This window comes from Hemicordylus capensis, chromosome 1 (genome assembly GCF_027244095.1).
Source record: "Hemicordylus capensis ecotype Gifberg chromosome 1, rHemCap1.1.pri, whole genome shotgun sequence".
Lineage (NCBI taxonomy): Eukaryota > Metazoa > Chordata > Lepidosauria > Squamata > Cordylidae > Hemicordylus > Hemicordylus capensis.
In genome coordinates this window covers 332,987,291-333,235,768 of record NC_069657.1, presented here as the reverse complement: position 1 = coordinate 333,235,768, position 248,478 = coordinate 332,987,291, and the positions used below count along the sequence as shown (strand labels likewise).

General features: G+C 42.6%; 2 protein-coding genes across 11 annotated transcripts; one reads left to right on the top strand and one right to left on the bottom strand.

The window, feature by feature from the left end:
- Nucleotides 1–10,444: 10,444 nt before the first annotated feature.
- Nucleotides 10,445–40,057, bottom strand: AMD1 (adenosylmethionine decarboxylase 1). 6 transcript variants are annotated; one of them, XM_053304238.1, is made up of 10 exons: nucleotides 39,469–39,595; nucleotides 31,189–31,497; nucleotides 26,805–26,891; nucleotides 21,279–21,405; nucleotides 19,160–19,262; nucleotides 17,906–17,948; nucleotides 17,675–17,819; nucleotides 15,293–15,385; nucleotides 15,043–15,198; nucleotides 10,445–12,513 (listed from the first exon to the last, which is right to left on the bottom strand). In XM_053304238.1, exons 4-10 carry the CDS (start codon nucleotides 21,393–21,395, stop codon nucleotides 12,379–12,381), a joined length of 792 nt encoding a protein of 263 aa, XP_053160213.1. In that variant the 5' UTR covers nucleotides 21,396–21,405; nucleotides 26,805–26,891; nucleotides 31,189–31,497; nucleotides 39,469–39,595; the 3' UTR covers nucleotides 10,445–12,378. The 6 variants fall into 6 exon arrangements, with proteins under 6 accessions (XP_053160213.1, XP_053160167.1, XP_053160171.1 ...); XM_053304192.1 differs by lacking the exon at nucleotides 39,469–39,595 and adding an exon at nucleotides 38,916–39,044; XM_053304196.1 differs by lacking the exon at nucleotides 39,469–39,595 and adding an exon at nucleotides 31,764–32,182.
- A 17,111-nt stretch (nucleotides 40,058–57,168) lies between these two features.
- On the top strand, nucleotides 57,169–242,821 carry CDK19 (cyclin dependent kinase 19). Of its 5 annotated transcripts, none has more exons than XM_053303347.1 (14): nucleotides 58,127–58,242; nucleotides 86,697–86,757; nucleotides 117,473–117,548; nucleotides 141,432–141,542; nucleotides 152,026–152,166; nucleotides 184,780–184,837; nucleotides 188,970–189,101; nucleotides 219,963–220,106; nucleotides 227,830–227,899; nucleotides 228,308–228,380; nucleotides 229,538–229,635; nucleotides 230,713–230,791; nucleotides 234,886–235,140; nucleotides 237,286–242,821. In XM_053303347.1, exons 3-14 carry the CDS (start codon nucleotides 117,525–117,527, stop codon nucleotides 237,406–237,408), a joined length of 1,308 nt encoding a protein of 435 aa, XP_053159322.1. In that variant the 5' UTR covers nucleotides 58,127–58,242; nucleotides 86,697–86,757; nucleotides 117,473–117,524; the 3' UTR covers nucleotides 237,409–242,821. The 5 variants fall into 5 exon arrangements, 4 of the variants coding, with proteins under 4 accessions (XP_053159233.1, XP_053159322.1, XP_053159400.1 ...); XM_053303425.1 differs by lacking the exon at nucleotides 58,127–58,242 and adding an exon at nucleotides 75,731–75,768; XR_008317905.1 differs by lacking the exons at nucleotides 58,127–58,242; nucleotides 86,697–86,757; nucleotides 237,286–242,821 and adding exons at nucleotides 57,169–57,818; nucleotides 229,871–229,917 and having other exon boundaries at nucleotides 234,886–234,923.
- Nucleotides 242,822–248,478: the final 5,657 nt, after the last annotated feature.

Here is a 248,478-nt window from a genome sequence, read left to right as displayed (position 1 = left end):
CAGGGGTGTATCTAGGGTGAGGCAGGCAGGGCACATGCCCCGGGTGCCACTTGAAGGGGGGATGCCATTTTTAAAATTAAATTTTTTAAAATGCCTGCCAAAAACAAAATGGCCACTGTGCATGCTCAAATGGCCTCTGTGAGGCCTGGCATGGCCTAGAGCCTCACAGAGGCCATTTGAGCATGTGCGGTGGCCATTTTGTTTTCAGTGTCCTTAAAAAATTTTTTTTTTACAAATGGCCAAATGGTCCCTGCAAGGCCCTAGAGGCCAGCAGGGGGAGGGGGAACCTTTGCAGAGCCCCCCCCCCTGGCCTTTAGGAAGCCTCCCGAAGGGGTTACAGGTAATTTTTTAAAAAATTAATATAATACAAGTCACTGTACACATATTCAGTTTGACACTATATACAGAGAATCAGGGCTTGTGAATACAGAGTGAAGCTTATGAGCTAGGATTGCATTCATTTGCTCTTACTTTGCTTCTTGTGATAAGTGAGTTGAATGTGATGTCTTAATAATATGGCTATTAATGAGAGCCAGCATGGTGTAGTGGTTAGAGTGATGGACTAGGACCGGGGAGACCCGAGTTCAAATCCCCATTCAGCCATGATACTAGCTGGGTGACTCTGGGCCAGTCATTTCTCTCTCAGATTAACCTACTTCACAGGGTTGTTGTGAGGAGAAACCTAAGTATGTAGTACACCGCTCTGGGCTCCTTGGAAGAAGAGCGGGATATAAAATGTAATGATAATGATAATAATAATTAATGGTGAGTTTGTCTTTGAATCAGTGTGAAATCCTTAGTATTAAGGCCCACTGGGAGTTTTCTTGCTCTCTCTCATTTTAACTGTCTTTCTGAAATACTAGAATACAGGTGAAACTCGGAAAATTAGAATATCGTGCAAAAGTCCATTAATTTCAGTAATGCAAATTAAAAGGTGAAACTGATATATGAGACAGACGCATTACATGCAAAGCGAGATAAGTCAAGCCTTAATTTGTTATAATTGTGATGATCATGGCGTACAGCTCATGAAAACCCCAAATCCACAATCTCAGAAAATTAGAATATTACATGGAACCAAGAAGACAAGGATTGAAGAATAGAACAATATCAGACCTCTGAAAAGTATACAGTGTACTGTGCTTGATTGGCCAGCAAACTCGCCTGACCTGACCCCATAGAGAATCTATGGGGCATTGCCAAGAGAAGGATGAGAGACATGAGACCAAACAATGCAGAATTGCTGAAGGCCGCTAATGAAGCATCCTGGTCTTCCATAATACCTCATCAGTGCCACAGGCTGATAGCATCCATGCCACGCCGCATTGAGGCAGTAATTGCTGCAAAAGGGGCCCAAACCAAGTACTGAATACATATGCATGCTTATACTTTTCAGAGGCCCGATATTGTTCTATTCTTCAATCCTTGTCTTCTTGGTTCCATGTAATATTCTAATTTTCTGAGATTGTGGATTTGGGGTTTTCATGAGCTGTACGCCATGATCATCACAATTATAACAAATTAAGGCTTGACTTATCTCGCTTTGCATGTAATGCGTCTGTCTCATATATCAGTTTCACCTTTTAATTTGCATTACTGAAATTAATGGACTTTTGCACGATATTCTAATTTTCCGAGTTTCACCTGTAGTTTTTTAAATATTAAAAGATTAACAAGCTTGACTTGTATTTTTCAGCTGATAATCTGAAAGATGGGTGTCAGATGTTTGGACAGGGGCGCAATTTCAGTGCTTGCCCTAGGTGCTATTTTCCCTAGATACACCTCTGCACCACAGGTAAGAGCTGAGGGCATGCCCCTCTCCTACTGTTACTCCCCTGCAACTGGTATTTGAAGGCATCTTGCCTCTGAAGCTGGAGGTTTCCTATAGCCCTCAGACTAGTACATAGGAAGCTGCCATATACTGAGTCAGACTATTGGTCCATCTAGCTCAGTATTGTCTATACAGACTGGCAACGGCTTCTCCAAGGTTGCAGGCATCCAACAGCAGCACCCTAATCCTAGAGGGAGTGTTTCCAGAGCTCCCTGGGGCTTCAGGGTTGGGAGAAGAGCCAGAAAAAGGAACAGGCCTCAGTTGCTTGGACTATTTCCCCCTGTAACAGCCTGCCTAACTCCCACCGCCATATCTCCCTCTGCCTACTACCCATGAAATCCCCCAGACCATCCCAACTCTTCTGCTCTCCCAGACACATCTCCCCAGCCCCTCTTCAATAAAGCCAGTAGCCAGGCCCACAACTTCTTGTCATACAACTCTATCTTACTGACTCCTTGATGAAAACAAGGGTTGTTCCATTTGTCTTCTGAGGCCCCAGACTGCTCCCCTCAAGGCTGAGAGCCACAAGGACAAGAGCCCCTGTGCTCTCGCCCTTTGGCTTGTACCCTGGCACAGCCTGTTGGTATATAGCATATCACAATCACCTGGTTGGAGCAGAGGCAAACACACAGTCAGGGCCCTGCCCAAGATGAATACTCCCACAAATAAAGTAGTGATTTCTACATGTTCAGGGGACTCTCTGGGTACGCTGAAGTATGGACATTTGTAAATTTAAAAAAGTTGGGGCGGGGGGAGCCTGATGAGGATTGAGCATGCTCAATTAACCCCAGAAACTATAGAATGTTGAGGTGTTGCAGGGGAATGGGAGGGGGCCGGGAAAAGGATTTCACTTAACCTTTCACAGCTTCTGGAGGTGGACATTAGGATTGGGAGATGCAACATTTCACTGCAGGTCCCACTTGTATCTACTTATAGCAAACTCAGGTGGTTGAGTGCCTAGTATCAGTTTGGAAATGAAAAAGAGCAACCAAAAACAAAGTAATGGTTTCTACATACTGGGGGACTCCCTAGTGTATGCAAACTTACATCCGTTTGTAAATAATTACAAATAGGATCAAACAGATACAGTTCCACGATGACTGAGCATGTTCAGTGCCTTCCAGGCTACACAGAATGTTGAAAGTGCCTGCTGGCGGGCGGGGGGGAGGGGAGAGAAAACTGAGGTGGGAGAGAGAGAGAAGGGGAGGGAATTTATGTACTTGAGCCCCTGTCCTGGAAGTGGGTATTAGGGCTGGGGAGATATAACATTTTGCAGTCCCATTTGTATGTAATAATAATTAACTGAGGTAGTTGAGTGTATATCAGATTGTAAGCAAAGCAAGGCAGTGGTTTATGCATATTCAGGAGACTTCCTAGAGATGTTGAAATAAATAAGTTCATAAATTAAAGTAAAACGTAAAAGGAAAAAGCAAAACAGTCTGATGAGGACTGAGAATTATCAGTTGTCTCCCAAGAACCACTGAATGTTGAACATTTCAGGTGGGAAAAACAACAACAGAATTGGAGAAGGGGAATGGGCCTGCTCAAGCCTTTAAGAATTTATAGTATCTGGGAGGTTGGCATTTGGGTGGGGACTGGGGAGATGCAACATTTTGTTACAGGCCCCACCTATTAATATGCAATTTTGAAAGGCTTTTGTGTTACATTTCAAAGGCCTTTGCATAACATTAGTATCCAATTTACATAACTTTGAATTACTTTGGAGTTGAACTGGTCTTGTATTAAGGTAAAGTGTGCCATTGAGTCCATGTTGACTCCTGGTGACAACAGGGCCCTGTGGTTGTCTTTGGTAGAATACAGGAAGGGTTTACCATTGCCGTCTCCTGCAGAGTGTGAGATGATGCCTTTCAGCATCTTCCTATATCGCTGCTGCTCGATATAGTCTGGGAAATATACCAGCGGGGATTCAAACCAGCCACCTCTGGCTTGCTAGTCAAGTCCTTTCCCCACTGCACCATTAGGTAGCAAACATGAATTGTCTCTGCTAAGCAGGGCCTTCCCTGTTTGCATTTGAATGGGAGACTACATGTGTGAGCGCTTTAAGATATTGCGGCCACTCTGAGAAGCGGCACGTGCATGTTTGCTTGCATAAGGTTCCAAGTTCCCCCACTGGCAGCTCCAAGATACAGCTAGGAGAGACTCCTGCCTGCCACCCTCGAGAAGCTGCTGCCAGTCTTGTGTGTGTAGACAATACTGACCTAGATGGACCAATTGTCTGACTCAGTTTAAAGCAGCTTTCTATGTTCCTAATATTATCAACAGTTTTTGACAGAGGGAATATAAGACACCCAAACTGGAACTGGTGTTTGGTTGTTATGGTGCTGCTTATATAGTTATAGAGTACTGAATGACACACTCTGTATTTGCTATTCTGTTTACTGACACATATTTGGTCAAATGTGTATGTTCTGTAGTAACTGTTGTAATACGTTGCCAAGGTACAAAAGTGCAATGTTCATTCAAACCAGGAGAAGCACTCAATCATTATGCTTTATAGTAGGGACAGAAATAAGCTGAACCACCTTCTGTGATAAAATTTTCTGAACTAGAAGCTTCTTGCTACAGAAGGTGCTAACATCTACTACTTAATATTGGTCTTATTAAAGATCCCCTACAGTTCAGAACATGGAGATTTTCCTCAGCAAATTATCAAAATATAGTAGCCATGTTCAAAATGTGTTGAAATGTAAAATGCCAACAGCTCAGCCAGCAAGAACAGTAGAACAGTTATTTCCTACACCATCACTGACTGCACAAGTTGTTTGAGGGGATGGCAGCTGTCCTGATTAGACATTCTTGGAGGAGCAGAAATAAGTGGGCCTTGGAACATAGCTGAGCACTGCTCTAAGGAGAACTAAATCAGGATCCTGACCTATATATCTTTCAACTGATTTAATAAACTAGGAAATAAATATCCTTATCACTGCACACACAGACACACAATATTCCAGCTCCCGAGCTAAGTGAGGACTACTTCAGGCTCCGTGGGGCATGGAGAGCCTGATCACACTCACCTTTCTGCTTCTGCCCTGCACTAGGCTTGGCCGCTGCCCCGACACGGCATTCTTTGCCCAGGGCTGTAAAAGCCCAGCCGCTCCTGCTGCACTAGAGCACCCACAGAAGCTGGCTGAGCACTGCAGGGTGAGATAACTGTCTCTCAAGTACATAACAATAGTGTGTTCCTCACTTTTCCTTCCTCCATTGGCAAACACCTAGGTTTGTCAACTCATAGGAACCTAGGAACCTGCCATATACTGAGTCAGACCAGTGGTCCATCTAGCTCAGTATTGTCTTCACAGACTGACAGCGGCTTCTCCAGGGTTGCAGGCAAGAATTTCTCAGCTCTATTTTGGAGAAGCCAGGGAGGGAACTTGAAACCTTCTGCTCTTCCCAGAGCAGCTCCATCCCGAGGGGAATATCTTAGAGTGCTCACACATCAAGTCTCCCTTTCATATGCAACCAAGGTGGACCCTGCTTAGCTAAGGGGACAAGTCATGCTTGCTATCAAGACCAGCTCTCCTCCCCTATCCATCAACATGTATGTTAATACCCATTAATGTGAATGAGTCCAGTTCTTACCTTATATCTGAATTTTCTGTCTGTAATAATCTTCCCATTAGTTTTCCTGCCCCACTTTTGGGTGCATGGACTAATCCTATTCCTCCAAACATCTTCCTACTTTTAGATTGTCCCATCTTTCATTTTGTCTCAGGTGTACTGTAGGAGGACTAATGATGCTTATCAAGCATGCACACACAAAGCATCAGCAACAGTTGCTGATATGGAGGCTACAGTATTTTTACTGTGCAATTTACAAATTCTGGCTGTTCTTTTTTGCTTGTTCAGCCACTGAAGGGATGCTGTGCTGGGGATGGATAGGGCCAGTTCAGTGAGAAAAGCTTTCCAGGCTTGCACACTTTGGATGTAAAGTCCCATTGAACACAATGGGATGTATTTGAGTAAACATGCAAAGGATTAGATATCATCCGTCCCTGCAGTTAAGAATTTTATTCTTCTTCCCACCCTTAAATCTCATGTAAAGAATAAGCTCAAATTGGTTTTATAAACCTGCTTCCCACCACAGCTACAAATGTTGACTTGAAACTGACCATGCTGGTTACACAAACCCTTGACAGCTCTGGAAATTTGTGCAGAATACCATAGGGTGCTCTCAACCTAGATTGAAGGTAGTTACATTTCTGTAGAGAGCCTCGAGTGCCTCTCTGGACTAGGTGAGGCCTACAATGAGCCCTGCTTGATCAGGTCAAGCTCTTTCTGTTTCAATATAATTTCTGGAAAATCCACAAGTTGAAAATCTCCTCCTCCTCTTGCTTCTCTGCAACAAGTATTCTGAGGCATACGGCTTCAACCTGGAGGAAGCACATAGTAGGCATCACAAGTACCATTGATAGACTTCTCTTCCAGAAAGGTGTTTAATCTCCTTTTAAAGCCATTACATCATTACAGCCAATTCTATAGATTTTGTGCTCTCACAAGTACTTTGTCAATTCTCAATCTCCTGCCAGTCAGTTTCACTGGATAACACTCTGGTTCTAGTGTTTCCACTTCTCACAGCATGCATAATACGAGTTATACCAAACACATCTAAGGATGAATCTGTAAGTATCAAAGTTCAATGGGTTAAGGCAGATTGTTCATTTTTTTCTGTTGTACTATGCATATATACTGCAAGATAATTCTAAACTCTTAAAAAGCTGTTACTTTTCATTGAATAGATCTAGTATGATTAATCCTCACCATCTCTGCTTAACTATTAGCTCTCCTTTGCTGCAACTCAGTCCTGAGCTTGAGATAGTAGGACTGTTCTTTAAGTGCCAGTAAAAAAAAGTGGGGTGGTGGTGTATATTGGTAATGTTTGATGTTTACAAATGAAGTACTGATTTTAAATGAGTTATGATTTTAAGTTTGTTCATGTTACCTGGAGTTAGGAGTAAGAAGCAAGGTGACCAAGTTTGTAGATAATACCAAGGTATTCAGGGTGGCAAAAACTGATAGCAACAAGCACAAAAAGCTTATCTATAAACTGGATGAATGAATATAAACAATAAAATGGCAAATGTAAACAATATAAAAGCTAAACAAAATGGCAAATGCAGTACAGTGGTGCACACTGAGGCAAAAGATTCCAAATTCACATATACTTTGTGGACTGAACTCTTAGCCAGGAAAGATCTTCGAATTATGATGGATAGTACAATGAAAATTTTAACCCAGTATGCAACAGCTGTGCAAGATGTATTCCATGTTCTGGATCAATGGGAAAGGGATTAAATAGGCTAGCTTGCTAAAATACAATTTATTTGGAATACTGCATACAGTTGTTCAGAACCTCAAAGCAGTTCCTGATGTTCTCCTTGAAAATGGTGGGCACATTTGCAAGATCATATCATGGAAACTGGATAACTTTATATTTCTACTTTAGCTTGACTTGGAACTTGCATATGAACAGTTTGTGAACTGTTCCTGCAATTAGCCCCCGGCCACATTTTTGCTGTTATAACGAGCTCTTCCACCTCCTTGCACCAATAATGTAATCAATCTGTGTACTCCATCTGGTGATGTCCATGTGTATAGGCACCAAACCTCAATGATAGGGAACCAGAGAAACTGTGAAATGAAATCAATGAAGTTGTTAAGGATGAATGTGAAAAGAGACTGCCAAAGACCAAGAAACAGAAGAAAGCAAAATGAATGTCACAACAGATAGTGGAAATTGCCAAGAGGAGAGAAGCCGATGTCAAGAAAGATAAAGACCTCAGGAAGGAACTTAATAGGGAATTTCAGAAAGCTGTTAGAAGAGACAAGGAGCACAGGGGCGTAGCAAGGTTGGAGGGGGCCCAGAGACAAGATTTTAAAATGGGCCCCTCGCTGATATACACACACAAACACACTTCACAATATATAGTGCACTCACACTCACATCCCCTTTATGAATACAGTGAATATCTAGTTCACATTGAATCTAGATTTTTTTACTTTCTGCTCCTGCCGATCTCCAAGAGACTCAACATAATTCATAGGGGGTACAACATGGGCGGGTGGGGAGTCATGTGATGTGCCTCTGGGGGGCCCTTGAGGCAGTGGGGTCCCAAGACAACTGCCTCTCCTTGCCTAATAGTAGTTATGCCCCTGAAGGAGCAGTACTACAATGACATCTGTAAAGATTTTGAGGATGGAAATAGACAAAGAAAACAAGGAAAGTTTTCCAAAAGATCTCAGAACGATCTTTTCCAAAAGAATCTTTTCCAAAAAGATCTCAGAAAAGAACTCAGAGTGAGGTTCCAACTTCGATTTGGTATGTTAAGAGATGCCAAAGGACAGATAGTAACTGATTCAGAGAAGATTGAACAGAGATGGAAGGAGTATACGGAAAATCTGTACATCTGGGACATCAACATCCAAGATACTCTAGAAGGTAGCCACCTTGGGATTTTCTTAATGAAAGGTGGTGTATATAAATTTAACAATAAAAATAAAGATATTCCCTAGTGGCAAGAACCTCTAGTACAGGAAGATGGAAGTTAGATCAGCACTCTGGTCATTACCAAGTCAGAAGGCTGCAGGAATTGATGGAATAGCTACAGAAATATGACAGGCAACAGAAGGATCAGTCAAGGCTCTAACCAAACTATGCCAGCAAACCTAGAGAATGACACAGTGGCCAACAGATTGGAAGAGGTCAGTCTACATACCCATACCAAAGAAAGGAGACTTAACAGATTGCACAAACCATCGCACAATATCCTTAATTTCATATGCCAGCAAAATAATGCTCAGGATAATCCAACAAAGATTAGAGCCCTACGTGGAATCAAAAATGCCGGATGTCCAAGCTGGTTTCAGAAAAGGCCAAGGAACAAGAGACATCATTGCTGATACACTCTGGATAAGTGAGAAAATCCAAGAAAAAAAAAAAAAAGAAGTCAATATGTGCTTCATTGACTACAGGAAAGTCTTCAATTGCATCAGCCACATCAAGTTGTGGAATATCCTTAGAAAATTGGCATCCCAGAACATCTCATTGTTCTCATGAGAAACCTATACACAGGACAGGAAGCCACAGTGCAGACAGAACATTGTGAAACAGACTGGTTCCAGATCAGCAAAGGAGTAAAACAAGGCTGTATACTTTCTTATTTATTCAACTTAGATACTGAACATATAGTGAGAGAAGAAGAAAAGCTTGGTTTTAAAGTTGGAACAAACATCAATAACCTGTGCTATGCTGACATGAACTCTGATAGCTGAGAATGCGGATGATTTGCAAGTTGTAGTAATGAAAGTCAAGGGGCACAGGGAAAAAATGGGACTATGAATAAATGTAGTAATGACAATGGGTACAGCAATCAGCCTCAGAACTGATAATGAAGACAATGAAGTTGCGGATAGCTTCTGCCTTTTAGGATCGACTATCAACACAGTAAAGGATCCAACAGTCAAGAAATACACCAACGACTAGCTGGAAAGGATATTTAGATGTCAAGACCTACAAAGATTAGAATAGTTCAGACAATGGTTTCTCCCATGACACACTATGGATGTGAATGCTGGACTTTGAAGAAGCAAGATAAAAAAGGAACGGCACTTTTGAACTTTGGTGCTGGTGAAGACTTTTGAAAATACCATGGGCAGCCAGGAAAACAAATGGATCATAGAACAAATCAATCCAGAACTTTCACTCAAGGCACAAATGACCAGGTTCAAACTATCATATTTCGGACACATTATGTGAAGACCCAGCTCCCTTGAGAAGTCCATAATGCTGGGGGAAATTGAAGGAACGAGAAGAAGAGGATGACCATCCGCAAGGTGGATGGACTCCATCATGACAGCAATGAATGCATCACTGAGAGACCCAAAAGGCCAAGTTGAAGACAGATCATCTTGGAGAGAATCTATCTATGTGGTCACCAAGAGCTGACACTGACTTGACAGCACTTAATACAGTTGTAGGTGCTACATCTCAAAAGGAAATTGCTGAGCTGGAAAGGTGCAGAGGAAGGTAACAAAAATGAAGAGGCCAGACATCTTCCTTACAAGGAAGAGGTATTTGAGTTTACTTAGAGGGAAAAGGGTGTCTGGGGTGACATGATTGAGGCTTATTACATTTACCTGAACAGAAAGTTAAGTGTATTCAACAGCTATTTTCTAGGTACCTGGTTAAGTATATTTGCAAGTATGTAGCTACCTACTTAATATTCTAACACACTTCTAGCTGTCCATGAATGCTGTAATTTAAGAAATATCTTCATTCTAAAAATAATTAGCTTTTGCATTCATTAAAAATAGTGCAGACAGATTAAGAGTTGATTAACAGGATTAGTGTTTCTAAAAGGCTTAATCTTCCTAGGTCAGCCATCTGACACTTGCCCTGCAGCACACAGAAACAAAAGGATGAATCCTAAGATTTCCTTTCTCTGGAGGAAGGAGTCTGTAGGATACTTCTCACTTGTCTATCTGGTTGATATAAACTTATTCAACCTAGTCAGGCTTGAAGTTGCTACATATCAGTTCAAAAGAAGTGTCTAGGTGTAAAAGTGACTCAGAGAGAGGAAGTAACATGTTCAGTCATTGTAAAAGCTTAGAAAGCAAACTTTTATTGAAGCATTACGATTTCTGGTACAGATATAATTTTTGTACATTTTAATGATCCATGTCTAACACCACAGAGAGAAGTTTTAACACCAAACATCACCCCCCTCTTTTGTTCACCCTAGTGTTAATACCCATTCAACAACTTTCTATCCCAAGGCTCTTTTCACTGGAATCTGCATTTTCATTATTCCTCAAAGGGATCTTCACTATAGCAGACTTCAAGCCAACAAGTAGTACCTTCACTTTAGGCACTCTTCAAGAACAAAAAAACATTTCATATATTGGTCCTCAATCTAAAGCACCCCAAACTATTAGGTGCTACTTAGAAGCAAATTGATAAATTTGGTAGAAAATGTTTAAAAATAAAAAAGTGAAGGTGTTCCAACCACTTGATTTCCAACCAAGCAGATTTAGTAGCGTAGAAACACTAAAAAAAGTGCTTCATTTATAAATACAGAAGGAACAAAATATTGTCATATTCAGAGAATCAAAAAAACCTAGCAAGGACAAAAATGTCAAACTTGTAACAGACTTGCTGGTCTTAACAACTGAAATCCCACAGTATTTCCATGAATATACTGTTTCTCCAAAACTTGCACCTAATAGCTCAATATCCATGAAGTGACTATTTCCATGCCTATAGTGTTAAGTTTTATATATAATGTTCTAAGTCTGTGTGTCTAGGCTCTCCAGATTTTGCTTTTGGCAGCCAAATCACTCAATGCCTTCCATGTCATGTAAAAAAGGAACCACACAATTGGGAAGAAACACAGATGAAGCCACAATATTGTTAAAATTCAGCTGAACTAGCACATGCACAATGGTGTCACAGGACATAAGTTACAGTTTGGAAGGACTTACAGTGTTTGGATTATTATGAAGTAACATTTGAGCCAGCATATTCCAAAGAAATGGCAACTAACAGTTTTGTGCAGTAGTTTTGAGTCACATTCCACTGTGTTTACCAGATCTCCTTACCATTAAGCACTATCAAGCTCCTAGCAAATCAGATTCCTAAAGCCTGCAACTGTATTTGACATTTGTGAAATACCTGGAGCCAGCTAAGTTCATATTGTCACAACTGTGTCAATACACTTATATAGATGTTCAACAGCTTCCACCAGTTGCTTGAACTGCCTTCAAAACTAAAAGCTAACATGGAACATAACAGTTTATGTTCTGGCCCAAGTTGAAAGATAATAAAAATAACTTGTGACCAACGAGTAAGTTTCCAGAGGTGGAAAGCTAGTGAATTAACACCCAGCATGGTGTCCTTTTAGTTAGTTCTAGAATTTATACAGGTCTAAGTGATAAGTTTTACAAGCCTCAAATAAAAATCAAGTAGTCCACCATGTGTTAAGTAGTCTTGTTCTCTAATCCTGACAGTTTGAATCTGCCATTGAGAAGTTATAAATAAATGTCAATTAAATTACTCAAATTCAAGAGATGTTTAAAAGTCTGAAGTGACAGCATACATGGGGGGGGGGGTTTAGGCAACAACTAACTGTTTCAGATAAGTAGGTCCAGGGGAAATTCTAATGAGGACGAAATCCTTGTCTGTGGGGAATTTTTGGTGATACTTGGAGAAAAACTATACTGCATGTAATCCTATCTGAATTGTTTTTACAAGTGTTGTAAAGTTTCATACAGTAAAATTTTTCTACATGCATTTCAATTTCACAGCAAGAGTGAAATAGAATACCTAAACACAGAAGAGAGCATTCATGCAATATATCTAGATTTTTGATATAATAATGCATACAATTGAAAATTATACTATGATTACATCTAGGGCTTTCTGCAACTATGAGGTGGGTATGAAAAATATGGCCCCTTGTATCATTAACTAGAAAGCAACCACCACCTCCTCTATTGGGTATCTTTTTACGCTTTTTCTTCATTTCTCTTAATCAACTCTGCTGTTTATTCTTGGCAAAACTGGTAAAAACGAAGTTGTAGTCATTAAACTGAGCAATCTGGCGATCTAGACGCTTAAAACCTTCCATCTTCTGGGCTGAAGCAAACACTGTGCGACATTTTGAGCTCTAGGAGACAAAAAGAAGATATTCCTCAAACGCTGGAGACAAACGCATCTTGCAAGGTAAACTAATATTCCAAATAAATCAGAAGGGTAGCTGCATTAGTCTGCTGTAACAAAGTCTTGTTAGCTTAAAGACTTAATTTTTTGTGGCATAGACTTTAATGTGTTAAATGGGTATGTATGGGGGAGCAGGTAAGGAGAGAACAGGACCTTTTAAATCCAAGAAGCCAAGTGAGACAAGAGATTATGCAGGTAACAAATGAAAGCAAGATAAAGAGTAGGTATAAGTCACTCTCAGCTAGAATTGGCATAGCAAGATGAATGGTGGAAACATAAATTGGCATTCATATGTAGATTGGGCTTTTATCAGACCTAGCCTCCAAAGAAACTGGGACTGGCTAGCTCCTTACAGCAAGTTGTTGTCCCTCCTGTAGGGATTTACACTATTCATCTTGCTTTGACAGTTTAACACCCTCTGATTGGATTTGATATTTCAAGATGTTTTTGCCAGTTCTACAAAGTAAACAAAAGTCAGTCATCAAAATAATAGGACAGCAATAAAACCCAAATAAAGTAATGTGTAGCAGTAGGCAATCAGCAGATCTTAATCTGTAGTTAGCAAAAAGGAAAGGAAAGCTCATGCCATCAAGTTGGTTGACTCCTGGCGACCACAGAGCCATGTGGTTTTCTTAACAGAATACAGGAGGAGTTTACCATTGGCTCCTCCCTCACAGTCTGAGACAATGCCTTTCAGCACCTTCTTATATCACTGCTACCTGATATAGGTGTTTTTCCAAAGTCTGGGAAAAATACCAGCAGGGATTCAAACTAACAACCTCTTGCTCCCCAGACAAGTCACTTCCCCACTGAGCAATTAGGTGACAAAGGCAATCTGAAATCTTAAAGTTTAAGCTCTTGGAAGAAAGAAGTAGGGAGGAGGCTGAACTGATTTCTCCTAAAGGAGTTCCAAAATACTGGGGCTGCTACTAAGGCAGCCCTGCTCCTGGTGGAGGTTCAGCTTCTTTTTCAGAACTCTGAAAAAGATGTGTGCTCCCACAGGAGAAGATACTCCCAAGACACTTGTAACCCAAGCAGTATAGTATTTTAAAAGTAAATTATCAGCACTTTGAATTTGATTCAGAAATGAGTTGGTAGCCAGTGCAGATGCTTCAGCATAGGCAACACATGAGAATGTTAGTCCAAACCTGCCTATAGGTGGGCTGCTGCATTTTGTACTAGCGAAAGTTTCCACATCATCTTCAAAGGCAGCCCCACACAGAATGTTACTGCAGTCCAATCTACAAGTTGAAACATCAGTAGCCAAATCTATGTCCCAGCAGTGGGCCTAGCCAGTGTGGCTTTCTGGGCCACAGCACCTAGGAATCCAAGAGCAAAGCTGATTGCAGTAGTACTTCAAGCTATAGACTAAACTGGTGTGACTCCATTTAGTACAGGCATATCCCAGCTAACTAGTCCACTTGAGTCACTCACCATCCTATTTTCTTCTGTGTACTGTGCTTAGATTTATTGACCCTCATCCAGTCCACTGCTCATCACAGGCACAAACAAAAAAGTCAAAACTATGGCTATGGGGGGAAAAGGACATAGGAATGGCAATGGAACTAGGAAATGCACGGCAAGCAATGCAGAAGACAAGCCATCCCTAACTGCCTCATACATCAGTCCTCCTGTCAGGTGGCTCACTAGTGCTTTGCGCGCCTACTGGCTCTGTAGCTGCATTCCTAATCAAAATGTGCCACATATCAGGTCTTAGTGCAGCAGTTTGGCAGCAGAATAGTTTAGATTCGCTGAAGTAATATGAACCAAGAGTAAGTGAAAGTGTCTACTGTGGAGGCACTTTCCAGAGAAAGTGTCTACTGTGGAGGCAACCTTTAGATGCTACAGGTGTCTGTTATTTTCAGTATAACAATTAAAATATACCTATGCACGAAATGGTGCAGCGGGGAAATGGCTTGATAAGCAAGCCAGAGAGGTTTGCTGGTTCAAATCCCCACTGAAACACCTATATCAGGCAGCAGTGATATAGGAAGTTGTTGAAAGGCCATCATCTCATACTGCATAGGAGATGGCAATGGTAAGCCTCTCCAAAGACAACTACAGGGCTCTGTGATTGCCAGGAGTCGACACCGACTTGACGGCACACTTCACCTTTATGCAGGTTACAGAATGTTCTATCTAAGCATCACTGAAGAGGACATTCGTTGTTGCATAAGCTTTCATGGACTACAGCCCCTTCAGAGGAATGCATCGGATCAGCTGAATTCTAGTCAACAAAAGCTTATGCCACAAAAAACCCTCCTAGTTTTTAAGGTGCCATACCATTAGCCTTATTTGCCACTCTAGAGAATATACTTACAATCAATAGTGCCCCTGTATAGACTAATCCTAATATTCTACTGTTTATATATTCAGTGGGAGTTTTCATGTAAGGGAAGGATTAAACACATACACATATTAAAGAACAACAGTCTACAGCAACACTTACACTTCCAGAGTAACAAAGATGCTTTACCTGATTAACAAAGAGTGTTGTCACAAATTTTCCTGGCTTAAAAATATCTGTGACCTTCCTAATTAGGTCATCGTAGGATGTCTGGCTTATGTTCGTTTCAAAACTAACATATGAAAACTCTGGTTCTGGAGTGATGTGAATAGTCCAATAAGTTCCCTAGGGGAAAAATAAAGCTATTGTTACACATTTCATCACAGTAATAGTTTACATATGAAAATTCATTGCAGCAATGCAAACACATAGTACTCACATCTGATTTCATCCCATTCATTGAATATCCACAAGGATTGAACATTGTAGCATCAATGACAGAACCTGGTATCAGGTCACGAATTCCACTCACCTAAGCAACCAAAAACAAGATTCCTGCTTTATTAAAAAAGTTTTTGGTTAAGGGCAAACAAGCTGTAAGCTAATATACATAGAATTCATTCTTGGCATCTAGTATAATAGGCTATTTCTACATATTAAAGTCTCCAGATAGTCTGGGATGAAACTGATTATCTAGAACCATTTCAAACTGGCTTTTGGGCAGGGTATGGGGTGGAGACTGCCTTGGTCGGCCTGATGGATGATCTCCAATTGGGAATTGATAGAGGAAGTGTGACTCTGTTGGTCTTTTTGGGCCTCTTGGCAGCTTTCAAAACTATTGACTATAGTATCCTTCTGGAGCGTATGAGGGGTCTGGGAGTGGGAGGCACTGCTTTACAGTGGTTCCACTCCTACCTCTCAGGCAGGGTCCAGATGGAGTCCCTTGGAGGCGGCTGTTCTTCAAAATCTGAACTTTTGTATGGTGGCCCTCAGGGCTCCGTATTGTCTCTGATGTTGTTTAACATCTACATGAAACCGCTGGGAGCGTCAGCTGAAACCATACCTAACCTAAAATTGAAGATGCCTTGAATCCAAAGAAAATCCCTCAACACATAGTATCAAGTGTAACCGCTGGTATCATAGTAACCACTGGGAGAGATAATCAGGAGATTTGGTGCAGGGTGCTATCAGTATGCTCATGACACCCAAATCTACTTCTCCATGTCAACATCATCAGGAGAGGGCATAACCTCCCTAAATGCCTGCCTGGAGGCAGTAATGGGCTGGATGAGGGATAACAAACAGACTGAATCCAGATAAGACGGAGGTACTCATTGTGCGGTGTCGAAACTCGGGAGATTATTTTGATCTGCCTGTTCTGGATGGGGTCACACTTCCCCAGAAGGAACAGGTATGCAGTCTGGTGGTGCTTCTGGATCCAAGTCTCTCCCTGGTGTCCCAGGTTGAGGCAGTGGCCAGAAGTGCCTTCTATCAGCCTCGGCTGATATATCAGCTGCGTCCGTTTCTTGAGATAAGTGACCTCAGAACAGTGGTATATGCTGGTAACCTCCCGTATGAATTACTGCAATGCACTCTATGTGGGACTGCCCTTGTGTTTAGTCTGGAAACTACAATTGGTATATAATATGCCAGCCAGATTGGTCTCTGGGTCAACGAGGAGAGACCATATTACTCCTGTTTTGAAAGATCTACAGTACACTGGCTGCCAATAAGTTTCTGAGCAGAAAACAAGGTGCTGGTTATAACTTATAAAACCCTAAGCAGCTTGGGCCCTGGGTATTTAAGAGAACATCTTCTTCGTTATGAACCCCACTGCCCACTCAGATCATCAGGAGAGGTCCGTCTGCAGTTGACACCAGCTTGTCTGGTGGCTACTTGGGGATAGGCCTTCTCCACTGATGCCCCAAACCTTTGGAACACGCTCCCTGCTGAAATAAGAACCTCCTAATCTCTGACAACTTTTAAAAAGTCTTTAAAAACTGCCCAGACACGAAAGTTTGGGGCGGTGTAAAAATGTAATAAATAAATAAAAAATAAACAGTCTTTCAACCAGGTCTTTTAATTAAATATTATTTTAACATCATTTAAAAATGTTTTAAAATTTAAATTGCTGTAATGTTTTAACTTTTACTCTATCATTTATTTTGTTTTAACTTTAAAAAAAGTTTTCTGTTTGCTTGCTTGTTGTAAGCCACCCAGAGACACGAGTATAAAAAAATTTGGGCAGTATAAAATTATGTTAAATAAAAATAAATAAATATTAGTTACCTTTACACATCTATTATGTGTTAGTGTACATGGAACTGTATAATACAGTATTTTAGCTCAGTCCTATGTGCACAGAACCAGGCGGAGGTGGTTTGATGGCGGGGGTCACACTAGGTTGGGGAAGATCTGCTTCCCCCCCACCAGCGCTCGGAATTTTCAAAGTCCTACAGGGCAGCAAACTACCTCCTTGCCGCTCCCTGGCCGGAAGTAGCTGGTACACGTGCATGCACATTGTGCTTGTGAGCCTGGTCAATGCACATCAGCTACTTCCGGCCAGGGAGCGGATGGGGCGTCAGGGAGGTACATGGATGCCCTGTAGGACTTTGCAAATACTGAGCGCCGGAAGGGGAGAAAGCGGGGGGAGGGTTAAGTGTGCCCTCCCCCAACCTTAAAGTGCGACCCCCCACCACTGAACCACCCCACTTGGTTCTGTGCACATCCCTACGTTCATGTCAGATCAGGTCAAATGTTCTATACTTAAACCTCTGGATTATCTAGACTTAGTTCTACTTCTTTAAAGTTCAAAACTTACACGAGTGACATCATTTGCAGTAACACCATCTTTCATGTAGAACTGGTCCATAACTACTGGGTCAAGCTCGCTCATTAGAATTTCCAGTGTTTGATCTGGCTGACTGATTACCCGACTCTCTGGAAAATCCAGAGTATACAAGTACCTGTGTAAAGAAAATGTACTTAAGGAAAATATTTCCAGGCATCAAGTAAAACAGTTTCAACTGTTCAACATTAGAAGTGGACCTACCAGCAGTCAGAATTCATACGGCCCATGCAATAAGCTGCTCCATCTGCGTGAAATAATAAAAGAGACTAGTAAGATCTTACAAAAGTGACTACAATCTTTCTTCCCCCTGCCCAAAGGTAGTGCTCAAAATAAATTCTATTACAGGTAAACCTCATATGCGGAACCGCTGTTCATTGGTTTCGCATATCCGCAGGTGGCAAAGACACTCTATCTTAACATCTGCAGATATGAAAAGGTTAAAAACTCGCATATCTGCGGTTTCTACAAGGCCAGAAGTGACCGGAGATCATTTCCAGCCACCATTTTAAGAAATGGAGCCATTTGTGGCTCTTCTGCTTTTAAAAAAAAGGCCTTTTTGGTGATTTTTCATGATTTGGGGGGGGCATTTTGGCATTTGCGGGCATCCCTGGTTATATGGAGATCCCACAGAGCACAATACAGTAGATACTTTGTTATTTTTGCCTTTTTTACACCCCCCCATTCTGGAACCTAACCCCCCATTTTCCATAGGCACCATGCCCCATTACTTGCAGTTTTGTTACTCGTGGTAGCAGGCAAGGAAAGAAACCCCCATGAGGAATGAGGTTTGCCTATACTTAACCTATTTTTACAATAGACACTCCATCCTGTAGTCAGTACAAGATGCACATGGTGGTGGCTTTTTGTAGCACCAAAAGCCCTTTGTGTAGCCAGTTAGGGCTTTTAATTTTCACTGTGCCTTTTGCATGGCCCCTACCTCTGGCAACTCATTAGAATCATTTATTATGCAGTGTTCTTGGTACAGCCATGCCTCACTTATTGGTATCCAAGAACTACACAGTTTCTTGCCTCCACTATCTTTTCCTTGTACCGATGTCTATGTCCAGAAGAAAGTCAGGAGCACCTGCTGAAATATTACTGAAGATCTCCACCAAGACATATGTTCTATATTAATGTATAAACCCATCACATGTACTATCCCTGCTACATAGCTTTGACTAAGTGTCAAACTCTACATAAAACAGTTGATTATAAGTGGCACCCAACTTCTGTAGATCAGTCAACTATACTGTCCTCAATGGTCACTGTTGCCAGAGTACCTCTCAGACACCAGTTCTGAAGAGTGAAATGCTATGTTAACGAGATTTTTGTGCCACTGCCATCTTCACGTCAATTTCAACTGAAATAACAGTTCTCATTAAGAACAGTTGCACTGTTATTGTACACCTCCAAAAACAAACAAACAAACAAACAAAACAAAACACCACAACTTACTTGGAAATATTTCATTGAGGAATTCTACTTCTTCCTGGAAATTCCTGTGTGGGTACTCTTGGTGGGAAGGCTTCATGAAATTCTTACGTGAATAAAAGAAGCTCTGGAAAATAAAGTGTTCAAATGCAATATGCCGCTTTCCTCAACAGTCCCATTAAGCTGAAAACAAGGTTATGCATAAATGCTTTCCAACTAGATCTTGCTCCCCCACTCCACCCGCCCCTTCCCAAAGAATCAAAAGGACATCCAGTTATTCACACAACACACACCAGAATGATTTACAAAGCTAATTGAAGTGGAACCTGTAAGAACTAAGCCTGGCAACAAAGAAAGGCTTTTCCAAATATGTGCTACTTCCCAAACCCCACCCTTTAGGATGTCCCCAGGCGTTGCACAGTTCTTTCAAGGGTTTCCCTGACAGCACCAAAGTTTCACAGAAGCAGGAAAGAGAGAGGGTAGAAAGATAGCTGTTCAGTAAGTGTGCTGAGGCATGTAGTACATGCTCTAGTAGCTGGCTGCATCATGCCAAGGCTCTTCTAAACAGGAGCTGCATACTTGCTCCTGTTTTCCTTTTCTTCTCTATGATGCTACTCGAAGCTTCCTATAGACCACAAAGAAAGCCACCCAAATCTTCCCATCACTGTGAGCCAGGAAGTGACAAGCCTGAGGGTGGGAAGAGCACAGTATTTTTCTTGGGCACACCATTGCCTTTATTGCCAAAGCTGCTTAACCGGGGTGAGGGGGTGGGGTGGGGTGGTGTCCAAGAGGAGAAAAATTTTGTGTACCTGTTGCTATGGTATATGAGATTGGTACATAATACTTCCAAAGTTTACCTGCTTGGCTGTTAACATTTTTGTAATCTTATTTTGCTATTGGTCAAACTACTTTACCAACATGCATTCTGGAAATACTAGGATTAATAATTGGCATCTGTATTAAAAATTAAAAAACCAGTGACTTAATATTGCTTAATTGCACCCAAATATTTTGTCACAATCAAAATCATAAAGGTTTTAGTATCCAACAATGCACTTGGATGTGAACTTCTTAAAGTGAACATCCCACATACTACTACTGAAATGCATGACAGATTGGAAGACAAATGGGCATCAAGCAGCCCATGGGCGGGGGTGGGGTGGGGGGATACATGCCAAGTAGCCAAGAGCATGAGCATGCACTCCTAGACCACCTCACGTGTTCTTTGCATACTGCCACTATGATACAAAACCATCTCACACAACATCTATTACAGTGGCCTGGATAGAGGGGTACAGCACAGGACAGCTTCCCTGCACCACAAGCCTCTGCCCACTCCGTCACTGCCATGACACAGCAGCAAGGCTTGTCCCCCACTCATGTGGCAATGCGCCTTGGCCAAATATAGAAGATTTTTCTTACTCAAAACCAGGCTAGCCAGCTGCTATAATGTCAGTGCAATTTCCTCAACCTGCTTGTAGCAAGAGCACCCAAAGCTGTCTCTGCTGCAGCCTAAGGAAAAGCTTGCATCTTGCCATTCAGTAAGGCGGGGAGTAGCAATAGTGGCTTAGTCAAAGTTGCCTTGAGGGAATATGAGATACCCCATCCCAGCAAGCACAAGCAAGCAAGTGGAGAAACGGAAAAGCAGATGCCACCTCAATGATGCAATGTAGATTTCCCCCCATGGTGCAATGAGAATTCTCAGCTTCAGTAAAGTTAGCAGTAGGAAGAGCAGCCACTAGTTGCCAATAATGTCATAGGCACTACACCAGCAGTTGCCCAGGATACTTGGTCCATAGGGCAGAGGAGAAGAGGGAAATCAACAACATGCTCTATGAGCCCTGGGAAAATATCACCTTTTCCAGCAGCCAAAACAGTAGCAGGAATAGTCAAGAAGAAATGTTTGTATCCCTCCCTGCTTTTCAATGTGTGCGAATAGTGTATTCCTAGTAGGAAGAATCTCAAAAGCCCTCTGGCACAGAGAGATAGCCTTTCAAGGTTAATACTCTAAGGCTTCTGTTCCCTGAATATGCAAAACCGCAACTGCTTTTAAAAGCTAATGTAACTTCCAACATAAAACCTTGTGTTAAAGCCAGCTGAAAAAATGCACATGCATTGCAAAATCTCCGAGATATTATCTTACCTGAATTGAGTCAAACCCACAGTACTCTCTAGCAAGCTCTAACAGGGGAACCAGTGCCTGCAGTAAGAGGGTGGTACCACATGTCTTCAAAATGAAACGTCTCTTGGAGACAAACATGCTACTCTCACTGAAAAACAAATTACAGAAAAGCAGTGTTAAATTTACCTGGATCGTTTTGGGAAATTCAAATCTTATCCACTTGTGAAGATAAGTTTATACATTGTATGTTCTGCCTTTTAAAAAGCAATTTGGAAAGACAAAGGGATCTTCCTTTTTGGCTTATTATTTATAATATAATAATCGACAAGTTAAAATAATCGACAAGTTAAAATAATCGACATAGCAATACCAGAGTTCAACTTCCAGCTCTATAAACAGTTGCCAAAAAACAACTTGCTCAGGCATTAAAAGATGTCAATGCTGCACTTGCAGAAATAACAACCAATAATTTGCAAGAAACAAACCAACTAATGTACAGTGCAGCAACAATAACAACACAAGAGCTCGGATATAAGATCAGTGGACCTGTCAAAAAAGAAAGCAGTACATCACCTAAATGGAAGATTAGATTAGAAAATAAAATCGCCAGGCTTAGATCAGATGCTAGTAAATTGAAAGATATGAAAGATAAGAAGCTGAAGAATGAAAACACCAAACAGTATCTGATCCAAAAATACCACCTAGATTCAAGGAAAATTAGAGAAGTCCTGGAAATAATCAAGCAGCAAATAACAGCAGCGTCAAAGAAGATTAGCAGATATGAAGCCAGAATTACACAACACAGGCAGAATCTCCAATTCCAGTCGAATCAGAGACGTTTCTACCAAAGCATAGAAGGAGAAACTGCAAGAAACATAGAAACACCAAATAAAGAAGAAACCAACAAATGCAGGATCTAATAATAACACCAGAATTAATAAGTGAAAGAGCAAAGAAAATTAAAAATTGGACTGCTCCAGGCGACGATGAACTGCATGGCTTTTGGCTTAAACACCTAACAAGCCTTCATAAACAACTATCAAAACAGTTCAACCACATTTTGCAAGGAGGTGATATTGAACAATGGCTAACGACTGGGAAAACTCATCTCATCATGAAAGACCCAGCAAAAGGTGCAGTTCCAAGTAATTATAGACCGATAACTTGCCTGCCAACCATGTTCAAATTATTAACTGGAATAATAGCAGATAGCAAGCAATAGCAACAGCACTTACATTTATATACCGCTTTATAGCTGAAGCTCTCTAAGCGGTTTACAATGATTTAACATATTGCCCCCAACATTCTGGGTACTCATTTTACCGACCTCGGAAGGATGGAAGGCTGAGTCAACCTTGAGCCCCTCGTCAGGATCGAACTTGTAACCTTCTGGTTACAGGGCGGCAGTTTTACCACTGCGCCACCAGGGGCTGGAATAATAGCAGATGAAGTGATGCAACAGGTATTAACTAACAAACAGCTTCCAGTTGAACAGAAAGGAAATTGCCCGAACACCAGAGGCAGAAAAGACCAGCTGCTGATTGACAAAATGATTTTAGAAAACTGCAAGAGGAGAAAAACAAATCTAAGTGTTGCATGGATTGACTACAAGAAAGCCTTTGATTCATTGCCTCACACATGGATACTAAAATGTTTAGAAACAACTGGTGTCAGCAAAAACATTCAGATATTTATTTAAAAAGCAATCAGCATGTGGAGTACACAGTTAATCAATGGCGAGACACTTGGACAGGTTAGCATTAGAAGAGGCATTTTCCAAGGGGACTCACTATCCCCTCTGTTTGTAATCGCCATGACCCCAATTTCACAAATACTCAACAAAGCAGGCCTCGGATACCAAACATCTAAAACATCAAGTAAAATCAACCATCTGCTGTACATGGACGATCTGAAGTTGTATGGAAAGTCCCAGTCAGAAATCGAATCACTGCTAAACACTGTCCATATATTCAGTAGTGATATAGCAATGGAGTTTGGACTAGACAAGTGTGCTGCATTAATAATGAACAGAGGAAAAATAAGAAAAACAGAAGGACTAGAACTGCCCAATGGAAGCAAGATCAAGAACCTGGAAGAGAAAGAACTTTACAAATACTTGGGCATTCTCCAGGCTGATAACATCGCACACACGGAAGTTAAAAGAAAAATTGGAAGTGAATACATTGGGAGAGTTAGAAAAATCCTCAAGTCCAAACTCAATGGCGGGAACACCATACAAGCCATAAACACCTGGGCTATACCTGTCATCAGATACACTGCAGGAATAATAGACTGGACCTAGGCAGAGCTAGAGACGCTAGATCGTAAGACCAGGAAAATCATGATCATCAATCATGCTCTGCACCCCCGCAGTGATGTCGATAGGCTATAACTCCCTCGCAGCTCAGGTGGAAGAGGAATGCTGCAAGTCCATCAAACAGTAGGGGAGGAGAAAAGAGGCCTTGAAGAATATATCAAGGACAGTGAAGAAGATGCACTTCAAATGGTCAATAACGCGAAACTATTCAACACCAATGAAACAAAGCAGGCCTACAAGAACGAACAAGTCAAGAACCGAGCAGAAAAATGGAAAAATAAGCCCCTGCATAGTCAATATTTGCACAATATAAGTGGAAAATCAGACATCACCAAGACCTGGCAATGGCTTAAGAATGGTTACTTGAAGAAAGAAACAGAGGGTTTAATACTGGCTGTGCAAGAACAGGCACTAAGCGCAAATGCAATAAGAGCAAAAGTCAAAAAATCCACAACAAACAGCAAGTGCCGCCTTTGTAAAGAAGCAGATGAAACAGTGGACCACCTAATCAGCTGTTGTAAAAAGATCGCACAGACTGACTACAAACAAAGGCATGACAAGGTAGCAGGGATGATACACTGGAACATCTGCAAAAAATACAAGCTACCTGTAGCCAAAAATTGGTGGGACCATCAAATTGAAGAAGTGGTAGAAAATGAAGATGTAAAAATATTATGGGACTTCCGACTACAAACAGACAAACATCTGCCACACAATACACCAGACAGAACTGTAGTCGAGAAGAAAGAAAAACAAGTCAAAATAATCGACATAGCAATACCAGGGGATAGCAGAATAGAAGAAAAAGAAATAGAAAAAATCACCAAATACAAAGATCTACAAATTGAAATTGAAAGGCTGTGGCAGAAAAAGACCCAAATAATCCCAGTGGTAATTGGCGCCCTGGGTGCAGTTCCAAAAGACCTTGAAGAGCACCTCAACACCATAGGGGCCACAGAAATCACCATCAGCCAATTACAAAAAGCAGCTTTACTGGGAACAGCCTATATTCTGCGACGATATCTATAACAATTGACAATAAAATTCTGGCATCCCAGGTCCTTGGGAAGGACTCGATGTCTGGATAAAACAAACCAGTCAATAACACCTGTCTGACAGTGTAAACAAGAAATAATAATAATAATAATAATAATAATAATAATAATAATAATAATAATAATAATAAAATTCAATTTCTATACCACCCTTCCAAAAATGGGTCAGGGTAGTTTATACAGAGAAATAACAAATAAATAAGATGGATCCCTGTCTCCAAAGGGCTTACAATCTAAAAAGCAACATCAGATAGACACCAGCAACAGTCACTGGAAGGATGCTGTGCTGGGGGTGGATCAGGCCAGTTACTCTCCCCCTGCTAAATCAAGGGAGTAGTCAAGTCTTCTGCACATACCAGAGCACTTGGGGATTTATTGCCCTGGGCTTTGGATCCAGCAGAAAGCAGCAAGCATCGTGCTGCTTCTGTCTGTTCCAACACTCAGTAGTGTGACATCTAACACATCGCTGGGCAGGAACCTGCATTCTCAGGAAGCAAAATTGTGGAGCCTAGAGTTACAGGAATCTGAAAACAATGATGACTTGTATATAACACTCCTGTTTTCACCATTTTTATTGTATGTTTTTAACTTTTGTAAACCGCCTTGGGGTTATCTTTTTAACAAAAGACGGTATATAAATGCAAAAATAAATAAATAAATAAAATAAATATTTTGCCTTTCATAGCACCACACTCCTGTTTTCACCATTTTTACAGGAACATGGGAAATCTGATCACAGGTCTCAGAATATCACATCTAGTTTTGCCGTCAGTCAGTCATGCAACTCATAATCCATAGGAGGGATTAATTGTAGACCTGCTTTACAGGGAAGACTGAGAACCGTGCCAAAGCAGTTTAAGAATTTACACTATTGGATCCAGTGTGATCCAGAGGCTTGAGTCCAAATCTTCACTTGGATATGAAGCTAAGTGGCTGGCTTTAGTCAAGTCAGTACCTTAGCCTTCCTAACAATACTGTGCTAAAATGTTGGTCTTGCCTCCTTGGAGAGCATGTAGAATAATTTAACAAATTATACATATGACTTCAATTTCTTTAGCATACATTTATATCCAGGACTACAAGTACTGGTCACTTGCAATCCCATTCCATAGTAAGTTTCAGGTCTGTTTTTGCATTCCGATTTTTGATTTGTCCATCCTATTAGCATGTGAATCTATTAGCAACTGCTTGAGCCCCTCTTTCTAAAAGAAAGTACCACCATACCCTTATATTGAGTTCCCCCTTTCTGTATGTTCTCTAGTTTACATCTTTCACCTTATAGTGGGAAGGAGATGTAAAAACACAAGTTAAGCCACTTCAGGTCATATGAATTAATGGTTGGCAGAGAAAGATCTCTCTACCTGTACCTCCCAAATCTCTTTTCCCTGGTAGGCCCATCTGTTACAGGTTCCATTGTGATAAAAGGCAAGAGGACTAGCAGAACATGCCATCATTTCTGCTAGGTCCCAAACACTCCAGTTCTGAGGGGATTTGTGTTATGGCTACAAGGAGTCATTTGGAAAAGGAGTTGGAAGGAAAAAGGAGTCAATTGGCTTTTTCAGCTTTTTTTATAGCACGCCTTGAAACTTCCCTCTGACAACCCCCCACATGCAGACAAACATGCAGGCTACCTACAAGTAGGAGGGGAAGGTATCAAAATGATGGATATCCAGTTACCCTGTCCATCAAAGTGATGACAGGGTAACTGGAATTGCATAGGGATCCTACATGTGGATCCAATAGATTCCTAAAATAGCAGTACAATACTTGCTGTATTTCAGTCCTTCCCAACACTGAGCTATTTCCCCCTCAGTGCTATAGTACATTGAGCTAGTGTTTTCACTGCACTTGATAGTGGACTCTACAATCTTTACTGGGTAGTCATGCCCAATTTTGACCCCTTGAGGATATGTGAAGTTAAGATTTGGTCCCACTATACATCACTACTGCTACTATTTATATTCAACTTTTAAACAAGTTCTCAGAGTGGTAGAAAAATAATAAAGATAGCTCCCTGTCTCCAAAGGGTTCACAATCTAAAAAGAAATAAGGTAAACACCAGTAACAGCCACTGAGGGATGCTATGCCGAGGTTGGAGGGGGCCACTTTGCACTTACAACCAATATCATGTGGCATTATTCTGTAAAGCTGTACATTGACCTTTTTTTAGCTTACCTGAGTACATAAGCTTCCTGCTTGTCAGTTTTTGTCACACTTATGATCAAACAATGCACATTCTCCAGAAGTTTGTCCCACTCAAACCTGTTAGAGAGAGGGAGAGAAGTATAAGCTTCCCTCTGCATTCAAGTACAGTAAAGCTAGCACTAACAGGACATTATTATTGCAACTGAAGCCACAAAGAAAGTACAAATTCATCATTAACATCCAAACTGTTTTCCTTCCTTTTTAGTTGGTTCACAGGGTGCCATAAACCACCAATAATTATCCACTCTGCTGTGTCTTAGATTTAAGAAAACTAAAGCAAAGAATTACAATGGAATATACAACTCTGTTTCAAGATGAGACAGAAATTACTCATTTTTGTGAATTACCTTAAGGACTCCGTATCACTATCACTTTGAATTCATCTCATGCTTCTGGAGTTAGAAAACAAGTGTTTTTGAGGGGAGGAACAAAGGGAAGGTTTGAACGTCTCAGCCATGAAATCTGTTTCCTTCCTATTTAGTATTCCATAAATTGGCTTACAAATGTAAGAAATATCTTCAAACAACAAAAAATACATGTAGTTTGCCCAGCTTTACAGAGTTTAGACTTTATAAGTTTGTCAGAAAGTGCTTCAACAGCTATTTTGTTTCCAGTTACTGGCAGATGTTCTAAACACTAGTGTATGGCACAAAGATTGGGAGAAGCATATTTGATGTACTATCCCTAAATAATATTTAAGAATTTGCTTTTATCTGAGTAATTTGCCAACTGCTTCAGTAGGAATCAGTTCCAATTAAGTGAAACATTTAATAAAGCTTGGTCCATAACTAGGCAGATAGCAATATTACTTACATTTATATACCACTCTATAGCCGAAGCTCTCTAAGTGGTTTACAATGATTTAGCATATTGCCCCCAACATTCTGGGTACTCATTTTACCGACCTCGGAAGGATGGAAGGCTGAGTCAACCTTGAGAAGGGTAACATTGATGTAAAAGGTAAAGCTCTCCAAGTCAAGAAAAGTATAGTTCAAGTAAGATGAAGTGCCTATGGCCCAATAATAATCTGGAATCAATTCAGATTTGACTGGCTTCTGATCTGCGCTCTGCAAGACAACAAGCTGAAGCTCTCTTTGCCTAGGAGTTTAGTAGGTGCTTTTGCACAGCTTTGGCTAGTGCACCAGCTGTGACCCTTTCTCGAGAAAGCAGAACTGGCCACAGTTACCCACACCTTAGTCACATGGCGGCTGGATTACTGTAACACGCACTACGTGAAGAATATTCAGAAACTGCAGCTAGTGCAAAATGTGGCAACTAGGATTGTATTCAGAGTTGCCCGCTGGGATCATATTACACCCACTCTGAAAGAGATGCACTGGCTACCAATTCTCCCCCCCCCCCCGGCTCCAATTCAAGGTCCTGGTTTTTGACCTTTAAAGCCCTTAACGGTTTGGGCCCTAGATATCTGAAGGACTGCCTGCTCTCCCAAGGGTTTCTGCCCACTTGACCAGATCATCAGAGGGGGCTCAGCGATGGTGAGAGACTCAGTTGTTGAGCACACAGGACAGGGCCTTCTCAGTCATTGCCGCCTCTAGGTTTTCGAACGCTCTCCTGGTTGAAATCTGCTCCTCAGTCTCCTTGACAGTTTTTAGGAAAAAAGTAAAGATGTGGCTCTTCACCCAGGCTTTGAATCAGTTTAAAAAAAACAAAAAAAAAAAAAAAACCAACCTGCTGCTGCTTTGTGTTATGTATTTATTATGTTATGGGTTATTAAATTGTATATAGAGATTATTTTTATATTATCTGTACTTTTGTATTATGTATTTTAATCTTTTGAGATGATCTGTACCTTTGTATTTTAATTATGCATTGTTTTAATTATATTGTAAACTGCTTTGAGATTATTTTAATGAAAAGCAGTATATAAAGTGATCAATCCATCCATCGGAAAGACATACCATATTCTTAACTACTTTGACAACTGCATCTAAGATTCAGGTAGTAGAGCCGCTTGCAGACAAGATACCCAGCCTGTCATTCATCCTAACTGCTGGGGTGTTTCTATCATGAACGGATTTAAAAGGAGTTTAAGAGGCTATGCTGGGGAAAAAAGCTTCTCTCTGCATAACATCAGCTCCCATAGAGACCAGCTCTGGCCTGTGAGGACTGCTGGGGCAGCCCTCCTGCTCCTTCCCAGGAGTACAGAAAGACCAGTGTGCCCTGAGAGGAAGGAAGAAAGGATGCGCCCAGGCCAGGGAGCTCTTACCCTCAGCTCCTGAAAAGACCAACAGCCTGAGACATTTTATTGCTCTTCTGTAAGTTGCTTCTTTTAACATTGTAAACCACTTTGGGTGCCTTTGTCAAGGCAGAAAGGCAGTATAAAAATGTAGAAGATAAAGAAAAATAAATAAATAATACTTTATTCCTTTGATAGTAAGAAGGGACACCACCACCACTTGTCATTGAATAAGAGTCTAACATTGCTCAGTGTCACTGAGTAACGGTGCATTTTTAATGGGTATTTTAATCTGATCTTTTATGTGTTTTAACAAAAATTTGTGGTTTGTTTTATGCTGTAAACCACCTAGACAACTTCAGTAGTGGGCATTATACAAATTTGTGAAAGAAGGGAAAGAAACTGGGAGTGAGACAGCACTAGTCCAGTGGAAATCAAGAGGGTGCATTGCACATTCCTTCCTCTACATGCAACTTCCACCTGTTCCCCACCTGCTGGGACCACCTCATGATTTCAGGTAATGGCAGCTGATATGCACTTTCACATTCTTGGTTGGAAAAGTAACTGCCAAGCTCAGGGGACCCACAAGTTATGGCTGGTCTTGGTGAGTCCAAGTGTTGGCTAGCTACTGACCTCGCCTGCCCTCAAGGTACTGGAAAGCTCTTGGTCATTAGAGGCTCATTCCAGTCAGGCTGAAGGCACTCAGACAGCATGTCAGAAGTAGCTCACACTTCTTTTTGGGCTCCAGAGAAGAGTAGAGCCTCTTGTCAGAATATGAGATATGCTTGCTAACTGTGACCCCCCTAGTTGTCACTGTTTAGCATTGGGGAGGGGACTGTAGCTCAGAGGCAGAGTACATGTTTTGTTTGCACAAGATCCCAGGTTCAATCCCCAGTATCTCCAGGGATGGTTGGGAAAGATCTATCTGAAACCCTGAAGTCAGTACAAATAATGTTCAGTTAGATGGAACAGTTCAGTTAGATGGAACATGGTCTGACTCAGTACAATGCAGCTTCTTATGTTCTAGTTGGTTTCCTATGTCCCTATTGGCCCCTTTCTGGTCTACCTCCACAGCAGCATTAAGTTGACAGATTGACACTTCCACTGTCAAAAGACATCAGCCTTGTTCAGATGTTATATGGACTGGGCATGTTGTACTCATGTACAGCATGCTCTGAAGCTTTACCCCTATATTGGATGTACCAAGAGCCCCATGCTGTAAATGTGGGCAGCATTGGGCGGAGCTTTAGCATATGCTCTGTCAGCCATTAACTAAGGTATAGCAAACCAATAGCTACATATTAGGGTTGTGCACAAACCAATTTTTGTGGTTCAGTTTGAACTCAGTTTGAAATTTGAACCGAACCACTGGTCCAGTCAAACCAACTGGCCAGATTGTTTGATCAAACTAGTTCAGTGGTTCAAGGGGCTATGCTTCTAAAGGGGAATAATGTGATGATTTCCCTTTACAAGCAAAGGGGAATCATGGATTTAAAAGGCTTCTAAAGGGTGTCCAGGGTGGGGTGGTGAGAGGGCACCTTTACAAGTAGCTGTAAGGTGCTTACCAGTCTGGCACTCCCCCACAGCAGCTTGCCTGCATGGTGGGGTTCGAAAACTTCCATGGCTTCCACTGATGTGCAGAGGCTATTTGCATGACCTCTGTGGATGAGTGAACGCCAGGTCAGTTTTGGAACTGTGCCACAATGTGGGCGGGCTGCTAGGGGGAGTGCCGGACTGGTTAGCACTTTATATCTACTTGTAGAGGTGCTCTCTTGCCACCCTGCCCTAGATTCCCTTTAGAAGCCTTTTTAAGCCAGGATGCCTTTGTTTGTAAGATTCCCCTTTCCAAGCATAGCCCCGCCAAACTGCTGAGAATCGATCCACCATGGACTGGCCTTGGTTTGGTTGTGGACTGGCCTGCCACTCCTGGAGGCTGGTCCAATTCACAATAGAACCAGCCTAGTTTGTGGCAGATCAGTTTGCTGTTGAACGGCTTGTGCACACCCTTAATACATGTGCCCTATGGTAAACCAATCCTCTAATCAGCTGAGTGATTATAATTCCAACTCTGGAGACTCATTGCTCAACATGCGTTCAATGTTTTTGATTAGATACAGTCACCTTTCTATGCCCCACTTCAACTGCCTATTCACTTACCATGTGCCACAAGACAGGCTCACAGGTACTGCACTGGCTGAGAAGCAGTTTCAGGTAAGACGGGGTAGACACTGTTCTGGCTCATACAAATGCAGTCCCAGGAATTGTACCATTAAGAATGTGGCCAGACATCTCTGTGCATCTTTCATCACACAAATCTGGTACACGCACACTTCATTAGTGGTCCACAGCAGCCACTGCCCATAATGAGATTTTAGATGCATGTCCTATAACTGTTTAAGCACAGGTGCCAAGAGAACTTTCGCCCCTGTTATTTGCACCCTCCAATTCTGAATCCAGTTGGCAACACTACAACAAAGGAAGAGAAGGAAAAATTGGGTGGTTGTGGTTTTGATCTAGTGCGCAAGTACACTTAAAAGGTGTATATTTGGGCTTGCACAATATGACGTGAGAGTTCAAAGGTGGTCTGATCAGTGGAAAGATTGCTGAGCAGTGACAATCAAGTAAGGCTTTCCTGGCAGAGAATCTGAAGTTGCTGCACTGTGTGCATTCATGCCTATGAAATACATACCATATTTTATGGACTATAAGACGCTACGGACTATATGACGCACCTTAAATTTAATCCAGTTTTTGAGAGTTTTCCTTCTCTGAGCTTTCCTTCTGAGCTTTCCTTCTCTGAGCTTTCCTTCTTTCCTTCTGAGCTTTCCTTCTCCCCTCGCCTCCATCTCCCCTCCAAGCCCTTCCACCGCGCCCCACTTTGTCCTCTTGCTTTCGTTCTCTTGCGGGGTGAGTAGCAGCGAGCCCACGTTGATGACCCGTGGCGGCGGCAGCCGCTGGTGGTTGTTCACCACGGCCGCTGGCGGGCAGCAGCCTTCCTCACTGCAGAAGCATCGGAGCAGCAACCGGAGGGAGCCTGGGGAAGGGGGCAGCGGGCGGGCTGAATAGGATGCTCCCGGCAGGCCCCAGCGAGAGAGGAAGGGAGGTGGGAAGTGAATCCTCCCTGCTTGCCCTTCCTCCTCTTCCTCCCCCCCTCTCTTTCCCGACAAGCCCAGCTTGGCAGCAGCCTCCCTCACTGCAGAAGCATCGGAGCGGCAACTGGAGGGAGTCTGGGGAAGGGGGCGGCGGGTGGGCTGACTAGGATGCTCCCGGCAGGCCCCAGCGAGAGAGGAAGGGAGGTGGGAAGCGAATCCTCCCTGCTTGCCCTTCCTCCTCCTCCTCCCCCCCGCTTTCCCGACAAGCCCAACTTCCAACTTCTCCCCGGAGTACAAGACGCACCTGAATTTGGGCGGTTATTTTTCAAGGAAAAAAGTGTGTCTTATACTCCACAAAATACGGTAGGTGTAGGGCATAAGGGCACTGGTGAACACTTTGGCAAGCAGGTGGTTTGGTATGCAGGAAGAGGGGATGGTGTAGAGTGTTAAAGCAGGGCTCAACAATTCCAGTGCACCAGCCGCCAGCCTGCTGTGATATTAAGCCAGGTGATACATACACAACCAAAAAGAAGAGTGAGCGAGCAAGCAAACAAGGTGGGGCAAGCAAGTGGCAAGTTTGTCTGCACCCAACTGGATGGCATTGCTGGGGTGAGGTGAGTCCCACCCGCCCGGTCCCCAATGGAACAGAGGGCAGTCTCCTAAAGCCACAGAAAAATTGGCAAGGTCTGAAAGCTAGCTGGAAGGCTTGAAGTGGGAGAGTGGTAGCACTAATAGCAGCAGCTAACTACTAAGAGAAGTACGATGGCCCAGCCATTCTCTGAAAATTGCACTGGGGTTTTTGTTTTGTTTTTAAGTTTCTAAGTAGTAATGGAAGTCTACTCTGTGCATGCTCAGCACAAAACTCAGAGTTAAGCATAACATTAAAGACAGATTTTAAGGTTGCTCCCCAATAAATCAACTCAAAAGCCAGGCTTAAATAGAAATTGGTATCTGTGTCTGCACATGCATGCACATGCAGGGCACAGAATCCAAGAAAGATTATTAGTAGGCAAGGGTATTTGACACAGGGTGCTCTGCAAGCAGTCATAATTGCAAGCAGTCTTCATATATTATTCCTGCATCTTTCAAGGCACAGATTTCATTTGGTAGAAACATGTGTTCAGGTCCTTATTTTAAATTCTGGCTTCATTAGAAGGAACAGCATACTCTAAAGCGTGCACATGCCCACAAGTTTTTTTGATGTCCACTCAGTTAATTTTAGATCCCACTCAGATTGAATCAGGCAAGTCCCACTTTGAATATACATGCGCACACACTACCTTGATACTACTATAGAGAACAAAACTCATTCTGCACACAGATGAAAAAGTTTGGAGAACACTGAGGAGGAATGCTTGCTTTTGAAGCCCGCTGCTATCTGCTTACTATCTTTGAGTATGGAATGCTGTATGAGTTATTTTTATATAGATAGGCATTTTGGGGCACATGAGGACACTTGAATTTATCCACCATTAGTCAAACTGTTTTGTACTGTTAGGTGCTTATATTCCAGTTCCGAGTACTGATTTGAGCACACCTGCTCCTATAAGCATCCAGAACACAACAGGGCAGATCCAGCTATCTACTCAAAACACACTAACAGCTATCAGATGGTTGTGTGGCTATCATACTGGAATCAGGGCACCCCAAATAAGATACAGTAGTAGTTTCTACATATCCTGGACTCTCTAGATACACCAAAATATATATTTTAAATTATTTATGTGTTACATTTCTACACTATTTATTCAACAGTCCTTAGGTGATTTATAAATTTAAATTACCTTTTATTTTGAAGCAAACTTTCTTAGCCTATGTTCAGTGGTAACCCAAGAGCTACAGAATGTTGGCATGTCATTTGGAAAACCAAGAGCAGATTAGGGAGAACAAGTCTACAGTATCCTGCAGATGTGTTTAGTGAATCCACCTGTATATTCATGATATCACAGGCATAAATCACTGCTCTAATTCCTCACACAATGCAAAATGAGCAAAGGAAGATTGTTACTGTAGGCCTGAAGGTCTTAACTGCTCCCCCAATTCTGCTAGCATGCACTCATAATCAATTCTCACATTTTGAACACGGAGTGCACTACAGTATTTGTAGAACAAAGCATGACATGATGTATACCTTAATCCCAATACAATCAACCAAAAGCTTTTCAATAGCAGAACCTCACAAGATAAGGATGTCTATTCTAATGCTTAAGACTAACCATGTAGTTTTGTGGGGTGGTGGTGGGTATAATTGGAAAGCCTTTATCCTATGTGATTCCATCAGCAAGTATCTACTACAGGGCTGCTCAACTTTGGCTCTCCTGCAGATGTTGGCCTACAATTCCCATAATCCCTGGCTACTGGCCATTGTGGCTGGGGATTATGCGAGTTGTAGTTCAAACAAAGCTGGGGGGCCTAAATTGAGCAGGACTGATCTACAACAACACAGCTAGAAAGTCTTCTAGATTAGAAATACCTAGAAATTATATACATTAGTTGAACCACTAGTGTGCAAGAAGTATATTATTCACTGGTGAACAACCTTACATATTACATAAATCAATAGCTGACTGCGAAGAACTACCCAGGTCCCCAACTGATTAAGCTAGTATAAACTGTGTAATCCAGTCTAGATGTAAGTGCCAAAAATTAACAGCTACATGTGATATGGCATTTAAAGTCATGGAATGCCCAATGCTCACTAGATTACATACACTTGTGGTTTCAAATAGGAACAGTACCCCTGCAGAGACTATCAATTAAAGCAACAGAATAGGGCACTTACTTGTCAGAAGGCACTCTACTGCAATGCCTACCCTTCAGTTCATCAATTGCTTCAACAAACTGAAGTTCTTCTGCAAAAAGGAATTTGTGGTGGGCAGGCCAGCAACAAGGAGCGAGCAAAGGAAGAGCAGACAGTGTAGCCTAACATTTGGCACAGGAGCTGAATGAATATCCACCAACAGTTCTACTTAGTATGACTCCTTATGCACACAGTCCTACAAAGCTCAGCTTAGAAACCGCATACTGAAGCACCAGCCCCCTCAGTTTCAAGGCTTTGCCAAAATTTGCCTGGACTGGAACTTGCATGATGTGAAACTACTGCTCATAACAGTCCCAGCAAGCCAGACACTTCAATACAACTAACTCCAGTGCTGCTCCTTGCTCATGGAGGACTGCAAACACGGAGAACAGGAAAGTAGCATGACAAGTGGATTATTTGCCCCTTGTGTCCCAGAAAATAGTGCAGGAAGGAGAACAAATATAGCTGCCAATAAATAAGTGAATAGAAGATTCAAGGCTTTAGTAACTTTGGAGGTAAGGGTTGCACTATTTAGAGCACACTAATCTTGTTTAAAGTCATTAGTCAAGTGACAATTTCACTCAGTTCATCACACTGTGTGCACAGCATTGTGTATTATTAGACAAAGTATTTAAGATGCAGGCACATCTGTGTGTTATTAGGAGGATTTTTTCAAAGTATGACAAGGCAAGTTCCTCAAGACAGTTGTATTGCAATAGTGGCCCTCAAGCAGTGTTTCCTCTAAGGCATGTGCACACACTCATGTTTTATGATATCTGCTCAGTTAATTTTAGATTCCGCTCAGGTTTAAACCAGGAAGGTCCCACTCTGAATGCATGTGCTTACACACTGCCTTGATACTGCCACCCAGAACAAAACTCATTCCACCCACAGATGAACAAGATTATGCATGGAGTGGAGACGGTGGACAGATAAATTTTTCTTCCTCTCTCACAACACTAGAACCAGGGGTCACCCCATGAAACTGAAGGTCGGGAAATTTAGGATCAACAAGCAGAAGTACTTTTCACATAGCACATAATTAATCTATGGAATTCCTTCAGTGTTCCCTCTAAGGTGTGCACACGTGCATGCGCTCACAAGGTTTTTTTAAAGTCTGCTCAGTTAATTTTAGATCCCGCTTAGGTTGAAACAGGAAGGCCCCATTCTGAACACAGATGCAAAACATTAGAGAGAACGCTGAATTCCTTGCGATGTGGTGATGGCCACCAGCTTGGATGGCTTTAAAAGGGGCTTAGACAGATTCATGGTGGACAGGTCTATCAATAGCTACTAATCCGGTGGCTCTCGGCCACCTCCAGCCTCAGAGGCACAATGCCTCTCAATACCAGTTGCAAGGGAGCAACAGCAGGAGAGAGAGCATGCACATACCTCTTGCCTGTGGGCTCCTCAGAGGCATCTGGTGGCCCACTGTGTGCAACAGGATGTTGGACTAGATGAGCCTTGGGCCTGATCCAGCAGGGCTATTCTTATTAAAATATGTACACAGCTTGTGGGTATTGCTGGACCCAGCTCTGCTTTTGGAAGCTCAGGTGAAGGCAGTGGCCAGAGTGCTTTTGCATGGCTTTGGATAGTGTGCCAAGCTATGTCCCTTTCTCAAGAAACCCGATCTGGCCACAGTTACCTAAGTCACATCACGGCTGGATTACTGTAATTTGCTCTATGTGGGGCTGCCCTTGGAAGAATATTTGGAAACTGCAGCTAGTACAAAATGCAGCTAGAATTTTATCTGGAGCTGCCCGCTGGGATCACATCACACCATTTTGAAAGAGCTGCATTGGCTACCAGTTTGTTTCAGGGTCCAAGGTCACCTGAGGGGCTCTGCTCTGGGTACTGACAATGAGGGAGGCTTGGCTGTCGTACATGCGGGACAGGGCTTTCTCTGTTGCTGCCCTCAGACTCTGGAATGCTCTCCTGGTGGCTATTCGCTCCTTAGTCTCCATCACAGTTTTTAGAAAGTGTGTGAAATCTTGGCTTTTTACCTGGGCGTGGAAATGCTTGACTAAGAAGCAGAAAGCTGCCAGTTCAAATCCCCACTGGTACAATATTGGGCAACAGCAATATAGGACGATGCTGAAAGGCATCATCTCATACTGCACGGGAGGAGGCAATGGTAAACCCCTCATTTTAATGGTGTAATTTTATAGACTTATTTTAATTTGTGTGTGAACTGCCTTGGGATTGTTTTAATGAAAGGCGGTATACACATTTAACAATAAAATAAAATAAATAAAAATTAGAGAGAACACTGCCCTCAAGGTTTTAGAACAGTTGCCAATTCCACGATTCCATTCAGTCAATACACACCACCTCTTCATATCCCAAACCTGTTCTCCGTATCTCCCCAATTACCATTAATCAGACATGATGTCATCAATTTGCTTCAATTTTTTTCCTCCTACAGTTAGCTTTGGTATTGTGTAATTGTTCACTGCTACAGGGGTCTGTCTACAGGACAGGGATAGTGCTCCAACTCATTACTGCTGGTAAGTCAGACTCAGAACTACTCTCTCTCTCTCTCTCTCTCTCTATATACACACACACACACACACACAAATATATATAATATATATTTAAAAACACACATACGTATATACACACATACATACACAAAAAAACCTGTCACCGATTGCTGGACCTCTATGCCAAACAGAAACAGGAAGATTTGCTGTGTTAGTTATCCCTTTCAATACATATATTCTGTTCTGAATATATTGCTGTTTCCCTCCTCAGCAGTTCTCTCATTCTATGAAAAGGTAAACCATAGTCCCTCTTGCCTCTTCTCTCACTTTCAGTAATTCAACAAGTCACACTTTCCATCCTGGGTCCCATGCTCAAATCTGTATTTCTGAGAGTAACTTAAGGAGGCCACACGGGCTGCAAGGAAGTGGCAAGCACATGTATGTTTGAGCCTGGAGAAAGTGCAGCCCTTCCCCCACTATTCCGTTGCGCTGGCGCTTCCTCCACATTCCTGAAATGCCCACTAGATGACAGCCCTAGGCCCAGCCTTTAAAACGATGCTGCAACATCATTGGCCTGGGCTTGTCAATGAGAAAGGAGAGGCCACCCCATTTGGAGTGCGAGCCAGAAGCCTCACGTGTAATATCAGCTCCAGCCACATTTTTAAAACAGGAGGGGCTTCTCCCTGCCCCGCATCAGTGCCCAAATACGAGAAAAGCCAACAGCTCTCCCGACAACCGGCATAATGAAGGAGGCCCCATTAAAGCTTCCGTTTACATGCATTTAACAAACTCAATTGGCTCTTTCAGGAACCGAAGTTCCAGAAGCAATCCGCTCCAACATTTGCCCCGAGGATCTGGTGGCAGTTACAGAAAGTTCAGGCTGGAACCGCCGCCTGCACGAGGAAGGGTAGCGAGGGTGCTGGCAAGCAAGTGGCGACCGCTAGCCTCCTTGCCAGCCCGGCCGGAGAACTATGACGGCGGCCGCGGCTGAAGCGCCTACTCGTGTAAGGAGTTCCACATGCACACTCTGTATAACTGCACGTGGTATTTCTTCACGGGAATTGACCGACTCGTTTCTGTGTGACGGAGACTTTCTAGAATGCTTTCACAGGCCAACTCTTTACCGGTGGCTCGTATCTCACGAGCCGTTTCGGACCTAGTCACTGCGACAATCGCGCTCCTCGCTTCCCACCATCCAAAGGCCCAAGGAGCCGATGCCTCCTGGCGCCACGCGTGGCCAGCAGGGCCTGCAAGATTGCTCGCTGCGGGAGCAACGACTAGGCGACGCAGCCCATGACCCGCCACCTGAGAATTGGGGGGGGGGGGAGAGAACTGAGCAGGGGACCTGCTGGAGAAAGCCCCCTGGAAACACAGTTCGCACTGAGGCCATTTAGCGAGGAACCCCATGGCTGAGAGAGGTGGTTTTTCAAGAAGTAAGGCTGGCGTGGAAGGTCACGTCCCGCCCCAACAAGGTCACAACAACATCGCCCTTCTCCTCGTAACCCCCACCGGCTAACTTTTTCCCAGGGCGCGGGGCCTGCTCGGCACTGGAGGCGGATCTTTCCCCAGCCGTCACACACCGAGACCAGGTTCGCGGGCGCCCAGGGAGGGCGGCCGTTAGCGCCCGTTAACGGCGGCTCGTGCGTTCTCTTGCACCGCCCCCGCCCCGAGGAGCCGGCGAACCTCCACACGTCACTCTGGGCCTGCCCCGCTCTCCCTCCCTCCCGGGGTGGCCAGGCTCCTCTTCCCTCTCCCTCAGGCCAAGGGGCAGCCTCTTCAGCCCCTCCTTTACGCTCATCCCTCCCCTCCGCCCCACGCATGCATTGCAGCACCGTTCTGAATGAGAGCCACCGCCATGCCCTTCTCCTTTACCGGCCATTAGCCTCCCTCGCTTCCCGCCTAGAGGTACCGGCGTCGCGCCCGGCCTCCTGCTAGTGCATGTGCGCCACCAGCCGGACATGTTTTCCCCCACCCGCTCCCCTAACCCAGCATCCATGCGGCTCTCCGCCGTCACTCCTCCCATGTCCCCGCCGCCGGCCCTCTCGTGCTTCCTCGCTCTAACCTGGGAATGGTGCGGAGGTCGCCGGATCCCTTGCTCTGGTGCGGCTCCTGCGGCGAGGGCTGTTGCCAGGCGAACCACACCTCCAGTAGCTTCTCAGTTCCTTCGAAGAAGTGTGCACCGTTCTCTTCCATCATGGTGAGACAACTCCGCAAAACCAACAACCACAGAAATTAAACGACAGACACCCCCGACCAAACTGCTGCTGCCGCCGCCGCCGCCCTTCTCCTCACCTACACACCGGCTACGGCTGTGTACTAGTGTTGTTGCTGTTCAGGGCCGCGTCGCCTTCACCGGGTCTTAGCCCGTCCCAGGCAGGTTCACCTTTGACGGGGCGGTAATCTTGTATTAAGCTTTGATAAAAATTAAGGTATATATCAGCGAGCGGTTACTGGTACGATGGAGGGCGGTTCCTTTGGGGTAGGAAGAAAAGGTAAGCGGGATGGAAAGAAAGAAATGAGGAGTAGGCGGGCAGGCGGGCGTGCAGGCGATGCGGTTCGGTTCCTTGTATTCCGTGTGTTCCCCGTTACAGAGAAAAGCAAAGAGCGAGCGCTAGCTAATGTCGCCGGCCATACTGTGTAAGCGAAGGCAGTCGCGCACGCAGCAGCTTTTATACTAGCACAGGTAGCTCAGACCTACCCTCCGTGGCGCCGCTATTGGATAATATCAGCTTAATCCCGCCCAGTGCCCTCCACCTATAGGGCATTCCAACTGTCAGACACAAAGGGTTCGCCCTGTGCCGCTGTCGGTTGCAGCTTGTATGTCCTGAATCGACTCGGCCGGTAGACGGAGGCACTATCTGTGGCTGGTACATGCGGGACTGTGAAACAAGAGAATGCACAGAAATTTCATACACTCAAGGGCGGCTGCGGGGGGAGCCCCCCTCCCGGAAAAGTAGCTCCCCCCCCGTTTTAGAAATGTAATATGTGAGACACACAGCTCCCCCACCCACACATGCACTTTGCCCCTTCTGTGCCAGCCAGCAAACCACTACCCACCCCCCATTCCTTTTCCTCTGGTACGGGCACTGCAAATTGCATACTTACATCAGAATAACGAGAATGTACTGAGGAGGTCTGTCCATAGGAGGATCTATGGTGCTGATTGAAAATTTGATCTTGTAATTGCCAAATATATTACTATAAAAAGGGCATCAGACGTGTTGATGGTGGTTTTCTGAAAAATGGGATCTTGAATAGAGAGAGAGCCATGGAAAGGACATGGATGTGTTAATTTCTGCGTACATTACAATAATATGGTCAATAAAAAACGGGAATGAGAGTTATATGGTACAGGGATATAGTGCACTGGAGGGGCGGGGTATAAATATTTTAAATAAATATAAATAATATGCAGTTTACAACTGTAAAGCGACCGGGGATGGAAGTTTGAGGCAGTGTACAAATATGATAGATGACAGATATATAGACAGACTCAGTAGGACTTACTTTTATAAAAACACGTTAAGTTTGGCAGAAAAAGTCGAAGTAACCCTAATCCTATGCACAGAGTAAGCATGCATATTATTTGCCTGCACTTTTGTAGTCCTATGCACACTTACTTAGTTGTGAGTTCCAGGAAATTCAGTGGGACTTCTGAATATACATACATAGGATCCGGCAATATGTGCAATTGAGGAAGGGAGAGCTAGAAAACATGGGAAATCCTAAAATATTGTGTTGTGTAACTAGGTTAACTGGTCACTTTGACCGATGTACTCCTACAAAATCTACTGGAATTCCACCAGAAGGTGTATCTTTTTCTAATTTAAAGACCAGGCAAAGGCTTTACTGCAAAGTTACTCAGAGCATGATTCAACTTAGTTATAGACTTCATGTAGTACTTTTACAACTGCACATAATTTGGGGGACAATACAGCACCTGAACAGCGGAGCAAAAACTGTCAAAGATGTCAAAATGAAATAAAACTAAAGGATTACAACATGAAGGGGGGGACGAATCGCTTAGCACTGGAAGGTATACCCTCCTGGGAAGGAGGGGGTGGCGAGGCTGGATAAGAGATCCTACACAGTTGTATAGTGTGGGGGTATCCACATAATTATTTTTCAGTGTAATTAAATAAAAAAGGACATTTGACAAAATGGCGGACAGAAAATAAGGAGTTGTTGCTAATTATTTCACAAGAAACCTTCAGTATGTGCCAATGAAACTTGTGCAACTGCATTCCACAGAACAATCACAATAGCATTAGGGGTATCATATTCCCCAAATAACCCATTGCAGCTGCATGCTGCTGGGAAAATGCGATACTGACCCACAGAAACAAAAATGAAGGAAGACATACAGATTGCATACAGCAAATTAGAAACACACATGCATGTGTATGCCAAATTTCTTGACTTTACAAAGAAGAAAGAAAGGACTGGCTGACATTTACCTAGATTGGGATAATGTGAATTAATTGGCTTAAATCCAAGTATTTAAGCATAATATAACTCTCTAGCTTTCCCCCTCGGTAATTAGATAAAGGTTATCAAAGTCAACTATTGAAAGTTTGCAGAGCAGCATGCCCTGTCACTGTGGCTTGCATTTTTAATGTGCAGAAATCTCAGTATCCAGCTGGTAGATTTATGTGTAGTGGAAAATAACATAAATTGATGAAAGCTTTTAGATCCTCCAAGTACATAGCAAACTATAATTAACTGATGTGCTAAATACCATCAAGATGCTTGATACTGTGCAAAGCACAGACTGACATCAATACCCAACAGTTTTTGTTCCCTGACCTGACATCTTTAGGTCTAAGGAACCCTAAGACAGGCACAGGCATTAGGCAGCTCTGGAGCTCCTGGGTTTATCTGAAGTAGCTCTCCGGGCATTTAGACTTGCTTCTTCCTCATAGTGGGTAGTGGGGCAACTAGTGGACAGAATTGTGCATTTTGATTCTCAAGCATGATATTTTGTAGAAATTTTGACAGGTATGTATGGTTTAAGAAAGAAAATTAGACACCCTCAAAAATCCAACATAGTGGCCAAAAACAAATATGGCGTCACAATGTAAACTGTTAAAAATCATAAGAATCATTCAAATAGTGGCAAAGACCTGAGATTTAGCACAATGTTGCCAGATGTTTCTGGCTTTAAAAAGTAACATTAGGCACCCCCAAACTCCAAGATGGTGGCTAAAAATCCAAGATGGTGGCTCAACATAAATATGGCATCGAGATGTTGAATGTTAAAAATCATCAGATTCATAGTGATACAGACCTGAGATTTGGCAGAAAAGCTGCCAGATGTTTATGCTTTTAGAGAGAAATTTTAGGCACCCCAAAATCCAATGTGGTGGCTAAATATAAATATGGTAGTGCGATATAAAGTATTAGATTAGAAGTTATCAGAATCATTCAAACATTGATACAGGCCTATGATTCAGCAGACGTGCTGTCAAATGTTTATTGTTTTAGACGCAGTCTTAGGCACCCCAAAAAACCAATATGATGGATAAAATTCCAATATGGTGACTTAAAACAGAATAATGGGTCACAGTCTTAAAATTCTTCAAATCATTTGAACAGTGATATAAAATGGATAACATGTAGTTAAGATTGTATGGAAAGTATTTTATTTGATGGAACTGAATATCAGTATTTTTAACAAGACACATTTCTTCAGAAATTGAGACACACACAAAAAATCTTACTCATAATTAACAATGCTTATATTACTATATGGTTCTATTGATTGTTATACAGACACTAACTTTGTATGTATCCATGAAGTCCCTGACTCATTAGGACCAGAAAGAATTAGTGGAATACCCTTCTTCCATGCATTCACTGGCTGTAATACCATATATTTCATGGCAAAGGCAAGAAGTCTGTGTGCCATGTGAATGGAATGTGTTTGATGATGTGTCAAGTGTCTTTACAAAATGGAGAGTACCTGGGTGCTTTCCAGATTACATGCTACAGCAGTGTCACTACTGTCCACAAACTGTGCTTCCATACTGCCTGTGTTTCAACACTGCAGTCCCTGCATTGTCATAAGAACATAAGAACAGCCCTGCTGGATCAGGCCCAAGGCCCATCTAGTCCAGCATCCTGTTTCACACAGTGGCCCACCAGATGCCGCTGGAAGCCACAGACAGGAGTTGAGAGCATGCCCTCTCTCCTGCTGTTACTCCCCTGCAACTGGTACTCAGAGGCATCCTGCCTTTGAGGCTGGAGGTGGCCCACAGCCCTCAGACTAGTACCTGTTGATAGACCTCTCCTCCATGAAGTTATCCAAACACTTCTTAAAGCCATCCAGGTTGTTGGCTGTCACTAGTGACGGAGCGGGACCACCGGCGGCCTGTGTGCGGCCGCCACAGCCTCGCTGACCCCACCCCCACATCTGATGTCAGATGCTGGGGCTAGCTACGCCCCCACATCTGACACCAGACGCGGGGGCGTGGTCTGGCTGAACGGAGCCTTGAGGCTCCGTTCGGCCAGCCCAGACAGAGCCAGGGAGAGCGAGAGTTGCCCTTTAACTGCCGAAGGGGCCGCGTGGCCCTTTGCAGGCTACCTTTGCAGGGAAGAGCCACTCCTGGCTGGCGCTGCAAACACAGCACCAGCCTTAGTTTAGCTCCCGAAGGGGCCGTGCGGCCCCCGCTCAGGAGTTAAACTAGCCTCCCCCTGTCTGCCGTCAGATGCAGGGGGCATGCCGGGGCCGCTCTTGCGGCCCCTGATTCGTCGACGGCCTGGGTTCACAGAGTTTTTGGTGGCCATTTAAAAAAAATTAGTTTTAAAAAATGGCGCCCCCTTCAAGTGGTGCCCGGGGCACATGCCCTGCCTGCCCCACCCTAGATACGCCCCGATTGTAAGATTTTTTGAGCTCAATTTCTGAAGAAATGTGTCTTGTTACAAATACAGATATTCAATTCCATCAAATAAGATATTTTCCATACAAGCCTAATGGTATTTTTTCTATTATATCACTATTCAGAGACTCTGAAGAATTTTAAAATTGTAACCTATTATTTCTGTTTGTTTGTTTATCATATTTGTATACCGCCTCAAACTTCTGTCTCTGGGTGGAACCACCATACTGGAGTTTTATCCACCATATTAGATTATTGGGGTTTCTAAGGCTGCTTATAAAACAATAAATATTTGACAGCATTTCTGTGAATCTCAGGTCTGCATCAATGTTTGACTTATCATGATAACTTCTAACATTTTCTATTGCACCACCATATTAATTTTTAACCACCACATTGGATTTTTGGGTGCCTACCATTTATAGCAATAGCAATAGCAATAGCACTTACATTTATATACCGCTCTATAGCCGGAGCTCTCTAAGCGGTTTACAATGATTTAGCATATTGCCCCCAAAATTCTGGGTACTCATTTTACCGACCTCGGAAGGATGGAAGGCTGAGTCAACCTTGAGCCCCTGGTCAGGATCGAACTTGTAACCTTCTGATTACAGGGCGGCAGTTTTACCACTGCGCCACCAGGGGCTCATTTATTTCCAAAAGCATAAACATCTGAGAACATTTCTGCCAAGTCTCAGGTCTGTATCACTATGAATCTGATGATTTTTAACATTCAACATCTCAATGCCAGATTTATGATTAGCCACCATCTTGGAGTTTTTGGGTGCCTATTGTTACTTTCTAAAACCAGAAACATCTGGCAACATTGTCCTAAATCCAGGGGCGTATCTAGGGTGGGGGCAGCAGGGCACATGCCCCGGGCGCCACTTGAAGGGGGGGGTGCCATTTTTAAAATAAAAATGGCTGCCAAAAACAAAATGGCCACCACACATGCTCAAGTGGCCTCTGTAAGGCTTTAGGCCATGCCAGGCCTCACAGAGGCCATTTGAGCATGAGCGGTGGCCATTTTATTTTCAGCGGCCATTTTGCTTAAAAATATTTTTTAAAATGGCCACCGCACATGCTCAAATGGTCCATGTGTGAGGCCCTAGAGGCCAGTGGGGGGAGGGGAACCTTTGCAGACCCCCTGCCCAACGGCCTTTAGGAAGGCCCCCGCCCGAAGGGACTACAGATACATATATTTTTTAAAATGTAATATAATTTAAGTCACTGTACACATATTCAGATATGTGACTTGTATGTGACCTTCAGAGTTGTATTTTTCAGCTGATATAATGGTAAAGTTATCTGAAAGATGGGTGTCAGATGTTTGGACAGGGGGTGCAATTTCGGTGCTTGCCCTAGGCGCTATCTTCCCTAGCTACGCCTCTGCCTAAATCTCAGATTTTTGCCACTATTTGAATGATTATTATGATTTTTAACAGTTTACATTGTGCCGCCATATTCGTTTTTGGCTACCATGTTGGACTTTTGTGGGTGTCCAGTCTTACTTTCTTAAACCATACATACTTGACAACATTTCTGCAAAGTATCATGTTTATGAATCAAAGTGCACAATTAATTTTCCAGTTTAGCTGTTCCACTATCATCCTTTTCCTTCCATTTAGTACTGCAGATCTGATTGGGAGGATGATGGGGGATAAGGCTGCAGCATTTTACTCTCTTTTTACTTGGTTGCTCAAAGCTCCTCTTACTTTCTCTCCTATTAATTTGTCCCCAGTGTCTTTCCACACAAAGCAGCCTCTCTTGTTTTCTTCCTGCCCTGCAGCAAAATTCTCCTGGAATTCAAGGGTTAAATACCCCATTCTGTTGATGTAAATTTTTGTACAAGCTACCATTTTGCAACTACTTCTGCCTGCCCAACCAACAATCATGTGACTGGCTCTACCTTTGCAAGCTGCTTTTTCAAGCTGGTACCTCCCAAGGCTCTGGCAAAACACAAAAGTAGCTGCCAGAAGCCTCAAATCTGCCAACCCTTGTTCTAGGTTGGAGGTTGCATCCCCTGCCCCCCAGCAAAAAAAGGTCATGGCAAAGCTAGGACCAAGGAGCAGCTCCAGAAAGTTTTCTTCTCTTCTTCCTGCCACAAATAATATTCTGCTCCAACTTCCGGTTACGCAGAGACTTTAGAAGCAAATGGAAGATCGGTTCTGACTTCTGCTCCTGAGCAGAGAACTTAGGGATGCTAAGCAGGCTCAGACTGGCCCACAGGGCAACAGGGCATATTCCTGGTGCACCCCAACTCCCACCCTTAATTACACATTCTGATCCTCCCCACATACATTCCACCGCCCTCTCAGTGCCCCCAGTCCGGCCCTGATGCTAAGTTGCTGGTTTTGTTGTTGTTGTTAATGGCTATATGCCACCTTGAGGATCATATGATCAAAAGGAAGGGTATAAAAACAAGCAAAAAATAAAAACAAGCAAATAATAACTGAATGGTATGTGTGTGCATGTGTATGTTTGTGTGTGTGTAAGTGTGTGTGTGTGTGTATAAATATGTGCAGGTGGGTGGGAGAAATGGTGACAGCAAGAAATTAAAGTGACTTTGGAACAAAAAAATATTTCAAAGAAAATTGTAAAAGAGCACAAACAAGATTGCCATGGATGAATTTTGGATTACAGGCTATTTCCTGAAAGCAAAATACAACAGTGTTATAGATGTTAAGATAAACTGAATTTTATTTATTTCCCAAAGGAAGATTGCTATCCCAATGAGTTAGTGGAAGATATTAAGATGATTTGTATGGGAGAGGGAAGAACAACAATTTGAATGGATGTCTCTGGACTGTAATAAACTTGAACGGATGTCTGAAACATGTACAAGTTATTGGTGAGAATGCAGCAACTGGAATTAAATGTAGCACCAAAAATATAGTAGATCTTTTACTGATTTTACACAGAGGTCTATGCCTCATTTCCCTACCCTACTATATTATTCATAGATGTGGTATTGCACAGTTGTAACTGAAAGGAACTTGCGAAAGTTAAAAATGCTGCCTAGTACGTGTGCTTAGAATTTCAAACTTATAGTAACTGAGATTTAAATGATCTAAATTTGATAAAGAGCTTGGTGGGAGAAGTTTAGGGGTGTGCAAAGCTATGAACCTGTCAGTGGTTTAAGATCTGTATCAGAGGTCCTGAATTGTGTATGTCCACCTTTGGAGATTAGTTGGGTGGGTGCTTACTGGAGACAGGGCTTTATTGGTTGTGATGTCATGATTGTGGAATGCTCTCCTCAGGGACACTTGCTTGGCATCTACTTTGTTAGCTTTTAGGCACCAGGAGTACACTTGTATTTTTCTGAGCTTTTAGTAGATATTTGAATGCTGCTCTTGCAGTTGTATTTTTGTTTAGTGGTTTCATTTCTGCTGATTGCTTTGTGGTTGGTGTTCTTATTGTGAGCCAGCGTGGTGTAGTGGTTAGAGTGCTGGACTAGGACCAGGGAGACCCGAGTTCAAATCCCCATTCAGCCATGAAACTAGCTGGGTGACTCTGGGCCAGTTGCTTCTCTCTCAGCCTAACCTACTTCACAGGGTTGTTGTGAGGAGAAACCTTAGTACACCCCTCTGGGTTCCTTGGAGGAAGAACGGGATATAAAATGTAAATAAATTGTTGCTTTTGATTTTTGTTATATGGTTTAACATTCTTGGTAGCTGTTTTTGAAGTCTGTTTTTGTATTAAACATTGGATTTTAAAAAATAATGAAAAAAGTCTTTCCCCCCTTCTGTACTGAATTAACAATATGCAGAAGTGCTGCTTTCCAATGAAAACTTGGCATCACTTTTTTCATCCATTAGGAATGTCCCTGGCATCTCCAGGATAGCGCTGAGAGAGATCCCTGCCTGTAACCTTGGAGAAGTCGCTGCCAGTCTGTGTAGGCAATACTGAGCTAGATGGACCAATGGCTTCACCTTGCGAGCTCAATTGACCTTGAAAGAGGAAAGTGTCTGAAAAATAGTCTGAAGCTCTGCATAGTTCTGTGCTTCTGTGTTAGGGCAGATGAAGCCAGCCCCTCCCATTGTGTCAGACCTAGTATTTGGATCAAGTAAATCATTTTGAAGCATTTGCTCTTGCAGAAGCAAGGATTTTAGTCATCAGAAGGATCACAACAGCAGCAACTATAATGTCAACTTCAGTAAGCCTGGCATCAGTGGATCAACCATCCACAGTATTTCTCTGGCCTTTTCCTGTTTCTCCTAGTAGAACACAGCCCGAAGAAAAGACTGCCACAGTCCTGATATTATCACATGTGCAGGGCTGTGTTAAACTGAACCTGCCTCAAAGAATTGTGGTGAGGATAACCATTTCCCAAGTGTGCTGCTGGCAAAGGCTCTCTTGAGCAAGAAGTTGACTTATGTAGACACAACAAGCCAGACACCCCACCCCTCCATCCACACATGCAACCACATTCACAAAGGGAACCATTGTCATTTGTGTTTGGCTTGAATGGAAATAAGATGTAGGTATACAAGAAGTGTGTGCCTGAGGACAGCTGACAAGCAACCAAGCAAAAAATGTGGGAATCTGGCCATAACTTGACCAGCTCCCACACCTGTGATGCTTGCCTTCAGGTCAGTCATAGTGTGTTCTTTCAGCTGACATGCTAAGAATTGAGATGTTGAAGCATGAATTTTCATTAGTGCAGGGTTTGAAATGTTCATTTTTCTTAGCTAACAACTCACATGCTCAGTGAGTTGTGCTGTCACACAAGGTGCCATGCATGGGGTGTGAGTGTCACCACTGCATTCACTTGAAGTGAAATATTAAATTATTGTAGATTCTGTGGTATGAAAAAATTGGAGAGCAACTAATGAGACTACTTGGGAGTCGGGAGTCCTATTCATGAGTAAAAAAAATCATGACTTGGGATGAGTGTTAATGAAGTAAACTTGTTAAACTAAATAGGACTTACTGAATGAAGGCTGCAGTCCTACGCACACTTGGAAAGAAGTACAATTAAGCAAATTGGAACATACTTCCAAGAAAACATTATTTAAATGAACCAACCAAAATTGACTAAATCATGATCTCAGTTCTGGTCTCTAAATGACACAGAATTATATTTAATAAAAATAATGTAGTAAGCACTGCATAACTGTTTGAGAACATGAAGGAACATCTTTGTTAAATGAAGGAAGGAATCAATCAACTCACAATGCACAATATTGACTGATAACAGTTGAGAAATGTGCACTTAACTTAAAGGTAGTATATCATATTCAAGTGCCTGTATTTAGGAAATTATCCTCCATTGTTTATGGGAATAAGGCCATAATGCTATTCAAATTTCCTTGGGATTAAATCCCATTTAATTCAGTGGAATTTAAGTCTGAGTACACATGCATAAAATTGGGCTGTAAGATACCAGGAAAACTGGATGAGCTTGAGTTCTGAAAAATATATCTTTTGCACTATCTACTTATTAGGACATGGCATAGCACCTTTATGATCAATTAATGAATTAATTTGCACGGTCAGAACAACAGGCTATTATAACAATTAGTAAGCAACTTGATTTTGAATATTTTAAAATATATAATTGAGTTTTGAGGGGATGTATGTCAATTTTAAGGCTGAACAGCAGAGGAAAAATTCATCTAGTTGGCTGAAGCAGAGTGCAATACTTTCCATTTCTACCAATATAGGTAAAAGCTAGTGTATTAAATTGTCTCTAATATTTAACAAGCAGAAGACGAAGCCATCTTACTATCTTTCACAAGTAGCCTAAGCCTAGCTATTTTATCATCTTTTGCAACTAAAATAGCATCATCTCCATTCTAAAGACAAACTTTTATGATAATGAAATTAAAGTTGTTGAACTTTCCAGCCTGCTTCACAGCAAAACGTCCATGTTGAGTGTAACAACATAAGGGGAAGGGCTCTATTGTATTGCTAAATAATATTTACCAAGGGTGAAGTCACACAATATAAGACATTCAAGGGTTTTTTTACACTTGAGAAAATCATTTGAAGTTTTTGACCTGTGCTCCTTTTGCAAATTTCAGCTTCCAAGGTTCTGAAACACTTATTTGGTAGTAATTAAAACAAGTATGTTTAGGATCTGAGTCTACCTAGACAAAGATTGTTGAGCTCACCTATAGTGGAAATAATGCTTGACCAACTCAAAACCAGCCCTTTAGATGTAAATAGACATCACAGAGAATAGCTTAGAATAAGCTTGTAGATGTACTCTCAGGGCACACTGTGGTTGCCTCCTGGAAGCTGTAACAATCACTTCTATACTGCAGCAGCTCAGCTCTGTAGCCAAAACATGTGAGAGAAGGCCACCACACAAACTACAGTACTGCCACTGTGCTGAGAGTTTCCACATGATGACATAAACACTAGTTTGGAGATTCTCCCAACTCTTAAAAAACAAACAAACAAAACAAACGTGCCCCTTCTGTTGCAGACCTTCAGCTCAGGTACCCTATAGAGATTTTGAGTGTCTACACACACACATTTAATGTTAACAGTTATGAGGAGACAAGCTGTTGGGATTTCTGTGTCTATACACTGTCTTGTTTCTTGCCACTGATGTGTGTGTATATCTTTGTATAGGTTTATGTTTTTGTGTCAATCATCAGTTCTGTATACTGATGTCAGTTTGTATTTCTTAATGGACGTTGGAGACTGATTTTTCTGTTTGGATGATCTTTCACTCAACGTAGGGCTGTTTATGATTTGGTAATAATTAAATAATAAACTTTAGTAACTTTGTTCAATAAACTTAACAAGCCTCAGTTTCAACTTTGTTACATTCTGCTACTCAAGCTACTCCAGTCACTGGCTCATATCTAAACTAAGTTACTTATGAGTCCCCCATTGCAAATAGGACAAGTAAATTTGCCCCATTAATTTCAATAAGATTGCTTTATGAGTAACTTAGCTGGATATAAGCCAATGACTGGAGTAGCTTGTCTCCTCATAACTGTAAAAATTCGGACACATTATGCAAAGATCCAGCTCCCTTGAGAAGTCCATAATGCTGGGAAAAGTTGAAGGAAAGAGAAGAAGAGGATGACCAGCAGCAAGGTGGATGAACTCGATTGCAACAGCAATGAATGTACCACTGAGAGACCTTAAAGGCCAAGTTGAAGACAGATAATTCTGGAGAGAATCTATCTATGTGGTCACTAAGAGTCAACACTGATTTGACAGCACTTAATCAATCAATCAATACACATCTATACATATATATTGTATACACATATACAATACACACTTCAACACGTTGAAAGTGTCGACTCAATGTGCGGCAGCTTTGAAAAAGGCCAATCCCATGCTAGGGATCATTAGGAAGGGGATTGAAAATAAAACGACTAATATTATAACACCCTTATACAAAACTATGGTGCGGCCACACCTGGAGTACTGTGTACAATTCTGGTCACCACATCTAAAAAAGGACATTGTAGAACTGGAAAAGGTGCAGAAGAGGGCAACCAAGATGATCAGGGGCCTAGAGCACCTGGGACTATTTAGTTTAGAAAAAAGATGACTGCGGGGAGACATGATAGAGGTATATAAAATAATGAATGGTGTTGAGAGAGAAATTCTTCTCCCTCTTCCATAACACTAGAAACAGGGGTCATCCCATGAAATTGATTGCCAGGAAATTTAGGACCAGCAAATGGAGGTACTTTTTCACACAACGCATAATCAACTTGTGGAATTCTCTGCCAATAACCTGAATGACTTTAAGAGGGGTTTGGATAACTTCATGGAGGAGAGGTCTATCAATGATTACTAGCTGGAGGGCTATAGGCGCCCTCCAGCCTCAAAGGCAGGATGCCTCTGAGTACCAGTTGCAGGAGAGTAACAGCAGGAGAGAGGGCGTGCCCTCAACTCCTGCCTGTAGGCTTCCAGTGGCATCTGGTGGGCCACTGTGTGAAACAGGATGCTGGACTAGATAGGCCTTGGGCCTGATCCAGCAGGGCTGTTCTTATGTACTTATCTATACCTAACAACACAAATTTAAGTATTACAGTTAGCGAGACAGACTACTACCATCACTGGCTCACATCCATATTAAGTCAGTCACAAGGAGTCTTATTGAAATCAATAGCTCAAGTTTTTGTCCTATTAATTTCAAAGGGGGTACTCAGTGCAATTTTTCCAAAGTTCGTCAGTCAGGTTGGAGGGAGAGAAGTACACTGAGCTTCAACATGAAGCCCACCAATCAGGAGCAGAGGAAGAGGGTCTTAATTATCCTCCCTGCCCTTCTGCTGTAGACACGTAACTGAGGACGCGTGGCCTTCAAACTGGAGAACCTAAGATGGGGAATGAATTGCATTGCTATAGCAAGGGGAAGAAAAGGGCTCTGAGTATCCTTTGAGTAACCTTCACATACCTCCATCCCAGAGCACTAGTATCCCCTTTTGTGAACTCCTGCTTAGGTTATAAGCCACACAGTGAATAGTTAGTGAGGCTATTCACACGCATGTGCATAACCAGGCTAAGGGAGCCCAGCCTGGTTTTGCACATCTGTGTGAACCACTGGGATCAGGCCCAATCCCAGTGGCACCCCAGTGGCAAACCTGCCTATGGAGTCATCCTTCAAAAAGAGGTCAAGGGAGCAAGTGCTCTCTTAACCTTATGTGTCAGAATTGGTCATGTGTCAGTCGCAGCTGGCAGACTTGGGGAGGGGGGATCCATTCCCCATAATGCACCACACACTCACACTGTGCATTATTGGAAATCTGGGGGGCGGGGATGACGTGTCCAGGCACCCCGAGCCTCGGAGCTACCGGCAGCAGCCAGAGCTTGTGTGGGCGGACAATCTCAGGGACAGCGGAATCTCGTCTGCGGGGAGGTAAGCTCTTTTGGGCTTCCTCCCCACAAACCCGGTAGCCCTTTCTCACTGCTCATGATAAAGGGCTCCTTATGTATTATGCATTCTACATGGAGACTGAAAAATGGCATCTCCATAGGTCTTTAGAGAGATTGCTGCTTATACTGTAGCCCTGGAGAACCCGTTGCCAGTCTGTGTAGACAATACTTGTTAGATGGACCAATGGTCCGTCTTGGTATAAGGCAGCTTCCTATGTTAGGAACTGCGTCCGAGGGCAGTCAACAGACCAGATGGGTGGAGCTAATGGAACTCAGTGGTGAAGTTTAGAGAAGGAGAGCTTGTACACAAACAGTGGGAAATCTCTCAGCTTGAAGAATACTCCAAGACAGTCACACACACCCCTTCTCCTTCTTAGGGGGAAAGGTGCCTAAAGTTTCCATCATGCTTAGGCTCAGGTAATACATGCACACTAGGGAAATATACTGCAAACTTTTGTTGTGGTATACTTATTAAATAATTTTTAAAACAAAAGATTTACAAAATGTTGAACTATTGGTGCAGGTGGAAAGAAGTCTTGCATGTCTGTGACTTTACTGCAAACAACTAGATGAGGAACACATTGAACCTGCAGCATGTGCTGAGTCATGGGCCAAGGTCACAGGCAACAAGAACTTGGAGCATAAAGTAGAGCAACACTACAAGTTAAGAAAGCACACTGGCTGAGAATGCTCAGACCAATACCCTGGATCATAAGCAGACAATCCTGGATCATAATCAGACAATCAGCAGATTGACTGCTCAGACTGACAAATATCTTGGATCATAATCAGACAATCAGCAGATTGACTGCTCAGACTGACAAATATCTTGGATCATAATCAGCAGATTGACTGCTCAGACAAATATCCTGGATCATAAGGTTGATCAATATCCTGGATCATAAGGTTGAATCAAGTCTTCTTCTGTCAAAGGTGTACCAGTTCCAGTGGTCCACTCTAGTAAGGAGCTAGAGACTAAAACAAAGTACAAAGGCTAACAAACCTCTTAAAGCTTCTTCCACTGCAATTTTATTTGCACAATGTTGTGCCAACACTAGAGATTAGGTAACTCCACCAGGAACCCTTATGGTGCCCCACAAGACTGTTGGGGTCCCATTTATCTTCCCACCTAAAAAAACAACCACCACCATTGTATGGTCTTGCTAGCTGAACAATTTTGGGGTTTTCACTCTTACCAATGCAGTTTCTATCCCAGTATTGCACTACCATAGCAAAAGGCAGACTTCTCTTGCACTAGATCCTATAATCTACGGTTATGTGCATCAGAAGCAGAACTCAATAATAATGCCATTAACACAAATGCAGTTAACTTACTCAATATTAGAATGGGAACAATATAAAGCAAATTATAAAATATACATTGACCTGAAGTCCAGGAAGTGTTTCTCCTATGATTTGTACAGTCTAAGACTGTAAGATGATGAGCAAATGAATGCAAGAATAAGTACTATTACAATAGACATGTAAGTGAAAGCTAATGAGTTCAGTAGGAAAAGAAGGAAAACAATCACATTGTTTAAATGTACATTCAATTTATATTTTTAGTCAATGATGTGGTATTGCAGGAACAAAACTTTTACTGGAGTAATTATATTTGCCAATTCAGTTAAGGTTCACAATATGCCCCATGCTATTTTAGAATGATAACAGTAATAAGTATGTACCCACAACAAAATATTGCAATATATTACTGTTGTGCACGTGTTACTTGATTCTGTGGCTAAGCATGGTGGAAAATAGAAACAAAGACAGAAGTCTCTGTTCTAACTTGGGTAACTTCATGTGCACATTTTATTTTTTCTGTTTTCTGCAGGATTTTTTTTTGGGGGGGGGGACTGGTGCTTAGTCCCACCTCCTTTTTATGCAGCTCTAAAGCTTAAAGGATTCATGTTAAGAAGGGCTCTCTTCAGTTTTGTGTAACTGCAATAGAGTAGGTTAAGACACATTTCTTCTGTGGTTATCTTCACCTCTAGCATGTTCCCATAAAACTGGGACTTGTGAGGAAATTCCCACAAAACTTGCTCACCAGCACCTGGGAGGTGCTGGTACTTCAGTACTTCATAAGACCAAGAGATTAACTTCTTAATATTAAGCAATTATCTTATCCTTCAGAAACAGAACACAGGGTTACCTGACTGATGAATTTGAGCATTTTCCTCACAGACAGCTTTTCCTAAGAAGAAGAAGGGCTTGTGACTGTTTTGAGGGAGTACTCTTCAAGCTGAACGTTTCCCTGCTTTTTCCAGAAGCCCTTCTTCCCCCACTCCTAGACACTGAGTTCCATTAGCTCTGGCAACCTGTTAATTGTCTAAGCTCGTAAACATTCTGTCCCACTGATTAACATGGGGGCAGTTTTTTGCCCCCTTAGATTGTTTTTTCTTCAGATTTTTATGACACCACCATATCTACAGGTCACCCTGAGTTTGCTGGTACCTCCCACTTGCCTGCAGACACTTCAGTTCTCTGTTCAAAAGGATCTTTACATTTCCAGCTCTATTGGAAACAGATTACTTAGAAGTCCTATTGATTTCTATTATATGACTTCCTACTTCTTAGTAGCTGTGCTGATTCAAGTTACAAAGTATTCCAGAAAATAGTACATAGCATCATTTGTTCACAGATGATTGCAGAAAGAGCAAAAGGAAATCTATTCTTCATAAATGTCCTTTATTTTCTACTAGTAAAGAGACATGATAACTACACACCAATTTCTTGCAAAAAATTTTAGCATAGTTTAATGGGTGAAGATGTTTTTTATAATATAAACAAAACTGAGATTTGACTGCTGTTCCCTTTCTAGCATCATGTCTGCCTTTCCAGCCTCCAAGTTTGCATGTGTGCATCTCTGTAATTTCTCAGTAACTCCTCATATTATCTTTATTTAAGAGACAGTCCAGCCCAGGCCATGTCTACTCAGAAGAAAGTCTAATTTTGCTCAGTGGGCCTTATTCCCACTGTAAATGGGCACAGGATTTTAGCTTTAGGCCTTTTCATAATGGAAAGGGAGCACAGCTGTCCTTAGAGAGCCCTGGCGAGGTGCAAGACCTGGGACAAGTGCGGGGTCTCCCTTCCAGTTAATTCTGATGGGGGTTCAAAGAGCAAGGCCAGGGGCAGTTGCCCCGCTTGCTTTGCCTTAAGGACAGACCTGATGAGAACATTATTCATAGTTATAAAAATATTATGATTAATTCAACAATAGCCTCATAAGTGTTAACAGAAAGAATCTCCTTCGTCTGCTAGAAAAAATGAAAGTAAAACAAATGGATGCAAAATTAAGTTCTAAATAATAAGAGATTTCCCTAGACTGAAGCCACTAGGAGGGTATTCGTTCAAGGGGCATCCACTAAAACTGATCTTAGCGTATCACAATTCTTTTCCCACAGGGAAGACTTCGTGTGTTCTAAGGCAGCCTCTAATACGCAAAACATGTTGTACGTATTGATTATGGAACAACCGTCTTCCAGCTCCCGAGACTTGCATCGTGCACCTGCTACCGTGGGGCGGAGACCGGAGCGATCATATGAGCTTTGTCGTGTTCTTCTGCCTGCACCGCTCAGGGGAAAGACTGGTTCCAGCTCCCGCGTTGCGAACCAGCGCTACGCATAACATCAAACAAGCAAGAGGAGCCAGGAGAGGCGGAATCAAGAATGAGTGGCAGGCACATGGCCAAACCTATTAGCAATGTGTTAGGGGAGGGTAGAGGGCGGGAAAAACGAAGCCCGTTATGGGGTGGGGGGTAGGGCGAGAAACAGCCGCTTCAGCAGCAGAAGAAACAGCGCTCCTTCTCCCATATTCAGCCCTAAGGACTCCACCCTTTGAACAGATTGACAAAGAGGCCAGCGTTTCAGTTTCGGCGCTTTGGTCGCAACGATCGTGTGGAACCCAGAGGCGGGACTAACTCTGGCCAATCATGACGAGAAAATGACTGGAGGGTGGGGCTTCCACCTGAATGACAGTTCAGGAGATAAACAAGCTACAGCGCGGGGCTCTCGCTCAACCTTGCTCAGTATTCTATTTTTCTTCTGAGTGGAAACAGCATATTGTGATTCATATTTATTTCCCCCCCAACCACCACCACCCAGGCTGCATATCAGGCTCTTCTTTCTGTAAAATCTCTAAATCTTCTGCTACTGCCCGGCAACGTGAAGAGTCAGCAACTTCCCAGCACCCGCTCCCCGATTCCCGGAGAGTGTTGCCTAGTGCGCACGCGCAAGCGAGCTGGGTTGTTGTAAACGACGCTGGGAAGTGTAGTTCTTGCAGCCCTATCCTTCCCTGGAAGTCTCTCAGTCCGCGCTTTCTCCAATACTACTAGACCCAGAATCCCTTGCGTCCTTAGCTATTGGAAGCCCTAGTTGAAGCGGGTGGCGGCGGAGCGAACTCCCCCCCAAAATCCAAAACAAGGAAATGGTGCCCAGTGCGGCGTCCCCGTGTCTCTGCGTCTGAGGCTTGTACGGCCGCTGTTACAGCCGCCGCTTCGCGCTCTCTACCTCCCCCACTCCATCCTTCAGTCTCCCGTTCCATGGGTGAGAGACATGGACTACGAGTTCAAATCCAAGCTGGCGGCCGAGCGCGAACGGGTGGAGGATCTGTTCGAGTACGAGGGCTGCAAAGTCGGGAGAGGCACCTACGGGCACGTCTACAAAGCGCGGCGCAAGGACGGGTAAGAGGCAATGGAACCTCTTCAAGAGATGGGGGGCGGGGGGGATGAAGGGGAAGAGGCGGCTCAGCAGAGCCAAAATGCGACGGCATGCAGAAAGAGGTGCTGGCGCTGCCTGAACTTTTCAGTTCCGCTGTTCTCGGCGGATTGCTGTCTGTCAAAGCGACGGCGGGCTTTATTTCTTGAGCCCCACCCCCGCTTGTCGGCTGGAGGTGGTTGGGGGCGGGAGCAAACTTGGTCCCGCGCTCACGAGCCCCTCCCCGCCCGGTGCCTGCACGGTGTGAAGGTGGGTTGGAGCGTACGGAGCCTGTGGCTTGCGATCGAGAGGCGTGTGGCTCTGAGGGGCTCGGGGCTCTTTCTCTCTTTCGCTCCCCGCTCATCTGTCTACTGGCGTAGGGTCAAGTTGTGGTTTCTCTTGACCTGTGAGGTATATGAAAGAATGAGCCCATTCGGCCAAGTTTCGGCTGTCGCGCGAATTAGAGCTCTACACACTAGAACATCTAACTTTTGCTTTCTTCGAGTCCCTAACAAAAGCCAGAGCTTGTCGCTTTCTCTTTCAGAGATTCTGGGGATGATGATGAGATTTTTTGATGTGGGATCATAGGCAGCGTGGAAATGCGCTAAAGCTCTAAGAACACTTTCCTGGTTGGATTGTTTGATGGGTAGGTCAACTGGTCAACATAGGTGGGGTTGGGAAAGAATTTGTTTCCCGATCTAAATTAGCTGCTGGCTCTTTAAGGCGGGCGGGGGCGGTGGTGGTGGTGGGGAACCAGAAAAAATGGCTGAGAATAATTTTTTACTTCTTGTTTTACAAGTAGTTCTAGTGTACTACAGATGTTATCAGTTTGGATGATAATAATAGGCTGTATTCTCTTATGTGGGTGAATGTTTAGATATAGAGGAATCTGATTCAGCACAAATTATTTCACTAGATGTTCTTCAGAAATATTCTGGATCTACAAATTTATTGTAATGTTCTCTCATTTTTAACACACACACACACACACACACACACACACACACACACACACACCTTAGGGGAAGTCTTCTGTTTTTGCCTTTAAAGTGTACTCTGGAAAAAGAATTTTCTAAGAATTTGGCAAATAGAAACACTAGAAACATAGGCTGATGCTCTGAGGCTCCCTGTCAGCATGCTATTAACTGGGTTTTATGTTTTGCATCCTCTTTGAAAAAGAAACCTAACGTTTCTGTGATGTTATATTGTCTGATAAATTCAGTAGCTAACTTCTAGACCAAACTACTTAGGAGTATCCCCACTTAAGTTAGTTACTACTCATGAGTAACTTAATCTGGATATTGGCCAGCAGTTTTAATGATGTAATAAACACAGACATACAAAATGTAAACAATTACTCAATAATATGTCTGCAATCCTGAGATCACTTACTTGGGATAATCTCTATTGAACACATTGGAATTACTTTTGGAGCAAATTCACATAATTGGTCTGCTTATCTAATTGATTTTAAGAATAGACCTTAATTCACAGCTCTGGATAGTCTTCCTGTGCAGACAGTCATTATTGGTTCTAGACCAACTAGTAAAAACTATAGCAACAATCTCATTTGATAAAGGCATGTTGGTGTAATATATTGGGTGAATTGATACCGCTAATATAAAAGGAAAGAATGGCTTTCTATTACTATGGGTTTCTTTTATAGAGTGTCTGCCGTGTGAATAAATGTTATTTGTAAAAAAAATATAAATTGCATTTTTAGTCATGTTATTGACAAAGATAATCAAATAAGTTTTGCAGCACAAGTAGATGGGAATATCCTTCTTGGAAAAGCAGTAGGTTAAAAAAGATATACATAATCAGGATTAAGAACAACCCTGCTGGATCAGGCCCAAGGCCCATCCAGTCCAGCATCCTGTTTCACTGAGTGGCCCACCAGATAACCCTGAGAAGCCCATAGGCAAGAGGTGAGGGTTTGCCTTCTCTCTTGGTGTTGCTCCCCTGGAACTGGTATTTAGAGGCATCTTGCCGCTGAGGCTGGAGATGGCCTATAGCCCCCAGACTTGTAGCCATTGATAGACCTGATCTCCACGACTTTGTATAAGCCCTCTTTAAAGCCATCCAAGCTAGTGGCCATCACCACATCCTGTGGCAGAGAATTCCATAAATTAATTATGTGCTGTGTGAAAAGATCTTTCCCATTTTCAGGTGCCTAGTCAGGCAATCTCAGAATTTTGAGTGTTTGTCCTTGAGGGTGGGCCTCCGAGATAGGCTGGGGATTCTGCTGGTGTACAGACCACCCCACTGCACTTCAGTCTCCCTACCTGAGCTGGCAGGGGTGGTCTCAGAGGTGACCTTGGGCTCCCCCAAGCTTATTGTTTTGGGGGATTTCAGTGTCCACACTGAGGCCCCCCTAGTGGGTGCGGCTCAGGATTTCATAGCCTCCATGGAAACCATGGGCCTGTCTCAGTTGGTATCGGGCCCTACCCACATGGCAGGACATACTCTGGGTCTGGTTTTTGCTTACCAGGGAATAAGTGATCTGGAGGTGGGGGAGTTTGAGACAACTCCCTTGTCATGGACAGATCATCATCTGGTGGGGTTTAGTTTGACTGCTCCATCTGCAGGGGTGGTGGACCGATTAGAATGGTCTGCCCCTGGAGGCTTGTGGATCCGCTTGGTTTCCAGTCAGCCCTCAGGGAATTTCCAGTGTCCAGAGCTGGTGACCCTGTCGAGGCTCTGGTTGATCTCTGGAATGGAGAGACGGCCTGGGCTGTTGACACGGTTGCTCCTAAACGCCTTCTCCGCCCTGGTGGAGCCTGTTCAGCTCCTTGGTTTTTCTCGGAGCTTAGGGTGATGAAACAACTCGGGCGACAGCTGGAACGATGCTGGAGGGAGAGTCGTACCAAATCCGACTGAACACGGGCTAGAGCCAGGCGCGAAACCTGACCGCCAGTGGCCTGTGTGCAGCTGCGGCCCCGCTGACCCCGCCCCACGTGTCTGACATCAGACGCAGGGTGTGTGGTCTGGCTTCTGAATGGAGCCTTGAGGCAGCCCCTTCGGGAGCTAAACTAAGGCTGGCACTGAGTTAGCAGTGCCAGCCTTTTAACTCTTGAAGGGACCACGTGGCCGCTTCAGGAGCTACTTAGGTTGGCACTGCGTTTGCAGTGTAACCAGGAGCAGCTTTTCCCTGCCTTTGGCTCCCGAAGCGGCCACACGGCCCCCACTCGGGAGCTAAACCAGCATGCCTGCGTCCAGGGTGGATTTGATTTAAATCAAACTGATTTAAATCACGATTTAAATCACTAGCAGGGTGGATAAAAATCAAAAAAATCCAATTTAAATAAAAAAAGTTGGATTTTTTTTATTTAAATCGGATTTTTTTGATTTAAATCGGATTTTTTTGATTTTTATCCACCCTGCTAGTGATTTAAATCATGATTTAAATCGTGATTTAAACCAGTTTGATTTAAATCAAATCCACCCTGCCTGCGTCTGACATCAGACGCAGGTGTGTGTGTCGGGGCCGTGAGGCATGGCCCCTGATTGGGCGCGGCCCAGGTTCTTTGAACCCATTGGCACAATGGTGGCTCCGCCCCTGGCTAGAGACCATTTTAGGGACTACTCCGTGGCAGTGGGGGTGGTGAAGAAATGCGTTTTCTCCATTGCATGTGCTCAGTGCAGACTAGCAGAGCTGTTTTGTGTAGCAAAGATATTGCTGCACACATCCCCCCAGGTAATGGGGGAGGAATAATCTACAGCCCACTGTGATCAGTTTGCATGTCACTTTACGAATAAAGTTGCTCACATCCGTGCTGATTTGCACTCCAGAGTTTTGGCAGTTCCAGCAGACGTGCCTCTGGTAACATCTGGTCCTGTTGTGTTGGATTCCTTTCAGTTGGTGCAGCCTGAAGATGTGGACAAGATCCTGCGCAGTGTGCGGGCAACATTGTGTGCTCTTGACCCTTGCCCTTCATGGTTAATAAAAGCTGCCAGAGAAGGTACAGGCAGATGGTTGGAGGTGATTATTAATGCTTCATTAAGGGAGGGCAGGATGCCATCGTGCCTCAAGGAGGTGGTGGTAAGACCATTATTAAAAAAGCCCTCCCTTGATCCCTCCAACCCAGACAACTATAGACCGGTCTCTAACCGGCCCTTTTTGGGCAAGGTGATAGAGCGTGTAGTGGCATCCCAGCTGCAGAGAGTCTTGGATGATAAGGATTATCTGTACCCTTTTCAGTCTGGCTTCCGCCCCAGATATGGAACTGAAACTGCCTTGGTCGCTTTAGTGGATGACCTACGCCGGGAACTAGACAGGGGGAGTGCGTCCCTGTTGGTTCTGCTGGACTTCTCGGCAGCGTTTGATATCATTGACCATGGTTTCCTTCTGGACTGCCTTCGGAGGTACTGTGTTGGAATGGTTCCGGTCCTCTCTTGCGGGGAGGGTCCAGAAGGTGGTGCTGGGGGACTACTGCTCGGCTCCATGGCCATTGGCCTGTGGGGTCCTGTGGAGTTCAGTCTTGTCCCCCATGCTGTTTAACATCTACATGAAGTCGCTGAGAGAGTTCATCCAGGGACTTGGACTGAGTTGTCAGCAATATGTTGATGACACTCCTTGTCAACTGATCCTAGGGAGGCAGTGGATGTCCCGAATCGGGGACTGGAGGCCATGATGGGTTGGATGTGGGTTAATAAACTGAAATTGAATCTGGACAAGAGGGAGGTAATGTTGGTCAGCAGGAGAGCCAATCGGGATGAGGAGATTTTACCATTTTTGGATGGGGTTGCACTCCCCTTGAAGGAGCAAGTACACAGCTTGGGGGTATTACTGGACCCAGCGCTCCTTCTGGAGGCTCAGGTGGAGGTGGTGGCCAGGTGTGCCTTTGCACGGCTTCGGCTAGTGCACCAGCTGCGCCCCTTTCTCAAGAAGGCAGATCTGGCCACAGTTACCCATGCCTTAGTCATGTCATGGCTGGATTACTGTAATGTATGCGGGGCTGCCCTTGAAGATTATTCGGAAACTTCAGCTAGTGCAAAATGCAGCTAGAATTTTATCTGGTGCTGCCCACTGGGATCACATCACACCCATTTTGAAAGAGTTGCACTGGTTACCAGTGTGTTTCCGGGTCCAATTCAAGGTGCTGGTTTTGATCTTTAAAGCCCTTAATGGTTTGGGCCCAGGATACTTGAGAGACCGCCTGCTCCCAAGGGTTGCTGCCTGCTTGACGAGGTCATCTGAGGGGGCTCTGTTCCGGGTGCAGACAAAGAGGGAGGCTCGGTTGCCGTGCACACGGGACAGGGCCTTCTCTGTTGCTGCCGCCAGACTCTGGAATGCTCTCCCAGTGGCTATCCTATCCTCGGTCTCCATCACGGCTTTTAGAAAGCATGTGAAATCTTTGATTTTCACCTAGGCTTTTATATGATTGTCTCTGCTGCTACTTCTTTGTATCTTTGTACTGTTTTTACACTTGTGTTTTAAAATTTTAATCAGATGTGTTTTATATTCTTAGCTTACTATTTTAATTGTGTCATTTCTATAATTTTTGTTTTTAATTCTGCGTAAACCACCTTGGGATTGTTTTAATGAAAGGTGGTATATACATTTAACAATAAATAAATAAATAAAATGTGTATAACGGCATTATAACCAGGGGTGTACCATTCATTAGGCAAGGGGAGACAGTTGTCTCCCCGCCCGACTGCCTCAAGGGGTCTCCCAGGAGGCCAGTCTTTGGCGCATGGCAGGGTAGGGCACGCACACCCCGCGCCGCCTGCCTGATTTGCAGCCGCCCGCTCAGGCAGGTCGCGTGATGGCCGGTGGCCTTAGTGTGGCAAGGACACAATGGGAGGGGCCTTTCCCTGCCTTCAAAAGGCAAAAATTGACCAGCTCTGCCTGAGCACCCTGTCGCTTCTGGTCCAGGAGGGGTTCAGGTGGGGTTGGTCGGCAGCCACTTGCCTTCCTGCTTTGTGTGCGCCATGAGCAACAGGAGTAGCAGGCAGGCTGAGGCGTGGGAAGCTAGGCAGCAGCGAAGTCGGTGGTGCCAGTGGGAGGCATTGCAAAAGACAACAACAACAACCACAACTTGAAGGAACGGAGGAGGAGGAGACAAGGAGAAGTGGTGAGAAGAAGCTCCACACCAGTAGCAAGCCGTGGCTGCTCTGAGGAGCAAGAAAAACGCCCCGCCCGTCCGCTTCTCTGACATATGGCTGCCTTTAGCTCCTGAGTCCGCCTCGGGGTTCTCTTCCCACCACCCGCCTGCCTCGCTGGCAGCTAAGGCTGCCTTTAGCTCCTGAGCTCTCCACAGGGCTTGCTTTCGCTCTTGCAGCCGACTTCTCTCTCTACTGATCTCCAAGCACCTTGGCTCCTGCTCAGAAAGCACCCTCATTTCCAGGAAGCGCCTGCCCCCGGCAGGAGTGGAGATGCTCAGAGATCAGTAGAGAGAGAAGTCGGCTGCAGGAGGGAAAGCGAGCCCTGTGGAGAGCTCAGGAGCTAAAGGTAGCCGTAGCTGCTGGAGAGGTGGGTGGGCAGGGGAAAGCCAGCCCCAAGGAGGGCTCGGGAGCTAAAGGCAGCTGTAGCTGCCAGAAAGGCGAGCGGGCAGGGGGAGGAGAGAGGGGTGGGGGAGCCCCGAAGTGAAGGGGGAAAATACCCAACTCTGATTTTTCCCTCGCCCCAACTACACCTCTCATTGACAACCCTCTCCCCCTTGAGACTGCATCCCTGCTTTCTTTCATTTAAACAAGCCTGCTCCATCCTCTTTCCTTCTTTCTCTTTCTCCCTCTCATAAAGCCTTGAACCTTCCCCCCTGCCCCGCTCTCGCAAAGCCTGCAGCTCCATCTTCTTTCTTTCCTTTTCTCTCTCTCTCTCTCGTGTCAGTGCTCCTTCCACATGCAAGTAATTTAAAGTTTGGGAAATGTTGCCAATCGTTCTCTCTTCCCTCCATTCCTCTTCTCTAGCCTGCCCCATCTCTTTTTCCTCTTTATTTCTCTTTCCCTCTCATCAAGCCTGCCCCATCTCCTCTTCTCCCCACTACCCCCTTCCACCCCCATCCCCTTTCTCTCTCATCCTCCACACTGATGGGGTTGTTGTGAAGGATCAAAAGGTGTGTGGTGGAGAATCAAAGTGCATTTTTTTAAAATAAAAAATTAAGAGAAAAACTCCTCCTCCTTATCATCCACTTAACATCCCAAAAATGATCGGTTTAACTGCAAGGAGGCCTGGAGGCCTAACTGCACGTGCATGGAGGCCATTTGAGTCCTGGGGGCTGAGGCCGGGGCAGCTGGCAAGGAATGCTGGATTTCCGAGGGCTGGGGCAAGCGGTGGGCAGGAGCGGGGCAGCGGAATGCAGCAGCGGGCAGAGGGTGAATGTGTTTTTAAGGTTAAGTTCTGTGCATCTCTCCACAACTAGCAGAACAGAATAATGGAGCGGCAGGCGGGAGTGTTCCCTGCTGGTTGCCCCATCCTCAGAGAGTTTTGTATGTTACCAGTTATATTTGATTTATAAATTTAAGATGTATTGAATCATAAATTACAAGTTGATGACTCTGGCCAGTGACAGATTAACTTAAATCTAAAATATATCTTTTGACACCGTTTGGGATACTGACATCAGATTTGGCTAGCATAGTGGTCATTTCACCTAGTTTGCCTCCCACTTAATTTGTGTATCATGATTTTGTATTTAAAACTTGACTTGAATTTTATATATTTATTTAGACTTCTAAAGCATTATTTCTCTAAAAAGGCAAGTAAACTTAAAAACAAACAAACACTAGGGATGTGCACGAAAAATTATCTGTGCCGGCGGGGGTAGGGCTTTAAGGGCGGGGGAGAGTATACTCACCTCCCCCACCACGTTTCCCCCGCTGGCGCTCTCCGAATTTTAAGCCCCTTGGGGCGGCAGCGTTCCTCCCTGCTGCCCCGTTCCCCCCGTCGGCCAGAAGTGGCCGGAAGTCCCGAGCGCGCGTGTGCCCGTGCGCACGGGGGGTGGGCGCGCGCACGACGAGCGCGCGCTCAGTACTTCTGGCTACTTCCGGCTGATGGGGGGAACGGGGCGGCAGGGAGGAATGCTGCCGCCCCGAGGGGCTTAAAATTCGGAGAGTGCCGGCGGGGGAAACGCGGCGGGGGTGTGTGAGTACACTCTCCCCTGCCCTTAAAGCCCTACCCCCGCCGGCGCCAAATCGCCGAATCCGCCCCCACACCCGAAACGTTTCGGCGGCCTTTTCAATGGCCGCCGAAACGCTTCGGGCACAAGCCTAACAAACACTAGCTGACCTGGTGCAGAGCATCTGTGCCCCTAGTTCTCCCTGTCTCTCCCCCCAGCCTCATTTTGTTCTCCCCCCCCCCATCCCCAGTCCCCTTTCTCCCTGCCGCTTCTTGTCCCCAGCGCTTTTCCTGGCAGCCAGGCCATCCTTCATTTTGGCTAGCAGGCAGGCTGGAGAGGGAGTACGCTGCTTTCTCTGCCACCTGACCGCTGGCCGCTTTCTCTGCCTGGTGGCGGCCATTCACCACCATTCTTTCCCTGCTGGCCGGCCAGCTGCTGCCGCCATTTTCTTGCCCATATCCATAGCTATCTGGCTGCTGTTCGCAAACTCTTGCGAGAGCTGCCACGCATGGGATTAGTTTAGAGAATTAAATATATAGATGTATAAAAGTAGTGTGTTAAAAAACATGCTGTTGCTCATTCCTTTCTACATCAAATGATCTTGTATTGTTCCTTGCACTGAAAGGTAATTCTGAAATAGATGGATTTTGAGGAGAAAGGAGTTCCAGAATATAGCTGAAGCCACTGAAAACTAGTGAGAGGGGTGAACTCAGAACTGAAAGCCTTTCTCTATAAGCTGAGCTCTGAATTTGGGTACAATTAGTAATGGGTTTTGCTTCCAGCTATCCGTGCCTAACCCAGTTCTTCCCAAGCAAAAAACGTACCCATGAAAAGTGTAAGGCACTGAAATATATGTATCATATCAGGGCATCTAGCACTCTGAAAATCCTGATGCCATAGTTCTTGTGCTACCCATATTCCTTAGTAAGACATGCAAATTAGACTCCAAGTGGTAATAGGCGCCAATGCTAGACTGAGCACAGTCAGCTAAACTCTAGCTTTCATGTGGTCAGCTGATCTTTTGACCCAATGGGGATGCATCAGGCCCTCTAAATCCCTGCCACATACACCGTGGCCATGTGCATGCTGTTGCCATGTGCTGCTGGGAGCAGCCTTTTGGAAAACAGGCACCACACCCAGAAAAGTACAGGAAATTATTGGGGTACAGCAAATGAAAAATAGGTAGGCAATTCATAAAAGGCAATAAAACTTAACTGGCAATATAAATCAGACTCACGAAGAGTTGTTTTAGCTTAAAGATCCAAATTGTTATTTAAGCTTAAAGGTCCTTTACAGGTTATTTCAGGGATAATTTAAAAGTTACAGATGTGCATTTATTTTACTCTTTAAAATGGAGAAAGGGATGAATGGTAATAGAAAGTTGGTTTTGTTTCAAATGAAATGAGTCGTATCAATCAAGTTAAACTGCATTGATGATACCATTAGACATTCAATAAATTCTTACACAAGATGTTTTGTGTTTTGATATTATAGAAAAATGGATGAATTACAAGAACGTAGATGAAAAATGATTAAAATAGCAAGTACACAGCTATATCATAGCTGCAAAGCTTACTTGAATATTTAAAATAAGACTTATTTGAATCGCACTGGGTTAAATGGCATTGCTTTTTACTTTTGACACTGGTTATTAGGGACAACAACAACAACGATTTATATACCACTTTTTATCAAAAGGTTCCTAGAGAAATAATAAATAAATAAAATGGGATGTGCATGAACCAGTTTGGCAGTACTTCTATGGACTGCTGAACTGGTTCAGATGTCAGGCGTTTGAGCATGTGTGTCAGCTGACGCTGACTGGGGCTTCAAGGAGGTACACTGTAGCCCCGTGGCAGCAATTTTGGGGAAAGCGGTGTGAGGGTGTGTGATGTGGCAGGGGAAGTAAGAGCACCCTCCCTGCGCCTTAAAGCACCCCCTCCCCCGGCTTCCTGAACATGTTCATGCATATCCCTACTGGATATCTAGAAGTATTTCATTGTTTGCCAGCATATTTCTTTGCTTGAGAACCATACCTAGCTTAGTATATGTCACTTTGAACAATTTAATTTTGAATAATTTAACCAAGTCATTTAGGAAAGAGAAGCCAAAGCAAAAAAAGAAGGAAAAGAGAAAGGGGTTGGGGGGTTGGAAAGAAAAAGTTAAGTTGCGGTAGTGATTCTTGGGGGGAAGTCTCTGACTAGTTTCTGAACATTAAAAAAATCTGTGGCAAAGTTTTTATTATGGGAATATTATTGGTGGAAGGAGACCTCTAGCACTGTTGCCTGCTGAAACTCCATAGAAACCCAGCTGATGTATAATTTATAGTTGGCCAATCAACATGGTACCAAGGCACTACTGTAGCTAAACTCCATGTGAACAATTCTTATAGATTGTTTCAACATCCTTAAACTGTAGAATAACCTATGCAAACTGAGAGAAGTGATTCTATCTTCCTGCTTGTCAGAAGAGTAAATGCATTAATAATTGATATATTTTTCATAATCTGATATATATGCATTTCCCCCTTTATATTCCAAAGCTTCAATAAATAGTGTGAAATGAGGCATTTTACATTGACTGTGAAAAATTGTATTTAAGATAATTGCTTTCTTTGAGTACAGTAGAAAACTAAGTTTCAGATGTAGTAGCTTTTCCTTTACTGTGTGTTGGCATAGCTATTGAGCTCTAGCTCATGAAAGCTTATACTAAAATAATATGACAGACTTCATGGTGCCATAAGATTCTTTGTGTTTGCTGCAACAGACCATGCTCTGTGGAAGTTAGGGCCATTGGCATATCTCTTTGATCTGGTCAATTTCTGTTGGAGCTAATCTTTGGCCCAATTTATATAGGAAATGGGTCACGTTGAATGTTCTTACTCATGTAAGCTTTCCATATGTGTCCAGTCACATTTAAATGCACTTACAATTTGCAGTGGTCCATTTCCATACAATCTATTTCCATACATGTCTGGGCCGCTGATCACTGTCATGATAATATTGCATGTAAATAGATCAGTGCATGTGGTAAGTGAATTTAAATGGAAAGAGAAATGTGTGGAAAGCTTGCCACATGGCATGAATAAATTAGGCCTTAAATGCAAAAGAATACAGCAAGTATATGAGTCTAATATGTTTCCTCTAGTGGAGCTGGTTGCAGAGTTGGTGTTAGAGTTAACGTTAACCATGCTGTTGTTGTTGGATGACTTCAATGTCAATAGCGTCAACCATGGTATCCTTTCTGGGTCACCTGAGGGAGTTGGGATTGGGTGGCACTGTTTTACAGTGGTTCCATTCCTACCTCTCTGGTAGATTCCAGATGGTGTCGATAGGAAACTGCTGTTCTACAAAGCAAAAACTAAAGTGAAGAGTTCCTCAAGGCTCCATACTGTCTCCAATGCTCTTTAACATCTATGTGAAACTGCTGGGAGAGATCACCAGTTGGTTTGTTGCAGGGTGTTATCAATATGCTGATAACACCCAGATCTATTTTTCTATATCAATCTAATTGGGAAATGGCATAACGTACTTAAATGCCTGGTGGTAATGGGCTGGATGAGGGATAACAAACTGAAGTTGAATTCAAATAGGACAGAGGTACTGACGGGGGGGTTGAGATCCAAGAGATGGTTTAGATCTGCCTGTTTTGGATGGGGTTACCCTCCTTCCGAAAGATCAGGTACATAGCTTGGGAGAGCTCCTGCTTCCAAAAATCTCTCTGGTTTTCAGGTTGAAGCAGTGGCCAGGAGCGCTTTTTATCAGCTTCGGCTGATATGTCAGCTATGCCCCTTTCTAGAGGTAAATGACCTTAAAACAGTGGTGCATATGCTAGGCTTGACTACTGTACTGCACTCTATGTGTGTCTGCCTTAGTATGTAGTCTGGAAACGACAATTGGTACAGAATGCGGCAGCCAGACTGGTCTCTGGGACAACCTGAAGGGACTGTATAATACTGATATAAAAAGAAATGCACTGGCTGTCGATATGTTTCTGGGCAAAAATGCTGGTTATTAACTATAAAGTCTTCAGTGGCTTGTGCCCAGGGTATTTAAGAGAGCATCTTCTTTGTCATGAATGCTGTCGCCTATTAAGATCATCTGGAGAGGTCTGGTTATGTTTGTCATCGGCTCATTTGGGGGAGACTCAGGACTGGGCTTTCTCTGTGGCTGCCCCTGAGCTTTGGAACATGTCAAAATAAGAGCATCTCCATTTCTGTTTGCTTTTAGAACACCCTCAAAACACACCTGTTTTCGCAGGCTTTTAACTGAAATTCATTTAAAACTGTTTTTATCCCATGAATTGTTTTAACTGCATTTGCTCTATTTGTCATATTGTTAATTGTGTACACCGCCTAGAGTTACACACATCAAGCAGCATATAAATATAATAAATAAAAATAAAATATGTACAGCAAAGAAGCAATTCTATTTTGAATGTATTGTATCTGTAAGTTGAGAACACACTCAAGAACGCACATGGTAAAAATACTGCATTTATTACGGGCTCTGTGTGTGTGTGTGTGCGTGCACGTGTGCACGTGCGCGTGTGCGTAGAGCAAGGCTGCTCAGCTTCCACACTCTTGCTTATGTTGGCCTACAACTCCCAAAATCCCTGGCTATTGTTTATTGTAGTAAAAAAAAACAGCTGGGGGGGCCCTACATTGAGCAGGCCTGGTGTAGAGGGGTGATGCTTAACTTGTGTGGCGGGGAGGGGCCTCCAAAGACCTTTAGGTCCAGGCTTCAAAATTACCTAGGTGCATTTCTCTCCGCCGATATATTTCCTGGTAAAATACAAACTACTGGTTGTTAACTTTAAAGCCCTATTGGCTTAGGACTGGGTTACCTGGGAGAGTGCTGCCTTCAGTGTGTTCCCCACCACACTTTAAGGTCATTGAGAGAGGTCTGTCTCCAGCTGCTGCCAGCTCGCCTAGCAACAATATGGGATTAGGCCTTCTTTGTAGTCCTTACTGGACTGAGGAATGTGCTCCCTATATATCTCCAGGGTTTAAGATTGATCAACAGCAGCCTTTAAAAGAGCCCTAAAGAAAATTTTTTAAAGCTTGGACCTCAGTTACCTTTAAATGGCTTTAAATTGTTTTACTTTTTAATTGTTTTAATGGGTTTTTAATTTTGTTTTTATTCATGTGAAGTGTCTAGAGCTATATGGGTTATGCAGTATAAAAATCTAATACATATTTAAATAAATAGTACTCATTCAACAGCCTAAATAATAGCTTTATGTTGAAGCTGATGAATGCCTGTAATGCATGATGATCAGTTTTGTTCTTGTAGTTCCCAGTTCCTTAATTGTTACAGAGACAAAGAGGAGCCTGAAACAGGAACTACGTTTTCATTCCATACATGCCTGGTCGTAGCAGCAGGCCTTTTGTGTTGTGTTTGTGATCTGAAATACTGTCAGGTATATTGATTAAATAAACTTTTAAAATTATTATTATAGAGCCAACTTTGCATACTCATGTTTGAAGTGTTCTGGCTGAGACAGCCAACTAAATTTGACCTTCCTAAGTCAGCAGTTACACTGAATCAATAGAGCTGAGAGGCCATTGAGGAGGGTTGCATCTGTAAGCTACTTAAACTATCCTAACATTCTGATAGAAACATTTAGACCAATAAGACAAGTCGGTCAGCTATGTAAATTACAAACATTTAGGAGCTTAAACATGGGCTGCTATCACACATTGCAAGTGTCTTGATTGTGTCTGCTAATAATCTGTGCAACCTTTTAGCAGCCACACCTCCCCATGTTCTTAGCGCTACAGTAAGAACTTTTTGTCTTGTGATCAGAGATGGGGGTTTTCTGGAAAATTTTGAATTGGAACTATAGTATTCATAGAATTTTTCTGGAAAATTATCCATGCAAATCTCCCCTTGCTTGCATTTTTCTAAGCAATTTTTTTTTGATACCCTAAAAAGATTGGCCTGTTGTTTGACTAATTGATTTAGTAGCACCCCCTCCATACCATATTAATTATCCATGCTGTGTATCAAATGTTTTTCAAGTAGCCAAGTAGTTGAACTGAAATATTTTATTGGGGGGGATAATTGAATAGTTAAAACAGTTTAACTATTATACTAAAGAAAATATAAAGCTTTAGGTACAAATTATTTTTTTGGAATAGTCAATAAAACATATGCACTCTCTCACACACTTGGTGGTTTAAGGAAATTTTATTTTAAGTGCAGAAATGGCTGTGGACTGTCTTCATGTACAGCCTGCTTCACACCAAAGTTTATTTTTGTGATTTGTTATTTGCAAGCAGGAATTGTGTGGGGGGGAAAAAGGGGGTGGCTGATATCCAGTGTAATGTTGCACAGTTAAAGAAATTTTTGGTTGTGAATATTCTTTTCTTCTCAGGGTGCTTAGTGATCTTGGTGAAGAGCTCTGCAAACTACTGGACTGATGACCTAATTCTAGGAGCATTAATGATAACATTACCCTTTTGAGGAAACTTAACGGTAGATAGCTTTCCTTCAATAAAAGCAAAAAGGATATGTTGGTATTTTTATTATTATTATCTATATATTTATTTCTCCTGGGTGTGCCATAGAATGTGCCTGATTGGCTGGGTGGTGGAGCTGCCTGATTGGCTGGTGCACCCAGGAGAATTGGCTGGCTGGGAGGCTGCGGAGGCAAGGTGGCGGGCCCGGCGCGGTGGCAGTAGTGGGTCAGGCTGCGGCGGCAGCAGGCCAGGCCAGGCGGCGGGAGAATTGGCTTGCCGGGCAGCCGCGGAGGTGAGACGAGGCAGTGGGCCCAGCATGGCGGCAGTGGTGGGCCAAGCCGCGGCGGCAAGAGTGGGCTATGGCTGGGCAGCTGCGGAGGCGAGATGAGGCGGCAGGTCCGGTGTGGCGGTGGGTCAGGCGTGGCTGCGGAGGCGGCGGCAGGCCCGGATGCAAGGTAGTGGCAGGCCCGGCCACGATGGCGGCTGCACTTGGCCTGGCCGGAGACTGAGGCAAGGGGGAGAGAGAGGTAGCCTGCCCCAAAGAGCGCACAGATGCTCTGTGTGGGGCTCGGCTTGTTATTATTATTTATTTACACATTTCGACAGGTGTTATTGACTGGTTTGTTTTATCAAGACTTCCCAAGGACTTGGGATGGCTGAATTTATTATTATTATTATTAATTCGATTTCTATACCGCCATTCCAAAAATGGCTCAGGGCGGTTTACACAGAGAAAGAACAAACAAATAAGATGGAACCCTGTCCCCAAAGGGCTCACAATCTAAAAAGAAACATAAGATAGACACCAGCAACAGTCACTGGAGGTACTGTGCTGGGGGTGGATAGGGCCAGTTACTCTCCCCCTGCTCAAGAAAGAGAATCACCACGTTAAAAGGTGCCTCTTTGCCCAGTTTTTATTAATTATTTTTACAGGAAAAATCTCCCCCTAGTCTCTTAACTTCCAAAAATAACAATTTTTAGAAGAAACCAGTGGCAATGTTGAAAAACCTCATTGAAGCTATACTAACAGTCTGATGAGACAATGGGAGAGGCCGTGGAAGGATTTTTGTTTGCGTTTGTCAACCATACCTCAAGCAAATAATGCTTTTTGGAAATAAGATTGGGCTAACGCTAGTAGGTAAGCCTCTGTGTCAAATATAACTTAAGATTCTATAAAGGAGACAGATGCATAAGAACATAAGAACAGCCTTGCTGGATCAGGCACAAGGCCTTTTCCCCTTGAGTAGGAGATCCTCAGGATGGGTAGTGAACTGAGCATGCTCGAGACAGAACTGGACCACGTGACTTGTTTGTGGGCGTAGCCTCCTCCGTCCTAACCCCAGTTCCAGTTCTGTCTTGCTCGGGATAGGACGTTTTAGGAGAGAGCTCATGCAGTTAAGCCCTTTCTTCAGTTTGTTTTATTTATTCTCCTTAATGACCAGCCTCTGGCTATTGAGGGAAACAGGAGTCACAACTCTTCGGTCTGCGCCTGCCTGGTGGTTTCCCTCCCCCTCCCCCCTTCCTCTCCGCTTTGCTCTTTAAGGGTGGAGAAGGGAGCTGCCTCTATTTGGAGCCAACAAACAAACATTCAGACAAGATTTCCTACTCAAGTTAATCCTTTTAGCTTGCATTCGACATGATTGGCTACTTACTAAAGTATTTGCATTTGTTTGGAGGGGTCCTGGTCAGCGGGAGTTTGCTCTCTCAGAGGAGCTCTTTCAGGGAGGCTCAGGCTTCTCAGCTGCGCACGTGTTCTCTCAGCTCTTGTTGTTGCCGCGCCTTAGTCCAGCATGACTGCTTCAGCTTTCCCCTCGACTGCAGCCGTGGCTCAGACAATGGGGACGGGGACCTTGGGGCGGCACTTAGCCAAAGCCCCCAAGAGGTCCAGGCGCAGTGGACGCCAGAAATAGAGGCGCCGGCCTGAGTGAGTCCCTCCAGCGTCTGAAAGGGCACAACGTACTTTTAAGGGAGCGCCTGTTGATTCTGGTGGCCGGCTGGAAATCAAAAGCGAAAGCAACCAAATGGCGCCAAGTGGAAGGCTGAATCAAACAAGCGCCTTTGCTTTGAGGGAGACGACCAGAGCCCGGTGGGCACTATACTGGCGTCTCATCCTCCGGCCATTGGGGCCTCAGCGTTTGAGGGGGAACCGTCTGGTCCGCGCATTCCCTCCATGCTGCGTGATGGATTGCTCACACGCTCCCCGCACAGCCTCAGCAGTCACCGCTGTAAGTAAAGACCTTTTCTCACCCAGGATTCCTAATGGCTGCGTGAGTTTTTTCGGAGCAGTGGGAGGAAAGTGGTCTTGTGGCAGCAGGCATGGATTTTTCCCCCTTTGCCAAGCAGGGTCCACCCTGGTTTGCATTTGAATGGGAGACTGAGCGCTGTAAGATATAAAAGTTTTCCATTGAGCCACCTACAGCCTCGCTTGCTACTCCCCTGGCATGGCCCTTACCAGTTCTGCGGGGGCCTCACCCCTTACACGCAGGGACATGCGTGACTCCCAAGTTGTTTCCACCCTTGCCTGAACCCAGCCCATGGCTCAGGGGTTTTTTCCTCTGTATGAGCGTGGTTGGTGTATGCCCAGATTTTTTGCCATGCAAAATCAAGAGAAGGCGCAGGGATTCTTTCCCCTCTTCCTCCCACCCTCGCTGGGGGGACAGGAGTTGTTAACGCCCCATGCTCCCCAGTGGAGCCAGTGTGGTGTAGTGGTTAGAGTGCTGGACTAGGACCGGGGAGACCCGAATTCAAATCCCCATTCAGCCATGATTCTAGCTGGGTGACTCTGGGCCAGTCACTTCTCTCTCGGCCTGGCCTACTTCACAGGGTTGTTGTGAGAGAGAAATTTTAAGTATGTAGTACACTGCTCTGGGCTCCTTGGAGGAAGAGCGAGATATAAATGTAGTAATAATAATAATAAGTCAGCCTTCCGGTCTCACACCGGGTCAACTTGCACCATTCCCCTTTTCCCTTCCCCCCAGTCACTTAAAGTGGTGGAGCAGGGAAATGCTTGATTAACAAGCAGAAGGGTGCCAGCTCGAATCCCCGCGGGTAGCTATACAGGTACCAGCAATTTACGAAGAGCCTGAAAGGCATCACCTCGTACCCTCCCATTCCCCAAAGACCGGGGAGGCCTACAGCCCAGTTACCACCTGACCATCAGTCAGAAGAAGGGGCTCCTTGCAATCTCTGCCTCTGGACCCTACTGGGCCATTAGAGCCAGACAAGGAGGAAGGGGAATTATCGGGGGGGGGTGATGCCACCCATTTCTAACTCTGCCAGACCTTTTTCCTCAGCAGAACTCGGAAGATTTTACTGTCCAAGGTGCAGCGCACAATCAGTGCTGCCTCCCCGTTGGAAATTGCAGAGCCGTCTTCGCCCCTTGACTAACAGGTTTTCCCTGCAGCTGATCTGGTAACATCCACAGTTACATTCTCCCCTCTATTTTGTAGAGTGATGTGTGCGGAGTGGCAGCGCCCGGCCTTGGCCAAACCAATGGTTGACCTCCCCAAGAAACATTTCCAGTCCCAGGGGACCCCTCAAAACCTTTGGCCATGCCTAAGGTTGTCCCTTCTGGGGGCTCAATTGGTCTCCTACACTCATAGGACAGGGACCTCTCTAGCCCCAGGACGACAGGCGCTGACACTCTCTTCTCTTGAAGGTCCAAGATGCCTTCAGCCATGTCCCTCAAGATATGCACCACCAACCCCCTCTTGCTCGAGCGTTCGACTCTGGACCAAGGCACTGTTCAAGATGGTCCCTCCCGACCGGCCTAAGGTTTCACTAGGACATTAACTAAATGACCAAGACTGCTGCTCTTAGGGCCAAGTCTAGCTTAGATTGTACACAGTCGAGCCATAGCGGTGGGTGTGGCTGTATACAGGTTATCTTGGCTTAAGACCTGAAATGCTGACGATAATTCTAAGTTTCCTTTGATTACTGCTCCATTTGTGGGAGCTACCCCTTTTGGTCCCACTTAGACCCAGTTTTTGGTCAAAACATGGGATAAGAGTAGGCTATGCCTTCTCCACACAGAGAGCCCAATGGGCCCCCCGTAGTTGGTCTGGTTCCCTTTCACCCTTACAGGCAACACTACTTCACACCGATTCCAGCGGTACAGCTCTCTGCCGGGAGGCTGAGTGCGCGAACTTAGTGGCCAAGGGCCACAAAGATGCTTTTCTGTCAGAAGGTTCAGATTTCATAATAATGTATTATATAGGAAAGTATAACAGGATGGTATCGGAGTTCTAAACTTAATGGCCTACTATGAAGCCTCGCATCTTACATAAGAACAGCCCTGCTGGATCAGTCGCAAGGCCCATCTAGTCCAGCATCCTGTTTCGCACAGTGGCCCACCAGATGCCGCTGGAAGCCACAGGCAGGAGTTGAGGGCGTGCCCTCTCTCCTGCCATTACTCCCCTGCAACTGGTACTCAGAGGCACCCTGCCCTTGATGCTGGATGTGGCCCACAGCCCTCCGACTAGTAGCCATTGATAGACCTCTCCTCCATGAAGTCATCCAAAGGGATATTTTGTGGTTAATAGTAGACCTGGAAAAGTTCTGGGTGAAGATGAAGGTTCCCGAGGAACATCTTAGTAATTTCAGCAACCAGTTATTGATATTTGAATTTATTAAGAGTTCTAAATCTGTTACAAATCCACCTTAAGTACCACCTTTAAGATCTGGGGGATTTGGCATAAAATTTTTGCCCTCCCATATTTCCCCTTGTTAACCATTTGTAGTCATCCCAAATTTCCAACTTTTGACTCTCCCTCCCGATTACTTGATGTCTGGGAGGAATCACACAATAGATTAAAGGATTTTTATTATTTCGATACGCCAATTGATTAGAACCATTTTGGGAGAAGTTTATGAATAAGCATTGCTCTTGGTTAAATTTTCTTCAGTTTCACTCCTCTATTTTACATCCTGATATAGTTAAGCAAGCTAATAGGAGTTTGACTATGTTTGTGGAATTAATATTAAAGGCTTCAGAAGACTCTAAGGGCCTGATTTCTAGATTATAGGAGATTTTAATAAGCCAATCATCTGATCCATTAACTGGCCTTAAGTTGGCTTGGGAAAATGACCTACAGCAAACTATTAGCGACTTACTATGGAAAGGAATACCAAAATGGAAGCTGGTGTTTTCTACCTCTTCCTGAATTAGAGAGTATTTTGTTAAGCTCTCTCTCAGGTGGTATTTGACCCCTTCTAGAGCAGCCCACATCAGAGTTGGTCCCCATTATGTTGGAATGGCTGTTGTGATAGGGGTACAAACTTCCGTTTATGCTGGTCTTGTTCTGCTTTTGGACAGAGTTGCCTCTATTACATATATTTTCGGAAGTTAGTTTGACATTATCATCTAAGGATCTTATAGTTTTTATGTTAACTGAGGCTGGATTTTCCATTGCACTACGTTGGAAGCATAAAACTATGTCGTTGACTTCTTGGTACCAGTCTTTGTGGCACATTACCATATCTGGGAAAAATTGACTCATATTATTCGTCTTCTAACAGATCAAGCTAATTCTCCTGATTTTTCTTTATGATCTGGTGAGTTTTATTCTGTTCACAAATCAAGATAATTTTAGTTATTCTCTTCCATCTAATTATTTACATATCTGGAAGGATGGTTAATGGATGTTTTTATGTATCGGTCTTACTATTATGTGTATGTATTGTCTGAAAGAAAGATAATGGAACACAGTACAAAGGAAGAACTTCCAGAGTAGTTCTTGCACTACCTTGCATGTGCAACCTTGAATGTCCCAAAGAAGGTCTTCCACTAACAGCTGTACAACACTATGGAACACCACAACCTTGTGCAGCTCCACAATCTTAAGTGTGTGCAATTCATCTAGCTGCACTAGTGCAACACTAGTCAGGATGTTAATCAGTTTCTCTGTGCAATCCTATAAATGTTTACCTATAAGATGCAATGAACACAGGATGTGCAAACATATTGAGTAAGCATACAAAGGATCAGGATGAAGAGAAAGAAGAAAAGAGGCAACAAAGGGGAGACATGATCGAAGTTTATAAAATTATGCATGGAGTGGAGACGGCAGACAGAGAGAAATTTTTCTGCCCCTCTCACAACACTAGAACCAGGGGTCACCCCATGAAACTGAAGGTTGGGAAATTTAGGACTGACAAGCGGAAGTACTTTTTCACGCAGTGCATAATTAATCTATAGTGATAGCCACCAGCTTGTATGGCTTTAAAAGGGACTTAGATTCATGGAGGACAGGTCTATCAATGGCTACTAGTCTGTGGGCCAAATCCAGCCTCAGAGGCACGATGCCTCTCAATACTAGTTGCAGAAGAGCAACAGCAGGAGAGAGGGCATGCACATACCTCTTGCCTGTGGGCTCCCCAGAGGCATCTAGTGCACCACTGTGTGAAACAGGATGCTGGACTAGATAGGAACATTGGTCTTACTGTGAAGGGCTCTTTTTCCCTGTAGTAGGAGATCCTCAGGGTGGGTAGTGAACTGAGCATGCTCGAGACAGAACTGGACCACGTGACTTGTTTGTGGGCGTAGCCTCCTCCGTCCTAACCCCAGTTCCAGGGCTGTTGAGCGAGGTGGTATGTCGAGTGGAGAGAGCTCTGTGTAAGTACTCTGTAAGCTGTAGGTAAAGAAGAAAGTGGGAAGAACTCGGACGAGAGGTTAGAGAATAAGATAGACAAGTGCAAAAAACAGCCTAGGAGTCTACTCCTGAGGGGCTGCCTCCGTCCCCGATCAGGCCCATCCTCCAGTTGGCCCCGTTAACCATCTGTGCATCTCTACCTCCCGAAAATACATCCGGGTGGGGCTGAGGATCTCCTACTACAGGGAAAAAGAACCCTTCACGGTAAGACCAAAGTTCCTTTTTCCCCTGAGTAGGAGATCCTCAGGATGGGTCGTGCCCAAGCTGAAGACACTAATCCCTGGGATGGGAAGGATGTATTCAAACCCCTTGTCAAAGCACCGTGTGCTCCAAGGCTGCCTGTGCTGCTGAGTGGTCAGAACCTTATAGTGCCTAGGGGAACGGAGCAGCGGAAGGCCAGGTGGCTGCTGCCCTGCAGATCCCCGATAGTGGGATGGGCTGAAAAAAGGCCGCAAAGGTAGCTGCGCTTCTGGTCGATCGCTCCATGAAATGAGTGTTGAGATCCGAGTAGGCCAGGAGAATGCATGATCCGATCCTGCCAGTCGAGGTGCCTTTAGAAACTCTGTTCCCCAAAGAGGAGAGATGGAAAAAGACAAGGAGGGTGTTGGATTTGTGAATGTGTCTGGTGCAATGAACGCCAAGCCCTGGGCCCATCAGGCTTGTGCCACAATCATTCCCCTGGCTGGACAGGGGAAAGGCCGAATGAAGGAAGAATGTCAACTCTGGATCTATGAAAGTGAGAATTAACATTTTGGGAGGGAGGTGGTATTCAGGCCATGATGCACTGCATCTAGCTGGAAGGTGCAATATACCTTCTGTGCCAAGAGGGTACCTAGCTCAGAAACCCTTGAGCCAAGGTTAGAGCTACCAGGAAGAGGGCCTTATAAGACAAGAGCTTCAGTGGACTGGTAGCAATGGGCTTGAAGGAGTCCTTCGTGAGAGCGTTTAGGAACTCAGTTGAAGTTCCAGGCAAAGAATGCCTGACTAGAGAGGAGACAGGTGTGTCGCTCCCCCAGGAATTTGTATGAGAGTGGGCGCAGGGTCGGTTGGCCCAAGTCAATGGAAGAAAAAATGGCAAAACTGAGGCCAGTGAGAAGGCTTGGTGCCTCAGGGTGCTTGGTTGCAGAGGAAGGTCTAGGCCGGCCTGGAGAAAGGTGAGGACCTCAGGCACCCCTGTGGGGAGTGGATCTCTCTTTGTGAGATCAACCCTCTGCGGAAGGCGAGCCAGGAGGCTTGATATATTCAATTGGTTGATTGGTGTCTGAAGCCGGAATGGTGTCCTAGACCTGTAGTATCGTTCTTTCTTTTTTTCTTTGTATGCTTACTCAATATGTTTGCATGTCCTGTGTTCATTGCATCTTATAGGTAAACATTTATAGGATTGCACAGAGAAGCTGATTAACATCCTGACTAGTGTTGCACTAGTGCAGCTAGAGGAATTGCACACACTTAAGATTGTGGAGCTGCACAAGGTTGTGGTGTTCCATAGTGTTGTACAGCTGTTAGTGGAAGACCTTCTTTGGGACATTCAAGGTTGCACATGCAAGGTAGTGCAAGAACTACTCTGGAAGTTCTTCCTTTGTACTGTGTTCCATTATGCTAGCACAGCACTAGTCTAGATGTAGGCCATTCTTTACTGGAATTATGTTTGTTTCCCCAAGATGTATCCTTTGTTGACCTTGTTTGTTTGCCTTCATGAAATGAAAGAAAAACAGTATCATATATCTCACTCTTTGCCTTGAATAGGTGAACAGTTGACCCTTAAAAAGATTTGTTTGTTTCAGTAGTGACTGAAGGAGGATACAATCTGGTCTAAGATGGATGTTGTCATGATTAATTTGCAAGCTCATCTGAAATGCCTGGGAAACGAAGAACTGTTTCTACTGTATGATGATGGAAGAAAAATAATGTTTTTAAAATAAAATGGTGGTGTAATATAACGGTCAAGAATATTCCATGGTGGAGGAAAAACATTTTTGCCAGCTGAGCCGTGTTTGCAGCAATGATATAGGAAGAAACTGAAAGGCACCATCTCATGCTGTGCGAGAGGAGGCCATGGTAAATCCCTCCTGTATTCTACCAAAGAAAACCACAGGGCTCTGTGGGCGCCAGGAGTCGAAATAGACTAGACGGCACACTTTCCCTTACACATTTCTGGGTCTGTTGCTTCTTATGTTTGCACTAACTCTATTCCATCAAATCTCTAGTGGGGGAAAGATGCAGAGCAAATCTTTTGTTTATTGGTCTTAACTCTAAGATGCATTTTTTGTCATATTGCAGGGGGCAAATTAGTTTTCTTTGTGGCTGAATTAGCTTTCTTCTGGGATTCAAGGCTTCTTCATATGCGATTTATGTAATTGTAGCGATTAAGAGCACAATCTGTTGCATGGTTAGTCCAAAGTAAGTTCCACTGTGTTCAATGAGGCTTACTCCCAGTACTATTGCAGCCTAGTAGTACTTTCAGAAAAGCTTGCAAAATACTAGTGAATGGTGGTGTGAGTGTCTCATTCAAGTAAGGCATCCTGCTGCTTGCACTCAGTGCAATGACCTTGTTTCCATAGTCATACAATATACTTTACCAATTTTTCTTGTATTAATTTTTGCAGTCAAAGCTTGTTGATTCATCATTTGTAATCTGAATGTAAAAGGCATTATGCAATGAAATAGTTGAAAAATACTCTCATGTTTATTACATTAACTGAACACACAAGTAATGTATTTGAGCTTAAAAGGTGTTCTTGGTTTCACTTGTAAAAGGATTTTTAATTTGTGTTGGAAAAAGTACAGTGTGAAGTATCACTTAGAAAGACAAGTAGAAGTTATGCTTAAAATCTGTTGTTGAGGGAGAGAGAAACATCCTGACTTAATTGGTTGCTGATATAAATTGCGTTTTGGGGTATGTGACCCGAACTGAAAACTAGAAAAAACGAAAGCTAATGAGACTATGGCAGTGTTTTTAAAACAAGATGCACAGAAATATCAAGAGGTTTCAAGATGAAGAAATTGAGTGCACGTATTTAATAGATTGTTTTCAAGAGCGAGCCTTGCCACTGGAATAAGGTGGCAGGTTGATTCAGAGGTTCCGATATTGACTGGACTAGCTTCCTCAAATGTACTGAAATACTCTGAATCTTAGCTTCAAAAACAGAGACCGATATTCAGAAAGAGTGACGTGTGAAGCTTTACTTCTGTTCTCAAGCTCTGTCTGCTGAAAGCAGTGAAGAAGATCCCATCATGGTGATCAGGCAGCCAAAAGAGCAATTAAAGAGGTGGCTATATAAATAAAATTCTGCAGCTGCTGAACAAATGGGGGAGATTATGATATATCTTAAGCAGATGAATTAAAAACAGAACGGTTAAGTACGATTCAGCCCCTGGAAACTAACGTTCTGGAGGTCTTGGAGAAACTAGGAGATAATGGATAACTTGGAAGCTGAGCTTAAATAACAAGATAAAATACTATAGTGGTTCTCTCAGACTACTGAATATCCTCAAATGAAACTGGAGGATTTGGAGAATTGTAAATTGCATCTCAATTTAAAATTTAGAGAGATGGGAAAATTTGGAGAAAATATGGAAGCTTTCCCAGCCATTTTGATTTGCTTTATACTACCAAATCTACCCGTGCTCGCAAATTATATTTGGATGCACAGAGATCTGAGTCTTGCAGTTTCCTCACAGATGAGTTATAGTCTCACAATTCACTTAATTCCTGATAAAGAAGATTTTCAGTTGCCCAAGGACCTTGCGAAAGATAAAAAAGTCACCAGAGTTTGCATTGCATCAGAGAGCTCTGCTCATGCACAGAGCAACTTGAGTCTCATAGGTCCAGCTTCCCTTTCAAATGCACAAAATTGCATAAAGGCCAACAAATCTGACTCAAGGCAGGAGGTCGTGCCCACATGTTTTGAGAAAGTAGTAGGTAGGCTACCTGGTTTGAGCCATTTGATTGGCTTTGAGTGTTCCTGAAAGAACAAGAAAAGTACAAAGCAGAGAGTGAAAGAGTCTGACAAGCTGCAAGGGTCTTCATGGTCAGGCAAATACAATTTTGAACATATGAAGTGGCCTTTGGTGCATCTAGTTCAGTGTTGACTAGTCTGACTGCCAGTGGTTCTCCAGGGTTCCAGACACGGGTCATTCTAAGCTCTACTTGGAGATGTCTGGGTTTGAACATGGGATCCTCTGCATGGAAAGGATGTGCATTTTGCTGAGCTTACAGCACTTCCCTCAACTCCTGGAAAAAATTCACAGACCCATTGGTGTGTTCAAGCACTTTTGTGAATGCCTCAGTGTTCTGTTTTTTTTTTTTTTTTAAATGAGCAATTTTCTTTGACTAGATGTTCCATGGTTATAGTAAGCACCTATTTAAGCTGTTTATACATTTCTGCTTTGCATAGGCACATGTAGGATGTGTGTGTGTCAGAGAGATGTATTTGCATTTCTCCATTATCTTACAACTGAAGCAACAAAAAATAGATTCTGATGTCTAGACCTTACATACAATTGTTGCACAGTTGCATACTCCCCCATCCCCCTGGTATGCAGCTAGTACCCGATCATGTGTTTCATTGACCTAGCTTGTACCACAAAACTGGTTGGCATGCAAGGTGACTGCTACACTTGATCGCATCATTTACCCAACAGCTTTATATTTTGAAGTAATGGTAATTTTCAAAAATGTATAATAGACATTTTAATGAAATCCCTAAGAATCAAATACATTGGATGTAACTCTCAAATGTCAGTAGTGGAATGGTTATAGCTTGGTAAATGAGTGGGGCTAGAACTTGAGTTCTAAGATGAAGTGACTGTGAAAGAGAGAGGAAAAAGATTTGGGGACTGAGAACATCCACAAAATCCATCTCCTAGACTGAGGCCTTCTTTAAGGCCTGCTTATTTCATTGACCAATGCTGCTGCTGATTTTCTGCAATAATTAGTCTAGGCTTAACCTAGTCTACACCTCCCAACTGTCCCTGCTTCTTCAGCCTAACCTGAAAAAGGAAGTGCTCTTACTCTCGGAAGGTAGAGCTAAGGATGAAGGGAAAGACATGGAGAAAGGGAAGAGGACAGAATAAGAAGCTGCAGAAGACCTGAGAGATTTCATTTGGATTCCAGAACAAGAACACCAACTACAAAGCAGCAAATTATTGAAACAGCAATATGTCCTCCTACACTACAGGTGAATCTCATTATCCATGGAGGTTCTCGGCTCAAACTGTGGATAATGGAACTATGGATAACAAGGCACTGAGGCAATAGGAATCGGGGTAGGGTGCAGTGGTCCCTCTAATTTTTTTTCATCTCTGTGTGGAATTTTTGTTCTGGGCGGCAGCATCAAAGCAGTGTGTGTGCACTTGCATTCAGAGTGGGGCCTTCCTGATTCAACCTGAGTGGGATATAAAAGGAACTGAACAGACATCCAAAAACTTGTGAGCATGCACATGTGTGAACGCCTTAGAGGGAACAGTGGTGGGGTAGGTTCCTGGAGGCTTTAAAAATGGCTAAAAACATGAGAGAAGAGAAACAAAGTGTCATACTGTGCTCTGTGGGTCTCCAGATGTCCAGCAGTGCCTTGGAAAAGTCCCAATTCTGTTAATTTTTGGCAGAAAATAACGAGTATTTTTTAATCAAATGAGCCACAAAATGGCTTTCATCAGAATGGTGAAATGACTTCAGAGGTAATTTCTGGGCACCCTGAAACGGTGGATACGTGAAAACCATTTTAAAACTGCATATACCAAGGTCGGGTGTCAATTGCCCAACTGCAGACCCGTGGATTAGGAATGTGTGAACCAGCTTGAGGTCAGTTGGTTCACCATCGAACTATGCTGGTTTGATTACTCTCCCTCAAGCAAAATTGGGTTCAGTTCAGCTCAACCTTTAGCAGAACCCCTTGGGCCAGCTTGTGGGTTCTACAAGTTATTTTTTTTAAAAAGAAAACTTACCACTGTGTCTGGTGGGAGGTGCTGCTGCGGCTGTGGGCGGGAGGTAGGTGGCCCTTCAATGGTTCACACTCCGCTCACTGACCTCCTGCATCTTCTTAGGGCCATTTTGGTCCATTTTGGGGCCTTTTATACCCTCTCCCTGCTCATGATGTTATGAACTGGGCACGCAAATGGACAGTGTGCATGCGCAGTGTTCTTAAAAATGGCCGGCGCGAGCAGGGATAGGATTGAAAAGGCCTGAAAGTGGGCTGAAATGGCCCTAAAAAGTCGGGGGGGGAGTGGGAACCGTTGGACACCACCCATGGCCATGGCAGCAACCCCTGGAGGCCACTGGATGCAGCATGCTAAGTTATCTCTCTCTCTCTCTCTCTCTCTCTCTCTCTCGTAGAATCCCCACCCTTTTGAGTTGGGCCTGAATTGGTTCAGCTTTAAGCTGAACTGAGGCCTGGCTCAATGTGCACGGAACCGAACTGGGCCTGGTTAAGTTCAAACGGACCCAGACTTCCTGGTTCCATGCACATCCCTACCGCAGATGTCAGGGCTGTGTATAATGAGGTTTGCCTGTACTAGTTTTGCAGTTCTGCACAAGCTATACACCTTGGAAACACTGATACATTGATAAACAACACGGGGTGGGGTGGGAGAGTTCTATTTATCCTTGCATTAACCTGTATGTGCAAATTATTGTTTACATTAAAGTTACTTGAGAAGAACATTGTAGGAGGATATTTTGTGTCAAGCTCTTAGGCTGATATACAGAGGGGTGCGTGCGTGCGTGCACATGCACATATATGCACACTACAATTGAGGGGCAATTTTAAAATGAATAAAATAGCTAAGTACATTTGTGTATCTAATGATGGTTCCAGCTCGGATGCTTTTGCCAGTCAGTGCTGCATTACCCATGTTAATAAAGAACCCTCTGCACAACTCTTCTCAATGCATTGTGACTCAGCTGTGTCAGGCTGGATCCAGACAACAGACTTTTCAGAGGGTTGAAGATGGTTTGAAAGGGATCAGTGTTCATATGTGCATATTCATCCCGCTTTGTGACTGGTGAACAAATTTCCCAATTTTAAATGGTTTCAGAAACTTATGAAATGTATCTAGTGGGGCAAAAGGGTGTGCGCACACATGATGGATGCATGCATACAGACACTGGGATGGACAGGCTTCAAGTCTGCACTGTCTACTTTGTTTTACTAGGAACCTGAGGTCCATGATATGAGTCAGGTATAAAATAGTGATTTGAGGGGCAGACATACATACACTTAGTTAAGGAACAGAGTGCACATGTCTGAGCAGATGCTTAGGCTATGAATTTGTTGCAGTATGAAAATTGAGTTCACGGTTCTTTTATATAAAGATTCATGCCTGGTTTCCCCAGAATATTTCAGCAACATAATTCAGGAGAAAAAGCCTTTTTGTTGCAGCTGTTAGACAGTTTTATTGTTAAATAGTTGGGAATGAAAAACCCTTGCTGATCTGTCTGAAAGCCACCAGTAAGTTACCAGTAGAAAGTTAATGGTGATATCAGGAAGAAAATAATTGCTCCTTATTTCTTGACAACTTCAGAATGCTCATGGAAATCTTAGACTGGTAACCATCTTGTTTCTAAGTAGTGTGCCAGCTTATTGGAGGGGAAAACAGGGTACCCAGGTGTTAGGCACTGCTGAGTTTTAAGAAGTGAATCCAGTACGTCTGCATAAAACTCTCTGCCTTTTACTTCTGCTGTGTTCATAGATACCATCGGGCTTCGTATATGGACCTCAACCCTTGGAAGTAACAGAATATTCAGCAGAAGGTAAAGAGTGCTGCCTTCTGGTGTTATAGTGTGTGCCTGTGTGCAAGTGTACACTTGAGATAGTTGTGTAATCTTGTAGGAACGAAAAATAAATAAATGCCTGAGTATGTTGAGGTCCTGATTGACTGGTTATGTCAATAGACTACCTGTATCGCTGTAGACGAATATAGGGAAAAGTTGCATTAAATCTGGAATGCCCATGTATGTATAAGTGTCTGCTTACCTCTTTATTGTATTAAAGGGTAATCTGATAGCAAAGGCAGTTCCTCAGCACTGCGTGAGTGAAGGGATCTCTCTCCCTCTCCCTCTCCCTCCCCCCCCCATATTTAGGACCCCTACTAACTGGGGAAAGAGGCACCTTTTAAAGTTGTGACACTTTTTATTTATTGGGGGGAAACAGCTGTCCTTCTTCAGCCCAGCATAACAACTTGGCTATTGCTGGTGTCTCCTTTGTGTATTTTTTTTAGCTTGTGAGCCCTTTTGGAACAGTTGGAATCAGTTTTCTTGTATCTTTTGCTGTGTAAACTACTTTGAGAGCTTTTTTTGTAAAAAAAAAAAAAAAAATCTATATACATATGTGTAGCAGTAGTAGTCACAATTGAGGAGTGAACATTTCTTCCTTTCAGTGGTCTCCAGAAGGCTTGTGCCCTCTCATTTCCAAGTTAGTCCACGTGGCCTACCTTCTCCTACTGGCCATTCACTGACCTGCAGGGACAGATTAAAGGAGAGGCATGATATCCCGCTGCTTACGGTGGTAAAATTCCCTGCAGAGTCAAATGTTGGGGTGAATGTTTGGCGTGCCTTGAATTTGTTCTGATTTGTTCCCCCTTTCTGTGTGTGAGTGAGTGAGAATGTGTGTTTTAATTTAATTTGCGGCGTGGGAGGGACGGACGGACGACGGAACGTGGTTGGGCACCAGAAGTAAGTAGCCTGAATCCGGGTGGGGGGCAGACAGACAGTGCATGTGCAGTGTGTGTTGTTGTTGTTGTTCTCTCTGACAAATCTGCTTGAGAGACTGACTGAGACCATGGTGTGTGCGTGCCAAAAAGATTAAGCAGAGCAGTCTAGGATTGCCACTCAAGGGAAGCCAGGGGGAGGGGTGTGGCAGCAGTATGCGCCATCCCATTGGCTTCCAATGGGCAGCAGACTAGCAGCAGCATGCTGCCAATGTTCCCTTCACACCCCATCCCACCCCACCCACCTTCTTTTCGGAAGCAGTCCCCTTATTGATTTTCCTGAAACATACCTGTTCTAGACTCATAAAATTCTACTTTTGTGTAGAATTGGGTGAATGAATGAGAGAAATGGTGGAACTGAAACTCAAAAGAACATGATATGTGTCCCCCTCCCCACCCCGGAGATCAGCCCCCAGTGTGGGAAGAGCTGAGGGCCGGGGCTGGCAAGCAGAGGTGTGAGGAGGGAGCCTGGCTGCAAAAGCGGCCCAAGGAGCTCTGGCGGCGGTGCGGGATGGCCTGCCTGGCCTGCTGGTTCAAGATGGAATGGAACTTCCCTGGCAATAGGCCAGGCCTGGCTCGGCTGGCAGGCTTCTGTTCTCCGTCGGTCCTGGGCCTCGGATTCCCGGTCCTGGCTGACTCCCAGGGCTGCTGGCCCCTCTTGCAGGCAGCCGGCAGCCTGCCTCTGGCCTGGGCTATGCCAGCACCGGGTCCCACCCACCCTGTCCTTGAGGAGGAGGAAGAGGACGGCCACACAGGACAGGGGAGTGAGCAGGGGTCCGAGGAGGCTCAGACACAGGCAGGTAGGGAGAGAGATGAGGAGAGAGGCAGGCAGTCCTGGCCTGGCCCACTCAGTCTTGCATGGCCACCTATCTACTGCCTCCTTCTCTGGGGGTGGAGGAGGAGGAGAGGGAGGAGCCTGGAGAAGGAGAAGCATTTTGCTGCATTAATTTATATCATGCCTTGTATACTGAGATCATCTGGAGAGATTCGTCTGCAGTTGCCACCCACTCATCTGGTGGCTACTCAGGGACGGGCGTTCTCCATTGCTAACCTGAGGCTTTGGAACACACTTCCTGCTGAAATAAGAGCCTCCCCATTTCTTACAACTTTTAAAAAGGCAGCCAGGACACATTTGTTCACCCAGGCTTTTAATTATATATTGTTTTAATTGTGTTTTAATAGTTTTAACATTTTAAATTTTAATTGTTGAAATGTTTTAATCTTTTTATTGGTTGTTTTTATTGTTTTGTTATAAACTGCCCAGAGAACTTGCGTTTTTGGGTGATATAATATGTGTTAAATAAATAATAATATATATATATTAGAGTTTGGGACACATCGTTGGTGAGAGAAAGGGCGGCAAAATACTTGCTTGCCTACGGGTTAATCTGCCCCTGCTTAACCTGTTGGCAGCTTTGAATAGCTAACTAGCTCCCCGCTAACTAGGCAAAGATAGAATCTTTCAAAGTGATGGTTCTCTTACATTTAGCAGCAGGTAGACAACTAGCTGTATGCAACTGCAGCACAACATTCCTCCAGTGACGGTTGCTGGTGTCTACCTTGTGTTTCTTTTTAGACTCTGAGTTTTGTGAGACAGGGAGCCATCTTATTATTTTCTATGCTAACTGCTTTAAGAACTTTTTCATTGAAAAGTAGTATATAAATAGTAGTAGTAACAGGACTACTCAGCTGAGGAGGAATGCACTATGCATGTTTTTGTGTTCGTTCTCTCTTCACAATGGCATAGGTTTCGAGGAGTGATTACTGCATTTACAGTGAGGTGTACGTGTATATGCTGTGAATGCAAATACATGCATACTGTGCTACTCCATACAGCTCCATTCCTTAACAAGAGGGCCATGGAGCTGGCTGGCACTATTTTTCAGGGTGCATTTGGTAACTTGATTCATTATCATCCTTTATTACGGCCACTGACCAGAGATGGTAATTTGACTGTCTTGGTCTTCTAGATGGCATTGTTGGCCACATGCCCTCTCCCCCTTCATGGTGTAATCTGAACTTCGGATTCCATACATTAACCTATTTATCTGATAGCAGTGTGGGGCCACTGTTGCTGGTCATGAGATTCTAGTTTCTGACTAGGCAAGAAAGTGTTTATTTCACAAAGAAAAGCTCTCTGTTTTGCTTAAGAATACCTTTTTGCCCTGCTAACTGAGCAGAGGCACCTTTTTAAAGTGGTGATTCTCTTTATTTGTCAGGGGCAGAACAACTGGCCCTATCCATCCCTAGCACAGCATCCCTCATTGATAAATTATATTTATTTTTTTATTTTGTGAGCCCTTTGGGGACAGAGCCATTTTATTTTAGATATATAGTAAAGTTGTGCCCTTGAGTCGGCTTTGGTGATGACCACAGAGCCATGTGGTTTTCCTTGGTAGAATACAGGAGGGGTTTACTGTTGCCTGCTCCTGCTCAGTGTGACATTATGCCTTTCGGCAACTTCTTGCATGCTAGGCAAGTCATTTCCCCACTGCGCCACTAGGTGGCTTAGGACAGAAGAACAGCCCTGCTGGATCAGGCCCAAGGCCCATCTACTCCAGCATCCTGTTTCACACTGTGGCCGCTGGAAGCCTGCAGGCAGGAGTTGAGGGCATGCCTTCTCTCCTGCTGTTACTGCACTGCAATTGGTATTCAGAGGCATCCTGCCTATGAGGCTGGAGGTGGCCTATCGCCTGTGTGTGTGTGTGTGTGTGTGTGTGTGTGTGTGTGTAAACTGCTTTGGGAACTCTTGTTGAAAAGTGGTATATAACTATTGATTGTATTCATATTCAAGAACATTTTGTTCTTTTTTGCAAGACTTTTCTCTTTGGAAAATAATTGTTCACATGTTTAGAGGAACTTCACTGTGGATGCCAGAAGCTTATTCATTAATAGTAATGGGTGGCAACCCTACACAGGTCACAAGTGCCCAGAAGATGAGATTATGGCATCCACTGCTTTTACTGTGGAAAGGAAGGCCCTCCATGTGATATATTGTGAAGCCTCTGGGAGAAACTGAACTCCAGAATCTACAGAAGTAAATAAATTGTAATTGGTGTAATTTCTGTGTTTGTGTGTGTGTGGTTTTTTTTTTTTTAACTTTATTATTTTTACTAGTCTGTTGACCAAGTTCTCTTTGAGTAGTCAAACACCAAATCTACAGCCAAGAGAAGTGCCAAAAGAACAGGATTTTTTTTTTTTTTTTTTTGGTACAATCTCGATGTAGGTTTGGGATTCCAGGTGCGAGAATTTCAAATCATATGTCCATGCAATTTGGAAGGAATTAAGACTTGTTAAGCCTTGTATCTATGTATGTGAAAGGCGTTGTAGAGGAATAGGTATGAGGTTAAATATGAAGTTTGATGGAGAGACAGCTGGTGGTGATATCTACTCTGTGTCTTAAGACTGAGCCTGTAATTAATGAGATTCTTGGCAAAGCACAGTTTGGGATTATAATAAAGAGTAGTTTGACAAGGCCTGAATGAGACCCACTTTTGGGCTGCTTCAGACTTGATGAATTTCTTGTATGGATACCATTTCTAAATTTAAAAAAGCAAATACAAATAATATGTATTTCATCACAGTTGCACAAATACCTTTCATTGAGTGTTCAGCTGTGACATCAGTATGTCTAATTTGTTTCTGGTGTCATTGCTTTCTCAATATATATTTTATTTATTTATTTATTTATTTATTTACTTACTTACTTACTTACTTACATTTTATATCCCGTGCTTCCTCCAAGGAGCCCAGAGTGGTGTACTACATACTTAAGTTTCTCCTCACAACAACCCTGTGGAGTAGGTTAGGCTGAGAGAGAAGTGACTGGCCCAGAGTCACCCAGCTAGTTTCATGGCTGAATGGGGATTTGAACTTGGGTCTCCCTAGTCCTAGTCCAGCACTCTAGCCACAACACCATGCTGGTTTGTGCTCAAATTATTACTGCTGTTCTCTGAGTTAGAAAAGCAATTTTGTTAGTACTAGCCTTTGTTTGTTTGTTTATCATTTTTTATACTGCCTGATATGTACATCTCTAGGTAGTGTACAAAATTTAAAGCAATATAAAACGGTATAAGGACAATGAGATGCATTTCCTACAATTCACCAGCTTTTTTTGAGACTTCTTTAATGCACAAATATATATTAAAAAAACAGGTGTTCAAGATAGCAGATGTTTCGATATAAAACAGCTTCAGTGCTATACAAACGTGGCTGAGTCATGCTCTTAAATACAACTCAATGTCATGATTCAGCAAAAAGACTGACAGCAACCAGCCAATCCTGTTACAGTGTCCAATCCCATTACAAACTCCCAGTGTCTCATACTCAGAGGGAGGGAAATTCCCAACCTCAGAACAGGAAGAGCAACAATGGAAGGGAGAAAATAAAACAATATAAAATGAAGTATCCACACTCAATAATCAATGAATTTCATTGCTTCTTTCATTTCTTCTTTGATATTTATCAGGAGTTGAGCTGTTTCCCCAATATAATATTGCATGCATTTCAAGCACACAATTTTATATATCACCCCCTTTGTCTGACAACAGGGCGATCTCCAATAAAAAGATATAAGGAACATCTGGCAGACATACAGCACAATGATAGAACAAAACTGTGGGCAGTACATGCAGAACACCAAGGCAGAGTAATGAATACAAAGATATTCACCTTGGCTGTGGAGGCAGATGTGAGGAAACAGAAAATGTTTACAGAACCAGTTGCACCCAATTATAAATGTCAAAGAAGAAATGAGGGAAACAATGACATTCATTGGTTATTGAGTATGAACTTAATTTTATATTGCTTTTTCTCCCTTCCATTGTTGCTCTTTCGGTTCTGTGAAGTTGTAATGGGATTGGCTGGTTTCTGTCAGCCTTTTTGCTGAACCATGACATTGATCTGTATTTAAGAGCATGACTCAGCCACTTTGGTATAGCACTGAGACGGATGTTTTACATTGAAATATCTGATACCTTGAACCAGGGGTGTAGCAAGGTTGGAGTGGGCCCAGAGACAAGATTTTAAAATGCCCCCCCACCACTGAAACTCAGCTCATGAAGTAAAGAAATCTTAAATGAGTCTGAATAGTGGTAACAAAAAGTGTGTGTGTGTGTGTGTGTGTATGTATATATATGTATATATATATATGTGTGTGTGTGTGTGTGTGTGTATGTGTATCTCTCTCTCTCTCTCTCTCTCTCTCATATATACACTGAGGGAAATAAGTATTTGATCCCCTGCTGATTTTGTCCGTTTGCCCTCTGACACAGAAATGACCACGCTATAATTGGAATGGTAGGTTTATTGTAGCTGTGAGAGACAGAATAACAACAAACAAACCCTCAAAAGCCCAGTGCCCAAAAGTCAGCGATGGATTTGCATTGTAGTGAGGGAAATAAGTATTCGATCCCCTATCAACCAGCAAGATTTCAGGCTCCCAGGTGTCTTTTCACTATATGCAGGTAACGAGCTGAGATGAGGAACACCCTCTGTAAGGGAGTGCTCCTAATCCCAGCTTGTTACAGTACCTGTATAAAAGACACCTGACCATAGAAGCAAGCAATCACTCAGCTTCCAAACTCACCACCATGCCCAAGACCAAAGAGCTGTCGAAGGATGTCAGGGACAAGGGTGTAGACCTGCACAAGGCTGGACTGGGCTACAAGACTATCGCCAAGCAGCTTGGTGAGAAGGTGACTACAGTTGGTACGATAACTCGCAAATGGAAGAAACACAAAATAACTGTCAATCTCCCTCGGTCTGGGGCTCCATGCAAGATCTCACCTCGTGGAGTTGCAATGATCATGAGAACGGTGACAAAGCAGTCCAGAACTACACGGGGGGAACTTGTCAATGATCTCAGGGCAGCTGGAACCATAGTCACCAAGAAAACAATTGGTAACACACTACGCCGTGAAGGACTGAAATCTTGCAGTGCCCGCAAGGTCCCCCTGCTCAAGGCAGCACATGTACAGGCCCGTCTGCAGTTTGCCAATGCACATTTGAATGATCCAGAGGAGAACTGGGCGAAAGTGTTGTGGTCAGATGAGACCAAAATCGAGCTCTTTGGCATCAACTCAACTCGCCGTGTGTGGAGGAGGAGGAATGCTGCCTATGAGCCCAAGAACACCATCCCCACCGTCAAACATGGAGGTGGACACATTATGCTTTGGGGGTGTTTTTCTGCTAAGGGGACAGGACACCTTCACTGCATCGAAGGGACGATGGACGGGACCATGTACCGTCAGATCTTGGGTGAGCACCTCCTTCCCTCAGCCAGGGCATTGAGAATGGGCCGTGGATGGGTATTCCAGCATGACAATGACCCAAAACACACAGCCAAGGCAACAAAGGAGTGGCTCAAGAAGAAGCACATGAAGGTCCTGGAGTGGCCCAGCCAGTCTCCAGACCTTAATCCCATAGAAAATCTGTGGAGGGAGCTGAAGGTTCGGGTTGCCAAACATCAGCCTCGAAACCTTTCTGACTTGGAGAGGATCTGCAAAGAGGAGTGGGACAACATCCCTCCTAGGTTGTGTGCAAACCTGGTGGCCAACTACAAGAAACGTCTGACCTCTGTGATTGCCAACAAGGGTTTTGCCACCAAGTACTAAGACATATTTTGTGAAGGGATCGAATACTTATTTCCCACACTACAATGCAAATCCATCGCTGACTTTTGGGCACTGGGCTTTTGAGGGTTTGTTTGTTGTTGTTCTGTCTCTCACAGCTACAATAAACCTACCATTCCAATTATAGCCTGGTCAGTTCTGTGTCAGAGGGCAAACGGACAAAATCAGCAGGGGATCAAATACTTATTTCCCTCACTGTGTGTATATATATATATATATATATATATATATATATATATATATATATATATATATAAAACACATATATATAACCTATGTACCACAATAGAACATCATCCTAAATTATTTTTAAAAAGGTTTTGTGAATTGTGGACAATGCAAGCAGGGTGGATTTGATTTAAATCAAACTGATTTAATTCACGATTTAAATCACGATTTAAATCACTAGTCAGTAAGGCTTGATTTAAATCATAGTTTTCTACATAAAGACTAATTCTTGCTGGTATAACTTTAATATGCAAGTAGATGAAGATTTTTAGAATAACAACTTTTCATATTAGTTTTTTTATCCCCAGTTTAATAGGTTAATCATTCATATTTGGACAACTTTTCTGTTGTACTTAGGAAGGAGAAAAATAATCATTACCTTAATAATAACAATTTAAATAGATTTATTCAACTGAAACAATAACATTACAGCATATGTTATTTGCTTAAACAAACATCCATGTTTGTTAACTAATTTGGCTAAACAAAATATATATATATTTTAAGAAACTTAGACTGTCAGCCCAGCCTACACATGAAAAACTTAAATACTGTCCTCTGTAGCTCACTCGTCATCTTCATCTTCTTCTTTGTTCATAATCTGGAAAAGAAAAACAAGCTTTCCTGCTTTATCGGGTCCCAAACGATTTCTCAATTTAGAATGAATGAGTCCAAAGGAGGAGAATATTCTTTCAACGCCTGCAGAAGAAGCTACTGCTGTTAAAAGTGAAATCATTACTTGAACAGTCTCTAAATCCAAGTGCTTAAGTGACTTCCACCAGTTCACTGGTGTGACTTTCTTTAAAATATCTTCAGCAAACATATATTTCTTGAATGGTTCCCCCTTAGCTTTGAAGTTTATTATAGTTGGCATTACAGATGGATGATTGCTGGATACCCATGTCATAGCTAACTCCTCTTCCTCAGCACTTAAGTTTTGACCCTGGTACTGGATATTGACAATATTTGCCAAAAAATGAGCTGGAGACAGTACTTGTCCCATTCGTTTTTTTAATGCTTGTAATTTAATTCTGTCCATGTGTAGTTCTGTTTTTAAGTGTTCACTCAGTTCCTTCCAAATTTCAACAGCATCAGCAATAAAACAGCTATTTTTCTGTATTTTGTTTAAAGATTCAGAGATGGGTTTCAGGATGCTCAGCATATGTTCAACATTTCTCTTAAGCCCAATGTTGAGGATTTTGGCCGTGACAGTGCCATCTATTTTATCTCGATTTTGTTCACAAACTGTCATCAGAATAGGCCAGTTCTTGATATACTGCTCAAAACAGTCCACCACAGAGTTCCATCTAACATCTTGTGGGAGCGTTAGCTTGGTTCCACCCATCCTTTTCAGAGCTGCTGCAGCAAAGTGATTGTTACGGAAGTATTTAGCAATTTCAACAACATTAGTCTTTATTTCTGGAACACTTAAGTCTTTGGCTAAGAGGTGCAGCAAATGAGCACTGCAACCATATGTTATTAGCTTTGTATTCCCTTCCTGCTCTTCTAAATTTCTTCTCATCTTGGATACATTTGCAGCATTGTCTGTGACCAAACTGCGTACTAGACATTTGAATTTTTGTTCACATGTTATTACAGCTTTTACTGCCACTTCTTGTAAGTATTCTGCTGTGTGTGCATTTCCTGACGTATCAATTGTTTGTGCAAGGAAGACTTTCCCTTCTTCTTTTGTTATGCAAGCACATACAGTAGGATCATTGTGGACATTACTCCACCCATCAATACTTAGGTTAACAATTCTACCCTCCAGAGCTGTTGCACATTGCTCCATTTCTCTGTCATACACTTTATCCAGCAGTTTCCCTGCAACATCTGCTCTGCTGGGTGGACTGTATCCTGGTCTCAGTGACTGAACCATATTAATGAAATGTGGGTTCTCAGTCAGACGGAAAGAAGAGTTCGTTGCATAAACAAACTGGGCAATTTTTTCATCAATTAACTCTTTTTCTAATCTGCTAGTTTTTATCACAAACTTATCTATGGTGGTTCCAGGAGGGAAGGATTTTTTCTTTCTTTTAGGTGATAGTGATATGTGGCTGTGGGTGTCAGCTGCTGCTGCTAATGAAGCACTATCCTGGATGGATAACTCTGAAACTGTAGAACAGGAGGATGGTGATCTTGAAGGTGGATAGTTTCCAGAATCCATGAATTCCCCTAAACAAAAAAGTCAATGCTGTTATTTTATTGTTTATACAATTTCTGCTTATTGTACACAGCACTGCCCCAAAAGAAATATTTGCTTTTCTTCATAACTGTACCAAATGACAGTAACAAGCAGTAATAATAAGAAATATAATTTTGCTCAAACATGACAGTTCAAGGCAGTCTTTAGAAATATTATATGATTCAATAAAAATGTTTACCAACCTGAAGATCCTGCCTGTTCAAATGTGTTTCTTTGGTCATCTTCATCACAGCACTTCTCATGATGTTGCCTCATTCGGGCCACCAGGCCTTGCATTTCTTTGTTGCAGTGTTTGCATTTTGCATGCATGCCTGCCTTACCGATAGGTAAAGGAACTTCATTAAAATATTGCCAAACTGGGTCTCTTTTACGGCCTGCTGCCATTATAGGTTTTTTCCTCCAAGGAAAGAATGTGATAAACCTCAGGTCATACACACAAAAAGATCCAAAGACTTGTCTGTCTGTGGCTATGCAGTATTGTGCTCAGAAAGTTTCACTTTCATTTTGTACTGCTTGTCTGCTTGCCCCTCCCTCCTCACACTTAGTTTCACTTTCTTCTTGTGCAGATCTATTCCACTCCAAACAATCAGAAAAATATTGTTTCTATTCTATTTCACTGAACTTCTTGAAACTTAGCACTGAAGGGGTTGATTCTGTATTCATAGGTTTGTAGAACAATAGGATTAAGGTCTTTTTCTCAACTCTGTTCATGTCATAACATTTTTGCTGTGAAGAAGAGGCATGTGATCTCTGCTGAGTCAAATTCAGTTTTGAGAACTGCAAAAGTAAACCAAGCATCTGTGATAATATCTTGTAGGCAGAGAAACTGCCCAATAATCTTACAAAAACCTTTGGAAGAGCATGACATTGTGAATGGATTAATGGAATTTATTTACCAAAAAAATTAAACATATACAGCCTTATTCTACATAATTAAAAAACTAATCTTTATTTCATGATGGAATAACCTTTGGATGGTAATATATTTTCCTCAAAAAGCATTTTATTTTAAAAAATCCGATTTAAATAAAAAAATCCGATTTTTTTGATTTTTTTTAAAAAAAATCATTGATTTTTATCCACCCTGAATGCAAGTCATTTAAAGGTACTAGAGAAAGACGTGCTGTTCTGGTAGCTCCAGGTCTTAACACTCACATCAATTTTGGAGGATGAATACAACTGAAGGAAGCCTGGGTGGGTGTGCGGCTGGGGGAGTCAGTCATGTACTTGCCTCTGGGGGGCCCCCCAAGGCAGTAGGCCCCCCAAGGCAGTGGGCCCCCAGACAACTGTCTCCCCTTGCCCTATTATAATTACGCCCCTTTCTTGAACCAGTGTTCTCTCTAATTTTTTTTCATCTGTTTGCGGAATGAGTTTGGTTCTGAGCAGAAGTATCAAGGCAGTATGTGCACATGTGGATTCAGAATGGGGCCTTCCTGATTCATCTTGAGCGGAAACTAAAATTAACTGAGCGGACATAAAAAAAACTTGTGAGCATGCACATGTGCGCATGCCTTAGAGGGAAAACTGCCTTGAATGCCTGTTTTCAAACATTTGTTTGCATATTAAAGAGGTCTTGAAAAAAGCTAAAACAATATAAAAAGTAAAAAGATGAAAAATCCACAAAACACAATTAAAACAATCTCATTAAACAAGTTAAGACAAATTATTAAAATTAATTTTAGTTAAAAGCCTGTGAGAACAGGTGCATCTTGAGAGTCTTCCTGAAAACAAACAGAGAAAGAAATGCTCTTATTTTGACAAAGAGCATATTCCAAAGCCCCGGGGCAGCAACAGAGAAGGCCGAGTCCTGAGTCGCCAGCAAACAAGCTGTCAGCAACCCTAAACCAGGCCTCTCCAGAAGATTGTAATAGGCAGCAGGGTTCATGACAAAGAGGGTACTCTCTTAAATACCCTGGGCCTAAGCTATTAAGGGCTTTATAAGCAATAACCAGCACTTTGTATTTTGCCCAGACACATATCAGCAATACAGTTATTTTAAAATCAGTGTTATATGGTCCCTTCGGGTTGTCCCAGAGACCAATCTGGCTGCAGCATTCTGTACCAATTGTCGTTTCTGGACTATGTATAAAGGCAGCCCCACATTGAGTGCATTACAGTAGTCATGCCAGGGGGTTACCAGCATATGTACCACTGTTTTAAGGTCATTTATCTCCAGAAATGGGCATAGCTGAAGTATCAGCCAAAGCTGATAAAAAGTGCTCCTGTCCAATGCCTCAATCTGAGAAACCAGAGAGAGTTTTGGATCCAGGAACACTCCCAAGCTACATACCTGATCTTTCAGGGGGAGATTAACCCCATCCAGAGCAGGCCGATCTGAACAGTCTTTCGGGTCCTGACCCCGCACAGGCAGTACTGATGTGTGTGTGGTTGGGGAGGAATCCCACTAGATATCAGATTTAATGAGTAGAGGCCTTACCATTTGCTGTAATTCAGAGAAGTACTTTAATTGTTTAATGACGTGTTGGGAGCTCCTTCAAAATAGACACATACCGGAAAAGAAAGCCACAGTATCTAAAATAGTAACACCAACTTCAGGACCACTACCTGGTTAAGGTTGGTTTCACAGCCACAATCCACCCCTGCAAGATCCACCCCAAAAGGCTGCTGGACCCAGTACGATTCCAAAAAGCCTTGGAGGGTTTTGAAGTTGGTACGGCAGGTTTCTGTCAGTGCCCTGGTGGGAACCTGGAAAAGGGCACTCACCAGGGCAGAAGACATTTATTGATTGATTGATTGATTGATTGATTGATTGATTGATTGATTGTTGCATTTATATACCACCTTTCGTTAAAAGACAACCCCAAGGCGGTTTACAAAAGTTAAAACATACAATAAAAAGGCAATAAAAACATCAAGCTAAAAAAAATATAAAAACCTATATAATACAGGAATAAAAACAATACTATTTATTTATTGTTCACTCCTGTTTATTTATTGTTCACATGATCACTCCTGTGTTCTTGTGGGAGCTGAAGCAACTGGGTAGGCGACTGGAATGCAAGTGGAGGAGAACTCTGCTCGAATCTGACAGGACACAGCATCGGATCCATTTGAAGGGTTATGCGGCAAAAAAATAAAAATAAATGGTGTTGGTCTGTGCTCATTGCAACCACAGGTTCGTGTTCAGCAGAGCTATCCTGAATTGTGAGGAGTTTAATTTCTGCTCCTTCTGCTTTAAATCAGTCCTTGGAAATGTTCTGCTGTGACTATTTTAGTGGATTCTTTCTTTGCAGACAAAATCTCCTGTATTTGGTTCGGCTCCACTAAATCTCCACTATTTCTGCAGGGTCGATGAAAAGCAACCCCTTTTGCAGTATTAGATTGGATCAGTTTCAATCTGTGACTGAGGATGTGGGCGGTGCGACCTACCACTTGTTCTCTGGATCCTTGCCTGACTTGGCTGCTTCTGTCTAGCAGGGAGATTGTTGGTGGCCTAGTTAATAACATAAATGCATCACTGAGGGAGAGTAGGGTGCCTCCTTGTTTGAAGAAGGCAATGGTTAGACTGCTTAAGAAGCCTTCCCTGGACCCCTTAGCAGTAGATAGTTATAGGCCAGTCTCCCTTGGTTGGGCAAGGTGATTGAGAGGGTGGTGGCTGATCAGCTCCAGGTAGTTTTGGAGGAAGCTGATTATGTAGACCCATTTCAAAATGGCTTTAGAGCTAGCTATGGGGTTGAGACAGCCTTGGTCGGCCTGATGGATGACCTTTACCGGGGAATTGACAGAGGGAGTGTGACTCTGCTGGTTCTTTTTGATCTCTCAGTGGTGTTCGATACCATCAACCATGGTATCCATCTGGATCGCCTGGGGGAGTTGGGATAGGGGGCCACTGCTTTGCAGTGGTTCCGCTCCTGTCTCTCAGGTAGATTCCAGATGGTGGAGCTTGGTGACAGTTGCTCCTCAAAACAGGAGCTGTTATTTGGAGTCCCTCAGGGCTCCATTCTGTCCCCAATGCTTTTTAATATCTACATGAAACTTCTGGGTGAGGTCATCAGGAGTTTTGGTGCTGGATGTTATCAGTATGCTGATGACACCCAAATCTACTTCTCCTTTTTGTCTGTACAATCAGGAAATGATGTTCACTCCCTAAATGCCTGCTTACAGGCAGTAATGGGCTGGACGAATCTGAAGGGTGTGTTAGATCTTCCTGTGCTGGATAGGGTTACACTCCCCCGGAAAGAGCAGGTACGCAACTTGGGAGTTCTCCTGGACCCAGGCCTCACCATGGAATCTCAGGTGGAGGCTATAGCCAGGAGTGCTTTCTATCAACTTCTGCTATTCCTTGAAGAGGATGACCTCAAAACAGTGGTGCATCAGCTGGTAACCTCCAGGCTTGCCTATTACAATGCACTCTACGTGGGGCTTGCCTTTGTACGTAGTTCAGAAACTTCAATTTAGTTCAAAATGCGGGAGCCAGATTGGTCTCTTGGGCAACCCGGAGAGACCATATTTTGCCTGTTTTGAAACTGGCTGCCTATATGTTTCCAGGTAAAATACAAAGTGCTCATTATTACCTTTTAAAGCACTGAACGGCTTAAGTACAGGTTATCTTAGAAAGTGCCTTCTTCTACATGATCTCTACCGCACATTAAGGTCATCTGAGGAGGTCCAATTACAACCGGAACGTCTGGGGGTGACACAAAGGCGGGCCTTCTCTGTAGCTGCCCCTGGGCTGTGGAATGCACTCCCGGCAGAAATCCGTAATCTGAATTCGTTATTGGCCTTCAGGAGCGCCCTTAAAACCTATCTGTTTGGCCTGGCCTTTCAGGGTTTTAAAACATGTTTTAATTGTTAATGGTTTTATATTTTTATAGTTTTTGATTTTAACTGTTAATTTATTTTATTATTTATTTTATTATTAAATTTTTATACCGCCTTTCCAAAAGGCTCAGGGCGGTTTACATTAAAACCAATTAACAATTAAAACAGAAATTATAAAACAACATAAAATAATAATTAACAATTAAAACATCATAAAACACCAATTAAATAGCCAGAACAATTTAAAAACAAGTTTTAAAAAGCTGAGAAAGCTTGGTTGATTGATCATTGATCTCGAGAAACGGGCACAGCTGGCGTATCAGCTGAAGCCACCGAATCAGCCGAAGCCCTGGCCACCACCTCAACCTGAGAAACCAGGGAGAGGTGTGAATCCAGAAGTACTCCCAGACTGTGAACCTGTTCCTTTTGGGGAAGTGTGATTCCATCTAGAACAGGGAGATCAAGATTGTTTCTAGAGTTCTGACCCCACACAATAAGTACCTCCGTCTTATCTGGACTCAGCTTGTTTATTCTCCCTCATCCAGCCCATTACTGCTTCCAGGCAGGCATTTAGGGAGGATATGCCAACTCCTGAGGAGGTTGACATGGAGAAGTAGATCTGGGTGTCATCAGCGTACTGGTAACATCCAGCTCCAAATCCCCTGATGATCTCTCCCAGCGGTTTCATGTAGATGTTAAAAAGCACTGGAGAGAGTATGGAGCCTTGAGGAACACCATACTTAAGCTCAGATTTTGAAGAGCAACAATCTCCAATCGACACCATCTGGAATCTGTCGGAGAGATAGGAGCAGAACCACTGTAAAACAGTGCCTCCCACCCGCAACCCCCTCAGCCGTCCCAGAAGGATACTATGGTCGATAGTATCGAAAGCCGCCGAGAAATCCAAGAGGACCAACAGAGTCACACTTCCTCTGTCAATTGCCGATTGGAGATCATCCATCAGGCCGACCAAGGCTGTCTCCACCCCATAGCCCGCCCGAAAACCAGTTTGAAATGGGTCGATAATCAGTTTCCTCCAAGACCGCCTGGAACTGAGAGGCCACCACCCTCTCAATTACCTTACCCAACCATGGGAGATTGGAAACAGGCCTATAATTGCTCAACTCTGAGGGATCTAATACAGGCTTCTTTAGAAGAGGTCTAATAATTGCCTCCTTAAGACAAGGAGGCATCCTGCCCTCCCTCAGAGAAGCATTTATGATTTCCACCAGGCTGTTAACAACCTTCCTGCTAGATAGAACAAGCCATGTTGGACGAGGGTCAAGAGAACAAGTGGTAGGCCTCATCGCTCCAAGCAGCTTGTCCACATCCTCAGGAGCCACAAACTGAAACTGATCCAGTCAAATCACATAAGAGGAATAGTTGGACACCTCCAATTCAGACATCAAATTAATTGTGGAGTCTCCATCTAAGTCAGTCTGAATCCGAGAGATTTTATCTGCGAAAAGTTCTTTAAACACATTGCAGTGGGTAACTGATGATTCCAAATTCTGGTTCAAGGGAGGAGGGACAGATACTAGTCCCCTCACAACCCTGAATAACTCAGCTGGACTTGAACTTGCAGAGGCAAGAACTGCTTCTTTGCCGCATGCATTGCCTGAGCATAGATCTTTAGATGTGCTCTAATTGATTTTAATTTTTTAATTTTAATGCAAGTGGCCCTGAGCCATTTTTGGAAGGGTGGTATAGGAAATAAATAAGTAAATAAAAAATAAAATAAAATAAAATAAAAAAGACAAAAACAATATCAAGAAAGGTAGTTAGTCCAATCACAGAGCATAGCATCAGTGGCCAATCAGAGAACTAATTCACAGTCTCATTGAATACAGCAGCATAAGAACAGCCTGCTGGATCAGGCACAAGGCCCATCTAGTCCAGCATCCTGTTTCACACAGTGGCCCACCAGATGCCTCTGGGAAGCCCACAGGCAAGAGGCATGTGCATGCCCTCTCTCCTGCTGTTGCTCCCCTGCTACTGGTATTTGGAGGCATCGTGCCTCTGAGGCTGGAGATGGCCCACAGCCATCAGCTAGTAACCATTGATAGACCTGTTCTCCATGAATCTGTCTAAGACACTTTTAAAGCCATCCAAGCTGGTGGCCATCACCACACCCCGTGGCAAGGAATTCCATAGATTAATTATGTGCTGTGTGAAAAAGGACTTCCTCTTGTCAGTCCTAAATTTCTCAACCTTCAGTTTCATGGGGTGACCTCTGGTTCTAACATTGAGATGGGGGGGGGGTTATTTCTCTCTGTCTAAACTCTCCATTCCATGCATAATTTTATACACTTCAATCATGTCTCCCCTTAGTCACCTTTTTCCATGGTAAAGAGACCCAGATGCTGTAGCCTTGTCTCATAAGGAAGGTGAAGCTACAGGCCCCTGATCATTTTGGTTGCCCTCTTGTGCACCTTTTCCAGTCCTACAATATCTTTCTTACGATACAGTGACCAAAGCTGTACGCAGTACTCCAGATGTGGCTGCACCATAGATTTGTATTAGGCCATTATAATATTAGCAGTTTTATTTTCAGTCCCCTTCCTAATGATTCCTAGCATGGAATTAGTCTTTTTCACAGCTACTGCACACTAGTAGTAATAAGTTTATTGCAGTCACAGACCAGATTAACAATTAATAACAATTAATAACATTAATAAGAAAATTCAAGAAATTCAAGTTTACAAAATCACAAGCTGTTCAAATTACCAATACAGTCTTTACGGAGCTTCGACGCCACGAAACTGAACTTTGCCACATCATCTGAAATTACAGGTTTGAAATTGGTCAGCATAATTTCAAAATAAAATTGGTAAAATTGGACCAAGATAAATGGCCAAAATAGGAGCAATAAATTTGGTGCGAGCGTCCTTATAAAATTGGCAATAAAGAATAACATGGGTGATAGACTCTATATCCTCTGAACCACAGGGGCAACAGCACTGATCATAAGGAAGTTGTTTGAATTTACCATCAAGTACTGCCGAAGGGAGAATGTTCAATCACGTGAGGGTCAAAAATCTCCTAAATTTTGGTACCAAGATCTGATCTAAATATTCAGATGGTTTATAGTTAAAAGTTTGAGAACCTAAGAATATTCCCTTGGGCAGCCATGCGGACAACTCCTGCAAATCTATATTTCGGAGCCGTTGCTTCACAAAGCAAAGCGCCTGCTCTAATCCTCGCCCAAAAAGAGCTTCTTGAGACGTGCCCAAGTGATGCAATTTTAATTTCAGAGCTGATTTCCATTTGGAAACAAAACTGTCTGATAACACTAAAGGGGCAAGACCAGCTGGAAAGAAGACCAGGCATAACCAAAATTTAATTATGCAAAACCATACTTTTGCTTTCAGAGTGGTGACCCCTACTTCCTTATGAAGGACCGCACAGTAAAATGACACTTTCAATGCGCTGTCCACCATGATCCCAAGATCTCTCTCCTGGTCAGTCACCAACAGCATCAGATCCCAGTGAAGTTGGTGTTTTTTGCCCCAATGTGCATCACTTTACACTTGCTTACATTGAACCACATTTGCCATTTTGTCCCCCAGTTTGGAGAGATCTTTTTGGGGTTCTTCACAATCCATTGTGGATTTTACTATCCTAATTAGTTTTGTGTCATCTGCAAATTTGGCCACTTTGCTGGTCACCCCAACTTCCAGATCTTTTATGAACAAGTTAAAGAGCACTGGTCCCAGTACCGATCCATGGGGGGCCCAACTTCCTACCTCCCTCTATTGTGAAAACTGCCTATTTATTCTTCCTCTGTTTTCTGTCCTTCAACCAGTTACCGATCTACACATGAACCTGCCCCCTTATCCCATGATTGCTAAGTTTACTCAAGAGCCTTTGGTGGGGAACTTTATCAAAAGCTTTTTGGAAGTCCAAATATACTATGTCAGCCAGCTCACCTTTATCCACATTCCTGTTGACACTCTCAAAGAACTCCAAAAGGTTGGTGAGGCAAGACTTGCCCTTGCAGAAGCCATACTGGTTCTCCTTCAGCAAGGCCTTTTCTTTTATATGTATAACAATTTTGTCCTTAAGTATGCTTTCCATTAATTTACCTGGCACCAAAGTTAAGCTGACCGGCCTATAATTTCCCAGATTCCGCCCCCCCGCTCCTCGGATCCCTTTTTGAAAATTGGCTACTTTCCAGTCCTCTGGTACAGAGCCTGACTGTAGGGATAAGGTATATATTTTTGCTAGGAGATCGGCAGTTTCACATTTGAGTTCTTTCAGAACTCTTGAGTGGATGCCATATGGCCCTAGCAATTTGTTAATTTTTAGTTTTTCAGGATAGATTAGAACATCTTCCCTTGTCACCTCAAATTAGCCCAGTTCCTCAGGCGGAGCTTTTCCCTGGAAAGCTCGATTCTGGAGAGGGTATATGGTCAGTATCCTCCATCATGAAGACAGATGCAAAGAATTCATTCAGCTTCTCTGCAATCTCCTTATCTTCCTTAATAATCCCTTTCACATCCTCATTATCTAAGGGGCCAACTGCCTTCCTGGCAGGTTTCCTACTTTTGATATATTTAAAGAAGTTTTTGTTATTGCCCTTGACACTTCTAGCTATATGCTCCTCAAACTCTCTCTTTGCATCCCTTATTGTGTCCTTGCATTTCTTTTGCCAGAGTTATGTTCCTTACTGTTCTCTTCATTTGGGCTGGACTTCCATTTTCTGAAGGAAGTCTTGTTCCCTTTTATAGCTTCCCTGACTGTACTTGTTAGCCATGCTGGCATCATCCTGAACTTGGTGGTACCTTTCCTCCTTCTTGGTATACATTCCAACTGAATTTCTATGCTTTCTGGAGGGATTTGACTCTCCTGACCTTCCCTTCCTACTTCCTTCTTACCAGTTCCCTCATTTTTGAGAGGTTTCCTCTTCTGAAGTCCAAAGCATCTGCGCTGGTCTTCCCTGACAATTCTCCACTTATATATATGCTGAATTGGATCACACTATGGTCACAGCTACCCAATGGTTCTGCAACTCTGACAACTCACACCAGGTCCTGGGCACCACTCAGGATTCAATCCAAAGTCACCACCTCTCTGGTTGGTTCCACGACTAACTGTTCTAAGGCACAGTCATTTACACATCTAGAAATTTTGCCCCTCTGTCATTATCTGAATGTAAATTTGCACAGTCCATGTGTGGGTAGTTGAAGTCACCCATTATTACTGCCATGTCTCTCTTTGACACCTCTCTTATCTGTTTCTCAAACTCCAGGTCACTCTCAGTGCTTTGATCCGGAGGGCGATAGCATGTCCCTACTAACACATTTCCTTTCAGTCCTCGTAATGTTACCAGTAATGATTCTTTGGAGGACTTGGGTCCACCTAGGTTTTCTAGCTTATTGGAATCTATCCCATCTTTGATATACAGTGCCAGTCCTCCCCCAATCCTCCCCTCCCTGTCCCTTCTATATTTATTTATTTGTTCAATTTCTATACCGCCCTTCCAAAATTGGCTCAAGGCGGTTTACACAGAGAATAATAAACAAATAAGATGGACCCTTGTTCCCAAAGGGCTCACAATCTAAAGAAACATAAGATAGACACCAGTAACAGTCACTGGAGGTACTGTGCTGGGGGTGGATAGGGCCAGTTACTCTCCTCCTGCTAAATAAAGAGAATCACCATGTTAAAAGGTGCCTCTTTGCCAAGTTAGCAGGGGATAGAGTTTATATCCAGCAATAATCGTGTCCCACTGGTTCTCACCATTCCACCAGGTTTATTTTACACCCAATATCTCTATGTTCTCATTAGTAACCAAGTACTCCAGTGCACCCATCTTGGCTTGGAGGCTTCTGGCATTGGTATACAGACCAATGCCTTCTTGATTTTAAGCGCCAAGAAGGTTCTATCTTGGTTAAAATGGAGCCTGTCCCTTCCCCCCAAATGTATCTCAATACCTAATGAATCTAACCCCTTCTCCTGGTACCACTGTCTCATCCACACATTGATACCCATCAGCTTCGCCTGTCTCGCTGTCCCTACGCATGGGACAGGTAGCACTTAAGAGAACCCTGCCCTGGGGGTCCTGGACTTCAGTATGCTACCTAGCATCCTTAATCTGCATTCCAGGACCTCCCGACTGCATTTCCTAACATGGTTGGTGCCAATGTGCCAATCCCTAAACAGCTTGGGCCTTGGCTATTTAAGAGAATGTCTTCTACATCATGAACCCCACCACCCTTTGAGATTATCAGGAGAGGTCCATCTGCAGTTGCCACCAGGTTGTCTGGTGGCTACTCAGGGAAGGGCCTTCTCTGCTGCTTCCCCAAAGGTTTGGAACACGCTCCCTACCAAAATAAGAGCCTCCCCATCTTTTAAAAAATCTTTAAAGACACATCTGTTCACCCAGGCTTTTAATTAAATACTGTTTTAATAGTTTTAAAATTGTTTTAAAGTGTTATAAGATTTTGGGTCATTGCAATGTTTTAACTTTTTGCTGTCATTTATTTTAAGCAATGTTTATTTAATTTTTATTATTTATTTGTTTTAACTAATGTTTTAATTTGTCTGTCTTTTATTGTAAACCATCCAGAGATGTAAGTTTTGGGCGGTATAAAATATGTTAAATAAAATAAAATAAACTACCACATGCATAGGCCAGGACCAGTCAAAACTGTTTTTTTCCTTCATCAGTACCTCAGTCTTAGTTTGATTCAACTTCAGTTTATCCCTCATCCAGCCCATTACTGCCTCTAGGGAGGTTATGCCATTTCCTGATGAGGTCAACATGGAGAAGTAGATCTAGGTGTCAGCATATTGATAACACGGTGCACCAGACCTCCTGATGATCTCTCCCGGAAGTTTCATTTAGATGTTAAAGCGCATTGGAGACAGTATGGAGCCTTGTGGAACTCAACACTTGTTTTTGCTTTGCAGAACAGCAATCTCTAAGCGACACCATCTGGAATCTACCAGAGAGATAGGAATGGAACCACTGTAAAACAGTGCCAATCCCAACTCCCTCAGGTGACCCAGAAGGATACCATGGTTGATGGTATCGAAAGCTGCTGGGAGATGCAAAAGGATCAGTAGAGTTACACTCCCTCTGTTGATAGCCAACTGGAGATCATCCATCTGGCTGACCAAGGCAGTCTCAACTCCATAGCCCACACAAAATCTGGTTTGAAATGGGTCCGGTTGATCTGCATCATTCAAAACTGCCTGGAGTTGAGAAGCCACCATCCTGCTCAGTCACCTTGCCCAACAATGCATATTGTTCCTTTGAAATTTATGACTAGAACACTTCTTGTGGTGTTATAGATATATCAGTTTCTTAGGTATGTATCATCTGTCTTTGTTGCTGAAATTGATCTCTATGCCCAGATATACAACAGTTATGAAAAGTAGCTTATTAGCCTGTCAGACATAAATATTGGCCACTCCTTTATCAGTATGTAGCTTCAGTTCTGTTCAGTATTTATTATTAAGTGCTTTAACAACTTCCAGCACAAGTTGTTTTTAGTGGGAGATGAAGTCATTTGCTTCAGGCATTCCTTTTGCTAACAAGAATAGAACTGATTTTAGAGGTGACGCTGTCACTAGGAAACTATTTTAGGATTGTGATACAGAGCAAGAGGTTACGACAGCCTTATTATGAGAGTGACACATAGTGTGTAGAATCTGAGAGTGGCTGTTATCAGAAGTTCTCCTAGGCCAACTCTCTGCCCCAAGGGAGGATTCTTTAAAGTAATGTCCTTTTCCATATCCCTAATTAACATGCATGATCTGGACCACAGTGTGCTACAAGTGGGGATGACACTTGTCCCACACTAAGGGGCATACAGAGCTGAGAGCTCCACCTGACTCAAGCAGATGAGCCAAGGGAAGGCAAAACCAGTTCTGGTAGCTAATCTGAATTTGTGAATGTGTGTTTCCTGATTCGAAATAATTACAATAGTTTGGACTCTGAATGGATGATCAAAATACATCAATTTAATCTTGCCTGGATAATTTTGGTTGTGGAGGAGTTGTCATAACTGAACCTTTAGCCTGTAAGGGAAGTGGAGATCGACAGACCAGGATAGCAACAGCTGCAAAACCCTGATAGGTCTTTTAAAAGAATGGTAAGAATGTCACTGAACATTCCAAAGCTGGCCAAATCTGAGGTATCGCAAGAAAACATCTTAAGTGGGAATGAGTCAACAGAAATTCCATTGTCCAAGGATACCATCCTTTTGCATATCCTAAGTCAGTGATTTTCATATTTTTTAAGCAGGGCTTTAAAAATGTTTTACAAAAAAATCCTTCAATGAGAGAGCCGTTTCCCATTGCACTGACTTCTGCACCATACTGCACTTTTTTCAGTGCTGGGAGGACCCTTTAAAGAACATTAAAATATGCAGAAGTTGAGATGTATTTTAGTGCTTAAATGTGCTTTTTCAAAGGGTGCTACTATACAAAAATACATAGTACATTAAGTTAGACTAGTTAGTAGTCCTGTGCAGTAGGGTATATCAGATAGTGATACTGGGTCAAATATTAGACATATCAGGGATAATTCCAATCCAATATAGGGAAGCCTACACTGGATAAGAATTAGAAGAATGGCTGTCACAATATTAGTAAAAATCTTGACATATTGGAATAGAAAATGGCGGCATAAATACAAAATGGCATCCGCAGCCACTTCCTGCAGTTCTAGCAATTTCCTCCCATCATGGCCGCAATACCTGTTCTATAAGTCTCTGTTTCTCGGTTTGGCAAAGTGTTCTTTCACACACCCTGCTATTACAAAAGGAAGAAAAAAGCCAGACATTCTTTTGAAGTAGCACAGTTAGGCAAGAGCTGCTTCTCAAACAAAAAAACATAGCCATCTATGTGGGGGAAAACTCAGAACACAGTAATAGCTGGGCAGAGAGCTCTGAAAAATGGCACACAGGTAGGGGAGGATGGCAGGACTCTTTATTTAAAATTCAATAGACAAGGTCCTGCCATCCCCCATTACCTGTGTGCCAATTTCTGGAGCTCTTTGTCCAGCCATTACTGTATTTTGACCCCCCCCCCACCCATAGATGGTTGTGTGTTTTGGGCTGAGAAGCAGCTCTTGCCCAACTATGCTACTTCAAAAGGATTTCTGACTTGTCTTGCTTTTGCAATAGTGGGGGTGCGCAAGAACATATTGTCAAACCAAACTAACAAACAAAAAATGAACGAGGGGAAAAGCTCAGAGAACAGTTATTATTGCTACTGTAAGAGGGATTTTCCCGATTTCTATTGGATTTCCGATCAGAAATCAGATAACACCAATAATGATATTTTAAAGGGTTCCCATTGTCGATTACAAAATTTATAATATCTGATTCAATCGGATCCAATATTTTCTAGCATACACAGGCCTAGTAATGACCATTGTCTTGGTCATAGTATGACCATTGTCTATATATAATCGCATTATGAAACTAACATTTATATTAGCAAAGCTTTTAAAAATGTGTCGCTATAAAAATGATCCTTTTAGTACATGTTCCTTATTGCTCTTTAAATCTTTTTCATCTCCCATTTCATAATACATAGAAAATGTTGTGCTTTAGTCAATCGTCTTTCAAACTATTTTTCTAGTTTTAGTGTCTACATTTATAACAAAAACATCCATCTACTTTTTTTCACAAGACTACTCTTACAAACTATTCAGTATAAGGGTGCATTTCTCTTGTCCCTGGGCTGCTGCACAGAAGCCTTACAGTGATGCCAGAGTACACATCTTGCTGTAGGTACACTGTTCTTCCTTGAAAGAGGCTGAGTAGAGTAGTTACACAGCAGTCTGTCTGTGAGCATTTTGAAAAGAATGTGCTGATTAGTAGGCACCAGCATGGATTGGTCAAGAACAAGGCATGTTGGAATCACCTCCATTTTTAACAGGTTTAGTAGATATGGGAATGTCATGGACATAGTATATTTTGATTTTGGCAAAGCATTTGACAAAATATCCCTTGATATCCTTGACAAAGTTGGTAAAATGTGGGCTATATGATGGTATTGTTAGGAAGATGCACAGCTGGTTGATAAACCATACCCAGTGAGAAATTGTTAATGGCTCCATACTTTCTCTTAGGCCTTGTGCTGCTCAGTGCACTTAGACATTACTTGGAGGAAAGGTATAGAGGAGATGCTTACTAAATTAGCAGATGGCATGAAGCTGTGGGAAGGGAGGCAGTAGCTAACCAAGAAGACAATCAATGTTTTATACAAATAAGTTAAAATAAATAAATAAATAAATAACTTGGAGGAGCCATGGCCAAATGTTTTTAAGTTGACCAGCCTTAACTAGTTATTAAGGCATGAGCTAGCTGAGCTGACTAAGGAGGCCAGAAATTGGGATGCTGGCAAGGTTGTATCACTGAAGTCCTTCTGTGTTTACAAACAGTGGGAAGCTAGGTTAAACTTCTCCAATAGCCAGAAAATTTACAGAATTTTAGCACTGGAAGGGTCTTTGGAGATCTTCTAGTCCAACACACTGTTCAGTGCAGGAAAAACTGCTACACCATTTCAGACAGATGGCTATCCAGCCTGTTTGAAAATCTTCCATGAAGGAAAGCCCACCACTTGTACTAGATCAGTTTAGTAGCCATTTGAAAGATTCCGTGAAACAGAAATTAAGGGAAGGAAATACAGAGCTGGCTGTTATTCCTGGAGAACTTACATCACAACTGCAACCTCTTGATGTCTCAATAAATAAACCCTTTAAAGTGTATATGAGAGAAGAATGGAATAAATGGATGATGGATGAAAATCAACATCCATTTACTCCAAAGGGTGCTTTAAAACGGCCTTCAATCAAACAAGTATGTGAGTGGGTTAAACAGTCGTGGTCAAGAGTGAGTGATGCCATTATTGTTAAATCTTTCAAGAAGTGCGGTATAAGTAACAGTCTCGATGGCAGTGAAGATCATTTTCTATATGAGGAGGAGGAGGACGACGACGATGACAACGAAGAAGAAGAAGTGGGAGGGAGGAGGAGAAGGAAAGTTCAGATTAAAGTTTTCTGGGATTTTAAAGGTCTGTTTGGTTTTATAAATATGGTAATGGCAAATGTTATTTTTTTAGTTTGGCTTTGTAAACTATTGATAACAGTTTAATATATTATGCAAATTTTTAAAGAGGATATACAACAGATAAAAGCAGATTCACAGGTTTTAAAGCAAGATATGCTGCAGTTGAATAAGGAGGTACAAGTAACGAAACAAGGGATTATAGATAATTTAAACAAATGTAACAACTTGGAAGAAATAAGCAAGAGAACGATAGAGGACATTAAGTTAACGACTAAAAAAGTAGAAGCAGTAAGCCAGGAGACAAAAGAATTGGAGAAGGAAAAGGAAGGGTTAGCCGACCAACTCGCTTTTTTGCAAATGACACAGAGGGGAAGATTGCTCAGAATAAGGGGAATTCCAGAAAGTACTACCCAAAATTTACTAGATGTTTTGATAAATGAATTAGCTAAACTCTTGCAGGTGGAGATATCTAACACAGAAGGACTGGTTGAAGATGCCTACAGAGTAAATAGCACTTTTGCAGTCGCCCATAAAACGTCCAGAGATTGCTTAATCCAACTCAACTTCAAAGCTCCTCGCAATCGTATTATACAAGCCCATTTTCAAGATAAATGGAAAATTAACGGACAAACTATAATGGTGATGAAAGAAATTCCAAGGAGATTTCTTATGAAACGAAAAGACTACAGAGACTTGACTGATATTTTAAAACAAAACAAAATCCCCTTTAGATGGGAGTTCCCTCAAGGGGTTGCCTTTACTTTTAAAGATAAGAAACATAGATTAATTGAAGATCTAAAAGTAAAACAATTCCTTCGTAGGTATAGGAATGATCTTCAGATCTCAGATGATGTCCAAAAGACATAAGGCGTTCAACAAGGGAGGAATTAGTAATATACAAACAGTCTGGAATAAAAAAAAACAAAACTTTTTTTTTCTTTGAATGGTTTAAACAAAAACGCTAAAAAAAATAGTTAATGATCTGAGAAAAAGAAAACTCGATTTGATTTGCCTATAGGAATGTATATATAAGAGTGGAAAGATAGAAAGTCTTTATAAAATAAATTATTAGGTTAACAATTTGAAACCCTATGATATTAAAGGGAAAAAGGGGCATAGTCTCTTATACAAAAGAACTTTTAGAGTCAAATTTGTTATTTCAAGATGATTATGGGAGAGTATTGGTGGTAGTAATAAAGGTTGGAGATTCAAAGTATATAGCAGTGGGCATATAGTATATGCCTCCAATGAGGCAAAAGTAGAATTTTGTTGAAAATTGGAAAAACAAACAACAGAAATAGATAGGCATCAGATTATATTAATGGGAGACTTTTTTTGGAACTGTTTTAATGTAGGCTGTAGAGATACAACAGATTTGAGGAAAAATTGATGGGAAATTATCAAGAGTTTTGCTTCAACATGATTGAGCACTTTGGTTTATATGATATATGGTGAATCAAATAGATGCGAGGGAGTAGACCTTTTATTTCTTATTTTTATTTTTTAGATAGACATAAAACGTATATGAGAATAGAAGATATGGGCCAATGTAGATGCGTTGATAATAATTAATAGATAACGTTTTATGAACTACTGGGGAGAGAATGTTTAACCTTTAGGCAAGATCTTGATTATTGACAACAACACTTGTTCCAAGGATGAGATGGAAGTCCTTATAGTGTGTGTTTGTAAGTGTTTGTGTTATTTGTGTTTGTCTTTTGATGCTGTCAAAATTCAATAAAAAGTATGTGCAAAAAAAAAAAAAAACCCTCTGAAAAACTGGATTAAAATTAAGGTGCTTCTTATAGTCTGTAGCGTCTTATAGTCCATAAAATATGGTAACCAGTCACTGAACAGCCCCTTCTTCCCCTAAAGAGTGAACTGGAAGTGTACCCTGTCCTGATTGACAGGCCTCCCAGACCTGACCTCCCTAACCTGACCTGATCCCTGACCTCTAGGGATCAGCCACCCAGCACACAGTGGATGGGACCTAGAGGGCCCTGAGGCAGGAAGAGAAGTGTTTCTTTGTGCAGTTGAAGCTAGACTGGGCTGGCAGCTGGACGTGTGGCCGAGCAAATGGCTGCAACAGGCAGGACTGCAGTTCTTGGAAGATAAGGACTTCAGGGACTTGGCTCCTCTACCATGGTTTTGGTGAGTTCAAGAAGGAAGCCAGGGCTTTGGCTTCGGGGAAAGTTTAACCTAGGGAACAGTTTGTTAGTCAGTTTGCGTTAGACTTTTATTTTCCTTTTGTGTACCTTGCATATCCCTGCAACTGGTCTGTTGTTGTTTTACCTAGAACGTAACTAAGCTAAGAAAGCAATAGCTTGCACCCATCCATCCAGCTAGGGGGTTGAAAGAGACTATGTAAACTTTAAAAGTGCTTTTGTATTTTCTTATATCCATATTCTTTGCAACTTGGTAACCACGATTTTTAAAGTGTTCCACTCCAATATCAGCTGGAGTGCTTTTTGGAAGGAACCTTGTAATCAACTGAGTATTTTTTACCTGTAACTGAAAGCTGAGAAAGCCTCAGATGAAAACTGTCAGTAGTATTTTGAATAAAGTTTATTTTTATTTTTGTTTGTTACAAATTTTAACCAGCCTCTTTGAGTGGATTTTTAACTCAATAAAGGGAGGCTGGAAAGGAGTTTACTCTGGTGCAAACATACCTCAATTTGATCATTCAGCTACCAAGGTTTCTCACCATGTGTAAGCTTGCACATGGAAGGTTCTTGCACTTCTCCAAAAGAAAGAGAAGGAGAGTCTCTCTGGAATTCCACCCAAATCCAGTTATAATTGTTTGGAGGTGGCAGCGAATAATTGGTTGTAATAATTGGTTGGAGTAATAATGGTTTGGATTCCTCTGTAATAATTGGTTGGAGGTGGCAGAGAATCAGCTACTGGAGAAACAGGAAAGTTTAAAGGAACAGGCTTTTTGGGTCAAAGCACAGAGGGAATGATTTAGCATTTTTTCTTTCCCTCACATGGGCTTGCCTTAGGACAAAGGCTGGGTTAAATACCACTACAGTCAGTTATCACAATGTTATCTTTAATTTTTTTCATCTATGTGCGAAATGCATTTTGTTCTGGGCGGGAGTATTAAGGCAGTATGTGCGCACATGCATTCAGAATGGGGACTTCCTGATTCATCCTAAGGGGATCTAAAATTAACTGAGCAGACATAAAAAAAAAACTTGTGACCACGCGCATCTGTGCACGCCTTAGAGGGAACATTGCTTGGTGCCCTAAATAAAATAAGTGTTTGAGTATTTTTCTAGTGACATGTAACTTTGTTTTTTGGTCATCATTATTATGTATGTGTATGGTTAGGGCTGGTGCAGTTATTCTTAATTAGAAATGTCTTTACCAGCTTATTGGCTGTATAATTTCTTCATTTGTCCATTGGCAAAGCTGATTTAAGAACTGAGAAATGTACCGGTAAAAGCTGGTATTGTTTTTTGACGGATTTGTGTGTCTCCCTTTATCCAATGCATCTTAATGCATGGCTTTGGTGTAGCTGAGCAGAACTCGCACTCCCTTCTAGGCCCCTAGGGATGGTTACTGCATTTGGTTAGGTTTGTGACCTTGCCCTCCCCCCCCCCCTCCCCCCCCCAAAAAGGAGATTTTGGTAAAGATTGAAATACTAGTACTTATCAAACTCTCTGCTACCTTAGAACATGAAATGTATCATGTATACACATAACACATACGACTGTATTGCGTGTTTATTATTATGAAATTAGGAAATGAAAAATGCTTTAATTTTATTGAAACAATTACAAAACTTAGAGATGACGCTAGAAATTGCTATATCTAAGTATAGCAGTCATACATAAGTCTATGTATAGCTTACTTTTTGTTGACTGGGAAAGTGGGTGGGATGGGGAGTAAAACAAAAGTTGAATTTGGAAATGTTGATCTTGTAGTTAATAAAATTGGCTTTTTGTTTTGGCTAGGCGCTTAGAAACATTGGTTTGTAGCCAACGTGCTCATAGTATGAGTAGAAAAAGCAACCTCCCACTTCCTGCTGTGCCACATCCCCCGTGTCACATACTATCCTGCTCTAGAGGGTTCCACAGATTTTCCAGTGGACATCAGAATCTGAAGAGGGATAGAAAGATCAGAAATCACCCTTTCCCCTTGTTTGAGTGGAACTGCGTGTGCTGTGTGCACTTGGAATTCAACCCTGTATGTAAACCTTAACATTAACCTTAATAGTGGTGCATCAGCTGGTAACCTCCAGGCTGGACTATTGTAATGCGCTCTGCATGGGGCTGCTTTTGTACATAGTTTGGAAACTTCAGTTAGTCCAAAATGCTGCAACTAGACTGGTCTCCGGGGTAATCTGGAGAGACGATATTATTCCTGTTCTCAAGCAGAGCAGGAAGGCTCTGTGACCTAGTCTGCCCACTTGTTTCACCACCCTGTGGCCTCAGGTAAGTGAATGCCATTTCCCCATTCAGTCATGGATGGTCATTGGAGCCTGTACAATCCACAGTCGAAGAGTTTAGAATGCTCTGATGTTGGGATCTCCAAGTCTGGAGGTCATGATGGGTCAGTCTCTGTTGTCTGTGTTTGAGCTACTGTCTGCCCTAAAAAAGAAAAACTGTATAGCTTTGAAAAATAATATTTCAAAATCAAGTGTTAAAATATGTCAGATTTATTGTATTGAGTTTTGCCTTTTGGGCAATAGAAAAAGTTGTAGTCAAAGATGACATCAGTTACAGAAAAGGAAAGCTTGAGTGTTTCAAGAATTGCCTTTAACTGCCCTGGCAGTTAGCCATTCAGTTTCAAGGGGATACAGATTAATTTGTGTGTGCGTACTTGGAAATATCTATTTCAGATATTAAAAAGAACTGTAAAACCTATTTTTTATTTCAGGAAAGATGAAAAGGAATATGCACTGAAGCAGATTGAAGGAACAGGGATATCCATGTCAGCATGTAGAGAGATAGCAGTAAGTGGACATAAATTGTTTTAAATATTATTGCAATTAATGGGTGTATGTTTAATTCTTTTCTATTAAAGTTTAAGTTTAATTATCTTTGGAACATGAAACTTTTTTTCAAGGGTAATAGTGAACTATTTTTTTGGTAAGTCTTCTTAAATTTCACATGCACTTGTATTTTATTCGTTAGCTTTTACAGTGAGTAGTTACTATATAAAATATATCACTTTTCATTCATCCAGTAAGTGAATAATACCACTTTTCACAAACATGAAAAGGTAGATCTTTCAGCAGGTTTTTTTTTTGCTCTTGTCCAAAAGTAGTAAAAGAAAGGTTTGCAGCTGTTAAATGAAATTGAGAGGTATGTTCAAAATACAAGGGTGTAAATGAGACAGGTATATACACTAGAGTGAAGGTTTCCATTACTCTAGAATGTTCATATATTTCATACATGCATGTATTATTTATTTTATGCATTTATATCCCACCTTAAAAAACGTAATCTCACTGAGGCTTACGGAGGTAAATGGACATTCCCTCCACCCCACCAAATTAAAACAAATCAGTATAAAAATATAGCTCAATCTAATCTTTCATTTAAGAAGCAGCAATAGTAAGAGAGAATAATAAAATACCACATGGAACAGAAATGTTTTCAGAATGCATCTGAAAATGGGAAGAGAGTGGGATCAGTGGATTTCTCCAGAGAAAATTCCATTAACAGCAGAGCTACCACCATTTGATTTTTCAACTCGTGCGGATTAGAACCATTTGTTGGAGCAAGTAATGAGCATGTGTGAGCCAGCAGGGGCATAGCGAGGTTGAAGGTGCGCCTGAGGTGAGCTTTGAGGACGGGCCCTGCCATTGTCCCTTGCCTTGCTGGGGCTTCTCCTGCCGCCGCCACCTGCCTGTGCCGGGCTGTGCCTACCTTGAGTCGGGTGCACTTGGTTCCAACTCCATGCTGGCTGCGCCAATGTGGTCTGATGACATCCCTGTGTCAACATAATCATGCTTCCTCATGCCAGCCCTTTAAAGGGGCTGCCTGTCCTTGCTGGCATGAGGCAGCTCTGTATGATGCACCCAGCAATGAGTCTGAGCAAATGGCACATGCCCAGTGAAGGGTGAGTGGGAGAAAGGTCATCTGCCACACTGGAACAAAAAAAGATGCAGTGTGGTAACATCAGGCACCTTGTGCAGCAAAGCCCAGGGCTCAAAAACCCACAGTGCAGGGGCAAGGAGTGGGGTCAGGCTGCAGGCAGCCTGAGGACATTTGTCCCCCCTGTTTAATTATACCTATGCACCTGTGAACCAGCCCTAAGAACATGAACAAAAAAGAGCTCTATCTTCCTCCCAGGCTTTATGGGAAATGTAGCGATGCATGCATGCTTGATAAAGTATGTATACATACTTTCCCAGTGGAAAAACTTGTTTACAGGTTTAAGATGACTGGGTTAGGAAATGTGTGGTGGCTGCCTATGCTGATAGGTAAGAGATAAGGGGTGCTGGCCAACCACTTCAGACAGCTCATTTCAGAGGCATGCCCACTGCTCACAGATGTAGAGGTGCGAGAAGATGGTCTTCTAATCCAGGGGTGTGCAGTCGACTCTTTTTTTGTCAGAACTCTGGAACTGACCAGCACATAATGGCTCGGGGAGACAGACAGAGTCACAAATGGTGGCTTGGGGTGGCAGAGCCAGTCGCAAAATAGTAGCTTTTATAAAAATTTACTGTAATGGAATAAGGCATTTAAACATCAAAACTGCTGAATTCTATGATAATTTGCTACAGGACAGGAGAAGAACAACAGAGGCTTCTGTAATAGAGCAAGACGTTGGTCATAAATTAATAGGATAGAAAGTAAGGGCAACCTTGAGCACCCAAAGAGAGAGAGATTTCAAAAGGCATGGTCATGCTCTCACTTAGCCAGCCAATCACACTTGCATAATGCCTGGAAGGAAAGAGAGGGAAAAGCAAGCCCAAATGCCTGGAGAGCGACTTCAGATAAGCCTCAGAGTGTCCAGTAACTCCTGTGCCACCTAATGTCCTCCTCTGCCCTGATCCATATAGGTAAACTGCTCTCTCCTCACAGTCCCAGAAACACCTTTTGCAGACTGTGGTTTGGCAAGCATTATTTTGGCTTTAGGAATCTTTCTTCTGCCTTTGCTTTGAAGAATATTGGAGGGAAACTGATGATATAGCATTAGCTTTATGTTCTCTTCATTTGCTGCTCATTAAAGTCTATCTTTAAAAAATAAATAAATCTCCCATTCCCCATCTAGGAGACTTCCAAAGAAGTGCAATTTAAATGTTGACAGGTGTAGTGAAAGAAAATGTTAGAGCCTTTATTTATATTTTCTTTAGGATGCTTCCATATGGAGACTTTCTCAGTGTCCAGAGCTGCATTAGTAGATATCAGGCTTCTTAGCTTACAAAGTCTCTGCTAGTTTTGTATAGATGGGTTTGTTTTTAATGACTGTGTAAGGCAGTGTTCTCAGCAGAAGCAATTATATCGCAAGCTGCCCAATGATAAATTGTTTCCTTATAAAGAGGTAAATCTTCTGAGCCCTGTTTAGTTTTATTCCTTGCATATTTCTACTGAGAGTAATCAAGAGGTTTTTTGGGGTGTGTGGGGGATGGGACAATGAAGCAATCAATAGTATTTTTACCTCTTTGCCTTTACTTCCTGGATGTGTAGCTGATACTGATCTTAGAAGTAAAAGATACACTGCTTATACCTTCTCCAAAGAACAGTCATCTTAATGAATCCACATAAAGCTAGAACTTCATGCTGCTGCTTCTTGTGACTCCCACCCAGTGTTCCAGCGCACCCACAAGTTTTTTTAATGTTCTCTCAGTCCCGCTCAGGTTGAATCAAGAAGGCCCCATTCCGAATGCAGTGCTCACACACTGCCTTGATACTGCCACCCAGAACAAAACTCATTCTGCACACAGAGAGAAAAAAATTAGAGAGAACACTGCTCCTACCTGTAAAGCAGAATTCATCATCATCTTCATCCGCCTGCCCTTCCTCCATGAAGTTCAGGGTGGCATGTCCTCACTTTCCTTGCAACAATCCTGTGAAGTAGGTTAAATTGAGAGAAAGTGACTGGTCCAGTTGCTCAGTTAGCTTGTAGTGGATTAAAGCCTTTGTCTCAGAGTAAGCTCATGTGAGTGAAAAAAATGCTGAATCATCCCTGTTGAGCTGCCTGGCTAGGCTTCTCCTAAAACTATTCTGTAATATGGGTAGGTTCAGCTTCTGCTCTATGACCCCTGCTTTGACTCCTCAGGTACTTCCTGTAGTGAGTCAGTCCTCTTCCTTTCCTCTTAGAGAGTAGAAACATCTCTCCCTACCTATTCATTATGTAGCTAATAGAAAGGCTAGGTCTTTCCTATCCCAAATGTACTTTACCAATAAATCAGTTAAGTTTAGACTCTGCTTTAGCCATCTCCATGTGTGTTACTTAAATAGCTGCAACAACTAAACTCTGAACTCTGTAACTTCCTTGGTGCTTGTGAGCTTGCTCTGAGACAAAGGCTTTAATCCGCTACAGAGCTTCGTGGCTCAGTGGGCATGTGTTTTTTGTTCCAGTCTAAATATCTGCACATAGTTCAGATCCAAAAGACAATTGTTCATCACAACATTCCTGCCCAGCTAAATGTTGGGCAGATCGGCTAAACTGCCTTGAGTTAACCTTTCACTAAAGGCCTTTATGATATTGGCTTGTTACTCAAGCTTGGACACCAAAGACTAAGCAAGGACACCATCCTTGCTACAGGATAAGGGCCAAACTGCATAGAACATCAAAGATCTGTGACTAGATCTCCTGACTGTTGTTTTTTTAATTCTCCTCCACCCTGTGAATTATTATTACTCTTATTATTTTATTTTACATTTATAGTCTGCTCTTCCTCCAAGAAGCCCAGAGCAGTGTACTACATACTTACATTTCTCCTTACAACCACCTTGTGAAGTAGGTTAGGCTGAGAGAGAAGTGACTGGCCCAGAATCACCCAGTGGGAGGGGGGATGGGTGCAATATGGTACTTGTTGCAGTCCTTGGAGGTTCATCTAAGTGTGAGCATTGTTTACATAGTATGGAAAGAACTTATTTTGGGGCTGTTACCTGGTGTCTACTGTGTAGCAAGAATGATATTATTTTTAAAACTTTGCTTTTGGGGTGGGAAAGAGCAACACTGTAAGAAGTAATGCATTAGTTCTCATGGTTAAGGTATGCTTGAAAAATATACCACTTTATTATATATACCCTACTACATTTATAGCTTCCAGACATGTTTTCAAACTGTAGAAAGTTCTGATTCTGTCTATTCATGTCAGTCTTGCTTGCTGGGTTTCAAATTAGGATGTACTGTAGGTGTCTATAGTATTTGTGAAAACTTAGTAGAAAACTATTATTGATTTTTTGATTTTTGATTTTTGATTTTTGCTGTGCTTTCTAAGATCTCAGTTAACTTTCTAAGTTAATTGGTAATAAATTCTGTTGAAATCTGTGGGACACTTTGGAGTAAACCTGTTGCCAGAGGAAGAGTTCTTTAAAGAATGATGTAGAAAATACTCTTGCGGAATACTTCGTATTGCTCCATTTTGAACTGAAAACAATTTATGGCTTCATACCTTTTAAGCATGTGCCATGGTTGAAAAATCTTTTGATCTATAATTAGGAGAGATTATGCAGTTTTGTGTTCAGTATAAGTTAAATGCTTCTCTCTGTTATGATGATTGGAAGCACTGAAAATAATTATTAAAAAATGTAAGGTGTACTAAAAAGATGTACATTTATCAAGAATGTGTTTCTCATATATGTCAACTAGTGAAAGTACTTCATCAAGCAGTGCTAATGATGATTTCTAATCTATATGCCATTGGTACAATGAGAATCTCCCCTATAGTGGAATATGCCATCAGATGAGAACCATTCCTTCCCTTTAGTCTCTTCTACCATGTCTCAGTTGCTTTCATTTACCTTTGCACTTTAATGTACAATAACACTGGATGATCTGCAAGCTCTAGTAATGAAAGTCAAGGAGCACAGTGAAAAAATGGGACTATGACTAAATATGAAGAAGACTAAATTAATGACAATGGATACAGCAACTAGCCTCAGAATTGATAATCGAAGTGGTGGAGAGCTTCTGCTTTTTAGGATCAACCATCAACAGTAAAGGATTCAGCAGCCAAGAATACGCTGCAGACTAGCACTTGGTAGGGTTGCAATGAAGGCTTTGGAAGGGATATTTAGATGCTGTGACGTGTCTATACCTGCAAAGATTAGAATCGTTCGGACAATGGTTTTTCCCATGACACTCTATGGATGCGAAAGCTGGACTTTGAAGAAGCAAGATAGAAAAAGCATTGACGCTTTCGAACTTTGGTGCTGGAGAAGACTTTTGAGGATACCATGGACAGCCAGGAAAACAGACAAATGGATCATAGAACAGATCAATCCAGAATTTTAACTCGAGGCTCAAACTATCATACTTCGGACACATTATGCAGCTCCTTTGAGAAGTCCATAATGCTGGGGAAAGTTGAAGGAAAGAGAAGATGTTATGAGCACATGGATGGACTCCGAAGAGGAGGAGGAAGAGATGGACTGGATGGCAGTAGAGGTGAGAGTGCAAGGTCCAGAACTTGCAGAGGAGAGTGGGACCAGCCCATGGGAAGCTGGAGAAGAGTTAGAGCCTGTCGTGGTAGCTCCTATGGAAAAAGGACGGCTGGTCTCAGCAGTGGAGAGGCATCGCTCAAAGAGACAGCAGGAGATAAAGGACCGCATGAGCAGAATGGCTAGACTAACAAGCAAGGCTGCTGAGTCGGGGATCTATGATCAACAGCACATGGTTTCAGCCTATATTAGCCGGCTTTGCCACAGCCGCTATGCTGGTATCAATGTTGTTTTTCACTGAGATACTTGGCTGTGTTCCTGTTTGCCGTGCCTGTGTTTTGACCTTGGACCATTGGGACTCTGTTTGTGGATTATGATTTGGACTCTGTTCGACTGACTGATGATATTACTACCCGGACTGACTCTGGTTTGAAGAAACTGCTTACTGCCTGGCTTTGTTGTTTGACTTCTGTTCCTGTCTGTTTCACTCTCCGGCGGCTGATATTTATAGCTCCAAATTAGTGGGACAGGTTTATGACAGAAGAGGATGACCAGCAGCAAGGTGGATTGACTTGATTATGATAGCAATGAATGCACCACTGAGAGATCTAAAAGGTCAAGTTGAAGACAGATCATCCTGGAGAGAATCTATCTATGCAGAGTGTGAGCATGCAATTGAATCCCTAATTTTGTTGAGGGGTATGTGTGTGTGTGTGTGTGTGTGTGTGTGTGTGTGTGTGTGTGTTGGGATGAGATGGGAAAATATGTTTCCACTGCTTCAATGGGCAGAAGGAATTCTGAGTTCTAAGGTATATATACCTGAATATTAACATCTGAAATATGAGGATAGTGACACACATTTCTCTACCTACCTACCTACCTAATTAATTCCTGTAGACAGATCAGAGGGATGTGTGGGGATGTGGGAAACCAAGCCCCCGCTGAAGCACCTGATTGGGCAGTAGGGATTCCATATGCAAATAAGAGGAGAAGACTGTGATGGTTAAGGTCAGTTGGAATGCAACTGTTACTGGTTGGAAGAAGTTCTGTCAGCAGTCTGAGGGAAATGAGTGGCCATGGCAGCACTGGCAGCAAGGAAGGGTCCAGTCAACCACTGCTACTGTTTGGGGTTACCGAGGCCATTGTCAGAGGGAGGCAGGCAGGCAAGGGACGGGCCTGGACCTTTCAACGGCCTGAGGGGAATTAGCAGCCATGGTGGTGGCAGCAGCGAAGAATGGCCCGGTCAACCACTGCTTCTGCTCCTGTGGGGAGGAGCAGGAGCAGGGCTCAGGTGAGGGTGGGGAGGTCTCTCGGGCTGCAGCTTGGCGAATAGGCAGCAGCAATGCTATAGCCATGACCAAGAGGGGTGAGGGGGATGGAAGCAATGGGATGGAGGAGAAGGAGCAGTAGTGCAGCTCAGGTGAGGGTGGGGAGATCTCTAAGGTGAGGGGAGCAATCAAATATTAGCACGTAGATGCTCTAGAGCATGCAAGAGTTCCAGCATTGAAGTGCAGAGGAATAACAATAGCGGCCAGGAGGCGGAGGGTGAAGCTATTCCGGCCAGAAGAGGTGGGCAGACGGCAGGCAAAGCCCTGCTGGCTGGGAGGAGGCGGCAGTGGTGGGATGGCCTGGGCCTGGGCCTGGCCTGCCTGCAAGGGTGAGATGGTGGCGGCAGCGGGCCCTGACCTGGCCGCATGAAGGAAGCGGCGGCGGGCCAACCTAGCCTAGCCTAGCCGGCGGCGGCGGAACAGCCTGGCCCGGGGGGACAGCTGCGGAGGGGGGCTGGCCGGTCAGCCCGCCAGAAAGTCAGGCATGGGGCAGGGTGGGGGGGAATGGCTGGGCCCAAGTAGAGGTGCAGATGCTCTGCGTCTGGGTCCACTAGTATTTTTCTTTAAATCTGTTGGACCATAGTATTAAATATTGCTAAATCGGGGAGATGTTAATAGGGCTTCATCTATCCAAAGTTAAACACTCCATCTTACTGAAATCTGTGGGTCTTGCGTGTTTAATCTTGGCTCGGTGATAATCATAGATTGTGTATGTTGGATTATTTCTTTACATTTAAAAAAGTGCCTTTCAGTTTCAAAGTTTATATCGGAAACATGTCTATAATTTTATTAATTAACGTATTTCTATGCTGCCCAAACTCATGTCTCTGGGTGGTTTACAACAGAAACATTAGTTAAAACAGAATAAATGACAGAAAAGTTAAGACATTAATTAAAACAAAATAAATGATAACAGAAAAGATTGACACATTATAACAGTTTAAAATTTTAAAATATTAATTTCTGATACTTCAAACAGAAATTTTTATGGCAGAAACTTCTAAGATTAATTTTTTTAAATTCCAGAAAGCTATAAAATACAAAATGGAGTAATTCATTCAATGTTACCAGTATAGTTGTCTTAATTCGCACTATAACATGAGACTGTAAAAGAATTGAAAGATTTATTTTTTTAAAAAAGTCTTCATTTTTCCACATCATGTTAAGCAGAAATTGTGGAAGGAAAGTGTTTGTACTTGACAATTAAGTCAATGCAATTAACTTTTTGTAGGGGGGAAAAATGAATATTGTATACATTTTCAGAAGATCTCTGTTCCTTCTATTTACTCCTGTCACATGGCACAGTTAAGGCTCTGAAGAAAACATAATTAAGACGCATTCCCAAAATATCTTTAGGCATTTTACTTATTTTACATTCTTCACTTTTAATGAAATTTGTGAGAGGGACATTATTACAGCCTTGCTGAGAACCTTGCGAAATTATGGTACTGCAGTATATAATAAGCTTTAACATAACTTTAGGCAATATGAAGTTGTTCACCATTTGTTGTTGCCCACAAAACCTCATTTTTAGTTTCTTAATTAAAAAATGCCACTGCTTGAGAATGAGTTATTTTACCAGTCAAGAACAAATTATTTGTTCTATTTTAGATAATGGTACAAGTTTCTACGTGCATGTGCTGTTGGTTAAGTAAAACATTAAATATTTCAGTTTAGGTTTTTGGAAGAGGCTTGTGATTGCTGCATATTTCTTAATTTATTCCTTTGTTTAGAATGTGGGAAACATTTGTACTATTACATTCAGTAAATCTTAAACATGTTGGTATTGTAGTTCCCATCAGGGACTGCTTAGCATCTATCCCATTAGAGCACCTTTGTGTTTTTTTTAAATAAAGTTTTTTTGATAGCTTATAGTTCTTGCTCTGCTACTTTGAAACTTTTCTGCATTGATACCCTTTTAGGAAATATTGTGTGTGGTGTGTGCCCTCCAATACTTGAGTCTTGATTTAGAAATAAGCAGGTACTGATAGGTTGTAACTATTTTTACTTTGTTTGCAAATATGCAAGCTAGTAATGTGTTTAAACATGCCTTCCATCTCTTAATAAGAGTGCCAAACTTTATACTTTTTCTGTGAACCCCATGGGCTAAAGGCACAGCACAATGCTAATTGTCTCATTTCCTTTATTTGAATCAAAGCATAATCCTTTTGAAGTCACTTGAAGTGCTTTTGTTTAAGAAGAATGTTCAATAATACCAGAACATTTTAAGAGCCTGAAATGGAATTATTTATAGAACAATTGCCTTTCAAATGCTTGCTACAGAATAAGGGTGTGACATGATTTTTGTAAAGAAAGGTGGCACCCAATAATATCATACACACAAAAAACAGGATAAAATCCAAGAGTGCAAATAGTATACACTTATTTGTTGTAAAACATCCTACGTGCATCATAAATGTTGCTCAGTTTTGGGTGTCTGACCACCATTTGTCCCATCCTTATAGACTAGGGCAATTTTCCCGATATGTGTGTTTTTAAGGTTCCATAGGCATTTTTGGTGAAGAGTTGGAAAATAGGTCTTTTATCATAATTTTATTTGCTGATTCAAAATACGTTTACCAAGCTAAAATACTGAAATGCCAATCACCACAGCAGAGGGAAAAACAGGTGATATTTAGCCAAGGAGCTATCCAAAGGGCACTCCACCTTCCCCAACTTCAGATCTTGGGAAACAGGTAATTGTCACCAGCATGAGAGTCATGGGGTAAAAGGCTTAAATATTCTTTCACTGTGGTCACAATCCTGATTCCCCATGCCCATGCAATTCGGAATGAAGAAAAAGAAACCAGTGGAGAGGCAATGCCAGTTAGAGAGGGAAGGTTAAAGTAAGCAAGTTTTGTTCTTTCTTTTTAACCTTTGAGCTAAGACTTTTATACAGAGTAGGAGTCCTTAGCCTGCCTAGGTCTCTGAGACTAAGGCTGTGAAGGGATTAGAGAAGAACTCTTCCTTTTTCTTCCTCTTTAAAATTGATTTTCATTCACCTATGTACATGTCTCTGATGATAGATCAAGCAGTTTAAGCCAAATAAGCTTTTCAAATTCAGTAAGTACTTAAAAAGTTGTCCCATGCATTAAAAAGTTGTCTCATAGCAGTCTATGGTAGCTATTTCTGACACTTAATGGCAACAGTTTCAGACCTACTAGTTTGCTCTGCTCTATTGTACAAACAGGTTTTTTTTAATGAAGTGCCTTATATTTAAATTTTCTCATATGAACCATGCAAAGCTGCACAGCCAGCAATCTTGATTGACGGTTCTGGTGGATGAACATGAACACAGTTTGCACCCTCCTGGTCTTCTTTAGGGCTTAGAGAGACATAATTTGGGCTTTGCATTTGTATACATTCAGAAGAATTATGCTATACTTTCACACATACAGGTGAAACTCGGAAAATTAGAATATTGTGCAAAAGTCCATTAATTTCAGTAAAGCAAATTAAAAGGTGAAACTGATATATGAGACAGACGCATTACATGCAAAGCGAGATAAGTCAAGCCTTAATTTGTTATAATTGTGATGATCATGGCGTACAGCTCATGAAAACCCCAAATCCACAATCCCAGAAAATTAGAATATTACATGGAAGCAAGAAGACAAGGATTGTAGAATAGAACAATATCGGACCTCTGAAAAGTATAAGCATGCATATGTATTCAGTACTTGGTTTGGGCCCCTTTTGCAGCAATTACTGCCTCAAAGCGGCGTGGCATGGATGCTATCAGCCTGTGGCACTGATGAGGTGTTATGGAAGACCAGGATGCTTAATTAGCGGCCTTCAGCTCTTCTGCATTGTTTGGTCTCATGTCTCTCATCCTTCTCTTGGCAATGCCCCATAGATTCTCTATGGGGTCAGGTCAGGCGAGTTTGCTGGCCAGTCAAGCACAGTACACTGTATACTTTTCAGAGGTCCGATATTGTTCTATTCTACAATCCTTGTCTTCTTGGTTCCATGTAATATTCTAATTTTCTGGGATTGTGGATTTGGGGTTTTCATGAGCTGTGCGCCATGATCATCACAATTATAACAAATTAAGGCTTGACTTATCTCGCTTTGCATGTAATGCATTTGTCTCATATATCAGTTTCACCTTTTAATTTGCATTACTGAAATTAATGGACTTTTGCACGATATTCTAATTTTCTGAGTTTCACCTGTATAATCATATAAACTATGCTAGAAGGAGAATTGTGTTGCTTGCACAAATGAACCAGCTATCCCAGAAAGTTCTTCAGTTCTGACAGGGAAACTGGGTTGTAAAAGGCTCTACTTGTCAGGATGATCCTGTCCACATCCAGGAGTGGCTGAATAATAGAAATCACATAAACACATTCAGTACTCAGCAAGTTGGCTCGGTTGAACAATTTATGTGCCCAGATTGCAACCCAAGGGCAATATTTGCACCTGAACTTGATGTTCAAGTGACTTGCAACAAATTGATTCATGCAAGAAAAATGATGAGATCATTGTGCTGAATGTAAAGTGCTTCAGACTTTGGAAGGAGTCGATGTGTTTTCTCCTGACTTGTCCATTTAAGCTCTTCATGCCATTGGTACAATGGATGTGGCTACACAGGCTGTTCAAGAGTCTCTGCTCAATGCTGAACACTGGGTCAGGAGCAGCAGTTTGCTTTTACTTGAGATAGACTCATGGATTCAGCAGAGAGAACTGTGCACATTCAATCCCATTTTTCATTAAAGAAAGTAAAAGCGTCAATATTTGCAGCTCTTTATATTATGCAGAAGCATGGTAAAAAGCAAAGAAAAAACAAGAGTGCCACTTTAAGAACTGATTAGAACATCTTGCATCTCTTAATCGTGGCTTATGAAGGAAGAAGAGTGTTGAACTTCCAAAATACTGCAACATGACCTTATGTCAGTGCTAGTTGCACTCAACGTAATAGAGACCTCAGAGCTGGAAAGAACTCAATTATTGCAGATGTCTTGATAAATGACATCCTGTGTCCTTCTCAGGTGATACTTGAAGGTACTTCTGTCACGCAGTGGCTTGGAATCACATTATCCAGCTGCCTCCCATCCTCTGATCCTATTCATAGGCTGTGGAAGTGGCCTCAGAAATGCTGGTGAGGGGGTTAATTGTCACCGTATTCCTCTACCAGCTGTCAAGGAGAGGGGTAAGACTGCTCCTCACTGGGAGACTCTTGGTCCAACTCACTCCCATCTCTCCAGACCTCCTCATCCCTGGCCATCCAAGCCTTAAATAAAGCCCTGCAGTTAGGGCAATCCCAACCACCCTCTCCTGACTTCACCCTCTCCAATGTAGTTGCCTGCACCCTCCCTCCTTCAGCTGTTTCCTGTTTTGCCAGCTGTTGAGGCCCTGCCTTCTCATCTTTGCCACCAGGAGGCAACCTGTTGGGCCATGCTGGCCCATCACAGTCTGTGAGTTCCTGTGTGTCCTGGCTTTCCCTGGCAACTGTGTAGGGTGCCAGCTGACTTTGCCTGTACCCAAGGGTTGTATTGCCTCCGTCTTCTTGGCCCCCCGACTGGGTGACTGACTACTCGAGCCCACCCATGGCCAGCGGGAAAGCCCATCAACTTCATATCTTGTGACTGATGGCCAAGCATGTATCGTGGCACTAAGGAAACCCTATGGCTGTATACCTTTTGGTGACCCCACTGAACAATTCTTTAAAATTCTGTGCTTCAGAGTGGACATGATTTTGACAGGATTGATATTACATTTGACAGATACAGGTCAGAATCCATCAAAATAAGTTAATTCAGTTTGGAAATCTGGTGAAGAGAATTGTTACATTTTCAAACTACCGGCCAGACTTCTTGGCTCTCCCAAACAATAAGGCTGGCCTTGCTTGCTTCCTTTCAGAACAAGTCATACTCCAGGCATCTAAGAACATGACCATAATTGTTTCCAGTGCCTTCAAAGAAAAAACAGCTAAATCTTTGGATGTAACTGTATTTGTAGCCAAACCTAAGGAAGCATACAAGAATTGTACTGCATTGTATTCATTCTAGTGAACACTTATATCAGCATGTGATACCGATGTTCTTACATTTTAATGTCTCATTTCAGCAGAATGACTTCTGAAAAGTTGTGCATGAAGTTTGGTACATCAGCAAAATCAATGTATATTCCTTGCCCACCATCTGTGAAAGGTTGTCCAATTCACTGGAATACATTTCCACTCCATACAATTACAGGCTGCAATACAGTCTCGCAGATTGCTATGCATAGCAAAAATGTAGCTTGGAATGCATTTTGCTCAGATCCACATCTTTAAAATCTAGGAAAAGTTTAACTTTAGTTTTCAAGCCCTTTCTGTTGTGTTAAGGTCTTTGCTCAGTGGTGTGTTAAGGGCTTTCCATGTTCCAAAATCATGGGAAATTGTGACTGTTAAGGGCCACGAGATATATCTTACCCTAACCCAACCCTAACCGGCCTTATCCATCCCCAGCACAGTATCTCCAGTGATTGTTGCTGGTGTCTATCTTATGTTTCTTTTTAGGTTGTGAGGGGACAGGGATCCATCTTATTTATGTATTATTGCTCTGTGTAAACCACCCTGAGACATTTTTGGAAGGACAGTATAGAAATCGAATGAATGAATAAATATTATTATTATTAGTTCTTGTTTACACAGTCAGACAGGTGTTATTGACTGGTTTGTTTTATCCAGACATCGAGTCCTTCCCAAGGACCTGGGATGCCAGAATTTTATTGTCAGTTGTTATAGATATCGTCGCAGAATATAGGCTGTTCCCAGTAAAGCTGCTTTTTGTAATTGGCTGATGGTGATTTCTGTGGCCCCTATGGTGTTGAGGTGCTCTTCAAGGTCTTTTGGAACTGCACCCAGGGCGCCAATTACCACTGGGATTATTTGGGTCTTTTTCTGCCACAGCCTTTCAATTTCAATTTGTAGATCTTTGTATTTGGTTATTTTTTCTATTTCTTTTTCTTCTATTCTGCTATCCCCTGGTATTGCTATGTCGATGATTTTAACTTGTTTTTCTTTCTTCTCGACTACAGTTCTATCTGGTGTATTGTGTGGCAGATGTTTGTCTGTTTGTAGTCGGAAGTCCCATAATATTTTTACATCTTCATTTTCTACCACTTCTTCAATTTGATGGTCCCACCAATTTTTGGCTACAGGTAGCTTGTATTTTTTGCAGATGTTCCAGTGTATCATCCCTGCTACCTTGTCATGCCTTTGTTTGTAGTCAGTCTGTGCGATCTTTTTATAACAGCTGATTAGGTGGTCCACGGTTTCATCTGCTTCTTTACAAAGGCGGCACTTGCTGTTTGTGGTTGATTTTTCGACTTTTGCTCTTATTGCATTTGTTCTTAGTGCCTATTCTTGTGCAGCCAGTATTTCTTTCTTCAAGTTGCCATTCTTAAGCCATTGCCAGGTCTTGGTGATGTCTGATTTTCCACTTATATTGTGCAAATATTGACCATGCAGTGGCTTATTTCTCAATTTTTCTGCTCGGTTCTTGACTTATTTTTTTTTTAATTATTATTATTATTATTATTATTATTATTATTATTATTATTTACATTTATATCCCGCTCTTCCTCCAAGGAGCCCAGAGCGGTGTACTACATACTTGAGTTTCTCTTTCACAACAACCCTGTGAAGTAGGTTAGGCTGAGAGAGAAGTGACTAGCCCAGAGTCACCCAGCTAGTTTTATGGCTGAATGGGGATTTGAACTTGGTTCTTCCCAGTCCTAGTCCAGCACTCTAACCACTATTTATGCTGTGGCTTGTTCCAGCTTCACCACTACCTTGGAGCTGGATGGCAGAGTTGTGGACCTGTCTCTTAACTAGAATAGATGCATTGAATCTATAAAACTGAAGCTACCATTTCAGGTTATGTACCAATTGGCAACTTATACTACCTACACAGAAAGATAGTTGGAAGGTAGTTTGAAGGTTACCTAGTTTAACCCCCTGCTCAGTGCAGGAAAGGCACAGATAAAGCATGCCTCCTTATTCCCACATGTGTTTTTGGTTACTTTTAAGAACATAAGAATAGCCCTGCTGGATCAGGCCCAAGGCCCATCCAGTCCAGCATCCAGTTTCACACAGTGGCCCACCAGATGCCACTGGAAGCCTACAGGCAGGAGTTGAGGGCATGCCCTCTCTCCTGCTGTTGCTCCCCTGCAACTGGTACTCAGAGGCATCCTGCCTTTTGTAATCTTGAAACAAAAATCCTATGCAGTAGATTATATTTCTTCATAGTGCAGAATGAGCAAGATTGCTGAGAGAAAGAGAGTGCCTTACTTTTAACTATTTCTTGAGTTTGCGGCAGAGGAAGGACAATCTTTGGATCTGCTGACTTGGTGGTTACTGAACGGCAGCACTGCAAACCTAATGAAATGTAAGCCATATGGGGATAGGGCAGAGTCACTTTCCGTAAAATTGCAGTTATTTTGTATCATTGGTCTTTCATTTTAAGTAATTTGATACAGCAATGTATATAAAGGAGTCTGAACAGTCATACATATTTATATAAGTAGTAAGTATTTATCTTCCTAAGCCACCTAATGGTGCAGCGGGGAAGTAACTTGCCTAGGGAGCAATAGGTTGCTGATTCAAATCTCCGCTGGTATGTTTCCCAGACTATGGGAAACATCTATATTGGGCAACAGCAATATAGGAAGATGCTGAAAGGCATCATTTCATACTGTGTGGGAGATGGCAATGGTAAAATAAAGGTAAAGTGTGCCATCAAGTTGGTTTCGACTCCTGGTGACCACAGAGCTCTGTGGTTGTCTTTGGTAGAATACAGGAGGGGTTTACAATTGCCATCTCAATAGTAAAACCCTTCTGTATTCTACCAAAGAAAACCACATGGCTCTTTGGTCGCCAGGAGTTGACACCGACTCGACAGCACAACTTTACCTTTATATTCCTAAATCAGGACTGCTCAGTTTCGACCCTCTTGCAGACATTGCCCTACAGTTCCTATAATCCCTGGCTATTGGCTACTGTAGCTGGGAATTATGGGAATTGTAGTTCAAAAACAACTAGGGGGCCTAAGCTGAACAGGCCTGTAAACTCTCATGTAATCCTGATCTCCATCACAATGTCACTCTCAGTGGGAGAAGGAAAAAATGAACTTGAGGAAGAAACTACCGAGTTCGGAGAGGAACAAATTCCATGACAAGGTATGAAAAATGAAACACCCATAAACCAAAAGGGGATTTCTGTTCTTGCATAGTGTGTCTGGGCAAGATCCAGATTAAATTTCTCACGAGAAAGTCCCACTGAAATTAATAGGGCTTAAATTAATCATTATTATCTTGTTGCATTGATTTAAATTGAACTTAATAATAAGGAACCTAATTTGGATCTTGCCCTTTTTTTGAACTTTCTGGGGCTGAGAACTTTGCAAGGAAGGCACACTGTATTATCTGAAAACCTACTCCTCAAAGTGCTTGACTCATTTAGGAGCAAATGGCCCCAACAGCTGCAATTTCCTGGCATTTTGGAGCTTGAGTGAACAAGGAAAACCTGATAGTGAGATAGCCTCTGTATCCAGTTCGTGAATTTGGTGCCACCCCTGGTCTGGTTACTTTCTTGCTTGCATGTAACATCTACTCTGCATTGCATTCTCCCTTTTCACATCCCAGTACATCTCTTTAGATTTTCAGACTTTGGGACAAGCAAGTGTTCTTCTCTTTTCAGTTACAATTAGGAAGTGAATGTGCTTGACTTTCGAAGTTGGGGTAGGTCCACGGCCTAAGAGGATGGTCTCCAGCATTTATCAGTTATTTTCTGAGTACTGTACTGCTTCATTTCGTCGTTCCCTCGCAGGATATCTGGTTGCTATTCCCTTCCCCCTGACTGTTTTTCTTCTTATGCAATGTTGCAGTGGCTTGGAGTTTATATAACACTTCTCCACCTGCAGGTTCTGCTTCTTTTTTTCTCCGGTTAGCAATCTCAACCTGCATCTTCTGCATTCCTTATTGTACGCTTCTTTCTTCCCTAGATGGACCTATCAGAACCGATGCAGTTTCCATTTGGATCATCTTATATGAGGTCCTTCTGAGCATGTCGAAGGACTAGCACCTGGGCTTTTGGCCTAGGTCTTATTTTTGCTGGGTCTTTTGGGAGATGATTCTGTGGGGTGATATTATTCCTGCCTTGGAGGACCTGCTATCATGGAGATCATCACCTGACATTCTCTTGGTGCACCTGGGTGAGAATGGTCTGTCTCAGTCTAGATTTTGTGTCCAAGGTCTCCAGGGATTTGAATCAATATTGACTTTATGCTTCAAGATGCAAGTAGGCCACCTCCAGCCTCAGAGGCAAGATGGCTCTAAATATCAGTTGCAGGGGAGTAACAGTAGGAGAGAATGTGCATGCCCTCAACTCTTGCCTGTGGGCCACTGTGTGAAACAGGATGTTGGACTAGATAGGCCTTGGGCCTGATACAGCAGGGCTTTTCTTATGTTCTTAACTCCTGCCCAGGCTGTGTTGGCCTGGTGTGAGGGATATGAGGGCACTTTTTAGGGCACATAAAAAGGTCACTGTTGAGCTAGGGCAGTTATTGTCCATGTGGGATGGCATTTTTCTTGAACACTATGCCTTTAGTAGTTGTGTTTTAGGAGCATTTTGAGCAGGATGAGATTAATTTGTCCTCCCTGGGTGGTCATGCGCATGTTAGCACTTTGAAGTTGTTGGGCATTGGGAAAGTGGTGGGTGGTTGTGTGGTGGGGCAGATGCTCTGTCTGCAGGATGCCTGCCTGTGGCAGGGGAAGCTAGAGAGCAGAACAGGGAGTGAAATTTGTGTTTCGGTTTTGAAATTAGTTGCCTGTTTGCAGTTTTAATTTAAGACAATTGTTGCCTGGGCAAGTTACTGTTTAGTTCCCTTAAGTATGAGTGGAGTGGAGGGTTCTGGGGTCCCATGATTAATACCTCCCATTTCATATGGTCTCCTCCCCCAGCAGCACAGCCATTTGGGCTTGGGCCACATGGGGGGCAGGGAATGGGTATGAATAACTTCTCTCCAGCTTCAGTGGGTGCCTCAGACTCTCCCGCCCCCATTTTGCTTTTTAATTTGATTTAATGTTAAAATAGTTGGGGTCCAGTTTTACTGGCATCCCATTTTAACTCCAGTTTGTATCTGGTTCTTTATACTCTCCATGCAAAGTCTTAATAGTGTATAGTTTGAAATAGATCAATTGATCCGCTTCTTATGAATTGTCAAATAAAAAACAAAAATGTAAAAGGTCATGAATGGCTGAGCAGAAAATTATCAAAATAATTATTGTGGTCATCCATGGTAGTAGCATTAAGTGTGTGCAGTTTGAATGAGATTGGTCCACTTGTTTTTAAATGTTGCAAGGAGCTCACTTCTCTTAATAGTCCTCCTGGTTAACTCTGCATTTGTTCCAGGTTATATTTAATAATCTCCAAATTGCCAATGAATTCACAGGCTTGCTGACTTGAAAAATTCCCTACCCTGCTCCTAATTTTCCTGATTAAAATTTCTCCCCTGAAACTATTATTTTCCCTATGGGCTAAAATGTACAGATATGTATATGACAGGCAGCCAGAGAGGCCCAAACTTAGCACAGTCAAGGAGGAAGAAGTTATGATTAAGTTAGTGTAACTCCATAACATTAACTTCAGTTGACATATAAGATGGGGGAAGATATTTGGAACTTCAAAGTATCTTAAATATATTTTAACTTGAAAAGAAGAGTAATCTAGCACACCACCTTAACCTTCTCCATAGACATGATCAGATTTCTTTCTTTCTTTCTTTCTTTCTTTCTTTCTTTCTTTCTTTCTTTCTTTCTTTCTTTCTTTCTTAGAACGCTCAAAACTTACGTCTCTGATGACAGTCCTTGAATTTTGGGAGTCTTTACTGGAACAGTGGGATATGCCTATGCAGTGCTCTGTTGTTGAGAACTGAGAACTTAACTCCCCACCCCACCCTCAATGATAATTACACTCTCTCTTAAATCTTAACAACATGCAGCAGGGGCATTTTGAAGTTTAATAGTGCCTCAGGCAGCTCCAAGAGTTGGACCCACCATTTTCCAATTTAAAGAGGCAGCTTCTGTAGCTAAAGCTGTTGCTACATGTTCCCTACTGAGCATGTGCCACAATTGACCTCATCATCATCATAGGCAAGAATGGGCCATTGAATCACATTTTAAATAAAAACTACAAACCTTTACCCTACGTCTAGGGCGAATCGCATACTTGATATTTCTCTTAATCTAACACACAAAACAGTTTCCCTATGGTCACAGTACAAATTAAGAAATTGCCTGATATGTCCAACCGCAGCAAAGGGTGGGGGGGAGACAATCAAACTGCTGGTGTCACTCGTCAAACTGTACTCGTATAAAGAAGCCATTTCTTACCCTCTTCTATCTCAAAATCAGCATGGATCATCCTCAAATCTACTCTTATACTGCCAGTTTTCAAAAGGAATCAGTTGAGCCATTTTCTAGTTATAAGCTATGGCACCTAATTAACTCCTGATTGCTGCTTATAAAGGCAGGATGCAATTTTTCTGTCCTGTTCTTAACATATGGCCACTATATCAACCCTCTAGTAAATGTTGTAAAATAAATCCATTATAAGAACATTATAATACTTCAAGTCTCCTTTCCCCGTTCCTTTCCTTTCCTTTCCTTAATACAGGAGTTTAGCATTGTAAACAACATTTTTAAATCCAGTGCATTTAAATTGAGAAAAATTTACTGCAGAACTACTTGCAGTGGTGTTCCCCAACCCCTTCCTTCCCTGCTTATATAATTCAGCATTCAGTCTGTTAGTGGCAATTAAGTCATGTACCTTTTTATACCGTTGGAAATGTTTCATTTTTATAATATGTATTACCTTGGCAACCGGGTTGGACTGGGGGCACTGATTGGGCAGTGGAATGTTTGTGTGGAGGGTGCTGGGTTTTGAGCAGAATGGGTGCTTAAGGGTGGGATTATTCACTGCTGCCGAGTGCGGTGGGGCACAAGGGTGCCCTGCGAGGGGTGCACTGAGAATATGCCCTGTTGCCCTGTGGGCCAGTCCGAGCCTGCTTGGCAATTCCCTCTTTGAACACCCAAAAGTTATGGATAGCATCCAGTTTAATACAGAGAGAGAGAGAGAGTGAGTATTGGGGGACCATCAGAAACAGATTGCACTTAAGAATATTTCTGTGATAGAATCAACCTACAAATCACAAAGGGCAGTAGATAATTTCCATAAATGCTTTAGGAATACCCAATGTAACAAACATTCGTTAAGGGCTGTCTTGCTGCTGCACAAGATTTATACTGTGTAATTAAAAACAGATGCATAATATGTTGAACTGTCAAGAATAAATGACAGTCAGATTGTTGTGTAGCAGTGAAAGTGTTGTCTTGCAAGGGTTGCATTCAGGAATCTTTCTCAACTTCATGGTTTAAGTGGTGACTTTGTGAAAGGCATAAACAGTACACTTCTTTCTCTATTAATGTTTAACCCATTGTTAAATGTCCAGTTAAATAGTAACCTTCCTGAGCTTCATGGTGACCCGTTTTCTGGGCTTAGAGTGCAACGCACTGTAAAGTTAATGTTAAAATTGTTTAGTTATGTATTCCTTACCAATCTTCAGTAGCACAGCTATGTTTCAGTCACTGGCTGAACAAAGTGAGGCCTTCAATTTAACTTGTTCATTTAGCATTCTGTTTGTAATCCAATAACGCTAAGCCTTGAAATCTTAGAATGACATTTGGAACACACATTTGGGGCACAGTTCTGTGTTGCAAGGCTGAATATCAGCTTGACCCACACTAGTGAGGAAAATAAAATGCAAATCAGATCACCTTTGAACAGACATTGGGATGAAAGCAGTGTGCACATTTAGGACAACCTGGCTTTTCAGATACAAACCCCAGATTGACCATGTACCTGTCTTTCAAATGGGCAAGGAAAATTGTATAATGTATTGGCGTATGTACCTTGGCATTTGAGATACTGGGATGAAACCTGGAGTGCATGATCAGGATGGCATTCTGGTTTTCAAGAATGGATGGATCTCAGTGGACCTGATGATGTAGAAGATTGGGAGCTGCTGTTACTTCTTGCTTTCCTCTATTAAAGAAACCAGACATAGTCTGATGGGTCGATTCCATGAAGAACATGGAGGCTGCATATGACCATAACTCTTAAGATCCTGCATTGGAGTCTACCACAGAGACACCTTGCCTAATGAGGAAAGCTGAAGTGAACTGGCAGAGAGACTTTCTGTTGTAAATACATGGGAACCTAGCAATAAATATTTATTTTTCAGCAGATGTTTATCTGCGTGTCCAGTGGAGCCATGTTGGCTGTTCCAGATCACACCAGGGCTCCATGAACGTGCTATCCTTGTTTCGGGCAATGAGCATTCTTTGTGTGCTTTTTTCTGATCTGGCACAATGACAAGGGTGGGATTTCTTTTTGTTTTGTTTCCCCTCCTCTCTCTTAACAAAAGCATGTCAAGCATGTGCTAAATGAATTTTAAAAATCCATTCTCTCCCAGTCTGAAAACAGGAAAGTGGGACAGCGTTAATCCTATTGTTTGGGTTTATAAGTTTCTATTTCATTTCTGCAACCATTTGCCTTGGACATTTTATGAGTTGCTTCTTAATTGTTCTATAGCAAACTAAATTCTGCTGCTTTATGATCTTGTCTGTTTCCTCATATTTTGGGGGAGCACACTTTTTGGCACTCTGCATCTAAGCTATGGGTGCAGAGGCTTTGACTTCAAACTATAAGGCTGGATGCACAGAACTGAGAGGGGAAGAAAAACAGTCATTCATCTTCTGTAAACTCTCTTAGGAGTTTGTGCAGCCTCTTGCACAAACAGATGAGAGTAGTACACAAACAAAGCATCATCTTTCAATTTAGTTTCTTTGTTCTCATGCAACACTCCAGTGCCAGGGGTAGGCAACCTTGGCTCTCAAGCTGTTGCTGAACTACAAAGTTGCCTACCCCTGCTCTAGTGTGGGGTTGAAACAGCCCTCCCATGAACAAAAGGACACCTTTTTGTATGCTTCCCATATATAGTTCTTTCAACTTTCCTCCATGTTTACTTTGGCAGACCCCTGACCATCTTTGTTGTCATCCTCTGAACCTCCAATTTGTTCTACATTTCAAACACAGTCCAAAAATGGCCAAAAAAGAATCACTGGCCCAGAATCCATTGCCAGCCACAATGCCTGTGCTGCAGCAACATCATTGACGCAAATTGCTCTCTCCCACAATTATGACTCATTAGTTCCTAGCATTGCAATAGCTGCCATAGCAGCACCCTTAACAACAAGCATAGCCAAATGCTCTCAACTAGAGCAACTTCAGCCACTTTTTGACTGAGTACACCTTGCAGTGCAGAATGCAGATTGCAGAGCATATCAGAGCAGTGAATGAAGCACAAGTTAGTCTCGAGGCCAGAAACGGAACTCATCAAAGGCAGTCACCAATAAATATTACACACACACACACACACACACACACACACACACACACACACACACACCCCTGCCACTGTCCATTTCTTGCCACAACACTATCTCTCAAACCAAATCACAACTCAAGGCAGGGAGGCACCCAAGTTCTGCCTTTGTCAATCTGAGATCCAGCAAAACCAGATAGTTATAGCAGCAATAGCATAGCATATTATACTCAGTGCTAAGAAAAGAAAACCACAAAATCAAACCTACCTACCTCCTCTCCTGATGTATCCTCTTCAAGAGAAACATAAGGGCTATTTCTGCCTCCCAGTCCTTCTGAATACATTTTGAAATACCCTCTTTCTGTGTTTCCCTTCTCCCAGCCATTGGGGGCACAGTCGCCCATGACAACACTTTGTATGATGATAAGCCAACCAAGAAGCAAGGAGACCACAAATCAATTGGAAGCTAGTGCCAGAAAACCAATCTACAAGGAAAAAACAGGCCTCCAAAATGACACTTGAAACGTCCAAATGTTTCAGTCGAAACGGGATTGTTCTGCTCCGAGCTCGAAGCAGGCCTTTTTAATAGAGGGCGTTTTGTTTTGAGTCCATTTCAAGTTGAAAAGGTTCACGGTTGAAACATGCACATCCCTAGTAGTGCCCAGAGCTGGGCACAGGACTCCAGATGAGGTCTGGCTAGTGTCAAATAAAGTGAAACTGTTGAGGAAAAAAGCACACAGGCTATACATGGAACAGCAGCAAAAAATATGAATGGCTTCCCAGTTTACATCAGAATCTATTAATGTTACATTGCATTTTTGGTGAGCTGCATTAAATCTCCATGAGACAAGCAGGGTTAGTTTCAATCTTAGAAATGAAACCATAACCCTGGCTTTAGGGGGTATGAGTGATTATCATGTTCATAAAATCTTATTATAAAGTAATGCATCTGCAGAGCTGAGGATGGGATGTGGTGTTTATATGGGATCACTAGCATGAACATATGATGTTGTGGATACATAGGTAATTCATCTTCTTCATGTCTGGATCAGGAGTGACCACATCTTCTCCCTTTCTGTGTTACAACACCTCTCCAGAGTGGAACTGAGTGAGAAAGGAAGCTGGGAGAAGTAGGAGAGCAAAAACTACATATCAGTGTAGTTTTATCTCACCCCTTTAGGCAATATATGGTGGCACTGCCAAGATCCATCCCTGAAGGAAGTCCTATATATTGTTTCTATTTGATGTCTAGCTGAGGTAGACACAAGCTGGCTTTCATTGTACAACTCTTTGTTCTACTTTTGTACTATTTTATACTACTGGCTTCTATTGTAAAGGAACACTTTCCCTTGTTCCATCAGTGGAGTACTCCTTGTACTTGTATTACCCCAAAGTCACTGTAAGACCATACCATTGGGAGGGAGACTATTTCTGCCTTTTTGTCAAATTAAAGGTCAATTGTTGTTTGACAGCAGAAATACTGTATTGATGGTTTTTGTCTCTTTACTTGCAGCTTTTGCGAGAACTGAAGCACCCTAATGTGATTGCATTACAGAAAGTGTTCCTTTCTCATAGTGACCGAAAGGTGTGGCTGCTGTTTGATTATGCTGAACATGATTTGTGGGTAAGTTCAAAATTTCCTATATGATGCTCTGTGTGTGAAATGTTTATGATGTAAAGTCATAGGACAAAACATCCCCAAATCTTGCAGCAGATTATTATGAACAATTGTCCAGTCTTTATGTGCTGACTTAATTTGTGTTGCTGCATGAAGCATGTAGAAGAATGAAGAACCAAGTTGGGTTTTATGGAAAGAGAAAGAAGCCTCACCTTCAGATAAACCCTATTCAGAAAGAACCTGTTTGTTTGTTTTTAGCAAAAACTGCCAATAGATGTTCAGATTTCCTTTCATTAAGACTAGGATTTTTTTTTAATGGAAGTATAAAATTACCAGGAGTTTGTTCAGGCTGTTGGAATTCACATTGACCTAATCTCTGCTCTGTAGTGTTTGCAAAAATTTCATATTCCTGATATTTATTCATGTAATGAACTAAAGTTCTCAATTTTGCTTGAAGAGAAAAAAATTATAATTTTTAAGTTTAAGAGAAAAATTCTTTTAAAACCCTGTATTTTGTTGTACTTCCTTCCTAAAAGAATAATTCCATAAAAATATAAATGGTTAGATTGAAGGAGATGAAGCAATAAATTAGGATTCAAATTAACACATTTTGGAAACGAAAATATATTCTTTTCCCTCTAAATCCAGTGATTAATTCAATTAATCTATTAATTAATTAAATTCACCTAAAATAATGTTACTTCATCATTGAGATGATAGATTTTCACAAAGCTATATCAAGAGACAAAACTGCTGGAAGACAAAACAAAACTGTGAACCACAACCCAAACAGTTATCTGAGCCCACTAAAGGATCTAGTGTGTCTAGTGCAAATTTTGACCTTTTTTCTTTGAACAGGAGATCTCCACTGCATATCTGAACCAAATGAGATGTGATTGGGTACTTGTGTTTTTTCTCCCAGCAGGACAAACAGCAACTAGCTCTATGTAATATAATGGCACATGACTGAAAAAATGGCAGTGGGGGGAGGTGAAGCCTGCATCTTCTCTCCCCACCCCTAAGTTCAACCCCAGTCCAGTTTGTTCTTCAGCTCCAGCAGCTCCAGCAGCTGATTTTAAGATGACAAAGAACACTGGGAGATATGATCTGTGTCTTGTCTGATTTAGCCCTTAAAAATTGTTTTTAAAGTTCTGTATTTCAAAAGGAGTGGTCCATAGATTCAAGTGAAAGGGAGGCTTGAAGATCAATACAAAGAGCTTGTTTGGATACTGCTTACAAGTGGGGATTTTATGTGTCCAATTTATTTCATACTTTTGAATCCTTATGTGTAACAAATCATATGCTTGCCCTTAACATCTTTTTGTGATAGATTTCCTGTGGAAACATTCTTGATCTTGGATCCTTGCTGGATAAACCCAAGCTATACTGAATTAGGATATACTAACATTTAAGTTGGGTTTGCCTGTGACCAATAGTGGTATTGCTTACAATTTTGAGGGAACTGTATGATGAAAACCCATTACACAAGACATGAGTAGCAGTTTACTGCCAAGAAAAATACATGTGCTCAGTGTTCAAAGTAAAACAAAACAGCTTGGATTAGAATGATATAAAGTCAAGAGATTTCATGCTACTGCATGCACCATATAATTTAATTGAGTAGACTTGTTCTTACAGATTTGCTAACTTGCACCCACTCACTTTTGAAGTTTTCCTCATCAAAGTTAATTACACAAAGAATGAGTGTATGCTCAAGTGTCATAGTTTCATTATAAATAATGGCTCAAGTGCCAAAATTTCATTATAAATAACTTCATATATGCATATAACTTCAGTTCTGTGTCTGTTGAATTTAAACCATGTAACACTGTTTTGCTGCTAAAATGCATGTTTATAAAAATTCAGTTTGTAAGTAGCATGTTTATGAATCCAATTTGCAGACTGTTGCCATTTGGATACTGCTTGCACTATGTGAACGATGCCACATGACCAATATCTTTTTAGGGCCACTGTTTAGTTCTTGTTAGCTGCCTGCTATGTAGTCAAAATGCAAATTGTACATATTTCACTGATTGCTATTCAGGTTCCTTTGTCTCGTTCCATGCACGCTACCATTACATGATCACCATTTCCTAAGCTGTGTCTTCACTAGCTGCTTTCAGAAATAATGCTTCTAGTATTGAAACAGGTTTGCACTTTGAACTGCACTTTCTAGTTTTAAAGAGGTACAAGTGTTTTTTGAAATAACACACAAAGAGACACTTTGCATTGCCCACAGTAATAAAGGTGGTTCTTCATTATGGTCTGATCCCATGCCACTTCAAGAATATGAATTTGAATGAGCCCATGTGAGCAGGATTTCCCCCACTCCAATTTTTTTATCGCCTCTTAGCTACAGTAGGTGACCATACTACCTGCTCCATCTGCATATCTGGAGCAACAACTGACTGCCCTTCAGAAACTTAATTCCAGGCAAACCAATAAATACAATTCAATCCAGAATCTGACATACTATCTTTTCCTGGTAATTGTCTGTATTCTCCACTTTCACTAGCAGAGCCTTTCTTTTTTTCTATTGTGAATTTGAACAATTGCAGCTAAATATCTGGATCTTGCAATCTGGCAACTCCATGATCCTAGAAATCATCTACTTTGCTATCACTTCTCATAGTTCTCTCTTTGTTTTCAGCACACTGTAAAGTTTTGGAAGGCATACAAGGTCTTGGGTATAATTGATTGCACAAGTTCAGCATTTATGGGGGGGGGGGAAACAAAACTCTGGGTGTGCAATTCTGGGAAGTGTACGTTCATATGAATGGGGGAAGCAGATGATTTGGGGCCTAAAAGGAGGGACTAAAGTTGAATTAAATGTGAAAGTAGGTGGTGCAGTCCTACAAGGCATTGCACCACCTTTGTTTTTTTGAGCTCATAGAAATAATAATTTTCTTGATGTATAACTTTGAATAACATTTACTTCATTTGGGGTGTGTCTCTGAAACTATGATGGCCAAAATATTATCCCTAATGTTCTGAATAACCCCCCTTTGTCACTTATCCTAAACATCACTCCATATTTCCCCTTTGTCTTTTTGCTCACTCCCAACTTTGTCTCTTTCCATGCTGCCTCCTACACTTGGAACAGCCTCCCAATCAACGTATGTAAAGCTCCTTCACTCTCCTTCTTTAGAAACCACCTTTTAAAATACACATTTGGAGACACATTTCTTTTATTAGTACCACTTACATTCCTGGTGTTCTAATAGTTTGCATGCTCCATACTAGAAATTTGTGCCATTTAAATATATATATATATATATATAGGCAGAGAAGCTTGTAGTTTGGCCCAGTCATCATACAAGTTAGCATTTTATATGTGAAGACCAAATTGGTTGGGACCATGATGACTTGGCTTATGCAGTATGATTCTAATGCACAACGTAGACGAACTTGGAATCACAAGTTTTACTAGGGAAAACATAATGTTTGTAGACTACAGTAAATGTAGATGTAGACCAAGGATGTAAAGCATCCTTAATGCTTTTGAAATAATTGTTATAATAAAGAAGATAACTTTGAGTTCCAGTTTCCTAAGTTAAGTGGTCTTAAATTTTTGGCAAGGCTTTGAATCCAAACTTAGAGACAGTCTCTGCTTAATTGAGTATGTGGTGGTGTGGATGATATCCTTGGAAAGATCTTTTCCTCTTCTGATGTGTTGTGTTTGCACTTAATAAAGTATAGTAAACTACTCACAAAGAACAATAGGAAGCAGTGGTAAGTTTGGTTTGGTTAATTTCCGATACAATTGAAGAGATGCATGGTGGATCAAATGGAAAGACCTATGTGGATCTTCTCTGTCCCAGACAGCTGCAACCAGTAGAACAAAGGTTGGTCTCTTGAGGCTCCTGGTGCTGAAAATTAACTTTCAATATAAATGAATGGGGGCAGGGAGGCAGAAAAAGTAGTTAGATATTGGGCCTTACTAAATCAGAGCTCAGGGTCAAAAAGGTCTGGCAGGCTTAGACAACTAGTTACTGTATCAGCAAAGTTTGAACATTTGTAGCAGTGGTAGTGATGAAATCCAGAGTATGATCACTTTGTTGAGCGTGTGAACACTTAAATTACATTATCTCGAAAAGGAATAAGGTGTTTGAATCTGGATCCAGTCTGTGTGATAATCATCCTTGCCACACAGGTTTCAAATGCTACTGCATAGGTTCTTGAGCTTCTGTATAGCTTTGTGTTCAAGGTAGCTTTCTTGAGACTATGTCACCCAGATTTTAGCTGTGCACACACTTAAACCTTTTTAATTCCAGTTGACACATGCAGCTGAAATTTAGGAGCAGATCTGGTTTATCTAATCTTGTTAGAAAGATTAACTTGCATATTGTCAAGATGAGCCTAGTTATTTCTGTTGGCTTTGGAGGACCCAGATCTGTCTCCAAAAGATGCCTTCATTGTTATATATCATTCCCAGGAAACGGATATGAGTAAACTAAAACTCTAAATTTTAGTAAAATTATGGTTTGGTTTGGATAGTCTGATTTCCAGGTGCACATCCCGCCTTCCAGAAAATTATAAAATATTTGTGTCACAGAGGTGAGTTGCTTATAAACACACTAAAGAGTGTGTGTGTGTGTGTGTGTGTGTGTGTGTGTGTGTGTACTTTAAAAGTGATGCAGAATAAATGTGTTGTGGGAGGGGTTCCAAAAAAGAATATTGCTTGCCGTTGACAAGGGAGAACTTGGAATAGATGAGAAGAATAGAACATTATGAAGGTACAGCATTATAACTAAATTTGAAGAGCCCATGTTCGTTTGAATGTGGGCATTGCACCCCCAAACCCCAATGAAGACAGGACACTCTTAGTTGGAGTAAATAAGGGCCATTTTATTATTGTACAGCGATAGCATACTTGCAACGAGTTCCCTTACTAATCAGAGTGCGGGTATTACTCCCGTGTGGTGGCCCCTCCTAGTGAGGGGCATCCCACACCAGGGCGAAGGGCCAGGTCCTGATTCAGTTAGGCTCCATGTCCTGACCTCTCACCGCGAGGCTTCCCCCAATGAGAAGCCAAAGCTCTGAGCCAGTGAGTCGTGCCACCCCCCAAGTGGGGGCCATTCCCAGGCTGCCAAAACCCTGAAGGGCTGTTCCTTGACCCCCCCACCCATACTGGCCCACCCATACTGGCCCTCCGGACAAACACTGATCCTGAATCTACCTACCCAACACCCGCACTCTCCTGCTAAGTGACCAGTTGTTTTATGATGCCTGCCTACAACCCAGGTCCTAAGCCTCAGTGAGAAGTAGGCGGAAAAAGGTCACACCCAGAGCCAATCTGGCAGGACGCAAAAAATTCCTACTTGGCCCCCGCAGGCGACTGGCTATCCCTCACTGAGTACCAGGAGGGTGGATGGGTTAGGGGGCGGGGAGAAGCCTGCCTGGCAGCCACCATCTTCCTCAGTCCCTCCCGGCAGCCGAGAGACTGAGGAAGATGTTGGCTGCTGGGCAGGCTTCTCCCTGCCCCCTCTCCTGATTGGCCAGCCCTGGCCATGTGGAGGGGGGCCAAGATGGTGGCTGCCATGTCTGTCAAAGAGGCTGGAGGCACAACCCCGCTCCTTGGCTCACTGCACAGGTGTGGGGAGCGGCATTCCTTGATCCTGCAGGCTTTCTGCCTAAGGTTAATTGATTTTATACAGTGCTGGATGGTAGCACTATTTGAGCTTTTGTCGTTTTGCACATCAGTCTGTAAAGGAGTGTTAGAATATAAGTTTGCAGACTATGTAAACATTGGGTTGTGCTGATAACAGTTTTTGCTCTAGTTATTCATATCGCATTATCAATGTGTGTGGCTATTTACAGAGTAACAAACACACAAAGGTCCCTTGTTTGAAGAGTTTGCAGCCTAAACTTAAATGCAGAGGGAGGAAACAGAGGAAGGCAAGGGCAACAATAATGTGAAGAATGAGCAGGCAATTTTGTTAAGCTTAATTAAAGTTAGTTTTAGAAGGCATTACACACGTGGACAAATGTGTTGGTATCCCTCAACGAAAAAAGAAGAACCCTTAATTGTCTCTGAAATAACTTGAAACTGACAAAAGTAATTGGCACACATCATTCTTTATTCCGCATTTAACAAAAATCAGACTTTGCTTTAGAGTTTGGATGCAACAGAATATTTCAAATAACACAAATGAAAATGGCATGGACAAAAATAATGCGACCCTTAACCTAATATTTTGTTGCACAACCTTTAGAGGCAATCACTGCAGACAAGCGATTCCTGTAGCTCTCAATAAGACTTCTGCACCTGCCAACAGGTAGTTTGGCCCACTCTTCCTGAGCAAACTGCTCCAGCTGTGTCAGGTTTGAAGGGTGCCTTCTCCAGACTGCATGTTTCAATTCTTTCCATAGATGTTTGATAGGATTCAAATCAGGGCTCACTTCAGAATAGACCAATGTTTTGTTCTTAGCCATTCCTGGGTGCTTTTAGCTGTGTGTTTTGGGTCATTATCCTGTTGGGAGGATCCATGACCTGCGACTGAGACAGAGCTTTCTGACACTGGGCAGTACGTTTCGCTACAGCATGTCTTGATAGTCTGGAGATTTCATCGCTCCTTGCACAGACTCACGGCACTCCTTACCAGAGGCAGCAAAGCAGCTCCAAAACATAACCGAGCCTCCTCCATGTTTCACAGTAGGTATGGTGTTCTTTTCCTTGAAAGCTTCATTTTTTCTTCTGTGGACATAGAGCTGATGTGACTTGCCAAAAAGCTCCAGTTTTGTCTCATCTGACCAAAGGACATTCTTCCAGAAGCATTGTGACTTGTCAATATACATTTGAGCAAATTCCAGTCTGGCTTTTTAATGTTTTTCTTTCAACTGTGGAGTCCTCCTGGGTCTTCTTCCACTGAGCCCACTGTCACTCAAAAAACGACGCGTGGTGTGATCAGACACTGATGGGCCTTGACCTTGGAGTTCAGCTTGTATCTCTTTGGAAGTTGTCCTTGGCCTTTTGTCTACCATTCTCACTACCCTTCTGCCCATTCTGGGGCCTGTTTTCCTCTTGCGGCCGCATCCAGGGAGGTTGGCTAGAGTCCCATGGACCTGGAACTTCTTAATAACATTTGCAGCTGTTGTCACAGGAACATCAAACTGCTTGGAGATGGTCTTACAGCCTTTGCCTTTAACATGCTTGTCTATAATTGTCTTTCTGATCTCCTCAGACAACTCTCTCCTTTGCTTTCTCTGGTCCATGTTCATTGTGGGACACATGATGATACCAAACAGCAGAGTGACTACTTTTCTCCATTTAAATAGGCTGAATGACTGATTGCATGATTTTAGACGTGTGCTACTAGTTAAAGAAAACAGCTAATTTGAAAAATCACTCTAATCCAATTATTTATGATCTTTTCTAGGGGTACCAACCAATGTGACCAGGCCACATTAGAATATCTTTGTAGAATAAGCAGTACTTTATCTCTTTTCACACTTGCTTTGCTTTACTTGATGACTTATCAAAGGCATGCAGGCATACATGGGACAATTGCTTTTCATTTAATCGCTTTTCAGGGGGCATGAAACACTTTTTCAATGAGCTGTAAGGGTACCAGCAAATTGTCCACTTGTGTACTTCTGTGGGGTTAAGTTGAAGACTTTGCTCAGAAGGTAGGCTTTCTTTCTTTCTTTCTTTCTTTCTTTCTTTCTTTCTTTCTTTCTTTCTTTCTTTCTTTCTTTTTCTTTCCATTTATATCATGCTCTTCCTCCAAGGAGCCCAGAGCTGTGTATTACACACTTAAGTTTCTCCTCAGAGCAAGCCTGTGAAGTAGGTTGGGCTGAGAGAGAAGTGACTGGATCAGAGTCACCCATCAAGTATCATGGCTGAATGGGAATTTGAACTTGGGTGTCCCCAGTCCTAGTCCAGCACTCTAACCACTACACCACACTGACTCTTGGTTTTGAGGAGAATTGAAGGGAAAAAATTGAGGCAGCATTGTGTAGAGCTGCCTCCCAGAATATTTATACAGAAGGGCAACAAGAAAGTGAGAGAGAGGATGGAAAACTTTGATTCAAACCATACAAATTATGAGATGTTGCTTCATGACACACTTCATTAGTCAATATATTGCTTGTAATATCAGCCCTACTAATGTTTGTTTTCAGAAGCTGTGTAGAGTTTTTATTTAGGAAATAATGTTTTAATATTACACTTTTTTCCAACAAGGCAAAGTTTATTCTCATGGAATTGATAAGCATTGCAACTTATGTTTTGCCTTGACTGTGTTTCTGCCTTTGTAATGACTTGCAGGCAGTGTTCCCTCCAACAGGGAATCCCAGATGTTGTTGATTCAACTCCCATAATTCCCAGCCAAAGGCCATCCCAGCTGAGGATACTAGGAGTTGTAGTCAACAACATCTGGGATTCCCTATTAGAGGGAATGCTGCTTTCATACCAACAGAAACTGAGAAACCCAAATTAGCAATACATCTCTCAGTACTTTTGGGGGGCCTAGTGAACATGTCATGTGACTCCTCATAGGTTCCCCAGAATTTAGTTCAGATTTTTAAGCCAATAGGGTCAGTTTTTAGTATAATATGCTGAAAACCGATTATGCAGACCATTGGCTTAATATGTAATCTTACTACTGGGAGGTATCCATCACATGGGGATTATAATTAACTGTGATGCTTTAATCAGTTTAAGGTAATAGTGCAGAATCACAGTATACTGAGGATGCCTTCCAAAGATTCCACTGTCATATAAACTCTTTGCTAGGCAGTGCTTGTATGGGCACTTTGTTTTAGTCTTTTCCACTATTTAAATTCTAAATGAGGCATGTCTAGAACATTTCTTGTGCCCTGGAAAATCTTACTTCTAATTCTGGGAGTGGAGGTCTGCTACTGGTTGTTCAGGTCCAGTGCAGATGCAATTCTAGTTCCCCACAAACGCGGTCTGCATATCCAGAAACTGCTTCAGGAGTACACCCTTTCCTTTCCTTTCCTTTCCTCATCCTTTCTCCAAAACAAAATGGCATATATATTCCAAGTTCCTTGCAAACTGAAGGTTTGTAAATACAGTCTTAGAAGTGTGAACTTGGCCCCCATTTTGTCCCCGCTGCTCTTGTTGACCTTAACATGTTTTAGCATTATATCTGTACCACTGCTAACCATGGGTCCTTATCTTAACAAAGGCCTGGAATGGATCTGCAAACCATGGCGAAGAACGATCCTGATTAACATGGAGGCAGATGTAAACTATGGTTAAAAGCTGACAAAGGAAGGGAGAGGGGAATTCATGTCTGAAAGGGGATGAGGAAGTGGGACCAAGTGTGCATTTTTTCGGTTGGCTTTTTATTTGCAAACTTCTGTTTTCAGGAAGCATGTGTTACATAGGTACTAGATGTCACTCATGAGAGGGAGAGGCATTCTGCATATGGCTAGATAGACACTCTTCTGATATTCTAAAAAAGGGGCGCTGTACAGCAACAGTGCATTAGCAAGCCCCACCCTGGTGCTAGTGCACTGAGAACCCTCATGGTACCCAACTGTCCGTGCTTACGGCATTTGCCTGAAAAGACAAACGTTGTATGCGTGATGGTGCCTGTTTATGAGATTGGAAGGCTGAGGTGCCCCAGGTACAGTGTCCCTTTTTAAAAGAATGCCTGAAGGGGGGCATCTGTTGTTCATTATTCTTTTTGTTCTGGGGCTGAAGCTTTGCACTCGAAATGGGGCCTGGGCTTCCTGGTAAGCTATGGGTCACCCTCAATCCCTTTCTTCTCATGTTACTTGCAAAGTCATGAGCTTTTCAGATCCCAAAGAGCTCTGTGCTGTAGTATTCCTCACCCAGAGTGTTAATTTCTCCTTTGGCTACCAAAAAGATACTACTTCCCAGAAGCCAAGCTCTCACTTCCATGTTTTTAGTTCTTCTGGCACCGGAATAATATTTAGAAATATATGTGCAAGTTTCTCTCAAATGCTAGGAGCAAATTCGAATTGATTGGAAAATGAATTTTTCATCCATTACAGGTCTCAGTCTCCCCCAATGGAGACTCATTGTCTATTAGTCTCACCTCTATCTCCGGTCACTGGTAAACATTCAGAAGTTTCCAGATCTGCACCTCCTTAACCTCAATATGTAATCTAAACAAAATAAAATATGCAAATCTGATATATTTGCATAATCTGTTTTATTTTCAGTCTAAATCTATCCATGATTGTTCAGTAAGAACTGGATACTTGTTATTGTCAAGTTGCTTCAAAACTATGGGACAATTGCTTGGGAACCAGAAAAGTGTCCGTGAGGAGTAAATCTGTAAATAAAATCCATGTAAATCCAAGTTGCTTCTAACTAAAAGTTCATGTTGCATTGTTTCATTTCTTGAAAAGTTAGGTATAAAAGCATGTAAAAAGGAACATATTTCCTACCATCTTAGATTTAAAAACTAATGCATTCATTTTTTGCAATGTCATTATTTGAGACTTTTATTTTCTTCAAATAACTTCATGTTTATGCTCTCTCTATTTCCAGCATATTATCAAGTTCCACCGTGCCTCAAAAGCAAACAAAAAACCCATGCAGTTGCCAAGATCTATGGTCAAATCACTACTTTATCAGATTCTTGATGGAATCCATTATCTCCACGCAAACTGGGTGCTTCACAGAGACCTAGTAAGTGTTATGACTTTTAACTGATTAAGAATAGTTTGGATTACATCTCTGTGCTAGGAAAATGGACTAAAAATACAAAATATTAATCTATTGATTGCTGCACTTCATCCTGTTGTTGTTGGATAGGTGTGAAAGCAAAAATAAGCTTTGTGTCTTCATTGTCTCGTCTCCCCCGAAAAATCTGCACAAGGCAATATGCAGCATTTATTGAAAAAAATGAAGATAACATTTTAAGCAAACAGAGTATCAGTCACCGAACACTCTGTGCTGAAAGAACATAAGAACAGCCCTGCTGGATCAGGCCCAAGGCCCATCTAGTTCAGCATCCTGTTTCACACAGTGGCCCACCAGATGCCACTAGAAGCCACAGGCAGGAGTTGGGGGCATGCCTTCTCTCCTGCTGTTACTCCCCTACAACTGGTACTCGGAGGCATCCTGCCTTTGAGGCTGGAGGTGGCCCACAGCCCTCCGAAGAGCAGATAGTGATTAAAATTTATTGTGTTTTACTATGTTTGACTGCACCAGGGGTGCACAACTCAAATGCCCCAGTGGGCTGGAACCAACCATGAATTGGTATGTGTTGGTGCTTTAATTATTCCATCAAAATTATTAAAGCATTTATGTAAAATAATATATAATCTTAGTGGCTGGCAACCAGATTAGTTATTAATTTCAATGGAACTGCTCATGGCTAATTTAATCTGGATTAAAATTTTCTAAGCCAGAGAAAATAAGACCTGCAAAATTCAATTTCTTTATCCTAAAATCAGTGAAAACGTTTGCCTTATGGTTGATGGTGAAGAGAACCTTGCTACCCAAGGTAGCCATTCTAGAATCCAAGAACCAGAGCAGTACTGACTCAAGCTATACTGTCCTCCCAGATCATCCCCGCAAACAGGTCAAAAATGCCAGAAGCACATCCACCTTCCTTTAGTGTGCATGAACATTACTTCCACATTCAAGGGTGGAAACTTGGATCAGTTATTGGGGAGGGAATGTTAGCACAAGTACAACATCATATGTTGATGCGTGGTGGTGAAGAATAAGAAAGGTTTTGCTTCTGTATGTCAGAGGAGGGTGGGAGTACAGGCAAACCTCACCATACGTGGCCCTGACATCTGTGGTTCCACATCTCTGCAGTTGGACAATTGACACCCAACCTCGGTATATGTGGTGGGGAGGGCTAATTTCCATGTATCCGTGGTTTCAGGGTGGCTGGAAATGAAAGAGCCATTGTGGGGGTGGGGGGGATTTAATTTTTAACTGATTATTTGTGAAAAAATTGAGGAGTTGTGGCTTCTGGGGGGCATTGGTGGATAGCAGACCACCTGCGGAGCATGGCATAGCACTTTATTGCAATTATTTTATCCCTCTTAAGCCTTTTTTGAGGGTTTTCCCCCTGCAGGAATTTGCTCCCCAATTCCCATAGACTTAATGCCCTGTTATTTGGAGTTTCATTACCCACGGAAATCAGCGGGAATGGAATCCCCGTGGATAACAGGGTCTACCTGTATGTGAACAGTTTCCCAAGCTGAGAGGAGGGTCTGGCACTTTGCACAATTTTTGGAGCAGAAATGAAGTTTGTTAAAATGTACCATGTCCCTTCAACTCAGGCAGGGCAATTATATTCTTGGTGATTAGCTGGTGGCTGCCTTGGAGACATCCAAGTGTTTCCTATGGATTATTATTTGCTCTGCACTCTTTGGGAGGGAACACTGGGAGACCTTGAAGGCTTTTGGGTTCCACACAGCTTCCAACACTTCTCCGCAAACACCCAATAGCTGAAAGCTTAGAATATAACTCAAGAGTTTTTCTTCTTCAGGCAGCACCATTCTCTGGAGGAAGAGAGAACTAGGAAGGGATGGTGAAAACAAGGTGCTGCAGCTGGTGCCAAGCAAGCCAGTGGCAGGAACTGAGTGGGGAGACATTGCAGCAGGGCATTTTCTCCACATTCTGGCTGAGGAGAGGAGCAGGAGAGGCTTCAGCAGGAAGGGGGAAACCAACCCCCACACAAGCCCCACACATTGCTGCCCATGGCTTTGGTCCTGGGATGGAGTGCTTAGCTCTGCCTTGCTCTCAACTAAGCACTGCTTTTCCAGAAGAAGCCAGAGAGGAAAGGAAGGAGAGAGCTAGCCGAGTGGGGTGCAGCAGCTGGTGCCAAGCAAGCCATAAGTGTGAACTGAACAAGGAAGCAATGCAGCCGGGCCGCCTTCACCAGGCTCTGCCGAGGGGAGGAACACGGGGGGCGGGGGCATTGGCAGGGAGGGAATGAGGGAAGCCAAGCCTCACACAAGCCTGGGCGCTTTCCAGATTACCCACTTAACACTGGTCAAATGCTTCCGCGTTGGGCAGAGTGCATTGAAACATAAATAAAGGCTGTTGCGCAAAGCCATCCGCAGGGGGAGCACTCTTGGGAAAACTCCACAATGGGGAAATGCAGTTATTTATTTGCGCTTCACATGCGATGTTGTAGCACTATATCACAAAGATAAAATCCGAAATAAAGCATCAGAAGTGTAAATGTCACCTTGCTGTCAGCGCAGGGACTGTGGTGTCACAACACAAGAGGTACGGAAGTACACTTTGCAGATGCGTAGTGACACTGCAGTAAGGGTTAATCTGGAAAGTGCCCTGGAGCTGTCACTACTTCTTCTTCTTTTGCCTGGGTAGGGAGTGCTTGGGTCTGCCTTTGTGCTGGGCGCTGCATCTCATTCATAGAGGGCCGTCCATTCCCGCAGGTAAGATCTGGCCCACGTGCTGTAAGGTGTGCAGGAGTGATTTACACTGTATAACTCAATGAGCTGCTTTTTGTGTGTGAGTTTTTCTTACTAGGAAACATTGCTTTTCCTGAGCAAGCTTATCTTAGTATTCAAAGGTTGAACCTTTGGCCAGTAGTTCTTATGTTTACTTGTTTCTAAAATGCACATGTGCACACGCTCTTTCTCTCCCAAACCACCTCTTCCCCAAGATAGCCGAGACTCTTGATTTTAATGTGAATAATCAAATTTGTCCTCCACTTACTCAGAAATTAAAGCACAGCACAAATGAGGCTATTAATGGAGCTATTTTTTCTGTGTTTGTCTTATGGATCCATCCTTACCCTTCCTTTTCATGTCCATTATTTTTATTTGGTAACTTTATATTGGTGAAAGAGGGTTCCCCCCACTATGTAACAAGACAAACACTGGTTAAAATAGCAGCATTTGACTCACTACAGTTGAAATGGCTTAATATTGGTCTCCTTATGATGCAGCATCCGGTATGAATGGAAGATATCCTGCTTGTAAAAGGGTAAAAGGAGAGGAGGGGTAAAGCTGTGAGTTGGCTGAAGTATCTTTGGGGAGCAGCATTAGCAGCTATGCTACCTCGTGTAAGAATCTGTTTCCAGTGTGCTCTGCTAAAACTCTAGTGTCCTATCCCTAGAAATTAAACCTTGTAGTGCTGCTCCTGGAATAAGCTGTCACTTGGAAGTGGGCAGCCACTTACTCTTTACCTTCTGTTTCTTCTGAATGTTGCTTTAAATTCTAACAGTTTCTTTATAATGTTGCCTAAAAATTTGGATATTCTACCAAATTTGTTCTCTTGTGGTTTTTTGAGAGTTGGTGGTGTGAACTACACCTGGTTTTGCACTCTGTATATGCTCAGAGGGAAAGAGGGAAAGTCACATTATACATAAACTGAAGTAGTTGTTGGAGATGGTGACCATGTAGGATCTGGGTGTGGAAATAGAGACAAAGGATATACACTTAGAAAGTAAGTTCAGTGGGCTTTATTATAGAGAGTTGGGATGGCAGTGATTAGTAGGGAGGAGGGAAGGGGGAGCAGGCTTTGCTGTTCATTGAATAGGCATCTCACCAGTTTCACGAAGAAGCCTTCAAAGGATTTGTTCGTCGCTAGGGCACAAAGCTTGGGAATGATGCAGGTTTCAGGCAGTCAAAGAGGCTAGTGGCAGATGCTCAGAGCAAGGCAGAGAGAGAGAGAGAGCCATGGCTGGATAGTCCTCACTTCTTACTACACAGCAGAAGTCACAGACAGTCCCTATTAGTGGTCAGAATACTTATGTGAGCTTTTTTTGGTAATATTACAGGTCCTATCCAATAATCTCCCATGACAGTTGCATTATGTTAAAAGAAGAGTTCAGGGGACAGTAGGGAGAATTGCATTTCTCTAGTGAATTCCTGTTCCATGGAGATATTTGTATCTCTTCCAACCAAAGAGTTAAAAGTGGACCCCATTTCTCAAAACAATTGAATGTATCTATAAATCCTTGATCACTGTGTGGAAACTGCTTGTCTTTGCCTATCTCTCAACCACTAATTAAGTAGCTGAATGAATCTATTACTATTACTATTATTTTATTTTATTTTTTATATTTATATCCCGCTCTTCCTCCAAGGATCCCAGAGCGGTGTACTACATACTTGAGTTTCTCTTTCACAACAACCCTGTGAAGTCGGTTAGGCTGAGAGAGAAGTGACTGGCCCAGAGTCACCCAGCTAGTATCATGGCTGAATGGGGATTTGAACTTGGTTCTTCCCAGTCCTAGTCCAGCACTCTAACCACTACACCACGCTGGCTCTCTAGCATGCGTCTGACAGCAATGCTAACAGTCACCCACCTTTCCGTGTTTCACACCTATATTCTTGATGGTTTCTGCCTTTCAGTCGCTGCAGCTAGCAATAAAATAGCGGTAGTAGTTCTTGTTCTCTCCGTGTTATGGCCATCTCTTGCCACAACCTTTGTCTACAACTTGGCATGCATGATCCAGTAAACTAATAGCTGAATACTGGCTGACATCCAGACTAAATTATTCATGAGAGGTTTCGTTGAAAATAGTGGGACAAATTAGTCGCCACTAAGTTATCCAATTGATTTCAGTGGGACTGCTTCTGAGCAACCCCATTTAGTCTAGATACGTTGCTCATTCCTGCATATTCAGACATATAATGCAGTTGCTGCGCCTTGTGTTATGCACTCTTTCAGTCCTCAATCAGTGCCTGTGCTCAGGTGCCCCAGATACCAGGCTGTACCAGTGAACCAACTTAATGCTCCTGCACACCAGTTTATACTTTTAAGCAGTGTAGTCAGCCACATCTGGGAATCCCTGTTAGAGGGAACACTGGTCCTCACATCCATCACAACTTATAGTTATGACAACTCTGATGCCTTCAGATGTTCTTTGGATGTTCTCATCCTTGTGTTGTTGTTGCTATTATTTTTATTATTATTATTACATTTATATCCCGCTCTTCCTCTAAGGAGTCCAGAGTGGTGTACTACATACTTGAGTTTCTCTTTCACAACAACCCTGTGAAGTAGGTTAGGCTGAGAGAGAAGTGACTGGCTCAGAGCCACCCAGCTAGTTTCATGGCTGAATGGGGATTTGAACTCGGGTCTCCCCAGTCCTAGTCCAGCACTCTAACCACTAATCCACATTGGCTCTCCTGTTGCTCCAATATCCCATCCAATGCAGCCCATGAACACAGAGGCTGATTCTTTTGCAGTCCCTTATTTTTGCTTTTGTTGTTTTTAAATAAGTGTACAAATACTATAGTTAAAATAAGCATAGAACAAATTCACATGATTCACAATCTTCCTGCTTTTCTCAGTAATGTATGAATGTGTTTAAAAATACTTTATAGTGCCTCCTTTTAAAAAACTTGTGTGTGTAAAAATGGTGTGCCTTATGCTTTTTGGGGAGGGAGAAAAATTGGTGTTTGTGAGGAGTAAATATACAAAGATGCAACATTTTCACTATTTTCTATTAATTTTATATGGTGCTTAGAACAATTAGTTGCTGTACAAAATTAAAATCTGGCGATGAGGTTGGGGGAAATAACCCAGTGATAGAGCACATGCTTTGCATGCTTGAGATTCCAGGTTCAGTCCCCCATATAACCAATTAAAATCTCAGCAGCACTGAGGAAGACCTCTGCTGGGAGATCCACTGCCAGTTGGAGGAGAAGTTACTGAGCTAGAAGTGTCAGTGGATGGCATTTTATATGTTCACATACTGTAATATACAAAATGGCATGAACTAGTAGGATTCCCATTAGAATTAAAGGATCAGAGAGTCTCAGTGATGGAACATGAGAACCACGATAGAACATGCTAATACGCTGGAAGAGATTGACCTGCCTTTGTAATATGCCACAGCATGTCCTTCAAGCATATTATTGTATGCATTTGCAATACAAGCAACAGTTACTGCTGAGTTAAAATGGGAGTCACTTTTTCAAACACTTTTATCAAAGTTGAAAGATGCCCTCCTTTTTAGTGAATTTCCAGGGACTGTTTATCTACCAGTTCAGAAAGAATTGCCCTGAATAGTCTTAGGTTGCCCTCACATTCCTGATTGGCTGTGGTCATCTATATAATCATGGGCAGAAGCATTATTATTTCACTCTAAATTTATTTGCTCCCAGAGATGTCAACACATAGCAAAATCTAATTGGCTATATAGTGCTGGAACATCACATTCACTTATGCAATCCCTGATGGACTGATATCACTCGATAAAGGATAAATAAGCAAAAACAAACAAAAACAGAAGCAGCAGCAGATTATTGCAATTGTTCCCCCACAAAGATACAAAAATGATGAACATTGCCAGTGGTGAAACTTCCATGCACTGCTTCAGGAGAATATAAGAACAGCCCTGCTGGATCAGGCCCATGGCTCATCTAGTCCAGCATCTTGTTTCACACAATGGCCCACCAGATGTTACTCCCCTGCAACTGGAGGGAAAAAACCCACTGCTTTTCATCAAAACCAAGAGAGGCAAACGTTCAATGCCATCCTAGTAATAGTATATGTATCTCTTTTGTATTTTATTTTGTTTATTGAGTGAGCTTCCTTCAAGAAAGTCCAGACTAAATGAGATACTGGAGATCAGTGATCAGATCTCTCATCTCTACAATTATTTGTAGATGTGCATGAATGGCTTGTGCACCTGCAGGCAAGGTAGGGGTTCGTTCCTTTAAAAAGCAGGTAGGGCAGGACCTTACCTGCTCCTCCACTACCCCACTGCTTTTCGGGCATGATACCCGCTGTTCAAATGGCTGCATGTGGCTGCAGCGCTGCTCCCAGCAGCCTGTGTGCAGCGTCAGGCATGTGTGTGCCGATGCTGCACATAGGCTGCTATGAGCAATGCTGCAGCTTCAGGCAGCCTTTTGAAACGTGAGCACTGCACCTGAAAAAGCGGTGGGATAGTGGAGCAACAGCTAAGGTCCTGCCCTACCTGCTTTTTAAAAGAACTGACCCCCGCTCTGCCAAACGGGTTCTATTGCCAGAACCCAAACTGGTTCGGGCACATCCCTAAAGTAGTTGGGGGTAGGGAATTAGATCAGAATTGCAGAGGGGAAACTGCCTGTTTTCTCTAATAGGCAAATAGCAACTAGAAGGGGCAACTACATCAAGAAAATAGAGCAGGGTGTAGGTTAAATATCTTTCCCCTAGCACCATGATCCCAGTCCAGTGTGTGGGGTGGGGGTGGGGGTGGGGGTGGGGGTGGGGCAGAGAGCATGTATGCTGCCACTGTTTTAAAAGACATTTAATGAGACAGGAGATCTAGTCATGGATGTCTGTCTCGTCCAGTTTGGCCTTAGAGACTTGACATCTAGCAAACATTTATCATATTTAATGTACTTTTAGTCATTCTGATAAATGTTAACATGGAGAAGTTTTTCCTCACATAACACTCTGTTTTGTAAAATTCTGAGAAGGCATGAAAACATTTTCTAACTGATAATAACTTGAAATATAAGTTGAGAGTTAAACTTAATTGCACATCTGACTGAACTTGGTGGCTTTAGGCTAACTCGAGCATGTACAAAACTTCAAATGAAGTAGAAGGCTTGATGGAACAGGAAGCAGAAGGGCAAGAATGCAACCTAACTATTTATAGAGTGAGGTTAGTTTGTAGAACTCCTGTTTTTAGTCTGCCTGGATAGATATGGGAATACTTCAAAGGAAATTATTTTAGAGAATAAGAGTTTTACAAAAACTACAACTATTCCCCCCCCCCACCAAATAATGCCATCTAGTAATTGTTTTTTTATTATTATTTATTATTAAAACTTTTCTACCGCCCTTCCAAAAGGCTCAGGGCAGTTTACATTAAACCACCATTAAAATAAGTTAATAATTAAAACAAAAATTATAAAAGCATAGAACAATGATTAACAATTAAAAACATTGTAAAACAACTATTAAATAGTCAGAACAATTTAAAAACAAGTTTTAAAAAGCCTGGTTGAAGAGATGTGTTTTCAGAAGTTTTTTAAAAATTGCCAGAGATGGGGAGGCTCGTATCCCAGCAGGGAGTGCATTCCGCAATCTTGGGGCAGCAGCCGAGAAGGCCCATCTCTGTATAGCCACCAAACGAATTGGCGGCAACTGGAGACGGACCTCCTCAAGTGACCTCAATGGGCGGTAGGGCTCATAGCGAAGAAGACGCTCTCTTAAATACACAGGGCCTAAGCTGTTTAGGGCTTAACTAGCACTTTGTATTTTGCCCGGAAACCTATTGACAGCCAGTGTAGCTCCATCAACAGAGGAGTAATGTGGTCTCTCCGAGATGACCCAGAGACCAACCTGGCTGCCGCATTCTGAAGCAACTGAAGTTTCCGGACTACGCACAAAGGTAGCCCCACATAGAGCGCATTACAGAAGTCAAGTCTGGAGGTTACCAACCGATGTACCTCTGTTTTGAGGTCATTGATCTCAAGAAATGGGTGCAGTTGGCATATCAGCTGGAGCTGATAGAAAGCACCCCTGGCCACCACCTCAACCTGAGAAACCAAGGAGAGACGTTGATCCAGATGTACTCCCAGACTGTGAATCTGTTCCTTTTGGGGAAGTGTGACCCCATCTAGAACAAGTAGATCAAAATCGCCTCTAGAGTTCTGACCCCGCACAATAAGTACCTCCATCTTATCTGGATTCAGCTTCAGTTTATTCTCCCTCATCCAGCCCATTACCGCTTCCAGGCAGGCATTTAGGGAGGATATGCCAACTCCTGAAGAAGTTGACATGGAGAAGTAGATCTGGATGTCATCAGCATACTGGTAACACCCAGCTCCAAATCCCCTGATGATCTCTCCCAGCGGTTTCATGTAGATATTTAAAAGCATTGGAGAAAGTATGGAGCCTTGGGGGACACCATACTTAAGCTCAGATTTCAAAGAGCAACAATCTTGGGGGACACCATCAGAAATCTGTCTGAGAGGTAGGAGCGGAAGCACTGTAAAACAGTGCCTCCCACCCCCAACACTCTCAGATGTTCCAAAAGGATACTATGATCGATAGTATCAAAAGCTTCCGAGAGATCCCAAAGGACCAACAGAGTCACACTTCCTCTGTCAATTCCCAATTGGAGATCATCCATCAGGCCGACCAAGGCAGTCTCCACCCCATAGCCCGCCTGAAAACCAGTTTGAAATGGGTCTAGATAATCAGTTTCCTCCAAGACCGCCTGGAGCTGAGAGGCCACCACCCTCTCAATTACCCTACCCAGCCATGGGAGATTGGAAACTGGCCTATAATTGCTCAACTCTGAGGGATCTAATGCAGACTTCTAAAGAGGTCTAAGACAAGGAGGCATCCTGCCCTCCCTCAGAGAAGCATTTATGATTTCTGCCAGGCCGCCTACAACAGTCTCCCTGCTAGATCGAACAAGCCATGTTGGACAAGGGTCAAGAGAACAAGTGGTAGGCCTCACCGCTCCAGGCAGCTTGTCCACATCATCAGGAGTCACAAACTGAAACTGATCCAGTCGAATCATATAAGAGAAGTTGTTGGACATCTCCAGTTCAGACATCAAATTAATTGTAAAGTCTCCATCTAAGTTGGCCCGAATCCGAGAGATTTTGTTTGCGAAAAATTCATTAAACACATCACAGAGGGTGACTGATGCTTCCAAATTCTGGTTCAAGGGAAAGGGGGCAGATACTAATCCCCTCACAACCCTGAATAACTCCGCCAGACGTGAACTCGCAGAGACAATATGGGCAGAAAAGAAACGCTTCTTTGCTGCGAATATCGCCTGAGCATAGATCTTTAAATGTGCTCCATGTTGTAATCTGTCGGATTCGAGTTGAGTCTTTCTCCACTTGCACTCTAGTCACCTACCTTGCTGCTTCAGCCCCCGTAGATCTTCCGTATACCAAGGGCCCAATTTTGAAGCAGGTCGGAGGGAACGCTTAGGAGCAATCGTGTCTACTGCCCTGGTGAGTAAGTTGTTCCAATTTTCAACCAGGGTATCAATAGGATCACCAGCATATCCAACACTGAATTCCTCCAAGTCTTCTTGGAATCCTACTGGTTCCAGTAACCTCTTCGGACGGATCATTCTAATAGGCCCCTCACCCCTGCGGAGGTGGAAAGCGGTTGTAAGTCCAACCTTAACCAGATGGTGGTCTGTCCATGATAACGGGGAGATTGTAGGAGTCCCCACCCACGGAACACCACCCTGATCAGAGTAAAAGACCAAATCAAGTGTGTGACCTGCAATATGCGTCGATCCAGAGAACACTTGGGATAGGCCCATAGTTGTCATGGCCGCTATGAACTCCTGAGCAGCCCCAGACAAATTTTGGTCCCAAATGAACATTGAAGTCCCCCAGCACCAAAAGTCTGGGAGACTCCAACGCAAGTTCCGCAACCAAGTCTGTGAGCTCAGTAAGGGATTCTGCTGGGCAGCGAAGCAATCGGTACACCAACAGAAGTCCCAGTTTATGCCTGGTCCCAAACTCAAGTACACACATTCAATATGGTCCGATACCCTAACAGGGACCCTGGTAAGGGAGATATTATCCTTATAGACCACAGCCACTCCACCTCCCCGCCCACATCCCCTCACCCCCTCCTCTACAGAATATCTTGGAGGAAGAAGCTGGGACCAGACTGGGCCACTAGCCTCCCCCATCCAAGTCTCGGAAATACACACCAGGTCAGCCCCTTCATCTATAATCAAATCATGGATGAGTTCAAATTTATTTTGGACCGAACTGGCATTGCAGAGGAGCAAGGTAAGGCTATGTGGGTTGTTGGCAGTGCTTCCCGAGGTCAAAGAGCTGGCAGGACAGCCGGAAAGGGAGACAGCTGTTAGGTTTCTGACTACCCTTTCCCTGGAATAGCCTGCTGACCTGCCAGCGTTACTTCTTCTATTCCCCACCACCACCAGAATAGCTGCCCCACATTCAGTGAAGGTGCTCCCTGCCTCCCCATCTCAAGACAAACCCACACACATTACAACTTCAACCCAACTTCAACACAACTTAAAACTGATTAAACGGAAGCCCCACTATTGAATGCCTCCCTCTATACAAATAGTTGGACCAAATGTCCAGCCCTCGCCCTCGAGGTGGCTCCCCCCAAAGGGACAACCCCCTTTGGTGGCAACCCCGCTGCCACTTGCAGTCTTCCTATATAGGCTGAGCAGCAAGCTCAGCAGGTGGGACCAGGAAAAACTGCCCAGTCACCTTTGTAGCCCCAATCCAGCAAAGCCTCTCCACAAGCAGTCCTGGAGGGAGGCAGATGGCAACCAAGGGGGCAGAAGAGAAGAGGCAGCCAGGCAGGCACCCCAGCCTCTCACTCTGGGGTAGATGGTATCCTCTTCTCCTCTTCTCCAGCAGGCTTCAGGTTTTGTGACAAAAGAGTAACAGGACCTTTTAGCAAATGTCAAATTAGGGATTTCTAATTTTAATTGTGAATTTTAGAGATTTTTTTAAAGGTACACAATAGTATCACTGTACTCCACTAATAATGGTGATACTCATCATCTGTGCATATTTTTCTGAATAGTAAATTGTTCAAGATACAATCAGCAGTATTATGTAAGAGTAGAACTCTAAAAATACACATTAGAAATGTGCTCTGAAGGAACTTATTGTATCTAGAAGATATAAACACTGCCCATAAAATGACTATAAGCTACATCTCAACATGGTACCAGGACAAAGCCAAGATATTAACATTGTTTTCCTTGCCCTGCTGTGAGTACAATGTTTTGCTGCAAGACTGTGCAGAGATCATAGCTAACAGTGGCCACTCAGGTGCAATGAAGTCAAGAGAACAAACTAGAAAAAATAAGTCCCACTGAGTTCCAAGCATAACATGCTTAGTTTACATGAAAATTTCTGATATGTGATTATCCAGAGCAGGCATCCCCAAAATGCGGCCCTCCAGATGTTGCTGAACTACAACTCCCAGCATCCCTAGACACAATTTTTTGTGGCTGGGTATGCTGGAAGTTGTAGTTCAGCAACATCTGGAGGGCCGCAGTTTGGAGATGCCTGATCCAGAGGTTTAAAAAATGTGTCAACAACTCTTTCACTTTAGGGACTATTTATTTATTTATTTATTTATTTATTTATTTATTTAGCACATTTTTATACCGCCCTAACCCAAGGTCTCTAGACAGCCTTGTGCGATCTCTAGTTGTAGTTTTATAGAAAATCATTGGCTATGCTTAATAAAAGCAATATGGTGCATTCTACAACACAGCCCCAAAATTCCTCTTGCTTCTCAGTTACTTCAAAGTTTTTTATATTTTGCATGAAATGAAATAAACTGATGAATGTTTGAAAATACAAATCAAGGAACAAACACACACCTAGAAGTGTTAAGGAAGCTTCTTGCATTTAGTGCAAACCATCTATTTTCTGTAGTCCATGAAGCAAAGTGAAAGTTCACAATCGGAAACCATGGGTCTTTGAGACAGTGATTTAAAGTAATATTTGCGGTTATATTTATATCCTGCCTTTATTCCATCATGGGACTCATGGCAGCATAGAGGGGGTTCTAGGTCATGAATTACTAAACATAGATTTATTGAACAGAAGAAAGAATAAGTCTTGTGGCACCCTAAAGACTTGCAGTTTAATTTTAGCATGAGTTTTCATGGTTGATGAAAACTCTTTAAATAAATAATTATTGGTTTAGTTATGCTTTTTATCAGTTTATATGAGATAAAAATTAGGGATCTGTGTTCAGACTTATTATAATAACTTTTTAAAAGGGGGTTGTTGGCATCAGTGGCTGTTGCTGGTATCTATTTTTGTTTCTTTTTTACAGTGTGAACCCTTTGGGGATAGGGATTCATTTTATTTATTTACATCTATGTAAACTGCTTTGGGAACTTTTGTTGAAAAGTGATATATAACTATCCGTTATATTCATATTTTCACTAGTTTTTAAAGAGGGGGGGGGACCATGTGATTTTCTTCCAAAAATGGCAGAATGGAAACTCTTGGCGGCTATTGCTGGAATGCGGGGTACCTACGGAGCAAGGAGGTTCACCTTTCCCCATGTTTCTAGGGCCATTTTTACTTTTTTTCCCCTCCTGCATTTTCTGTGACCGAACGTCCTTTTCCCCATTGACCCAATCTATGGTCTGGTTATCTGTGCTAGAACCAGAGAACCAAACCCCCCCATTGATACTGAGGTCCACCTGTAGGTAATTTAAGAACATGGCTATATTGCTTTGGGGGTTTTAATTTTGAATATCTTAATTTCTGTTTTGCCTTTTAGGAGGGATATAAATATTTTAATATAATATAAAACCCGTATTTAAAATGTAGTTAATTAAAGGTTCAGCAGTTGTGCATTTCAGCTCTGTAAAAAGTCTCAGGCAAAGCCCATTTAGCCCCACTGACTTGTTAATTTGTAATTTGTCAGTTAGTTCTAAAACACATTTTGTTAGACATTTTGTTTGTCTATGTTAAACAAACAGGTGCCCTCCCCCAAAACAGTCATTTAGACGTGGGTCTCTCTCAAACACCTTCTACTATTTGGATCAATTTAGCTTGTTTGCAGTTTCCCTGTACCCCTGTAGTGTTCCTTTCACACCTTGTCTAAAAACGCCATGCCGTCTCCTGAGCTTCTTATCTGCTTTCATTTGAGTTAAAGACATTTTTTGTAGCGAAAGATTTTGTAGCGTTTGCAGTTTGTTGCTAAAATCCTTTATTTGTTTGCTTTATAAGCTTTGTGCTCTTTTTAAATTATTCTTTGGACAGTTTTTAAATGGAAGACTTTTTAGTTTTTATGGCTCCATTGTCACTGGTATTTAGCCATATTGCCATCTGCAGCACTGTGAGGGTGGAAGAAGGGCTCCATTCTAGCATAGCAACAGACATTTATCTACACTGGAGCCTTGCTCCACAGCCAAGTGTTGGCACAGGGGGAAGTGATTTTAATTTCCCTCCCTTGAAAAGCCATTTTCATTGTCAGGGACCCTCAGAGACATATTCCTGGCAGCAAAAAGAGCTTTTACAGGGAGAAGAGAGAAGCAAAAATCCTTTTCCCCTCCCCTTCTACCCACCCACACTAGACTGTGCAGCAAGGCTTCAACACAGCTAGGCTCCTGCTACTCTGTCAAGATGGAGTCCTTTTTCCAGGACTTTTTCCAGCACCCTTGTAGTGTTGTGGAAGAGATCCACCTTTATTTTAGTCAATGTTCTTACTAAAGTTATGGTTACAGCTTTAGAACCAGCATTCTGAAATTGCTCCCCATGTAAAATATCTTATGCCTTTTATGCAAGATATCCTTATATAAGATAATCTCATATTTTTTTATCCTAGAGAGGTTTCTCATCAGATATTGACAAACCTAGCCTCACTAGTTGCTCATTAATAAATTTGTGTACAGTTTAAAAAATAAAGGTGTGTATAGTATTCTTTGGGGATTGAAACAATAATATTTTCTCACCAACATCATACAACACAAACTGTCGTTTCTTAGAAATTAGACTATGAAGGAATTATAATTCCTGTATACCTGAGCAAAATAAAAAGAACACTTAAATATAGGCAGAATTATAGAGTAAATATTGTCTAATTGTGTTTGTTTAAAAAGAAGTTTAGTACAATCTGCTGTTCTAAACTGAGGGAGTATTGCCCTTAGTGATAGGTTCAGACATTTGACCATTCACGAACTCCTGCCCAAATCATATTTTATAATGAGAAAAGCATTCTTTGAAATGCTTATGAGAAGACGACAATATATTCTAAACAAGTGAAAAGGAACAGAGTGATTACAAATATCAAGAGCTACTGAATTTGAGGACTGTGTTCAGTTAAGATTCAGGCTAAAATTGCAGAACCTGTTTTGTGCTCTCTTTTTGTAAGTGACTGTTCCTTTGTATTAACTTTGGCGAACTGAAATTCCAGCAGCTTGTCACAGAACCTTAACATAACCACAATTATGATCTATGTGTGGACTGTCTTGTAAACGTAGTACTTGTTGTTGAAAACTTCTTGATGACTGATATTTTGCCTAGCCATTTACAAATACGAATATTTATATACCACTTTTCAATAAAAGTTCCCAAAGTTACATGTATAGAAATAAATAAAATTGTTCCCTATCCCCAAAGGGCTCACAGTCTGAAAAAGAAACATAAGATGGACACCAGCAACCGCCACTGGAGCGATGCTGTGCTGGGGTTGGGTAGGGCCAGTTGCTCTCCCCCTGCTAAATAAAGGGAATCACCACTTTGAAGTGCCTCTTGCTCAGCTGGCAGGGGATTACACATAGATCAGAAGATGCTGATCGATAACATAAGTCATGTGGGTGTATAGTTTGCAAAGAAAGATCAGCAGCCATTTTAGAAGAATATAAACTGAAGACGAAGCTTCCCAGGGGAGGCAGTCCTTCCTATATTTGACTCCACCTCTTAACTTGTTAAACCTTTAACCCTTTAAATGCTATATACTATTATGCTGACAGCTCCCCTTCCATCTTTATAAATTTAAACTATTTTCAACTTAAAATCAGGAAGTACCCTTTTAATTTAAAATTATCATTTTATGAAAGTGAATGCTCTCCAACCATTTATTTGGCTTTTGTGTCTATCACAAATTAAGTCTCTGGGGAGGTCCATTATATCTCCCTGACGCGGTTTGTACTCCCCTTCTGTTTTCCTCATTAGCCTCTATCTCTTGGACTACTGACTGAATTGGGATGGCTGTTGTGGCAATCTGTCTGAAGATGAAATGTTCTGAAGATAAACGATTCCGAAGGACACTGCCTTGGGGATTATTTACAATACTAGACCTAGGAGTTGTAGCTTCCTCCTTCAGAGTTGCAAATGCCTGGGAACTTTGCATCCAAACTCTGTCCCCAGGAAGCAACTTTGATAATGGTTGAACCTGTGCCGAACATTGAAATTATGCTACTGTCATCACTTCTGCTTTGCTTCCTGTTGTTGAACATCTCTCAGATCTGAAAGATAGGGTTCAAGCTAGGAAGGTTCCATTGGTATGGGGGTCCTTAGCCAATGCCCCATGAGCAGTCGTTCCAGTGAAGATCCTGAAGGGGAGTGGATCTAGATGCCAACAGAGCTAAATATGGATCATCCCTCTTTTCAACAACACTTTGAAAAACACTTTCAATGTTTGTACTGCACATTCAACTTCCCCTTTGCTTTGAGGGTAATAGGGGTTATGGCTACAATGTTCAAAATCATACATCTCTGCAAATGCTTTGAAGTTGTCAGAAACATACTGAGGTCCATTGTTCGAAATAAGAATCTCAGGAACTCCATGTATAGCTAAAATAGCTTTCAGTTTTTGTATGAACTGAGGGGATGAAAGGTAAGCAAGGCAAGGTTAATACACATGTGGACAAATTTGTTGGTACCCTTACAGCTCATTGAAAAAGTGTTTTATGCCTCCTGAAAAGCGATTAAATGAAAAGCAATTGTCCCATGTATACCTGCATGCCTTTGATATGTCATCGAGTAAAGCAAAGCAAGTGTAGAAAAGAGATAAAGTATTGCTTATTTATTTATTTATTTATTTATTTATTTATTTATTTCATTTATAAACCACCCCATCCAGAGGCTCTGGGCGGTGTACAACAACTTTTAAAAAGACACAAACCCACAATTAAAACAATGCTAAAAACAATATTAAAACAATTCAAAAATGATTAAAACTATTTAAAACCAATTAAAATACTTTTAAAAACAACACTTTATAAGCCTTGGAAGGCAAGGCCAAATAAATAGGTTTTTAGGGCTCTCTTAAAGGCCGACCGTGAGCCTAAACTGCAGATATTTGCCGGGAGTGCATTCCATAGACCAGGAGCAGCTACAGAAAAGGCTCAGTTCTGAGTCGCCACTAGATGTACCGGTGGCAACTGGAGACGGACCTCTCCAGATGACCTCAACGAGCGATGGGGATCATACCGAAGAAAGCACTCTCTAAGATAACCCAGACCGAAGCCGTTCAGGGCTTTAAAGGTAATAACTAGCACTTTATATTTCGCCCGGAAACATATCGGCAGCTAGTGCAGCTGTTTTAAGACAGGCATAATATGGTCTCTCCGGGTTACCCCAGGGACCAATCTGGCTGCTGAGTTTTGGACTAACTGAAGTTTCCCAACTACGTACAAAGGCAGCCCCACGTAGAGCGCATTGCAGTAGTCAAGCCTGGAGGTTACCATCTGATGCACCACTGTTTTGAGATTGTTCTCTTCAAGGAATGGACGCAGCTGTCGAATCAGCCGAAGCTGATAGAAAGCGCTCCTGGCCATAGCCTCCACCTGAGATACCATGGTAAGGTCTGGATCCAAGAGCACTCCCAAGCTGTGTACCTGTTCCTTCTGGGGGAGTGTAACCCCATCCAGTACAGGAAGATCCAACTCATCCCTTAAATTTCGATCCCCCACAATGAGTATCTCCGTCTTGCTTGGATTCAGCTTCAATTTATTATCCCTCATCCAGCCCATTACTGCCTGTAGGCAGGCATTTAGGGAGTGAATGGCATTTCCTGATGATGAAGATTATGATGATAAGGAGAAATAGATTTGGGTGTCATCAGCATACTGATAACACCCAGCACCAAATTTCCTGATGGCCTCACCCAGCGGTTTCATGTAAATATTAAAAAGCATCGGTGACAAAATGGAGCCCTGAGGGACTCCATATAATAGCTCCCGTTTCAATATATTTTACAAAGATATTCTAAAGTGGCCTGGACACATTGGTTGGTACCCCTAGAAAAGATCATGAATAATTGGATTAGAGTGATTTTTGAAAATAGCTGTTTTCTTGAATTAGTATCACACATGTCTCCAAAGTTATCCCGGGTGGTGAGGAGTATAATCTCTGCACCTTCTGCCTCAAATCAGCTCCTGGAGATACTCTGCTGTGATGCTTTTAGTGGGTTCTTTGTGGATAAAATCTCCTGTATTCGGGCCGACCTGGACTCCACTATTTCTGCAGGGTCTGTGAGGGAGGTATCCAGCGATCCCTCTTGCAGTGTTAGGTTGGATCAGTTTCAATCTGTGACTCCTGATGACGTGGACAAGCTGCTTGGAGAGGTACGGCCTACCACTTGTTCTCTGGATCCTTGCCCGACCTGGCTGCTTCGCTCTAGCAGAGAGATTGTTGGCGATGGCCTAGTTAATATCATAAATGCATCGCTGAGGGAGGGTAGGGTGCCTCCCTGTATGCAGGAGGCAAGAGTTAGACCTCTTCTTAAGAAGCCTACCCTGGATCCCTCAGCGATGGATAGTTATAGGCCAATCTCCAATCTCCCCTGGCTTGGCAAGGTAATTGAGAGGGTGGTGGCTAATCAGCTCCAGGTGGTTTTGGAGGAAACTGATTATCTAGACCCATTTCAAACTGGCTTTAGAACGGGCTATGGGTTGAGACAGCCTTGGTCAGCCTGATGGATGACCTTTACCGGGAATCGACAGAGGGAGTGTGACTCTGTTGGTTCTCTTGGATCTCTCGGCGGCGTTCGATACCATCGACCATGGTATCCTTCTGGGTCACCTGGAGGAGTTGGGAATAGGGGGCACTGCTCAGCAGTGGTTCCGTTCCTATCTCTCGGGTAGATCCCAGATGGTGGAGCTTGGTGACAGTCGCTCCTCAAAGCAGGAGCTGTTATATGGAGTCCCTCAGGGCTCCATTCTGTCACCAATGCTTTTTAATATCTACATGAAACCGCTGGGTAAAATCATCAGGAGGTTTGGTGCTGGGTATTATCAGTATGCTGATGACACCCAAATCTACTTCTCCTTTTCATCTTCAGGAAATGACACTCACTCTCTAAATGCCTGCCTACAGGCAGTAATGGGCTGGATGAGGGATAACAAATTGAAGCTGAATCCAAGCAAGACGGAGGTGCTCATTGTGGGGGCTCAGAATCTGAGGAGTGAGTTAGATCTCCCTGTGCTGGATGGGGTTACACTCCCCCAGAAGGAGCAGGTGTGCAGCTTGGGAGTACTCCTGGACCCAGGCCTCACCCTGGTATCTCAGGTGGAGGCCATGGCCAGGAGTGCTTTCTATCAGCTTCGGCTGATTCGATAGCTGTGCCCATTCCTTGAGGAGAATGACCTCAAAACAGTGGTGCACCAGCTGGTAACCTCCTGGCTTGACTATTGCAATGTGCTCTACATGGGGCTGCCTTTGTATGTAGTTCGGAAACTTCAATTAGTTCAGAATGCGGCAGCCAGATTGGTCTCTGGGGTAACCCGGAGAGACCATATTACGCCTATTTTGAAACAATTGCACTGGCCGCCGATATGTTTCTGGGCAAAATACAAAGTGCTGGTTATTACCTTTTAAAGCTCTGAACGGCTTTGGCCCGAGTTACCTTAGAGAGCGCCTTCTTCTGCGTGATCCCCACTGCACATTAAGGTCATCTGAGGAGGTTTGTCTCCAGTTACCACCAGCTTGTCTGGTGGCAACTCAGAGGCGGGCCTTCTTTATAGCTGCTCCAGGGCTGTGGAATGTGCTCCCTGCGGAAATCCGCAATTTGAATTCTCTATTAGCCTTCAGAAGAGCCCTTAAAACGTATTTGTTTGGCCTGGCTTTCCAGGGTTTTTAAATTTGTTTTAATATTCTAACCTGATTTTGGGGCTTTTAATCACTGTAAATGTTTAATTGTTGTTTTAAAATGTTTCTAAATTGTTAATTGTTGTTATATTGTTTTTAATTTGTTTTAGCTCTTTGTTTTAGTGGTTTCTTTTAATTGTAAACCGTCCTGAGCCATTTGGGAAGGGCAGTATATAAATCAAACAAACAAACAAACAAACAATTGTGCAATCAGTCATTCAGCCTATTTAAATGGAGAAAAGTAGTCACTTTGCTGTTTGGTATCATCGTGTGTCCCACAATGAACATGGATCAGAGAAAGCAAAGGAGAGAGTTGTCTGAGGAGATCCGAAAGACAATTATAGACAAGCATGTTAAAGGCAAAGGCTATAAGACCATCTCCAAGCAATTTGATGTTCCTGTGACAACGGTTGCAAATATTATTAAGAAGTCCCTGGACGTGGCCGCAATTGGAAAATCGACCCCAGAATGGGCAGAAGGGTAGTGAGAATGGTAGACAAAAAGCCAAGGACAACTTCCAAAGAGATACAAGCTGAACTCCAAGGTCAAGGTCCATCAGTGTCTGATTGCACCATCCATCGCTTTTTGAGTGACAGTGGGCTCAATGGAAGAAGACCCAGGAGGACTCCACAGTTGACACAAAAACATAAAAAAGCCAGACTGGAATTTGCTCAAATGCATATTGACAGGTCACAATGCTTCTTAGAGAATGTCCTTTGGACAGATAAGACAAAACTGGAGCTTTTTGGCAAGCCACATCAGCTCTATGTCCACAGATGAAAAAATGAAGCTTTCAAAGAAAAGAACACCATACCTACTGTGAAACATGGAGGAGGCTCAGTTATGTTTTGGAACTGTTTTGCTGCATCTGGCACGAGGTGCCTTGAGACTGTGCAGGGAACAATGAAATCTCCAGACTATCAAGACATTCTGTAGCGAAACGTACTGCCCAGTGTCAGAAAGTTCTGTCTCAGTCGCAGGTCATGGATCCTCCCAACAGGATAATGACCGAAAACACACAGCTAAAAGCACCTAGGAATGGCTAAGAACAAAACATTGGTCTATTCTGAAGTGAACCCTGATTTGAATCCTATCGAACATCTATGGAAAGAACTGAAACATGCAGTCTGGAGAAGGCACCCTTCAAACCTGACACAGCTGGAGCAGTTTGCTCAGGAAGAGTGGGCCAAACTACCTGTTGGCAGGTGCAGAAGTCTCATTGAGAGCTACAGGAATCGCAGTGATTGCCTCTAAAGGTTGTGCAACAAAATATTAGGTTAAGGGTCGCATCGTTTTTGTCCATGCCATTTTCATTTGTGTTATTTGAAATATTCTGTTGCATCCAAACTCTAAAGCAAAGTCTGATTTTTGTTAAATGCGGAATAAAGAATGATGTGTGCCAATTACTTTTGTCAGTTTCAAGTTATTTCAGAGGCAACTGTGGGTTCTTCTTTTTTCGTGGAGGGGTGCCAACACATTTGTCCACACGTGTATATCTAGAAAAATAATCAACAGCCATAACATATACGTTCCTTTGCCAAACAAACAAGTTTGTATCTACTTGCTGCCAGGGTCTCAGGTAGCTTTGTCAAAATTAAAGTTTCAGGGCTCTGTTTTCTTGTTTTAATACAAGTTTCACAATTGTGCACTAATGTTTTATTTGCATACTCATTCCAGGCCGCCAAAAAGCCTGCTCTGCTCTCAGTCTGCATTTAGTAGTGCCCTGATGGCCTTCATTAATTTTATTCAGTATATCCCTCTGAAGTTCTTTGGGTATGACAATATGCTGCATTGCATGAGCAAACCATCTGTGGAACTGCAGGTCATTTTGGTCTGGCCAATAATGTTTCACCGCCAATGGAAGTCATTTCCAGGCAACCCATCCTTGTTGGCAGAGGCGAATTACTGTCTGACATGTGGCATCCTGGCATTGTGCCATGTGGACTTGCTGGAGTCACCTTTTTGTTGCTGGAAGAGAAGTTTGAATGAACCATAAACTTTCATTTCTGTCGTCAATGCTTGTTCTTTCTTTGACTGCAGTAGGGGATCAGGGGCCCTGGAAAGTGCATCTGCCAGTACAAGTGACTTATGGGTGTATTGAGGTTGTGTGTCACATACGCAGAATGATGTAGAACTTTCCCCTCTTTTTCCAACATGGCTTGAAACTGACCCAAGACAGGGTTCTTACCGGCACCCCACAACATTTTGGTTGAGGGAATTAAACATCCATCTCGGAATGGGTCATTGGTTTTTGTAGCAATGGCAGTAACTGCAACTCCTGTATCAATTTTAAATAGAATTTTTTTGCCACTCAAGCACATACTGATATACCATGATGTCATTTGTTCAATAAAGGATATAGAACTTTAAAAGATAGGTTCCATTACTTTCCTCATCACTGTCCTGTAGAATGTCTTCTTGAGCCATTTGCAGATTGAGGGACATTCTGCAGACAGCTGCAAAATGTCCTATTTTATGGCAGCACCTATATTCCACATCTCTTGCCAGGCATTGTTGCCAAGTATGGGTAGATTTTCTACTACAATGCCCACACATGCTTTCTCTGGAGTTTCTAACTGTCTGCTTTGCTTTCCCAGATCCCATTAATGGTGATGGTTTAAATTGACTCATAGGTCAAACTATCTGATTACCCCTTTTTATCTGATTCCTTTTTATTCTTAGCCTTTACAATGTCCACATTACCAGGAACTATATTGGTCGGGGTAGTTGCCTGCAGATCTAGCTGTTGTTTCATTGTGGTTTCATGAAGACTCACCTGTGCAATGACAGTGACCAAAATGAGATCAGGATCCAACAGAAGTTGAGCTGACAATTTTGTATCTTTTATGCCCACAACCATCCTATCTCTTAAAAGCTTCTCATTGAGAGCTCAGCTAAGTCATACACAGCAGTAATAAAGGCTTCTGCAGTTTTTCCTAGTTCCTGGCATCTCCTATTAAACCTAGCCCTTTCATATATGACATTTTGTCTCCCAGTGAAATGATTATCAAAAGCTTATTTCACTTTCTTGTAAACTTTTTGGTCTTCTGTAGTGAAGGGTAAACCACACAGAATATCCTCTGCTGTGTCTCCCATAGCAAAAATGAGAGCATTCACTTGGTGTTCCTGTGATTTATGCATCTAGCCTGAAACCATCCTATACTTCTCAAATCTTCTAATCCAGATGGGCCAACTGGCTGAATTTTGAAAATAAAATTTCTGAAGATGTTTGTTAAAGGATCCATAGCTCTCTAAACTTAAGTCCTTAAATTTTCCCTTGGCTGTTTCCTTCAGCAAATAATCTCAGTCTCTCCTCTTTCCACCTTCCCCCATTGTGGGTTGTTCTAATTTTTCTTTCTTTGCTGAGTCAAAGAAATGATCCCATTCTGACACCATGTAGTGGTTTTAAAGAACAACCAGCAGTCATTTTAGAATAACACGAACTGAAGAAGCCGCCTCCCAGGCGAGGCAGTCCTTTCTTTTCTTTAACTCAACCCCTGAACATATTAAACCTTTAAGTGCTATACACTATTATGTCACAGTGGGTGTCACCAGGTTGTTGGCAGTAACTGCCAGTAGGTGGGATTTCTCAGGGAAAATGGGATCAAATAGACAAATACTGAACAAAGTTTAATTTTTACACAATTGGGAACTGCAGGGATAGACAATTGGCTTTATTTAAAAATATATAGCACAAGCTAAAGTTGCCTCCTCTCCCCCATGTATTAAGATGGTCAATATCCCTGTCACATCCCACTGAAGGAACTTATAAGCCCCTAGAGACAGTGGCAAATATGGTGAATGTGGAGTTAAACCATTAACAATGTGGGTTCAGTTCCAGTCCAGGCAAGACAGAGATACCTGGTTGGGTGGTTTAACTAGACAGGATAGAACTCACTGTGTTCTTGTCGAGGTTGCACTCCCGCTAAAGGATCAACTTTCTAGTCTGGATGAGCATCTAGATCCAAGCGGTGTCAGTAGAGATCGTGTCAGTTGCTCAGAGAGGTTTTTTAGCAGCTTTTGAGTGCACCAACTGCAGCCTCTCCTGGACAGAAAGAACTTGGCCATGGTTTGTTTGATTTACATCCTGCTCTGTCCCACAGGCTAAAGTGGTTTAGAGTGAGTATGTATGTAAGTAATGTAAATATAAATGTAAATAAAATATATATATTTATAATCTTGTCCCCAAGGGGCTCACAATCATTTAAAAAAAAAGTTCTCTTAGGGAAGTGGCCAGATAGCAGTTGGTCGTTCTCAAGGCAGATGGAGGGGGCCTCACAGTGTTGCCTCACCCTCTGCTGCAGCCTGATGCCTATGGCTGGAAAGGACTTGATTCTTCTTGGAGGGGAGGGGCCGTATGGCAGTGGGTTGCCCTCATGGCTGGTAATCACCTACAGTATGTTGTATGTGGGGCTGCCTTTGACGACTGTTTGGGAACTTCAGCCGGTTCAAAATATAACTATTAGACTCTAGACCAGGGTCTGTCAGTGTAGTTTAACTCGTTTGTAGTTAAACTACTCCCAGAAGGACTGTACGACAACATCTTTGATAGTTACTGGTATGTTTCTAGGCACAAGTCAAGATGTTGGTACTTGTCTTTAAAGCTCTGCATGACTTGCGGCCTGGCTGCTTGAAGGAATGTCTACCTCTCACATCAACCTGTAATTTAGGCACCAGGAGATGACACCCCCCACCCCCGATTCTGATTTCTGAGAGATCATCGCTCCTGCCACTGTTTTATTTTGTGACTTTAATTAATTTTGTGTTCTTAGTCTCTTGGTTTTTATCTTTTATTCATTAGCTGCCCTGAAAATATTTTACGTTTAAAGAGTGGCATATTCATTTATTAAATGCCAAGATCACAAAATTAGAGATGACGCTGCAAGGATTCATTCCATCCTCAATGATGATTATGTTTCTTGTTGAGTGGCTTTTAAAAGTTTCACATTTGAAATGCTCTCATGGAACAGAGAGACACCTCCTGTGATTGTCCTATGTGAGCATGGCAACAACAGTTGGTCATAGCTTTGACCCTGTGTAAAATATCCAGTGTTCAGATTGCTTGCGTAGTCAGGATAGCTTAGTGTGCCAAATTTCAGCGTTCTGTTTCAGGAGTTCGCTACAATTTTGATACCCTCTGACGTAAACAAGTTAGTCACCGACCCAAGTTTTTTTAATGTATGGTAAGTAATTGTACTACAGATAATTTTGATTTACTGGCATGCTCCAGCCGTCAAATTGCTTTTGTTTTTATATGAATGATTAAAAAACACAGTGAACTGAAAGCAGCACTACCCTGAGGAGAACATTTTTTCTCATGGGAATATCATATCTCTAAAGAATTATATTCCAGATAAGCCTGGGAACAGTAAGGGGGTACTAAATACTAGCATTCTGTTTGTCCATTGTTCCTGTTATCATCTAATCGGTTGTGTTCCTCTTATTCAAGACTGCAGTTTTACTTGTGTTTGTTTTTTGCTGGCTGCTTTCTGACTTCCTTCATGCTAAAGAATTGATTGGAGCCACATTAATGCATGCAGTAGCAATGTTCTTATGGTTTGCTTTCTGTTTGATGTTAAATGGTTTTTATTCTTCATGAACATGATGTTGTTGCCTTAGCACTTTTGGCTTTTTTTCTTAGTGAAATATGTTAATTGCCTTACACCCACTAGCCTGAGGGAAAAAAACATGATCACTTACATGTTTACTACTCAAAGGAATTTATTTTAAATTATAACATTTATACTTTCTAGAGCAGATGGTTCCAGTTTATTATTATTGACCTTGTTCATTCTGCATTTACACCTTTAGTGCAGTCAGACCTCATAGTTCGCTCTCAGCAGGGATCTGTTTGTTCAATTTTTATTGCTGATAATTTAAACATGAGATTCCAAATCTAACATTTTGTTTCTATAGCAACTAAACATGGGCTGATCTAGGACCATCATTTTCTTTAACAGCTGGCATTTTGTATTCACAGTAAGCTGAGGTTTAAAAGTATAGAGTGTTTTAACTAGGTGTTGACTGGGCCAGAAATGTTGATATAATTTGTAAGTGTATCCTCTATTTTAAGATGGCTAGGAATTGCTGAGTGCTCCTCTTTTCATTTGAATAAAATTCTAACTTTTGAGGCAGGAGACACTTTCTTGAGGTGTCCTTGGATTTTTTTTTGGGGGGGGTACGCTTGTTGTGTGAATAACTACATGATTTCTTGGTGGCTTCTTGTCATTTGCCTCAAATGAGGCAACAACAGGCAACAAACTGGCACTGTGCAGACAACATGGTAGGGATGTGCAAAATGCTTTGTGATTGAAATGGGGCATTTCAAGTGTTTCGAGCTCAAAATAAAACATCATTAAAATAAATGGTCTTTTTTCGAGTTTGAAACAAAACAAGCCCATTTCGACTTGAACGTTTTGAGAACCATTTTGTCAGGCTTTCCCCCCTTTCCTGATTGGCTTTCTGGCACTGGCTCCTGATTGGCTTGTGATCTACTTGCTTCTTGGTTGGCCTGTTACCATCCAAATCAAATGTCATGGGCACCTGTGCCCCCATTAGCTGGGGGAGGGGAGGGAGGGAGGGAGGAACACTTTTGGAGGGAACTTCAAAATGTATTCAAAGGCACTGGGAAGCAGAGAGAGAGCCTTGTCTCTCTTGAAAAAGAGGATACATCAGGACAAGAGGAGGAAAGGTTTGATTTTGTTCCCTCCCCCACTGAGTATAATATGTGGTGCTGTTGCCGCTATAACTATCTGGTTTTGCTGGATCTCAGATTGAAAAAGGCAGAACTCGGGTGCCTACCTTCCTTCCTTGAATTGTTGTTTGTTTTGTTTGTGAGATAGTGTTGTGGTGAGAAATAAACTCTGTATGTGTGATATTTCTTTGTGATTGCTGGCCTTGAGACCAACTTTTGCTTCACTAGCTGCTCTGGTCTGCTCTGCAATCTGCATTGCAAGGTGTACTTAGTGAAAAATGTGGCTGAAGTTGCTCTAGTTGAGCATATGGCTATGCTGCTTGCTGATAAATGTGATGCTGTGGCAGCTGTTGGAATGCTAAGAATGTAACAAATCATAATTGTCTGTGAGAGCAACTTGTGCCAATGATGTTATCACAGCACAGGTACTGTGGCTGGCAGTGGATGGATTCTGGGTCAGAGATTCTTTTCTGGCCATTTTTGGATGATGTTTGAAATGTGTGTTCTGTTTCAGAAGGGACAGATTCCCTTTTACTGTGTGCTTGCAGTGTTTGAAGCCCTGAAGAGCCGCTGCCATTCACTATTGGCAGTACTGGGAAACATGAATCAATGGCCTGATTCAGCACAAGGCAGCTTTATGTTCAAGGAAGGAAACCTATGGTGACGTTTCATAGATCTCATTGCAGTCTGATTATTAGTAACAGGGAAATGTCTTAGGAATATATGTCAAGGTTCCTGGAATAATAAGAGAAGTAGAGAATTTAAGATAAGAAGTAAGGGTGGCATCTGTCAAGTTTTGTACTTGAAAACAGGGACCTGTAGGCTTTATATGCTGTTTTAGCAGTGTAAATTACTTTGACATGCTCAGTTCATGTTCTTTCTAGGTTATCTTAGGTTATTACTGAAGCAGAGGCTGCCACACTAAGTGCACTGACAGATTTCACAATTATAATTTTTATAGTTTTGTTTCATGCTGTTCAGAGTATTTGCTTCTCATAATCTCTTCTTTCTCTGCTCCTATATCTTGTGCTCTTTTGTGTTTTCACTGTGTCTGAGCACAGAATGCTATACCAGGGCTGGCCCCCAGGATGTTTGGGGCTTGTTTGGTTAGCAGCCTTGCAAATCCAGTTTTAGAAGGTTTGTCTCGACATTGCTTTCTGTACAGAGGGTGTGGGTTGCTGTGTAAAAAATGGAAGGTAAACTAGGGAAGGCACATGGACCCTGCCTAATCTTGTGAGATTTGATCATAAATGTTTTTTGTTGCATTGTAAATTGTATGACTGAAAATCAACTGTAAGATTTCCTATTTAGAAAAATACTATATTGCAACTTGGCTTGATTGCATGCAGTGCTTGGTGCAGATTCTGCAGGAGAGAGGTCCCTTGGGGTGCTTTTAGGTAGTAGCTTTATTGGGCCATGCCAGTTCAGTGTATCTGATGCCCATAAAACAAATGGAGGTTGTGATTATCCCAACACTAATCTTCTAGTCCAAATAGCAGGACTAGTAAAATCAACATGAGAGATGAAAAATTGGTTCTTTTTAATGCTTCATTCAGTAGGCTTTTTCATATACTCAAACCCGAAACTGAATGACAACACCCTTTAAAGCTTAAAAGTTTTATTCAAAGACTTAAGGCATATAAAATAGTAAATGTGTGACAAAAGATACATCAAGTATAAGCATGAGCAAACTATAGGTTTCTAAGAAGCATAAAATATGTGTGGCATTTGAAGCTACTATTAAGAGTGCTGTTGTGAATGATAAGATCCACCTCATTTGTCCCCTAACCCTTCTCTACACTAAATGAATCTAAGCGCTTAACCTACACCCCTAAGTGAAATAATATTTACTCTTGCAGCTTTTCAGGCTTCTCCAAAAGGTTTCAGAACAAACTAAACGAAGAATTATCTACTCAGTGGATAGGTTACTATATCAGAATATGAGTTGCACAGATGAACCACATATAGTTAGAAGAAGATAGAATACTTGAGATTTAATAAGAAAGAATGATGATTTTTTGCTAAGAAGAAAAGAAAAAGGAATCATTTCTAAGAGGAAAGGCATCTTGGATAATAAGGCCCAAGAAGAGATCAACAAAGGAGAAATGTGCAAGCAAAAGAAGAAATAAAATATAAGGAAACAAAAGGAGAAATAGCTGCTGTTTTCCAGCTGACTTTACATTTTAAACTCCCCAAACCAAGCTTCTCTCCTTAGGCCATGATTGGTTTCCACCTGTTGCAACCAAAATTATCATTGACTCTTTGGGTTCCCCATTTCCATAGATATTAAAACCTAATATTCTGTTTTGATCATGGCCACCTGGTTCCCATCAATCATCCAATCTCCCAGATTTTGACAGGACTTGCTAATGCTTAATCTTCCAGTTCACTGCCTGCTTCCAGCCTCTTGGTCCTCTTTTTTTCATCACTCTAGATAAGGTACCAGATGCCATATACCAACTTGACACAACACACATAAAGTCGGTCTTCCAGTCTGGGGTTCATTGTTCCCTCTTATTCATCTCTGTGTGAACCAGTGTTCCCTCTTACTCATCTGTGTGTGAAATGAGTTTTGTTCTGATACCAGCAGAATCAAGGCAGTTTGTGTGTGCACGTGCATTCAGAGTGTGGCCTTCCTGATTCAATCTGAGTGGGATCTAAAATTAACTGAGCAGACATTTAAAAAACTTGCATGTGTGTGCACACATATGCATGCCTTAGGGGGAACACTGCTCCTTACACATATTCCTACACCTGTGACTCCAAAATCCATTAGCTGCCTTTTCTTCAAGGACCCTCTGGCCAAATGGTACCCTTGCTCAGAGGCCTAATTCCAGTGGTTAGCCTGAGTTTGGCTGTGCTAGCACGAGTTCTTCATAGTACACAACAAAATGTTAGGTTTCTCCTTATTTGGTTCAGGTTCTGGCTCCATTGTTCCTTCTCAGTATGAGCTTCCACAGTCCAACACAGTCTAGAGAACAGGGTCCTCATCAGCAGATGACACAGCTGAAACAGACCTAATTGGAACCTCTTTCTTGCAGTACTTCCTCTCCCATCTCCACTTCTGATTTATTGCTGAAGTACAAAACTAGTTTGGAAGGGCTGTCATCTGGGCAAGTCTTGAGACAGGCACTAGTAGGGCAGGAACTGAGTGCAAAAAATAGTGTGCCTCTGTCTACCAGCTACACATTTTGGCTGGAACTACCTAGAAGTATTCTTACACAGCCCAGGCAGAGCATGTAAAAAGACTGACTGAAGTCAATGAAATGTCTCATTAATTGAATCTTTATGGTAAGACTCTTCTAATTTGCGATATTTCATCAAATATATTTCTCCAAAAGATCTTTGCTGCATAGGCTAGACAGACCTCATCACAGATGATATTGTTTTCGTAGACATGCATATGACATTGTGGACATCCTCTTCAAAAGTAAGCCTCTCATCCCCTACTTTGCCTTCACAAAGACCTGAAATGGGATACATATGAAAAGACATTCTTCCAGACTGGCTCTGTTCATGTTGATGTGTCCAGGAGAAATGAATATGAAGAATAGTTCGCCTTCAGCAATGTATGAATCAGTTCTCAGTGAATGCTTGTTCTGTATGCAGGACAAGTTGATGTATAAACACATAATTCTGCCTTCACTTTATCACACATTGCCAAATTCATTCATAATTTTGTTCTAGGTGGATTTGGACGGTTTAAGAGAGTGGTCCACTTTGTGAATTATTGGCTTCTATTTGCATACAGCTTTCACCTGAAATATATAGCTGGTTGCACTACCAGTGTTAAGCTTCTGTGTTATGACTCATGGGCACATGTGTAATAGTGAAATTAAGTATTCAGCAGCTCTTGTAAGTGCATACCTAAACAAACAGCTTTGGAAATCACGTTTCAGAAATGCCTTGAATTATTTTTCCTGTTTTCAAATCTTTATTTGATTTGATTTTCTAGTACCGTAGATTCCACACGATCAATAGTGATCAATAGTGTGAGGGAATAGTGCCACTTCAAGTGGAATATTAAATATTAACATTATTATCCTTGGTTTGTCAAGTGACCTGCTGTTGCAGTTTGTGCAACTACATGACTTGCCTAATAATCCTACCCCTGTGTTGCTTGAGCTACATACTATCAAACAGTGGGCTCCCCTTATTTTTGTGCAGTTGCACCAATACACTAGCTCACTGAAATGTTTATGCATCATTGATGCATCATAAAAGTAATTTCAGAAGGTTTATGGTTTGATAGCTTTAATATAACTAAATATAATATAATTTTGATACATTTAATGTAAATATGTACTGCCAAGGGCAAAAAAGGATGCTGTGATGGTATTTGAATTCATGATGCATATGGAACAAACAAACTGAATCAAGACATGCTGTCTCAATTTCATGCTAGTGATTGTATCTCTTAGCTGATATTCAGACTTAAATTGTGCATGTGGAAAAACACTGCTCATGTACAATAGAGAAGGGGTGACATTTGTTGATCCTTTTTTCCTTCTGCAGCCATCTGTGCCATCTTAAAATATGTCCCTAAGGGTCCTGCAGCCCTCAAGGACATAGTTTCAGGAGGCACAGAGGGCTGCAGAGGAAAAGATGGATGGATTAGTTTTGATGTCAGCCCTTGATGAAAGATTACCTGGAAATGTCCTCAGTAAATTTCAAACATGTAATACATAAGAAAAACATTCAGAAGGCAGGCAATTACATTGTTGTTGTTGTTGTTGTTGTTGTTGTAAAACTATATTGGTGGATTTGAAAATAATTTTTTGCCGTCTGTATTGGTCTCTGCTTTCCCAATTCTGGGATTACATCTTGCTTTTTGTTTGCATTTACATAAGCCATTGAAACACATGAAACAGGTACCCTCCTAATAGACTTTTGCATTTCACAGTCCTGGAGGGCAAACCATCAAGATATGATGTTTTTCGTCCCCGCACATGCTACTTTTTGAAAAACAGTGAAATTACCAACAATATTTGAGTTTAGACTTGCTTTGGATTATGAATTGCGAATGCCATTGTGAAACCCAGTGCCTTTTATTCTAAGCAGTAACCTTTAGTAACAAACTTTTCAGAGGTCAGGTACTGAAGTACCTCACCCATATGTATTGCAATTCCAGATCCAACATGTTCTGCATACTTTCCTTTATGGAGCAATCCTCAGTATGGCCCATGGGGCAATCATCAGCCTGGTCTGGAAAAAGCAATATGTTTTGGATTTCACTCTCCTAGGCTTCCAGAGCTCCTCAGATATCACAGGTTGGGATCTAAGCATCACAGATTTTTCAGTAACTGTGATGCTAACCTCTGGTAACTTGACAAAGAGGCACCTTTTAATGTGGTGATTTTTTTTATTTAGCAGGGGGAGAGCAACTGGCTCTATCCACCCCCAGCATAGTACCTCCAGTGACTATTGATGGTGTCTATCTTATGTTTCTTTTTAGGTTGTGAGCCCTTTGGGGATCCACCATATTTATTTATTATTTCTCTGTGTAAACCACCCTGAGCCATTTTTGGAAAGGCAGTATAGAAATTAAATAAATAAATAAACAATGCTTAGATTTTTCAAGTTCCGATTATATTTAGTTAAGACACGTTATTTTCTCCCCACCTTGCCTTTTCTTGCTCTTACCATTTCCCCCCTTTAGCCTTTTGCTGTGACAGTTTTCACTTTGTCAATTTGCAGTGGTGGAATATGATTTAATTTGGCTACTTTGTCAGAAGGTGGGCTAAGAGCTAGTCCAGAAGAAGCTATCAAAAACTTGGTGTAAAACTCTCGGAAAGGCTGAATACCCTGACTTCAAGATAATGATCCTTCCTTAATGTTTTATATTATCAAACATTGGTAGTGCAGAAAGTAATTCATTCACCACTCAATTGGCTTTGCCCAAAGAAACGAACTTAGATTGCAATACAATTGTTAAAAGATTATTTAAATATCATTTCACAAAACAAAAGTGACGTTATGTTCTGAGCACTTTGAACTTTTATTATAGGAAGGAGACTTAACTGAATGTTTCGTTGGGTATTAGTTAAATTTTTTTTTCTTGTTTCCCAGAAACCAGCAAATATTCTGGTAATGGGGGAAGGTCCTGAAAGAGGAAGAGTCAAAATAGGTAAGTTTTTCAACAATATGTGTTTAGAAATATAACTGCTACTCTTTAAAGAACATTTTGGCATAGGTCAGTTGAAAAAAACATATGTATTGCAATCAAAAGCTAGTTTAAATTATTAGATATTTGTAATTGGAAGGCAACACTGGGAAGGATTTTGGTCTCCAAACCTACAGCCCTGTAACACTTTATAGGGGTGTAGCTGTTCCACTACCTGAAATTACTTTTAACCATACATTTCCCATGCATATTTACTTCAGAGTAGATTTCTTTATCTCAGTGACACTTGCTTGCAATTAAACACATCTTGGACACAGCTCTGGTTGCTTCTTCCTAGCCCTTGAGAGTAGATGAGTGGATTTTCTGAGCCCTGGTCTTGCCAAATCACGCCAAAACATGCTTAGGGCACCTAAATTCATACTAGGCAAACTATAGTTTTAAGCCAATTGCTGTTGTTCTCCATCCCCTCAGCTTCATAAGTTGATTTCTGTCTCTATGGTGTAGTACCCTCTAGAAGCAAGTGAGGGTTGTAACTCTGGCTTGACACTGGCCACCATCTATAGTTTCCAAACCAACCTAATTACAAACCATGGTTTGCCAATTCACAGACCATAGTTTTCTTAATCATGGTTTGGTATGATGTCTTAATTGAGTCTAAGCCTTCAATAGTAGTCTACACCTTTTACATTTTTACCAGAGGCCTGCAACCAATGTTTTGATGAGTAAATTTCAGTGCAGGCAACCCCACTATCTTGGCTACCTAATCTTCAGACTATGCCAGAATCTCTTTCTCTTCTCTCTCCCCTTGTGCCACTCCATCCTGTCTCTGATACATGCTCTTTGTAACACATCTTTTCTAAACCCTTCTACCTTCTCTCCTGTGTCTTCTCTCTCTCTTGTGTTAAGAGCGGCTTTGCTTCCCTCCTCTGGGAGAGAGGAGGGAAAGGAAGGAATGACTGTCCCCTCCCAGGTCCATTTGGTCCCCAGCAGTTGTGGCTATTTTTGCAAAGCTGTTTGGCTGCTCTGGCTGCAGCCACCTTGAGAGGGAACATATGCTCTCAGTGTCAGAGCAGCTACTTTGTACACAAAAGGTTCCAGATTCAATCCCTGGCATCTTCAGGTAGGGCTGGGAAAGACCCTTGCCTGGAAACTTGGAGAGCTGCTACTAGTGCATGTGTGCAATACTGTTCTAAATGGGCCAGATGTCTTACTCAGTAGAAGTCTGTTTCTATGTTCAAATGACAGATGACTTCTGCAAAGATGACCACAACCACTGGGGACTGGATGGGTGGACTATTTATTTATTCATTCATTCATTCATTCATTCATTCATTCATTCATTTATTTGCATTGATATCCTGCTCTTTCTCCGAGGAGCTAAGAGCGGTGCATCACATTGGGTGCACTATTGGGGAGGGAGGCAGCAACAGCTTCTCCTTTTTGTACCCAGAGATAGTGGAGAGCATGCAAAAGTGGCAATCGTATGCACAATTACATAAGCAAAAGCTCCATTGAACTCAATGGAGCGTGTTTCCAAATGAACTGACTGTAACTCTAGCCCTATTCGTGCTTGAATGCACTGCCCTCAGCTCTCTTAGAGGGTCACTATCTTCGTTTTCCTTCTGCTCAAAGGTTATGCCCGTGTCAGTCAGGAGCGGTTGAGACAATTGATCATATGTTGCTTCACTGTTTATTTTATGGAGTTATCCGGCTAGCACTTTTGTCACCTATCTTGTTAAGATTCCCAGGTAGGCCGATCGGCCTTTTATGTGTCCTTTTATATCTCCTTTTGTCTGATGGTGTTATTAATGTTTCCACCACGGTGGCAAAATGTTGTCACATTGCAAGCTGTGTAGGGGAGCAATTGGTAAAATCATAAGTGTCGACTGTACTATATATTGTAAATGGTGTTTTGTAAGAAAGTACTGGCAGAATCATTATTATTATTTGCTGGAGGTTACTACTTATCTATTGTGTTGTATTTTTGTCTGGTCAATGACTGAAATAAAGAGATTCCATTCCATTCCATTCCAACTCTACCCCTATTCAGATAGTGCACTGTTTGTGCGTATATGTTTTTATGCTAATGATTTAAAAAGTGAATTGGGTACCCCTTAATGCAGGGTGCAGATAGGAAGTGTACTACTGTACATGTGTGAATGACTGCACATGCATACACACCTGTCTGTATGTACACAGATTGTACATACATGGAACACAATATTTGAATAGGGCTCAAGTCTCTGTCTCTGTCTCTTGCCTTCACAAGTCACCCATCTCTGGTTCGCTTCTTTCAGGCTGATGCATATGCTGCCTATCCAAGGTTTCATCATAATAAGTACAATGCAGTATAAGATTTCAGACTTGACTTGACCTGTTTGGTTTTCCAGGCTCCATTACTAATGTGGTTTATGCGGAGTACATTTCTAAGCCCTTTACTAGTATGAAGCTTTTATACAGGTGAATTACACTATTCATCATTCATGTTTACAGAAAAATGAAATGTGGCTTTCAACCAGCCCCAACAAATTATTGTTCTGATGCCTGCAGAAAGTGTTACAGGTCATTTAGTTTATGAATGAACAGCCAGAAGCATAGCACAGCAAGACATAAATGGTTGTTTTTTAAATAGTTCATTATAATACTGTTTTGCTGATAATAAAGAAGATGCAGAAGTGTTTTAAGTTAGCCCAACTAACAGGCACCTACATTTACTTTTTCAAAAACAGCAAGGAGAAAATGTTTGTTACATTTCCAACACTTTCAAACTTGTTGCAGTTCATCTTAACAAGATTTGTGGTGTTGTCTTTATTAATTTCAGGAGAATAGCTGTATTGGTCTATAGAAAAACTGATTAAGAGCTCTCTGGTAATGATGGGTGTAAGACACACCTGATTTGCTTAATTGACGGCTCATAGTCCTGATCATATGCTGTATTCCAACATTTGCATTTTCTTTCTTTAGTTGTATGAAACTCCACACACACACACACCGCTATACTTGTATATATGTATGCTTATCATTTTTCATGCCACTTCAGTCTACTTCAGGCTTCTACTGAAGTTGCGTTCTGAAAGCTCATGCCACCATACACATATGAATGCAAGAAGAGCCCTGCTGGATCAGCCAAAAGGTCCAGCATCGTGTTTCCTACAGTGGCCAACCAGATGCCCCTGGAAAGCCTACATGCAGAACATGTTATTCTTTAAGAGGCCATAGGACTCTTTGTTGATATTAAATGTATTATTGTCCAGACCCATTCAAGATTGTGACCTCATTGGGATGCCATTGGGATTAACTGAAGTATGTGTTAATGCAGTAGTGCCAGTTAGATTTCTAGTAACTATGATTTCTGATGGCCTGATACTAGAGCATTTAGGCATATTTTAAAAATACATGTGATGGTGATGCAATTAGTTAATTCAGCTCAAAATAACAAAGGGGTCTCTGTTGTTTGAAGGTTTTATATATGATCACAGAGTTTGTAAGTGAGCTTTTCTGTGAGTTCAACTTATACTTTTCTAGATGTTCTTTTGCTCAAAAATTTCAGCCGATATATCTGTAATACCATGGCAGATCCCAAAATAACAGTCTGCTGTCAACATGCTCCACAGTATTTTTCCTAATGTAAATAGCAGGGGTGCATGCTTCAGATCAGAACCGAAGCAGGGGCAAAGCCCTTCTACTCCCTGCTGTGATTCTAATCCAGTGCATATGTTCCACACATAGATGTATTTAAAGTAGTGTATTTTGATTTTAAAGTTCCTGAATCCAGATGAGATCTTAGAGCGAAGCCACGTAGTTTATGTGGCAAGCAATGCATTCAGTGTTGTCAGTAATGCTGGTAGCCAGTAGCAGATGCTAGTGCATGTACACTGGCTCTTGGAGGCAGCTTGAACAGATCTAGCCAACATGCAGGAGCAAGGGCAGGCAAAGTCACGCCCTCAAGAGTGTTTTGGAATAGGTCTGTTTGCAACAGAGAATAGGATTGTGTACAGGCTCTGCAATGTGTCACTGAGCCCACTCAGTCTCAGGTTAGAGGGCCAGGTGTTGGAGTAAGAGAAGTGGCAGAGCACTGTAATTTGCTTTTGGATTCCTGCATTTGATATAATAAAAATATTGTTTATATTTGCAGCTGATATGGGCTTTGCACGGTTATTCAATTCTCCTTTGAAGCCACTGGCAGATCTGGATCCAGTTGTGGTGACTTTTTGGTACAGAGCCCCAGAACTGTTACTTGGTGCAAGGCACTACACAAAGGCCATTGGTAAGTTGCAGGTCTGAGAAAATGTCTTACCTTTTTAATTTAATTACTAGATCTAAAAACTGTCAGGTTTTTTTGCAGCCTAGTACTGCATAAAATGCCAGTGCATTTTCTACTGGTAATGGCAAATTCATGACATGACTGCAAATCTTTAGTACATTTCAGAAATGAAAGGTATTTCTTTATGTCTGATTTCAATTAAGGCATGCATTAATTATCTGCACAATTGACGGGATATTTCAGCATCATTGTGCCCATCCTTGCTTCATTCAGGGTATATCAAATGGCCATTGTTTTCTCTAGTCTTTTCCAAGCATCTTCGATGCCAAAAATTCAGTGCCTTAAGCTACCTCTGTCAAAGGGCCTTCCATAAGTATAGGAAGAGGGCAGGATGTTCTCATTCAATCAGCAAATCTGGTAACAGGGCCTCCAGTTGTTTAACAGACTAAGAACCTTGCATCAGGACTGCTGTAGATTTAGAATGTTAAGTATCTGAAGGAGGAACTATTCCTTGTATTTTTAATCAGTTTTATCCCATGGACTGAGCTGCTTCACATTCTTCCAGAACCATTATCAGCATCCATTACATCACTGGCACGTACTTTCCCCTTTTTAGCACCCCACACTTTGGCTTCATACAGTGCATCCCTTAATAGCCTAAATGTTCTGCTTTCAAAGGTCATGTTCTTCTCTGAATTAAGCATTAGCATGGTTATCTCGAAATGTGAAGGTTTGAAGGGGCGGGGGCTAAAAAAAAACGTGGAGAAAGATGGTTGCCTTTCCTCCCTATTGCTAAAAGATATGGAAACATTTAAAACATGTGGTAAAATAAGGAGGGAAATACATTGGGACATTTCACATTCAGAATGATCAATGAAAATGTTAATTGGATTCTAAACATGCTCAGTTCTGATTGTTTTTCTCCAGAATCTTCTCTTTTCTCTGGAATCAGGACTTTTTTCTCTTTCTACATGATAATGTGGAGGACTTCATACCATTTCTAAGCCCAGATAATATTTTCTTTCTTGTCTTACAACCGTAACGATTTTTATTTTCAATTAGTTTTTGTTACAGTAAAAAGAGATACTTAGGATTGCAGCAGCTTTCTCATGCGTATGTAATTACTCTTTGAGCAAGTATAGCTCTGCGAAGCGAAAAAAGGGCAGAGCAAAGAGGAAGATCCCCCCCCCTTTTACTGTTGCTTTCCACTTCTTAGTTGTACCTCTGGCTGCCTCTGTTCATGCCAGGAAGCATCCAGCAAATAGGCTGCAGTAAGAGATGACTTGTCCATGAGCCAAGGTAAGGTGGCAGCATCAGGAGGCACTTGCAGTATGGGGTGGCTAGTGCAGGATTGCTGTCCCGCCTCTTCTCCTCCCTATCACCTTCCCTTTGTTTTCCTCCCCTAGTGTATTGACTCCACCCCTGACCTGGATCCCAGCCTCACCGCCTTCGCCAGGTCTGCCCTCTTTACCATCATCCGACTGCTTTAGCATTTCGATGCACTGCTGTGCCCATTTTAAATGGCAAGGTGGAGGCAGCGAGGATGGAGCTTTAAGCATGGAGCAGTGGCCTCTCTGACAACTCTTCACTAGCTCTAGTAGCCAGATGATTACTTGCTCTCTCACTGTCATCCCTCCATCCCTGTGCCTTTCACCCACAAACCTATGCACTGCACTTTGGAAAGTACAATGCACAAGTCTGTGGGTGGAAGGGTGGAAGCGTGGTGGGCAGGGGGCAAGCGAGTGAACGAGCATGATCCTCGGGCTGCTGGAGCTAGCCATCTCTTTGCTAGCTCCAATAGCTCAATGATTACTTTCCCCTCACTATCTTGCCCTCGCCTTGCATAACTCCATCAGTGGAAAGTACGCATGGAGTGGGAGAGTGCGAGTGAAAACTATCGTTGGGCTACTGAAGCTAGCTTCTTCTTATCTAACTTCAGTAGCCTGATGATCACTTTCTCTCTCTCACCTCCCTCCTCCCCTGCTTTGATAGAAGGCACAAGAGGTGGGTGGAGAGAGAAGGAGAGTGATTGGGTTACTGGAGCTAGCAAAGTGGCAGCAGTGAGGCTGCTGTTCCTTCCATGCTAAAACCTCTATTTTCACCAACTCTGCCTGTGCCACTAACTTACCACTTAAAACAGGCACAGCAGTACAGCCAGAATCAAAGTAGCTGGGTGACAGGGAAGGGGGCAGATAGCAAGAGGGTGGGGCTTGCATCAGGGAGCACGGCAGGGGCGTAGCCAGCCCGCCAGCGGCCCATGTGTGGCCGCGGCGGGAGCCCCAATCCCCCCCGCGTCTGACGACAGACGCAGGGGATAGCCATGCCCACGCGTCTGACGTCAGACGCAGGGGATAGCCACACCCCCGCGTCTGACATCAGACACGGGGGCCGTGGTCTGGCTCCCGAACGGAGCCTTGAGGCTCCGTTCGGGAGTTGAAGCTTAACTGCTGAAGGGGCCGCACGGCCCCTTCAGCAGTTAAACTAAGGCTGGGGCTGCCTTCACAGTGCAGCCCAGGAGCGGCTCTTCCCTACAGGGAAGAGTCGCTCCTGGGCTGCGTTGCAAAGGCAGCACCAGCCTTAGCTCCTAAAGGGGCCATGCGGCCCCTTCAGGAGCTAGTTAGGCTGGCGCTGTGTTCGCAGCATGTAGCCAGGAGCGACTCTTCCCTGCCTTTGCAGGGAAGAGCTACTCCTGGCTGGTGCTGCAAATGCAGCACCAGCCTTAGTTTAGCTCCCAAAGGGGCCGCACGGCCCCCGCTCGGGAGCTAAACTACTGCCCCTGCGTCTGAGGTCAGACGCAGGGGGTGTGTCGGGGCCGCTCTCGCGGCCCCTGATTGGTCACCGGCCTGGGTTCTTTGAACCCGTTGGTCCAATGATGGCTCCGCCCCTGGAGCAGGGCCAGTGGTGGCTTGACTTTTGTCTCTAGCAGAAAAAATCTTTGAGCTGCCACTAACTGTAGTGGCAGCTGTCTAGCCCCCATAATGGAGGACAGAAGTTAGTGTCTGTAAAATGAAAATGCCACGTGCTCAAGGCACTCAAAGCCCTGTGAGGCATTAAGTCTGAAGAGGGGGCAGGGAGAGTTTGCTCCTTCTTCCCTTTAGCCCCTGACGCTTTCTGGTGAGGAGATGTATGCATTTTCTGAGTCTGTTCCTTCCCCGCCATCTGCCAGACTCTCTAGGGCCAGTTCCCCTCATGTAGGCAAAAAAGTTGAAATTGAATCTGGACAAAGCGGAAGTGCTACTGTTCAGTAGGACAGCCAGTCTGGATTAGGGGTAATCTACCTGCTCTGGACCTGTACCTCACCCTGAAGGGGAGAGGTCTGCAGTTTGGGGATACTTCTGGACCCACTGTTGGTTCTGCATGCCTAGGTGGCAGCCTAGATTATGTCTCCTGTGAGGAGATAAATTGTTCTGCTGTTTGCATGCATGGATTGTTTGGTCTAGGACCGTAAATAAAACTTGACTTGACTTGACTTGACTTGCGAATTGTATTTTCTTGGCTATGTCAAATTCTAATATGGAGTCTATGCACCCAATCTGACTCCCATCCAAGTGATGGTATGACAAAGAATGTCGGGCAGCAAAAAAGGAACTGGTGGGAGCTTTGAGAAGCTTTACTGTTGACCCTGGTAGCTTTCCTAGAGTGGAGGTTGCAAAAAAGAAAGCTCAGTATAAACAACTAATTAAGAGGAAGAAGGAAGAATCGGTCAAAGAGGGTTGGAAACTCTTGATAGAGGCAGCTATGGAGAGAAATCAGATCAGGTTTTGGAAATTGATGACCCCTGCATTAAATAAGTCAACACCTTGTCTTCCAGCATGTATTTCTGTTGAAATCTGGGAAGCTCACTTTTGCACGCTGTATCAAAAACCAGCTATCAAAGCCAGTGGTAGCACTGACTTTGAACAGCAACTCCAGACTCTCAATACTCCAGCGTGGCCCCCATAACACATGCAGCGGTGGAGAGGCTGATTAATTCATTCCCCTCTGGGAAAGCCCCTGGAATTGACAGTATCACTATAGAGGCTCTTAAAGCAAATATGAGCTGGTGGGTCCCGCTTCTTTCCTCTCTCTTCACGGCTATAGATGTAACAGCGTTAATACCAAATAAGTGGAAAGTAGCTATAGTGGTTCCAATCTAGTAAAAAGGACTCAGGAGCGATCCAAAAAACTATCGCCCAATCAGCTTGCTAAGCATAATTAACAAAATATATGCTAAACATCTGTACTTAAAACTAATAGATTGGCTTGAGGAAAGCGATATCCTGGCTCTAGAGCAGGTGGGCTTTAGAGAGGGAAGATCCACTCTGGATCATGCCCTGGTTCTTCAATTCCTGTCGGCTAAATATTCAACGAAGCCACATAGAGGACTGTTCGCAGCCTTTGTTGATTTAAAATCAGCGTTCGACCTTATCCCCCATGAAAGACTCTGGAAAAGACTTTGGGATATGGGTATCGAGAAAAGACTGCTTTTTGTTAATTTTTACTTTATATTCTGGTTCCACTCTAAAGGTACGTTACAACTTCCGAGGGGCTCTGACCGCTGCAATCCCTTCAGAAAGAGGGGTCCATCAAGGATGTATACTGGCTCCTATGCTATTTAACCTTTATATCACTTCTATTGTTTCTTTTATTTCCTCTCCTTCCATGCATCCTCCCAAGATCGCAACTAGGCATGTCTCCGTTTTACTATACGCGGATGATATGGCAATTCTTTCGCTAACACCAATTGGCCTAAAGCGTGCTCTCCTTTTGTTAGATAAATACTGTGCTCAGGAGAATTTGGAGATCAGTTACCATAAGACAAAAGTTATGGTTTTTGCAAACCGGCCCAGAGGGCACCGGTGGTCAATAAGCTCACATAGGATAGAGCAGGTTAAGTCCTTTAGGTGTTTAGGAGTATTATTTCAGTCTTCCTGTTCACGCAAACCTCACCTCGACTCAGCAGTTTTAAAGGCCAAACCAGTAGTTAAATCAATACTCTCTTATTATTATACTAAGGGTACATCCTATGTCTCGGCCGTGGTTAAACTATTCTTGGCAAAGGTTTTGCCTCAACTTTTTTATGGAGCTCAGTTGGGCATAGTTAAAAACCTTGATCCGTTGGAGGCACTGCAGTCTAAATTTTTAAGAGCTGTACTGGCTGTTCCTAGATGTGCCCCCACGGTGGCTCTGAGAAGAGAGGTCGGAATGGTTAGGCTCCAGACATGCCTATGGAGAGGAGTTATCCTTTACTGCTTAAAAATTTCTTTTTTGCAGGAGGGTTTGGTTGCTTTCATAAAACAAGACTCCTTTAAATTCAGATGGAATACTGAGGCCATTGATAAGCTGGCCCGCTGTGGATACTCATTAGAGGTTATTCAGAAGCTCAGTTACGACAGAGCTCGTACCCAAATTATTCAGTGCCTAATGGATATTGAGCTGCAGTATGAAATCTCCCAGATACCCAAAAGACTGTTCTTGGGTGATCAACTGAGTGGATTTAATCTAGCCTTCTATCTTTGGGTAGTTAAGATTCCTGAATATAAATGAGCCATGACGCTGGCCAGGTTAGATGTTCTTCCTTCTGCAGTCCTGTTTGGCAGATATGCAGGAATTCCTTTGGCAAATCGTGTTTGTCCTTGTGACATGGGCTGTGTTGAAACAATAGCACATGCTTTTTTACATTGTAGTTTTTATGATGAAGCCAGAGGAAAGTTACTTTCTCCTCTCTTGATAAATCTTAATGGAAGAGCAGATGATGTTTTATTGAGGTTTTTATTTTCTTTATGCGATGAAGTTAAAATTAGAACTGTGGCAAAATATTGTTATATTCTCTGCAAAACGCGTTCTAATGTTTAGTTCATGTTTGAAATGTTTGTATTTGTAAAACTGCTGGTCAAATGACCGAATAAATATTGTGTATGTATGTCACCTGTGGTGACATTTAGATTATGAAATTCCTTCTCCCCAAATATTTGGCAAGTCATTCCTTTTGTCAAGCCTTGTCACTTTTTCATTGCCAGTTAAAAATGTTTCTTTTCCGACAGGCCTTTTATGGCTGCTGATCTGGTATTGATTGAGCTGATTTTGTCCTGTATTTGCTGCTGACACTGTTGCTGTTTTTACTATATTATGTTCTTTTCTGTTTTAAGCTGTTTTAAATTGTACACAGTTTTTGAGTATTTTTAGTGGAAAGATGGTATTAAAAAGAAATACCATCTTTTTCTGATGCTAAAACACCCGCATGCATAATATGCACTTAGATGGACATAAGGCAACCTTTTATATTTCTATGACTTGGTTTACAGAGAGTAAGCATATAGTGCTAGAAAACAGACAGTAGGTAATACGAACAGCTTTATTTACAAACCTGCTGATCTACAGAGGAACAGGTAGGGGCAGCCTCTGGGCTTAGAACTGACAGATGAGGGTTTCATTGTTCGACTACTTCCCAGGGTTCCCATCATAATAGTCTCTGGCAAAATCTTTGAATTCTTTCTCTGAATCTGTGGATTCAGATATTGTCCAAAGGCTGTTATCTTTGGAGTCTCTCATCCCATTTGTTAGGCAACATTTCTTGAACCCTCAGTCTATATTGGCAGGATTGGTTGTCTCCCCCGCCTCTTTGATCTACTGGATGTGAACAGAAAGGTCTGGCTTCTTCCGATGGTCTGATGGGGGTGAGTGCCTTCAACCCAGAATACATCCACTCCACACATTTGTCTGCAATAACTTCTTAAAGGGTCAATTGCAGCTCACTGCCATGACCTACAACTGGCTCATCATCCCTACTGGGATGATTACAGGGTCAGTCTGGTTTTCGGAGAGGACTGATCTTGTGGATGGCATTCTGAGACACCTGAACGCATCTGGTATCAGCATTTGGCATCTCCAGAGGGGTGGGTGTGATTCCAACCAGACAGATCTAAATCCGTTCTCTGTCAAATGTTGATCCACCCATCCCTGTTAGTGCACATGTACTATCACCCCATGGAACCACCTCACATTCTTTGGCAGCATCTTCCCTTTAAACACTGTACGGAGGCAACTTCTCACTGTTGCCAAGTGCTCCCGGCATCGCTGTGAAGCAGTTCTTCTCATTGTTTTCAGCGTGACAGTTTAAGTGTGCCCACAAATAGACAGCTTATTCCACCGCATAGGGGTGGCACCATTTTGCAGAGGCCTTGAAGGTGCTGAGGGGAGCCATGCTTAGAAAAAGCTGAATTGCTTTCAAGCAGATTTCCCTGGTGCTGACAGCACACTTTGGGATCGTCTGTCCAGAACATACTGCAGCCGTTGCTTCTCTGGTTCTGGGTGCTAAGCCCTGCGTAAACACAACACAAAATAGGGTGTATTGCTGATCCAAAAAATAATGTAGACGCCAAAAAAAAGACCAGAACAAGAAACTAGTGTAATAATAGGCTGCCAAAAATTCAGAATGTAACTTAAAATGGATATTAGTTAACCCCTGCTAACTTGGCAAAGAGGCACCTTTTAATATGGTGATTCTCTTTATTTAGTAGGGGGAGAGTAACTGGCCCTGTTCACCCCCAGCACAGTATCTGCAGTGACTGTTGCTGGTGTCTCTCTTATGTTTCTTTTAGATTGTGAGCCCTTTGGGGACAGGGATCCATCTTATTTATTTATTATTTCTCTGTGTAAACCGCCCTGAGCCATTTTTGGAAGGGCGGTATAGAAAGAGAATGAATGAATGAATGAATGAATAAATCATCATAACAACATTGCATACACTGAAGTTAAAAGAAAAATTGGAAGTGAATACATCAGGAGAGTTGGAAAAATCCTAAAGTCCAAACTCAATGGCGAGAACACCATACAAGCCATAAACACCTGGGCTATAACTGTTATCAGGTACACTGCAGGAATAATAGACTGGACCCAGGCAGAGCTAGAGAAACTAGATCGTAAGACCAGGAAAATATAATGACCACCAATCATGCTCTGCACCCCCGCAGTGATGTTGATAGGCTATACCTCCCTCACAGCTTAGGTGGAAGAGGAATGCTGCAAGTCCATCAAACAGTAGAGGAGGAGAAAAGAGGCCTTGAAGAATATATCAAGGACAGTGAAGAAGATGCACTTCAAATGGTCAACAACTAGAAACTATTCAACACCAATGAAACAAAACAGGCCTACAAGAAAGAACAAGTCAAGAACCGAGCAGAAAAATGGAAAAATAAGCCACTGCATGGTCAATATTTGCACAATATAAGTGGGAAATCAGACATCACCAAGACCTGGCAATGGCTTAAGAATGGCAACTTGAAGAAAGAAACAGAGGGTTTAATACTGGCTGCACAAGAACAGATACTAAGAACAAATGCAATAAGAGCAAAAGTAGAAAAATCCACAACAAACAGCAAGTGCTGCCTCTGTAAAGAAGCAGATGAAACAGTGGACCACCTAATCAGCTGTTGTAAAAAGATTGCACAGACTGACTACAAACTAAGGCATGACAAGGTAGCAGGATGATACACTGGAACATCTGCAAAAAATACAAGCTACCTGTAGCCAAAAATTGGTGGGACCATAAAGTGGTAGAAAATGAAGATGCAAAAATATTATGGGACTTCCGACTACAAACAGACAAACATCTGCCACACAGTGCACCAGATATAACTGTAGTTGAGAAGAAAGAAAAACAAGTCAAAATAATCGACATAGCAATACCAGGGGATAGAAGAAGAGAAGAAAAAGAAATAGAAAAAATCACCAAATACAAAGAGCTACAAATTGAAATTGAAAGGCTGTGGCAGAAGACGACCCAAATCATCCCAGTGGTAATTGGCCCCCTAGGTGCAATTCCAAAACAACTTGAAGAGCACCTCAACACCATAGGGGCCACAGAAATCACCATCAGCCAATTACAAAAAGCAGCTTTACTGGGAACAGCCTATATTCTGTGACGATATCTATAACAGCAACAACATTGATAATAAAATTCAGCCATCCCAGGTCCTTGGGAAGTACTCGATGTCTGGATAAAACAAACCAGTCAATAACACCTGTCTGACTGTGTAAATAAATAATAATATATTAATATAATTTACAAGTTCTACATAGAACTACTACATACATTTAAAATCATACATAAAAACTTTACTGTGCAAACAATACAATACAAAATCACATAAAGGAATATATTTAAAAGTTCCCTGAATAGTCAAAGTTGGCTCACAGTGTGCCAAAGTCCTTATGAAGACCGAATGCCTTAACAAGAAGAAATAAGGAGTCCTTTCCAAGTGTAAGAGCCCTTTTCAGTGGGTCATTTCCAATGGGTCAGACGCGTTTCAACATATGTCTTCCTCAGTGAGCCATACACTTTTACAGACTTTGATTATCTTGACTCACACATTTGTACACTGTTCCTGTGTATAAGGGCCCCTTTTCTCTCTTTAAAAATGGCTTGTCAGGTGGACTCAGGAGTTCATAGCAACAAAGACAACTATGGGCCTATCCCAATTAGTCCTAGGACCTACACATGTTGCTAGTCACATGCTGGATTTGGTCTTTTGCTTGGATCAGGGGGGTGTTCCATGGGTAGGGTCTCATGTAGTTTCCCCATTGTCATGGACCAATCACTTCCTGGCTAAGGTTGGTGTCTAAGTCATGTGTAGTGATCAGCCTCCCCTCTCACTAAAGAGTTAACTGGAAGGGAACCCTTGTCTTGACTGATAGGCTGGTGAACTCCAGGGTTCAGCCAATCAGCACACCAGGTGGAGAAGAAGCTAGGCTGGAGGTGCACTTGTGGCCATGGAGGGTGGCTACAGGAGAATAACTCTGCAGATCCTTGAAAGACAGGAGGGCAGGGAGCTTGAATTATCAGGAGTTTGGTGTGTTCAAGGAAAATGGAAGTTTAGTCTAGTGAAAAGTTTGTTTAGTTAGACCTTGCGATAGGGAAATTGTATTTCTTTGGGGGGTGTGCTTTTGCATATTCCTGATACTGTTCTATTATTGTTTACCTGTAACGTAATTAAAATAAGCAACACTAGCCTACGCCCACCCTACCTTGAGTGTTGCAAAAGACTCTATAAACGTTTAAGCGTGCCTTAGGCAACCTATTTTTGTAACCCTACTAACTAGGGTTAGTATTAGGTAATATTCTTAACTACCTAAAAGCTGAGAAAGCCTCAGGTGGCCGCAGTCTGTAGTAATTGAATAAAACTGGGTTTTTTAATTTATTTTTTTTAGAAGCCTCTCAGAATTGTTCTTTAATTCAGGAAAAAGTGGGGGCCAAAAGGGAATTTCTCTGTTGCTAACATGTCCTCAAGCTTTCAGCAGCTATCAGTTTTCTCGCCATGTGTAGACTTGCACGCGGAAGATTGTACTTATCCAATAACAAAAGATTGTACTTATCCAATAACAAAATAAAGAGAGTTTGCCCTGGGATTCCACCCCAAGCCCAGGGAGGTTCAAGCTTTGTAGACAAAAGGGTTGGTGGGGGCAGCATTTTGAACCTACCAATAATACAAAATAGTTTTTGGAGAAGCCTAGCCAGGTAACTCAGGAGGAATGATTCAGCATTTCTTTTCCTCACGTGAGCTTGCTCTGAGACAAAGGCTGTTAATCTGCTACATCACGTCTGACCCCTTAAGGGGTGGTGGACCTATTAGAATGGTCCACCGAGAAGTCTGTTGGATCCAATAGGATTCCAAAGGGCCTTGGAGGGTTTTCAAGTTGGTTCTGCCAGTGATTCTGTTGATGCCCTGGTAGATATATGGAACAGGGAACTTACCAGGACAGTAGACACGATCGCTCCCAAGTGTCCAATCTGACCTGCTTCAAAATGAGCTCTATGGTATATGGAAGAACTACAGGAGCTGAAGTGGTAAAGAGTGCAAATGGAGGTCTCATTTTGAATTCAAGAAACAGCATAGAGCCCATTTGTAGGCCTATGCTGTGGCAATACATGCAGCAAGGAAGTGATTTTATTCTGTGTATATTGCACCTTCAAGTTCTCATCCAGCAGAGCTGTTCCAGATGGTTAGAGGCCCCTTCTGTCTCAAGCCCCTTCTGTTTCAAATCTGTTTCCAGATACAATGTCTCACTGTGACACATTCAGTGAGTCCTTTGTAGATGATACCTCTCGCATTCAGGCTGATCCGGACTCCCAGTATTTCTGCAGGACCAGTTAGGGAGGTGTCCAGCAATCCCTCTTGCAAGATTAGATTAGATCAGTTTCAGTTTGGGACTCCTGAAGATGAAGACAAGCTGCTTGGAGCTGTATGGCCTATGACCTATTATTTGGATCTTTGTCCAACATGGCTGATTTCATCTTGCAGGGAGGTTGTTGGAGATGGCCTAGTTGATAATACCTCATTGAAGGAAGACAGCATGCCACCTTGTTTGAAGGAGGCAGCGGTTGGACCCCTTCTTAAGAAGCCAACTCTGGATCCCCTGTGATAGATAATTATAGACCAGTCTCGAGCCTCCCATGATTGGGTAAGATGATCGAGAGGGTGGTGGCTGACCAGCTCCAAGCAGTCTTGGAGGAAACAATTATCTAGACTCACTTCAAACTGGTTTTATGGTGGGCTATGGGGTTGAGATGGCCTTGCTTGGCCTGATAGATGACCTTGACCAGGGAATTGACAGAGGGAGTATGACTCTGCTGTTTCTTTTGGATCTCTCAGTGGCTTTCGATACCATTGACCATAAATGGCGTTTGCCCTTTAAATGCCTGGCTATGGGCAATAATGGGCTGGATGAAGGAGAATAAATTGAAGCTGAATCCAAGCAAGATGGAGGTGCTCATTATTGGGGGTCGTAATCTTCAAGATGGGATAGAATTTCCTGTTCTGTACGAGGTTACACTCATCCAGAAGGAACAGGTACGTAGCTTGGGAGTGCTCTTGCACCCGGGTCTCACCCTACTGCCTCAGGTTGAGGCTGTGGCCAAGTGCGCTTTTTACCAGCTTTGATTGATCCAACAACTCTGCCCGTTCCTTGAGGAGAATGACCTGAAAACAGTGGTGCACCAGCTGGTAAGCTCCAGGCTGGACTTCTGCAATGTGCTCTATGTAGGGCTGCCTTTGTCCATAGTTCAGAAACTTCCAGTTAGTGCAAAATGCTGTGGCCAGGTTGGTTTCTGGGGTATCTCGGAGAGACCATATTATGCCTGTTCTTAAACAGTTGCACTGGCTACTGATATGTTTCTGGGCAAAGAACAAAGTGCTGGTTGTTGGCTTTAAAGCCCTGAATGGCTTAGGTCCGGGGTGCCTTAGAGAGTGCCTTTTTTACAAGATCCCCACTGCTCATTGAGATCATCAGGAGGGGTCTGTCTTCGGGTGCCACCAGTTCATCTGGTGGCGACCTGAGATAGGGCTTTCTCTATTGACATGCCTAGGTTGTGGAATGCTCTCCCCATAGATATAAGAGGATTATCTTCCCTGGAGGCCTTCAGGAGGGCCTTAAAGATCCATCCATTTACCCTAGCCTTTAATGATATTTAGTTTTAATTGTAATTTTAATCCACTTTTAATTGTTTCCTGATTTTAATTGTTGTGTATTTCTGGTTTTAATGTAAACCTCCCTGGGCCACTTGGGGAAGGGTGGTATATAATTAAATTAAATAAATAAATAAAAATACACATGCAAAGTAGTGGCCTTTGTTACAGTAGCACATTATTTTGCCTGTACCATTGTAATGCTGAGTACAATAAGTGGGTTGTTCCCTTTAGTCAACGATAGTCTTGCTAATATATGTCAGCCCTTCTCTTTGTTCAAATGCCATGAGATATGCACTGCAGGTGGTAGCATATTCAAGTGTTCGGCTATATGAACCGAACAGAATTCAAAAGGAAATGGAGAATTGGGTGGAACAGTGTTTCAAAATTTGCAGTTAACTCTCTAAATAATAAGCCTCCCTAAAGCCCATCCAAACACTGGCTAGCTAGGTACTTCGTCACTGAAATGCACATCCTTAGATAAAATACCAAGGTAGACACTTGAGCGTAGTTCATCTGGGTGGAGTTCAGAATCTGTAAACTAGTTTTTAAAAAGTAAGAAATTTCCAGAATACTAGTGTTTTCAACAAGCAGAGGACAGTAGTTAAGTTGGAAGGAAGAACTGTAGTGTTTTCAGTGACAAAACTCCAGCTAGAAAGCACCATTAACACACAACTACAACTGAAGCTGTGCCTACAAAGGTGTTATTTGTTGGAAACGTACCACCTTTTTCCAGATATGAAATAAAACTTCTCAGTTGTTCAGAAAATGGATATCTCTTTAACAAAGCACACAAAAATGCTTGTGGACTGTGCATAATAAATGGAAAACCACTTTTCTTAAAATAAAAAAAGTTGAATGGGAGGGATAAAGAAAGCCTGGGATGGTGATTGGTACCCAGGGATGAAGAGGGTATTCCATGTATGTAAAAAGAAATCAAAGAAAGTGTGGAAAGGTATGGTTCAGAGAAAAACCGGAGAAAGCCATAATCAGACAAATACACAGGATAGTTGTGTGAAGATTCAAGGACAAATCTGCAGCCATTGAAATAACAAGTGTTCATGTGCCTCCTGTGTCCAGACTTGTCTCTAGCATTATGAACACTTTAAGAAAAAGTTAATGAGATAATCATATAACTGAGAATCACCTTTGCAACTGAAGAATTACAGGCATATTCTTTCTGTGGTATAATGCAACTCTCAAGCTACAGCTTGAAATCTCTTTATAATAAATGCAACATTAACCTAAATTAACACAACTCTCATAAGAGAGTTTATATCATTTAGTAATAATGTGTGCGTTAATAAGCAGTTCTTTATTTTGGAGTTCAGCATGCTGGTGGGGGCAGGGAGGTACAATATCTGATAACGTGTGGCAAATGTTATTTCTAGCCAGTAACTGATCATTATGAAGCTCTGGATCTCTTGAATGTATTGGAACAACAAGGTGTCATTCAAAAGCTCATGGCCTGTAGGCAGTTTTTATGTAAAGAAAAATGTGCCGTCGAGTCGGTATCGACTCCTGGCGACCACAGAGCCCTGTGGTTGTCTTTGGTAGAAAACAGGAGGGGTTTACCATTGCCATCTCCCACGCAGTATGAGATGATGCCTTTCATCATCTTCCTATATCGCTTCTGCCCAATATAGGTGTTTCCCATAGTCTGGGAAACATACCAGTAGGGATTCCATAAGCCTTGGATTTGGCAACTTCTGGCTTGCTAATCAAATCATTTCCCCGCCGCGCCATTAGTTTTTATGAAGTTTACATTAAATAAAAGTTGTTCTCTAAATTAGAATTTAAATCCTAAGGTCTCCCCAGTACCCCCATATGATTCCATGGCTGCCTACGTCTTTTTTGACATTGGAACATCAAAGTCAGTGGGACCCAAAAGATCAATGATCTCTCTGCCTACCTTGCTTGACCACCCTGGTGCTGATAAAACACTTGCGGCCAGGCAGTTCTTTCAGACATGGGCCATGAATGTGCTACTGTGCTCTATAAGATGAATGGTTCCAGTGGCTTTAAAAAAAAATACTAAGAGAGAGTAACAATATATTCAGTAAACACTGAGGGAGGCCCCTTACTATAATATGTTTAATTCAGCAGACCTAGCCGGTAGATTGCTGCATTTAAATAGTTGTTCAAGCTCTTCCTTATTTTGCATACTGTTTCTTTAACTGAAAAAGTACTATTCTCCACTTTGAATATGAAGAATTGTATAATAGATCCACAGATAAAATGTCAGTGCTTGTCTTTGCAAAATAACTCTACTGGCTGTATACAGTTGTGTGCATGCAGCCCAGGATCAAAATCAAATGCCCTTTATATATTAAGGGCAAAATCCAGCCATTAAAAAACCCCAGCTTAGTACTGAGGTCTCATTGAGTTTAGTGGAAGAGTTGTAAACATGTACTATCCAATTGAAATTAAAGGAATTCTAAAGTACCTAACTCGGGTTGGGTTGGGCCCAGGCTATCCACAATTCTTTGTAATATTATCCCATTACTGTGAACAACTAATTGTTGCACAGTACCTTGAGTTTTCTTTGCTTCCTGTTGAACATTAACTTTCCTCTAAACTTGTCTGTATGTACTCTGTGGGAGATTCTGGAATAATTTAACATAACTAATTTCAGTACTTGGTGGGGGGAAAGCCTGTGTTCATTATCTTTTGCCTGTGACAGATATTTCATGCAGGGCATGTAGGAAATACTTGGAAACAGCTGATAGATGAGTGCTCTGAAAATGCTGATCAGTTGAGAGTGCAAGCTGACAAATAACTGTGAACTTAACATTCTCTATCAGCCCTATTGCTGTGTTAAGTGTTGCACAAATAGGCATCTGGTTGTGGCTGTTTCTAGGAAATGTATCTCTCTCGAGTTTCCATAAAAGAATTAACCCTCTAAAAATATACAAGTAGTGGCAGTGGTTGATGCAAGCCATGGCTAGTAAGTTAAGAGTAGTGCTGCTATCATTTTTTAAAAGAGTGTTTCTATTAAATAAAGTTCTTTTATTTTATTTTAAAAAATGTCTTTTTATGGTCCCGAAAAAGATACTAATAGCACTTCATTGGAAGACTTAGAATAAAGGGTCTTCAGTAATATTTGTTATTGCTGTTCTGTAACATAGAGCAATTGTCTACATTACTGACAGAACATAATGACAACATAAAACTGATTTCCAATTTAATTGAACTTCCTTTTAAAGTCCATAGACCAACTGTTTGAATCGCACCTCAGTAGTCCTGTTTTGCAGAAGTTCAACATTTAATATAGCTACTTTCATTCCCTAATGATACATTGCTAGGTGGTTATTAAAACTGGCCACAAAGTGCATAGCCAAAGAGTCAGTATAAGGGGTAGCATCTACAGATCACAGGCACATTGAGCACCAGAAAAAGGCACTTTTCCCTCCTACACCTCTCTACTGAACCTACTCTGAGCTTCCCGAAAAACTGTGGCCAAGAGTCAGGTGACCTTCAGCAGCAGCAATGGAGTCCCATTGTACGGAGTCCCATTGTACGGAAAGGGGGAATCCTGGAAACTGTAAGGAGAACTGCTAGTGGAGGCACCTCTCTGCTCACAGTTTCCAGGATTCCCCTTTCCCATGCAGCCTCCTGAGCCACATCCCATGCTGCTGCTGAAAATACCCTACTCCTCAGTCACAGCCTTTAGGGAAGTTCATGATAGGCTCTGTGGAAAAAGGATGAGAAAGGCCGACATGTTGCACCCGCAAAATGGTGGTGGTTACCCAGTGTCTCTAGCCTAGAGACCCTGTTTGCTTGCAGAACATGCTTCATGATGTAATTAACTCCAACTCCTTTTTTAAAAAACAACAACACGCACTCTGAATTGTGTCCCATATTATTGCAGATGCTTTAGTTTTTTCCACTTAGCCATTCTTTAGTGATGAGACTAGACTTCAGCCAGGCCAATTTCTGGCATATGCAGAGTGGGGTGGGGGTAAATTAGGCTCAGTATCATTGCTTTCTCGAAACCATTTCTTTAAGAAGTTCCCAGATGTTGTTGCCTTGTGGCAGCAGTATCTTCAGGTAGTTCCTGCCAGTTTCCTCAGAAGATAGTGTTGCTCTTTGTGTTGAAGAGGGCATATCATAGAGCCCCATAAATTGGAAAACTGTGAATCACATTCCTCCTCCGACTTACTGTGGATGGAAATAAGACTTTAAAAAGTGATGTAGTTCTTGGGACATACTATCATGCTCTGTTGAGAATGAAAACCCCGAGCATGATCAGTTGAGCTCCATTAGACATGGGTTCTGCACCTGTGCGGAAGCCTCTGTGTGGAGTGCCACAGCTGCTTGTGGCATTTCTGCCTTGCAGCACATGATCACGTGGCTACTATTTAAGGTGGGAAGAATGCCAGCGTTCCAGTTCCTTTTCGACCACTGTAGCGATCGGTCACTCGATTCCTGGAGCTCCTTATTCTGGTTCCTCTTGGTGCAACAAGTTCTGAAAGAAAGAAAGGTTTTCAGATTGAATTTCTGGTACTTTGACCTACGAACTTTGATGATGGCTGTGGCTTCCCCTCAAAAGAAAGAGCTAAAAACAGATAGTAAAACGTTCAAACGTTGCACAGAATGTAAGGCGAAATTGCCCTTTCAGGACAGGCACGAATTACATTTGATTTGCCTTGTGGAGGGGCATAATACTTCAACATGCAGGATATGCATCTTGAAAATGCGTATTTTCAAGCAAATGAGGCGCAACAGGGAACTCTGTGTGTGGCCTTGTACAATGATGCCTGGGTCCCTCCACCCAGGCTCAGCGTTGGCTAAAGGGGCAACTGCGTCTTCTAAATCCCTTGCCTCAAGCCCATGCTCATTCTAAATCCTTGACACCCTCCTTCAAGCCGCCTCATGCTCCGACAAAAAAAATCGAGAGAGAAAGTGGCTGAGGGAGAATCTGATGAGCCTGTAAAAAAAGAGGCAGAAGACTTCAAAAACTGGAGCAGACTCCCTCTCTGTCAGATCTCCAAGATGTGATCATCACTTCTTTGTTGAGACCTTCAACCCCAGGATCACCGGGGTTGATCTTGGATGTCCAATATTCTCTTCAACATCATACCGACCACCAAGATTGAGATGTCCTTCGATACTGATGCTCCACCAGAAAATTTCATTGCTGACAGCGATGGAGTAGACACCTGTACTGCTTCATATGATGTCAAGACCTTCGAGACCAAAGCCTTCAATAACATAAGCTCCACCACCCGTCTTGCCTAGACCATCAACAGGAGTTCCTGGGTTGACGCCAAAACCAACATCAGATCAAAAATAGCTTCGATATCACCAGCTACAACCCCAATCCATTCCCCTTCGACGCTGGTGATGCTGGATGTGACTTCCACATTGAATAACCCAGTTTTGATGGACTCCAGACGTGTCACCCCTAGATGCCAGGAGCTGATAGTGTTTGAGGTTGATGATGATGATTGAGGATGATGATGGGACTCTGGATCCCTCAATTGCACAATCCTTACTAGCAATCTTGGATTCTAATTCAAGCACTCCTTCCGCTGCTACCTTTAGGGGTTTTCCCAACACCAGTGAACAACAGACTTCTGCTATTACTCAAATCTCAATGCTTCCGTTGACCTCTTGAGCGAAAATGCCAGTCTGCTGTGCCCTAACAGCTACACAAATGGTGACTACAGCGAGCTGGCACACATGAGGTTTCTCACGTCGCTCTGTATCAAGTGCTCCTCTGAGTGGAATAGGCCAGGATTCTCCAGGCTTCGTTTATAACTATCAGGAAGATAGACCATGGAAGCCAGCATTTTTTTGAGAAATAGAATACCCTGCCTGCTGCGTATACCAGGGATAGGTCAACCACTTCCCTAGCTGTTAGGGATTTCTTCAGCCACACAAACTGAAAAGATGACTACTGCAGTAGTAGCAGTAGTAGCAGTAGCACTTACATTTATATACCGCTTTATAGCCGGAGCTCTCTAAGCGGTTTACAATGATTTAGCATATTGCCCCCAACATTCTGGGTACTCATTTTACCGACCTCGGAAGGATGGAAGGCTGAGTCAACCTTGAGCCCCTGGTCAGGATCGAACTTGTAACCTTCTGGTTACAGGGCGGCAGTTTTACCACTGCGCCACCAGGGGCTCATGGTGGCAACCGAAACGCTGCCCTTGTTACAGCCAGAAGTGCTAAACCAGTAGTAGCTTCAAAACAAACACGAACTAAGATTATACAAGTGAAGTCTACCGAGACGCAGATTCAGCTCCTGAAGCTGGGTTCTCCCCCTCCTCTATCACCTCCTCACCAGAATCCGATTCCAGATTCCCCACCAATAAGATCTGACAGCCCTCATGAGTCATCTGATTTCAAGTTGAATCTGGAGACTGCACATGACCCTTCTCCAGATGTTGCATCACCTGCCCATGTGTCCCCCGACTGAGGAAATGAAGGTGTACCTTCAGATTAAAGAGATGGTGGAGGCTCTTGGAGTGGACTAGATCTGAAGACCCAGATAGCTACAATAGACAACCCAGTCTATAATTTTATGGCGAAGTCACAGCACAGCCAGTAGCCCTCCTGGTGCTACCAGAGTGGCACAAAGTGCCTGGGAAGTGGTGCACACATCGACTCCAACTTCTAAAAGGTTGGAAGGTCTTTATAGAATTCAGGAATCCGAAAATACATACTTGGTAAAACACCTTATCCCTAACTCTCTCGTGATAGACTGCGCAACTGCTTCAAGGACACACAACTTCATAAGACAAGGAAGGAAGATTGTTAACTACTCCGCCCGCATGGGAAAATATAACCATTCTCTCTGGCACAATTTTGAACAAGAGCTGGATCCTTTGTCCGTGGAGGAGCTCAAGGCACAATTCAAAAGGACTTAGCAAAACTGACTGTGCTGATGCATTAGCAATTAAGTACAGCCAAGCATCTGGCTGAATCTGAATCCAGAGCCATGGCATCCACAATCACATTGAGAATACATGCTTGGCTTAGATCAGCCACCATTAAATGGGATATGAAAGACAAGATTGAGGGGTTGCCCTTCGATGGAAAAGGCCTGTTCTCAGAGCAGACTGACTCCACAATGGAGAAGCCTCAAAAGTCCAAATTTATGGCCAAGACCTTTACAGCAGCTTCTTCCTTGACGTACACATCAAAGCACCGGTGGTTTAACAAGCCCAAGCCGGTCTAAAAGCAGCAAGACTAGAGAGACTACAGAAGGCTCTACCAGCCTTACAAGAAGTGCCACTACCAGGCTAAAAATAAAGGCAATCAAGGTCAACACCATAAACAGGCAGAGGGCCAGAAGCAACATCTTTGAGAAATATGTCCACCCGCCTTACACCCTGACATTGACTCCTTCACCCTGCATGACACTGCAAACACCTACCGGGACCATCTTGATGGCACCAGTGATAACCCCATCAGTTGCCAACAACATCCAGCTAGCAAGCCATGCCCCAGCATGGCACCATATAACATCAGATCGCTGGGTACTTAAAATAATTTCTGTGGGTTATGCCATAGAATTCAAGACTAAACCATTTTTCAAGGGTGTATGCTATTTGAAGGCAGCACCTGCTATGCTAGAAGAGGTGAAGAACTGCTGGGAAAGGGGGCCACAGCCCCTGTAAGGTGGGCACAGAAGCGGGAGGGCTTCTACTCCCGCTACTTCCAAATCCCCAAGAGGGGAGGCGGAATTGGGCCAATAATGGATTTAAAACACCTAAACAAGTTTGTCTGAGTGAGGAAGTATTGTATGACAGCATTGCAGGACCCTGCCTAAAGGATGCTTATTTTCACATTGGAAATAAGACCTAAAGGATACTTATTTTCTAGACCTAAAGTATGCTTATTTTCACATTGGAATTCAGGAGACACACAGAAAGTTTGTAAGATTCACAGTGATCAACTTGATTTATCAATGTAAAGTTCTACCGTTTGGACTCTGAACCTGCCCCCCGCCCCCCAAGTGTATGGCAGTAATTATTGTGCACCTCAGAACCAAGGGCATGGCAATACACCCATATCTTGATGATAGGCTACTGGCCTCAAGAAGCAGAAAAGAGTTACTTTCTCAGATAGAATATCTATTCCACCTGCTACGAGACCTTGGAATAGAGGTGAACTGGAAGAAGCCCCACTTAGATCTAGTGAAATCCATTCCATACATAGGGGCATAGGGCTGCTGGAGCTTATCCTTCTAACATAAACATCAAAAGGTGGACCTACCAAAGTCATTAGGGCACACTCTACCAGGGCCTATGCAACATTGGCTTCCCATCTGCCTGGCATATCCTTCAAGGACATTTGCAAGGCTGCAACCTGGTAATCAGAGTTGCCCTTTATTGGACATTATGCTGTTGACGTGCTCTACAGTGGAGGCTGATTTTGGGAGAGGTGTTCTTAAAAGGGTGTTGCAATGACAACTGCTCCTTCCACCTGAATGAGCAAACTAAACAACAATTTCTAATGGAGCTCAATGGATCACGCTCCAGATACACAGGTTGCTCACCTATAACTAATGATCTGGTAGTGATCGGTGGACATCGATTTGACCCTCCCAGACCTCCCCACTGCAGTAGTTCAAGTCTCCATTCTAGAACTCACTTGTCTGTTACTGCAAGGATGGTCGCCTGCTCCGGTGGTCATCCAGGAACTGGAATGCTGCCATTCTTCCCGCCTTAAATAGCAGCCACGTGGTCACTTGGGATAGGGCAGAAACACAACGAGAAGCTGTGGCACTCCACACCAAGAGGCTTCTGTGCAGGTGCAGAACCCATTTCTAATGGATGTCAGTGGATCACTGCCAGAACTTCCCCATTGCTGGAAGTGGAGAAATGATAGAAATTATAAAATTATGGCTGTTGAGGCAAAAGTGTCTAGGGAGATGTTTTCTTTTGCTCTCAGAATGCTAGAACTGTGAATTATTCAATGAAATTGGTAACAGATTCAGGACAAATTAAAGTACTCTTTTACATAACTCAAACTTGAATTCAGTGCCAGATGTGATGTTAGCTAGCATTGGCTACACTGACTTTGAAAGGGCAGCAGCTAAAGTTATTCTGTGGCAGCCCCATTGCTACACCATCAGGGCTGCTGTTAGGGTTGTGCAGCAACCTCATTGGATCCCTGCCTTCAATGGATGGCTGCCTGTCATGCTGGCCATTGACGGTTGCTTTCCATTCTGACAGACTCCTTATCTGCGTTGACACTTCTGCTTCCCTCTCAAAAGGCATCCAAGTCACACTACAAGAAGGAAAGTGTTGTTTCAGCTTCTGCAACATCTTTCCAAATTGGCCAGTTAACCTGACAGTCCCTGTGCTAATTTTATATAAATAGAAACATGTTCATGTGATTTCGTCATGACTCAGAGTGCTTTTGGGTCCAAGTAATTCCTGTGATTCTTTACCCAAGAGCGAACTTTAGAAGCTATTTGAGGGGAGAAATCCACTGTTGGCAATTGTAACTCTACAAAGAAGCTTGAAAGGTTGCAGAAACATATCAGTATATTTTTAGTATGTGATAAATGTGCAATAATAACATTTATAATAATACTATATATGCAATAGCTAAAAGATTTTAAAAACACAGAATATCTAGTATCTCTGAGGACGTTGTATGATTTACCCCAGCATCCACACAGTCAACATATAACCAAAAAATAATAATAAATTGTAGTTACTTCTGTTTAATTTTTGATTGCATTTCCTTATGTTTTCACTTTAGAGTACGTTTTTACAGTAATTTCTTGTTTTGATTTTAAGCCTTGTTTTGCAAGCTTAGAAGATTCTGTTTTACTCTACTTTTGATCTAGGATGTCCAAAAATAGATTGAAAATATTCCTTTATTTTCTGTTGTTTGGAAGCAAGAAATTGAAAAATGTGCTGTGTGAGAAATATTGGGTGGTTGTCCCGCACCCCCTTCTTAAAATAATGTGTACATTCACTACGTTTCTCTTTCAACACATAGCTTAAATAACCAATGGTTTTTAAAAAATCAGTTTATATTTAATGTGAATGAGCCTCTGGCAAATTAAAAGTCTCTCTCTCTTTATATCTATATATCATACACACACAGTGCTTTTTTGTTTTTTAAAAAGATACTTTAACCTCAGCACTGCATGCCTCCAGAGCCAGGCCACACCCCTTTTGTGTCACTCACATAGGGGTGTGGCCAAGTTTCAAAAGTGGCTGGTGCTCTTGTAAACCCACTCCCTGCCTGGGATTGCTGCGGCGGGGAGGGATTTGCCTTCATTCCCTGCAGGGTGCTGTTACTCTTATCTTGGTTAAGAGAGATATAAGCAATTAATACATGAGAACATACTAAACTGAACATACTTATATGCATTTTATAGAAAATTCCAAATGTTCATCATGTTCTCATCTGGTGCAATGTCCTGACTCCATTCTTTGCTGTTGGTGTCTACTGCAGAGAGATGTTTTTAGAGTAGCCATGACTCCATGTATTTTGTAGGGTCAAAGCATAGGAGGGGCAGTCCTACAAGTTTAAGAAACAAAAGTGCTGAAACAGTTTTTGTCAGCAATGAAGCTCTGGTTGGAGTGACAACCAAATTCATCTGTGAAAATGCTTGTTTACATTCGCTTGAAGAAATGGGAATAGTACTTGGAGCATGTTTCAAATGCAGCAGTTTTTCTGGAACAGTCTTCTCGATCGGATACTGACAAAATATGTTAATTGTATCTCTTTCATTTAGTTAAAGTCTTAACACCATTTTTCTGACTTCCATCTCACCGAATGTCAAATGAGCATCAACATTTTCGGGCACTGATTTTTTATCAAGGACATGTGCACTTTGGGCTATATTGTCATTTCCACTATCAAGCAGCCTTTTTTGGACTGATTTTTTCCCAAGGTTCTATAAAAAGCTTCTGGCTCAATTGGAGGCTTCTTTTTACAGTCTTTGTGATGAAGAGCAACTTGCTGAAAGTTGAGGTTTTCAGTTGTTTTGGTGGCATTTTCATAATATGGGCCTGGGAACATTTTTTCTTCAAATAGGTTGTACAAGAGTTTTTGTCTTTTGATCATCCTTGTATAGGCTCATATCACACTCTTCTTAGTCCAAACTTAATTCAGACAATTCTTGAAGGACATCATAGATCAACTCTATATCCAACAGAAATCCTATACTTGTAATTTTTTGCTGTAAGCCCTCATATATGCATTGCTCTTTTTTGTCCCTTGTTGAATCATGCCTTGCTTCTTCAAAATGCTGCACAATGCTTCATAGTCTCCCAAACAGCTAAAACTGATAGAAAACTAGATGCTATCCATTGCATGCTTAAAGTTTGACCAGTTTTTAAAAGCTGAATCTCAATTAAACATGCCACATGCAGAGGAGGCTGTGAAGTTAAATTTAAGAATTGGACCAGTGCAAGTTGAATCATCAGGAAGACATAGATAATTCTTGACTCTCAGTGACTACTCTGGACACATTTTAACTTATACACTAAAACAGAATAGCCAAGTTCTCAAGAAGCTTAGTTAGTATGTTGCAGTAGTAGGTTTGGCGGAAAACTGCAAAGACTAAGAACTGATCATGGGGGTGCATTTACATCTAAGGAAATGGCCAATGAGGCATTGAACATAAACAGACGGTGCCTCACACCCCAGAACAGAATGGTATAGTAGAAAGGGAGATTTGTTCCCTATTTAAAATGACAAGGTACATACTGCAGAATCTAAGATTGGCAAGCAAATTTTGAGGAGAAGCAATCGTGACTGCAAATCATCTACAGAACAGAGTGGCAGCTGTGACATCTTTTGACTTATGGCATGGGAACAAACCCAACCTGGGATGTATCAGAGTTTTTGGATGAAAGGCAGAGAGAAAAGAAATAAACTGAACTGCAGATGTGAAGAAGGAATGCTCTATATACACTAGGAGGGAAAGGATACAGAATCCTTGATTTGGCCACTGGAACAGTGAGAATATGCAATGTGGTATACTTTGATGAAAGACAACAGCCAATCACAAATGAAATGCCAGAAATTGGACCAGATATCCAGATGGAAAAAGAACCAAGAGAAGAAGAAATTTGCATAAGACTGGAGCTAACCAGAGAAACAGAACCAGAAGGGAATCAGAAGTTGAGTCAGAAGTGAGACGCTCATAGAGACCCAAGAAAGGGGCTCCACTCAGGAGATTCTCCTACATGGCCAGAAAAGAAGAGACCCAGGATCCCTGCACATAGGAAGATATTGAAAGACTGCCAACACGTGAAGCTGGAAGTTGGAGAAAAGCCACAGGAGGAGAGAGAATCTCTACACAAAAATAAAACTTGGACACTTGTGAAACTACCCACTGAAAGAAAGTCAGTAGGCTGTAAATGGGTCTTCAAAATCAAATACGGTGCAGAGGGAGATATTGAGTGCTACAAAGCCAGATTAGTAGCCAAGGGTTAATTTCAAAATTGTGGTGGAAGTTTGTGAGCCATTTTCACCTGTCATGAAGCATACTTCAATAAGAACACTTCTTATCATCGCAGCAGCAAGAAAGATGCAAGTTGACCTCCTGGATGTACAAATTGCATTTCAAATCCACCAGGATTAGGCTGTTGAAAAGAGTATTGAAAAGAGGCTTGTATGCAAATTCCAGAAAAGTATCAGTGCCTTGAAGCAAGCTGCTAGAGCACGGATTCTCAACATTGGGTCCCCAGATGTTATTGGACTTCAACTCCCATAATCCCTATTGAAGTCCAATAACATCTGGGGACCCAACATTGAGAATCCCTGTGCTAGAGCATGGAGTGAGAAACTGAACCAGGTGTTACTCAAGGAGGGGTTCACATAAGGAAAGGCTGATCCTGGCCTATACTCAAGATTCAGAAATGACCAATGGACTTACATTTTGGTTATTTGCTATGAAAAGAAGCCAAACAGTCATGATGAGTTAGTGGAGCACTTGAACAAAGAAGTAGAAGTGAAGGAACTAGGAATTTAAAAAATCTGTAGCTTCTGTCTGTTTTCCCCACCCCGTACTTAGAAGCCTTTCCACACTACCTAACTTTGAATGCGACTCTGCTTTGGAAGAAGGCTGTCTTAGTAGACACAGCCGGAGAAAATATAGAAGTCTACTTGGTGGCAGCGGAAGATTAAAATCATGGGACTGGGCCGGGACACAGGCACTATAATGTTTGTGCATTGCTGTTTGTGGCAAGGTTTATACTAACATACACCTGAATACATTTTGTGCAGTACGAAAGAAAATTGTGAGTGGAAACTAAGTGTTTCTGCAGTTAGTGCTATGGAGTTTAATAAGGAAGTTGGTTGATGGTTTCTTAAAAAGAAAAAGAAAACCAAAAATTAAGATAAGTATCATTTCTTTTCCATCTTTATGATCTCAAGCAAAAAGAATATTAGAGTCGTTGCCTGCTCTCCTCCATTCTTTGCAAGGCAGCTGTACTTTCCTTGCTTCCCACTTGTCCTCTATTTTTATGGCTGGATTATTACATGTTATGGCCCTACACTATGTCAAGCTTAATAGGCCCCATAGCAGCTAGCACGCACTGTCGCTTTCTCTCTCTTGAGATGTATGTATGTATATAATTTAAGAAGTACAATGAAAATACTAATCAAATGTTTTTACTTGGCTAACACACACACAAAAAACCCCAAACCCAGTAGTTTAACAGAAGCAGTTATCTTACAATGATCCTGTTTGCAGTGCAAAACCCTTTAATTTACCCAACAGGGCTTCTTATGTTGTATTCTGTTGCCATCTGTTTTGCACAAAATTAGTTTCTGTTGTTCTGTGACTAATAGTTGCATTTTATGGGTCACTTATGCTGTGGACCAAGCAAACCCAATTGCAAAGAAGATAAGAAGCATCTGCAAACCTCATGGCACAAGGGTGCAAGTGTGGCTGAACTGAACAACATGCTTTAGAGTGTTTGTGCAAAGCAAACTAGTTCCACTATGTCTAGATGGGGTGTCCAGATACTGAAGATTGTGCATGCGTCTGTGTTGAGAGAGATAAAAATAATGAATAAATAAAATATTTGTTTGTCTATGTTTATGCTACTCTTGCTTTATCTTTACTCTCACAACAACCCAGTGAGGTGGTTTAGGCTGAGAGAAAAGTGAGTGACCCATTAAAAAACTCTTTAAATGAAAAAACATTATGGAAAATTTGAAATTTAATCATTTCTTTGAATACAGTACTACTCTTCCTCTTATTTTCTATCTCTTGTAGTTGTTTTTTCTCTCTTGATATCTCCTAAGAAGATTATTTTTGCCTCTCTCGTTTAATTCTTTCAGAGATGATGTCATCATCTCCCTGTTTTTTGGTCCTTTGAGGGCCCAGAGGCCAGGCTGTGCATAGGAGAGTGAAAGAACAAATGAAACCCTCCATCTTGCTACGATCCCTGGGTGGTAACTGAGTTCCTGAGCATGGTCTCGGGTAATTTCAGAGCTTGGCCATGCCCCCAAGCTCTGAAATCACCCGAGGCCATGCTCAGAACTTAGTCCGCACCTGGGATCTCAGTGGCAGGGAGGGCTTTTGCTTGGTTTGTTCTTTCACTCTCCTATGCACAGCCTGGCCCCTGAGCCATCAAAGGACCACAAAACAAAACAAAACAAAACAGGGAGAGGGTATTTGGAGAGTACAATGTACCTCCAAATAAATAAAAGGTCCTCTCCCCGCATTTTTCACTGTTTCCCTTCTGAGTGTATTCAAACATATTTTAAGGAATCAGTAAAGCAGCTCTATTTATTAACAGTGATTGGAAGATGAAATGCTTTTAATTTGTTTGACAGGCTGTCTGAGTGCTAAATTGTGCTTTTCAGCTACCACTATGGGGAATCGTTTGAGGAACGTGAGGTCCCTCGTGACTCCCTTCACTGCCCAGTCGTGTGGCCATCGCTCAGCGCACCACCGCCCTCTTAGGTACCCCCTGCCGCGTCAGGCTGCACCTGGAAGTCTGCTTCCAGCAGCTGCAGGGAGTGCCAAAAAGAAACCCCATTGAAGGAATCCAGGAAGCACAACCAGAGCCTCATGTCCTCCCTCATGGAAGCAGTTACCCTAATTCGAAAGTGAGGCAACTTGCATCCCACCGCGGCATCGCAGAGACGCCTCAAGAAGGGGCAGCCCAGGGCCACAGCCTGGCATGCAAAGTTGAGATGGCCAATTAGGGACTGCAGCTGGCGCAGGGTGACCTTTTGGGCCCGTTCACAAGCTCTCAGGAGGTCCCTCAAGGCCTTGAGCTTGTCAGTGGGAAGGTGTGACAACTGACCCTGCGTATCTAGTTCTATGCCCAGGAAGGTCAGCCTGGTGGACGGCCCCTCAGTCTTGTTCTTTGCCAGGAGCACCCCCAGCTCCTGGCAAAGGGCAATGAACGTGTGCAGCAGTCTGGCGCATTGATTAGAGCCCGCCCTCCCTCCGAAAAGGTAGTCATAAAGATAAGTTAGCTGAGGAGTTGAGCTGAGCCTCAAAGGCCATTCAAGAGACAGAGCAACCCATAGGTAACACCCTGTCGATGTAGTACTTCCCCACAAATGCAAACCCTAACAGGTCAAAGTCATCTGGGTGTGCTGGCAGTAGCCGGAAAGCCAACTCAATGTCACATTTGGCCAGCAAGGCCCCAGGCCCGCAAGCCCAGACCATCGCCATTGCCTCATCAAATGAAGTGTAACAGACTGAACAAAGCTCAGTTGGTATACCGTCGTTGACGGAGGTGCCCTTAGGGTAAGACAAATTATGTGTTAGCCTGTATTCCCCCGGGAGCTTTCTTGGGATGCCCTCAATGCTGGCAGGGGAAGCTCGGCAAAAGGGCTGAGTACCTGGCCTAACGCCACCTCCTTGCTGATTTTCCTAGCTACTACCTGCTCCATTCCTGCACTGATTTCAAATTGTGTGTGAAACTATGCCTATGTGGAAACTGGCATGGAATCCCGAAACCCTCGGAAAAACCAGCTTCCAAGTACTGTGTGCATTGTCCGGGTAGTTGCGCAACAGCCGCCGAAGCACCAGAATCCTAATTGGGATGGGGCCCTTTTCCCACACCGCCTCCATGGGCGGCTTCAGGCCCCTTACTCCCACTCAAGTGGTAGCTCCCACCTCCTACTCTAAAACCCTTCATCTGGGGGCAGTTGAGGCCGGCGTGCCGGCTTCTGCAAAAGCCACATTCATGCCTGTACTTGCACGGGGAGTGGGAGCACTTTCTGCTCCTATTGAACTCCCAGCAAACCAGGGGACTTTGAATGCCCTGGGCGCCCGTGGGCAAGGCTGCTGACACTGCTGGAGTTTTGGAAATTAAGTGGCTGCTTTCCACGCACTCCCCTGTGAAGAGCCTGGACGGTGTCATGATCCAGAGCCACAGCTCGGGATGCTGCTTCTCCCATGACAGCCCTGGGTTGTTAGCTGCCCTTTCCCTAAAGGACTTATCATTGCACTCCCACTCATTGCCTGCAAAGTCCATGAATGCCCTATGAATGGTGTCAAAATACTTAATGAGCGCGGGGCCCTTCTCAGGGTACATCTGAGTGACCACTCCCATATATATACTGAACCCGGAAACCCAGTTGTTGCAATTACACTCTATGGGCTTCCTCCTGGTCCACTCCTTGTCCTTTTCTTGCCCCCGCTCCTTGCCCCCACGGGCTCGGGTTCCTTGAAAAGCATTTGGAAGATGTCCATGTACTCGCCTTTCAAAATGCGCTCCTTGACATGAGGCAACAGGTGGTCCCCTAAGGGGACGGGCCCATCATCAGTGTTGCTGCTTGTGCTTGCCGGGGCAGCTTGCGCAGGGGTGGCGCTTGCTCTCTGCTGCCTGGACTCCCCTTGCCAGACCTGATTACAGGTGGCAAGAAGCGATGCCCAGTTCAACGGGCCTGGGTATCACCCGTAAGGCCCAATAGGGGGTCTGCAAGGCAAACCCCATGGCCACACTCCCTGGGGAGACTCACCTGATCCAGACCCTTGTCCTTCCAGTTCCTCAGTACCGCCTCCTGGTTTGGGTCCCACCGGTGTTCCACTGCTCCCTGGACTGGGCGATGGTGACGCGGTCGCCTCGAGTGCTGCTAAGCGGTCAGCAAAGCCCTGCATTAATTTAGCTCACTTCACAGCCCTGGATAGCCTCTGCATGTGTGCGGGAACCCCAGATGGGCCACCTCCCCCACCGTCCCCCGTAGGTACTGTGCGTTCCTTTTCCAAGGACTCCAGGCGAGCGATAAGTGCCCTGATGGATCCCAGTTCACTGTCGCGCTCGTCCTCAGACGAAGAATCCGGTGGGACTGGGGGCCTCTTCGGGATACGGGCCAGCTTCTTGCCCTTCCTGGTTGGTGCCTTCTTGGGGCCCATGGCTGAGGCCTCCCCGAAACCGCCGGGCAAAACACAGGGGTGTGCGCGCGAATCCTAACCTTCTGAGTCCACCACGTGTGCACACAGAGCCCTAATACCACCAACTCAACCCCCTCTCTACTCAGCTACTAAGTGCTGTTGGGAACTGGTCCTGGAGATCTGGCGCTTAAAGAATGCTCCCCCCCTTTGCCGTGCTGCCCCCACCCAGCCTTATTACAAACTGCAACTGCCCCCCCCCCACCCGAGCTAAGACTCCAAACCTGAGCTGGGTTAAGACCCGGCTTGGTGTGCTGCCGCTGGTGCTGTTCTGCTGGCTGTAAGGATGAGCAGGCCGAGCTGCCTCTTCTGCCGTGAGGGGTGGGAGTGGGGTTCTAGCGAGCCCCGCCACACCGCCAGACGGGCTTGGGCCTCGATGCTCAGGCCACGTGGTTCAGCCTGACCCCTTGCAGTGGCCAAAACGGTGGCCGCAATTGACTGGCGCTCGCTAGGGAAGAAAGCCGGGAAGGCTGCAAGCCTGGACTCCGCTGCTACAGCCCCCAGGTGCACGAGCGGCGGCCAAACCTGTAAAAGGCAGCGGGCTTAAAAGCCTGGAATCCGCCGATGCAGCCCCCAGGCGCACCGCTCCGAAAGCCAGGCCACCTGTTCCATGACCGGCTTTGGAGCACTTGCCTTGCATGTCCGACTTCTTCACTGCCGAGAGGTGGACTGATGCCGGCCCAGGCGTGCTGCTGGCTTACCTCTTCCGGCCCCGCCCCGGAAGCCTGCCGGGACCAATGGAAGCTAGCTCCCAGGTCCCGCATGCTTCTCCGAGGTGGGGGCTGTGGGCCCTCAGCTTGAGGTGGTCCATGCGAGCAAGGCGGCAAGCAGCTTGATTATTAACAGTGATTGGAAGATTTGATGTTTTTAATTTGTTTGACAGACTGAGTGCTAAATTGTGCTTTTCAGTAAAATTTACAGGGCTGATTGTTTTATCTGGTCATGTTTATGTATACATGCACTTGCTGTATATGTTAATATATGAATATTGCTTTAAATTACAATCATTCAGTGAAGTAATAAATGAGGACACTAAATATTCCACATTTATTCTCTTCTCTTTCCTAGACATTTGGGCTATTGGCTGCATATTTGCCGAGCTATTGACTTCAGAACCTATTTTTCACTGTCGTCAGGAAGATATCAAAACAAGCAATCCTTTTCACCATGATCAACTTGATCGCATATTCAGTGTAATGGGATTTCCTGCAGGTAGATTAATATCTTATTATTATTTTATTAATAAATCAATATTAATCCATTGATTTAGATTTTCAATAAATTAGCTTCTTAGCATGTAAAACAGGAAGTAAGAAAGTATTACAATTTGTATACAATATATATCCTTGGACTTCTAATTTTATTATTCTTTTTAATTTGTTAATATAATACCATTAATGTATAGGGACCTGCCAACTTCTACCTTGGGCAGGGATTTCCGGGGTGGGGAGTTTGAAAGTTTGAGGCCAACCTGCAAGCCCCCAGAGTATGTATAGCCTTTGCAATTTGTGGACAACTTCTGAGGGTTAATTTTTTCCATCTGGCCTCTCAGGGAGCTGTGGGAAAAGGAGAAGAAGCTGGGAAATTTCAGGCGCTATAGGGTGATAGAGAGGAGAGCCTCGAGTGCTCTCTTTGCAATTTCCGCCTTGGGTAGGGACTTCCAGGGGAACAGTTTGAAGGTTTGGGGTATTCCACAGGCAGGTCATCACCAAAGGGGATGACACTGGGGCGGGGTTACCTTTTCACCTCTGTTTGAGGGTGAGGACATCCAGCTATTTCTCTGTTAGTTCTGGAGTGATCTCTGGTGAGAGGGGTGATAATCCTGTTGACTTCTAAGTTGGACTGGCCATATAGATTGGGAATGGTTCACCCATGCCCATAGGGCTGTGCTATAGTACAGTTAGATCGAATGTGGGAAGATTCACCTGCTTAATGTGTTCTGTCTTTAAATTTGGGAGGCTGAATCTTGTTTTTCTCTTGACCTAGGCCTGGGTTTATGGTAAGGCAGCTGCCAGTAAAAGGGCAGTTCTTCGATGTGGTTTCTGTCTTTTACACCAATGAGCTATGTGTCTGTGCAGAGACCTCGTAGGAACCTAACAAGCTCAATTCTCCTGATTTAGGCCAGAACCTTGCACCCAGCTGCTCTATGCGGCTGTGCCACTCCACATCCCCTCAGTCTTTGTCGTCTGCGCTTCAGTAGACTTCGGCTTGGCAACAAGTAGGACTATTTTTGAATCCTCTTGTTTTTCTTCTGTTTCCTGGTTTTCACACCTGTTGTTGTTTTTCTTTACTTCATGCAGTAGTGTTTTTTTCTTGGCGTTTTTATTTTTACAGTCCTCCCCGCCGCAGACTCCGATCCTAGCCAGGATGGGGCTTTGTGGCCGGCTGGCCGAAAGTTCTATGCCGGGCACAAAGAACTTTAAGAAATGTGTTCGCTGTGGATCTAAAATCCCTTCCCCCGATACTCATACCGAGTGTCTTCTCTGCCTGGGGGAATCCCTGTATTCATTGCCAGAGGTTTACGAAGCAGGCTCAAAAGAATAGGGCTTCTCACTTGCTCACTGCCCTGTGGGACTTGGCCCTCTGTTCTTCAGAGGCCTTGTTATTGAAGCAGTGATTTAAAATAGCTTCTTCGAAGCAATCAGAGCACTCGGACTCCGCTCCTTAACTGGCCTTAACTCCCGGCCTCGGTACCGGTATCGTTGATGCCTGCTTCGGACCTATCCATGGTTTCAGCCCCTTCTGTGCCACTGGAGGACTTGCCTAAGTGAATTTTACTTTTGGTGGATGTCCTGAATCGGGGGCTGGAGGCCGTGATGGGTTGGATGTGGGCTACTAAACTGAAATTGAATCCAGACAAGACGGAGGTAATGTTGGTCAGTAGGAGAGCCAATCGGGACGAGGAGATTTTACCGGTTCTGGATGGGGTTGCACTCCCCTTGAAGGAGCAAGTACGCAGCTTGGGGGTATTACTGGACCCAGCTCTGCTTTTGGAAGCTCAGGTGGAGGCGGTGGCCAGGGGTACCTTTGCACGGCTTCGGCTAGTGCGCCAGCTGCATCCCTTTCTCGAGAAGGCAGATCTGGCCACGGTTACCCATGCCTTAGTCACGTCAAGGCTGATTACTGTAACGCGCTCTATGTGGGGCTGCCCTTGAAGAACATCTGGAAACTGCAGTCAATATATGCCCTATATTGGACATCAGAGGCCTAAACAAACACTTTGTTTACAAACGTTTCCGGATGTTGTCATTACCAACTGTTTTTGCCCTGTTGGAAGAGGACCTGAGAGACGCGTACTATCATATCTCCATACGCCTTCAACATCGCCATTTCCTGCATTTTCAGATAGGAGGAATCGCCTATCAGTTCAAGGCCTCACCGTTTGACCTGACAACGGCCCCGAGGGTCTTTACAAAATGTCTGGCCCCTGTCGTGGCGTTTCTACAAGAGAAAGATGCCATATCTAGACAATTGGCTTATCCTAGTGGGTCTGAAGCAGGCTGCTTTGAGCTCTCTCAACACAGTCATAGATACTCTGCTGAGCCTGGGCTTGCAGATCAGCTTCGAGAAGTCCCAGCTGGATCCTGTCCGCAGGATACAATTTATAGGGCTGATCTTTGACACCAGCTTGGAGAAAGTCTTCCTCCCGGAGACCCACATAGAGACATTTGTACAGCTGGCTGGAAGGCTGCAGACCATGCACTCGGCACAGCGCCTGTTAGGCCATATGGCTGCCACATGCACGCCTTCGGATGCGCATCATTCAGAGGTGGTTCTTGGATGTGTTCGACCCCCTTCAGGACTCCGTTCAGTTGGAGTGCATGCCTCCTTAGCTGGTGTGGGAAGCCGTGGCTTGGTGGGTCAAGCCTCATCATTTGGACCTCAGCTCTCCCTTCCAGGTCTCTCCTCCATGCTGGGTGATTACAATCGATGCATCGGAGCTAGGATGTGGCTCTCATTTGAGCGATTATTGCCTGAGCGGCCATTGGACGTTGACAGAGAGGGGTAGCACATCAACTACTTGGAACTGTTGGCCATATTCCATGCCCTAACGGGCTTCTTACTCATAAATGCAGGTTGTTTGGTGACAATTCAGACTGACAATACAACAGCGAAAGCCTGTATAAATTGGCAGGGAGGCACGACCTCCAGGAGCCTTCTGTTTCTTTCAGTCAACCTGTGGCATTGGTTTGTAGCACATGTGGTGATGCCTCATGCGGTCTACATCCAAGGGAACCTGAATGTCCAGGCGGACATGCTGAGCAGACTGAAAACGGTTTCCCATGAGTGGATCTTGGACCGGGGTGTCATATTCGCAATGTGGGGGGCTCCGGTTCTGGATGTCTTTGCATCTCGGGACAATGCTTAGTGTGCGCTCTGTTGTTTCAGGGGAGGGGAAGGAGAGGGCTCGCTGGGCGATACTTTTGTCCTGTCCTGGAGTGGCCCCTACCTGGAGTGGCCCCTACCATTCCCCCTCATACCAAAGGTTCTTCACAAACTGAGGGAGGACTGCTCCAGGGCCATCCTGATAGCCCCTTGGTGGCCCAGGAGGCCTTGGTTTGCAGCTCTGAGGTGTGTGGCAGTGACTTGGGTGAGCCTTCTCGCTCTACTTTACCTGCTGTCGCAGTAGAAGGGTCGGGTGCTTCCATCTGGACATCCAGTCCCTGCACCTGATTACCTGGAAGATCCTTCCCAGTGAGACTCAGGGACATTTTGCTGGTGGCGAGAAAGCCCTCGATAAGGAAGTCATATGGACATAAATGGACTCGTTTCTGTACATTTGCTATTCAGAATGGGTTTGATGTTCTTAATCCATCTGTTCAAAATGTTTGTTCCTTTCTGTTATCTTTGAAAGAATCTGATTTGAAGCTCTTCTCTCTGAGTACATTTGGCAGCCATTGTGGCGCATTTGCCCGCCTCTCGGGTTTCCTGGTTCAAAGACCCACTGGTAAAGGGTTTTCTGAAGGGTTTATCGCATGCTTTACCGGATGAGCCTGTTATGTCACCGGCTTGGGGTTTGTCAGTGGCTCTGGCTGGTTTGCTACGACTGCCCTTTGAGCCTTTGACTTCAATTGATCCTCGTCTCCTGACGTGGAAGGTTGCCTTCTTAGCGGCGATCATCTTCGCTATGAGGGTAAGTGAACTGCGGGCCCTGAGGGTTGATCTACCGTACCTGCAGTTTCATAAAAATAAGGTAGTGCTCCTACCAGATGTACAGTTCCTTCAGAAGGTAGTTTCTACCTTTCATCGCTCCCTACCACTCACCTTGCCTACATTTTTTCAAAACCCTTCATCTGATGCAGAACGCAGGTCGTACTGTTTGGATGTTCGAAGGGCATTGTCCTTCTATGTTCAGAGGTTGGCAGAGTGGAGGAAAACTCCTTTGTTTGTTCTGTATGATGGGCCTCGCAAAGGCTTGCAAGTTTCTGCTCATTCCCTGTCTAGGTGGATTGTTTCTACTATTGAACTTTGTTGCAATTTGGCTCATAAACAATTGCCTGCAATTGTTAAGGCGCATTCAGTTCAGTCCATGGCAGCTTCTGTTGCCTTTGATCGTGCAGTCCCTTTGGACACTATCTGTCAAGCAGCTACTTGGGCTTTGCCCCATTCCTTTATTTGTCATTATGCCATTGATGCCAGGGCACTGAATGATGCTAGGTTTGGCAGGACTGTCCTGCAATCTATTTTCAGTTGATGTACCTCGTTTATTTAAAATAAATTCTTCTTGCAGAGTGCATCGTTGTTTCCATTTGTTCTCTCCTCCTTGGGTGCTAGCTTGTTATGCGCCTGTTGGTGTAAAAGACAGAGACCATGTCGAAGAACTACAGGTTGCCTACCTGTAACTTTGGTTCTTCTAGTGGTCATCTGTTCTTTTACATGCTCTCCAATCCTCCCCGCTGGGTCTACTGAAGGCGGACTCCATGACTGAGGGGATGTGGAGTGGCACAGCCGCATATGTGGAGTGGCGCAGCCATGCGCACCAGCCAGCGTGGTGTAGTAGTTAGAGTGCTGGACAAGGACCGGGGAGACCTGAGTTCAAATCTCCATTCAGCCATGATACTTGCTGGGTGACTCTGGGCTAGTCACTTCTCTCCAGCCTAACTTACTTCACAGGGTTGTTGTGAGGAGAAACTTAAGTATGTATTACACCACTCTCAGCTCCTTGGAGAAAGAGCGGGATATTAAAAAAGTGTGTGTGTGTGTGTGTGTGTGTGTGTGTGTGTGTGTGTGTGTGTGTATAAATATATATATATATAGTGTGTATATATATATAGAGAGAGAGAGAGAGAGCGCGCGCGGCTGGGGTCGGGGTTCCTGCCTAAATCAGGAGAATTGAGCTTGTTAGGTTCCAATGAGGTCTCTGTGCAGGCGCATAGCCCATTGGTGTAAAAGGACAGATGCCCATTCTATGAACCAAAGTTACAGTTGAGCAACCTGTAGTTCTTCTCACGTTGCTTGTGGTAGTGATGGTGGTAATGTGTGCTTCCCTCTTTTGTGAGGGTTAGAAGTGTATTGGACTGCCTTAGTGGATTTGGCTGCTAAGGCTAATTTGCTTGTTGGGAAAGGACATGTGGTTCTGGGGAGGCCAGGGGAGCTTCAATTGGTTGTGCGATATGTAAAGGAAGATATGGAGGTGGGGGTTGGATGGTCATTTCTGGGAAATGACCCAGGCACAGACAGTTGTGAGCTTTTCCTCCTTTGGACCTTCAGTCTAGTCCAGGGTTGCTAGGGTGAACTGGCACTGTGAAGGTCCTGTTGCTTAACACTAGCTCAGTAGATGAGCATGCTGGCCTGCCTTGTGTGATGGAGACCAGGCTGGATGAGGCCTAGAAGGTATGGGTCACCCAGTTATATCCTCCAGGTTTCCTGAACCAGCAACAGGCCCATCTTAAGGGTTGGGGAGATGGAATTGCAATAATCTGTTGTGAATCCATTCCCCTCTCCAGATGTCTGATCAGACAATCTCAGAATATTAAATCTTTGTTTCTGATGGTGGACCTCAAAGAACAGGACAGAGCTTCTTTTGATGTGCCCACCCACCACCCCACTGCACCTCAATCTCCCTGCCTGAGCTGTTGAAGGTGGTCTTGGGGGTCCTGTTGGGCTCCCCCAGACTGATTATTTTGGGAGAGTTATATGTTCACACTGGGGATGGCATCCTTCTGGTCAGCCTCCCTGAGTTGAAGCTCAATGGGTCAGTCTTGGACTGATCCTACTGGAAAGGTAGATCCCAAAAAATTGTGTTAGGGAACTACTGCTAGAACTATGTCTATTGGCCTGTGGATCCCACAGGGATCTATTCTTGTCCCCCTTGTTTAACAGCTGTATGAAACCACTAGTGGGGAGATCATCTAGAGAACTGGGCTGTGGTGTTATCAATATGGAGATAGCTCTTTCTCATATGCCATCTGATCCCAGGGAGATGGAGAAGATTCTGAGCTGGTGTTTGCAGGCTGTGATAGTCTGGATATGGGCTAACAAGCTGAAACTTAATCTGGAGAAGCTGAAGGTGATAGTGGTTAGCAGAGGGGCCAGTTGGAGTAGGAGGAGTAGGAGGTTTCAACCTGTTTCGTATGAGGTTGTACTCCCTCTGAAGGAATAGATTCACAGCTTGGGGATCCTCCAATCTTTTTTTGCTCCTGAAGAATCTGGTGGTGGTGGTGGCTATGGTGATAGTGGCCAGGAGTGCCTTTGCACAGCTTGGCTAGTTCACCTGCTTTGCTCCTTATAATCCATGCCTTAGTCACATCACATTTGGATTATTACAATGTACTCTATGCGGGCACTGTCCTTGAAAAGCAGGTATTCAGAAATTACAGTAATACACATTTGCAAAATGTGGCAACCAGGCTGATATGTGGAGTTGCCTGCATTTGCAATAGCTACCTCTCTGTGTCTAGGTAGAATTTAATAGGGGTGTGCATGAAGCACATTTTGCATTCTGTTCTGAGCTCAGAATGGAGCGTAAGATGCGTGGAATGTTCTAAATGGCATGCTTCTGCTCTCTCCACATGCATGGTAGCCATTTGCGTGGTGGTGCTGACTATGCAAATAGCCACCGTGCATGTGCAGAGGCCAGAAGTCCGCCATTTTGGATTACAAAATGGCGGTCAGAACAGGTCAGAACATTCTGAGCTCTGAAGAGGCCTCCCCACTTTTAAGAGTGTTCTGTTCCAAGCTTGGAACCCTCAAAGTGGCCCATTTTGAGGTGGAACGTTCCAACCCTGGAACATTCTGCACATCCTTAGAATTTAAGGTGCCAGTGATTACTTTTGAAGTGCTAAATGAGTTGGGCCCTAGTTACCTGTCTTCTGCCATTGAGTATACCTACTAGTGTAATATGAAGACTGCAGGCAGCTCCAGATACCATTCTGACTGCCACATTTGCACCATCTGTAGTTTCTGAATACTAATTTGACAGGGAAGGCTCAGCCCCACATGCCTCACCCGAACATACAGGTCTGGGTGTTTTGTTTTTTGCTGATTGTCCTCAGGCTGTAGAGCTCACTCTCAGATGAGATCCTCACGGCTTCCTCACTCCTAGTGTTTTAAAGAGTGGCCTTTTCATTCAGGCCTTTCATTCAGCCAGTAGGTAGCTGTCCTCTAACTTCCTTTTAGTTAGTTTTGTAGCATGTTTGGTTTTTAACTGTATTTTTAATGATGTTTTATGTTCTACTTTGTTTTAAATTTGTTGTTCACTGCCCTGGAGTCCCAGGATGAAAGGTGATGATATATAAATGTAAATCATCAATCAATGTACTTTATATGGCACTTTAGTTTAAAAAATGAGAGACCCTACCCTGTGGAGTTCACAATCTAGAACTTCTAGAAGGAAGAAGGCAGAGAAACAGGAGGGGAGTGGAGGCATAGTAAATAGGGAAAGTATGTGCCATTAGTTCATATACATGTACTTAGGCTTTTTTTTCCCCCAAAGATAAAGACTGGGAAGATATTAGGAAGATGCCAGAATATCCTACACTTCAAAAAGACTTTAGGAGAACAACGTAAGTAATCTGTATCTAGAACGAATTGTAATAATGGTTTCAAAACATGATTATGGTGATCAGCTTTTACTGTCTCATTTCTTCTTAGTTTTAAAAATGCAAGTGCTTTCCATGTAGGAATTTTGAAACATGTCAGGCAGTTCTGAGTTTATGTTTTGTTTTGATATATTCCTCATTGGAATATATAGTAACAACAACGTTCCCTGTTATCAAAATGAATTGCAAGTGCAAACATTAAGAAAAAAGGCTAACATAAATAAATTGCCAAAATTCCTATGTGTGTGAACAAAGACCACTATACACACTGATAAATAAAAGCTGGCAAATGTGCATTAGTAATAGTGTACTTTCCCACCCTTTTTGATAGTGTATCACCCTTGTGATTTTCCCCCCCATTTAATTTTCCAGGTATGCCAATAGTAGCCTCATCAAATATATGGAAAAACACAAAGTCAAGCCTGACAGCAAAGTGTTTCTTTTGGTAGGTTATTGTGCCAGTATTGTCGTACTGTTGTGGATTGTTTTATTTTCTAACGTTCACTTATTGTGTTTTGAAAGAAAATAAGGATGCAGATGCACAGATTTAAAACTGTAATGCACTGAAAAGCCTGCCTCTTTCTTGTGTAGCTGATGTCATTAATTGTTTGTTTGGGGCCAAACTATATGTGACACTAAAAGTTGTATTGAGCGTCCATTAAAAAAAAAAGCCACAGGGACCTCCCAGATTTGATGAAGACCATGGTATGGGAGTTAGGGGTTTAACTCTTGTCCCCATGCTGTGTTCCCAACACTGCAGTTTGCCCTGAAAGGGAAGTTGCCAAATGGCACCATGCTGCCATCAGTTAATCCTCACTCCCTCCACATTGTGGCTGTAATTCTGATTGGGTCTTCCTGAAACTGCTATTGCCAATACAAATTGTAAATAAAGGAGGAGGAAAGAAAGAAATAGAAAAGATGGGAGCAGGATGGTCTGCATACCACCTAGAGATTTCTATATTAGGTGGTATAGAAATTTAATAAACAAATAATAAATAAATAGTATTTTTTCATATCATTTGTAATTTGGCCCTGAGGCTGAAGTTTTAGGAGTAATTAAAATAATAATAAGTCACTATACTTGGATGGCATCCATTGAAGAGTTCTTAAAGAACTCAAATGTAAAATGTATTATCTCCTCCTCGATTCTAGGAGACAGTAGTGAAGCAGGTCTTCTGGAAACATGCTTTCTGGGAAAATGGGCTTTCTGGAAACATGTGGGAAACTATAGGAAACAGAATGCTGGACTTAGAAGTACCTTTTGTCTGAGACAGTCTTCTTATGATCTTCTGTCATATAGTGATGGACATCAGAGAGACCACTAAGTTTCATCCTTCTCTCAGCTGCTCCCTTTTCTGTTGTATTCAAGTATAGGCTTTTTGAGATAGTTAGAGAGAATACATTGTCCTTCATCAACTGCTACATTTGTGCTTGTAAAAAAATAACCAGAATAAACTGCAGCATCTTCCCTAAGTAGCAAATCCTCATTTTGTTTCTTTAAGTTAGTTATAACTTAATACTAGAATTCTTTTGGCATTTATGTCAGTCAGTTCAATAATGATATGCATATAAGCTAATCTCCACTAACGCTGTATTAAACAGCTTCAAAAACTTCTCACTATGGATCCTACAAAACGAATTACCTCAGAGCAAGCTTTGCAGGATCCCTACTTCCAGGAGGACCCACTGCCTACATCAGAGTAAGTCCCTCTTTCCTAACCTTTACATTTCTACCTCTCTGCTTAACAATGATTTCTGTCATCTGTGTTGACCATGTAAATATGTAAAAATAGGCTGCTAACCAGAACATTTGTTTGATTATGTCTCTGAAATGCTTACATCATGAAGCAAAAGTTTGCTTTCTTCATTTGGTAAGAGTTGGTGAATGCACAGAAGGAAAGCAAAATGCTACATTTTATTCCTTGTCTTTCCTAGGAGGCAGTCAATTTGATGTAGGTCACTAGCTGGACAGAGATTTCCCTGTAAGTTCTCAATAAATAAATAAACGCATGGCCTCTCAAGAGAGTCTGTACTGGTGATGGATATCCTTTCTTGCATTATTTCCAGATCTTTCTCTAAACACAGACTTTGAGTTTATGCATCTACATGATTCATAATGTAGAGACCTACATACTTCTCTAGGATGAGTACACTAGATTTGCTTAGATTTTGCTTCAATTGTCGTTGTTTCTGTCAGGCTCATTGATAATCAGAGGCCAACAAACAAACCGTGAACAAAAATGTACTAGGCAATCTTTCAATAGCAACATTGGGGGAAATGTGTGATTTGAAAAAGCCTTATAGAGTAGAGATGGTAAATGAGATAAACAAATCTTAGCTTTAGATGCAGAATTCTTCTTAGGCTACATTTACAGTATGGATTTAAGCTGGTTTGATTGCCATAGCTTCCTCCTAAGAATTGTAGGAAATACAGTTTCATGAGTATAGATAATTTATTTCTTAAAAACCCACAGTTCCTTGGTTTGGTTTGGACCCATGACAATTAAACAAATTTCAAACCGGATTACAACTGCAGCAACTGTAGACATACTGTATCCTCAACTGTGCTATATGTGACCAAGAAAAATTGTCTTTTTGTTTGTTCGTCATTTAAATATCTATAGATGTAGTAATTCATTTGCTGCTGTTTTGTTGTTGCTTACTATCTAAAGAGCAGCAGTACTAGGACCAATACACTAATATTTCATACTTTATATAAATGCAAGGTTGCAAGCTAAAGCATGTGGTATAACTCAGTTTTACATTTTCTTTTTCAGTGTTTTTGCTGGCTGCCAGATTCCTTACCCCAAACGAGAATTTCTCAATGAGGATGAACCAGAGGAAAAAGGGGATAAGGTATAGTTCAAAGACCACTTTACTATTGGCAGAAGGAAACTGGGTCCTTAGTAGAGAAGCTGACAGAGCACAAGGTCTTGTCCAGGAATGTGTGTTCAATGCAAGACAATCCCAGAATTCTGTCTGAGACATCATTAAAAACGATAACATTTTCTTGCATGATAACTTACTAAGAATCAGATTGCTTTCGAATGAACAATGTTCAGTAAATTTAGAGTGTTAGTAACATGTGCTTGGAAGAAGAAGAAAGGGAAAAGGCCTCATGCTGTAATCATCTGTGTCTGGTGACGTCTTTTAAGAGCCTGCATATGATGAGAAATATCCCTCCAGCTCTTTATGCCCTATATTCTTTGTAGCAGGGGAGCCTGACTTGATTATTGAAATATTTGTGGCTTCTGTGCTGCAGTTCCTTCACATATATTCAAGGTTCTGGGAGAGAGTGCACATACACATCACATTTTTTCTAGCCATATTTTATGGCTATTTTTTTCTAGCCATATTTTATGTCTTAGGGTACAGAGTTCTCAGTATACTTGGTGGAGGTCCCTCAACTGTGGAAGTTCCTTCCCTTAGAGTACTGTTAACATGGTATATTGTGCCAACACTGTAATCGTCTCATGAAAATTTGAGTATACTGCTACTAAAATATTTACAGCCTTGGCCTTCTACAGTAAATTTGCTGCAACAGAGTGTTATAGGAACTGCATGTTTGTGTTTGTGAGAATACCTCTTGAACACAGCATGCAGGCATGTGCTGGTATTCAACCCTAAAGTGTGCTAATTTCATCTGTTGTGTAACTTGTAGCATGCTGGTGATTAATGATAATCAGTAAATGACTTTAATTAGTGTAAAAGTTAGTCAGGCTTCTGATTATTGACTGGTGGGGAAGTTGTCCTAAAGGCATTTGATTGCAATGGCTTATGGGAAGCTTATTTATATAAGTGTTGTATAAACATTGACCACATTAGGGGAGGGGGTGGAGGGATTAAGTTGGCATTTTGAAACAGCCTCAAAATCAAAAGAAATTGTGTTTTTACAAGTTGCATTAGTTACGCAAAAGTATAATAGAATGTTTGAATGAATAATTTGGAGCTTTTGCTTAAAAAACAACCACCCAAATGTCCTCAAACTTTCCAAGGAAGAAAGAAAAATCACCAGATCAGAGAAATAGATTTGCATCACTCACCTTTGTCACGTAAATGCCCTGGAGTGAGAGCCTCTGAAGGTACTCCACAACTGACAGATAAAAATGTTACCTCTTTAGTATGAATGTGAAAACATCTGTCTTGTATGCCCTCTTCTCTAGTTCTCTTTATCTCTGATGCCAAGCCATTGCACTTCCTCTTTCATGTATGAATATAGTCTTAGTTCTGCTTTCAAGTTTATCCAACCTTTTCTCCAGTGGCAACTGCTCATGTGAATGGTATTCATACACATATGAACCGTACAGAACAGCTTGCCCAGTTGTTCATCCTAATTTCTACTATTATACTGAGATAGTATCCTTTGCAGTCATGTGGCAGTCTTTACTATTTTCAGTGAAGATAGATGGTGTTGGGCTTTAGTTCTTTGGTATGAGGTTGAGGAAACAGTATCCTGATCCACCTAACATTTTTTTCCTTTATGATGTCCTCACCTAATTCACAACTTTCTTTTTCTTTTCTTTTGATATAAAATTTTGTCTGTGCACTGCATTGCTTTTGCCCTTTGGACATTCCCAGTGAGGTAATAAGTAGTACACATGGCATTTCAGATCAGGTGAATTTATAATCTGTATACCCAATTCTGGAGTGTGTGTCCCTCCCTCCTTTTAAATAATATTTTGTTATATTTTAAATCACTGCAACTATTTATTTATTTATTTACATCTTTTTATACTGCCCAAAACTTACGTCTCTGGGTGCTTTACAATAAGATAAAAACATTAAAACATTAGTTAAAAACAAACACAACAAATTTAAAACACAATATTTTAAAATTTTTAAAACAATATTCTAAAACAACATTAAAAATAATCAAAACAGTATCAGTTAAAAGCCTGGGTGAACAGATGCATCTTTAAAGACTTTTTACAAATTGTCAGAGATGGGGAGGCTCTTATTTCACTAGGGAGCGCATTCCAAAGCCTCGGGGCAGCAACCGAGAAGGCCCATCCCTGAGTAGCCACCAGACGAGCCGGTGGCAAATGCAGGCGGACCTCTCCTGATTATCTCAGTGGGTGGTGGGGTTCATAACAAAGAAGACGTTCTCTTAAATACCCAGGGCCCAAGCTGTTTAAGGCTTTATAGGTTATAACTAACCTAACCTTGTATTTTGCCCGGAAACATATCAGCAGCCAGTGTAACTCCTTCAATACTGGAGTAATACGGTCTCTCCTAGATGACCCAGAGACCAGCCTGGCTGCCACATTCTGGACCAACTGTAGTTTCCGGACTATGTACAAGGGCAGCCCACATACAGCACATTACAGTAATCCAGTCTGGAGGTTACCAGCAGATGTACCACTGTTTTGAGGTCATCTGTCTCAAGAAACGGACGCAGCTGGCGGATCAGCCAAAGCTGATAGAAGGCACCTCTGGCCACTGCCTCAACCTGGGACACCAGGGAGAGACTTGGACCAGAATCACCCCCAGGAACAGACAGATCTGTTCCTGTGTACCTGTGTCCACCACAACCCCAAGATCCCTCTCCTGGTCCGTCACCGACAGCTCGGATCCCATCAGCATATACTTGAAGTTGGGGTTTTTCGTCCCAATGTGCATCACTTTACACTTGCTAACATTGAACCGCATTTGCCATTTTGTCGCCCACTCCCCCAGTTTGGAGAGATCCTTTTGGAGCTGCTCACAATCTGTTTTGGATTTCACTACCCGGAAGAGTTTGGTATCATCTGCAAATTTGGCCACATCGCTGCTTACCCCTACTTCTAGATCATTTATGAATAAATTAAAAAGCACCGGTCCCAGTACAGATCCCTGGGGGACCCCACTTCTTACTTCCCTCCATTGTGAAAACTCTCCATTTATACCTACCCTCTGTTTCCTGTCTTTCAACCAGTTAGCAATCCACACATGTACTTGTCTCTTTATCCCATGACCGCTAAGTTTCTTCAGGAGTCTTTGATGAAGAACTTTGTCAAAAGCTTTTTGGAAGTCCAGCTAGATTATGTCAACTGGATCACCTTGATCCACACACTCGTTGACACTCTCAAAGAAGTCCAAAAGGTTGGTGAGGCAAGATTTACCTTTGCGGAAGCCATGCTGGCTCACTCCCAGCAGGGCCTGTTCTTCTAGGCACTTTACAATTTTATCCTTGAGGATGCTTTCCATCAATTTGCCTGGAACGGACGTTAGGCTAACCGGCCTGTAATTTCCCAGATCGCCCCTGGATCCCTTCTTGAAAATTGGTGTTACATTTGCTACTCTCCAGTCCTCTGGTACAGAGCCCGATTTCAGGGATGAGTTAAATATTTTAGCAAGGAGGTCGGCAATTTCACATTTGAGTTCTTTGAGGACTCTTGGATGGATGCCATCCGGCCCTGGTGATTTGTTAGCTTTCAGTTTTTCCAGACAGTTTAGAACATCATCCCTTGTCACTTCTATCTGACTCAGCTCTCTAGCCTCCATCCCTAAAAGGCCTGGTTCAGGAACAGGTATATGCTCAGTATCCTCTGCCATGAAGACAGATGCAAAGAACTCATTCAGCTTCTCTGCAACCTCCATATCCTCCTTAATAATCCCTTTCACTCCCTCATTGTCTAATGGTCCAACTGCCTCCCTGGCAGGTTTCCTGCTTCTGATTGCACAAAATCCTTAAGTTTGCGTAACAGCATTACACTTGCGCAATACGGTACTAGCCTGGAACTCAAGTTCCTGATGTATTGGAACGCACCTGAGTAGCATCCTTGCTCAAGCACACTGGTAGCCAGGATGTCAACCAATATAGATAGTGGGCAGAGGACCTTGTGTAGATTTCAGAATTCTTCATGGGAATAAACTGAAGAAATGACCGCCCACCCGCCCCCCAAAAATAACCCAACTCAAAATAGCCATCCATAATCTCTGTGTGTGTCCCCCACCCTTTGATCCCCTAGAATCAACAGCAGCAGAACCAACATCAGCAACAAGCAGCACCTCAGCAGCAACAGCAAGCAGCACCTCAGCAGCAACAGAACAGTACCCAGACAAATGGAACTACAGGGGGTGGTGGAGCAGGAGGCGGCGGCACTGGGGCGGGTCTCCAGCATAGCCAGGACTCCAGCCTCAACCAGGTGCCTCCAAATAAGAAACCACGCATAGGGCCTTCAGGCACTAATTCAGGCGGGCCTGTCATGCCTTCGGATTATCAGGTACTGGTGGTCATGCTTGTTTTTTTTAACTCCTGCACCCTTTGTTTCTTTTAAGGGGTCAAAAGTAAATGAGTTGGAAACTGCTACAGTGAGGTGATCTTGTTATAGAGCACTCGCTCCCAACACAGCTATTTAGATTCCGTACTTTCAAGGGCTGTGTCCAATTCAAGCACTGGTGTATATGGCCCTTTACACGTGGTAGAAAGTCCATTACTTTCCTGTGGTGAGCTCTTCGGCTACAGCAGAGCAGATCCAAGTGCTCCACTATATACCCAAATAATGCTGACCTGATTTTATTTCATTTATTATTATTATTATCGTTAGCAACAGCCTGATACACTGAGTGAAGCCTTTCCCAGCCTGGTGTTAATAGGAAAAACTTCACTCACCAAATTTCTGTGTTTACAGGGCAGGGTATGAAGTGCAAAAATTCAATCAGCTCATTACAGGTTGATGGTGTTTGGGAATTTGGGTACATGGTGCGAAGCTCATATGACCCAGCTCAGTGCATATTAATAGAGGGCTCTGTGAATTATCCCTAACATAGGGCTCATCCACATGACTTTGGCCATCATAATTGCAACAGTCATATGATGGCTGCATTATGCAAAATTGCTAGCATATATTCGTTACTACAGATAAGTCTTTTCATTAAGAAGAAGGCAATGCCTTTCAGTGTTGTTGAAAAGTGATGGCTGAGCTGTCAGTACAGCCATTCCTAGGCACAGCAAGTCCTGCCATCCGGCTGCCAAATGAATCTTTGAAGCTCTGCTTGCTTACATTCAAACCTGTCTGAATAGTTTGGGGTTTTGCTTTAAAGATCCCTAACCCTAATCCTTTCCTGGCCAGTTCTTTATTCTCCTTTTTAAGATGCTCCTAGATTGAGATTCATCACATCTAAAGCCAAAGTATTTATTTGTTTTTACTTTCTCCCTCATAGATGCTCTTCTGATATATCATATTTCTGTTTGTTAAATCAGCATTCAATTTATACTATTCTTTTTTATTAACTACATCCTTCTGGGATCCAGAAAATACTTGTAATGCATTCTGTTTGCAACTTTAAAAATTCCTCCCACCTCTCTTTCTATAAAATGAAATCTTTAATCATATATAAATATATAGGAGAATATCTGATACCTCTCAAAGGGCTTGGATTGGCAGTTAAATCTTTATAAAATGATGTACCATTTAATTTTTGTCTATATTTTTTTCTTGTTACCTGGGATAGCATAAATTGGCATCTGCAGCTCTACAAGGACAGAAGAAAGACTTGCTTGCAGAGCAACAGAAGAAAGACTTGCTTGCAGACTACATTGCTCTGCAGCCTAAGCGGTTTTTGCTTCTTTCCTCTTCCTCCAAAATCCTGTTTTATTTATTGTATTTATTATTTATTTATTGAATTTATATACTGCCTAATCTAGAAATCTCTAGGCAGTGTAGAGATTTTCCATCCAGGAATACATCTCTGAGGGCTGCACGAACCCCCCCACCCCCGGGACATATTCTTGGCAGCGGAAAAGACTTTTGGAGGGAGGGGAGAAGCAAAAATCTCTTTCTCCTTTGCCTATGTTGGGCTGCAGAGCAAGGCTTCAACACAGCTACGCTCCTGCCACTCTGCAAAAGCAGAGTCCTCCTGCCTTCATGACATTGCCCAAGATGTGGCCCATTGTCCATTTTACCAATAATTTACTTATTGATTATAATTAAATCACTGTTTTTAATAGATGGTGTGCCTGTTCTAAATCCCAATATTTTACACATCATAAACCAACTTTGGGCTGCAACAAATCTTATCATATCTTATAATTTTTATATTTGACTTTTGTGTATAATTCTACAACATACAGTGATCTTGTGATGCCTCTTATTAGTACAAAATATTACTGCTGTTGAATGCAGAGATTGCCAGCTTGATCATTGGAGGTCTAATTCAAAGTTCCCCTTTGCCCACCATCAGTGCTGTCAAAGCTGGCTATGCCAGCTGTTTGGTGGGGGGTGGGTTGCGGGCATGTAGCAACATTTGTCCATCTTGCTGTTGACCCTAAGGATCTCTGGAGTAAGAGTTTGCTGCAGTTCTTGAGCAATCTTTGGAGTGATTTCTCTTTACCAAAATGTTGTGTTTTTTTTAATTCTCCCCCTTAGCACTCCAGTTCACGTCTGAGTTACCAAAGCAACATTCAGGGATCTTCTCAGTCCCAGACTACGATGGGCTATTCTACATCATCTCAGCAGAGTTCTCAGTACCACCAGTCCCATCGGTATTGAAGAGGCCTCATGGACGATGTTAGACAAGAATGGACTAACAGTCAAAGGACTCCAGCAATATGAAGTTCATAACAGTGAGAAGAACCAAAAATGCAAACTGTGATGCAGATTTTAAACTTGCAATTATAAAAGGAAAACTTTATTTACTAATTGTTTTCAGACAAGAGATATTTCTTATCCCTTTTTGCCATAAAGGAGATTCTTGTGAAGTTTCCCCTTAGCTTGCTCTCGCATGCGTTCCATTGTGGTTACTCGAATGAAACCGTCTGATCTGAACCCAGCACTTAAACTTCTTTAACTGATGGAATTTTTGAAGGATTCCTGGTGCACCTTTCTTGTATTTGTAGTAATTGCTATGAATCTGTCTTTCTTTTTCATATCCCTATTACCAGGATTTTAAAGTTTTGGAATCTTGATCTCCCAGGCTTTTCAAGCTTGTATATAGTTAGTTTTTTACTAGGCAAATCCATTTAGCTATACAGGTATAATGCACCTTTTAAAAGCACTATGTTATTTTCACAGGAAATTACTGTTTTGCTCATGGATGTCAAGAACAGCAGATTTTACTGTTCCAGAGTATTTTATTATTCTCTTTTTTTATTAGTCTAGTTTTCCGATGAGCTGTTTAAAAAAAAAAAAAGATGAAGAAAAGAAAAATATACACCCCAAGTCTCTGCAGCCGCTATTACATGTTATGTGTTTGGACTGAAAACCAAACAGAAGATTATGAATGTTTTTTTAATCATTCTGATGAGGTCCCATAGATAATTGGTCATTATCTTCCAAGTGTGTTGACTTAGGTTTGCTTTAAATTAAGGCACGGCAGCAACATGGAAGGCAAATACTTCTGTGGCTTCAGTAGGACAAGATGTCTTCTCTGTTGGTTATCCATATTTTGGCACTCTGTCCTAAGAGCATCTGTGGGAGAAAGGGCAAACAATGAGACTGTGCTCTAATGTTTGGGCAGAGTAGGAAGGGACAGGACATGCTTGTTAATACGTAGTACACTCTTTATGTTTGTTTTATTTTGTTCAGATGCAGCCTTCATTTATTAAATTTTAATCATACTGAAATTTGCAGCAAAAAAGTGCTTGGCACCTTAACACAGTTTATTGTGGCATGATGAGCTTTGTAGGCAGCAGTCTACTTACAGGACATTTGCAATTCTTAACCTTGACTAGCTTTTAATTTTCTTTAAATTCTTCATTAATCATATATTTGAACCAGATCAAATATTGGAAGAGAAGCTATTGAACAACATCTTGAAGATGATTAGCCTTCTCATGTCTTCAGTGCATATATGTTACCTTGCCACTGCCGTGATTAACCCAGATTTGAGTACACCAGATAAGCTTGGCTGCATTAAATGTTTCTTTTTTATAAGGTCACATCAATTGCAATGGTCATGCTGAAGGAATGTTGGTGTACTGGACAGCCACTTTATAGAGGAACTATCAGAGCTCAGGAGCGTATGTACTGGAGAATTGCAGTCTATTATCTGTGATAAGCAGTTTCATATACTTTGAGGCAACTCTCTTTTTGTTAAGAAGTTCATAAATAGAGTTGGCACGTTTTACTCAGGGCTGTATGTATTTTGCAGTTCAACACAAAATTCAGCATCGTGTATCTGAGCTTTCTTTTTTTGAAAAAGAAAAGCGTTTTTTCAGCTATGAAAATAGCCTTAAGAATGTTTCAGCAATGTCTGGTGTAATGTCATAAGAACATAACATAGAACATAAGAACAGCCCTACTTTGGATCAGGCCCAAGGCCTATCTAGTCCAGCATCCTGTTTCACACAGTGACCCACCAGATGCCTCTGGGGAGCCCACAGGCAGTGGGTAAGGGCTTGCTCTCTCTCTTGCTGCTGTTCCCCTGCAGCTGGTATTTAGCAGCATCGTGCCTCTGAGACTGGAGGTAGCCTATAGCCACCAGACTAGTTGCCATTGATAGACCTGCTCTCCATGACTTTGTATAAGCCCCTTTTAAAGCCATTCAAGCTAGTGGCCAGAATGTGGGGAAGTGGAACTGAACAAGATTTCCAGGTGGGTAGGGAATTGTTGCCCTGCAGTTGCTTCTCTTCCCTAGAACTGTCAAAGAAAGAATAAATTATACAACATATACTGTATGTATCATTTATACAGAATGCAGAATTCAGCTTTTTTTAATGTAGACTTATTTTTGCAGTGCAGAGTACAAGCAGCCTGGACTTTATTGCACTAAAACTGAAAAGGCATGTACTCTAGAATATGTAAGCAGCACCCAGTATTTTTAGTAGTAGTACAGGAAGGAGACAGTTATTTATTATGTACATGTATGGGCATTTACACTGTATAGCCTGAGCTCATGCCCCCACTTTGTGTTCTTTTGATTTTCTGAATCAATATTTAGGCCCACAGACAAAAATCACCAAATACTTTGCACTAAGACTGCAAGAGAAACTAACAAGGTGGTAGGGTCAGTTTGACTGGAAGACAAACTTGCTTTAATCTCAAGTCTAATAAAAGTGTCCTATGTAGGTTCGTGTGTGTGTGTGCACGTGCACATGCGTCCAGTTAACTCTAAAGAGCAACTAGAGAGTAAGCTTGGCCATTCCACTAATCACAGGCCTTGTTCTATTTGCTGTTTGCTGTTGGCACCAGGTGGCTCTCCACAGGGAGCCAAAGGGTAATTCATGATGGAATGGACAGAGCAGGTAGAGACAGCAAGAAATTCCATTTGAGACAAAAAATACTTTATTTTTTCCAGCGTTATTCCATGTGACACTGTGTGCAATGTGTTTATGAGCTAGTTTAGCTAGATAGAACTGAAATTTCTTTTCTATTAATGTTCAGTCAAAATATCTCCTAGCTCCATGTCCCCAGTTCATCAATTGTGATCTTTCTGCACCTGAGGCCAGCAGCTTAAAACATGGTTGAACTTTAATTTGACTGGCTTCTGAACTGCTCGTTGTGGTCTTCTTCCTCAGTTGCTCAGTTCCTCGATCCACTGTTGGTTGCAATCTAGCACCTGTGGCAACTTCTGTCCAAGTGTAGGGTCCTCGCTGTGCATGCAGTGCGACAACCTGTGTTGAATGCGCTTTATCTCCATGAGCTTCCAATCTCCTAGAATGATGGCCATGATTGTTGTCTATACCGACAAGTCAATATTTGCATTTTTGCTGAAAATGAATTGCTTGCTATGCCCCATTTCTCTGTGGTGTCTGTGCACGCAAATGTAGCTGTGCTTCTTGGCCTTCCAAATAAGCTTTGACAGGGGAATAGATGAAAGTATAGTTTACACTTTTGAAATGTTTACTGCACTCGATCTCTATTTGTATCTTGGCTTTTGGGCATACTTGGCCTGTTAGGGTGAACTGTATGTGTATAAAAAGATGAGTGTCTCATGTATTGCAGGGCTAAGGTGAGCCAAGCAGAGGTAGCTTTGTTTCAGGGGAAATGTCATGGGTCAAAATTGTTTAATGTAGGGTTAATCATCTATTGTATGTTATGGAAACATAGGACATATACAATATCATAACTGTGCAGCTCTGCTATTTAATTCCTACTAGTTCAGGCAGCAATGATGTCATCTGTCATTTCTCTTATCTATTATATTGGCTCCTAGAAGTGGACATTGAGTCATCAGCCACAGCTGATATCAGTCTTGCTACATTGGGAAATAGTAGCTGTTCAACCCACATCCTACAATGTTTCTCTTCAGGCTTTCAAAGAAAAGGAGCCCTGGGGAAGTAGGATTAGCAAAGCCGTGATGAACTATATTGTAGCACAGACTACAGAATGAAGGAAGAATCTTGTGAAAGCTGCAAGTTCTGCACTGTATCTGTGACACTGTATCTTTTGGGGTGGGGGGGAAGGGGAGGAGGGGAGGGCATCCTGAGGTTGGGGAGGTGGAAGCTGGAAGTATTTGATTATGTATAATATTTTATATAAACATAATAAGCTTAGTTCCCCTTCATAATCTTCAGTGATGGTACTAAAGCATCATTAAGCAAAGATAACTGTTTTAGAATTTAAAAAACATATTGTACATGTGTAATCTAAATGTTTTGCCACACCGGAACGATGTGTATTGCTTTATGGGGGGAAAGTCCTTAATGCACTGTTATCTCCTAAATATTTAGTAGTAAATTAATACTATTTAATTTTTTAAAGATCTGTCTTGTGCAGACACTAAAAAGTATTACACAATGTGGACTGAAGATGTCCCTTTTTAACAGCAGTTTAAATAATGTTTTTTTATCTGTAATGTAGTATACTTTTTTAATTGTTTTAGTTTGTATTTTCTCATGTTAACTATTTGTAGAAGTGTGCCTGCCTTCAGTTTTATATATAATTTTACACATTCACCTTCCATTCTTGTAGTCTTTTTATTATATAGTTCTGTGTCTTCTCTTATGCTGCTTCAGCTCATAAATGGATTTGGTCTCTGTGTAACAATGTACTCTATGGAGGCTGATGAGATTTGCAAAACAACCACCTCCAAATCCAGATGTATGTTCTCACTTGTTGCAGGAATGGTGTCAGGGGTCAGTCAGGTCAGGCATTGGCCCACAGGCCCACATCCATCACAGAGTCCACCCAGCTGACTCCTTAAAAACCCATAAAGACCCAGTCCTTAGAAGGAACATCCACTAATGCCCACCACTGCCAAGGAAGTCTCCCCCTTGGGCTCTGGTAAGCCTTCTGGGCGATGGTGCACTGGTTCTCTCATCTGCTGCCAACCATCAGGGAGTCCAGCACAGAGCTTTACTCCGGAACCTCCCACAACTTGGCAGTGACCCTAATGGGTTGGCATTTCATGGGGTACTTAAGCTAGGATAATTGTATTTAAGTCAGCTGTATGTGTGGGTCTACAACTCACCTTTTAAAGTGTAATCCCCACTTCATTGAAGTCAACACAGGCACTCCTGTCCCTAGCCTTTATCTTTGGACAGCAAAGATATTTCTGCTGTCTCCAAGGGTTGTTCTCAATAGGTTGTCTTGTTGAAGTGAGTGGAGAAGAATCTGAGAGTCATCTAGCTACTGCTCAGCATGCTCCCCAGCTCTGAACCAGCATAGGCAGTGCAAATATGGGATGCGGGGAGATGCTGACATTGCCGGCAGTTTGCTTCCCAGCTTTGCTCTCCTCCTGACCTGTAGGAGAGAGGCAGCTGTGCTCAGGCTGGCTACAAATTTCCACCTACTATTCTAGGCTATTTCAAGAAGCAGCTGAACGGTCAGGCTTTGCTCTCGTTAAGCGTTTATTGTTCTTAAGAGGTCCTCCTATTACTCTTGAAAGACTGTCAAAAACTACGCTTTTGTTCATTGCATCTCTTTTTTATTCTTGGTTGTAATTAAATTGAATTGCTTCAGTGTGGATTTTTTTAATAAAAATAATATACGTTTGTAATAATAATAAAAAGTTGAAGTCAAACACCTGTGTGATAGGAAATCTGTACATTGTAGGCTACAATGGGAATAGCATGCACAGAGCTGATATGTGATTTAATTCAAGTCCTTTTTGATTGCTTTGCAAGCCTCAAAAGAATGGGTTTTTAAGAAAAACGTGAGGCTGGTTTTGTATTTCATGTACCACCACATGAAATTTCTGGGAACATATATGATAAATGGAACAATGTCCTCAAAGGCTATTTACTTCCTCTGAAAATCAGATACCATGTTCAGATGGTGATGTTTTAAAAATTTATATACCAACTTTAAACAAAAAGGTTTTCAAAGTCGTTTACATAGCAAAATGGATGAGAAAATGGTTCCCTGTTACAATTTGGGGAAAACGAGACTTCTAATCTGGGGTGACGTGTGTGTGTGTGTGTGTGTGCGCACATGTGTGTGCGTGTACACACACACACACACACACACACACAGAGCAACAGTCAATAGAGAGAGTCAATGCTGCATTGAAGAGGAACAGTTGCTCTGCTCCCTGCTAATTATAAGAGAACTCCCACTTGAAAAGGTGTCTCATATGATCCAATGAGCCATGTGGTGTTAGACTAAGAACAAGGAATGACGAGCTTGAGCCTCCCCCATCCCCATCCTGCCCTTTCCCCATCTGCTAGTGCTCCTGGCTGAATTGTCCTGATTCCTGTGATGTTTCCTGGTGCAGGAGAAACACTGAGGGGTAATGCCGAAGAGTTCTCATCTATGTGTGAATCTTGGTACAGAAAGCAGTTTGCATACATGGTGTTTGTTGGCTTTTTAAACCTTGGGAGTGCGTGTTTGGTGTGGCTTGTGTGTCTAGTGGGACCCATGTGGCCTGAGATGCATTTGTGTAAATACAAGCAATATTTAGCAGAAATAAACTTCGACATGTATGGCTTTTATATTTACTTTGACGTGTATGCTGTGTTTTGGCCTAAAAGTCTTAATTTTTTAATTAGATTGTAGTTATCTGTATTTGATGTATGGGAAGCTGAGGCTATAAGGTACCTGCCCACAAACACCCAATAAAAGCCAATGTGAAATCCAGCACTTTGCCCAGTAGGGATACATTGTTTACCATGACTGTGTATACACAAGTACATTTTCAGATGTCCATTTGGTTTGTAAACAAACTTCTTAGCCCAATGAGACTCCATCTTTAATGAGACTATCACATGCAGGATTGCATTCTTGGTATAACTTGAGACTATGTTCAGGTCAATGCAAATGTGGATTTTTTAAAATTCCATGCAGGCCTCATATATGGCTGAAAATTGGGCTGTACATCAGACTTGCTGTTCCCCTGGCTACATTATCTTTAAGTCATACTGCTGTTCCATATAATAAATGTATTTAAATGCCATCAAGACAGAATGAATCCAAACGATGTTTGACAGCATTGTATGAACACAAGGAATGAATTTGCTTCACTAATATTGTTGCCTTGGTATATTGTGGCTTCAGGATGTAAATCTAAATGATGAGAGTTTAGAAACACCTCTTGCCTCTTGTGTGATAGATGCTTCTGGTCAGCAGTAGAGAAGCAAGAGAACTGATCTCCTGTGAAATACTTACTGCCAGCAGATTATTGCACAGTTCAGGATACACACAGTGTACACACAGGCACAGTTCAGGATACTGAAATTCAGTAATCCTTGTAATGGTTTTATTACTCCCTCAGTGGTATCAGTTGAGGCTTTCTCTTCCCCAGGAGTGTTTCATGTGAGATCTTCCCAAGCATATGCTGAATATCAGGTGCAGCCAACATCTCATCCTAAGAACTGTTCCTGATGAATACTCTGAATTTAGATTTATTGGTACAAAAGTTGATAGTTTAGGCAAACAACCATGTTTTTGTGCATATCACCTGGGCTGTGATATCTAGTAGCAGACACCTAGACCAAGAACCACACAGTTAGTCCTATATACACAAAGGGGATTTGAGTTTGTGTGCCTTAGTGTATGTGTATTCATTTATTAATTATGCTGCTCCTGCACAAAAATCCCAGGGCAGTTAATAATAAACATTGATTTTTTAAAAAACTGAAAACAGTAATAAAAAATGCAAACTTTGCATTGCAAAGATTTAAAAAAACAAAAAAAACTTTAAGAGATAAAACCAAAACACAGCAGGTTAAAAGCTTGTCTGCACAGAACAATTTTCACAAGAAAGGAGGTAGGGTGCCAACCACATCTCCCTAGATATGGAGTTCGCGAGGGAGAAGCCACCACAGAGAAAGCCCTATCCTATGTGGCTGCTAAATCTATAAACGGCTTTAAAGGTCATAGCCAGTACCTTACAAGATTACAACTCTTTTCACCATTAATCAAAATAACATATAAACAACTATACCATTTCATTGATTTATTAATATATTTTTTAAAAAAATCTGAGATTGCCTCGGTAACACAAACGGATGCATTTTATCCTGTGTTTTGTCATTCCGATACAATACAAAAAGACTTCTATTATGAATACATGTATCTTCTTGTCAATCCTCTCTTACTCTCATGTAAGTAGAATAGATAGCTTTCCCAAGCCTGAAATTATTTAGTTTGTTTAACCAATCATTTGCAGGTTGGAGGGTTAGGATTTTTCCAAATTTAGCAGCAATCAATGACAGAAGTGATCCTTCAGGCCCCCTGGTTCCAAACTATAAAGGGCTTTAAAGGTCATAGCCAGCACCTTGAATTTTACCTGGAAATGGTAAAATTATTCCATTTTACCTGGAAATGGTAAAAACTAGCGGCCAGTGGACTCTCTTATTTGAGGGACAGCTCCAAAACATATGCATTAGATTTGCTCTTGCATCTCTACACCTTTAGCATTAATCTTGACAAGTAACACACATACAGCTTGTCATAGCTCCTACCAGAGCCAGAGGGGGAGGAGGGGAGTTCATTGGGATGAACCCTTGACTGTGAGGGATTCCCAGTAGGCTGCCATCATCCCCTTTATTTTAATGTGTGACAAACCCCTCCCCCCTCACATATATATCCCTGGGGGTGGGGAGTTAAGTGGCCAAACTCTCTCTAGAATGACTGAACAGTTCTAGGCTTCTAGAGGATTGTGACTAAGGCAGACCCAAAATGAAGAGTAACACACTTCATCAACAAGGGTTTCTTATTAGAGTAAAAGAAATATGCAATAAAAACAATTTTTTTTGGTATGCAAAAAAAAATGCAATAAAAACAATTATCCATTAAAAAAAAATGCAATAAAAACAATTGTCTCTTCATAAAGCAGATTGTAAGAGAGAGAAGTTTAATTAACCAGGCAACTCAGATTCAAGCAATAAAATAAAGGAAAATAACTTCCCTCACGCATCTAACTGAACTAGTCCCTATCTTATTACTTTCAGGCAGGGATCTTCCTGCTATCTCTACCCTGCTGGCTGTGGCTTCCCATTTCTCAGCCTGCTGCTTCCTCGGGACACATTTGGGACAGAAGAAACAGAACAAAGCTTTCTTCTGCTGGGTGCTTTCCAGGTTAAAGGAGGACTAGGCCTCACTTAGAGCAACTGCTGGGAGGGTGGCCTTTCCTAATAAGGGGGAAAGCCCAAGAATCAGGGTCATGTCTTATCTTGAAGTGTACTTCCACACATCCTGTGTTGTGACAGCACAGTCCCTACACTGACTCCAGGGTGCCGTTCAGATTTCCAGTGCCTTGCTTTAAATTTAATCGCTGCGGTATAGTGCTATGACGTCGTATATCAAGCGTAAGAAAGTTGCTGGTTTTTTAAATTGTTAGTTTCAGCAAGACTGCTCCCCCTGCTGTTTACGTTTTGAATGTGATTTGCCTGCGGGAGCATTTTCCTGCTGTTAGGCAGCTAATCTGGAAAGCACCCTGCTGGTGGCTGAGAGTGTAGTTCCTGCCCAATCCTCTGGAGTGGTCCTTCTGTTTTGATTTTCTTGGGCTTTCCCCCTTATTAGGAAAGGCCACCCTCCCAGCAGTTGCTCTAAGTGAGGCCTAGTCCTCCCTTAAATCCTTCCCATAACTACATAGCTCAACATGAGTTGAGTTAAATACAAATGCATAAATAAACTTAGTGTAAGTCTACTTAGTGTCACTTAGTGTAAATGTAGGTGTGTTTTATATTCAGGTGCAGTTCTGCTGGTTATGGATGGGGTTACGCTCCCCCAGAAGGAACAGGTACACAGTCTGGGGTTGCTTCTGGATCTGAACCTCTCCCTGGTGTCCTAGGTTGAGGTGGTGGCCAGAGGTGTCTTCATCAGCTTTGACTGATATGCCAGCTGCGTCCGTTTCTTGAGATGAACGACCTCAGAACGGTGGTACGTATGCTGGTAACCTCTAGGCTGGACTACTGCAATGCACTCTTAAGTGGAGATGCCTTTGTACATAGTCGGGAAATTGCAGTTGATACAGAATGTAGTGGCCAGGTTGGTCTCTGGGACATCTAGGAGAGACCATATGACTCCTGTGTAGAAAGAACTGCACTGGCTGCCAATAAGTTTCTGGGTAAAATACAAGGTGCTGGTTTTACCTATAAAGCCCTAAACTGCTTAGGCACTGAGTATTTAAGAGAACATCTTCACCATGAGCCCCATCGCCCATTAAGATAGTCTGGAGAGGTTCATCTGCAGTTCCTACTTGGCGATGGGCCTTCTCCGTTGCTGCCCCTAGACTTTGGAATGCACTACTTGTTGAAATAAGAGCCTCCCCATCACTGGCAAGTTTTTAAAAGGCACTAAAGACATATTTATTCACCCAGGCTTTCAATTAGATTTATAGTTTTAATACTTTTGATGTTGGGGTTTAACTGACTTTAATGTTAAGGATTTTAATTGTAAATCGCTCAGAGATGTATGTTTTGGGCAGTATAGAAATATGTTAAATAATTTCTGTTTATTTAGGAATTGACTTAAATTCTATTTTAAGTGGTATGGGTTCCTTTCTGGATTTAAGTTCTTAAGAAGTTTATACTAAACACTTAGCATGTTGTTACTACATATTCCTGATACATTTTGCTCCAAAATAGTTCTGAGGCTTCCACTGCTTCTAAGATGTTTCTGACCACATGTTTAATTACAGAATTAAATCATGGTAGGTGATTATTACCCAACATTTGCTTAACTTGTACACCTCATGCACCAAATGTCTCTGAGTAGTTCAATTGTATTCAGTCCCAAAATGTTCGTTACCCAACAGCAGTCTGTTTTGTAGTTCCTTATTGTAGTAATAATTTTTTAAAAAATATTTATAATTAATAATTTCCAGATAAAGTTTATCTTGAAGCTTTATGCAATTTAAATAAACTGACCTTGTACATGGGTTATAATAGTGATATCTCTCCTGGGTTATTATTGCCACATCATATTATTTAATGAGACCAAAAGCCTTGCTTGTTTTAAATCCAAAATTTATCTTACAAACTTCAGAACAACTGATCTAACAGTGCTGATACAAGTTTGCATTTCTAGCACAATGTATGTCATATTCCCTGTGAAAGGAGTGAGGTGGGAACCTTAGGATATGTACAAGACACACTGGTCGCATTTGCACATAACGTGAAACCAGAATTAAATGGGGCAGAGGTTGGAATTATGTTTCATCCAATGCATGCAACTGTGGTTTCGAGCCAAAAGCAACCTGCAGTTTGCCTCTGTCAATCTGAACTCTTGGTTTGT

Excerpts from the sequence above, each read along its gene's own strand:
- AMD1 (XM_053304184.1), bottom strand. The coding sequence starts at position 39,602 with ATGATGGAAGAGAACGGTGCACACTTCTTCGAAGGAACTGAGAAGCTA. Across the intron at positions 21,406-26,804 it reads CAGGAAGCTTATGTACTCAG|TGAGAGTAGCATGTTTGTCT; the intron begins GTAAGCTAAAAA and ends TTTGTTTTTCAG. Across the intron at positions 19,263-21,278 it reads GTGGGTTTGACTCAATTCAG|AGCTTCTTTTATTCACGTAA; the intron begins GTAAGATAATAT and ends TTTATTTTCCAG.
- CDK19 (XM_053303258.1), top strand. The coding sequence starts at position 57,691 with ATGGACTACGAGTTCAAATCCAAGCTGGCGGCCGAGCGCGAACGGGTG. Across the intron at positions 57,819-117,472 it reads AAAGCGCGGCGCAAGGACGG|GAAAGATGAAAAGGAATATG; the intron begins GTAAGAGGCAAT and ends TTTTTATTTCAG. Across the intron at positions 235,141-237,285 it reads TCATGCCTTCGGATTATCAG|CACTCCAGTTCACGTCTGAG; the intron begins GTACTGGTGGTC and ends TCTCCCCCTTAG.